We start from the raw sequence: 288,358 nt of genomic DNA, 5'->3' as shown, positions 1-288,358 counted from the left end.
GACTGGTTTCCCTGCCTCTCTGTCATAGTGTATTTTTAATTTACCATTTTTCACTTCATTTGTGTTCCATTAGCACACTACTATGGTAGGTTCCTATATGGTTCCTATATCTCCTATTCTTGTTATCCAGATCACATAGATTCTGTCATATGATTGTTGCTCCATTAGTATTGTAAGTAATTGCTGTTCCATACAATTGTAAATACTACACAGCACCCCTGCCCACTTCACTGCTTCCTGAACTTTATTACTGTTGTGGTTAACTTTATTCTCTAACACTTTATACCTATTTTCTATTCTTTACTCTCACTTTACCTCATAGTCTAACAAGCTCACTGCTTTCTAGACCCAACTCACAATCCTTCCCCCACAAAAGAGTCTTATCTTCTTTCTACCTTTTCCGAAAAGTGGCTAATTGGGTGAAATATCATAGACAACACTATATATATATACAAAGGATCTCTTATCTTCCTTCTGAGTTGGTACTTTAAATACCATAAAATATACTCCCACTGTTTTAAATCATTTTGGCTTCCTCCTCCAACTGATCACAAAAAAGAATAGGTGGAAGCAGTGAACAGCAAGATACCTAATGAAGGAGGAAACCCAACAACAAAGGAATCAGCAACAGATAACAACAAAAAAATGGTGAAGGAGGGAGGGGAAGCCACACTAACTCAACTCAGGACAAATCTGGAAATACAATTAAATGGTGGAGAAATTACCCAGAACAAACATCAGAACAAGAGCAAGAGAGAATCCTCAAATGTAGTACACATGGAAGAACCAGATTCAACACAACCTGCTCACACATTCCCACACCTGCACAATAGAATACAAGATGTGGTGGATGGCGTGACCCTCAGTAAACCAGCTGGTAGAAAAGACCCACCAAAGAGAGACCAAACAGCAGTCAAAACCCAAAGACAAACACAGAGCCAACATAAATGACAGCCCAAGGCCACTGAACTCAGGAAATCAAAATCCAAAACACACCCAGAGAGCCAACATAAAAAATGAGCAAAGTTCAGAAGATCAAGGAGGCCGCACCACTGAATCTCACAGGTCTTCTACCATAGAAGTCTACAACATAAACCCAGGGAGTCAGAAAAGATCAATTTGAGAAACAGAGGCTAACAAGAAGAGTCTCACAGACAATGGGAAGACAAAGAAACAATCCCCAAATGAAAGGCAAGTAGGAAGCCTCAGAAGGAATGCTAAATGAAATAGAGGCAAGTCAACTATCAAGATATTGAGTTCAAAGCAAGGGTTATGAGGAAGCTCAATAAGCTCACACAGAATTACCAAAAACTACAGGGAAACTACAACAAACTCACTGCAAATTATATCAACATGAAAAGGGAAATAGAAACCATCAACCAAGGCCAGCAGGGAGTGAAGTATACAATTTCAGAACTGAAGAACAGAGTAGTAGGAATCAAAAGCAGACTAGACAAAGTAGAGGATCAAATAGGAAACCTGGGGGACAAGGTAGAAAAAATCACCCAGAAAGAGCAAGAAAAGGAAAAGAGGCTCAGAAAGAACAAAAAGGAGTTAAAGAAACTGCAGGACAACATGAAATGAAATAATATCTGTATGGTAGGGATACCAGAAGAAGAAGAAAAGCAAGGGATAAAAACCTGTTTGAAAAAGTAATGATGGAAAACTTCCCTAATTTGAAAACAGAAAACCTCACACAAATCCAGGAAACAGAGAGAGTCCAAACAAAAGAAACCCAAAGAGGCCCACTTCAAGACAGGTCATACTTGAAATGGCAAATTTCAAAGATAAAGTGAGGATCTTAAGGGCAGCAAAGGAAAAACATTAAGTAACATACAAGGGAGACAAGAGAAGACTAATAGCTGACTTCTCAATAGAAATACTATAAGCCAGAGGGATTGGCAAGAAATGTTCTAAGTAATGAGAAGCAGAGGCCTGCAACCAAGACTACTTTATCCAGCAAGGCTCTCAATTAAAATGGAAGGCTAAGTAAGAAGCTTCCCAGACAAAAGAAGCCTCTAAGAACATACCTCCTCCAAACCACCTCTGCAAGTGATGCTAAAAAGTTTGCTGTAAGCACAGGAAGAAAAACAGTGAAAGAGAAGAACACAGGTATGAAAAAATGGCAATGAATACATGCTTACCAATAATAACCTTAAATTTAAATGGATTAAATGCCTCAATCAAAAGATATAAAATAGTTGAATGGATAAGAAAGCATGACCCACACATATGCTGCCAACAAGAGACCCACCTCAGGACAAAAAACCTACACAGACTAAGAGTGAAGGGCTGGAAACAAATTTTCCAAGCAAATGGACAGCAAAAAAAAGTCATGGTAGCAATACTCATATCAGACAAAATAGACTTCAAAAAAAAAGGGCCACAAAAAGAGACTCAGAAGGTCACTTTATAATATTCAAGGGAAGAATCCACCAAGAAGACATAAATATTGTAAATATATATACATTCAATATATGAACACCCAAATACATAGGAAAATATCGGAGGACTTCAAGAAAGATATTGACAGCAACACAATCATAGTAGGGGATTTTAACACCCAACTGTCAAAATGGACAGATCTTCCAAACAAAGCATCAACGAAGAGACTGTGGCATTGAACAATGCCCTAAATGAAATGAATGTAACAGAAACATACAGAGTCTTTCATCCCAAAGAAGCAAAATACATGCTCTTTTCAAATGCACATGGAACATTTCAAAGCTAGACCACATGATAGGACACCAAACAATAGACCACATGATAGGACACCAAACAAGCCTGAACAAATTCAAGAAAATTGAAATTATATCAAGCATTTTCTCTGACCACAAGGGACTGAAACTAGAAACCAACCTCTAGGAAAAACAAAACAAAACACTCAAACTCATGGAAATTTAATAGTGTGCTATTAAACAATGAATAGGTCAAGAATGAGATTGGGGAAGAAATAGAAAAGTTTCTGGAAAGAAATGAAAATGAACTCACAACAACCCATAAGTTATGGAACACAGCGAAGGCAGTCCCGTGAGGGAAGCTCATAGCAATACAAGCCCACCTAAAAATATAGAAATATTTACAATAAATAACCAAACCCTACACCTACAAGAACTTGAGGAACAGCAATCAAGACAGTCCAGAGTAGTAGAAGGAAGGAAATAATAAAGATCAGAGCAGAATTAAGTGACATAGAGATGAAAAACACAAATCTAAGCATCAATGAATCAAGGAGCTAGTTTGGAAAGATAAACAAAGCTGAGAAATCTTTAAGCAGGCTCATCAAGAAAAAAAGTAAGAGGACAGAAACAGACACAATCAGAAATGAAAGAGGAGAGGTTACAACCAATACCATAGAAATATAAAGGATTATAAGAAATTAATACAAAGAACTATATGCCAAGAAATTTGAAAACCTAGGTGAAGTGGACAAATTTCTAGAAAAATATAATCTTCCAAAACTCAATGAAGAAGATGCAGAAAACCTGAACAGACCAATAACAGCAGATGAAATTGAAGCAGTAATCAGAAAGCTTCCAACACACAAAAGCCCTGGACCAGATGGTTTCACGGGAGAAAGACACGACGAAGAAAGAAAACTTTAGACCAATATTGTTGATGAACATAAATGCTTAAACCCTCCACAAAATATTGGCAAACTGCATCCAGCAATACATTAAAATGATCATACACCATGATCAAGTGGGATTCATCCCAGGGATGCAAGGATGGTACAATATTTGTGAATCAATAAGCATAATACATCACATAAACAAAACACAAAAATCACATGATCATATCAATACATGCAGAAATAGCATTTGATAAGGTATAGCACCCATTTATGATAAAAACACTTAGCAAAGTGGGTATAGAGGAAGCATTCCTCAACATAATAAAGGCTATATATGAGAGACCTACAGCCAATGTAAGACTCAATGGATAAAAACTTAGAGCTTTCCCACTAAGATCTGGAATAAGGCAAGGATGCCTGCTCTCACCACTCCTATTCAACATAGTATTGGAAGTCCTAGCCACAGAAATTAAACTAAAAAAAAGAAATAAAAGACATACAAATTGCAAAGGAGGAATTAAATCTGTCATCATTTGCAGATGATGTAATAGTGTCCATAGAAAATCCTATGGACTCCACCAAAAAACTACTTGAACTAATAAATGAATTTGGCAAAACAGGATGTAGAGTCAATACTCAGAAATCAAGGACATTTTTGTATACCAACAATAAAGTATCAGAAACAGAAATCAGGAAAAAATCCCATTTGATATAGCAACAGGAAAAATAAAGTACCTAGGAATAAGTTTAAGCAAGAAGGTAAAGGACCTATAATCAGATAACTATACAATACTGAAGAAAGGAATTGAGGAAGACAGAAAAATAATGGAAGCATGTACCATCAATACCCAAAGAGATTTATAGATTCATTGCATCCCCTATTAAAATAGCAATGGCATATTTCACAGATATACAACAACCATTTCAGAAGTTTATATGAAACCATAAATGACCCAGAATAACTGCAGCAATTTTGAGAAAGAACAAAGTAGGAGAGATCACAATACCTGATACCAAACTGTAGTATAAGGCCACTGTAATCGAAACAGCTTGATACTGGCATAAAAATAGGAACATAGACCAATGGAACAGAACAAAGAGCCCAGAAATAAACCCAAGTCTGAGGTCAATTAATATTTGATAAAGGGGTAAGCAGCATAAAATGGAGAAAAAATACCCTCTTCAACAAATGGTGCTGGAAGATCTGGACAGCTACATGCAAAACAACAACAAAAAAATGAAACTCTATCACCAACTTACACCATAGGGAAAAATAAATTCAAGGTGGGTAAAAGACTTTAATGTAAGTCGTGACATCATAAAAGTCCTAGAGGAGAACATAGAGAGGAAAATCTCAGACATTCCATGCAGAAACATCTTCACTGATATGTCCCCTAAAGCAAGGGTTATAAAAGAAAGAATTAAGAAATTAGACCTTATCAAACTAAAAAGCTTCTGCATGGCTAAAGAAAACAGCATTAAAATCAAAAGAGAACCAAATATATGGGAAAACATATTTGCCAGTGAGACCTCAAACAAGGGTTTGATCTCCAAAGAACTTACTATAAAGAACTATAAAGAACTTACAGGACTCCACTCCAGGAAGACAAACAACCCAATTAGAAAATGGGCAAAGGACTTGAACAGACACTTGTGCAAGAAGGACATACAGAGGGCCTAGAGATATATGAAAAGATGCTCAGCATAACTAGTCATCAAAGAGATGCAAATTAAAACCACAATGAGATACTGCCTCACACCAGTCAGAATGGCCATCATAAACAAATCAACAGACAAGTGTTGAAGAGTGTGCGGAGAAAAGGGAACCCTACTGCACTGTTGGGAATGCAGACTGGTGCAGCCACTGTGGAAAACAGTATGGAATTTCCTCAGAAAACTAAAAATGAAACTGTCTTTTGACCTGGCAATTCCACTGCTAGAATTATACCCTAAGAACCCTGAAACACCAATTTAAAGAACTTATGCACCCCAGTGTTCATAGCGGCATAATTCACAATAGCCAAGTGCTGGAAGCCAGCTTAGTGCCCATCAGTAAATGAGTGGATCACAAAACTATGGTACATTTACACAATGAGATTCTAAGCAGCAGAGAGAAAGAAGGAGCTCCTACCATTTGCAACAGCATGGATAGAACTGGAGAGCATTATGCTAAGTGAAAATAGCCAGGTGGTGAGAGACAAATAGCACATGATCTCACCTTTAACTGGAACATAATCAACAACAAAAAAGCAAACAAAATAAAACTAGAGATATTAAAATTACGAACAATCTAAGAATAGTTGGAGGGGAGGAGGGAAGAGACAGTGGGGAGAAGCATTGTCAGGACAAGTGGATAAAATCAAGAGGGAGGGTGGAAAGCAAGGGAGGGAGGCAGATTTGGCTGGGGTGGGGGAGAGTGGTGTGGAGAAAATGCAGACAACTGTAATTGAACAATAAAGTAATCTTTTAAAAAAGTTGTAAAACAAGGACATGCCAAAAAAATAAATAAAATTATCACAGTCTTTTGAAAGCATATACACTATAATTTAAATTTTAAAAATCAGAAACCTTCTAAAAATAAAAGAACTGAAATGATCAAATCATAAATTAATAGAAAGTAAAAGCAGGCAGAAGTTGGAAGAATTATTTTCTTAAAACCTGAGTAATTTGTAAAAAGAATTTAGCAACAGATATTAATAACTTTCAAAATATTTGTATATATTGTCTTAGAACTATGCTTTTGAAACCTTTTCTAAGAAAATACTTTGAAATGTAGATAATTTATATACAAAGTTATTCATAGCAAAAATATTGTACTTAAGTAAAATTTTGTAGTCATAACAATGAATGTGATCTTCAAATAAAATATTCAAACCTGCTATCAAAGTAACAATGAAACCCTCAAGGAAAAATTTGTGAAATTTCATCACCGATTTATTTTTCTATTTATACCAAAAACCCTTCAGTACTTCTGCATGTATGTGGAACTAGTGCAAAGTCATTATAATACAATAGAATTTGATAGTCTACATTTTACATCACATACCATTAATATATTTCTACTTTGCTACTGCCATCTTATCTTTTTCCTCCTTCTCACCTCATTTAGGTTAGTCTATTTACAGATGGCTTTGTATCCTTCCTCACCTTTTTCTATGCTTGTGAAAGTTATATGCACATAAATTTGAGGTACCATTTAACATTGCTTATTTTTATATGAATGGGATCAATCTGTAGACATTTCCCAATAACTGGCTTTTCTCACTCAACAGAATACTTGTAGGACGTCACTTTGAGTCACCAGATGTAGATGTACATCTGATGATCATTCTTTGTTGTTAACTTAAGATATATTATATTGGTGAAATACACTATATTTTTACCATTCTCCTATTAATTGGCATTCAGGGTAGTCATAATGTTTTGGGTTTTGTTTTGCCACTCTGGGCTAAAATAAACATCTTATACATGTTATTACATGTGAGAGCTTTATTTTGGTAGAAAAGATTCTCAGGAGTGGAGTTGCTAGGTTAGAAAGAACGTAATTTTAAATTTGACATGCATATTTCCATATTACTTTTTTTAAGTTCTATACCAATAAACAGTCCCACCCACAATGTAGGAAAGCACCCTCTCCCTGTGTACTTGCCAGCATTTTATTGAATTTTTGTCAATATTGTGGGTAAAATATAGTATCTCATTGTTGCTAATAAAATAAGGCATTCCTTCACATGTTTATTGGCCTCTAAATGTCTCTTCTGTCAATTGCTTATTTATAGTCTATAAACAAGTTTTTGTTGTGGCTCTTGCCTTTTGCTCATATAATTGTAGACATTTTATAATATCATGACTAAAATTATTTTTCTGTCATATGTGGTGTAATATTTTTCTCCAGCTTATCATTTATCTTTGACTTGATTTTCATATGCTATAAAATATAGTGTATGAAATATATATAAAATAAAAAACTGTCTTATGGACTTAAATGTCTCTTTTATGGCTCTGAGTTTTCTGTCTTGTTTAAATTGCTTTTCTTCATCTGAAATTTATAAAAATAATCTTAAAATTTCTTATCATGTTTTTAGTTTTATTTTAAAAAGAATTTTACCTTTTTATCCATCTGACGTTTATTTTGTTTGTTGTTTGATACAGTAGTTCAAAATTGTTGTTTTTTCTGGTGGATAACCAGTTGTGGAAACACATTTAGTAAACAAGCCACTCTTTCTCTACTGAGTCAATGTACCATCTTCACTATATTTGAATTTTATGAGTATACCCAGATATACTGTTATGTTTTTATGCTAATGCCTTACTATTCTGATTATGAAATTATCTACTATTAAGTTACAGTAGGTTTTTATTTCTAGAAATTAATCGCCTGATTAATTTTTCTTTTGATATACTTTTTACATATTTGAACATTTATTCTTCCTCATTGATATTAAGGTCATTTCATGTTTCTATTCCATTATTTGCAAAAATAGTTAAAATGAATATCTGGACTCCTGACACTGTAATTTACTTATATATTAAATTTTGGATGATTGACACTTTTATTTTACATCTTTGCCATCCAAAAATGCTATGTCTTTTATTTTTTGTGTTTTACTTTTATATATTTCAACAAGATTACATAAAATTTTTCAATGATTAGAATAACACCTGATAAGATTTTTAATGGCATTGAATAACATAATAGTGAATCAAATAAAAGCATATAAATAAAATTACATGGGCAGTATGACACCAATTAAGTTAAAATGCACAGAAAAAAACTCATGGGAAATATTTTAAAACAGTAATAATGTGATGGGTCTGAGTGAAAAATTTGTAGATGATTTTTATTTACCATGCATAATTTTCAATTTTTTTAATAGTAGGCTGGACCTAGAGCATGGCTGTGGATGAAGAAAGCATATATACAATCTTATTTTGTCTACTGTAAGCAGTAGTGAAGTAGGAATACTAGAATCAACAGTGAAAAATAAGAGGCATCTTTTGCTTGTTGCCAGTCCCATTCTGTTACAGAATAACTCACAATAAACCTTCTAAAAAATGTGTCTGATAGATTCAGTCAAATAACAGCATGATTGTATGTGTGGAATGTTTCTTTTTTTATAAAGCAGAAACTCTAAAATAAGCATGCAAGTTCCATTTTCCAACATAAGCATTATGTTGTAGTTCATATGAAGTCATAGCAGTTAGTCTATAGGGCATTTATAATTTCATTCCAACATAATAAATGCTTCACACAGAAATTTTGAGAGTGCTTTACCAACTAGTCAAAGAATGAACTGGAGACAATGCCTAGTTAACTCAGAGGAAATTTCTGTGACTTTCCTAGAAATTATTTTAATGGAAGCTAAATTACCAATTAAAAACAGTTACTCCTGAACAACACCTATCTGCATGTTCTTTGTTGTGTCATCTTCTAATATATGTTTTCTTTTGATTTGTTTGAAGTACAAAAATAAAAGATTGAAACATTAGGTATTCAGTAAATGTAGTTTCAAATTTTTCAGTAGGAAAGTGTCCCTTAAGCCAGCATTTTTACAATTACTCCTGTTGGAAATCAAGTAACCAAGAAGACATTAAAAAGTCTGAAAACCCCATTTACAATGAATAAAAGGTAAAGATAAAACCCAGGGACATGAATATGATCTTCCAAAAACAGTTTAGATTGGGAAATGTGTAGGGAATTTTTTTATAAGGCTGTTGAGAGGGCTCACCAACAGTGGATATTGGAGTTAGCAATAACATACTCACTGAAAGTGAGAGGCATACCCTGTGCTAAAAATATTATACCCAGTATTTAGCAGCAAATGGGAAGAAAGTAAAGTAGACAGGGCTGGCAATAGAAAGAAGAGCAGAAGAAGTGAGCCTACACAAAGAATCACATTGATGTGAAATGTCATTTTTATGTTCCTGTGGTAGCAGAGGAAAGAGCTTTCAGGTTGTGAACTTGAGGGCTCTTGAGGACTTCACAAGCTCTTCCCCATTCTGAACACTCTCACCAAAACAAATCTCTTGCAAATTCCTGACTCACTTAAGGATGAGTAATAAGAAATATTCTAGAACAACATCACACAAAGGTATAACATGAAAGCTGTGGCAAAGGACAGCAAACTTTTCAATAGGTTAAAAAATGTTTAGCATAAAATATAGCCATGGAGCAGAAAAATACAACTAAAAATATCACTGAGTGCTCTGAAAATATTAAGTAGCAATTACCTCTAAGAAAATCACAAAGGAAAACCTGCATAAATAGAGAACATTGTTCATAACATAAGAACAAGAATTAGAGGAGACACTGAGAGATAAAAATAGGATATAAAATATGTGTATGAATGGAATATAGGATAGAAGTGTAAGGTAAAAACAAAAATTTGGGAGGGACTTCCACTTATGACAAGATGAAATAGATGTACTTTTAACTATTCTTCCCACTAAGTACAAATACAACCTCTGGATTTTGTGTATGTGTGTGTATAAATATATATATGAATATGTATTATATATGCAAATATATGAACATATATTATATATGTGTATAATATCTCCATACTATCTGTCATCTATCTACAATTATAAAAAGACTATAAAAATTGGAAAGAGGAAGGAAGACTCATTAGGGACCTTAGGTCTAAAGGAATGACAGTGGTGAGCCCCCTGCTTGTTTTGTTGTGTTGTAGTGTCTTTTGTTTGTTTGTTTTTGTTTCAGTATTGGCTTGATGATTTTTTTTGCCTCATAAAAATCAGGCTGAATATTGAAGAAGCCAGCAACCCAGAAATGCCAAAGTGTACAGACAAAATAAGACCCAACAAAAGCCTGCTCTCTCTAGTTAAAGGATGAGGAAAAGGGACAATTTTGTAAGACAGAAACATTTAAGCAATAACCAATATGCTCCAGCTAAATAACAAAGAAAAAAGCTGTGGCTCCAGCATTAACCATGAGAGCAAAGCCAAGTGACAAAACTAGACTTCCATTTTTACAAAACAACACAATGTCCATGTTGGGGTAGTAGCAGAGTAGAGGGTCAGGACCCTCATTCTCTTTATGTAACAGGGAGGCTCCTCCCCGTGTTGTGGTGCCAATTCAGGCTACATGGACAGCAGTAACAAGGCACTCTCCCAACAAGGGTTTTACCATTTCAAGTATTGCTAAGAACTAGAAATTCTACAGCCACCCAGCAACAATGAGAAGCTCTCCCCATCTTGAAGATCAAGGAATCTCATTAAACCCCCTGAAGATAAAACTTTTCTGTCCTACACCATAGTGGTAGATGTAGAACACACTGTATTTTTCAAAACACAGAAATTTTCAGCACAACAAATGAAACTTGATATATGCTCATCAAAATTTAAGAGGTCAGAACATCAAAGAATAGAATTAAGGATGTAAAAGAACCATCTGGGTGAATTATAAATGTTTAAAAAATTCAGTGAGGATTTTGGGGGAAGGTGATAATCTAGGTAACAGGAAAAGCATGAACCCTTTACAATGAAAGACAAGAGAAACTATACATAGGTACTATGGTTTAGTTGATTCAGTTACTTTCTATAAGGGCGTGGTAAGCAATTCTGATCCCTTATGTGTACTGGAATAACAATAACATAAATTAAGTGGATAGCAAAATGTAATGTCAAGTGTTTTTCTGTTGAAAGGGGATTTTTGAGATAAGAAAGGGGAGGAGACTCTAATGATATACTTGGTAGCGAATTACAGTTGCACACATTAGCATGAATTTATGTTATCCAACACAGATATAGGTAGTCACATGTAGGCATCTTAAGTATGTATACATGCAGGTATTAATATATCAACATATGAAGCAACACCCCTGTAGCAGTGAGTACAACTAGCACACAGATCTTGGTTTTTAATGCCTTTCTCCAATGAAAGGAACCAGGAATCCTTGAAGGAGCAGCTGATGGTAGTACTTGGATGCTAAACATACAAAAACACAACCTTTATAACCCCTTGTAATTTTAGAAAGTACAAAAGTGCTAAAAAACAAAACAAAAACACAAAAAATTACACAGTGAGGTATGTTAAAGGGATACAAGAGCCAAGTGAAAGAGCTCCCAATGGCCAAGCAACAAAATAGAAAAATCATATTGACTTGTAGCCCCAAATATAAAAGACACATTTTTGTGTCCATTCAGTTATACATAAATCATTCAGTGCATAAATAAATACGTAAATAAGGGAGAAGAGCTAAGATGACATTTTAGTTTTACTTTTTTGAAATTGTATCTTTTTTATTATTTTTTATTTTTCTATTGTTGTTCAAGTACAGTTGTCTGCATTTCCCCTCCCCTCCCCCTCACTCCAGCCCTCCCTACTTCCCACCCNGAAAGAGCTCCCAATGGCCAAGCAACAAAATAGAAAAATCATATTGACTTGTAGCCCCAAATATAAAAGACACATTTTTGTGTCCATTCAGTTATACATAAATCATTCAGTGCATAAATAAATACGTAAATAAGGGAGAAGAGCTAAGATGACATTTTAGTTTTACTTTTTTGGAACTGTATCTTTTTTATTATTTTTTATTTTTCTATTGTTGTTCAAGTACAGTTGTCTGCATTTCCCCCCCCCCCCTCACTCCAGCCCTCCCTACTTCCCCCCCTTGATCCTACCCACCTTTGGTTTTGTCCATGTATCCTTTATACCTGAAAACCCCTCCCCCTTTGCCATCTTTTATAACCCCCCACCTCCTCTCTGGTTACTGTCAGTTTGGTCTTAAATGGAATCAAGAGGAGTACTTTTACAGTGGAGAAACCTGAGTCACCACTTCAGTCAGGTGAGCAAGGTCAACATCATCTGCTGATCATATGTATCCTTGACACAATGTGATAAAAATGGCAATTTACTTCTGTAATCTTCCTCTTCAACCCTAGTCTAGTCATGAGAAAATCCTAACTGTACAACATTCAATTAAATACTTGAGCAGTACTCTTTAAAACTGTCAAAGTTATTATAAATGAGAAAAGTATGAGAAATTGACATGCTCAAGAGACATAAGGACTAAATACGATATCCAGGATCAAACCCTAGAACAGTAGGGACATTGCATATAAGCCAAGAAAATCTTAATAAAGTACAGGCTTCACTTAATAATAATGTATCACATTTTTCATTAATTGTGAAAATGTACCATACTTACGAATGATACTAATAATGGGGAAAACTGAGTGTGGAGAATCTGGAAATTCTCTGTAATTTTCCTTAAATTTAAATGGTTCCTAAAATAAAAGGTTTATCTAAAACTTACTGTGATGTAAAATTAATCAAACTACAATTTTAAAATGGGCAAAATATATAAACAGACATTACACTGAAAAGGATATACAAATGGCAAATAAGCACATGAAAAGATGTTCAATCTCATCTATTAGGGAAATGCAAAGTAAAACCACAATGAGATATAGCTACACACCTATCAGAATGGTTAAGATAAAAATATTGACTAATATCCCTAATACTAGTGAGGATATGGAGAAACTGGGTCACTCTTACATTGCTAGTGGAAATCTAAAATGGCACAGCCATTCTGGGAAACAGTTCAGCAACTTGTTAAAAAACTAAACATACAATTACCGTAAGATACAGAAATTGCATTCTTGGGCATTAATTTTTCTGGGAGAAATAAAATTTTATGTCATAAAAAACTGTATGTCAGTGTTTTTAGCAGCTTTATTTGTAATAGCCAAAAACTGGAGACAACTGTGGAATATCTATATCGCTAAATACTACTCAACAATAAAAAAACAAGCCGTTTACACATGCAACAATTTGGATGACTTTACAAAAAATAATGCTGAGGCAAAAAGCCAATTTTAGTAGGTTTCATACTGTATTATATCATTTATATAACATGCTAGTAATGACAAACTTATGGAGGCTAATAGCAGGTTAGTGTTGCCTGGGATAAGGTTGATAGGGGGCGTGTAGGTCAAGAATGAAGTGAGTATGGCTATAAAAGGATAACATGAAGGATCTTTATGGTGATGGGAACTTTCTATATCTTAACTATATCAATGTCCATATTCTGGTTACAGTATTATATTATAGTTTGCAAGGTGTTATCTGGGTAAAGTTTACATGGGTCCTCTCTTGTTATATCTTACAGCTTCATGTGAGTCTACAATTATCTCAAAATAAAGATTTAGTTTATAAAATACCCCACAAATACCCCCACAAAATTACAAGAGAAATAAATATGAAGTAGGAAGGAATACAATGGGGTTGGCCACCGTAGAAAACATGGCAAGATATATGGAGGACAGAAGGAAAATAAACAAATTGAAGGAAAAAACAAAGCTTAGGTCAAAAAATAGTAGCTATTGAATGTAGGAAAAGAGATGCAACATTTGTATTTTTAGAGTCCACCAAGGAAATTCAGAATGGAGAAATTAACACATTTAAAGGTTTTATGTAAGAAAAATGTCCTGGATAGAACGACTTAAATCTCCTAAAAGAAAGAAAGCATGCTATCAGCCATAGAAAGCTGGCCAGAAACAGTCAACACTAAAGACATATCTTTGCAAATTTTTGAATTTTAAAGATAGAATTTTTTTTAAAAGAATCCTTGGGTAGTAAGATAAAAATGTCGACCATGAGGTAAAGGGGGAAGAAATAAAGTCGGCATCAAATTTCTTCACATTTATTTATTTATTTATTTATGCCACAGATGTTTATGTAATTTTAGTCATTTACAACAGTAGTTCAGAAATATCTAAAATGTTACATTGATGTCATCAATATTACAAAAAGGGAAAGAAAATGACAGGTAGCAGTGAAAAGTACCAGAGAGCCAGTACAAACACCTAAAGCAGACCAAGCTTCTTTTTATTTTTTTCTGTTGACATTATTGGAGATGCCCCCTAATTTCTCCCCCTTTAACCCCTCCATGGGTGGGGACTAATTTCTCCTAATTTCTCCCCACCTCCTCTTTCACTACATTGTTGTCTGTGTTCATGGAGTATGCATATGCATATATGCATATATTTTCTTTGGCTAATCTCTGCCAGTCTCCCCTACACCTTCACCTCTGAGATGTCAGTCTATTCATGTATTCATGCCTCTGGTCCTATTTTGTTATTCAGTTTATTTGTTCTTTAGGTTCCACATATAAGGGAGATAATTTTTTAATATAGAAGAGGGTCGAGCAACATCCTTTAAGAATAAGGCTATTCGACAAAGGGGGCAATAACATAAAATGGAGTAATAATAGCCTCTTCAACAAATGGTGTTGGGAGAACTGAACGGCTACATGCAAAAAAATGAAACTCGAGCACCAACTTACACCATACACCGAAATTAATTCAAGGAGGATAAAAGACTTAAATATAAGCCATGAAACGATTTAAGTCCTAGAGGAGAACATTGGCAGGAAAATCTCAGACATTCCACGCAGCAAGATTTTTACTGATACGTCCCCTAGAGCAAGGGACATAAAGGAAAGAATAAACAAATGGGATCTCATCAAAATTAAAAGCTTCTGCATGGCTAAGGAAAACAGTATCAAGATTAAAAGAGAAGCAACTGTTTGGGAAAACATATTCGTCAACGGTACTTCAGACAAAGGTTTAATCTCCAAAATATACAAAGAACTCACTCGACTCCACTCAAAGAAGATGAGCAACCCAATTAAAAAATGGGCAAAGGACTTGAACAGACATTTCTCCAAGGAAGACATACAGAGGATCCAGAGACACATGAAAAGATGCTCAATATTGCTAGCTATCAGAGAGATGCAAATTAAAACCACAATGAGATACCACTTTACACCAGTCAGAATGGCTATCATAAACAAAGAAACAAACAACAAGTGGCTGGAGAGCTTGTGGGGAAAAGGGGACCCTAGTTCACTGTCGGTGGGATTGCAGACTGTTACAACCACTATGGAAAACAGTATGAAACTTTCTAAGAAAACTAAAAATGAACATGCCTTTTGACCCAGCAATTCCACTATTAGGAGTATATCCTAAGAACCCTGAAACACCAATCCAAAAGAACCTATGCACCCTGATGTTCATAGCAGCACAATTCACGATAGCCAAGAGTTGGAGGCAACCTAGATGCCCATTGGTAAATGACTGGATCAAAAAGCTATGGTACATTTACACAATGGAATTCTATGCTGTAGAAAGAAAGAAGGAGCTTCTACCTTTTGCAACATCATGGATGGAAGTGGAGAACATTATGTTGAGCAAAATAAGCCAGGTGGTGAAAGACAAATACCATATGATCTCACCTTTAACAGGAATCTAAACAACAAAACAAACAAGCAAGCAAAATATGACCAATGACACTCAAATACGGAGCAGGCCGACAGGGTCCAGAGAGGAGAGGGGAGAGAATCATAGGGGAGAAGGGGAGGGACTCACATGAATAAGTATAAAGGATACATGGACAATAATTAAGGTGGGGGGCGGAAATGGGAGGGAGGTGGGGAGCACTGGGGCGGGGCAGGGCAGGGAATATAAAGCAGAAAACTGTACTTGAATAAGAATTAAATAAAAAATAAATAAATTTTTAAAAAAGAATAAGGCTATTAAACCCATACACACTAATAAATATAATATTGAACATTCAAGAACTCAGAGATTATTTTCCCCATAAGCCTTTATGAATGAAACTACCAGAGAACAAATTTCCTCTAATAAAGAGATAATTGGGGAAATTATAGCAAAAAGACAGTAGTGGGGATTGAATAGGTTTAACTGCATAAAGTAGAAAATAATACAGGAATTAAATATAAAAGTATGGAATGATAGGAATAACAAAATAGGGAGGAAAGGGGGAAGGAAAATTGAGAATATCAACAGGTAAGACCTCAAGTAAATAAAAAATATTTATACATTTTTCACAGCTCACAGCCAAATTAAACAGAAAAAAGCTAGAAATTCATTTGCAGCTCATGCTATTTTAATTGTTCTTTAAAAAATTATTGAATTTATTGGAGTGATATTGGTTAATAAAGTTATATAGGTTTCAGGTGTACAATTCTATAATACATCATCTGTATATTGTATTGTGTGATAACCACCCCTAGCCAAGTCTCCTTCCATCACCATTTATCCCCTCTTTACCTTTTTTCTTCCACCGCCCCCCCACTCTTTCTGGTAATCACCATACTGTTGTCTGTGTCCCTGAGGTTTTTTCTTTGCTTAATCCCTTCACCTTTTTCACCCTGTCCCCCAAGCTCCCCCCTATGACAGTGGGTAATTTGTTCTATCTATGAGTCTGTTTCTATTTTCTTTGTGTTTATTTTGTTCATTAGATTCCACATGTAAGTAAAATCACATGGTACTTATCTTTCTCTGGCTGGCTTATTTCAGTTTAGAATAATGATCTCTAGGTCAGTCCATGCTGTCACAAAAGGGAAGATTATTATTATTTTTTACAGCCAAGTAGTATTCCATCATGTAAATGTACCACAGCTTTTTTATCCACTCATCTACAGATGGGTACTTGGGCTGTTTCCAGATCTTGGCTACTATAAATAATTTGGTAATGAACATAAGGGTACATATATTCTTTCAAATTAGTGTTTCAGGTTTCTTTGGATAAATTCCAAGAAGTTGAATTGCTAGATCATAGGCAGTTCTATTTTTATTTTTTTGAGGTAACTGTATCTGCTTTCCATGTTGGCTATACCAATCTGTGTCCCCATCAAGGGAACACAGTGTGGGGGTAAGAAAATAGTAAAACTACAACAAATATATGGAAATATGTCACAAACAGACAATACCCCAGTATATTTATTAGTAAAACTACTGGCTTTTAAAAACATTATAAATTAGTTTGGTGTTGTTTTGTAAGTTCTTTATAAAGTTGGGATATTAACACCTTATTAGATGTATTGGTGAATATGTTCTCCCATTTTGTGGGTCTTCTTTTTATTTTGTTGATGATTTCATTTGCAATGCAAAAACTGTTCAGTTTGATGTAGTCTCTTTTGTTTCTTTTTTTCTTTTGTTTCCCTTGCCTGGGGAGATATACCTGAGAAAATATTGCTATGAGTAATGTTCAAGATTTTGCTACCTATGTTTTTTTGTAAGATTTTATGAATTCATGTCTAATATTTAAATCTTTGATCCATTTTGAATTTGTTCTGGTGTATGATATAAGAAGATGGTCTAGTTTCATTTTTCTACATGTATTTGTCCCATTTTTCCCAACATCATTTATTGAATAAACCATCTTTAGACCATTGTATGTGCTTGCTTCCTCTGTCAAATATTACATGAATATAATGGTGTGGGTTTATTTCTGGGCTCTCTATTCTGTTTCATTGATCTATGTGTCTGTTTTTATGCCAGTACAAGGCTGTTTTAAAACTCAACACAAAAAAACCCCAAATAATTTAATTAAAAAATGGGCAAAGGACTTGAATAGATACTTATCTAAAGAGTGTATACAGATGGCCAATATACATATGAAAAGTTGCTCACTGTCACTAGTCATCAGAGAAATGCCAATTACAACCACAATGAGATATCACCTCACACCTCTCAGAATGGCCGTCACCAATAAATCAACAAACAACAAATGCTAGCAAGGATGTGGAGAAAGTGGAACCCCTTTCACACTGTTGGTGGAAATGAAGACTGGTGCAGCCACTGTACAAAGCAGTATTGAGATACCTCAAATTAAAAATGAATCTGCCTTTTGACCCAGTGATCCCACTTCTGAGAAAATATCTGAAGAAGCCCAAAACACTAATTTGAAAGAACTTAAGTACCCCTATGTTCATTGCAGTGTTATTTATAATCACCAGGATAAGGAAGCAGCCCAAGTGTTGATCAGTAGATGAGAGGATAAAATAATTATTAGATAGTTACACAATGGGACACTACTCAACTGAAAAACAAGAAAATTTTACCCTTGCAACAGCATGAATGGACCTGGAAAATATTAAGCTAAGTGAAATACATTAGTCAGAGAAAGAAAAATGCCATATGGTTTCACTCATATGTGGAATCTAATGAACAAGCTGAACTAAAAAGCAAAATAGAGACAGACTCATAGATAGAGAGCAGGGTGACAGCTACAGGGTGGGGGGTAAGGGTGTATAGGGATCAAGCAGAAAGGAAAAAGGACTCATAGACATAAACAACAAAGTGGTAATTGAGATGGGGAGAGGAATATAAAGGGGCTAAATCATAAAACAAAAAATATGATAAAAATGATATTTTTGAACATGTATGAAGAAAACATGGATAAAGACAAAGGAGGGTAGGATCGAAGGTGGGAGGTCGGGATGGCTGGGGTGGAGTGTTATGGTGGGGGTGGGAATGGAGACAACTGTATTTGAACAATAAAAAATAAAAAATAAAATTTTGATCATAAAAAAGATGAATTGTACATGCATATGGGGGTCAATGAAATGGATACTCTCAAATATTGCTAGTGTCATTGTAAATTAAAATGACTCTTTGAAAACCAACATGCAAACAAAATACAACAAGAGACATTGAAATAAAGGATAATCTGACAGTAACCAGAGAGGAGCAGGGAGAGGGATAACAGGACTATAGGGGGGCCATCAAGGAACATGTATGAAGGACATATGAACAAAGCCAAAGGAGGTGGGTTCAAGGGTGGGAGGCAAAGATAAATGGGGTGAGGGGGCATGATGGGGTAAAAATAGAGACAATTGTACTTAAACAAAAAAAAAGTGATGTCTTAAATATAAAAAAAACAACTTGTACTGAGATCTTTAAATGTTCATACAAAAAGAAACTATTCATACACATAGACCAGTAACTCTTCTCTGGGTGTCTATAAAAAGATAATTCAGTTGTGGGAGGGGGAATGAAGACAACTGTACTTGAACAATAATAAAAAAAGTAGAAAAAAAGATAATTCCAAGCTGGAAAAAGTCATATAAGAATGTTATGATTTATTGAATACTAACTGTATGTCATTCATTCTATTGTTTTACTAAATGTTTTAATTCTCATTCCTCTATGGTACTATAATAAGCACTATAAAAAGATATGTAACAATAAAGAAATGCTTATGAAAAATGTAAGAGAATAAAGCAGAGTATAGCAAACATGTATAGCTATATTCTATGATTGCTGCTATATAAAACATCTAACAAAGGACCATGTAGTACTAAAACTCTAGAATATAGTTACCAAAACTTTGCAGAGTTTTCTTTATAAAATTCCAGTAATGTCTCTTAAAAGCTAGTAGGGAAAGAGGGAGAGAGAAAAAAAAAGATGAATACAGCAAAACTAAATGCTTGTAATTCAGAAAAGCACCTCAGAACCTTTATAGGTTTGATGTAATACTGTTCTAAAGCAGAGGTAGCAAACTGGTGTTAATTTCACCATGTGGCATTCTTCTGTTGGCATTCTGCAGTTAACCTATGCCCTCCTTTTCTCTCTTTTCTATTCTTTTTCTTTAAATTTATTATTTTATTTTTTCAATCCCATTTTTAGTCCATACATCTGATAGACCACTCCATCAGAATTACTTAGAGTTGAATAGCATTTAGAGTACCTGGGCTCTATCTAGAGCTTATTGCTATCAGTATCATTGGAGATGGTCAAGGAATCCACATCTAATGTGTTTCCTAAGTGACTGTTTCTCGCATCACACTTTGAAAACTACTGTTGAACTCAACATGTAACGTTTGCTACTGAAGTAGCTTTGAAAGAAAGAGAAAACAGATATAACAGATCTTACCTGTCTCCGTCTCCAAATTTATTCCATGGATCAGGGTAAGCATATTAGGTTAGATTCAAAGTCCTTCAGATACAATTTGTGGGTAAAAAGAAATTAAAGCAATTTGGGGATCCTAGAAATATCACACACACACACACACACACACACACACACACACACACACACTTTACAAAATTCAGAGATTTTCAAACATTACCAGGTAAGTGGTCTCTGTTCCCTACCCCTCACTGCAGCCAAACTAGTTTTTATACTTTAATCTGTTTCACACTTAGTATGTCATATAATATTTAATTTAATGAAATTTCTTGAGATATTTTAAATAATCAGGATGGCGCTACCATAAACCTCTGAAACTGACTTGCCATATCCACAGTACACAGAAATGTAAAGTTAAGAAAAGACATATTAGGGGCTCAAAGGAGAATAGAAGGTAAATTGTTTACTTCTAGATTTTTGAAATTTAAGATTGCTTCTTGTTGAGAAATCTAAACATCTTAGTCTTTATGCGTTAATACTAATTAGTTTCTAATATTTGACCTTGGACTTGATTTGTTAGGTCAGCTGATTTCTACCTATTCTAACATTTGGTACAAATGAAAATTCAAATCTCTTGGAGGATAGCTATGTTCAAAGAGTCAATCCACATATTCTGTCTCCAAATGAGGACCATCTAATTTCTTTAATTTAAAGAATCCTTCCCTTTTTGTACTATACATAAAAGGCATTTAACAGAGAACCATAAATGATAGTTTACACATCTATATCTCCTCTAAGCAACAGCCAATGTGTAAACATTCATCTTGCAAAATATTGGCATAATAGGGACATTAAAATGATTGCATAAATCTAATTATAGAGCAAAATATTCAGTCCTCTGCTCTAGATAGTTCTATACTGCCTTCAGAACATATTAGAAACCCATTTTAAGTTTTTCTTCTATTTTTGGACATATTTACTTATTTTTTGACCTTCATTTGTGGTAAAAAAGATAGAAAAATGATGTTGCCTGCTGGAGTTCATGTTGAAAAAACTCTGTATTGAGGTGCAGTTTGAAATGTGACAACGTATGTAAATGTGTTGGTGATCTAAAAATACTTGGATAAATGATGCATGACAGCCACAGAGTATGCACAACTTTATACTTGTATAGTACCTACATGTAGATGTTAGGATTCTATTTATGCATTTACAAGAGAAGGAAAAGTGTTTACATATGTCTCCTAAGTATGGATTCGGCCTTGTGCCCAGGGCAGATGCTGCAGAGAGACGTGGGTGGGAAGGATGTGCTGTGCTGGGAGTGGCTGTCTGTCAGATCGTTCCCCAGAATGGTTCTCTGGAAACATGCACAAAGATGCCCACAGACAACAGAAATCTATCCAAAGGGAACAAATTTTTTTCCATAGTGTTTCAGTATTGTGTATAATTTCTCATAGTTCCTTGAAAATTGGTAATCTAGAAATGTTATACATAGTTGTTTTTTGCAGTTTATTTTTTGAGGTTATGTGTTTATTTTCTTTCCCCACATTTTTTATTGTTGTTCAAGTACAGTTGTCTCTATTTCCCCCTACAATTCCCCTCACCCCAGCCATGTTCATTTCCCACCCTTGATTCTACCCTTCTTGGTTTTGTCCACATTATACATAGTTGTTTTTAGTTAAAAGAACCCAAGTACCCTCATTTCCCAAGTGCATAAAGATGCGGGATCTCTGCTTATTTCTTGTCTATATCCAGGAGAGCAACTCCAAAGAAGACTAAGAAAGAGTAATGATGTCACTGGTGCAGTATGTGTTTAAGTGCTTTGCCCTCAAAGTAAAAAATCAGAATTAAGAGTCCTGATTTTAGCACTTAGTGACTCTTTCACCTTGGGCCTCTGAGTTCAAGTTTATAGGTTTTTTTTAAAAAAAGATTTTATTTATTTACCTTAGAGGGGAAGGGAAGGGGAGAGAGAGAAAGAGAGAGAGAGAGAGAGAAATATCAATGTATGGTTGCCTCTCATTTGTCCCCTGCCGGGAACTGGGAACCAGGAACTGGCCTGCAACCCAGGCATGTGCCCTGACTGGGAATTGAACCGCAATTGTGTGGTTCGCAGGCGCGTGCTCAATCCACTGAGCTACACCAGCCAGGGCTGTTTGTTTTTTTTTTTAACTGTAATACAGGCATGATTAAGTTCTCACCTCACAGTGGAGTGTTTAAAAATTAAATAATTTTAACACAAAATTAATTTTTAACACAAAAATTAAATGATTTTTTAAAAGGCTGGTAAAATGTTCAGCACAGTGACAAAGCATTTTCACATGCAATGCACTGCAGCTATTCCTTATTTTAGGCACCAATATTCTCCTTTGGATAAAATAAGGTTTAATTCTTAATTCAGAATAACTTTAGAGTAAATATATTTTAATATTCTCACTATGCAATGTAAATGTACAATTCCAAAAAGCTTAGCACACAGCCTTTCCAAAAAATCTGGATTTTTTCCATTTATAGCACAAAGTTTTATCCTATTTTACTCTGAGAAGTCTCAGATGGTTTGTCTCATTCAAAACTTTAATGATTAAGAGTTCATCTTATGACATTCAAAACTTAAATCAAATTCCATGCCTACCATCCTACACTGACTTCACATTTTCCTTTCAAATTAACCTTAAAACATGCTAGATGTGTTATTGCTGGTGAGGAGAAGTGGTGAAATGAAGAAGTTTCTAAAACTTCGTTATTTTGCTGCTTCAGTTTAAAGCACATAACTGTCATTTTTTATAATAGGAAAAATAACTTACTTATGTAGTTATCAACTTTTACCGCAAAAGAATCAACATCCATATCCACTTGATTAGCATTGTTTCCAAAAAGGTCCTGTCCTTATTGTATATCTAAGCTGTAATGTTTAATGATGCAGAACGCTTGCCTTGGATTTGGAAAACTTGGCTTTTTAAAAGCTTAACATTACAGAATCTAATCCATATGAGGGACAAGAATGATACAAAAATGGTTTGGAGAGAGAAAGGCTATTTTGCTCTTCTCTGTTCTATTTATCCTTTGACTTATCATCCTCTGTTCTCTCTTCCTTTCCCCCTAATCTCCTTGTTTGTTTCCTATAAGGACAAGGACATAAAGAGATATGGTGAAGGAAATAAAAATTTAGGATTTGAAACAGCAAATGCGTGTTCCATTTGCTAGCTCAAATTCCTCAGATAAAGGACTTGATTTTTAGAGCAAAAATATTCCATAAAAAATACTGTTCAAATGTGAGTCCCACAGCGCCAATTCAACACCCACTCAAGCTATTTGACGGCTGATCTCTATTCTCCTAACCCTAGACAGCCTTACAAATATAGAGATAAGTATATGCAACACTAGTACATAATAAGGTATGATATGCACAATGACTATTCTTTCTAAAGTGATTTCCTTAAATATTCTAAGAAATACATTCTTATGAAGTCCACAAAACAGTATCTTTGTATCAGAATTAGTAATAAATGATAAGCCTAATATCTTAAACAATTAAATTAATATCTTTAAATGTGGTAGTTTATTTTATAGAACAGAGAAAAGGCTCACTATATTTTTGAATAATAACAATATAATTTTAATAAGGTTGTATTTTGTATTATGTACATTTAAACACTCCTCTGGTCTCTTATGTCATACTCAGCAGTTAAGCAGCTTGAATTGTGGAGGTTTTGTAACCACTTCATTTAACATTAGGTATATCTTTTAGTTTAATTAAAGCATTTCTTTCTCTCAGTAATAGTCAATTGTTTTTAACTCACCCATTATGTATAATTGTTTTCTTTGATCCATTCAAAACTTGGCCATTTTTCATGGCAAATTAAATCAACAATTGACCATTGCATTTTATGCTTAACTCAGTTTTATTTCTAATCTTGCATATCTGGACTTCTGTACAAAATTTGCTTTGAAAAATTGCACGCATTATTAAGTTACATACTGCCTACAACTTGTAGTAAAGACTAAGTGTATATTTCAGGAATTCCAGCAGAGGGCAGTCAAGCAAGAATAATCACTTTAGGAAGAGGAGAAATTGATGATGATGTTTTCTATTTTTTCAAATCAAATTAACATCAGTGTATGTGTGTGTGAGTGAATATGTGTGTTGGGGGCTGGAGGCGGGTGGAACAAATGTATCCTTGGTGAGCCAACTCATTTCTCACTTAACCTCTTTCTCGGCTGAATAAGATACACTCTGTGCATGAGATAGGAGACAAGATATTTTCAAAACACTCCTAGTATTAAACCCAAAGCCATAAATTCTGTTACAACAACTGACATTTTTATCACTCTACTTTGGCTTCTTTTACAGTTTATGCATTTAAGAATAAGTTCACATCACTGAGAAAAGTAATCAAACTTTTGAAGAATACTAATTCTTCCCAAGAAAGTATTGAAATAACACATTTTAATTAAAAATAATAATAGAAGCAAAAATAAGTTGGCTTCAGTTTTCATGAGAAAAAGTTAGAATATTTATTCTCTATCCTTATTTAGGAGATAAGAGGTGGAATTTCTCATGCACAGCATGATCAGATATAACATGATTAACAAACAAATCCTACGTCCTAACCTTGGCCAGTGCTTTTTCAATCACTTCCCATCTATACCTTTTCCAGGAGGCCTTCCACTGCAAACTACTAGTATTACACCAGGAATCGTGTGGTGTAATGTAATATCTATTCCATAGATAGGGAAGTTCAGTCGCTTTTACTTTTACATGCAGTGGTATGCTGGTAAATTTTTTAAAATGACCTCTCCTAATTTTAGTTTTGCCAATTTCCATAGTGTAAATACTCCCACCTGATTCATTTCAAAGTACTAATACGAAGTGATTAGATGCGGAGCTTGGAAGAGATGCACTGTAGCAGACATTAAATCATATTTCTAAACTAGAGAGACAACAGACATAAAAACTTCAAGAATAAATGTAGTAAAGTAATTGGGAAGTGATGAGTTTTTAATATGTATTACCTTTGTTTTTAATGTAATTTATTTAATTGTAAGTTTGTATAATTTCATTTTTAGTAATAGCTATGTTTAACAACTGGCTCACAAGAGTACTGAAAATTCAACAATCAACTCTTAGGAGCTGGTAGGAAATGACTCCAGCACACCATAAATACACCAGACTTTCCAGTTCTTAGAACTAAGAGAAGAAGGACAAAAAAACATGTGGCAATCAAGAGTGAGAATCAGTGTTTGTTTTATTTAGATAATCACATCATTCCTTATACTCAAATTCAAAATCCTAATCCTTTAATGGATTATACTCCAACTTAAAAAATTATTTTTCTAGTAGATACGTATTTTCTATTTAATAATTTATATGCCACCTTCATGTTTCTTCTGCCATATTTGTGAATATCTACTATTAATATCTATATAACTAAAAAAATCAATTAAACTTTTAAAATTTAAATAATTTTATTTAAAAAGAAGAACAGCACACTCCTAAAAGAAAATTATCATCATGTTTCTAAACAGACATTAATCCTACAAATTAATGATGAAAACAAATTGTTAGTAAAGTCTAGCTAGATACTACTACTTAGTGAAAGCTTTACATACTGGAAGCCTGCTCTCTTTTTGTCAGAAAGATGCTTTAGCAAGTTTAAATAAGCTGTTAAAAATGTATTAGTACTCACTGACTTTCTCCTTGACATAATCAAAATGAAGCTGAATTAAGGTCATTGCATAATCCAATCTTGTGTATATTTATGTTCATGTCCTTGTATACAAAATCATGTAGAATATACCTTAAAATCTTTTTGCCTTCCACTAGGGGTGTATATTTACAGTTCTGAAAAGCCCAATCATCTTACCAGTCACACAGGCTTGAGATCCTCAGAATATAATTTTTCTTTTCCAGATTTCAGGCTCTTTCAATTCTGCTTCAAAAATCAGTGTCTTTGTATGAATTTAGGCAAATTACTTAATTTCTACTAATCCTGAATTTCCCATTCAGTTATCATAAAAGCACTTGCCTGAGATGAAGTTAAGTGCTACAAAAACATAGTAGCTATATTTACTGCTCTGAGTAGAGTTGTCATTATTAATAAGCTTAGCTATGTGGTTTAGGACTCCACTGCAAATTAGAAGCATTAAAGTAAAAATAGAAATGCCACCCAGGATTAACATATTTTGGGCACAAAGTAACATCACTTAATTGATCATCATAAAAAAAACAACATATAAATAAACAAAATCATGAATGGGTGCTTTAAAAATAAGAGCAGTGAGGAACTATGGAATGCCATCGCTGGGAGTTGATGTCTCTCAACACATCTTGAAAACATCATTAACAATTCAGACTTGTAATCAGGACAGAGATATCAAGGAAAGTTTACAATGTGTTCACTTATCTGTATTTAACAGGCTGGTGTATTGCACATGTTTGAAATCTTATTAATATGTTTAAATTTCTTAACATTGGTTTATATATAAAGTGATATATATATATAATTTGATGATATTTTTAGACTAAACAATTTAAAAATACACTAAAATTTTAATATTTATTTCTGGATTTTGGATTATAGGTGGCTTTTACATTTGTTTGTGTGATAGTTCCTAATTTTTTCTAAAAACAGCATGTTTTTTGTGCTCCATAAAAATAATTTTTTTAAAGGAAAAACTTTAGCTCAGAAACTTTTGTTCAAAATTACATTCTGCTCCTATTAGTGCCATTGATAAGTTGTTATTGTGAAATCTTCAGTCAAGTGTTAGTAATCCAGATTTATATAAATATAAGAAACATATCATTTCAGAACTATTCCCATTGACACACATTGAATTAAACTCATTTTTATGATTATGAAAAATTTATATATTTTTGTCATTCTTTGCTAAGAATTTTTCTGTTGAGGTTTTCATAGAACATGTGAAGAATTACGAATCAAATGTAATAAGAGAACCTGGATTACATAACTCAAAAGATTGTTAAAAATGAAATAAAGTTATCACTGTTTGATTTATAAACACTATCATAAAACAATGCCAATTAGTATTATTATTGTCATATATTTGGCTTACTTCTAAAACTCTTGAATTTTAATTTTTGGGTTTGTAACTGTCTCTTGAATTGAAGATACTGTCAGATAAAGCTTCTTATACAAGTGAGGTGTTAGTAGTATTTTCTCTAGTTTTAGTAATGTCCAGAAAACCCCAAATCATATAATTGAGCAAAAAAGTAAAACAAAAATAGACAGTTTTGGTCAAGGCGAGGAAGTAGATAAATGCTATGCTCACCTACTCACACAACACATTGAAATTACAACTAAATTATAGGACAATCAACTTGGAGAACCATTTGAATACTAGCTGCACTGAAGTCCTACCACTAAGGATACAAAGAAGAAGTCACACTGAGATTAGTAGGAGAGGCACAGACACCAAACTGTCCTGCCCCACAACTATTTATGCAAATTGAGAGAACTGGGAGGGATATCTCAACTGCAGAGTTTCTACCTGCGGAGCAAGAGAACTGAGCCTCTCATTGAGCTCCCCATCTCAGATCACCAGTGTCAGGAAGGACAGTGCCCACAACATCTGGCTGTGAAAATCAACCAGGATTCCACACATCCAGGTGAGATGGAAGACTGCAGAAAGCCCCTTAATGAGCCTGCACACAGACTTACTTGCTCAGAGGCACTCATGCTGGACTCTAGATAAAGGACCATAGCTCAGGGTGTGCCAGAGACACACAGGGGGAAATTGAGTTGTGTGGCTTCAGGGTGAGGGCTGGAGGGAGAGATGCCATTGACCCAGTGTTGAGCCCTCCTCCCCCACAGCAGGACAGGAGTACTATCTTTCTTGTGATGGGCTTTGCCCTCAACCAGCCTGGAGGAGGCAGACAGGCACCAAATCTGAATCTGCATTAGCCTGGGACACATCATTTGCTCTATCCTGAAGACCGTGAAACCCCGACCTACCCAACTCATGTACTTCCAAGGCTCTTTCAGTGGCTGAGCCTCATAGGCATCTGGAAGCACAGATGGAACTGGAGAACATTGTAAGTGAAATAAGCCAGTCAGAGAAATCAAGTACCATATTACTTCACTCATATGTGAAATCTAATGAACAAAATGTACTGACAAGTAAAAATAGTGACAGACTCAGAGATAGAGAGCAGGCTGATAGCTCTAGGGGCGGAAGAGTAGTGGCTGGAGAAACAGAAGGTTTGAGCAAAATAAAAAAGAAAGAACTCTTGGACATGGACAACAGTGGGGTGAATGCAGAGGAGAATGAAAGTGGAAGAGGCCATATGGGGCATAAAAGGTGATGAAATTTTTTAATTAAAAAAATAAATGATACAATAACTGAAATGAAAAATATACTAAAAGGAATCAATAGCTGACCAGATTAAGCAGAGGATCAAATCTAAGATTTGGAAGACAAGGTAACATAAAACACACACTGAGAGCATCAAGACAAATATAGAATTAAAAAAATAAGGATTGTTTAAGGGATCTCTGGGACAACATTAAGAATAATAATATTTTCATCTTAAGGTTACCTGAAGGAGAAGAGAAGAGCAAAAGATTTAGAAGTTTCTTGGAGAAATAATGATCGAAAACTTCCCTAACTTGCTGAAGGAAATAGATACACAATTCTGGGAAGCACAGTCCGAAACAAGATGAACCCAAACAAGCTCATCACAAGACACATAATAATTAAAGTGCCAAAGGTTAAAGAATGGGAAAAAAATCTTAAAAGCAGCAACAGAAAGGCAGTTAGTTATTTGCAAGAGAGCTCCATAAGAATGTCAGATTATTTCAACAAAAACTTTGCATGGCAGAAGGCACAAAATATTCAAAGTAACGTAAACCAAGGACCTACCTCCAGACTACCTTATCTACCATGACTATCATTTCAAATTGAAAGAGGGATAAACAGCTTCCCAGACAAGAAAAAGCTAAAGGAGTTCATCACCACCAAACCTGTAAAGTTTCTTTTGAGAAATCAGCTGATAGTCTAATGGGAACTCCTTTGTAGGTAACTGTTTCTTTTTCTCTTGCTGCTTTTAAGTTTCTCTTCTTATCTTTAATCTTGGGTAACTTAAACACGATGTACCTTGGTGTGTTTCTTCTTTGGTTCAACTTCTTTGGGACTCTCTGAGCTTCCTGAACTTCCTGGAAGTATATTTCCTTTGCCAGATTGAGAAGGTTTTCCTTAATTATTTTTTTTCAAATAAGTGTTCAATTTCTTATTCTTCCTCTTCTCCTTCTGGCATCCCTATGATTCAGATGTAGAAACATTTAAATTTATTCTGGAGGTTCCAACGCCTCTCCTTATTTTTTGAATTCTTGTTTATTCATTGTGTTTTGGTTGAATGTTTATTTCTTCCTTCTCCTCCAAATCATTGACTTGAGTCCCAGTTTCCTTCCCTTCATTCTTGATTCCCTGTACATTTTTTTTTCATTTCACTCTGTATAACCTTCACTTTTCCCTCTGTTTTACAACATATTCAACCATTTCTGTGATCATCCCAACTACCAGTGTTTTGAATTCTACATCTGATAGGTTGGCTATCTCTTCATCGTTTAGTTTTATTTTTGGAGCTTTGATCTGTTCTTTCACCAGGGACTTTTTTTTTTGTCTCTGTGCAGCTGTTCTGATGTGAGGAGTGGAACCTTAGTTATTCATCAGGGTGGGGAACCCACATTGCTGTGCTGTGGTGCTGTACATGGGGGAAGGGTCATAGAGGTAACAATGCCCCTTACTTGGCTCTCTGCAGGCTTTCAGTCATTTTCCTTGCTTTCCACAAGCAAATTGGGCCCTTCTGGTGCTGATTCCCAAGTGGGTGGGCTTGTGTGTGTTCTAAGACCCTATGGATCTCTCCAACAAACTCTCCCATGAAGCTAGGAGTTACTCCCACTACTGTTGCAACCCCCATAGGGCTTTACCACCAGACATTTTGAGGCTTTATTTTCCCATGCTGTAATCCTGGGTCATGTGGTGTATATCACTCCCCAGTTGTTTTCCCAGGTTATCTGGTTATCCACACGCAAATTTGGGACAACCTGGTCCACCAGGTGCTACCTTGTAGGAGGTCCTCTCCACATCACTTGCCAGTGGCCCCCAAATCCTACCAATCTGAATGAATGTTTCTTCTTTAACTCCTTGGTTGTCAGAGTTCCATACAGTTAGATTTTCTGGAAGTTCTGGTTATTTTTTGTTTTTAAATTTTTTGTTCTTCTTTTGGTTGTGCAAGGAGGCAAAGTATATTTACCTGCTCCTCCATCTTGGCTGAAAGTGATATATATATTTTTTCATCTGCACATGAACACTTTTTAGGATAAACCTTGTTAGATCACAAAACAAGTCTCAGTATATTTAAGAAGATTGAAATCATATCAAGCATCTTCTCTGACTACTGTGGTGCAAAATATGTAATAAATTACAAAAAAAAACAAAACACGTGAAAAGCACACAAATACATGGAGGCTAAATAACATGCTACTAAACAAAAAATTGGATAACAATGAAATTAAGAAAGAAATGAAAAGTTATTTTGAGATAAATGCAAATAAAAACACAATCATGCAAACACTATGGGACACAGTGAAAGCAATCCTAAAAGGAACATTAATAGAGATATAGGCCTACCTCAAGAAACAAGAAAACTTTTCAATAAGCAATCTAATAGTACACCTTAAGGGAACTAGAGAAAGAACAATGAAGAAATCCCAAAGTGAATAGAAGGAAAAAAATAATAGAAATCAGGATAAAATAAATCAAATAAAGTCAGAAAAAACAATAGAAAAGATTAATAAAACCAACAGACAGTTCTTTAGAAAGATAACAAAAATAATGAATTTAAATGAAACTCAAGAAAAAAAGAGAACCCAAATAAATAAAATCTGAAATGAAAGAGAAGTAACAATTGATCACAAATATACTATAACCAATTATATGCCAACAAACTGGACAATTAGAAGACATGGAGGAATTCCTAGAAAGACAACATATTCCAAGAATGAATCAAGTATAAACAGAAAATGTGAACAGACCAATTAAAACCAACAAAATTGAAACAGTAATAAAAAAACTTCCAACAAACAAAAATCCTGAACCAGATGGCTTCACAGGTGAATTTGACCAAACATTCAAAGAAGAAGTAACATCTATCCTTCAAAAACTATTTAAAAAAATAGTTTTAATAGGAGGGAAGACTCCCAGTGTCATTTCATGAGGCCAGCATTGTCCTAATTCCAAAACCATATCAAGACACTACAAAAAAATAGTTATAGGCCAATATCCCTGATGAACATAGGTGGCAAAATACTCAATAAAATATTAGCAAACCTAATTCCTTAACACTTTAAAAAGATCACAGATCACAATTAGGTGGTATTTCTTTTTATTTTTTAATTTAGTGTTTATTAAAGTATAATTAACATACAATATTATATTATTTTCTGTGTACAACAAAGTGATTTGACATTTATATGCTTTGCAATGTGATCACCATAATAACTCTAGTAACAACTTGTCACCATACAAAAGTATGCGGTTATTGACTATTTTTCTCTAGGCTGTACACTACATCCCTGTGGCTTGTTTATTTTACAACTGGAAATTTGTTCCTCTTATCCCCCCTCACCTTTCTCATTCATCCCCTCGCCTCCCTACACTCTGGCAGCCATCGGTTTGTTCTCAGTATCTATGAGTCAGTTTCTACTTAGTTTGGTTTGTTCATTTCTTTTGTTTTATATTCCACATATATGTGAAATCATACAGTATTTGTCTTTCTCTGTCTACCTTAATCACTTAGCACAATTACCCTCTAGGTCCATCCATGTTGTTCCAAGTGGCAAGATTTCATTCTTTTTATGGATAAGTTATATTCCATTGTATATATATATATATAGACCATAGTTTCCTTATCCACTTATCTATTGGTAGACACCTAGGTTGCTTCCTTATTGTAAATAAGGAAAGGCTATTGTAAATAATACTATAATGAACATATTATGATGCACAACTTTTCAAACTAGGGTTTTCATTTTCTTTGGGTAAATACCCAGAAGTAGAACTGCTGGGTTTAAGGTAGTTGTATTTTTAATTTTTTGAGGAAACTTCATGTTGTTTTCCATAGTGGCTTCCATGTTTTCCATACACCATCTTACAACTCCACCAACAGTGTACAAAAGTTCCCTCTTCTCCACATCCTGGCCAGTACTTGATATTCATTGATTTATTTTTATTCCTTTATTCATTCATTTTGAATTGTTGTTCAAGTACATTTTTTGGTCTTTTACTCCTACTTCAGCCTACCCACCCAGCCTTCCCCCCTCCACCCATTTCCACCCACTGTACTTTTCATCCATGTGTCTTTTATACTCCCAACTCCCAGTGCTTCCCACCACCCTCCCCATTACACCTTCCTTAGTTTTTGTCCATGTGTCCTTTATACTCGCTCCTGTGAATCCTTCTCCTTTTCCCCTGAAATTCTCTCCCCTCTTCGCTCTGGTCCCTGTCACCCTGTTCTCTATTTCAGTGTCTTTGGTTATATTTTGCTTACTTGTTTGTTTTGTTGTTTAGCTTCCTGTTAAAGGTGAAATCATATGGTATTTGTCTTTCACTGCTTGGCTTATTTCACTCAGCATAATGCTTTCCAGTTCCATCCATGCTGTTGCAGAAGGTAGACACTCCTTCTTTCTTTCTGCTGCATAGAATTCCATTGTGTGTATGTACCATAGTTTTTGGATCCATTCATTTACTGATGGGCACCTAGGTTGCTTCCAATTTTTGGCTATTGTAAATTGTGCTGCTATGAACAAAGTACTGCATAGGTACTTTTGGATTGGTGTTTCAGGGTTCTTAGGGTATAATCCTAGCAGTGGAATTGCCAGGTCAAAAGGCAGACTTATTTTTAGTTTCCAGAGAAAATTCCATACTGTTTTTCACAGTGGTTGCACTAGTCTGCATTCCCACCAGCAGTGCACTGGGGGTCCCTGTTCTCCACAGCCTCTCTAACACTCGTTGTTTGTTTATGATGGCCATTTTGACCAGTGTAAAGTGGTATCTCATTGTGGTTTTAATTTGCATTTCTCTGATAGCAAGAGATATTAAGCATCTTTTCCTGTGTCTCTGGATCCTCTGTATGTCCTCCTTAGAAAAATGTCTGTTCAAGTCCTTTGCCCATTTTTTAATTGGGTTGCTTGTCCTCTTAGAGTGGAGTTGTGTAAGTTCTTTATATATTTTGGGGATTAACCCCTTGTCTGAGGTATCATTGACATGTTTCTTCATATAGTTGGTTCTCTTTTTATTTTAAAACTTTTTTCTTAGCCATGCAGAAGCCTTTTATTTTGATGAGATCCCATTGTCTATTCTCTCCTTTATGTCCCTTGCTCTAGGGGACATATCAGGAAAAATGTTGCTGCATGAAATATCTGAGATTTTCCTGTCTATGTTCTCCTTTAGGGCTTTAATGGTGTTACAGCCTATATTTAAGTCTTAAATTTATTTTGGTGTATGGTGTAAGTTGGTGCTCGAGTTTCATATTTTTGCACATAACTCTCCTGTTCTTCCAACACCATTTGTTGAAGAGGCTATCTTTATTCTATTTTATGTCATTGACCCCTTTGTCAAATATTAATTGACTGTAGAGAGTTGGGTTTATGTCTGGGCTCTCTGTTCTATTCCATTGGTCTATGTGCCTGTTTTTGTGCCAGTACCAGGCCGTTTTGATTACAGTGGCCTTGTAATACAGTTTGATATCACGTATTGTGATCCCTCCTACTTTGCTCTTCTTTCTCAAAATTGCAGCAGCTATTTGGGATAGTTTATGGTTCCATATAAATTTTTGAAGTGTTTGTCCTATGTCTGTGAAATATGCCATTGCTATTTTAATAGGTATTGCATGGAATCTGTAAATTGCTTTGGGTAGTATGGACATTTTGATGATGTTGATTATTCTGATCCATGAATATGTTATATGTTTCCATTAACTTGTGTCTTCCTTGATTTCTTTCTTCAGTGTTGTGTAGTTTTCTGCATACAGGTCTTTTGCATCTTTGGTTAGGTTTATTCCTAAGTATTTTATTTTTCTTTTTGCTATATGGAATGGGATTTTTTTTCTTGATTTCTGCTTTTGCTGTTTCACTGTTGGTATATAAAAATGCCAGGGCTGGCTTTAGCTCAGTGGGTACTTCGATTCACAAAAATGCCTTTGAATCTGAATATTGACATTGTATCATGCTATTTTGCTGAATTCATTTATTATGTCAAGCAGTTTTTGGGTGGAGTCTATAGGATTTTCTATGTACACTATCATGTCATCTGCAAACAATAACAGTTTGGTTCCTCCTTTCCAATTTGGATGCCTTTTATTTCCTTTTCTTCTCTGATAGCTGTGGCTAAAACTTCCAATAATATATTGAATAGAAGTGGTGAAAATAGACAACCTTATCTTGTTCCTGATCTTAGTGGAAAAGATTTTAGTTTTTGCCCATTTGAGTATGATGTTGGCTGTAGGTCTCTCGTGTATGAACTTTAGTATGTTGAAGAATATTCCCTGTATTTCCACTTTGCAGAATGTTTTTATCACAAATGGGCACTGTACCTTATCAAAAGCTTTTTCTGCTTCTACTGATATGATCATGTGTTTTTTGCCTTTGCTTTTGTGTATGTGGTGTATTACACTTACTGATTTGCAAATGTCGAACCATCCTTGCATCTCTGGGACGGATCCCACTTGGTCATGGTGTATAATTTTTTAATGCGTTGTTGGATGCAGTTTGCCAATATTTTGTTGAGGATTTTTAGCATCTATGTTCATCAGAGATATTGGCCTGAAGTTTTCTTTCTTTACTGTGTCTTTATCTGGTTTGGGGATTGGGATGATGCTGGCTTCATAAAAAGAGTTTGGGAGTCTTCCATCATTTTGGGCTTTTTGAAATAGTCTGTGAAGAATAGGGGTTAACTCCTCCTTAAATGCTTTGTAGAATTCTCCTGTGAAACCATCTGGTCCAGGGCTTTTGTGTGATGGGAGTTTTTTGATTACTGCTTTAATTTCTTCTGCTGTTATTGTTCTGTTCAGGCTTTCTGCTTCTTCTTCATTGAGTTTTGAAAGATCATATTTTTCTAGAAATTTGTCCATTTCACCTAGGTTTCCAGATTTCTTGGCATACAGTTCTTCATAGTAATTTCTTCAATCCTTTGTATTTCTGTGGTGTCAGTTTTAATCTCTTCTCTTTCATTTGTGATTGTGTTTATTTGTGTCCTCTGTCTTCTTTTCTTGATGGGCCTGCTCAAAGGCTTGTCGATTTTGTTTATCTTCTCAACAACAACAACAACAAAAAACAGTTCCTGGATTCATTGATCCTTGGAATTGTGCCTTTCCCCTCTAAGTCATTTAATTCTCCTCTGGTCTTGATTATTTCCTTCCTTCTACTTGCCCTGGGCTGCCTTTGTTGTTGTTCCTCAAGTTCTTGTAGGCATAGGGTTAGGTTGTTTGCTTGAAATGTTTCTATCTTTTTAAAGTAGGCCTGTATCTCTATGAACTTCCCTCTCAGGACTGCCTTCGCTGTGTCCCATAAGTTTTGGGCTGGTGTGAGTTTATTTTCAATTATTTCCAGAAACTTTTTGATTTCTTCCCTAATTTTACACTTGATCCATTCGTTGTTTAATAGTATGCTATTCAATCTCCATGATTTTGAGTCTGGGTTTTCTTGTGGGGTTGGTTTGTAATTTCAGTCCTTTGTGGTTAAAGAAAATGCTTGGTATGAATTAGATTTTCTTGAATTTGTTGAGGCTTGTTTTGTGTCCTATCATGTAGTTTATCTTTGAAAATGTTCCATGTGCATCAAAGAATGTGTATTTAGATTCTTTTGGATGAAGGGCTCTATATATATCAGTTAAGTCCATTTTATCTAGGGCTTTATTCAATGCCAGAATATATTTGTTGATATTTTGTTTAGAAGATCTGTCCATTTTTGACAGTGGGGTGTTAAAATCCCCTACTATAATTGTGTTTCTGTCAATATCTTTTTTGAATTCCTCTAAGATTTTCTTTAAGTATTTGGGTGCTCCTACATTGGGTGTATATATATTTACAATGTTTATGTCTTCTTAGTGAATCCTTCCCTTGAGTAGTAGAAAGTCACCTTCTGGGTCTCTCCTTATGGCCCCTTTTTTGAAGTATATTTTGTCTGATATGAATATTACTATCCCGCCTTTTTTTCCTGTCTGTTTGATTGGAAATTTTGTTTCTAGCCATTTACTTTCAATCTGCGTAGGTCTTTTGTCTTGGGGTGAGTCTCTTGTAGGCAGCATATATGTGGGTCATGCTTTCTTATCTATTCAGCTATTCTATGCCTTTTAATTGGAGCACTTAATTCATTTACATTTAAGGTTATTATTTGTAAGTACTTATTGTCATTTTCATACTTGTGTGCCTCTCTCTTTTTCTTTTTCTTCCTTTCCTTAAAACAGGCCCTTGAGCATGTCTTGGAGAGCTGGTTCGGTGGAGGTGTATTCTTTTAGACTTCTTTTCTCTCGAAAGCTCCTTATTTGGCCTTCTATCTTGATTGAGAGCCTTGCTGGGTAAAGTAGCCTTGGTTGTAGCCCTCTGTTTCTGTTTACTTGGAATATTTCTTGCCATTATGTTTTGGCTTGGAGATTTTCCATTGAGAAGTCAGTTGCTATTCTTATTGGGGCTCCCTTGTATGTTATTTCCTTTTTCTCCCTTGCTGCCTCTAAGATTCTCTCTTTGTCTTGGAATTTTGCCATTCTAATTATGATGTCTTGAAGTGGGCCTCTTTGGGTTCGTCTTGACTGGGACTCTCTGTGTTTCCTGGATTTGTGTGACTTTTTCTCTCATCAGATCAGGGAAGTTTTTCATCATTACTTTTTCAAGTAGGTTTTCTACCCCTTGTTCTTTTTCTTCTCCTTCTGGTATCTATATTATATGGATATTATTACGTTTCAGATTGTCTTGTATTTCTCTTAATTCCTCTTCATTCTTTCTGAGCTTCTTTTCCTTTTCTTGGTCTTTCTGGGTGTTTTTTCCTACTTTGTCTTCCAGCTTATGGATCCAATCTTCTGCTTCATCTATCCTGCTATTGGTTTCTTCTATTGTGTTCTTCAGTTCACATATTGTATTTATTTTCTCTTGGCCCTTGTTGATAGTTTCTATTTCATTTTCATGTTGATATAGTTTGCAGTAAGTTCATTGTAGTTTCCCTGTAGTTTCTGGTAATTTGCTGTGAGCTTATTGAGCTTTCTGATAACCATTGCTCTGAAGTCAATTATCTGATAGTTGACTTGCCTGTATTTCATTTAGCATTCTTTCTGAGGTTTCCTCTTTTCTTTTCATTTGGGGATTGTTGTTTTTTCTTCCATTGTTTGTGAGACTCTTCTTGTTATCCTCTGCTTCTTAAATTGATCTGTTCTGACTCCCTGGATTTATGGTGTGAACTGTGGTAGAATACCTGTGGGATTCAGTGTTGCAGTCTCTTTCAGGTATCCTGGTGCTCTCACCACTTCCACCTACTCTTTTGTGTGATCAAAGGGGTAAGGCAAAATGGTTTAAGACAGCAAGAGAGTATTCTATGCTATTTACAGTAGCAGCTGGTGAGGAAGAGATAGGTCATCATTTGGCTATGTATAGTGTTAACTGTTTTTTCTACCCAACTGCCTACTTTTTAGAAAGGATGGAAAGAAGGTAAAACTAATGTTGTGGAGGGAAGGATTGTGAGTTGGATCTAGAAAGAAGTGAAGTTTTGGGAGGTCAGATTCTGATGTAAGGTGAGAATAAAGGATAGTAATTAGGTGTAGTGTGTGAAAGAATGGAGTTAAGCACTACAATATTTGAGTTCAAGAAACCGTGAAGTGGGCTGAAATCTGGGAGGGGTGTTGTGTGGTATTTTCCACTGTATGGAACAGCTATTATTTACAATAATATTAGAGCAACAATCATGTGGCAGAATCTATGAGATCTAGATACCAAGAATAGTTAGTCCCGGACCTTCAGTAGTGTGCTAATGGATTACAGGTGGAGTGAGGGACAGTAAATTAGCAATACACTATGAATGAGAGGACAGGGGATACCTGTCACATAATACAATATAACCAGACAAGCAAAGAAGACTAAACAGAAAGAAGAGGAATACAAAAATATTATTCAAACAAAAGATGTAAGAATAATAAAAAATGATAGTACAAATATGCAATACCTTGCCAGTTCTCTGTAATAGAAAAATGAAATTTGTCTCTGTGTCTCAGCTGTTGGGATGCCCCTTCTTTGGGTCCAACTCTGGTCACTTCACAGTTCTGGGTTTTTTTTGGTCTCATTTGTGGTTATTTCAACAAAAAAAACAGACTAAGGAAGTTAGACGAGATAAAATTGGAAAGAAAGGAACAAGGAATAAAAGAAGAAAGAAGGAAAGAGAATCAAAAGGAATTGAGAGATAAAAAATAATAAAAATTAAAAATTACTTAAGAAAATAAAAAAGGAAACAAAAAACAAAAATGCACACAAAACAAACAAACAAACAAACAAGCAAAGAAACCTTTTTCTGGTTTCAAACTGGCCAAATCATTTTTTCTGTTCTCTTCAGCTGCAGCAGGCTGAGGGGCAGATTTACACATGTGGGCTACAGGTCTCCTGAGGCGTGCAGGTTCTCTTCAGGTTCACAGGTGTGGTCCCTGGGTATTCTACAAAGCTCCCTTTCCCTGGATTGGGGGCGCACGTGCCTGGCCAGGCCGCCTTGGGTCGCAAGGGCTGGAGCTCACACTTTTCCCAGGGCCATGCATAGGGGCTCACAGCCCCTCTGTGTTTTCGACTCAGTCCTTACTCCCCTCTTTGGGACTTCGAGGAAGCGGGTCTTTCCCCGTGCTGCTCACACCCTGCTCTGCCAGGGAGGGAGTTCCGACCCAGCTCTCTTTCAAGAGCCCTGTGGCCAGCCCAGCAGGCCCCTGGCTTGGGGCTGCAGCTTCCCTGGTTTCCGCGCTGATCCCTGGGCCCCTATTGTCCTGAAGCATTCTCCTCATCATCTGTTTTTTCAATGTGTGCTATAATTTTTGATCTCCTATTTTCATATATGCTGTGGTACCACAGTGGTACCACTGTTGGCTGTTTGCTCTGTTCCTCCGCAGATTGGCCAGGTTTTCCTCCCCCGTGTAGTGGGAAGTGGATCTGCTCTCTCTTACCTCGCCACCATCTTCTCTCCTTATAGGTGGAATTCCTTCCTGATATGAAAAGTCGCTATGATAATAGCTGGAAATCAATTAACATGGTACACCACAAGAAAATGAGGGATAAAAAAATCACATGATCATATCAATAGATGCAGGAAAAGCCTTTGGCAAAATCTAGTGTTCATTTTATAATAAAGACTTTCAGCAAAGCATAAATTGTGGAATATATCTCACCATAATAAGGCCATATATAACACACAACTAACATCATACTCAAAGGGAAAAACTTCAGGTGTTTCTCTTAAGATCAGGCAAAGGCAGGGGTGTCCACTTTCACTGCATTTATTCAACAGAGTTCTTTAAGTCCTAGCTTCAACAATCAGACAAGAAGAAGAACAAAAGGGACCAAAACTGGAAAGGAAGACACAAAGCTGCCATAATTTTCAAATGACATATGCTGTATGTAGAGAACCCTGAAAATTCCAGGAGAAAGCTATTAGAACTCATAAGTGAACCCAGTAAAGTTTTAGGATACTAAATAAATATTCAGAAATTGGTTGCATTTGTATATACCAACAATAAAGTATCAGAAAGAGAAACTAAGGAAAAATTCCATTTACAATTTCCTAAAAAATACCCAAGAATAAATTTATTCAAGGAAATAAAAAATCTGTATTTAAAAAATGATAAGATCTGAAGAAAGGAATTGAAGGAGATACAAATAAATTGAAGCAAACATATTCTCTTGGATAGGACAAATTAACATAAGTTCTAAATTAATCAAAGCAATCTATAGGCTTAATGCAATTTCATTAAAAAACTAATGGCATTTTTCACAGAATTAGAACAATTCTAAAATTTATATGATACCACAAAGACCTCAGAGGGCAAAAATAATCTTAAGAAAGAAGAAAAAGTTGAGACTATCATGGTACCTGATATCAAACTATACTACAATGCTATAGTAATAAAAACAGTGTGGTACTGATATGAAAATAGACATATAGATCAATGGAACAGAATAGAGAACCCAGAAATAAGCCCATATAGTCAATTAATCAATGGCAAAGGAGGCAAGAACATACAATGGGGTAAAGACAGTCTATTCAATAAATGGTGTTGGGAAAAACACTATTCAATAAATGGTATTTCATGCAGAAAAATGAAACTATACCATCATATTATACCATATAAAAGTATAAACTCAAAATGGATTAATGACTTAACTTTAATACCTCAAACCATAAAATTTCTAGAAGAAAACAGGCAGTAAACTCTCTAACATTTCTCTCAGTAATATATTTTTCTGATACATCCTTTCATGCAAGGAAAACAAAAGAAAAAAATGAACAAATGGTACTACATCAAACTAAATGGTTTTTGCACAGAAAATGAAGCCATCAACCATACAAAAAAACTACCTACTGATTGGAAGAAGATATTCTCCAATGACATATAGATAGGGAGTTAATACACCATATTTATAAGGAACTCATACAATGTAACAACAAAAATAACCCCAAACTATTTAATTTTAAAAATGGGCAGAAGTCCTAGGTAATTTTTCAGTGATGACATACAGATGGCCAACAAATATAAAGCAATATTCAATGTACTGATCATAGGAGAAGTCCCTATCATCAATAAATCAATAACCAGTTATTTGTGAAGATGTGGAAAAGAGGGAACACTTTTGCATTGTCAGTGGGATTGAAAATTGGAACAGCAGTAAGAAAAACAGTATGGAGTTTCCTCAAAAAATTAGTAATAGAACTACGTTATGACCCACCAATACCACTTCTGGATATTGATCTGAAGAATTCCCAGACACTAATTCAAAAAGACATACACATTCCTATGTTTATTGCAGCATTGTTTACAATAACCAAGATATGGAAGCAACCTAAGTGTCTATCAATAGACAACCAGATAACAAAGAGGTATTACCTATACACAAAGGAATATTGCCAGTCCATAAAAAAAAGAATAAAATCTTACCATTTGTGACAACATGATGAACCTAGAGGCCATTATGCTAAGTGAAATCAGTCTGGCATAGAACAAATACCAGAAGATTTTATTTACATGTGGAATCTACAAAACAAAATAAATGAGCAAACAAAACAGAAATAGACTCATAGATATAGAGAAAAAGCTAATAGGCTGGAGAGAAAGGGATCCCAGGGGACTGGTAAAAAAGATAAAGAATTTAAGAAGTACAAATTGATAACTACAAAATAGTCATGGAGCTGTAAAGTACAGCATAGGGAATATAGTCAATAATATTGTTATAGTATTGTAATGCTTTGTATGGTGTGAGGTAGGTATTAGATTATTGGGGGATCACTTCATAAATAATATAAATGTATAACCACTATACTGTACACCTAAAACTTTTAAAAAATAATATCAAATGTCAACTGTAACTGAAAAAATAAAAAATAAATTAATATAAATTTTAGGTATATATATAATTGGAGGAATATTCGAGTTTCCATTCTGTTGTTCTTTTATCTATCTATTTATCATCTATTTACCTACATGTCTCCTATCCTTCCATGCATCTACCACAAATTTATTTATCTGCCTATCTATTCCTTTATATCATGATCCACCAGGGAAGCTTCTGAACACTCTGACTCTTCCTAACATAATGCACATTGATATAAAAAGTTATGAAACAGGTCAAGTGGTTAAAAATCTATGCATACACAGAATTCTTGCTCTGTATTCTATACTTTTTCACTTTTATACTTTTATTATGTCCTGTTGAGATACTTTAAGTAGTTATAAAGTCTTATTGAATCTACCACTTCATATGAAACATTTTAAGATATTCATTACTGGTTTGCTGAAATTTCACTACAATATGCTGGGTGTGGTGTTTACCACTCCCTTTCTCCCATCATTCAATAGCTAAGACTCAGTGAGCACTTTTAATTTGTATAATGTCTATCACTTCTAAAAAATATGTTGTATTACTTATTTAATCATTTCTTACCTTCTTTTTTCTCATATTTAAAAAAAGATAATTCTAGATGAACCATAGAATTTTTTCTCATATTTTATTTGCTTTCTTCTTTTGTTCTACTTCCTGAAAAATATCCATAACTTCTTCCAATTTTAAAATTAATGAATGAAGGTGGGGAATAGGACAACTGTAATGGCATAATAAATAAAATATAATATAAAAAAGAAGAAGAAGAAAAAAAGAATAAAAAAAGAACTTATGACACATGGACATAAACTAAAGAGGGGAATGTGGGTGGGAGGGGGTGTGCAGGGTGGAGGGGAGTAAAGAGGGGAAAATGGGACAACTGTAATAGCATGATCAATAAAATATATTAAAAAATAAAATGAAATAAAATAAAAATATTTTTGCAATATTTTTAGATCTGAAGAGCATTCTTTAATCTCTAGTTATTTTATTTATATATTTTATTAAGTTTATTGGAGTGCCATTCAATTTTACATTTTAATAACATATGACCTGTAGATCGCATCGTGTCCCCACAACCCAAAGTCAGACCATCTTCTGTCCCCATATATTTGACCCTTTACTTTACCCTTTACTAACCCTTACTTCCCTTCCCTCTGGTAACCCCCATGCTGTTTTTGGTGTCTATGAGTTTTTGTTTGTTTGTTTTTCTTGTTTGCCCATTTGTTGCTTTCAGTTTTATATTCCACATATGAATGAAATCATATAATTCTTAACTTTTTCTTTTTTATTTATTTTGCTTAGCATGATGTTCTCAGGAACCCATCCATATGGTCACAAATGTCAGCATTACATCATTTCTGTGGCTGAGTATTATCCCATTGCATATATGTACCACATCTTTATCCAATCATCTAATGAAGTGCACTCTGATTCCATGTTTTGGCCACAGTGAATAATGCTAAAATGGACTTATGGGTGAACATATTTTTGCAAATAAATGCTTTTAAATGTTTCAGGTAGATACTCAGAAGAGAGGTTGCTAGGTCATATGGTCACTCTAGTCTTAATTTTTTTTCATAGTGGCTGTACCAGTTCATCACTAGTGAATGAGGGTGCCTTTTCCTTCACAACTTCTCAAACATTTGTTATTAGTTGTCTTGTTGATAATAGCCACTCTAACAGGTATGAATATCTTGCTGTAGTTTTGAATTACATTTCCCTAACAGCTAGTAAAATTTAGCATCTTTTCATGTATCTGTAGGCCATTTGTATGTTTTCTCGGGAGAAGTGTCTTCTCAGGTCCTCTGACCATTTTTTTAAATTGGATTGTTAATTTGCTTGGTGTTGAGTTGTATGAGTTTTTTATGTATTTTGAAAATTAACCCCCTGTCAGAGCTGTTGTTTGCAAATATCTCTCATTCTGTTGGTTGTCTTTTTGTTTTGTTGTCAGTTTCTTTTGTTGTGCTGGTTTTGGTTTGATATAGTTCCATTTACTTATTTTTGACTTTAATTGCTTTGGAGGTCAAATTCATGAAAAATTCTTTAAGACCAAGACCCACAAATTTAGAACCTACATTTTCTTCTAGGTAATTTTTTGTTTTAGATCATATAATTAGGCCTTTGATCCATTTTGGGTTCATTTTATACATAGGGACAAAGTGTAGTCATTTCATTCTTCTGCATGTGACTTCCAATTTATCCATTTATTGAAGTCGCTTTCTTTCCTCCATCACATGTTTTTGGCCTTTTGTCAAAAATTATTTGTCCTGCCATGGTCAGGTTGGTTGGTGCATTGTCCTGTACACCAAAATGTTACAAGTTTGATTCCTGGTCAAGGCATATATCTAGATTGTGGATTTAGTCCCCAGTTGGGGCACATGTAGGAAGCAACCAATCATTGTTTCTCTCTCTCTCTTTTTTTATCCCTCACTCCCCTTCTTCTCTCTTTAACATCAATAAAAACATGACTGTGGGTGAAGATTAAAAAATTATTCACCCATATATGTGGGTTTATCTCTGGACTCTCAGTTCTGTTCCACTGCCAATAACATGTTGTTCTGATTATTGTCACTTTGCAGTATAATTTGAAGTCAGAGAGATACCTCCAGTTTTTTTCTTCTCATAATTGCTTTAGCCATTTGGGGTCTTCTATGGTTCCATAAAAATCTGATGATTTTTTTTGTTCTATTTCGCTAAAAAATGCCATTGGGAACTACGTTAAATTTTTATATTGCTTTAGGCAATGTGGGCATTTTAACAGTATTGATTCTTCTGATCGATGAACACAAAATATCTTTCTATTCATAGTGTCTTTTCAATCTCTTTTAATAATGCTTTGTAGTTTTCAGTTTATATTGGGATAACAGAGGTTAATAAGAAATATATTTTAGGTACACATTATGAGTATATGACATTGCTACTCAAGTCTTCTTTCTGACTCTTCTTAGGGAGTGTCTTGATTATTCCCTTTGTTTAAAATGCTCTTTACTTCCATTTTTGCAAGACTTCCTCTGTCTCATCATTCAGGTCTCAAATCAATGTCACCTCCTTAGAAATGCTTATCCTGGCCACCCAACCTAAATTAGACCACAAATTGTACAGTATTCCTGGTTTCATTATCCTACATAACTATCTGTTTATGTTTAACATTTATTTTCTATCTTCTCTCTCTAGAACATACATTTAATGAAGAGGAAATTTAATTTGAATGAATGAATGAATAGCTAGCATGATGCATATGAAAGTTTTTTATTTATAATTAGTTTTAAATTTTAAAATTACATGAGAAAATATTATACATGTGATTATCTTTTATGAAAACACCTTACCTCACTGTATCAGTATGAGTTCATGGTATTTCCAATATGTTAAATACACATTAAGAAAACTCAGATCTTAGAAACTGGTAGTATTTTTTTTAAAAGAAAGAAAAACAGAGAAATTTCTGTATAATTTTGACAGCAAATCCTGAAGCAGAACTTTTTACACATTTTATTCAAAATGGGTGGACCATTTTGAACTAAAATTAGTGGCTTTGTTCAAAAACCTTTAATATTTTTTAAAAGTTCAGTGTACCTGAATGAATTAAATTAGTTTTTAGCTTCCCACCCCAAAGAAAAGGGTAGCCTTAGTACAGAATCTTTGGGAGGTCAATAAAAGTTAGAACAAGCACATAGAACTATATTTTATATAACTTTGGGATACAAGTTTAATATTCTGGAGATTTTAATTACTCAGAGGTCTTCTCCTTGGTTTAAAATAGATAATTTTGTTTAAGTGTCTCTGGTGTCTTTTTTGGAATTTGGAGCATAATGCATTACCGGTACTAATGCTCAAGTTTAAATATCCAAAGGGAAGAAGTTTAAATGGACATTTTCCTGCTCCTTTAATCAACAAGTCTATAGACTTTCTATTATAAAAGTACTTTGCAACAGCTTAATGAGAGAGTTACATTAATAAAACTAATGTCTCACACTGACATTTGTTCTTAATACTTTTTCCTTTTAATGTTAAGGTGCATACATGAAAGGATGGTGCATTTGCTAAGACAGTTGTGCATTATTGTGGAGAGGCTTAGCTGTCTCCTGAGTAAACTCATGCATAATTTGTTTATGCATAATATACTGTCTACTGTACTTTACCTACCTCTGCCTGAGGGATGAACTGTTGGAGGTTTCTTGCTCATACTATTTTTTCTATGTTGAACAACTGTTTCCCCCATCCTCACCTCCACTCCATTCTCTGTATGGCCAAATCCAAGCTTTCTTTCAAGCTCATGTGCCTTAATGATCCAATGTTCCTTCAAACTCTACCATAACTCCTGTTATTACAGTTATAACATGTGTGACAAAATACTTATACACATTTTATTCTATTAAATTGTAATTTTCAGTAGTAAACAACTAATGCGTTGTCTCTCCTTCCACTCTTTGTTCCAACTGTGCCTCACTTTCTGAAAACTATTGTCCTATGCCATGACCCCATCTTTCAGGCACAGGACTCCCAAGGAAGCAAAAAAATATGATCTGGCCATTAAGCACAACTGCCAAGTGACAGCTCCTGGGGAGGAGGTGATTAGCCTGGGGTGGGCATATGACCTCTCCCTTCTGAGACACAGACTGAAGAGGAGTAGGAGGAGAGATTGAATGCTTCACAAATCTGTCTTCACATATCTCAGACAGTAAATAACCTTATTAGTAAATTGTATTATGTATTACCTGAAAGCTTTGTGGTTCTTATCCTCTTCAGGGGGGAAAAATAGTATTTATATCACCTCCAAGTTCTATGTGACCTGTGCCCAGGTCCCTCTCTGCTTTCATTTCTTAATCCTTTTGTCTCCCTACCCTCCTCACCCCTGGCACAGGGGCTTGCATGCTGTTCCATGACACCCTTGGCATGCTCTACCTTAGTACCTTTGCCTTCATCATTCTTTCTATCTATGACATTCTTCCCCAAGATACTTGCATGGCCACATCTCACATTTCTCCCAGTCTGTCTGCAAATGTTATCCTATCAACAAGGCCTACTGTGACATTCTGTCTATAATTGCAACCTCCCTCCCCTATTCCCAGCATACTCAGTGTGTTCTAAGTATTTTTACCTTTAGCATTAATCATTTCTAATCATTTTCTTATATCTTTTCTTTGATGTTTGTTGTCTGTTTTCTATTTCTGTGTACTAGGGCACAAGCTTGACGAGGGCAGGTGTTTTTTGTCACTTCTTCATTGCTGTTTGTATTCAATACCTAGAACGGTGTTTTGAATGATGAGCACTCAATAAATATTTGTTGGATGAGTGAATAGACAATTATTTACTAGTGTGTAGGCAATGGAGCAGAAAAGGCAGTTTTGAGAATCAGAGATAATAGACAGAGAAATAGAATGGACAGTCCTCTAGTGTCCTCATGGCTTCCTGAGGCTCTTTTCCACTTTTACTCTCGTTGTAAAACACACTCTTATAAAATAAAATACTTTTTCTATTTAATCAGTTCAAAAAATTATTATGTCCCTGGCTGGTGTAGCTCAGTAGATTGAATGCGGGCCTGCCAACCAAAGGATCGTGGTTCTATTCCCAGTCAGGGCACATGCCTGGATTGCAGGCCAGTTCCCAACAAGGGACACACAAGAGGCAACCATACATTGATATTTCTCTCCTTCTCTCCTTCCCTTCCCCTCTAAATATAAATAAATAAAATCTTAAAAATTATTATGGCTTGGCTTACATGTTTAATTAACACATTTCAGAAGTCAAAAGCCAAATTCACTTATTTCTGTCTTTTAATCACTCTCCCTATTTTTTTTACAATGCCTTGCATACATTTGATGTGCTTGTGTTAAGTGAATAAATGCAATTTGGTTTAAATGGCATCTAACCTGCTAAGCTATTTGCTCCATGGTAAGAAATTCTTATATTTTCATCACTTCCAGTTAGAAATTCAGACTGATGATGTATTTACTTGCCTGTGTTATCTTATTCCGGTTTACTATTAAATTAAATTCAATACATTGGAGGTCAGTGTTTGTGGATCTTATTTTAGTGTGTTGCAATTCACCTAATGACACAGTTCATGTTTTGGGTGGTGATCTCCATTTCTATTCTGCTTGGATCAGTAATCAATATATCATCAGTATGTAATCAGCACATATCTTTTTGTAATGGTTATAAATTAATTTCATTGCAAGACCTACTTGTGCATTCCTGAAAGGAGTCAGTGACTTAACACTAAAACATGACACATCAGAGATTATTACTTTGCCCTTGATAAACAGATGTTCCACAACTGGATTACAGTTACCCATAATACTAACAGTACATTTATAATGTTCAATTTTGTTCTTGCAAACAAAGGCTATAATACATATTTTGTAAGAATTTTAGGATTAAAATGTATTATAAAAATATTGTTGTTAGTTTGTCAAAAGGGAAAACTTGGAATATTGAATCAAGTTTCATTTACTCCCTATATATTTCTGTTTGAGAAAAAGTTTCTCCTTAAATAAATATATAAAACAACTTTTTCTGTTTTTGCAATATACCTTATACAGAGAAACATTTAAAATTAGCTGTGCTTATAGTTTTTTAAAAAAATTACTTCATAGAAAACATGAATTTTTAAAGTTTTTTTTTGCGTGTCTTTCTGTTATATTCTAAGAGTTCTTGATATTCTGGTATTAAAAAGTCATAAGGTGAAGAAATACAATTGTCTTTATTCACAGATGATATGACTGTCTATCTAGAAGATCCCAAATATTTTACCAGACACTTCTGGAACTAATAAGTGAGTATGGCTGGGCTGTGAAATACAAGATTAATAACCAAAAAATCATTTGTTTTCCTAGATAAAAAAACATGCATTTAAAAAATAGAAATTAGTCTTAGAAGATGGTGGCCAAGTAGGTGGAAGCAGCATCCACTTGCTCTTGCTTCATCTTGGATTCTCAGCTGAATGTCTGACAAATAACCTGAACAATCTACAGAATCTTAGCTGATATGATGTTTGTAAGCCAATGAGTATAGAAGATGCTTCGAAACAGGTGGTGAGGAGATTTTACAGGTGGAAGGGGAAATACCCAATGTGTGGAACCTGCAACCATGACATCTAGTCAGATGTCACAGCTTTGAAGCTCCCTCCTCTCCAAGAGCAGGGAACCCCTGACCTGGGCCAGAAGTAAATTGGAAAGATATAAATAATCAAGGAAATTCAAGCTATACACAAACAGCAAGTAGCATATCCATAGCTATAGCACCAAATGCCATCCAGGAGAGAGCCAGAGAGAGTGAGGAACTCTATCTCCCGAAAGGATCAGGAGCCACACCTGAGTCAGGTGGAGGCATGCTGCAGCTAGCCATGGCCGTGAAAGACTTTTGGCTTTTTGCATAGGTTGTGTGTTTGAAAAACTGGACAGTGACTGGTTACTGCTTTGGGTATGCCACAGAGAGACATTTTAAAAGGGAACCTGAAACATGCTGAGCGGGGACCCTGTCTGCTGCTGACCTGCTAGAATAGAGACAATATTGAAAGCACAGTTTGCTCCCACTGAATACATTTGGGCAGAGTGATCAGAAAGTTGCAATCAAGGGAATTTCTGAGCCCCAGACTGCTGCAGCTAGCAGGCCAGGGGTCTGTACAGAGTGTAGAATTTGGGACTGTGTCTGCTGCAAGTGCAGTGAAAACTGGGAACTGGATGGGCAACAGTTGAGTACCTGTGATTATTTACAGGCAGGATGAGAAACACCAAAAGGGTCCATTTTGTATCTTTCTCAGGGAAACAAAATACACTGGTTATTAGGGCCCTATTCCACTGAGGCCAGCAAAGCACATAGCTCAGAAAGAGGGCCCTGCCCAGCCTCGGCTCTCACACAGAGCTGCCATGAGCACCAAGCAGGAACAACCTGACTATCTTTCACAGATTGGCCCCTCCCTTGAAATGGACAGGTAGTTCATCAGAAAATATACGTTATTGGAAATAAGCTGGGACACACCAAGATGGTGGTGTAGGGGCAGGGGGAATACAATTTGCATTATTTTCTTCTCTTGGATAGCCTTTTAACACTTCTCTTTCTTTCATTGTATTCCAAGTAATTCACTGTTTTTGTCTTTTAGTTTTATTCTTTTAATTTAATTTTTTATATTTGTATTTCATTTTGATTCCAAATCTCACATTGTCTTACTTGTTTTACTCCATTTTATCTTCTTCCTGTTCATTCTTATTTTCATTGTAAATTTTATTTTCCCCCTTTCTATGCCTTGTTCCCATTCCTTACATGCTATTTCTCCACCCTCTATCCTCTCAAAATAATTTTTCTTTCCTTTAGTCAGTTCACATTCTTTTCTCCTTTCTTATAATAGCCTATTTTCTTTCCACTGTTATTAACCATTGCTTGTTTGGCATAGATATTGGTGTTATTGCTGGTTTTTCTTCATTTTTATTACTATTTGTTCACTTTTTAAATTTCAAAGCTCATAGGTTACTTTCCCCCATCTTACTACATTTTGTCTTTCTCTTACCGTTGCTTATTTGAGTTTGGAATTTTATTTTTTCCCTTGCTTAGACTGAATTTTATTCCTTACTTTTATTGTTTTTCCTACACCTATCCTTTCAAAATCATTTTCTTTACTGTAGATATCTTGTATTATTTCTCTTTCTTATAATATTCTTATTCTATTTCCAACTTAATTAATCTTTGCTCATCTGTCATTATTATTGACCCTGTTGTGTTTACTTTTTACTTTTGTTTCTACTGGTTCACTAATTTTTATATTTTTTTCAAACCTCATATTTTACTCTTCCCTTTTCTTACTCCATTTTCCATTGCCATGCCTATTTCTACTTACATTTTAAATTCTATTTTCTCTCTTTCTTCATCTTGTATTCATCTCCTACTTTTATTATTTTTTTCCTACTTCCCTCTCAAAGTCGTTTTTCTCTCCTTTAGTTGTCTTAAATGTTTTTTATATTATAATATTCTTAATCTTTCCCCACCTTTAACAATCTTTGCTCAATTGTTGTTGATATTGCTGATGTGTAGGGGCCATTTTTGCTGACATGGGTTTGATCTTATGGGTAGTTTCACTTTGTTCTGTCAGCCACCTGTACTACAGCATATAAGACAAGGTGGGGATTGAGACTGTCAGTCAGCCAAGCAGAGAAAAGAACCCACAAACAAAGGGGCCAACAGTAATCAAAACCCAAATACATCAGGACAGCCCACAGAAACTATACAAAGGGCATCCCTACAGCATCCATCTCAGGAGATCAAGGAGACTGCACCACTGAGTCCCACAGGACACCTACCACAAAAGTCCAAACCACGAAGATGGGGAGTCAATGTAGATCAATCTAATCTACAACCAATCTCTAATCAAACAAAAAGAGTCACCTAAAATAGGTAAACAAAGAAACATCACTCAATTGAAAGGAAAAAGGGATTCCCAGGAAAAGAACTAACTGAAATTGAGGCAAGCAATCTCTCAGACAAAGAGTTCAAAATAATCATTATAAGGATGCCCAAGAACTCAGTGAGAACTACAAAGAACTTGATGGGAGCTATGAAGAACTTAGCGGGAACTGTACCAGCATTAGAAAGGACATAGAAACTATAAATGAGAATGAGGAGGGAATAAAGAATACACTAGAAGAAACTACAAGTAGGCTAGATGAAGCAGGGTACTGAATCAGCAGGCTGGAAGACAAGATAGAAAAAAAAACACCTAGTCAGAACAACAAAATGAAAAAAAGACTCAAAGAGAAGGAAGATAGGTAAAGGGAGCCTCAAGACAACATGAAAGGTAACAACATTTAACGGTATAGGAATATCAGAAAAAGAAAGAAAAGCAGCAAAGGAAAAAAAACCTGTTTGAAAAAATAACGACAGAAAACATCCCCAACTTGCCGAGATAAAACCTCATGCAAACTCAAGAGGCAGAGAGGGTCCCAATCAAGATCAACCTAAAGAGGCCCACTATAAAACACATCATAATTAAAATGACAAATTTAAAGACAAAAAGAGAATATGAAAGGCAGCAAGGGGGAAACAGGTAGTAACGTACAAGGGAGTTCCAATAAGGCTATGAGCTGATTTCTCAACAGAAACACTACAAGCCAGAAGGGATTAAGGTGAAATATTCCAAGTAATGATAAGCAAGAATCTGCAAACAAGAATACTCTATCTAGCATGGATCTCATTTGAAATGGAAGGTGAAAGAAAGTGCTTTCTAGACTAACCAAAAAAAAAAAAAAATGGCTAAAAGGGTACATCTCCATCAAGCCAGCACTGCAAGAGATGCTAAAAAGACTGTTTTAAGAAGGTGAAGGAAAGAGGGAGACGAACACAGGTGCAGAGGGGAAAATGACAATGAACAAGTACTTATTGATAATAACCTTAAATGTAAATGGATTATGCTCCAATCAAAAGGCATAGGGTAGCTGATAAGAAAACGCATTCTAGATACACACAGTCTAAAATAGAAACCTCTCAGAACAAAAGATTTACACAATCCAAGAGTGAAGGAATGGAAAAATATTCCAAGTAAATGCACATGAAAAAAAAAGCTGGGGGAACAATACTTATATCAGACAAAATAGACTTCAAAACAAAGACCATACAAAAGACAAAGAAGGACACTACATAATACTTAAGGGAGTTTTCCAACAGAAGAATATAATCCTTGTAAACATATACACACAACATAGGAGCACCCAAATATATAAGGACAATATTGGAAGGCTTTAAGAAGGTGAATAACAACAATACAGCCATTATAGGGGATTTTAACAACCCACTGTCAATAATGAATAAATCTTCCAAACAAAGAATCAACAAGGATATTGTGGCATGGAACAACATTAGATCAAATAGAATTAATGGATATTTGCATAACATTTCATCCAAATGAAGCAAAGTGCAAATTCTTTTCAAACACACATGGATCATTTTCTTTTTAAAATATATTTTATTGATTATGCCATTACAGTTGTCCCATTTCTCCTCTTCATTTCCCTCTACCCTGCACACCCCCTTCCCCACCATTCCCTTCCTTTAGTTTATGACCACGTGTCTCAAGTTCTTTAGATTCTGTATTTCCCCCACTATTCTTGCCCTCCCCCTATCTATATTCTACCTACCCTCTATGCTACTTATTTTCTATACCTTCTCCCCTCTCTCCTCCTCCCACTCCCCTGTTACTAACCCTGCATGTGATCTCCATTTCTATGGTTCTGCTCCTGATCCAGCTGTCCTTTTAGTTTGCTTTTGTTTTAGGTGTGGTTGTTAATAACTGTGAGTTCGCTGTCCTTTCACTGTTCATATTTTTATCCTCTTTTTCTTAGATAAGTCCCTTTAACATTTCATATAATAAGGGCTTGGTGATGATGAACTCCTTGAACTTGACCTTATCTGAGAAGCACTTTATCTGCCCTTCCATTCTAAATGAAAGCTTTGCTGGATAGAGCAATCTTGGATGTAGGTCTTTGGATTTCATGACTTGGAATACTTCTTACAGCTCCTTTTTGCCTGGAAGGTCTCTTTTGAGAAATCCGCTGACAGTCTGATGGGCACTCCTTTGTTGGTGACTGTCCCCTTATCTCTTGATGCTTCTAGGAGTCTCTCCTTCATTTTAATCTTGGCTAATGTAATGATGATGTGCCTTGGTGTGTTCCTTCTTGGGTCCAACTTCTTTGGGACTCTCTGAGCTTCCTGGATTTCCTGAAAGTCTATTTCCTTTACCTGACTGGGGAAGTTCTCCTTTATTGTTTATTTAAATAAGTTTTCCACTCATGGCTGTTTCTTTTCCCCTTCTGGTACTCCTATAATTTGGATGTTGGAATGTTTAAATATGTCCTGGAGGTTCCTAAGCCTCTCCTCATTTTTTTGAATTCTTGTAACTTCACTTTTTCCTGTTTGGTCATTTCTTCCTTCCTTCTGGCCCACCCCCTTGATTTGAGTCCCAGTTTCCTTTCTATCATTATTGGTTTCCTATGCATTTCCCTTCATTTCAATCAGTTTAGCCTTCATAATTCCTCTAATTTGTGACTAAAGTCAACCAATTCTGTGAGCATCCTGATCACCAGTATTTTGAACTGTGCATCTGAGAGGTTCGCTATTTCTTTTTCACTTAGAATTATTGGCTCTGGGGCTTTGAGTTTTTGAGCCATATTTTGGACTGTTTGTGCCTGTTATGTTTGAGGAGTGGAGCCCTAGGTGTTTACCAGGGCAGGGCAACTCAGTCTCTGGATTGTGATGCTGTATGTGCGGGTGGGGTCAATGGAGGTCCCCTCTGCTGCTTCCCACCACTGGGGCCTGTGTGGTCTGTCTCACTGCTCACTCCCCCACTGGTTTATCTGCATGCAAATGTGTGACCACAGTCAGCCCGCCACCCTGCGCCCTCATTGGGTCCACCGGTTGCCACCCCACACCTGGGATTCATCCACAGCAGCCTGAGCGCCTGGGTAGGGGGGTCTTTCCTGCCCAACTCCACTCCACCACTGGCTCCGCCCCTCCTACCTGTCCAGTTGAATGGTTCGTTGTTGTCGGACTTCCGTATAGTTCAATTTTCTCTGTTTTGGCTGAGTTTTTGTTTACTAAAACTTTGTTGTGTTTAAACTTGGTTGAGGGAGAAGGCACAGTGTTTCCACCTATGCCTCCATCTTGGCAGAAGACACATGGATCATTTTCAAAGACAGACCACATGGTAGGACACAAAACAAGCCTCCATGAGTCAAGAAAATTGAAATCATATGAAGCATCATCTTGGATCACAATAGCTTGAAATGAGAAACCAACCTCAAGGGAAAAAATGTCTCAAAACATTCAAATACAAGGAGAGTGAATAACTTGTTATCAAGTAATGAATGGGCTAACAATGAAATCAAGAAAGAAATCAAAAAGTGGTAACAATAAAAGTAAACACACAAAACCCCAAAACCAATAGGACACAGCAAATTTAGTCCTGAGAGGGAAATTCATAGTAATACTGGCCTAATAAAGAAGATAGAAAAACCTCAGATAAAAGACCTAACCCTATATCTAAAAGCACTAGAGGAGCAACAACAAACAAAACTCAGAACTAGTAGAAAAAAGGAAATAATAGAGAACATAACAGAATTGAATGTCCAAGAGACTTAAAAAAATTCGGAAGAATCAATAAATTCAGGACATGGTTCTCTAAAAAAATAAACAAAATTTAAAAACCTTCAACCAGACTCATCAAGAAAGAAAATGGATAGAACCCAAGTAAATAAAGTCAGAAAAAAAGAGGAGAAGTAAAAACTGATACCACAGAAATACAAAGGATAGTAAGAAATTATTATGAGCAACTATATGCCAAGGAATTGGGCAACCTGGGTGAAATGGACAAATTTGTCAAAACATATGATTTTCTAAAACTGAATCAAGAAGAAGCAGAAAGCCTGAGCAGGTCAATAACAAACAGCAAAATTGAAGCATTAATCAATAAATTATGGAAAACCCACCCTGGACCAGATGGCTTCACAGGTGAAGTTTACAAAACATTCAAAAAAGAGCTAATACATATCCTTCTCAATTACAAAAAAAGTCAAGAAGAGGGAAGGCTCCAAAACTCTTTTTATAAGGCCAGTATCATCCTAATTCCAAAAACAAGTAAAGACACAACAAAGAAAGAAAAGTACAGATCAATACCCCTGATGAACAGAGATGCTAAAAATCCTCAACAAAATATTGATCATACACCACAAAACAGATCAGGGACATCCCAAGAATGCAAGAATGGTATAAGCTTTACAAATCAATAAGTGTAATATATCACATGAACAAAATAAAAACAAAAAATAACATTATCAAATGCTGAAAAAGCATTTGACAAAAACCCAGCACCCACCTACTATAAAAATACTTGGCATAGTGGAAATAGAGGGATCATACCTTAACATAATAAAGGCCATATATGAGAAACCTACTGCCAATATTATGCTCAATGGACAAAAATTAAAAGCATTTCCCTTAAGATTAGGAACAAGTCATGGGTATCTGCATTTCACTACTCTCATGCAATATATTACTGGAAGTCCTAGTCACAGTAATTAGACAAGAAGAAGAAGGAGAAGGAGAAAGAGGAGGAGGAGGAGGAGGAGGAGGAGAAGAAGAAGAAGAAGAAAGAAAGAAAGAAAGAAAGAAAGAAAGAAAGAAAGAAAGAAAGAAAGAAAGAAAGAAAGAAAGAAAGAAGGGAGGAAGGGAAAAGAAGAAAGAAAGGAAAAGAAAGAAAGACATGCCAATTTCTCCAAATTGGCAAGGAGGAAGTAAAGTGTCATTATTCACAGATGACATGACAGTCTACATAGAAAATCCTAAAGTCACTACCAAATATATTCAAACTAATAATTGAATTCAGCAAAGAAGTGGGATACACATTAAATATTCAGAAATTGATAGCATTCTTGTACAACAACAATGAACTAGCAGGAGAAACCAGGGGAGAAAATGTCATTTACTATAGCAATAAGAAAAATAAAGCACCTAGGAATAAATTTAACCAAGGGTATAAAAGACTATACTATACCTGTACCCAGAAAAATATAGAACACTGAAGAAAAAAATAGAGGAAGATAAAAGTAAATGAATCATATACTGTAATTATGGATTGGAAAATTAACATCATTAAAATGTGCATAGTACCCAAATCAATCTAGATTCTACACAATTCCTATTAAAATATCAAAGGCAAATTTCACATATTGAGAATAAATATTCCAATAATTTGTATAGAACCAAACAAAAGACCTTCAACAGCCTCAGCAATCCTAGAAAGAAAACAAAGTTGGAGGGATCACAATACCTGATATTAAACTATACAACAAGGCCACTGCAATCAAGACAGTCTGGTACTGACATAAAAACAGACACATAGATTAGTATAAGAGAATAGAGAGCCCAGATAAATCCATGTCTCTATGGTCAGTTAGTATTTGACAGTGGGGGAATGAAGCACACAATGAGGTAAAAACAATCTCTTCAATAAATGTTGGTGAGAAACCTGGACTACTACATGAAGAAAGAAGAAAGAAAGAAAGAAAGAAAGAAAGAAAGGAAGGAAGGAAGGAAGGAAGGAAGGAAGGAAGGAAGGAAAGAAGGAAAGAAGGAAAGAAAGAAAGAAAGAAAGAAAGAAAGAAAGAAAGAAAGAAAGAAAGAAAGAAAGAAAGAAAGAAAGAAGGAAAGAAAGAAAGAAAGAAAGAAAGGAGGGAAGAAAGAAACTATACCACCAACTTACACCATACACCAGAATAAACCAAAATGGATAATGTCATGATGTCATAAAAATCCTAGAAGAAAACATAGGCAATAAAATTTCAGACACCACACATAGCAATATTTTTGCTGATATATGTCCTAGGGCAAGGTAATAAAAGAAAAATAAACAAATGGGACTACATCAAATTATAAAAAACATCTTTGTGGCTAAAGACACCATCATCAAAATGAAGAGAACTAAATCTATGGGAGAACATATTTGCCAACGATACATTGCACGAAGGTTTAGTCTCCAAAATAGATAAAGAACTTGTATGGCTCCATATGAGGAAGACAAACAACTCAATTAAAAAATGGGCAAAGGACCTGAGTAGACACTTCTCCAAGGAGGATATACAGATGGTCCATAGACATATGAAAGGATGTTCAACATCACTAGCCATCAGAGAGATGCAAATTAAAACTACAATGAGTTATCACCTCACTCCTGTCAAAATGGCTATCATTAATAAATCAATAATCAAAAAGTGCTGGCAAGGATGGGGACAAAAGGGAACCCTAGTCCACTATTGGTGGGAATGCAGACTGGTACAGTTGCTGTGGAAAACAGTATGGAATTTCCTCAGAAAATTAAAAATGGAATTGCCTTGTGACCCAGTGATTTCACTGCTGAGAATGTATCCTAATATCCTAAAACACCAATTCAAAAGAACTTATGCAGCCCTATATTCTTAGAAGAGCTATTTATAATAGCTAAGTGTCAGAAACCATCCAATTGTCCACCAGTAGATGAGTGGATTAAAAAACTATGGTACATTTACACAATGGAATACTATGCTGTAGACAGAAAGGAGAAACTCCAACTTTTTGCAACAGCATGGATATAACTGGACAGTATATCACTAAGTGAAATAAGCCTATTGGCAAAAGATAAATACCATATGGCCTCATTTATAACTGTAATCTCATGAATAAAATAAACTAAGGAGAAAGAAAGAAACAGAGACATGCAAACATGGAACAGACTGATAGCTGTAGGAAGTGAAGAGGGAGAAGGGAATTGTGGAAGGAAGGGGAAAGAAGTAGTCATATTACAGGTATGAATGACTCATGGGCATGGACAATGGAAAGGGGATTGACTGTGGGTGAGAGGGGTGGGTTCAGTGGAGGGGGCAAAAAGGAAAAAGAAATCGGGACAACTTTGACAGAATACATCACGAAAAACAAAAATATTACTAACTGCAAAAAAAGAAATAATAGATGTATAAAGAAAATGCTGAGACTGTAAGTGGTTTCAGAAATTTTCTAATGCAAACACCACCACAAAAGCTGGAGTTAAAATTATTAAAACACTATAGTTTATATTTATAATAGCACCAAAATTAAAATACTGAGGTACAAATCTAACAATATGTACAAGTTCTCTATATGTGGAAAAGCAAAGGTATAAATATATTAAAAGACATTCTATGTTATTGAGTAGGAGACACAATGTTAACTCTTTCAATGTGATGTGAATATTCGACATATATTCAATCATAATAACAAGTATTTTGTAGTTATTGATACTAACTCTAAAGTTTATATGAAAAAGCAAAATACTTAGAATAGCTAATACAACATTGAAGAACAAAATTGGAGGGCTCACACTATCAAATTTCAAGGCAGTATAAAAGTACAATATTCAAGATAGGGTGGGGTTGGTGGAAGAACAGACATGTAGACCAATGGAACAGAATAGAGAACCCAGATGTATACTTACACAAATATAATCAAGTGATATTGACAAAGGGCAAAAACAATTCAATGGAGAAATGTTTGAAAAAAGTGGAAAAGTGGACATCCATTTGCAAATAATTAAATCTAGGCACAGTATTGAATCATAATTAACTCAAAATGTATCATGAACCTCAATGTAAAATGCAATAATACAAAATTTGTAGGAGAGAAAGTGGAAGAAAATCTATGTTACCCTATCTAAAAGTGGGAAAATTATCTGAAAGAAGATACACAGATGGAAAATAAGCATTTGAAAATGTGTGTATAATTTTTATGGCTATACAAACTAAAACAATAGTTAAAAACCCTCTCACCTATTAGAATGTTTTAAATCTAAAAATATGAAAATGCCAATTGTTGACTAGCAACAGGCACTCCATTTCTGGTAAGAATGCATAATGCTACAATAACTCTCAATGAAAATTTGGTAGTTTATTCAAAACAAAACAAAGCTTTATCACATGATCCAGTAATTGTGCTCCTTGGTATTTATCTAACTGATTTAAAATGGATGTCCACATGAACTTACACAACAAAAACTTGCAGTATTTGCGGATGCTTTATTCATAATGACACAAAACCAAGATGTCCTTCAGTTGGTGAATGGACAAACTGTTGTACATCCACATAACAGAATACCAATTGTTATAAAAAGAAATGAACTATCAACCATGCAAAGATGCGGATCAACAGTAAAAGCCAATGTGCCCATCAGTACATGACTGGAAAATACAACTATGGGACATTTACACAATGGAATACTACTCAGCCATAAAAAGAAGAAAAATTATCCTTTGAGAAAGTATGGATGGACCTGGAGAACATTTTGATAAGTAAATAAGCCAGTCAGAGAAAGATAATACCATGTGATTTCACTCCTATGTGGAATCTAATCAATAAACTCAAGCAACAAGGAAAGTAGAGACAGCCTCATAGAGTGGAATGACAGCTAGTGGAGGAGGGTAAGAGAGTGGAATGATTGAGCAAAGAGGTAAAAGGACTCATGGACATGGACAACAGTGTGGTGATTGCTGGGGGAAAGGGGTATAAGGGGACTAATGGTAATGTAAAAATACAATAAAGATTAAATTTTAAAAAGTTATAAAAGATAGTAAATGCTGTTGCATAGAAACCAACCTGTCTGGAAACACTATATACTGAATAATCTGAATTATATGGCATTGTGGAATAACCAAAACAATTGAAAAGGTCAGCTGATCAGTGGTTCTGAAGAGGGTGGGAGTTTGGTTAAATAGGTAAAGCACAGAGAGTTTTAGCACAGTGAAAATATTCTGTATGATACTGTAGTTATGGACACATGACACCACGTATGTGTCAAAATCCATGGAAATTTACAGCACAGAGTCATTTATAATGTATGAAAATTAAAAAGTAATTTAGGAGTTTACAGAATCAAAGAATGAAATGTAAAATATTACAAAGCTATTTGATTGTATTATATATGTATGAAACAGTTTCACTGAAATGGGTAAAGAAGAAAAGTGCTGATCTAAATCCACTCTATATGTACTATATTCTACAAATAAACAACTAAGTAAAAATGGGTGACAAATGTTGGGAGCCACATTTCTCGCTGTTGAAATGGAAGATTAAAGATAAGCAAGGGGAAAAAAAAGTTAACATGATCCATGTGATAATGGATTAGAGTTAGAGACATCAGAGTGAACTGAAGTTTAATTTAATAGAGATATAAGTTGTTACATGTAGAAATATTTATAGACATTAGTATATATAAGAATTAGTATACACACATATTTCCTCTCTGTGTCAGCTGAAAAGGCCTAGAAGAAAAGAAACCCCAGTAACTACAAGCATACTTAGCACCTAGATTTGGTTTCTGATACTTTTCTCTAATAAAAGGACCCAGAGCTCAATAACAGTCACATCAATGGAGGTGTGTTAAAGGAACACAGGGGCCAGCTGGAAAAACTCCTCACAGCCACCTATGGGACAGTGTGAACAACAGAATAAAGTAGTACTGATTGCTTTAGATTATGCACATAATCTAAAGAATTAAATATGAATCCATGGGTCAAAATACACACACAGACACACACACACACACATGCATATGTAGTTGGGGGAGCAAAGAAAACTCTTATGTGCATAAGAATTTCAAATAATTTATGTACATACCTCACACTCCAGGAGGTGAAGTATTTCAACTCTTTAAGTCTTAGATGGGCATAATGACTTTCTTGCTTAGACTGCAGTAAGGAAAGGTGGGTAAAAATAACAACTCTATAATGAACACTTGACAAAGATTGCCTAAATCAGGTAATCAAGGTTAACATAAATGTGATAAGCTTTTGGGGAAGTATATACCCTTGATATAATGTGATGAGAATCACACTTTCCTCTGTGGTCTTCCTCACCATACCTCAACTTAATCATTAGAAAAACAGAGAAATCTCAATTGAAGGACATATTACAATATATTTAACCAATGTTCCTTAAACTTGTTAAGGTCATCAAAAGCAAAGAGAGGTTGAGAAACAGTCCCAGCAGACAGGAACTTAAAATGATGAATGACTACTGAAATGTAAAGCGATATACTAGATGGAATTCTGAAACATTAAAAAGGGCATTGAATAAAAACTAAGAAATCTGAATGAAGTACAAACTTTAGTTCATATTAACATGTAAATATGGGTTCGATAATTGTGATCACAATAAATGCCATTTTAATATAAGCTGTTACTAGTAGAGAAAACTGAATGTGAGACATTTGGGAACTCTATACTATCGTTTGATTTTTTTAAATCCAACACTATTCTAAAATAAAAAGCTTATTTTTAAAAGTAATAAGGAATTGGTTTCAAGTACAAAACTGTTTTCCTTGAAAGGGTATCATTTTCCAGTTCTATCTTGTTTGGCACTTGTAACTCTTTAGAACATTTTATGCCCACTGCCAAATTTCAGTAACTGCTCATATTTGCCAAATGCTGAATAGTTTGAACTACAATGTAACAGGAATCAACCACCTCTTTGCTCTTAACTGCCACAATACACAAACATTAGCCAAAAAAAGGGGAAAGGAAGAAAAATTCAAAGATGGAGGCGGAGAGAAAAAGAAACTCCAGCACATTCATGTTGAAGGTTCAGTTTTCAAGCAGGGACCTCATGCAATGCCAACTGGCCCTTAGCCATTGGTCATATTGCTATACCTAAAGATGGCATTTCTGGAAAGGGTGTATGCTTCATCAACTCTCTATATACTCTTCAGCAAAGTTCTTTAAAGACTGCATGACATTGGGATTCCTTTGGAAAATGCAGCTTGCGTATATGCACTAATCAATCAATTTAGTGAAAGAGAGGTGGCATTTGGTTCCTTGGCAAATAATCAGACACTAAGATGGATACTTTGGGAACAGGATAGTGTAAAGTCAACCATGTCTTGTATGCACCATAGCTATATCTCAGCTCAAAATTGTCATCTATTATTCACAACTTCTAAGCTAGATAAGCAGTTATGTAAGATATTTTCAAAATTTTCCACTTATTAACAAGCAGTGTCTAAAATTACATCGGGTGTTTATTGAAGCTCCTGAAGATATGAGTTTGAAGAAAATAACCTGAAGTTTCTTATTATAGACGTGTGATCTTCTCCCCAGTTTTTGCAAAGAAAAATGTGCTTTCTGTCATCACTCTTTCTGCTTCAAACAAACTGATCCCAAACTCCCAATGGTAATAGTATTTTATAACCAGAAATGACATAAACAGAATGAAGTATTTCTATTAAAGGGTATATTTCAAAATATACTTTGTTGCTATGGCTCTATTTCCTTGCAATACTAAAAAAAAGTCTGTTTGGGGATTTAGTACAAGGATAGTTTTACAGCAAGTTTTCAATAATCTTGTATGCACGTGTTGATTTGACACTTTTATTGATTTACAGGGATTTCTATTAATGGGTTTTATATATCACTGATATATTATAAAAATCACATGCACACAATATCAATAAAGTGATATCTTAAAAGTATCTCTTATTGGAGTGCCTATCACATGTTGGACACTGTGTCTCAATAAGGAGACAATGTGATGCTCCATGACACCATTAAAGGCAAACCACTTTCTCTCCTCCTGCTTTGACACCCTTTAACTTTGTTGACTAGTATCCTCATGGACACAACATGGCCACTGTGCCTCCAGTCATCACCACATTGTTGTCAAGAAAGAGTCAAGTAAGAAAAAGTCTTTGCCTGATGAGGCTATGTCTTCTTACATAGGAAGAGAAATACTTCTGAGCAGTCTTATTCTTCTATCTCATACACCAGAACATTGTCACTGTTTACTATTAGACCGGTCAGTGATCAAAGAAATGAGATTATTTTATCATGATTTGTTTTAACCAACCAGGATTCATCCTCTGGGCTTGGCTAGAAACTTTTCTTCATTGATATTAAGCAATCTTTCTCTCTCCATGAAAAAATATGGGGCTCTGACAAGTGGAAATGAAGATATCATTGTCTGCCTGTTAAGCAGGCAAAATTAAAACAGGTCTGTCACACATTTCTAGGTGCTATTGGGGAGAAGTGGTGGAAGTGTTCCAAAGCCCTTTCAGCTCCACCATGATCTTTTATGGGCTAATTGTAGAAGTATAGTACTGACAGACTGAGAAAGGGAGTAACCTGGATGCCTCTCTCCTCCTCTCATAAAGCTTCAAGAAAGTGCATCACAAAGCACCAGAAAGAGTTCTATCATAAAGGGCATGAGAAGTGCGATGAAGAAGATGCTGCTGATGATGATAATGGGAACAATGGCAACAAGTCACATATGACACTTTGTAGACATACACAACCACATTATAACTTCACAGTCATCATGAAAGTGAGATGTCAGCATCATACACATTTACTAGAAGAAGGAACAGACTCAGGAAAGCTTATTAGCTTGTTCAAGATCACCGTTAGACATCCCTAATCCACTGTAGGTTTAATTATTTGCCAGGAGGACTCACAGGACTCAGCATATAATCATACTCTCAACCATCATTTTTACAGCAAGGTGATACAAAGCAAAATCAGCAAAGGAAAATGCACATAAGTGAAATATGGAGGAAACCAAGTTCCAACTTCCAAGAGTCCTATCACCGTAAAATCAGTTTGTGTTTAATTCCTCCATCAACAAGTTGTGAAATAGTGTCATCCGGGAAATTCACTAGAGACTCATGACCAGAGTTTTACTGGGAGCTGGTTACATTGACACTCTCTGTCTAGCACACACCAAAATCCCTCCCAGTCTCGCTGAAGGAAAGCAGGTGTTCAGTGGAGACTACAATATTTATATTTGTATAAACAGTGCAGACACAGCCAGAAACTCTAATCTGAGAGGGTGGTAGAAAGCCTCCCCAGATGAAGCTCCCATATGTCAGTCAAAGGCCAACATTGTCCATAGGAATTTCTCAGAACAGCACTGTCAGGCCTGCCAGTAGCTCTTTTCTTTACACTCACTTATCAAGAATATAGTAACGTGGACTCAAACCTGGGCCTTCTGATTCCACATGTAGCTCCCCTTTTTTCTTTTCAAATACAATAAAGGGGATTTACAATATTAAAAAGAACAGGAATACAGGAATATGTATATCTAATCATGACTATGAGAAAGTATGGGATCGGATAGTTTCTTCTATCATGCCCAGGATCAAAAAGTAAACTTTGTGAGGGAGCTACAAAACTGGGATGCTAACACAGACTTATTTAAGTATTAAAGTTGAATTTTCCCCATTAAAAACACTACTTTATGAAATTAATCATATAAATATATGAAATATAGTATAAAATTTGATTAATAATTATAAAAATACATGAATATAATCTTTACATATCGGCAAGGATACAAGCAAATGGGTTTATTTATACTTTAACTATAATTGTTGATATCTACAAATTAGTACATTTCAAGAGAACTGGAGAAATAAAATTTAATTTTAAATAAAAACAAGACAAAAATAATTAATTTATTTTTAAAAGTTAGAGTATGCAATGTGATATGTGGAAAAAACAAAAGTAATTATTAAGTAAAAATAAGATAAATGATACTGTTGTGAATTTTACCTACGTAAATTTTTATTGAGTACATGATGAGTGAAATTCCATTTAAGGAATCATATTTTTAAGATCAGTATATGAGCTGCATAATCATTATGAAATTAGCATACAAATCTGTATCTTAGAAGTAATGGGGCACCTTCAAATATCAGTTATGGCATGTGGTTATGCCAAGTGATGACAAAATCTCCCTAAATAAAGCCTGCAAAATGTCTATCATCATTGCAAGAAATCACAATGAAGTCTCCACAACCAAGATGTGGAGCATTTACTTATTTATATTTGTTTCTTGCTTCTTTTTCCTTGGGGAAAACTAATAGCTGAAATGTGGCGTAGTGCAGAATATACAACAGGGAAAACAAGCACTTATCAGAGGAGCTGTCTTGCAAATCCACTGGCCTACACTTAGAGCAGGAAGCTATGACTCAGAGAGTAATTAGTACTCTCCTTATGGTTCTAAGTCCTGGAATACCAAAACAATTATTTTAAAATTAAATACCTAAGAGCAAGAAATATAAAACTCCCTATTAATTTTAGATATTATTAAGTCATTCTAATTTTCTCTAACATGAAGAATATCACTGGTGGTGGTCATGGAAGACTTGGCAAGAGATGAAGTGTTATTTCTTGGTAAGGACTCTATTTTTTCAGTGAAATCTCCCTCTCTCTCTCTCTCTCACTCCTTGTCCCTCTGCCACAAACTTACACACACCCATAGTACTCACAAAACAACATGCACCACAAACTTTCCATTCTGTTTGACTCCTGCAATGAGACATTCCCAAGGAGAGATGATGGATCTCTCTAGAGAAAGAATTTGTTAGGTAGTCGCATCAAAGAAAATGAAATTTTGCTCATAAACTCAACTTCTGACTTCTTATACCAAGTCCCACCTCAGCATCCCACTGCTGTGGTTTATCTATCTTTTACAACACTGATGAGGAGCAAGAGCTGTTCATAAATAGATGTCTATATCAATCAAGAGAGTCAGAAAATGTTAGTTTCCTGAAGCTTCACCTTTTCTGACTCCCACAATTTTCTCCCACAAACCTCCAGGATTGACAGATATGTCCTTGAGTGGGAAAAGGGAATTCTGTATATCATTAAAAAACTCCAGAAGTAAAGTATATTCTTTTGGGACAAAACATCTCATTATATATTTTTAGAAAGAGGGGAAGGGAGGGAGAGGGAGAGAAACATGTGTGTATGAGAGACATCAATCGGTTACCTCTCACATGCCCCCAACTGGGGACCTGGCCCTCAACCCAGGCATATGCCCTGACTGGGAATTGAACTCAGAAACCTTTTGCTTCATGAGACAATGTCCAACTCACTGAGCCATGCAGGTTAGGACAAAGGAAGTAAATTCTTGTTTAATTTTAGAGATACCCACTGATACTTTTGTCTTATGACTCTTGGTATAAAATAGTACTTGGGAAGCACTCAGTTTCCAAAGAAACTACAATAAAATTGTAGAAAGTCATCTAATTGGCCCTTGCTTTAAAAAACTCAGGCTCTGTTTACATTTTACTTTCATATATACCATGCAGTTTTTAGGTAGTCAAAGCAGTTGATAACAATTTTCATGTTAAAGCCACAATATGTACCTATTAACAAATCCAATGGATGATCTGGATTTGTTAATTTGATTTTCTGGATGATCACTTTTTTGCATAGTGATTCTTTTAAGTATAAAAGACCATGATTGGGAGTCTATTAATTTCAACTTTGAGTCTCCCTTTTTAGGAAGAACTTTCACTTTTGCAGGTAATGCCAATTCCTAACATTAGCTTGAAACTGCTATTATTCTAGAAGAATGCGTGTATATTTTATTCTCTTTTACAACCAATCCCAAGCAAAGCAAAACAATGTTTGGAGATTTGAGAAATCCAGGAGCTACTCACAGTATTTCAATCTAACAGGTATTGAGTATTTACTTTGCACATAATATTGAGAGTGAAACAAAATCCTAAAATATCCACAAGGCAGTCTCAAGGGACTTGTATGCTAGTTGGAAATGAGGTATACAAATTGGTAAAAAATAACATTCATTGAATACAAGTGTATTTTCATTGTGCTAGGTGCTTTCTTATCTGAAGAATGTCTTAATGCCCATTCTACATAGGAATAAACTGTGATTCCTTACCCCAAATAACTTATTTATGGGTGAGACACTGAGATTAGATTCCAGTTCAGCCTGGAACCAAATCTATTTTCCCTCATTACATCACCCTGGCTCTAATGAGTAAAATCAGGTACAGGTAAGTATTCACTTAACATAGTAATTGGTTCTTGGAAACTGACTTTGAGGAAAATGACATGTAGTGAAACCAATTTCACATTAGACCAATTGATATAAATAACAGTTAAGTTCTTGTGGCAGATTTCTGATAGCAAATACACCACCAAACTTTAAAATAAACCCCCCAAATGTGTCTAATATTAAACATTGTCACGACGGAATACCGCACAGCAGAAACAAACAGGGAGCTCCTATCCTTTGTGACAGCATGGATGGATCTGGAGAGCATTACACTAAGTGAAATAAGCCAGACAGCAAAAGACATACCATATGATCTCACCTATAAGTGGAACATAATAAACAAGACAAGCAAGCAAAATATAATCAGAAAAAGTGAAGAACAAATTAACAGTAACCAACAGGGAGGTGGGAGAGGACAATGAGGGAGAAAGGGGGAAGGGATTTCAGGAACTTGTATAAAGGATGCCTGGACAAAACCAAAGGAAGGTAGGATCAAGGGTGGGAAATGGGAATGGCTGGGGTTGGGGGGAGTGGTGGAGGAAAAATGGAGACAACTGTACTTGATAAACAATAAAAAAACATTGAAACAGATGTATAAAAACAAATAGATTGCCAACAGATGCATGAAAATGCTCAACATCACTAATCATCAGAGAAATGCAAATTAAAACCAAAATGAAACATCATCTCACATTTGTCAGACCACCTGTCATCAGTAAAACAGCAAAAAACAAATGCTGGAGAGGATGTGGAGAAAGAACACTTTTGTACTGTTGGTGGGAATGAAGATTGGTGCAGCCACTGTGGAAGGCAGTATGAAGATATCTCAAAAAATTAAAAATGGATCAGCCTTTTAACTCAGTGATCCAAATCACTGAGTCAAAATATATACAAATCAACTCAAACACTAATTCAAAAGAGCATAAGAAATCCTATATTTATTGTAGTTATTTATAATCACCAAGATAGGGAAGCAACTCAAGTGTCCATCGGTAGATGAATGGATAAAGTAAATATGAGATTTACTACTCAGCCATAAAAAAAGAAGAAATTTTACCCTTTGCGACAGTATTGGTGGACCTGGAGAACATCATGCTAAGTGAAATAAGCCAGAGAAAGAAAAATATACCACATGACTTCATTCATATGTGGAATCTAATGAACAAATTGAACTAAGAAGCAAAATAGAGACAGACTCATAGATAAAGAGCAGGATGACAGCTAAGGGGGTGGGGAATGGTATGGACTGGAGGGTTTGAGCAAAAAGGAAAAAAGACACATGGACAACAGTGTGGTGACTTCTGCCGGGAGGGGAGTATAAGGGAACTGAACGATAACAGAAAAAATACCATTAATAAAATAAGAGAATTATTTCCCACCTGCTGATCCCAGTTTAGGTTTTTGGGTGGCTGGAGACAGTCTAAGTAGTTCTGGGTACAAGCTGGAGTTCACCCTGCATGTGAAGCCCCTCTAGCACAGGGCCCCTCACACACACACTCACTCAGAAAGGGTCAGTGGAGACACGACTTCAACTAATGTGTACATCTTTGGGGTATGGGAGGAAACTGGAGTCTCTTTCAAAAACATAGGGAGAATATGCCAACTCTACACAGAATGTGCCCACAGAATGTGTACCCTGCTTGCAAAGGCTTTTTTCCTCATCAATGTTATAATAAAAAGATGTTTAATGTCTGTTCAAGTCCTTTGCCCATGTTTAAATTGGATTGTTTGTCTTTCTAGAGTGGAGTCGTGTGAGTTCTTTATATATTTTGGAGCTCAAACCCTTGTCTGATGTATCATTTGCAAATATATTTTCCATATAGTCTTTTCCCTTTTCATTTTACTGTTGTTTTCTTTAGTCATGCAGAAGCTTTTTATTTTGATGAGGTCTCATTTGTTTAGTCTTTCCTTTATGACTCTTGGTCTAGGGTTCATATCAGTCAAAATATTGCTGTGTGGAATATCTGAAATTTTTCTGCCTATGTTCTCCTTTAGTACTTTCATTGAGTTTCAAATTATATTTAAGTCTTGTACCCATCTTGAGTTTATTTTTGTGTATGGTGTAAGTTGGTGGTCATTTTTTGCATGTAGCTGTCCATCTGTCCCAGCAACATTTGTAAAAGAGGCTATTTTTAATCCATTTTATGAAGGCCCAGAGAAATATAAAAGGATGCTCAGCATCACTAGCCATCAGAGAGATTCATATTAAAACCACAATGAGATACCACCTCACACCAGTCAGAATGGCCATCATAAACAAATCAACACCAACAAGTTCTGGCAAGGCTGTGGAGAAAGGGGAATCCTAGTAGACTGTTGGTGAGAATGCAGACTGGTGCAGCCACTGTGGAAAACAGTATGGAATTTCCTCAGAAAAATAAAAATGGAACTGCCTTTTGACCAGGCAGTTCCACTGCTGGGATTATACACTAAGAACCCTGAAACACCAATTCAAGAGAACTTATGCACCCCAGTGTTTATAATGGCACAATTTACAATAGCCAAGTGTTGAAAGCAACCTAAGTGCCTATGAATAAATAAGTGGATCAAAAAACTATGGTACATTGACACCATGGAAAACTACACAGCAGAAAGAAGGAGTTCCTACCCTTCAGGAGAGCATGGATGAATCTGGAGAGCATTATGCTAAGTGAAACAAACCAGGCAGCGAAAGACAAATACCATATGATCTCACCTATAAGTGGAACCTAATCAACAAAACAAATAAGCAAGCTAAATATACCAGAAACACTGAAATAAAGAACAAACTGAATAGTAATCAGATAAACAATGGGAGGGGATAACAGATGAAAAAGGGGAAAGTGTCATCAAGGAACATGTATAAAGGGCACATAGACAAAGCCAAAGGGGGGTAGGATTGAGGGTGGGTGGTGAAGATGGCTGGGGGTGGGGATGGAGACAACTGTATTTGGACAACACTAAAAATATATATATAGAAAGAGACTTTTAATGAAATGACATTATTTGAGGGCTTGCTGTCCTAAATTTATGTTACAAGAAAGAATACTATTAAGTGCCAAACAATTGGTAGATGTGCAGAAATTTCAGGAGGAATAATTATAGTGGAATAGAAAGCATTGCAATTTTCTTTAAGCAGAAAGAAATGGGGGAGGATGCCAACTGGCTAACTGGATCACTGAAAATGTGGAAAACACTTAGTATGCTCTTTAATACATAGTATATGTTTAGTTTTATTTTATTAGTTTTCTTGGTCTATTTGATACCTCTCCTAGGAGTCATATGATTTGAAATAAAAGATAATTTAAAATAGTATTCAGGGCTTAAATGTTATTTGGATCCCAGTTTTTCAACTTCCAAGTAGGATAGCTATAAAAAAGTTTTTCAAATAATAGTTTCTTCATCTATAAAATGGGAGGACAATATTGAGTTTACAAGGTTGTTTACAAAGAATACTGAAGAAAATAAAATTATCTTGCACAAGGCTTAGCAAGATGCTAGGCATACAATTGTGCATTCAATTAATGGGAGAACTTAGTCATAATCATTTTGCAATATTGACAAAGGTACAGGATTTAAGTAGCAAAAGGGACACATCGGTGGCCAACTTATTTTCATTGAAGTCTGTACTAGTAAAACACTATCTTGATCTTAGACTCTCAATGTACATATATTTATTTATATATTGCATCCATATACATCTGTCATCAGCTAATATCTCAAAGCATTCTCTCTCAAAAGATAGTACCAACTTTATTCATACTGAATACTAATCTTTATTTCATTTTATATTTTTATTGTTCTCCTATTACAGTTGTCCCAATTTCCCCTCATTGTTCTCCCCTGCCTTGTGGGCACCTCCCACCACTCCTATGGTCAGTCCTTACCCTGTTTACCATATCCATGGGTCATTTATATCTGTTCATTGATTAGACACTGAGTCTTCTTTCCCCACGTATGCCCTTTCCCACTCTCCTCTGGTCAGTATCAGTCTGCTCCTGTTTCCATGCCTCTGATTCTATTTTGCTAATTTTCCTTGCTCATCAGATTACTCTTATAGGTGAGATCATATGGTGTGAAAGACATTGTCTTTCACCTGTTGGCTTATATCATTTAGCATAATACTCTCCAGTTCCATCCATGCAGACATGAAAGGAAAGAGCTCCTTCCTTCTTTCTGCTGCATAGTATTCTATTGTGTAAATGTACCACAGTTTTTTGATCCACACATTTACTGAAGGGCACTTAGGCTGTTTCCAGCATTTGGCTAGTGGATAATGCTGCTAGGAACATTAGGGTACATAAGTTCTTTTGAATTGGTGTTTCAGGATTCTTATGGTATAATCCGAGCAGTGGAACTGCCTGGTCAAAAGGCAGTTCCATTTTTACTTTTCTGAGGAAATTCCATACTGTTTTCCACAGTGGCTGCACCAGCCAGCATTTCCACCAACACTGCACTAGGGTTCTTTTTTCTCCACAGCCTTGCCAGGGAGTGGTTGTTTGTTGATTTGTTTATGAAGGCCATTCTGACCAGTCTGTGGTGGCATTTCCTTGTGGTTTGAATTTGCATCTCTTTGATGGCTAGTTATATCGAGCATCCTTTTATATTCCTATGATCCATCTGTATGTCTTCCTTGGAGAAGTGTCTGTTCAAGTCCTTTGCCCATTTTTTAAATTGGGTGTTTGTCTAACTGGTGTTGAGTTGTACAAGTTCTTTATTTTATTTTATTTTATTTTATTTTATTTTATTTTATTGCTGTTTATGTTTTTTTATTTAATTATTTTCAACTACAGTTTTCTATTACTCCCATCCTATCTCACCCCCCATGCTCCCCCCTCCCTCCCATTTCCACCCTTCTCAGTTGTTGTCCATGTATCCTTTATATATGTTCCTCTAAATCCCTCCCCTAGACTTCCACCAAGATAGAGGCATAGGTGGAAACACTGTGCCTTCTCCCACAACTAAGTTTGAATACAACAAAGGTTTGGAGAACTAGGACACACCCAAAGACCAGAAAACGGAATTATATGGAAGTCCGACCACTACGAACCTTTCAACAGGGACAGTAAGAGAGGCGGAGCCAGCAGCGGAGCTGGGTCGGGCAGGACAGATCCCCTGACCTAGACGCGAAGGCAGCCCGGAACCAGTCGGGATGTGGGGCAGACTGACCTGGGTCGCACATTCGCATACAGTGAGATGGAACACGCAGGCCCCAGGGGGCGAACCCAGTGGTGGAGCGCTAACGGCAGTGGCACACTCACGTGCAGTGGAACGAAACGCGTGGGCCTGGTGACGACGGTGGTGGCTGAGGCACTGGTGGGGGCCATGGCGGCAGGCAGCAGAGGGAAGCCATTGTCCCTCTTTGACCCCGCCCCCACATACAATGTCACAACCCAGCGACTGAGTTACCCTGCTCTGGTGAACACTTTAGGGCTCTGATCCTGCTATGGAACAGGCACGAACAGCCCAAAAGATGGTGCAAGAAGAACTCAAAGTCCCAGAGCCAATAACTCTAAGCGACCGAGAAATTGCCAGCCTCTCAGACGCACAATTCAAGACACTATTTATCAGGATGCTCACAGAACTGGTAGATTATAGTCATAAATTAGAGGAACATATGAAGGCTAAACTAATTGAAATGAAGGGAGATGTCCAGGAAACCAATAGCGATGGAAAGGAAACTGGGACTCAAATCAATGGAATGGACCAGAAGGAAGAACGAAACATCCAACCAGAAAGGAATGAAGAAATGAGAATTCAAAAAAATGAGGAGAGGCTTAGGAACCTCCAGGACATCTTTAAACGTTCCAACATCCAGATTATAGGGGTACCAGAAGGGGGAAAGAAACAGCCACAAGTGGAAAACTTATTTGAACAAATAATAAAGGAGAACTTCCCCAGTCTGGCAAAGGAAATAGACTTCCAGGAAATCCAGGAAGCTCAGAGAGTCTCAAAGAAGTTGGACCCAAGAAGGAACACACCAAGACACATCATAATTACATTAGCCAAGACTAAAATGAAGGAGAGAATCCTAGAAGCAGCAAGGGATAAGGGGATAGTCACCTACAAAGGAGTACCCATCAGACTGTCAGCTGATTTCTCAAAAGACACCTTCCAGGCAAGAAGGGGCTGGAAAGAAGTATTCCAAGTCATGAAATCCAAAGACCTACAGCCAAGATTGCTTTATCCAGCAAAGCTTTCATTTAGAATGGAAGGGCAGATAAAGTGCTTCTCAGATAAGGTCAAGTTCAAGGAGTTCATCATCACCAAGCCCTTGTTATATGAAATGCTAAAGGGACTTATATAAGAAAAAGAAGATGAAAAATATGAACAGTGAAAGGACAGCAAACACACAGTTATTAACAACCACACCTGAACAAAAGCAAACCAAGAGGACAGCTAGATCAGGAGTGGAACCATAGAAATGAAGAACACATGGAGGGTTAGAAACAGGGGGGTGGGAGGAGGAGAAGTGGGGAGAAGGCACAGAAAATAGCATAGATGGTAGGTAGAAAATAGATAGGGGGGAGGGGGAGAATAGTGGGGGAAATATAGAATCTAAAGAACTTGAGACACGTGGTTATAAACTAAGGGGGGGAGAATGGTGGGGGAGGGCGTGTGTGGGTGGAGGGGAATGAAGGGGGGAATAGAACAACTGTAATGGTATAATCAATAAAATATATTTTTTAAAAAATGAAAAAAAATTAAAAAAAAAATCCCTCCCCTATTTCCCCAAAATTCCCTCCCCTCTTCCCTCTGGTCACTGTTCTCTATTTCAGTGTCTTTGGTTATATTTTGCTTGCTTGCTTGTTTTGTTGTTTAGCTTCCTGTTAAAGGTGAGATCATATGACATTTGTCCTTCAACACCTGGCTTATTTCACTCAGCATAATGCTTTCCAGTTCCATCCATGACGTTGCAAAAGGTAGGAGCTCCTTCTTTCTTTCTGTGGCATAGAATTCCATTGTGCTTTATATATTTTGGAGATCAAACTTTTGTCTGAAATGTCTTTGGCAAATATGTTATCTTACATAGTTGGTTCTCTTTTCATTTTAATGCTGTTTTCTTTAGCCTTGCAGAAGCTTTTTTAATTTGATGTAGTTCAGTTTTAGTCTTTTCTTTCTTTCCCTTGCCTTAGAGGATATATCAGTGAAAATATTGCTGGGTGGAATATCTACTTTCATGGTTTCCTGGTTTATGTTTAAGTTTTGTGACCATTTTGTGTGTGTGTGTGTGTGTGTTTTTCTGGTATATGCTGTAATTTGGAGGTCTAGTTCCATTTTTTTAAATGTATCATTCCAGTTCTCCCAACACCATTTTTCCAAAAGGCTATTTTTACTCCATTTTATGCTCCTGCTCCTTTTGTCAAATACTGATTGGCCATAGACCCATGGGTTCTGATCCATTGATCTACGTGCCTGTACTTATACCAGAACAGGACTGTTTTGGTTACAGTGGCCTTGTAATATAGTTTGACATTAGGTAATGTGATCCTTCCTACTTTGTTGTTCTTCCTCAAGATTGCTGAAGCTATTCAGGGTCTTTTATGGTTCCATATTAATTTTTGAAATATTTGTTCTAAAATTGTGAAGTATGTCATTGGTATTATAACAGGAATTGCGTTGAATCTATAGATTGCTTTGGGTAGTATGCACATTTATATTATATTATTATGTTATTATAATATTATGAAGAATTAATGTTAAGACTTCAAATCCATGAACACAGTCTATGCTTCCATTTATTTGTATTTTTCTTAATTTCTTTCTTCATTGTTGTGTAGTTTTCTGAGTACAGGTATTTTACCTCCTTGGTAAAGTTTATTCCTAGGTACTTTATTTTTCTCGTTGCTATGATAAATGGGATATTTCCCAGTTTCCTACTAATATGCCACTGTTAGTATATTAAAATGCTTTTTACTTCTGAACATTGACTTTGTATTTTGCTATGTTGCCAAATTCCCTGAAGGTTGAGTAGGTTTTTGGTGGAGCCTATAGAATTTTATATGTACATTGCCATGTCATCTGCAAATATGACCATTTTGCTTTCTCCTTTTCAATCTGAATGTGTTTGATCTCTTTTTCTTCTGTGATCTCTGTGGCTATAACTTCCAATACTATGTTGAATAAAAGTGGTGAAAGTGAAAACCGTTGTCTCGGTCCAGCTATCTGGGGAAAAGATTTTAGTTTTTGCATGATGAATAGGATTTTGGCTGTAGGTTTCTTGTATATGGTCATTATTATGTTGAGGTATGCTCTCTCTATTCTCACCTTGCTGAGGGTTTTTATTGTAAGTGGGTGCTGCACCTTATCAAATGCACATTCAACATGTTTTGACACGATCATGTGATTTTGTATTTTCTTTCATTTATGTGAATTACATTGATTAATTTGCAAATATTGTACTATCCTTACATCTCTGAGATAAATCCCACTTAATCACGGTTTATGATCTGTTTCAAAAATTGCTGGATCTGGTTTGCCAATATTTTGTTGTATATTTTAGCATCTCTGTTCATCAGTGATATTTGCCTGTAGTTGTCTTTCTTTGTTGTGTCTTTACCTGGCTTTTTTTGGAATTAGGATCATATTGGCCCCATAAAATAATATTTAGAGTCTTCCCTCATCTTGAAATTTTTGAAATAGTTTGAAAAGGATAGGAGTCAGTTGTTTCCTAAATGTTTGGTAAAATTTGCCTTTCAAGCCATGGTGGTCCAGGGCTTTTGTGTGCCTGGAGTTTTTTGATTACTGCTTCAATTTCTCTAGTTGTTATTGGTCTATTCAGGCTATTTGCTTTTTCTTGATTCAGTTTTGGAAGATTACACATTTCTAGAAATTTGTTCATTTCACCCAGGTTGTTAATTGGCATATAATTGTTTGTAATAATTTCTTTCAATCATTTGTATTTCTGTGGTGTCAGTTGTAATTTCTTCTTTCATTTCTGATTTTATTCATTTGAGTCTTCTCTCTCTCTTTTTTCTTGATGAGTATGGTTAAAGGCTTGTTGATTTTGTTTATCTTTTCAAAGAACCATCTCCTCAATGTATTGATCCTTTGACTTGTGCTTTTAGTCCCTATGTCACTTAATTCTACTCTATTGATTATTTCCTTCCTTCTACTTGCTCGGGGCTATCTTTATTTTTGTTCTTCTAGTTCTTGTAGATGTTGGGTTAGGATGTTTATTTGAAGTTTTCCTATTTTTTTTCTAGGTAGGCTTGTATTGCTCTAAACTTCCTTCTCAGGACTGCCTTCACTGGCTCCCATAGGTTTTAGGCTGCTGTGTGTTCATTTTCATTTGTTTCCAGAAACTTTGTTTCTTTTTTGATCTCCTTGTTAATCCACTCATAAATTAATAGCATGTTATTCTCTCTCCTTGAATTTGAATGTTTTTGAGTTTTTTCCTTACAGTTGGTTTCTAGTTTTAAACCATTATGATCTGAGAAGATGCTCAATATGATCATTTTTCTTGAACTTGTTGAAGCTTGTTTTGTGTCCTATCATGTGGTCTATCATTAAAAGTATTCAATGCGAATTTGAAAAGAATGTATACTTTGCTTCTTTGGGGTGAAAGGTTCTGTATATATCAATTAAGTGAGTTAATGTAGAGTGTTGTTCAATGCTACCATATCCTTGTTGATTCATTGGCTGGGAAGATCTATCCATTGTTGACTAGGTATGTTAAAATCCCCTACTATAAGTGTGTTGCTGTTGATATCTTATTTGAAATCATCCAAGATTTTTCTTATATATTCAGGTGCTCTTATTTTGGGTGCATAGATGAATAAAAGGGTTATATCTTCTTAATGGCTGATTCCCTTTAGTGTAATGAAGAGTTCTTCTTTGTCTTTTTTATGGCCTTTTTTGAAATCTACTTTATCTGATATAAGTATTGCTACCCCAGCTTTTTTTTCTTGATGTCTGTTTGCTTGGAATATTTTTTTCCATCCTTTCACTTTCAGTCTGTGCAGATCTTTTGTTCTGAGGTGGGTCTCTATAGATAGCATATATGCAGGTCATTTTTTTTATCCATTCAGCTACCCTATGTCTTTTGATTGGAGCATTTAATCCATTTACATTTAAAGCTATTATTGATAAGTACTTATTCATTGCCGTTTTTTTCCTTTGTACATGTGCTCTTATCCCTCTCTCAATTTTTCTTTATCTTCTTAAAGCAGTCCCTTTACCATTTCTTGCAATGCTGGTTTGTTGGGATGTATTCTTTCAGCCTTTTTTTTTTTGCCTGTGAGACTTCTTATTTTGCCTCCCATGTTAAATGAGAGTCTTGCTGTGAAAATGGATCTTGTTTGCAGGTCTTTGCTTTTTCTTAAATGGGATACTTCTTGATTGTCCCTTCTGGCTTGCACTATTTCTGTTGAGTAATTAGCTGATACCTTTATCAGAAATCCCTTGTATGTTACTAGCTGTTTCTCCCTTGCTCCCTTTCAGATTCTCTTTGTCTTTAAATTTTGCCATTTTTATCATGATGTGTCTTGGAGTGGACCTCTTTCCATTCATCTTGATTGGAACCCTCTGTGCTTCCTGGGCTTATATGAGCTTTTGTTTCAACAAGTTAAGGAAGCTTTCTGTCATAATTTTTTCATAAAGCTTTTCTAGCCTTTTATCCTCTTCTCCTTCTAGTATCCCTATGATATAGATATTATTACATATCATGTTGTCCTGCAGCTCCCATAAACTTCTATGTTTTTTTTGGGGGGGGGGTCTTTTTTCATTTTGTTGCTCTGTATGGGATTTTTTTCCATCTTGTCCACCTGCTTGGTGATTCAATCCTCTGCGTCATCTAGTCTGCTTTTAATTCCTTTTACTGTTCCTATTCTATCCTTTAGTGTTGTTCACTTCAGATACTCTATTCTTCACTTCCTCCTGGATCTTATTAATAGTTTCTATGTAATTTCTCATGCTGTTGTAGTTTACACCAAGTTTCTTGTAGCTTCCCTGGAGTTCTCTGATGTTCTCAGAGATCCTTGAATGTCCTTATAACCATTATTTTGAACTCAATGTGTCATAGTTTGCTTATCCCAATTTTATTTAGCATTCTTTCTGTAGACTACTCATTTCCTTTTTTCTTTCTTTTTAAAATTTATTTAATTATTTTTCAAGCACAGTTTTCTTTCTATTAGTCCCACCCTATCCCACTCTCTGTGCTCCCTCCTCCCTCCCATTTCCACCCTTCTTAGCTGTTGTCCATGTATCCTTTATATTTGATCCTCTAAATTCCTCCCCTATTTCTCCTGAAATTCCTTCCCCTCTCCCTCCTGGTTGCTGCCCCCCGTTCTCTATTTCAGTGTCTTTGGTTATGTTCTGCTTGCTTGTTTGTTTTGTTGTTTAGCTTCCTGTTAAAGGTGAGATCATATGGTATTTCTCCTTCCACCCCTGGATTATTTCACTCAGTATAATGCTTTCCAGTTCCATCCATGATGTTGCAAAAGGTAGGAGCTCCTTCTTTCTCTCTGCTGCATAGAATTCCATTGTGTATATGTATTTTTTTATCCATTCATTTACTGACAGGCACCTAGGTTGCTTCCAACTCGAGAAAAAGTTACACAAATCCAAGAATCACAGAGAGTCCCATTCAAGAGGAACCCAAAGAGGCCCACTCCAAGACACATACATCATCATTAAAATGGCAAAATTCCAAGACAAAAAGAGAATCTTAAAGGCAGCAAGGAAGAAAAAGGAACTAACATACAAGGGAGCCCCAATAAGGTTAGCTACTGACTTCTCAATGGGAACACTCCAAGCGAGAAGAGCATGGCAAGAAATATTCTAAATAATGAGAACCAGAGGCCTACAATCAAGGCTACTATACCCAGCAAAGCTCTCAATCAAGATAGAAGGCCAAATAAAGAGCTTCCAAGACAAAATAAATCTAAAAGAATATGCCTCCACCAAACCAGCTCTACAAGAAATCATTTCCTTTCAATTGAGGGATGTTTCTTTGTCTTCCCATTTTAGGTGACTCTTCTTGTTTGTTTCTATGCCTTAGATTGATTTGCTTTGACTCTGTCTCATGGTATTACCTTCTGTGGTAGGAGAAACTGTGGGATTTAGTGGTGCAGTCTCTTAGATTGCCTGAGTTTGATATTCTTGGGAAGCACTTTATGCCATTTACCTGGGCTTTCTGGTGTAATTGGGCTCTGGTTGTTCTTGGGTCATTCTTTGGTATGTTATTTGTTCTGGCTGGCTGACTGAGAGTCTGTCTGCCCACCATATTTTATATGCTGTATTACAGATGTAGCCAGAGCAAAATCACACTGTTCAGACAAACCCATACCTGCAATTAACCCCCAGCCACAATCATACTATCGACAGCAAATGAGCCAGTGATAATAAAGATGTAAAGAGGTTAAGACTATTATAAGAAAGTAAAAATGAATATGAGATGACTAACTGAAAGAAAAATTATTTTGCAAGAGCAACATTAAGAGTGGAGAATAGGGACTAGACAAAGAGAGAAAGAAAGATAAATTGGCAGCATAAATAAAAAAGGGAGAAAAGAAGGTGGAATGGAGTAAGAGAAGGGAAGCATATAGTATTAGGTTTAAACAGAAATTTTAAAAATAAATAAATAAAAATAAGAAATAAATAGTGTGAGAGAGAGAAGAAAAAAATATGAACCAAATTGTAGAAAAAGACCCACCACAGCACTATCAGTAACAATGAGCAAATAATCCATATTTTAAATGTTCTTCTTGATAATTCTGAATTTTTCTGGTTGATTCATGTTGAGTATGATGCTGTTTGTATCCTACTGTGGGGCTGACAGAGCTCATCCCCTCAATAGTGGGAGGATGCTTGTATAACTATACTATCTTCAAGTACTTCAATTTTTCTGTTAAGCCAGTTTTTAGTTTTAGTTACAAAAATTAATTTGTATAATGTCTAAATCCAGTTAACTAAGCTCAGGCCACCTACAATATCTCAAAGTATTTTGAAAGCAATTGAACCATTGAGGGTGTCTTGTCTCTAGCTCTCCAACATAAAATTTTTACTATGTATAATCTGTGACCATCAGAAAAATGAACCAGTGAAAAATCCATTGTAAATTAACATGTAAAATATTAGTAAAGTTTAATGTTTCTGGTTTATATTTAATTTCTGATTGTTTCTTCCCAAGCTCTACAGTTACCCTGCCCACCCCACTCTATTTGGAGACTACTATTATAAAAACCAAAAGCTGTTAAAGGTGTTTAATCAGAATTGAAACAAAATTAAAAGAAGGTTTGCAGAGTACTACTTAGCAGCAATGTGTAGGAGAGGTTGGAAAGATGAAAGAATAAACAAGCAGATCATTTAGAAGAACAACTTAGACTCTAGGTTCTATATAAAGATTTGAAGGAATAAAATAAAATCAAGACCCAGTTGGCTTCCATGTATGCCTGACTCACCTCGTATAAAGTTGATGTGTTCTTGCATAGTATCAGGATGACTGTAGCAGTTCCAGGATGACATGTGATGTCAATGTGACAATTTCCAGTGAAAAAAACAATGGAAGTTTTTATGTGTAATTCTTTTCAAGACTTTCACATATAAGTCTTTTCTATATTGTTTTTGATTATATAGGTATTTTAAATTTTTATTATTATTTGTAATTATTAATTTATATTTGAAAGAAAATAATACTCTTCCTATAAGTCTCCATTATGTGTCATTTATGGATTGAGCAACATGACTCTTTTGGGTGCAAAGGAGGATGGGAATGTCAATATATGGTGTTTCAGTCTCTACAGTGAAAAATAGGCTCTGCCAAGGAAAAAGGAGTGGGTATGTCTGGTGATTAGTTAGGCAAAATTTGACAAAGAAGTTATATCATCATAGTCACAGTGACAAAATAAAAAAATTATTTCCCAAAAGATAGAATGTAGAACAATTTGTGACCAAGTAGGACAGCCTGAGAATGACAAAGGAATGAAAATGACTTCAAGTGTTTCAAGCTGTGTTGTTAAGGAAATATGATAATATAGATACTGTAGAGAACTCAGGAGGGTCCACTATGTCAATGAAGATTATTACTCATAATAGGATCACTTAACTGGTATTAAAAAATTATACAGGTAGAAAACTGTACTTGAACAAAATTAAAATAAAAAAATAAAAACAAAAAATTTTACACAGTGCCAGTCTCTCATTGTCTCATTTAATTTTCTCTTTTATGTTTTTGATGATATATTTCAAGTAACTTCTTCCCATACAAGGTAATGAGCTCACTTTGGAAACATTATATCTGAGATGACACCTGGACACCCTGGAGGAAAGTGAAGAGAGAAACTGTGGCTTGCAGCCAAGATGAGGACTAGAGGGAGGTGCCTCGAAGTCAGTCATTCACAGGCACTTAACCCAGGTATGGTCTACTAGCGTGGAGTGCCAAGGAAGGAAATAGAGTCATTTCCACATAATGAATAAATTCTACAAGAGTCAGACTATTTATGGGAGAGTTTTAGTGAAGAGGAAAAAAATGTAGAGTGAACATTTGGTAATAGTACTTGTGTCCCCAAACACATCTTTTTTATTTTGAACAGTGCACTTTAAATTAAAGAAAGTAAGCCCAAAATGTCTGCTTAGTTGGCTTGACATTGCTCATTTATTCATTTTGAGTATTTGTATTGTTAAAGAGAAAGAAACACTCTGAAAAAAATTAACATCTATCTCTACAATGGAGCTTTTCATTTCTACATCATTCATAGTATCTACCAATACTGAATTCACAAAGGTCACACTTCCTTTTGTCTGCACATATGTAGTGATGTAGTAATCTAATCGTGAACTTACTGAACCAAATCTCATGAGGTTTTCTCCAAATCTCACACTAATACCATTTTGTTCCATTAACTTTTATAATCTCCTGGCATTTGATAAATTCTGAATTGTACCATTACCTGAATATAACAGTCTTCTGTGAATAGAAGCAAGTGAAACTTATTCCCCTAATACTTCAATAATAGTATAGATAAAAGGCAGGGATGCAAATTACCTGACAATTTTAGAAACAAAAACAACTGTGCCTTACTCTGCATTTATATAAACAAGCTGCTTAGAAAATGTAGTAAGTGAATTCTGTATTCTAAAATGATTAAATGTACTTCTCTGGCAAGATTTGTGTGTCCAGACATTGTCATTTTATTTTCACCAACAGTGCCTCGAATTTTCTACCTTATCTATCACAAAGTACACTGAGGTGTGGAGAGGGATGTGGAATGGTTAAGTCTAAAATAGATTGGGTAAATTGAATTTGTGGAGAAAGTAAAATCAAAGGTCTGATAGCAGAAGGCTCCAAGTCTTGTTCTGATTAAGAAGGAAACCGAAAACATTTCTCCCCCTGGAGTCCCACAATGTGATAAGCTGCATATAAGCTCCAGTCATTCACATGATTTGATCAACGACCAGTACCAATTACTTCATAGAACTAAGATTTGATTGGGCCAAGTGGGAGGGCTGTCAGTAACAGGAATTCATGCATAAAAGAGAAAAATATATAGAATAGCAATGAAAATAAACATAATGCTATAGAAGTTATTCCTGACAAGTAGGATGAGGTTCACTTGGCACATCTGAACATTATATTTTTAAGATTTTATTTATTTTTAGAGGGAAAGGAAAGGAGAGAGGGAGAGAAACATCAATGTATGGTTGCCACTTGTATGTCCCCCACTGGGAACTGGCTGGCAACCCAGGCCTGTGCCCTGACTGGGAATCGAACTGTGGTTGTTTGGTTCGCAGACCTGCACTCAGTCCACTGAGCTACACCAGCCAGAACTGAACATTCTTAAGAACTCACACTTTGAGGTATTCACGTTTTGTTTAAGAGGAGAAACAATTTTTGGATATTAATTTTCTCATTTCATTTTACCATCTGAAGTTATGCATAATGCTATAAAAATAAAACTAAATTAAGATATGTAAAAATTTAAGTCATTCTAATTTAAAAGTAATTATGCTTTGTTTTCACTAATAAGTATATAAAATCATATAATAATCCACTTTTAATTACTCCAATAATCCAAATCTGTACTTTAAATGTCTTTTTATATTTTATACAAACAGTTTGTCTAGATTCCATTTGGAATATTTTATTGAGATAGGAGTTACAAGATTAAATTAATCATTCACTATATTTAGTATTATTTTTGTATTTAATTAAAAATCCCAAACATTTTCTTCCTTATAATTGTCTTAGTTTTAAATAAGCATCACTGACTCAAAGAGAATAATGATATAGTACATTATTATCAGTATGGTACTTAACTATTTTAAGTGGTATGAAAACATTGGAAATCAAAGAATGATTGAATAGATAAGTAAGCAAATACTGGTTTTTTTCCTCCTTTGATTATTTTGTGGTATTTTCTCTCACCTATAAAAGGGAAACTAAATGCTATATTGCATGGTATTTTTAAAAAATATTTTATTTATTTATTTTTAGAGAGAGGGGAAGGGAAGGCAACCAAACATCAATGTGTGGTTGCCTCTCACATGGCACCCACTGGGGACCTGGCCTACAACCCAGGCATGTGCCCTGACTGGGAATCGAACCTCGACCCTTTGGTTCACAGCCTGCACTCAATCCACTGAGCTACACCAGCCAGGGTAATTGCATGGTATTATATAAAAACAACTACAGATATATCACACAGATAAAAATAGTCTGAACATGCAATTTAATGTTAGTTATTCATTTCACTTTTCATGTACATCAGATTACTGATATATTCTCAAATTTCTATAATTAAAGAGAAAAGTATGTGAGTTTTCAAAGATTTAGATCAACTATCAGTTCATCATTAAGCTTTCAAAATTATTTGACTTTTTAAAAATGTAAAAACACATTGATAAATATTAAGAGTATTAGTTATTCTTTTTAGCACTTTTGAATTTCATCTCCCAGGGTGTCCAACCCATGGCCCAGGATTACTATGAATGTGGCCAAACAAAATCATAAAGTTACTTGGCTTATCAAAGGCTATCAAAGGCTTTTTTGATTACGCTGGCCTTGTAATGCAGTCTGATATCAGGTATCATGATTCCCTCCCACTTTATTCTTCTTTCTCAAAATTGCTGCAGGTATTGGGGGTCATTTAGGTTTCCATATAAATTTTTGAGATGTATGTTCTATATCTTTGAAATATGTCATTGGTACTAAAAATATGAAACACTTCACGAATTTGCATGTCATCCTTGCTCAGGGGCCATGCTAATCTTCTCTGTATTCTTCCAATTTTAGTATATGTGCTGCCGAAGTGAGCACTTAATACTAGTAGTTTTAATCATCATCATCAAACAATATAAAACAATATCTAAAATAGTAAAACAACTTTCATCCATGATTGTCTTGCTATCATGGAATGATCATGAAATATACACTTATAGAATAATTGAATAATGAGAATAAATGAAAGGCAATATATATGAGACAGGGCAAAAATGTCCAAAATTTGATGAGGAAGAAGGTGGCATGAAAGAATAAAGTGTGGCATAATTTTTTAATGAAAAAATTTGTTTACTGTTGTTCAAGTACAGTTGTCTCCATTTCTCCCCCCATCCCCCACCTCATCTAACCCCACCTCCCACCCTCAATCCTACACTTTGGATTTGTCCATGTGTCCTTTATGCATGTTCCTTGATGACCCTTACCCTTTCCCCCCATTATCCCCATACCCCTCTCCTCTGGTTACTGTCAGTTTGTTCCTTATTTCAATGTCTGTGGTTATCATAACTCTTTAGCTCTTCCAGGGTCTGCTCAGAACATGAGACAATCAGTGCACTGGATTTCATGCCTAAGTGTCATGGACTTCTGTACTGTCAAGTCAAAAAGAAAGATTGTTGTCCTTCAGTGGGGAAGATAAGATTGCATAATAATAGCCACCAACATGTAAATAGTATTTATTATATTCTACCAATTGTCCTAAGCCCTTAACAGTTAGTAACCGTTCATTCCTAGAATGACACTATGAGATTAATACTATCATTAATCTCTATTTAATAAATGAGGAAAGTGCAGCAGAGTGGTTGGATAACATACTTAAAGTGAGGTAACTAAAAAGTGGCAGAGCTGGACATCAGACTCAACATTTTCGGGCTGTATTAAGAATCCCCAGGCCTGGCTGGTGTAGCTCAGTGGATTGAGTGTGGGCCTGTGAACCACACAATCACAGTTCGATTCCCAGTCAGGCCACATGCCTGGGTTGCAGGCCAGTTCCCAGCAGGGGACTCACAAGAAGCAACCATACGTTGATATTTCTCTCCTTCTCTCCTTCCTTTCCTCTCTAAAGACAAATAAATAAAATCTTTAAAAAAAGGTGTAATGTTTAAAAAAAGAATCCCCACTAATTTGCAAATATTACACTGTGGGGGTAAATAAGAAAAATAAAAAAAGAAAGACAGAAAGAAAAAACAAGAAAAATAGAAGGAAGACAGAGACAGACAGATGGAACAGAAAGGATTAGAGAGGGAGAGAGGAAGAAGAAAGAGAGAGAGTACTTAAGAAATGAGATTAGAAATTCATAGAATTCAGAAATGCTCTGCAGTTGTGCTGACCCTAAGAAGACCAGAGTGTGGCTGAAGTCAATTCAGTTTTGCTAGAATTTGGAGAAAGGTACTAGGAAAGCAAGTGTGAAAGGAGATGTACAAAAAAAAAAGTGATGACAACTGCATTGTAAATATGTGAAGGAAAACAGTTCAATGAAGGAAAGATGTCTATTTAGATCTAGAGAAAAATAAGTCAATATTATCTAATATTTTAAGCCTGTAGAGGCTATGGCAAGGCAGCAGTAGTAATCTAGTATGTTTCTGAATATAGGAGCTGAAGGCTAGCACAGATGGCTGCATGTTTTCAATTACTTTTGCTAAAGTTGTGTGCTCACCATTCAGTTCATCATTTACTTATCCACACCCTCTAGATTTTTGTTACTTATGGTATAGTCTGTAGAGCAGCAGCATGGTCATGACTTGGACCTTGTTAGAAATTCAGAGTCTCAGGCCCTATTCCAGAACTTCTGAGTCAGAAACTGCATTTTGGCAGCATGATTCAGTAGGCATATAAGATGTTAGGGACTGAGGGGGAGAGGGTCATAAGGTAAAGATGGTTTCTGTCTATACCCTTTACCATTGAATTCCCAGTGCCTAGTCCAGGTATTTATATATAACAAATGCTTGCCACACTTTTTCTTTTAATGAACAAATCGCCACTACTATTAGTCACACTTCAAGTCTGAAAACCAACCTTGGTTTCTTTCTTGACTACGTCAATTCATAGCTCTTCACTGCTAAAATCATGCAGACTTAGTGAATGTGTATCTCAGCTGGTGCTACTTAATATAATGCCATATTTTATTGGCTATCTTTCCATATGTATGGCATCTTTTCAACTAAAGTGAAACTTTCCTGATGGTGGTGATTATATATATTTCCTCTAAAGCAGCCTGTTAAATACCTGGGTATAGTCAAAGCTATCTAGAACATGCATACTCATGCAGGACAGCTCATAAGCAAACTAAAAAGACCTGTATACTGCAGGGTATAGCAACAAAATCTGAGCCTAGGTGCTAAGCTGACCTGGGGTGAATTCTGATTTACACTATTTCTTAGTGTTAAATGCATTAGATGTTTAAGCCTTCTGAGCTTTATAAGTTCCTGTTTTTAGGATGAAGATAATGGTACATTTCTTAGTACAAGGCTTCCATATACAGGGTACAACAAAGAGTTTTTCATCTGGAAAATATTACAATAACTAATAGTACAAGAATAAATTTTATATTTCATGTACTCAAAACTGTAAGCCTACTTTTGCCTCCCACCCTGTACACATATATAAAGTAGCAAATGCTACAACTCATTAATTACTCGTATTCTTTTACCTTTGGAGTGTGTACTCCAAGATATGAAATAATAATTCAGAAAGGTATTATTATACCATGAGTCAGAAAATAAAATTAAATATGTTTGTTTTGGCCAGGTAGAGGCAAGAAAAATAGGAAGCTGACAGTTTTTCTGATCATCTATTTTTATAGAGGGTTAAAATTAATAGCTCCAACAAGACTTCCTTTACTTTTATAGGAACTTGGTTTACAAACTGATGTACCTGCCAGTTTTCTTCAAGTGCTGGCCTTTGTTTTTTAAACACTTATATACAAAGGTTAAAGTCTGATGTTATGCACATGTAATATTAACCACCTTGGAAAAGTGGTATTTTGAAGAGGTATAGAAAAGGAGATAGTAGAATTTGAAATGAGCAAATTGAAAAAGGGCATGTCTCTAACTTTCCCATCATATAAAAGGACTACACTGTTATTCCAATAAAATATTTTAATATTTTTGTCTCTCAGAGCATCAATTAGTTAGAGACTCTTTGGAGTAGGTTATTTCCTCCACTGAAATGTAAATGAACACTTGAAAGTTGAGCTTTATCTAATCTTTTTGCAATAACTTTTATCAGTTAATCAGATCCACAATTGGTTGAGATACATACAGCCTCTGTGGTGAGAAGACTGGATTTGAAAAGGAAATATATAGAACCAGGTGAAGTACACTTAGTGTGTCTCAGCAAAAAGGTAACTTATTTTGGGCAGGTTATTTCTTCATCATGCAGGGTTCTCCCCACTTAACAGGATGTTTAATATCCTAGGCTTCTGTCCTCAATACGCCATTGATGTTCCCCAGTCATTATGGCATCCCAAAACCTCCTTTTGAGAACCACTGCTTGCTTCACCAAGAGAAAACACTGCCTCCAAAATTAGCCTTGTTTAATCCTGGCTGAGCAGCGCTGCTTGTTGGAGCATTGTCCAAGACACGAAAAAGTTGTGGGTTGGATCCCCAGTCAGGGCACATACCTAAGGTTGTGAGTTCAATTTCCCAGTCAGAACGTGTATGGTGTACAGTAGGCAACCGATTGATGTTTCTCTCTAGGTTTGATGTTTCTTTCTCTCTCTTCCTCTCCTTTCCTCTCTCTAAAATCAATAAAAACATTACCTCAGCTGAGGATAAACATTTTTTAAAATAAACCTTGATGATGATGGTGATGATGATGACGATGACGATGATGATGACGATGACGACGACGATGATTTTGTTTGGGTTAGCTCAGCAGCAGCTAGTGTGCCACTTAAATATCTCATCTACATGCAAATAGTTGAGTTAAGATGCAAATGAAATGCGTGTACATGTTCTGCTCTAAGCCTGATTTTCCTCCATTGCACTCAAGGCTGATCTGGTTCCTTCCATCCAACATCCAATGCCTTTCTCCCTGATCATGTTCCCTTTTTGCTATTCACATACTCACCTTCTAACTTATAACTAGGAGGAAGAGAAATGGAGAGGAGAAATAATGTTTCCTTTTTCAAATCATTGTCATGATGCACTATACCGTGCTTCACTAGCCATGGTGCATTTTCTCCCACCAGACTCTTTTAGAGTTCAAGATACTCTGAAAAGTGCTAGGATGAATTACTCTGTACACCAGCAAGCATTTTTCTTCATTGCATTCTTATTTACACATCCCTGGTTGCATTTAATTTTGATTGTCTAAGTGGGTTTTTAAGTTACATTAACTTTGTATTTGCATAGCACTTAGAAATTATGAGAGTCAAATGTTAAATGACTGAGCTTATAAGACTATATTACAGTGTTTCTCAAAGTGTGCTTTGTAAACCACTGGTTCCAGGGCTATGTAAACAGACATTACCTAAAAAAAATGATTCAAAGGTCAAATAAGTTTGGAGATGGTGGGAAAAATTACTTTAGTACATAACTTTACAGAGCCTTTACTGTGTGAATGTGGCAGGATCTCAGTGCTGGGGTGGGGAATGGGTTTAGTATTTCCTAAACATATTTATCCACGGAGGCAATGTTTTCAAAGATTACCAGAGCAATATACAAGAAACACATGATTCTAGTCTTCATGCCATTTACATGTTATGAACTGTTGAGTTGGTTCCAACTGCTGGCAACCCTATGAATGAGTATTTTCCACAACATCTTGCCCTCAACAATCCTGCTGAGCTCCTATAGGCCCGTGCCTGTGGCTTCTTTTATGGAGTCAATTCATCTCATACTGAAAATCTTCATCTTTTCCTGTTGCCTTCTGTTTGCCCCAGCATTTTTTCTTTTCCAAACAACCCTGCCTTCTCATGATATGCCTGAAGTAGGATAACTTCAGTTTTGTCATTTTTGCTGCCAGTCATGTTTTGGGCTTAATTTGATCTAGGACCCACTTGTTTGTTTGTTTGTTTGTTTGTTTGTTCTTGGTGGTCTGGGATATTAGTAGAGCTCTCTAACAGCGTATTTCAAATGAATCAATTTTTTTCTTCCCTGTACAGTTTTAGTATTTATACATAGTAATTGGAAATGTGAAGCTTTAGGTGATCTTAGTCTTGGTCTCTAATGACATGTTTACTCATGGTGACCTGCCCTAATTCTTCCATTGCTGCCCTTCTGAGTCTCAGCCTTCTGTTGATTTCTTCATTTTATATCATTCTGTGAAACAGAGTTCAATCATAGAAGCAGAACAACTAGAAGGTTTATATATTAAGGAATTTGTTATAAGAATTTAACATTATATAATTTTAGAAGCTGGTTAGTGTCTGTAAACTGTTTTTACTTCAGAGACTGGAGCTTCAAATTGCCAGAGTAGGTCTTCAAGAATTCAAGAATGCATACAAAGTGGAAGATGGCAAGGATAGGCTTAAACCCATGAGCTTAACCTAGAACCTATGTGTTTGAGTTGGAACCTGTGGGTTCTCACTACCTCCAATCCTGATGTGGCTGTCCTGCAGGAGAAGCTGGTGTGCTTCATCATGGAATGAAATACACAGACAGAGCCAGAGATGCAGAAGCTGAAGGAGGATGCAGGAAAAATGGAAAGTGCATGCCAGCTGCTGTCCACACTGAGAAAGTGAGCCAGCAGATAAGGAACAAAGTGCAGGAACTCCAACCTTTCTAGTGTAGAAGACAATATGGTTGCTACTAAACCTATGTCTGCCTAATCACACACACACACACACACACACACACATCTATATATATACATATATATACATATATATATATGTGTATGTGTGTGTATAATCTTTTGTGGTGCATGCTAACTGGAAATATACAAGGAAAGAAACTGTGGAAGATGTAGTTTATAAAGTCCCCTCACCCATCCTGGAGTTATGCAGTGTGCAACCCACTTACCCATGTGAGCCAGTCTGAGAATAGGAACTCAGGAACCACAGGATCATTCCCACCTCGATGATGACTGCAAAATACATGGTAATGTAACAAACTATTGTGTGACAGCTTGCTTGGAGATCCCAATCCTGCCACTTATTAGTATGTAATGAACATATTCATAATGATTTCGCTTTATTCCAGCTTTCTCAATAACAAAAAATCTTGGAGTACTCTTACTTTTTTTCTAATTCCAAATAAGATATATGAAAGAAAGGACAGCTTTTCTTCTTCTTATGTACTGTGCTACTAGAGGAGGTTTACAATTCAAGAAAAATGGTCTGGTGCTATGTATTTGTTAAAATGGCTAAGAAAATGATATTTTAAACCTAATTTGTGAAAGCATGAATTTCCCCTTTTGTTTTCTTCACTGTATTCTTTTCTCATATTCAACCATTACTTTTTAACCTCTACCCACTAAGATTTTATCATCTCTTCTTCAGAAAACCCATTTCCCCTTTAGAATTATACAAGATTAATAACTGTGTACTCCTAGAACACCATGAAATTAACTACATGGGGTCTGTGTGATTTTAACTTTATTAATTTTATGATTTATTGATATACTGATACTCTTTTCCAATTAGCTTCTTTGGCTTTTAAAAAATATTTTATCTTAGTTAACACAAAATAAAACAACTCACAATTTTATTTGTTTTATAGTTCTTTAAAGGATGCAAGGACATCATTTGTGAATGGTTGATCAAATGTTGGAATTTCTCTTTGTATCCTAAAGTCCTGTTGACTACATTGAACTCAAGTTATAGAGAGTCAAAAGAATGAAAGTATAGAGCATGGTTATATGTTCAGATAATCAAAACATATAGTGTTTTTATTTCTCTATAACTGATTATTAACAGCATTTGAGTACACTGTGTTGCAATACTTTGTTGCAGCACACTTTGTTGTACTCAAAATGAGTGTACTCATCTGCTGATGGTGGAAAAGAAACTTACAAATTAAAGTTAACTCAATTTCCTCCAGCTTCAAAGGCAGATTTTCAGGTTAAACACAATTCTCCCTTGTTTTCCCCCTGGGGAGAAAATCCAGTACCTTATAATCCTCTGACATTGCTGGTCTTCACTTAGGGAGAACATTTCCTGTTAGCCTTTGTGGATCACCTCTATCCCCACTATTTCTTCTCCCTAAATCAATAACCACTCCATTGCCTCTAGTATGTATTGTCTATGCAGCATCCACTAATAGCATCTCTTTTTGTGACCCAGAGCCTGTTCTTGTTTGCTTAGCCCTCTGTACTTCTCTCAAAATTAGAGAAGTTTGGGATTCTCACTAGCTGTCTTCAAGTCATATAACATTGTATTATGCAGAGACTGAAGTCTTTCCATGTAGTTTTTCCATCTGCTACTGACAATTAGATATTATGTAGGAAGCAGAGATTGTCTCTAAGTCTTGGAAATTACTAAGGTACTTGTAGGGACCTGGGAAAAGATTTATTCTTTTCTAATATTCCCCAGATTATCTGGTGACCTATTCTCCCAATCTTTCCAGGATTATTTAAAACAATAATGTACCAAGTTCCTTTTTTAATGAATATCCAGCATCTAAGTCATTGTCACATATCCCTTTAAAATTTCCTTCCTACTCACTTGTCAAAATTTAATTTCATTGAGTAATTAGTTTGAACACTACTTTTAAATAATTTTATATTCTTAACTAATATACAATTTATGATTTAAATGTAATCTCAATTCTTTGGTACTTATCATTAAAAAGTACCAAGAGTCTAATTCTCCTACAAACTTAAAATAAAGTAAAATTTGAATTTCAAAGAGAGCCACCCTTAGTTTGGGTTTCATCTGTTGTGCACCAGGGGATTTTGGAAGAAAGCTATCTCTGATGCCTGATTGATTGAAGGGATAGGGGTAAAGGAATTTTTAAAATTCTTTCTACTTTTGGTCGCAAAGGAAGAAATGGTACTGGACTTCCATCTCTTCATACATAGTTGTAAAATATGGCAGAATCAATGAGGAAGTTATTTTTAAGCATTATACAATAGTCAGGACAGTACTGTTATTCTTGAGAGCAGGGAAATGCAAATGATGAGCTACATATTTGCTTCAAGTATTGAGATTGAAGTAGAGTACCAAAGTCAACACTTTTTCTACCACAGTGCAAGTAGGTGGAACACAAGTAGAGTAGTAGGCTTGTTGAGCAAAAGAGGCAGAGGCAGGTGTTTGGGCTGTTAGAAAGTTGCTACAACTTTCAGTGCAGGATTCTGGAGAAGAAGGTTGCTACACAAAATAGAAAAAGACAGAGTTCACCACAAGTATTCTGGAATAAAGGCTGGATTCAATCATATATACACAGAATGAGACTTGAAATATCTTGTAGAAAGTACCTTCTGTGAGCACTGACTGTAGGTACCATGGTTCATATATCTCTAGAAGACACTCTGGTCCAATCAGAATGGAGATTTCTCACTGAGCACCCTGTTCATGTAGATGAGAACTACGAAAGAATATGCTTTGGACGTAATAATCAGATTCTTTAGCATTAACTACAGCATACAAATTAAAGAACTTATTAGATGTTAGAGCTCATCGAAGTTTAGTTTTAAGAAATAATACTGAATAATATAAAATAAAGTTTTATAATATTTTCATGCAGATCATTAAGAAAAAGCTGTTGACCTTGACTGAATTATTTTTACACCTTATAAAGCTGCTTTTACTGACTTAGATGTTGGCTGGCTTTGAACAAAGATATAAGAATAAACAGGTGAAGGACACTTCTTAGTATGCTCATTACAGAAATTTTTGGTTCCTCAGGATTATAGTATGCATTCTTAACTAGGTATAAATTTTGCTACACTTCATGCAAAATATAACTTTATAACTGTATAATTCTATTTATACATTCTCTTCTTTGAACTATTATTCTTAAATACTGTACATCAACAAATGTTAAAAATCTATCAGGCAGTGTGGGTGTATGTGTCTGTGTTTAAACATCAGCTGTATTTTAAAGTAATTAGAAAAAAATTTTTTTTAAAATGTTTGCCCCCATAGTTGCCATTTTGGGTTCTCCTCAATTCCTTCTTGTAGACCTGAAGTTTCATTTGGATTCATTCTTTTTTACCCCAAAGAAATTCCTTTATTATCTCTTGAAGTTCAGGTTTTGCTGATTACAAACTCTTCCAGCTTTTTTTTACCTAAAATTGTCTTTATTTTACTCTCATTTGTAAAGGATATATACCAGTATACTGAATATAGAATTCTTGATTGCCATTTTCTTTCCTTGATTGCTTTGTTCCTTCTTTCTTTCCTTTTCAATTTTGTTATCATTCCTATCATTTCCCCCCTCTTTTTATTGTATTAATTTCCATTTTTCTAGTCACTCTAATTTTTTCCCTTTGGTATTTTAGAAACTTAACTATAATGTGTGTAGATGTAGTTTTCTTTGTATTTTTTCCATTTAGGTTTTGAGGGATTATAAATCTGCAATTGATATTTTTCACTAAATTTGGACCATTTGGGCCCATTATTTCTCCAGATATTTTTCCATCCCCCTTCTATCTCTTCTCTCCCTGTAGCATTCCAATTGTGCATGTTAATCCACTTAATATTTTCACACAAGTCACAGAGGCTTTGATTATTGTTCACTTTAGATATACTTCCAGCTCCAGATTTTTATGTTACATTACATTTGGTTGTTTCTAATAGTACCTACTTCTTTGCAGATAATATCTACCCATCATTTATTATTCAATATCACCATATTTTCCTTTAGTTTCTTGATCATATTCATTATAGCTAGTTTAAAATCATTATCCAACATCTCCAACATCTGGATCTCCTATTGACTGCTAGCTTTCTTGGTTGGGTTACATTTTATTGATTCTTCAACTATTTAATATTTTTTTCATTGTGTACTGGACATTTTGGATAATGTATTGTAGACAGGTGAACTATATTGCATTTTTAAAGGGAGTTAACTTTTTTAACAAACAGTTAAATTTTTGATATATCCTTAGGATCCTTTCAGGTTTGGTTTATATTTTGTTGGGGTTAGGTCAATTTAACTAAGTATATTGTTATAATTCATGCAAAACGTAATAATTTTACAAAAGTTATGCTGTAAGAACATGCTGTATCCCTTATGGGATTAGCTGTAACCTTCCCCTGGGGAAGCTTGGGTTGCAAATACAAAATTTTCTTTTTCTTTTATTTAATTTTACCCCTAATACTTTAGGCCAATGTTTATTTACTCTATGTACATTTTTGTACCAAAACCATGAAATCCCCCAAACAACTTTTAAATTTAAAATATGTGATGGCATTTATTTGAAAAATAATTAGAGTAATTAATTAACTATACTATATAATATAGTAATTTCATTCTGCATCAAACTATATACTTTCATAGGAGTGGTATTCCATTTCCTATACCATTTCCATTTGGATCCAATTCACTAATCCTTCAGATAGCTTGATTGTACAAATTATAGTCCTCAAATCTAATAATCTGAGTTGGTGACTTCTTAATCACACAGTGATTAATATCACCTTACATTATACATGTAATTTCATTATTTTATAATTAATGGCAAGTGACAATGTGGTGATTTTGAGGATAGTAAAAGGGCTAATATTATAACATAATTATTTGTTTCTTAAAAAATCTCTAGCTTTAACAAGTTGATTTTATTTTAATAGAAATGAGAACATGAAACATATGATGTTCTTGCAAGCTCTTGTCTTGGCGAAGATTGCCTTTCCTTGAATAATTCGACTTTAGAGGTTTTATCTCTGGATCACATTTTAATTAGGAACTAGATATATTGATGTATGAGTCAAAATAAAGGAATGGGGTTATAAAATAAGAGTATATTCAAACTATCTTCACTTAGAAAACAAAAACAGAATTTATGAAGAAAACTTGAGTCTTGAGACCACATCCCTGGGTCTTCATTATTTAAATATATAAAATGAACATAATTTAGACAGCAAATTGTTTTTTAAAAATGTGTTTATTCTTCTTGGGTTCTAATCAGACTAGCCTGACTTCTCAGGCTGGACCCTAAATTTTGAGCTTTATTTTAGACCATTGATTGTCCCAGTCTATTCTGCCTGGGGTTCACCAGACTTGGTTTCTCTTTACTTCCTCTCATCAGCTATGGTTTATCTCATCCATTCCAAGTCCTAGGCCAGCTCAAAGGACTAGAATCTCGGTCTAAATCAGAATCCATCACCCAGNAATATATACAATGAACATAATTTAGACAGAAAATTGTCTTTTAAAAATGTGTTTATTCTTCTTGGGTTCTAATCAGACTAGCCTGACTTCTCAGGCTGGACCATAAATTTTGAGCTTTATTTTAGACCATTGATTGTCCCAGTCTATTCTGCCTGGGGTTCACCAGACTTGGTTTCTCTTTACTTCCTCTCATCAGCTATGGTTTATCTCATCCATTCCAAGTCCTAGGCCAGCTCAAAGGACTAGAATCTCGGTCTAAATCAGAATCCATCACCCAGCTAAAAAAATTTGTGGCCAAAGTACATCTCTAGGTGATTGAATAAATGGATTAAAGGTTGGCATTCATATAGAATACACTTACTGCAATGTCCAATAAAGGCACTAATGATACACAATTGATTCATGAAAAGGTACTTGGTGCCTGTTCTTGTCATCTTTATTGATGAAGGAGGTGAAAAAATTGAGTGATGCTTATTAACATGTACAGCTCTCTTAGACAATGATTGCAAAACAAAAACAGGAATAGAATTAAAAAGAAAAAAAGAAAAAATAATTAAAAATAAGTTGTCTAAATTTTAAAAAATGGTGCTCTTCAAAATGAAAGAAAATTCCATGTAGAAAATTCAGGTAATTTCACACACTCTTTAAAAAAGAGATAATAGACCCAAAGTGGAGCCACTTGTGCTAAGCTCCATTACCAAATCAAGACTTAAAACCAAAGTTAATTACAGTTTAACCTCTCCCAGGAGTGGACTATAAATCAGTTCATCTGAGATGATATGGTCAGCAGTGGTGAGAAAATCTGCCTGATAGACCCCTGCCAACAGCACTTTGAGACAAAGAACACCCTAGCTTTTTGATATCCTGATTTTGTTTATCTAACCATTAATGATCTGTTTGTGATCATGTCACACACTGAGCAAAATGCAGAAAATGCATGTGGATATAGAAGCTGAGCCCTAAGGGGCTGGTTTAGAGTCTTGTCAGAAATACAGGAAAGGTTCCTATAAGACCCAAATGGAAAAGTTTACACCAGGGGTCCCAAGTGGGATTAGAGAAGGTAATGATCATTTCCAGATGAGAGCAATCCATAAGGCTTCACAGTGGGGGTAGAGATGAGATTTTGAGAAAACATTTCTGGAATGTTAGTAATAGAATCAGGTAAATTCAAGGAAGAGCAGCATTACAATTAGGGTAGAGTAAAATGTTAGGCACCTCAGAGAAATATTAAGACTTTTGGCCACAGTTTAAAAATCATGTTATAGAATCTAACCATTCAATGTTTTCCTAGCTGTCTAAGGAATCTTAAGTTTATCTTATTGGTAATGGGAGAAACTGAAAGTTATCTTGTATGAAAATTGCTTGATCAAGGTAATTTTTAAAAACAATGAAATGGAGCAGAGTACAAAAAGTAATGTTGGAAAACAAGGTGAAATGAATGAAAGGTAATCAGAGTACAGGCAGTTGTCCAGGTGAATACATCAGAAAAGGCAAACTATTTCGGGCCAAAACAAAAGATTATATTCTATGACGAAAAATATGACAACATTTAGAGATGTTGGACTATTTATTATTATTCCTATCCATTAGGTTATGCTTTTGCTTGTTAACCTTCTGTTGAACACAGTATTAGCATTGACTGAGAATCTAATGACAAATCCCCTTTGAAATGTTATTTTAAATCCCTTTTGGAACATCTTGCAGTCTCTTATCTTTTTCTTGTGTACTATAAACTATTAGAAAAACTGGTTTTTCAAAATGTTAGCTACAGGATGAACTTCTAGAGAACATAGCTTTAGAGGTTTCCCTTCTTCCCAAGTAGTCTAGGTATAAATTTTGATATATTTTTCAGCTTTTAATACTAACCCTAAGTGATGAGTGGCAGGTGTAGAAGGAAGAGGGCTGAAGAAACTCTGTCAATTTGAAAAAGATTCATTATTTTTATCCAATTTTGTGGAGTGTCATTTTAAATAAGTGCTAGCCTGGAGAAGATTTTCATTGTTTTGAACCACAGGCTTTATATTACCTTAAAAAAAAAAACCTCTCAGCCACAAGTTGGATGCTTTTGGCAGCATTACAGATGTAGCACCACCCAGGCAGGGAGTGCATTTGCTTCTTTGCTTATTTCTGGCAGGGAGAGGAATGCTGGACATCGAGAGGCTACCAGGAAGGCTGCCCAGCACAACGCACACTGCTCACCAGTCCCATCTGGGCCTCCTGCTATTGTAACACACAGGTAAGTACAATGAGGTGCTGGTTCAAGTGCAGCAACCTAGCTCATTAGAGAGGCAATGAAAGTCAAGTGCAGCGAGTAAAGGTGCATAATAGATCTCCTCAACTTCAGGGAGCTCAACCAGGCCTGCCTCAGACCATAAGGTTCTCATTCACCACAATAAACTGCTGAAAAGGTCCTTTTATGTTTTATTATTAGTTAGACCTTTGTATATCAGTTTGCAACATGCTTTTCTATAGACTATTTAAAAACATTAAAACAGCAAGTGATGTTTTTTACAAATCTGTGGCTAGTGGATGTTAGTCTTTTATATTAATAAATTATAAAATCTTATAGCAATCTTTACTGCTGGGAAATGAAATATTGTATAAAGTTTAGTTTTCAGTTTTAATGTTTTAAAATACTGCAAATGGATAAAATGTAAGGTAACATTAGACAGTGAACTACAGAACTATAGAGAAAACATTTTCCTATAATATGGTAGTAGTCTCTAAATATAAAGCTCAATGTCGTAAATTTGGGCTCTTAATGAATTTTTTATATCACAAATTTTGTTTCCACTTAGATGTCAGAAACTGAGCTGGAAAAGGTAAAAGTAACAACAGCTGAGCATTTTGAAAATGATAAAAATAACGTTTCTTGGTTGAAAGAAGGTAAGTCCTCTTGCTTTCAACTTTCAATCAGTGTGAAAATAGTGATTTTGTTTATAAGCAAGAGATAGTGTGGGAGGTGAAAAAATGCCTGGCAATTAAAATTATATTAGTACTTCTGATTTTTTTCTTTTTGTTCTCTTGGCCTAACTGGTAGTTCGAGGATGTGCAGTATTAAAATGCTTTTTGTATTCCCTATGTTGCAGTAGATACAGATTATTTTGCTGGTGAGAGAATATATATTTTCAACTCAGATATACATTATCTGTGTGGTTCTTGTTGTTCTGTAGAATTCTCTCTTAAGTCAAGGAGACTAAATAATTTGAGGACAAGTATTTTTTTAAATAATAATCACAGTAAGGAAGGCGTGCTGTAGGAAGTAATGTCTACAAATAGAATCACCATTCACTGCAATTAGAGAAGCCACCTTCCCAGGGGAGGATGCTGTCAGCCACAGGCAGAGCGTGCGTGAGATGGTTGCTTGAAATATACACACAAATCAATATGTCCTCCTATGATGAGTACAAATTTTTGCACTTTTGAAAATATGTACAGGCTCATAATTATTTACTAGAAGGTTTGGTTTTATAATCTTTTCATTTTATAAACAACTTAATGTTTCTTAAACAGACTTGATATTTTATCAAAATAGGTGTGTCTTTTATGCTATTTGATACATTTATTCAATGGTAAAGAAACAGCTCTTAAGTAGTTGCTATTTCTCAAAATTGTGTTATAAGTTTATGTGAGACTTTAATATATATATGTCAAGTAAGTTCTATAACACCAAAATAATAATAATAGCATCAACCACATTGATGATGTTCATTGATGATTATGCTGAATCACCATTAACAACCCTATGCAGTACTGGTTATTTCTAATTTTCAGATGAGAAAACAGAGCCACAAATGGTTTAAGTAAATGGCCTAAATTTTTAAGATTAGGAGTTGTGACAGATCTGCAATTTGATCCTGGAGTGCATGACTCCATGGCACATGAATTTAACCACCACCTTATACAATATTTCAAAGAAAAGATGTTTACTGTACTTGTCAGGGCATGATCTGTGCTTACAAGTTTTTCAAGTGTTTAAGTCAGCACCTCCACCTTCATACATACCTTTACATCCACTTTCCTCCTTAATCCTGTCCTGTTTCAACCTTCATTACAATATTCCCTCTACCCCATTCTTCAGTAATCAAAATTAATAGTTGGAGTTCATCTCTGCTAGAGATTCTATTTCAGGATAAAATTTGATATAGACCTAAAGTATTCTCAGAATCTTTTTTCCCCAGAAAGCCACAGGAAAAGAGAATTCTCTAACTTCTTTAAATAGAATAATTTAAAAAACACTGTGGAAGTAAATACTTGTTATAGTAAATACTAGTTATACTTGGGTCAAAAATTTACCTCTGTATTTCTTGTGAATCCAAATCCATGAAGACAAATGTGTTCTTCACTACTAATTATAGTGAAGCTTATATTATTTGTTTTTGCTATAATTACTCCATTCTTATATAGAAACAGTGATGAAATTAATAGACCAGTCAATCATTTACTGAAGTATTTTCTTTTTCAAAAATTTGTGTCCATTAAGTACAGTTTAGTCATTACTTGTATTCTATAAAATCTAATTTCCCAAGTAACATGCTTTATCTTATTTAGATACTTTAAGCTACACTCAAATTATGTTTACAATATCTCAAAAAAGGAAATTGAGCCAGTTTAAATGAAGTTTAAACAACATGATTACAGTGACCTCTTCAATGGTTATTAATCAGTATTTTAAATGTATCAACTCTTAATAGGGGAGGGATTTAGAGGAACATATATAAAGGATACATGGACAACAACTGAGAAGAGTGGAAATGGGAGGGAGGGGGGGACCATGGCAGGTGGGATGGGATGGGAATAATAGACAGAAAACTATACTTGAAAAATAATTAAATAAATTTAAAAAATAAATTTATCAAATCTTTCTATCAAAGTTATTTTTCTTTTTTAATTATTCTTCAAGTACAGTTGTCTCCATTTTCACCCCACCATTCCCACCCACCTCAGCCATCCCCACTTTCCACCCTTAATCCTAACCCCCTTAGGCTTCATCCATTTATCCTCCTTGCTTCCTCCTTAAGAACCTATCCCCCTTTATCCCCTCCCATCTCCTGTCTGGTTACTGTCAGTTCTTAATTTCAATGTCTCTGTTTATATTTTGCATGCTCGTTTGTTTTGTTGACTAGGTACCACTTATAGGTGAGATCATATGATATTTGCCATTTACCACCTGGCTATTTTCACTTAGCATAATGCTCTCCAGATACATCCAAGCTAACACAAAGGGTACGAGCTCCTTCTTTCTTTCTGTTGCATAGTTTTCCATTGTGCAAATGTACCACAGCATATAGATCCACTTATTTACTAATGGGCACTTAGGTTGCTTCTAGCACTTGGCTATAGTAACTGCTGCTGTGAACACTGGGGTGCATAGAACTTTTGAATTTGTATTTCAGAATTCTTAGGGTATACACCAAGCAATGGAATAGCTGGGTCAAAAGACATTTCCATTTTTAGTTTTCTGAGGAAATTCCATAATGTTTTCCACAATGGCTATACCAGTCTGAATTTCTACCAACAGTGTGCTAGGGTTCCCTTTTCTCCACAACCTCACCAGCACTAGTTGTTTCTTGATTTCTTTATGGTAGCCATTCTGACCAGTGTGAACTGGTATCTACTGTTGTTTTAATTTGCATCTCTCTGATGGCCAGTGACACTGAGCATATTTTCATATGTCTCTGGGTCCTCTGTGTGTCCGTCTTACAGAAGTGTCTGTTTAGGTCCTTTGCCCATTTTTAAATTGGATTGTTTGTCTTCCTGGAGTGGAATCATGTGAGTTCTTTATATATTTTAGAGATCAAACCCTTGTCTGAGGTATCATTGGGAAATATATTTTCCCATGTGACTGGTTCCCCTTTCATTTTGCTGATGTTTTCTTTAATCTACAGAAGCTTTATATTTTGGTGAAGTCACATTCGTTTATTCTTCCTTTTATGTCCCTTACTTTAGGAGATATATCGGTGAAAATATTGCTCTGTGGAATATCTGAAATTTTCCTTTCTATGTTCTCCTCTAGGACTTTGATGGAGTTGTTACTTATCCTTAAGTCTTTTATCCATCTTGAGTTTATTTTTGTGTATGGTGTAACTTGGTGGTCGAGTTTCATTTTTTTGCATGTTGCTGTCTCGGTCTTCCAAAACCATTTGTTGAAGAAGCTATTTTTACTCCACCTTATGTTCCTGACCACTTTGTCAAATTTTAATTGATCATAGAGTCCTGAGTTTATTTCTGGGCTCTCTATTCTGTTACATTGACCTATGTATCTGTTCTTATGCCAACACCAAAATGTTTTGATTATTGTGGCTTTGTAATACAGTTTGATATCAGGCATTGTGATCCCTCCTACATTATTCTTCTCTCGAAAAATGTTTGTTTGTGATTTTATATGTAATTTTGAAATGTTTGTTTTATATCTGTGAAATACATCATTGGTATTTTAATAGGGATTGTGTTGAATGTATAAATTGCTTTAGGTAGTATATACATTTTGATGATGTCAATTCTTCCAATCTATGAACATGGTACATGCTTCCATTTATTTGAATCTTCCCTCATTTCTTTATTTTTGTGTAGTTTCTGAGTACAGATATTTTACCTCCTTCATTAGTTTATTCCTAGGACCTTTATTTTTCTTGTTGCTATAACAAATAGGATTTTATTTTCTGATTTCTCTTTCTGATAGTTTATTGTTGGTATACAAAAATGCCTTCAATTTTTGAATATTGACTTTGTGTCCTGCCATTTTGCCAAATTCACTTATTAGGTTGAGTAGTTTTTTGGTGGAGTTTACAGGATTTTATACCTACACTATCATGTCATCTGCAAATGATGACAGTTTTGTTTCCTCCTTTCCAATTTGGATGCCTTTTATTTCATTTTCTTATCTGATTTCTATGTACATGACTTCCACACTATATTGAATAGAAGTGGTGAAAGCATTCTTGTGTTGTTCCTGATCTTAGTGGGAAAACTTTAAGTTTTTGCCTATTGAATATGATGTTGGCTGTAGCTTTCTCATATATGGGCTTTATTATGTTGAGGTATGCTCCTTCTACTCCCACTTTCCTGAGTGTTTTGTCATAAATGGGTTCTGTACCTTATCAAGTGCTTTTTCTGAATCTATTGATTTGATGGAGGATTTTGTCTTTTCTTTTGTTCATGTGATATATTACATTTATTGCTTTGCAAATATTGTACCATCCTTGTATCCCAGGGATGAATTGCACTTGATCATGGTGAATAATCTTTTTAACATGTTGCTGGATGTGGTTGGCCAATATTTTGTTCAGGATTTCAGAGTCCATCTTCATCAGTGATATTGGTCTGTAATTTTTCTTTGTTGTGTATCTGCTTTGAGGATTAGGACGATGCTTGCTTCATAAAAAGAGCCTTGGAGTCATCCCTTTTCTTGGATTTTTGGGGATGCTCTGTGAAAGATAGGTGTTAGTTCTTCCTTAAATATTTTGTAAAATTCTCCTGTTAAACCATCCAGTCCAGGGCTTTTGTGTGCCCAGAGTTTCTTTATTACTGCTTCAATTTCATCGGCTGTTATCAGTCTGTTCAGGCTTTCTGCTTCTTCATTCAGTTTTGGATTATTATATTTTTTTCTAGAAATTTGCCCATTTCACCTAAGTTTTCAAATTTCTTGGCATGTAGTTTTTCATAGTAAGTTCTTAGAATCCTTTGTATTTCTGTGGTATCTATTGTAATCTCTCCTCTTTCATTTCTGATTTTGTTATTTGGGTCCTCTCTCTCTCTTTTTTTAAAATGAGTCTGCTTAAAGGCTAGTTGATTTTATCTTTTGAATGAACCAGCTCCTGGATTTACTCATCTTCAGAACTGTTCTCTTAGTCTCAATGCCGTATCATTCTACTCTGATCTTGGTTATTTCCTTCCTTCTATTTGCTCTGGGCTTTCTTTGTTGTTGTTCCTCCAGTCCTTGTAGATGTAGGGTTAGGTTGTTTGTTGGAAATGTTTCTGTCTTTTTTAGGTAGGCCTGTATTGCTATGAACTTCCATTTCAGGACTGCCTTTACTGTATCCCATAAGTTTTAGACTGTTGTGAATTGATTTTTATTTGTTTCCAGAAATTTGTTTTTTATTTCTTTCTTGATCTTATTCTTAATGCATTCATTGTTTAATAACATGCTATTCAATCTCCTTGAATTTGAGTGTTTTTGAGGCTTTTCCCTTAAGGTTAGTTTCTAGTTTCAGGCCATTATGGTCTGAGAAAATGCTTGATATTCTTTCAATTTTTTTTTGGTTTGTTGAGGCTTGTTTTGTGTAGTGTAATGTGGTTATCTTTGAAAATGTTCCCCGTTCATTTGAAAGAATGTGTACTTTGTTTCTTTGGGATGAAAGATTCTACATATATCAGTTAAGTCCATTTGGTCTAAGGTATTGTTCAATGCTGCAATATCCTTGCAGCCTTGATGTTTTCTTGGGAAGGTCTATCCATTTTTCACAGTGGGGTGTTAAAATCCTCTAGTATGTGCCTTGCTGTCTATATTTTTTTCTTGAAGTCCTCCAAGAATTTTTTATATATTTGGGTTCTCTTATATTGGGTGCATATGTGTTTATAATGTTTATGTCTTCTTGATGGATTATTCCCTTGAGTATTATGAAGTGCCCTTCTGGGTCTCTTTTTATGGCCCTTATTTTTCAAATTATATTGTCTGATATGAGTAGTGCTACCCTGGCTTTTTTGTTTTTGTTGTCCATTTGCTTGAAATATTTTTCCAAACCTTCATTTTTGGTATGTGTAGGTCTTTTTTTCTGAGGTGTGTCTCTTATAGGCAGCATATGTGTGGGTCATGGTTTGTTTATTTGTTTGTTTGTTTTAGACAGAGAGGAAACGAGGGAGAAAGGGAAGGAAAGAAGTATCAATGTGTGATTGTGTCTTGTGTAACCCCTAAAGTGGACCTGGCCCACAACCCAGGCATGTGTCCTGACTGGAAATCGAACCAAGGATGCTTTGGTTTGCTGGCTGGCACTTAATCCAGGGTGGGTCATATTTTCTTTTCCATTCAGCTGCTCTATGTCTTTTGATTGAGCATTTAATCCATTTATATTGATGGTTACTATTGGTTATGGTTACTTATTCATTGCCATTTCATTCCCTTTGTACATGTGTTTTTCATTCTCTCACTTTCTTTTTTCCTTTTCTTAAAACAATCACTATATTATCTCTTGCAGTGCAGTTTGGCGGAGGTGTATTCTTTTGTTTGGTAAAATTCTCACTTTTCCTTCCATTATAATTGAGAGCCTTCCTTGATAAAGTAGTCTCAGTTGTGGGCCTCTGCTTTTCATTACTTGTAATATTTCTGGCCATTCCCTTCTGGCTTGTAGCATTTTTGTTGAGAAGTCAGCTGCTAGCCTTATTAGTGCTCTCTGTATGCTACTTCCTGTTTCTCCCTTGCTGCCTTCTAGATTCTATCTTTATACTGGAATTTTGCCATTTTAATTATGATGTGTCTTGGAGTTGGCCTCTTTGTGTTCCTCTTGATTGGGACTCTCTGTGCTGCCTAGTTTCGTGTGACTTTTTCTTTCATCAATTTAGGGAAGTTTTCCATCATTAGTTTTTCAAACAGATTTGCCAACCCTTGTTTTTCTTCTCCTTCTGGTATCCCTATTATATGGATATTATTACATTTCATGTTGTCCTTTAGTTCCCTTAACACCTCTTCATTCTTCTGAGTCTATTCATTTCTTGCTCTTTCTGGGAGTTTTTTTCTACCTTGTTCTGCAGCTCACTGATTTGATATTCTGCTTCATCTAGCCTGCTTTTCATTCCTTTTACTTTGTTCTTCAATTCAGAAATTATATTCTTCATTTCCTCTTGGATCTTTTCTATGTTCTTTCTCATGGTGGTTTAATTCTCAGTAAGCTTCATGTAGCCTCCCTGTAGTTTTTGTAATTTTCTGTGAGCTCATTGAGCTTCCTTACAACCATTGTTTTGAACTCAATGTCTGATAGTTGACTTGCCTCTCTTTCATTTAGCATTATTTATGAGGGTTCCTCTTTTCCTTTTGGGGGGGTTTGTTTCTCTGTCTTTCTATTGTTTGTGAGACTCTTCTTGTTTGTCTCTGCTGCTTAACTTGATCTGTTTCGACTTCCTGAGTTTGTGGTGTGAAGTTCTATGTTAGGAGCCCTTGAGATCCGGTGGTGCAGTCTCCTTGATCTCCTGGACTTGATGCTCTTGGGATGGCCTTTATGCTATTTATGTTGTCTCTCTAGGTGTAATTGTGTTTTGATTGTTATATGATCACTCTTTGGTGAGTCTTTCCCTCCATCTGGTTGACTATCACTCTACCCACCAGGCCTTGTGTGCTGTTACACAGGCGCTACCAGTACAAAACTACAAAGCCCAGGGAAGAAACCAGCATCCACAAAAATATACCCCTCCCCCACAATCCTACTAACAGCAGATGAACCAGTATAATAAGGGTACAAAGAGATTAAGACCATTACAAGAATGGAGATAAATGAACTGTAGTATAAATTCTAGTGACTTAATAGGCACAGACTTGCTAGGTGAGAAATGAATGTTAGAAAGCTATGGAGGATAGAAAATATCACTAATCATGGAGAAGACTACAGTGGATTTTGTCTAGGTAGTCTCTAGAATTTACCACTGTTTTTTCTTTCTGGATCCTTCTCTGGTGATGTCAGATGTTGACCCCATCTGACCTTAGGCAGCCTGCTCTGATAGCGGTGGAGATCTGCTATGTATAGTTGTTTCCTTCAGTTGTTAATCTAGTCACTCTGCACTCAGCAGTGACACTTAAGCCGTATAGGGTGGGGCAGAGTCTCTCCTGGGGGCAGGGCTGTTGTTTTCCATCAGGCTGCTGCTGCTTGAAGGAGAGTGGTCTGTCTGATCAGGATGGCTGCTGTCATAGGTGTAATGACTCAGCACCAAAATTCCTGTGGCTACCCTCTCAGCTTTCTCCCCAAAGTTTCTGTCCCCAGTCTCTCCTCAGGTATCTCTAGCCCACTCTGACCACCCCTGTGCTGGAGCCCCAGGTAAATGTCTACAAATAAAAGTTTGTGCATTGGCCCTTAAAATGGCTGTTTGTGTATTCAGTGGCCATCTCTGGTGGAGACTCTTTCTGCTGCTTTTTGTCACCAGTTGTTTTCTGTGTACTTTTCAGGGCTCCAATGTTCTAGGCAGGGGATCCCAGCTTAGGGTTTAGACCTCATCCTTCTCAGGGAAATCCAACCAGCTTCTTAATTACCCATCCAGCACTGCCACCTATGGATACACAGATAGCCCTCTGGGATCTCTACCACGCCCCTTACCAAACAGTTTATGCTGAAGTTAATTTTTCTTGTCGTCCAAGGTTATAAGTTTTCTCTCTCACTATTGTTCAGTTGTTTATTCCAGGTGATTTACACACAATTTAGTTGTAATTCCAGAACCATCCTGGAAGAAGGCTAGTGTGGCTTTCATTCACTCCTCTGCCATCTTGCTTCCAATCTAAAATGAAGTTAATGATTTAAATTTCCTCAAAAATTTTTCTCTTGAATGACAAAATTAATTGTTATTCTTATCACAATATGTCTTTCCTCCTTCTGCAACTCAAGCTAAATAATCTCTATTGTTAAAATGTAGGGTATCATAGCAATCCTTTAGTTATTAGGGTTAAAGCAAAACCACTTACTGGGTAATCTATGTAAAACACTGAACACAGTGCCTGACCCCACAGTGAGCATATGACCAATGAGTTATCACCACCATTGCCAACCTGAGTACTGATGTTTTTCAAACATTCAGCCAACTTACCCATTGTAATTAAATATTTATTAACCATGGTGTTACTAGAGATAAGGTACAAGGTGGGAGAGAACAATTAAAAAAATAAAAGCAACAGTTCTGCACTCTAGAAATTTACTACCTTATTGGCTTGCTTTTGCTTAAAAGATGAAGCTTTAATTACTGTCCACTTTCTGTCCAATGGCTCATGGGCTTGATTGCCTCAGCAATGGTTCAAAAAGCTGTGTAAAGCCACACCCAGAGCTATTATCAACAATTAGGGTATATAGTGTTTGAGAGGCACCCTGTAGATCTGAAATGCACTCATTGAAAACTTAATTGAATCTTATTTTACAAACCATCAGGCAATCCTGTATCACTGTTTTTTTCATGATGCCTTTAAATTCTAATGTGATTAGATCTATCACATTCTTAGGTTTCAACTTAAGGAACTCAAAAGGATATAGGTGGATCCCAGGAAAAAATTCTGAAGAACAGGATAAGTAATTATCTAGTAAGAAGTAAGTAATCCAGGGATCATACTTGGAAAAATCATGTTTAAAGACAATCAGGGGAATAAAATATGACTTTGAATATGTACCAGGCAACTGATGAGTTATATCATGCAATTGTGGACCAAAGTGGTCTAGAAAAGCTGGTTTTGAAGGTGATTACCATCTGTTTGCATAGGTGAAGAGGAGGAGAAAATGCTGGGAGTAAAGTCATCAGATACAGAAAGATACCTGCTTTGGTATCTTTGGTATCTGCTATGAACATGGGCATAGTGGCTATTTATTTGTGTATGGCTTAACACAGAGTAAAAGGGACAAACAGACTGAGATCCCACTATAGGTTAAGTGGTTGGACACAGGTTCTGGATTGTCACTCTAGGACTTAGGGCAGAGACTAATATATTAAGGCATGATTAGGGTATATATGTATTTATAACTAGTTTGCAGAGTGACATGGAAGAGGCAGAGGAAAGGTGGGCAGGAGTGGTGTGATAGCTAAGTCAGAGACATATCCAGTGGCACTGAAGTGAGAAAAAAATGACCTGGGTTAAAACCATAACAAGGAATAGAATAAAATAGGCCCAAATGTGAAAAACTTTATGAAGGAAAAATTGATATAACAGAGAAATTGGAGAGAAATTACAGGTGGAATAAAATGGCATGTAATACTCCATTAGCCAGGGAACGCTCTGGGTATGGATTTCAGTGCTTAAGGCTTACACCATTTGATACGGAAGAGAAACATCAGGGCCAGGGGATGGGAGCCTTTAAATTGTTGCCATTTGCAGTTTAAAATTGTAGCATCACTAGTGTTTGAACTGCACACAATTTCTTACAGTGCCTCCTAATTTTTCAGGAGAAGCTGAAGATCTGAATTTCCACGTGAAATCTAATAAGGTTAAGTAATAACAACAATAGTAAAGCACAATATGAAACAAATAAAACCAGGTTCTGTGACTATTTCAGTCCACAGGCTACCAGTTTGTAACTTCTGTTCTAAAAGCTCATATACCTAAACAAAACCTATTACAACTGCCCCAAACCAGTTTTCCATAAAAATTGCTTCTTTGGCATGCATATATGCACTCACACACACATATATATATATACACATATATGCACATGTTTATATGTGTAGGCAAAGTCAATTCAGTTGTCTAATTTTTAAAAATGTGACGATAAAACCACTGAAATTAAACCATTCATTCTATAATTACCTGTTGTTGTTTCAGTGAAGCATTCTCTTATGGTTATAATACACAGAGGGTAAAGTAAAATAACCGTTGTTACAGCACAAGCGTGCCATCAATGTTTTTTAATCACCTCATCAGGTGTTGACTCTGTTCAATAACTACTGAATTTGGTGGGCCTAATTGGAAAATTCATACTTAGGGAAGAGATGTTTTGTTTTTTTTTTAAAAGGAGAATGGGGCAATGAACACGTGTTCTCTCACCTTCCAAAAATGCCAGAAATAGAAAAGCTTGGATGTTGAGAATTGTGCAGTCATTTTTCACTAAGTATAAGCAGTCATATGGTGAGTACAGTGTTTGATGATTTAAAAACTGTTATTTAAATACATTTTGGAGGAAATACCCCTAAACTTATTCAGTATTAATGTAGCAAAGTTGGGTCACCAATGCTTCTTGAATACTCGTTTAATATTTAATTAGAATTAATAAATATGAGGACCTGATTTTTCATGATACTGGAAAACAGCCTAGAGTCCCCAAATGTCATGTCATGTTACAAAAATTTTCTTCTTAATAAAATATAAAACTTCTAATCTATAATACAAGAATCACATCTCATTTTTGGTCATTGTTTGTTTGCAAGTGAGATAGAAAAAGTGAGAATCTTTATTGACATTCATAAATTCATTGGATTTTTAAAAATTCTAAGTAAACAAAAAGTCCTTCGTTTGCTCAAACATAATTTCAGATTATAAACATTAAAACAATTTCAAAATATGTATTTTATTCAACTAAGCAACCATTTGAATGGACTCCTCTTGAACTGACACACAACATGTTAGACAAAGAAACAAAGATGTCAGTCAGTGAAAATGCCAGTTTACACCCTCAAGGAGCTCATGTCAAGGAGCTCATGTATTTAAGTGCTTTGTTTATTATAATGACTGCATATTAATTCATACTAATTCTTTCAACTCAGATAATTCTCATTTTTAGAAGGGCTCCTTTTTCTGACTAGTTTAAAAATTAAGCTACACTAATGCTTATTTTAAATAGTTAATTTTCACAAATAGCATATTTTGAGATTCCTGTTAGTGTGTATAAACAAGAAACAGGATAATTAGCTCTTACTTCATTAATCTTCCTTAACTTGTGAAAATGTGTTACCAATAACTAGAACAGGTGAGGAAAAACTAACAGCCAAATAAATGTTGCTTTGTGTTTAAACATAGTTGAAAAGAGAAATTAGGTGGAAGAACATGACTTTGCAAATCATATAAGTAAGTAAAACAAGTATAAGAACAAGATACTTTTATAAGAGTAGTTGTCTGTGCTTTGAAATGAGATGATGTGGTAGAGATTTATGTGGGGAGGGAGAGATTTGTGTTGAGACTTAAATCATGGGAAGAAGCCAGCTGTGCAAAAATCCCGTAAGGACATTCCAACAGGAAGAAGAGCTTGTACAAGGATAATGTGGCTCAGAATTCAGAATGACTAAATGGGAAAGAAGGAAAGGAGGGAGGCACTGCATGATGGCGATGCTGACTAGAGAATAGGAAAAACACACTGGAGATGAAATTATCAGATTTGGGTGAGTCACCACCTTAAGTGCGAAATGTCTATGAGGCATCCTAAATGAACATTATCAACCAAGCAATAGGACATATGAGATCAGTTGCTGAAAGGGAATACCTGCTTGAGATTTTGCTTAGTCCTGAAGATCGAGAGGACCTTTGTTGATTGAGAGAGTAAAGGCAATGAAATAAAATTTCAAATAGAAGGAATGAGGCAGGAAGCATATCATATTTCAAAAAGTGAATGAAAACAAGAGTGGCTAAAGCATCTTGACCCAAATGAGGGTTGGCATTCAAAGATGTGAGGAGTTTGCCCTGGAATAGAGCCAAGAACCTTTCATAGACCTAGGTCAGCACTTTGGATTCTAATAAACTCTTTAGCCTGGAAATGCCTACTTAATCTATATTTTACACTGTAGTAAAATATATTCCACTACAGCTTATTCTCAAAAGAACAGAAGGTTAAGGAATATCAAAGGATAACGTTACTATCAAATTTTAATTACTATAATATAAAACTTTAATAGTTTGTATTAGGTTCTTAGGAACAGAATCAATCGATGGATAGATGATAGATAGATTGGTTGATAGATAGAATAGATAGATAGATAGATAGATAGATTATAGATAGATAGATTATAGATAGAAAGGTTATAGATAGAAAGGTTATAGATTTATTATGAGTGAATAGCTCAGATATTTATGGAGGCTGCAAAGTCCCACAATAAACTGTGTACAAGCTGGAGGCTGAAGAAAGCCAGTGGTCTAATTCCAGTTTAAGCCCCAAGTGCTGAGAGCCAATGGCATAAATTTTGCTGTAAGTAAGACATTCAAATAAGCAGGAGTGTAATGTCTAAGTGCAGGAAAACATGTGTGTCTTAGCTCAAGTGGAGGGAGCAAATTTGTCCTTCCTCCAGCTTTTGCTCTATTTAGCCCCTAGCAGATTGATGAGGTCCATTCACATTGGTGGAAGCGATTTTTTTTAAATCAGACTATAAATTCAAGTATTAACTATTTCTAAAAGTCAAGAAGAAAAATCCAGGGACATAAGGGACAGAAACTAATCTAGCTCTGGAGCTCTAAATAGTAAGACAACAAATATATTCAGGTCACCAACCCTACAACAAATTAGCTCCATGTATTTTTTCTGTCCTCTCATCCACTATAGTCAAGACTCCAAACCTCAAAGAAAAAAAGCTTAATAGACAGGGCAGGGAACCTTAACTGATAGTACCACCAGGCTTCATAATGAATGTGAGGTGCTTCTTTAGAGGGAATTCAAGTTTCTAACACCAGAAAGCAGAGAGAAGAGCTGCTGTGTGGCCCGCAAATAATGTCTACTCTAAAAGTCAATACCCATGACCCAGTCTTCAGTGCTTTTCCCTTTAAGGGATATTTCCCTAAGAATGTGACATGTGCTGTTGATGGAGTGCTGAACATTTCTGGAAGGAGAGTACTTAGGTTAAATGTATTGCCCTTTTATTGAAGGTCAAATGTCAGAATCATTATGATTCTCTGATAACCTTACTTTATGTTTAGAAAATTCAGTGAAATATAAGATTTTCTGTGTTCTGTAGGTCAACAAATTAAATTTCAGTGGCATAGCCTATAGCTGACAAGTAAGGCTATAAAATAGTAAGTTCATTTCTTATAAATTGATGTTGATCCCAATGGAATGGAAGTCTTAGAAGATGCCATGTCAGCCTGACACTATGACCGGATGAATTAATCAGTACAAAGTACCTACAAGTTGTTAAAGAGCAGATTTAAATACTCTCTTTCAATGATGATAGGGCACTACATCAAATCAGGAATGGTCTTAGCTCACCATTATTAATGGAATTTTATGGACTTACAGTGAAGCAATCTGTAAAGACTGAGAACCAGTCTCTCCTGTCTCAACAGGAAGAAGAAAACTATAGAGAACTGGAAACTTCAAGAGGTTTCCAGTTTTTAATTTAGTTTTTCAGTAGACACACTCATTTTCCTATAAGTCACAATAATTGTTGATGTGATACACTTAACCAACGTTAGTATAAAGAGCAATCTTATAGTGAGAAAAAAAGTCCTTTATGTTCTATGCATCAGGAATAAGAACATCGCATTTCTTGTAAATTCTACAAAGAGACACTTTATTTTTATATGATTATAGCCCATTTCTTTCAGCTTAGAAACAGCGTTTAGAGGAAATGCTCTCTAATAAAATGCACCTATACTAGGTGTTCACCAGACCATTAGTTAAAAAAAGAAATGTGAACAGAGCAAATGAAGATATCACTCTTCAGGCATAAATCATTTCAACCATTTTAGCCATTATTTCAACCTGTGGAAAAGTAAATGTGCAACAAAGACAAAAATCAAGGGCAATGACAGTAGTGTTGCCAGAGTATAACTTTAAGAAAAAATAGATAGGAAAACTTACAGAGGTGGTATAGTATTAAATAAGACATCAGGAAAATTCTTGAGTTGAATTTTCATACCAACATAGATTCTAAAAGAAATTGCTACGTCACTGAAGGTAAGGAAGATGCTTTAATAATCTCAAACAATAAACAAGGAAAGAGGAAAATGTACATTTTTGCTCTCCTTTCATGTACCAATTTTATTTTGTTTTATATTTAGAATATTCAGTCTTATAGATAGAAAATCAAATTTCTACTAGAATTACCAAAATATATATGTCAATACTAAAACATCTTGAATGTAGTTTTCATAAAAATATAAACATGAACAAGTATTAAGGACACATGGACAATAACTAAGGTGGGGGGTGGAAATGGGAGGGAGGTGGGGAGCACTGGGTGGGGGCAGGGCTGGGAATATAAGACAGAAAATGTACTTGAACAAGAATTAAATTAAAAAAAAAAGAAAGTGGTTTGCATATCTTATGTGTTATATAAACCACTGGACTAGCTGTAATTCTTTAACTTCCAATTAAAATATTTCAGATTTGAATGTTAATAAGATTCAAATAAAATATGCTTGCTAGCCTCCTCCCCCAAAATTGTATATAAGTATATAAAGATACCCTTCAGGAGAATAAAAGTACACAACACATTATATACAGACCACAATTAATAAAAAAGAAAATATTCCACTGTATACATGTCTTAAAACTAATTTCTTAGACTAATATATAAAATTCAGTTTGATACGGCAAACCATTCATAACACAGAAAGCATTTGTTTTACAAAATAATATAAAATAAGTAAACCAAATCAACAAATGTTTGGATTTCTCATAAGGGCACAGACTTAGACAAATGATATACTATGATTCACATGACCAAGGATCTTATAATTCAGTTGGGGAAACAAAGTAACAGCAGCATATCTGCTTTGCCATATGATTCAGACAAAAGCAAGCTCTTAAGATACATTCGAAATATAGTAGAATGTGCACAACCAATTTGGATGGAGTTGTTTTCAGTATCAAATCTTACACACCGAGCCATATGGGTATACCCAATTTCTTAGATAGATGCATATTTCTTTTAAGATTAAAACAGAGCCTTTTGATTTGTTTTGTTTTTAATTTAGCAGATTTGGGCTAAAACTACTATTCTGAAGAGTCAGTTGAAAACAGTAGGATTCATTTAAAAATATTAACTCAGTTTTTTTACATATCTTAAAAGACCTTTTTAATACATATTCTTTATTTATTAATCAGTCTTTTTATTTAAAATAGAAAAACAATGAATATACTCATTTTAAAATGAGGAAAACATTACCATAAAAGGATAGAGATACTTAATAGATAGTACGGGGCTTCACTTTTTCAAGGAAAAGTTTTAAGTGGCTAATCTATTTAATAAAGAGGAAAAATGCACTAAAGACAAACAAAAAGTAATACAAATTGGAGACACAGTGTATTTATAGGTCAGTAATGCACTGGTGTGTTCAAATTCAGTATAATTTTAAATCTCTAAATTCTGTAGGTCAATGCCCATTAATTAGGAAGCCACTCTCAGGCCTTCAAATTCCAGGTGAAATTATCAGGTCTGAGTTCTATAACATGTTATCTAATAACAAAATGTACTCTTTGTTTCAGTTTTACCTAAGGAAATAGTCTTATTTTGGTTGCTCCTGGATATAATGAGCAGAAGTAACTTGTTCCTATAATTTTGGAGAATTATAGGAACCGAGTTAACAATGCTAATTAGTAATCCATTTTAATTTTTAAAAACAGTAAATAGAAAAAAGTCCCACGGTTTAAAAATACATATGCAAAATACATAGATTTTATATGTAACTCTGTTTCTGGAACATAATATTTGATTCTATCCTTCTCTCTGGCCTTCACACAATATATTTATTGACTGTCTCCTATTTGTAAGATAACATAGTTTCAACAAGATAATTACACATAACACTCAAGGTGACTACAATCAATATATGTGTGTTGTTGCAGGAGGAGGTGGTAGTTAAGGAAAGTTTATTTTAAGTCAGTAGGTTTAAGGAGGAGGAATATTGAGTATTAGATTGTTAATTGCTTAAGGGTATGGATGTATTTGGCTTGTTACCTCCATATTTTTTTGAGTATCCAAATAGCCCCTGAGTTGATAGATGCTCAAAAATTATATAACTAAGTGAATAAATAAATAAATAAATAAATAAATAAATAAATTGAGGATGATCTGAAATCCAAAGGTAGGAAAGAGCACATTTACAATTCAAAAAATTGGGAATATAGTTGGGCTATAAATCATGATTAGAATTTCAATAGGCAGTAACATCATGAACTGGTAAAATTTGATGGTCTGAAGTGGAAACAGAGAAGTCTGGGGTGTTCAGAGAACAGTAGTTATATTTGGCTTGGAAGTCAGAGAGTAAGAAATAAATTTTGGCTATACTATAAGTGGCTTTTCATACTAGGCTGAAGGGCATCAGCTGAATGTTCTAAGACAAAAGAAAGCAACTAAATACATCCAGGGTTAGGTGGGAATGTAGACAGACGAATCACCTCTGTTCTAGTACACATTTCCAATTTGAGAATCTTTATGAAGATAGAGGTAAAATAGAAGGGAAGGATGGAAAAAGAGTGACTAGTTAAAAGCATCCACAGATAAGAAGGGATAATGGTTGGGATAATGGTTGCCAAGCCAATGGAAACAGAAGCTGGCACTCAAAATAGTGCTGATCCCAAGGCCTTGACCATGGACTGGGTATGAAAGGGTAAGAGAGAGAAAGAGTTGCCATAGATTAAAGAAAGTGACTGGACTGAAACAGAAATTGTATGTATGTATCCTTATGTAAGTAATTTGTTTACTTTAGAAAAATTTTAAAAATTCAGATGGAAAAAATTACTCCAAATCCCCTCACCCAAAGATAGCTACCATACATTTTTTCTTATATGTCTCATACTTGTGTATCAATGTGTGGGGGGGTATCTATATACACACACACATAATTTACAAATTTTTGTTTGTTTGTTTTATTATTTTATTTTTTTAATTATTGTTCAAGTACAGTTTTCTGTCTTATATTCCCAGCCTTGTTTATGCAATATATTTAAAAATGTGTTTTTCTTACCCATAAGTGAATGCAAATATCTTTTCTGGTTAATAAACATAGATTAATAGCATCATTTCAACTGTTATACACATAGTATTCCACTATTAAAGTAATAAAATATAAGTAGCCCATTCCCCATTCTTGAATATTCAGATTGTTCCAAATATTTTGCTTTTAAACCTCAGAGGAATGCACTACAAAATCTATAGGAATTTCTTACAAGCAGACTAAGAAAAAGCACCAAGTTGGAGTTCTCATACCTTACCTTAGCTTTCAGGCAACAGTTTACAATGTGTTGCACATCAGCTTCAGTTTGTTTTCATAATAGTCATGTGCAGAAAGTCCTACTCTGCTTGTTCTACAAATGAAGAAAATAGAGGTCAGAGGAGTTTAAATAATTTGTTCCAATACACAAGGACCAGGTTGTATGTCAGGTGTTCTGATCCGTAATCCAGGGCTTTTCAATCACAGACTCTGCTTTGAAATGCACTTGAAGGTAAATAACCAACAACCCTTACTCTGCACTGATTTTGACAGTTAAAGGAGGCTGATAAAATTTGGGGAAGTCATGCGGATGATGCCTCTTTAAACCTGTTATTCATTTAGTTGGATCTTCTAAACAGTATATTCAGTGCAGCCATGGTGATTTGAGTGGGAAAGAGGAAGATTCAGAAGCCAATTTATCCATAGAATGTAGTGATCAAATGAATTACAACTTTGTAATATTACTATATTCATATTTAAAAGATAAAATTTGAAGTTCAGCTTCTATAATATTCAGTCATTTAAGACAGAGTAAGTTATAAGGATTAATCATTTTAATATCTTTCCATAGAAGTGGGCTAACTAAACAAAAATAAGGCTGATAAAGAAGGGAAGTAAAAATATTATTTTGTTTGCTGATTTTTGTGAAACAAGTACTTGAAAATAAAGCATATCAAAGTGAGTGAAGAGGAGAATAATTCTAGTGGCAGAGTAAACTATGATCAGATTAAGAAATGGCAACATATTTTTGCATGGCTAATAAACAGATCAAACCCCTGCAAACCTAAGGGTATTTGGATGACAAATCTAACTTTAACTTTCAGATATTTCTATCTGATCATACCATCTCTCTGGCAAAAAAAAATTGTATTACATATAGCCCTGCTTTTTAGTATTCAGCAAGTATCACCCCACCATCAAACTTAGATGTGACCTTGATTATCTTTGTTATATCTAGAATTTTAAAAAATTTGTCCCTTTAAATTTTTAAGCAGTAGGATTTAGCAAAGAATAAGACACTCTATAAAAGCTTTATTTAAGCTAGAAACAAACAATGTCTTTCAGGTAGTCACTATCAATATTACATCCACTCTATTTTTCAATCATGAATTAAATTTGGTTATACTCTGCTTTGGTTATACTCAGAATTCAATGAGTTTATAATAATATTTTAATGAAAAATTGTAAAACTATTTTAGGTTATCAACTGATGCTTTACAATTTACCTGATTTTCTAACATCTACCATTTAAAAGAAAAATAATAAAAAATGTTTAAGGAAGGAGTTTAAGAAACTAAGTTAAATATTTTTCTACCCCCCAAGAAGAAATTTAATGCAACTCAGAAACTTCTGATTACACAATACACTTATTGCTGCAAAAGGAATCCAGACATATGGAATAGTAAGCATTCATATTTCGGTCTAACCAATTGAAACTATAGAGATTATATGAATTTGACATCAGTAATAAGATAAACTAAATAAATGACTTGTTTTTAATTAATTAAATAATTAATTGATTGATTATTATTGTTTAAGCTGTTACAGTCGTTCCCACTTTTTTCCTCTTCTCCTCCCTCACCCAGTCCCATCTTCTCCCCACTCCAAACATGCCCCCATATTGTTTTTCATGTCCTTTGGTTTTGCACAAATGTTCTTTGGTTGATAAATAAATAACTTTGGAGACAAACACAAGTATAGTCTAATTACAGCTTTGTAGTGGCTCAAATATCTAAGCTGTTAAGTTTCACTAAAACATCCAGTCTCTTTGTGCTCTGCAGCAGCAATTGTCTTACAACTTCCACTTCAACTTATGCTAGCATGCTTAAGTAAACAGGTAGGCTCTTTGCTTATTTTGATTTGTTTTTACAAGGACTTATTTTATAGTGACTAATTACCCAAAGCCAAGCAAAACAATTTGTACAATTATTAAAATTCCCCAGTATTAAATTCAACAAGCAGAAAATTGTGATTAAATATAAATTTAGTTTGTTCTCCTTTTTAAAGTAAGCAGGGTTGGAGAGAAATATGTTTCTATCACTTTAGAAGAAACTTTTGATAAGAAATACCATGAACCCTGATACCACCAACAAACATTGGTACAGCTATAATACACTGGGAGGTATTGGACCAGATCCTGGCAATGGACTAGATCAGAGAGGCAGATCACAGAGTACTAACTTCCTGTGAATGAAGTTACTCCAAAGGCAGTGGGAAAAAATACTAAATGGTATTAAGCACAAAGAGGCCACCATTAGGATATGCCTTTTAAAAGAGCACTCTGACTAGTATGGATTGGAGAGGAGATAAAGTGAGTTGGTGGAATATAGGTAGGGGGGTTGCCATAGCTGAAGTGAGACTTGAAAGGATGACATTGTGAATGAGAGGAGAAATTTTGAGCATTTGTTGAAAATTAGAATGGAAAGAACTTCCTGGAACATTGGTTACAGGAATGAAGAAGACAGATGTCAGCCACAGCATCCAGCCTACTGGGTAAATGATCATGCTCTTGGCTCAATGGAAAACACAGAAAATCAACCTGTATACTCCACATGATATGTGTTAAATAACAAAATGATTTTTTTAAGTTAACTTATTTGGGAAAGTATGTTAACTAATGTCGAAGTGTTAGAACTAATAGGTTCTAGAAATTGAAGCTGAGTATTTCTTGGACTCTGGTTAACCAAAATGAGGTCTATCATATGTTCTGGTAGGCTCTGGAAACAGTAGTTTTAGAGAGAAAAATATCATGTTTAAAGTTTGTTTCAGTATCTTAGTGAGACAAATATCTGATGATGTGGGGAGGAAAATGAAGAATAGCATTTAAATTAAAATTCATAGCATCTCATGTTTTCAACTACAACTTGGAGGTTCATGGAGAAAGGAAATTAAAGGTTAGTAATAGGTGCAAACAGCTCATTCATTTTATCTTCACCATATTATAAAGTGAAGAAAAGCTTTCTTCATCAGTAGAAATGCTGCTGGCTTGAATGCTTTATAAGATGTAAAAAACATTTAGAGGGAGGCGGGGGGCGGGCAGGGTTGGGAATATAAGACAGAAAGCTGTACTTGAGCAAGAATTAAATGAAAAAATTATTAAAAAAAAGAATTCTATTGACAGATCCAACAAGTTGATACATACATTAGACACAATCTTAAATGGTGTCCAAAGAAGCTGCGAAGTTTGCAAATCAGGATTCTTTCTATTTTTACATATAGTTTAGCTTTGTCATTGCCATGAAGATAAAGAAAAATGAACATGTATAGGAAACAAGGAAAAAGTAAAATATGGGTCATGTATTTTTATTAAGGCATATTCAGTTTCATAAAATAATTTTATTAACCAATGTCCCCCAGTAAGGGCAATAAAAAAGAAAAAAAATAAGGCTTTATGTTGTCAACAAAATGAAACATTTTTGTATATTCTTATTTTTAAATTATTAATTTATTTTCCAGTCCTGGCTTGTGTGACTCAGTGGATTGAGCACCAGCCTGTGAACCAAAGGATCTCTGGTTCTATTCCCAGTCATAGCATATGCCTGGTTTGTGGGCAAGGTCCCCACTGGGGACATGTGAGAGGTCACCACACACTGATATTTCTCTCCCTTTCTCCTACCCTTCCTTCTGCCTAAAAATAAATAAATAAAATCTTTAAAAATGAATAAAATAAAACTTGATTTTGAAAAGTTATTTACTTATCAGTTACAATTGTCATACGATGTTATATTCGTTTCAGATTTACAACATAGTGATTAGCTGTATACACAATTTGCCAAGTGAAATTATCATCCCTGACACCATACATAGTCATTGCAGTATTATTAACTCTGTCCTCTGTGCTGTACTGTACATTCCCGTGACGGCTTTTGTAACTAGCAATTTGTACTTAATCCCTTTCACCCTTTTCATCTAGGCCCTTCAACCCTCCTTCCATCTGGCAACTATCTGTTGGTTCTCTGAAAAACAAACTCTGGGAGTTTGTTTCTGTTTTATTTGTTTATTTATTTCCTTTTTTAGATCCCACAGGTAAGCAAAATTATACAGTATTTATCTTTCTCTGACTTATTTCATTAGCATAATATCCTATACATCTATTCATGTTGTTGCAAATGGCAAAATTTCATTCTTTTTTTGGGTGAGTGGTACTCCATTGTACATATGTTCACTTTTTAAAACTTTTTAAAATTTATTTTTAATTAGAGTTGACATTCAATATTATATTACTTTCAGGTATACAGCATAGTAGTTAGACATTTATATAAATTATAATCACAAGCTAAGTCTAATACTCACCTGATATCATACAGTTATCACAATATCATTGACTATATTCCCTTAAGCCCTACTTATATCCCCATGACTATTTTGTAACTACCAACTTGTGCTTCTTAATCCCTTTACCTTTTCCACCCAACTCCTGCAAACTCTTTCTCATCTGGCAACCATTAGCTTGTTCTCTGATCTATGTGTAGGTTTCTATTTTGTTTGTTTATTTTTTTATTTTTTAAAGATTCCACATTTAAGTAAAATCTTATGGTATTTATCTTTCCTTCTCTGACCTATTTCACTTAGCATAAAACCCTCTAAGTTTATCCATGCTGCCACAAATGGTAAGATTTAATTCTTTTTTTATGACTGAATAATATTCCATCACTAGGATCACCAGCTCATAGTTCCATTTTTAATTTTTTGAGAAACTTCCACAGTGGTTGCATCAGTTTGCAATACCACCAACATTGTACAAGGGTTCCATTTTCTCCACATCCTCACCAACACTTGTTTATTTATTGATGATACCTATTCTGAGGTGTGAGAGTGATATGTCATTGTGGTGTTAATTTACATTTCTCTGATTATTACTAATGTTGGGCATCTCTTTATATATCTACTGACTGTGTGTATGTCCTGTTTAGAGAAATGTCTACTCAGGTCTCACTTTTAAAAAAAGATTTTATTTATTCAGTTTTAAAGAGAAGAAAATGGAGGGAGAAATAGGTAAGAAACATTGATGTGAGAGAGAAACGTTCATTGGTTGCCTCTCCTACATGTTCTGGCTCGGGACCAAACCCTCAACTCAGGCAAGTGACCTGACCAAGAACTGAACTGTTACCCTTTTGCTTTGCTCAATGATGCTCAACTAACTGAGCCACAATGGTCAGGTTAAGGCATCTCTACCCAATTTTTTTTTAATTTTTTTTAAAGATTTTATTTATTTGTCTTTAGAAAGGAAGGGAAGGAGAGAAGGAGAGAAATATCAATGTATGGTTGCTTCTTGTGAGTCCCCTGCTGGGAACTGGCCTGCAACCCAGGCATGTGGCCTGACTGNAACTGAACTGTTACCCTTTTGCTTTGCTCAATGATGCTCAACTAACTGAGCCACAATGGTCAGGTTAAGGCATCTCTGCCCAATTTTTAATTAAATTGTTTTATTTTAAGTTGCAGGAGTTCTTTATAAGTTTCTGACATTAACTCCTCATCTGGATATATCTATATCTTCAAGTATCTTCTTTGAATCAGTAGGCTGTTTTTTCATTTGGTTAATGGCTTCATTTTCTGTGAAAAATCTATTTAGTTTAATATAGTTCCTTTTGTTTATATATTTTTTGTTGTTGTTTCCCTTGCCTGAGAAGATGTAGTGGGGGAAAATATTGCTAAGAGCAATATCAGAGAGTTTACTGCTTATGTTTCCTTCAAGAAGTTTTATGGTGTGGGGTATTATGCTTAAGTCTTTAATGCATTTTGAATCTATTCTTCTACAGGGTGTGAGAATGTAGTATAGATTTAATTTTTGCATGTATTTATGCAGTTTTTCCAATATCATTTATTGAATACAGTCTTTACCCAGTTTTATGCTCTTGTCTTTTTCATCATAGATTAACTGACGTGTGTGGATTTATTTCTGAGTTCTCTATTCTGCTCCATTGATTAGTGTGTCTGTTTTTATGCCAGTGCCATGGTTTTTTGGTTACTATAGCCTTGTAGTATAATGTGATATCAGGAAGCATGACACCTTTGTAGTTGTTCTTTTTCCTCAAGGTTGCTTCACATATTTGACATCTTTTGTGGTTCCATATATGTTGTAGGATTAATTTTTCTAGTTCTGTGAAAAATCTCACTGGTATTTTGATAGGGATTGCATTTAATGTGTAGACTGCTTTGAGAGTATGGACATTTTAACAATGTCAATTCTTTCTACCATGAGCATGCATGATATATGAAGTTCATCTGGAAAAAGTCCAGCCATTGTTAATATAATAAGAACAATTTGCATGCCATCAACGAAACCTGGAAGCCAAGGAGAGTAGACTGGAATGTGCATGGTGAACAATGACAACTTAACTGTACTAATCACTGGAGGTGATAGATGCTGTTGAGTGAGCATATGTACTGTGTGGTCATCACATTCAAAATGACTGAGCAAGTAGAGCAACAAATCTGCATCAAATTTTGTGTTAAGTTTGGACATTTCTCTGAAGAAACTATTTGAATGATTCAAAAGCCTTTTGGAGCTGATGCAATGAGTGCAGCAAAAATAAAAGTGTGATACAAATGCCATGCTTTTTAAGATGGTCAAGAATCTGTCGAAAATGATACATGTTCTGGAAGGCCTGCAACAAGCAGAACACACAAGAATATTGAATATGTATAGGTTGCAATCAACAAAGACGGGCGACTGGCAGTGCAAGAACTAGAAGTTGAACCGATGATTCCAAAAATTACTGTGTCTGAGATTTTGACCCATGATCTTGGCATGAAACATGTATGGCAAACTTTGTTCCATGGCTTCTGCCATCAGAGACAAAGGAACATCATGCTGCAGTTGCTAATGATTTGATTCAAACCACTACCAACAAACCGGAATTCCTCAAAGAGGTCATAACTAGAGATGAATGGTGGGTCTATGATTGTGATTGGGAAACAAAAGCCCTTTTCATATTACAAGGCTGAATACTTTATTAATTTGTTTCATGTCTTATAATTTTCCAATAACATGTCTTTTAACTCTATGGTTAAATTTATTTCTAGGTATTTTTATGAAATTTTAAGCGGTATTGTTTTCTTAATTTCTCTTTCTGTTTGCTATTGGTGTCTAAAAGTGCAACTAATTTATGAATATTAATTTTGTATCTTTCTACTTTACCTAATTTACTTGTCAGTTCTAATATTTTTTGGTGAACTTTTAGGGTATCTGTCTGTATAGTATCATGGTATCTGAAAACAATAATGCTATTATTTCTTCCTTTCCAATTTGGATGATTTTTTTTTTGTTCTTGTGTGATTGTTATGGCTAGAGTTTCCAATATATGTTGAATAAAAGTGAAGAAAGTAGACATATTATCTTGTTTCTTATCTTAAAGAAAGTGCTCATATGTTTTCACTGTTGATTACAATGTGATCAGTGGGTTTGTCATATATGGCCTTTATGATGTTGAGGTATGTTCCCTCTATTTACACTTTCCTGAGAGCTTTTATGATATATATTTGCTGGATTTTGTCAAATGCTTTTTCTGCATTTATTGAAAGGATCATACCATTTTATCCTTCACTTTATTTATGTGGTATATCACATTTCTTGATTGGTGAATATTGAACCAACCTTGCATTTGATGAACAAATCCTACTTGATCATAGTGTATGATCTTCTTATCATGTTTCTGAATATAGTTTGCAAATACTTTTTGAAGATTTTTGCATCTATGTTCATCGGGGATATCAAAATGCAGTATATTTGTCATGTGTAAAAGATACATCACTTTAAATATTTTTATTGCTTTATATATGTCACTGAGGATAAGCAGTCAAAAAACAAGTCATTGGCATCACACTTATCTGTATATAAATCTAGATTTACTACTAATTAAAAATTGATCTTAGTCAAATCACTTAACATCATTGAGCTCCAGTTACCAAAGCTGCAAAGCAACAATAATAAATACTGTTGTAGCAGACACGGTTGATTGCCTAACCATCGTTATTCTCCTCTTCTTTGTATCAAATATCAATTTTCATCAGAAACCCACTTACAATGCATCCATGCATTTTAAGAAGGCTAATTCTATCATCAGTCACAGAGTGGGGAGAAATCTGATTCATTTAACTCAATTCTAGTGGTCTCATTTTCATTGCTAGTGATTAATTTAGAGAATAGTTTGTGAAGTAATTCAGAATAATGTGGCAGGAGGGGTTGTCTCTTGTGGACTTCCAGTAAAGGTTTTTGTTTTGTTTTATTTTGTTTGGGGGAAGCTGGGTTGTTTGATTGCTTTTTGTGTGTGCCATTCCTTTTGGTCCTAAAAGTATTCTCAAGAAAATAATCTTTCCTCTTTGGCACATTGTCAAGTCTTTATGTGATGAATGAAAATAGGTAAGCCATCTTGTTATCATAAAGGGAAGGAAACTGATACAAAGCCCCAAACAGAACCTGAAACACCAAAAACAATGGAAAAACAGTATGTGTTGTTGAACCATTGATTTGATCAATCCTGTAGCCATCCTGCCTCTGAAATTGACATGGAAGAATTAAATTACTTATTTCTAAGACAGTTTGAAAGGAACCAAAAGAAAGTTTTCCTTAGTTTCTTAGGAAACTAAGACAGTTAGTAGGAATCCATCCTGGTGCAGTGATTGTGGAAAAGAGTATGGAGTTTCCTAAAAAACCTAAAGATGGAACTGCTCTTTAATTCAGTAATCCCACTATTGGTATTATGTCCTGAGAATTCTGAATCACCAATTCAAAATAACCTATGCACCCCAATGCTCATAAGTTTATAAACTTTCATTTCTCAATGTTTCTCAAACTAAAGGAGCCAGACATACAAAGTCTGAATCCATCTTACAATAGCTTCCAGACTGACCCTTATTACAGTTAATATTGAAGAGCAGTTAATCACAGTATAAATGAAATTATTACTTGTCTGGCCCAGTGCATGAAACTGAAACTCTCAAGGGGACAAGGCAAGCAGATTATCAACATGTGGAGACTCCAGTCTGGCAAGATAAAAATTGCATATCACAAAAAATTGGTTAAATACAATTGTTTCAATATTATGAAAGAAAATCATAGAGTGTATTACCTCAATTCTTACAACTCTAAGAGATAGGTATTATTATCTTTATTTTGTAATTTAGAAAAACTTGAATCCTAAGATGTGGAGTCATGTTCCTCTTGTCATAAAGTGGCAAAAAAAGAGCTACTACTATAAAAGGAGAATTTAAAATATGCAAAATAAATAGTAAAATAATAGCATTTTATACATTAATGTTTTCATTCTTGAGGGAATAGGTAATATTAAATAAATGTTTATTAGTCTTTGAAACAATCATGTCTTGTATATGGTAGGTAAAAGTTAATAAATAAATGACTCAATAAAAATAAAACATCTTTATTTTTTATTGAAAAATAAAACAGATTAAGTATGAGAGGAGGTAAAAGACTTGTACTCAGAAATCTACAAAACACTGAAAAAATAAATTAAGGAAGACACAAATAAACGAAAGCGTATATCATCTTCATGGCTCAGAAGAATGAATGTCATCAAAATGTCCATACTACCCAAAGCAATTTATAGATTCAAAGCAATCCCTATTAAAATACCAATGACATATTTCACAGATATAAAACAAACACTTCAAAAATTATATGGAACTATAAATGACTCTAAATAGCCACAGTAGTTTTTAAAAATATTTTATTTATTTATTTTAAGAAAGAGGGGAAGGGAAGGAGGTAGAGAGGGAGAGAAACATCAGTGTGTGGTTGCCTCTCATGTGTCCCCTACTGGGGACCTGGCCTGAAACTCAGGCATGTGCCCTGGCTATGAATTGAACCAGAAACCCTTTGTTTCACAGGTCCATGCTCAATCCACTGAGCTACACTAGCCAGGGCTAGCCACAGTAGTTTTGAGAAAGAACAAAGTAGGAGGGATCACCATAACTGACATCTATATTACAAAATTAGAGNGGTAGAGAGGGAGAGAAACATCAGTGTGTGGTTGCCTCTCATGTGTCCCCTACTGGGGACCTGGCCTGAAACCCAGGCATGTGCCCTGGCTGTGAATTGAACCAGAAACCCTTTGTTTCACAGGTCCATGCTCAATCCACTGAGCTACACTAGCCAGGGCTAGCCACAGTAGTTTTGAGAAAGAACAAAGTAGGAGGGATCACCATAACTGACATCTATATTACAAAATTAGAGTGATCAAAATGGTCTGGTGCTGGCATAAGAACAGACACAGACCATTGGAAGAGAATAGAGAACACAGAAATAAACCCAAGTCTCTATCAGCAAGTGATATTTGACAAAGGGGGGCAGTAGCATAAAATTCAGTAAAAATAGCCTCTTCAACAAATGGTTTTGGGAGACCTGAACAGGTACATGCAAAAAAATAAAACTTGACCACTATTTTATAACAGATACAAAAATAACCTCAAGATGGATAAAAGACTTAAGTATACGTCAAAACCCTATCAAAGTCCTAGAGGAGAACATAGACAGGAAAATCTCAGATAGTCCATGCAGCAATATTTTCACCAATACATCTATCTCCTAGAGCAAGGGACATAAAGGTAAGAATAAACAAATGGGACTTCATCAAAATAATAATCTTCTGCATGGCTAATGAAAAATCAGCAAAATGAAAAGGGGACCAACTGTATGGGAAATACATATTTGTAAATGATACCTTGAACAAGGGTTTGATCTCCAAAATATATTTAGAACACACACAACTCCACTGAAGGAAGAGAAGCAATCCAATTAAACATGAGTAAAGGACCTGAACTGAGAATTCTCCAAGGGGGCCATACAGAGGCCCTAAAGACATATGAAAGGATGCTCAGAGTCACTAGTCATCAGAGAGATGCAAATTAAAACCACAATGAGATACCACTTCACACTGGTCAAAATGGCCATCATAAAGAAATCAAGGAACAAGTGCTGGTGAGGCTGTGGAGAAAAGGGAACCCTGGTACACTATTGGGGAAGATGCAAACTGGTGCAGCCACTATGGAAAACAGTATGGAATTTCTTCAAAGACCTAAAAATGGAACTGCCTTTTGACCAGACAGTTCCACTGCTGGGATTATACCCTAAGAATCCCGAAACTCTAATTTAAAAGGACCTATGTACCCCAATGTTCATAGCTGCACAATTTACAATAGCCAAGCTCTGGAAGCAAACTATGTGCATATTAGTAAATGAGTGGATCAAAATACTGTAGTACAGTTACACAATGGAATGCTATGCAGCAAAAAGAAAGAAGGAGCTGCTATCCTTTGCAACAGCATGGATGGAACTGGAGAGCATTATGCTAAGTAAAGTAAGCCAGGCACTGAAAGACAAATACTATATGATGTTACCTATAAGTGGAACCTAATCAATAAAAGAAATAAGCAAGTGAAATATAACAGAGACATTGAAATAAAGAACAAAATGGAGGCATAGGTAGACACATTGTGCCTCCTCACACAAACAAAAGAACAACAAATTTAAAAACAAGACACAATTCAAAGTGACAGACAAAATCTAACTGTATGGAAGATGGACTACCAAGGAATTAAAGAAGAAATATTCATCCAGCCCATTAGGAGTAGTGGAGACCAGCAGCCAGATGGAGAGGACTTGAGGCAAATTTGAAGCAGCTTGTGGACTGGGCAGTCCCACATTTACATGTAGATAAAGCAGGATGAACAACTAAGGAGCAAGACAGACTGCACAACCCAGGGCTCCAGTGCAGGAAAATAAAGCTTCAAAGCCTCTGACTGAAACAACTGTGGGGCTCGAGGCAGCAGTGGAAGAAACCCCCAGCCTCATAAGAGAGTTTGTTGGAGAGATGAACAGGATCCTGGAACATACACAGACCCACCCACCCAGGAATCAGACCCAAAGGGGGCAATTTCCTTGTGGGTAGTGGGGTAAGTGACTGAAAACTGGCAGAGAACAGAGCAAGTGGCACTATTCCCTCTCAGAACCCTCCCCCACATACAGTGTCACAACACAGCTACATGGGTTGCCCCAGCATGGTGAACACCTAAGGCTCTTACTACTTAAAGCATGTGCCTAGACAGCACCCCCCCAAATGGCCCAAATGAAAGAACAGATCAAAGCTCCAGAAAAAATACAACTAAATGATGAAGAGATAGCCAACCTATCAGATACACAGTTCAGAATACTGGTAATCAGGATGCTCACAGAATTGGTTGAATATGGTCACAAATAAGATGAAAAAATGAAGGTTTTGCTAAGTAAAATAAAGGAAAATGTACAGGAAACCAACAGTGACAGAAAGGAAACTGCGACTCAAATCAATGGCTTGGAGAAGGAAGAAATAAGCATTCAACCAGAACAGAATGAAGAAACAAGAGTTTAAAAAAATGAGGAGAGGCTTAGGAACCTCAAGGACAACTTTAAATTTCCCAACATCCAAATCATAGGGGTGTTAGAAGGAGAAGAGGAAGAGCAAGAAATTGAAAACTTATTCAAAATAATAATGAAGGAGAAGTTCCCCAATCTGGCAAAGGAGATAGACTTTCAGGAAGTCCAGGATGCTTACAGAGCCCCAAAGAAGTTGGATCCAAGGAGGAACACACCAAGGCACATCATAATTACATTAGCCAAGATTAAAGATAAGGAGAGACTCTTAAAAGCAGCAAGAGAAAAAGAGACAGTTACCTACAAAGGAGTTCCCATTAGGCCATCAGCTGATTTCTCAAAAGAAACCTTACAGGCAAGAAGGGGATGGAAAAAGATATTCAAATCATGAAAGGCAAGGACCTACATCCAAGATTACTCTATCCAGCAAAGCTATCATTTAGAATGGAAGGGCAGATAAAGTGCTTCCCAGACAATGTCATGTTAAAGGAATTCATCATCACCTAGCCCTTATTATTTGAAATGTTAAAGAGACTTGTCTAAGAAAAAGAAGATCCAAAAGATAAACGGTAAAATGACAACAAGCTCACAACTATCAACAACCAAACCTAAAAAAAAAAAACAAAACATAAGCAAACAACTAGAACAGGAACAGAATCACAGAAATGGAGATCACAGGGAGGTTTATCAGCAGGGGAGTGGGAGGGTAAGAGACAGGGGAAGGGTACAGAGAATAAGGAGCATAAATGGTAGGCAGAAAATAGACAGGGGGGATTAAAAATAGTATAGGATATATAGAAGCCAAAGAACTTATATGTATGGCCCACAGACATGGACTAAAGGGTGGGGGGAATGTGGGTGGGAGGGGGTGTGCAGGATATAGGGGAATAAAAGAGGAAAAATGGGACAACTGTAATAGCATAATCAATGAAATATATTTTTTTAAAAAAGAACTGACAGTGACCAGAGGGGAGTTGGCTGGGGATAATGGGGGAGAAAAAGGAGAAAGTTTTCAGGAACATGTGTAAAGGACACATGGACAAAACCAAAGTTGTATAGGATCAAAGGTGGGATGTATGGATGGCTGCAGTTGGGGGAAGTTTGGGGAGAAAATGAAGACAACTGTACTTGAACAACAATAAAAAAGTAAAAAAACAAAACAAAACCTGAAACTGCCCCAAAATTGTATTTTAAATTTTTAAACAATAAATAATAAAGAGCATGGATACAGTATATATTATTTAACATTTGATGAGCATCTATTATATGAGTAACAAATACATTGCATCCTTTTAATATAATAGCTTTATTGAGATCTAATCACATTTGATAGAATTAATATATTTATAGTGTAAAACTCAGTGATTTTAATATATTCCCATTGACACATAATTGGCATATGATATCCTAGTTTCAGTTACATCATACTAGTAGTTACATACATTACAAAATGATCCCCGTAATAAGTCTAGTTAGCATCTGTCACCATAGAGTTATTACAATATTATTGACTATATTTCCTATGCTGTACATCCCTATGACTTATTTATTTTATAACTGGAAGTATATATTGCATCTTTAAGTCTTTGGTTCTACTCTGTCTCAGTGGTTTCTAGGTATGTTGTGCAAAATGGATTCTGTAGGATAAAGGTAGCAATGCTGCCCTGAGTACCAGTGGGGATGATAGCGTGTTTGCCAAAGATTGGTCATTCTCAGCCCCTGATGTTCCCAGCACTGTGCTAAGGGTATTGACCCTTCTCAGAATCTCTAAGTGCAGTGAGAGATAAGGTCAAAGAAAGAGAAAAGGCGTAATACACTGTGGCAAGTACAAAAACAGAGCTGTGTTCAAGATTTTGTGTCAGACTAGAGAAGGTAGATAGGAATGCTGCTTAATGAAATTAGTAACTTTATTAGTTATAATAATAAACAGTGTACATATATCATATGCTTATAATTTTCTCAGCACTTTCCTGAGAACTTACATGTTTTAATTCACTAAATTTTCTCAACACTCATATGAGATGGCTGCTATTATTATTCCCAATTTACAGATGAGACACTGAGCTCTAGATAAGATAACTTGCCCAAGATCAGTACATGGCAGGTGGAGAAGCTGGGTGCAAACCCCAGGTGCCCTAGATGTAAATTATTAAAATACGTGAAAAAATACTTTTTTGTATTGGGTGTGTTTCCTATATAGATAAATAAAATTAATTGGAGAATATTCTGTTTCTCAGTAAAAAACAAGTTATTTGAAACCACAGCAATTTAAGTTCAACCCTAATATTGCCAATGAAACTTCAAAAATATGGATAATCTATACCAATTTCATTTACTCTTGATGTTTGTTATTTTTTAAATATTTTTTTGTTTTTGTTTTCAGAAAAGTTAACAAAGTTTGGCAGGGAATATATGATAACACAAAGACAAATTTTAATAGTTTACTATTTAGAATCAGGTAACTTCAACATATGAATAATTATAGGGCAGGATTACAGAAATAAATCATAACAATTAAAAAGTGCAAATACCCTGGCTTTGTCATTTTACCTGCTAGTTAATTTTCATTAAGTCCATCTACTTAGATAAAACTGTAAATTAAGTACAACATGACCCTTACTTTCACAGAATTTTAACTGGAACATGCTCACAGTTTCAAGAGCTATACTCATGAAAAACAGTATAATTGGGCTTTAAAACCAAGTTTTTTACAGAAATTTTAAAAAGGCATTAGCCAGTATCTCTGTCACCTAAAGACCATTTTTGTTTGAGGATGGGATGACAAGAAGGCTAGAGACCAGGGATCAGAAGGTGAGTAAATAGTCTTGCAATTTATTAACAGTACATATACTAACTAGTTGATTTTTGACATTTTACACATTTAAAAATATTTATTACTTACTTGCTACTCAGATATAATAGATAACTACATTTGTCCATATTTGCCTTAGACCCTTTTTCTTTTTCTTTTTTTTAAAGAAATTAATATCACATAGTCTTTATTCTCTCTTTTTCTACATGAAGCCCAAATGCTTACTTGAACCCCTTCTGTAATTTAGATATCCAAACCCTAGCTCTTAGTGTGATAATAGCTATAAAGAGCTTGTCCCAAACATCAGTCCCCTTCATCTGGGTAAGTAGCACTGAAGTGGTTACACAATTATGCCCATTGTAGCAGTGAGGTGACAGGAACTAGGACAGACTCTAAGTGACACATGTGGGATTTGAACTCTGCTCTGCCTGTCTTCAAGGTCCTTTTTCTTTGCACATATGTATAGTTCCTGGGAAGAATAATGATATCCTTCAGTGTCAGCAGTAAACACCCAGTCTCAGCTTCTGCTAAATCCATGCCCTATTCATTCTGCCCTTATTGAGCATTGAAAACACAGACCCACCAAATGCATTCAGTCAGAACATTGCTTGGTTTTGCAAGTCTTCTGTAAATCTGTTCCTATGTTTTCCTTCCTAATAAATCTGATTTACAGGCATCTTCATCACAGCACAGTTTACCCTCCCAACCATTCCCAACCACATAGGTCTGCTGTCAGTGTCAAGATAATGGAGCCTATGGCTGAACTATTAATCCCAGCAAAAGGCCATGGGTGGAGAGAATCCTACTAAAGTTCCCAAGCCACTAGTCTCAGAATACTTGATGGTTGGAAGGTATACAACTGCTCTTTCAGCCTCCTGCTCCATTTTGTTACCATAGTTTATCTTGGTACAGACCTATCTTGCACACCCAGCCGTTATAAAAGTCATCTCCCCCCCCCCATTGTAAATGTCTTATTGGTGAGACCATGTTGGCAGATTCATCTACTCTATAAAAGTTTATGGAACATGGTTGTTTTCTAGGCACTGTTCTAGGCAATGTGGAAGGAATAAACAATATAATCATGATATTTGTATTTTAGTGGAGAATGGCAGGCAAGAAGCAGACAACTAAGTATGTAGTATGTCTGGTGAGGTAAGTGCTAAGGAGTAGAAGGAGGCGGGTATGAACAGGGTAGTCAAGTAAGGCCTCTCTGATTAGGTAACAAAACCCTAGCAGGGATCAGAATAAAATTATGGCAAGAACCATGTTTATATCCAGAGGGAGAGAATTTCCAGCATGGGAAATAATAATCACAAAGTCTGAATCATAAGGATGCTTGCTACATTTAAGCCCACTGAGATAGAATGAACCAGGCGAAGTGCTAAGAGCAGAATCAAGAGAGGACCAAAGTCTGGATCATAGAAGGTTTTAAATTTTAGTTAGAGAGGAATGGGAAATAATTAACATGTATAAATAACATGATATGATTTACAAAATTTAGGTTTATGAATAGGAGACATGGCCATTTGGGAAATTGGTGGGATATCTTCTTGATGTATCTGTCCAAGAGTGCTTTCATTCCAAGCCAGGACTTGCCATGTGCAATGAAAATGGTGTTAGAGTAGACTAAAGGGCCACCCACACTGGAATCACCCAAAGATTTTTATGAGATACCTGCCCCCCAAGATAAGATGAGACAGAATTATGTGATTGGATCTAAAGAACCTGCATTTCAAACAAACTACATATGGTGACTTAATATATGCAGGAATTCTGAGCATTTGCTGGAGTCAGGGAAAGCTTTGCAGAAAAGAGAATTCTTGAACTATGTTGAAAAAAAAAGGAAAGAGTTAACTTCTGGGGCAGGGACAAAGAGCAATGATCATGAGGATCCCTGTGGGAAAGGAACCATTATGGATAAATACCTAGAGAAATGAAATACCATTTGACATTTAGGTTCCTAAATTCAATTTGACATAACTGGAGCAGGTTTTCTTCTGAAGTTCTACCCTGTGCCAGGTGCATATGTGGTCTCATTTTATCGCCCCAGTTATTGTGAGAGAGACTCCAAGGGTGGTAAGGGTGAGAGAAACTAAGCAGCTTATCCAAGATTCCTCAGCTAATAAATGGTAAAGGTGAATTCAACAAATGTGGTTTAATTCTGTGTGATCTTAACCATTAGACTGAGGAGAGTCCAAAAATGAAGTTTGAGAGATAATAGAAGAAATCAAAAGGTGCTTGAATGCCTTCCTATAAGCACAGATTTTGAATGTCGACATAAAATTCATAGGGGGTTTCCTTGAAGAAATGTATACAAGGAATGACATGACTAGATATGAGTTTGGGCATGTGGTCTCTGGCTGCAGGAAGAAGTAGTAATGGCTGGAATTAAGTTAATGCAAAGATAATGCCTTCACTCAGCTCCTTTAGAAAGATCTTAAGACAAGGGTAAAAGTATTGATGGTTTATTTGAGAGGTACATACCCAGGGTGGTGAAGGTGGGGAAATAATTAAATGTATTAGGCTGAATAATGACCACCCAAAGATAGCAGGTCCTAATTCCTGGAAACTGTAAATGTCACCTTGTAAGGGAAAAAAAGGGTCTTTGCAGACATTGTTAATTTAAGGACATTGAGCTTGGAGATGAACCTGGATTACTTATATGGGCCCTAAACTCAATCATAAGTGTCCTTACAAGAAAGGGGCAGAGGGAGATGGGATACACACAGAAGCAGAGAAGAGGTTGTAAACATGGAGACAGAGGTGGGAGTGAGACAGCCACTTCTTAAGAAATGCTGGACTCACCAGAAGCTAGAAGCAAGGGCTGGGTGCTCTCCTGGAGCCTCCAAAGGGAGTACAGCCCTGCAACCACTCTGGCATTGTTCCCATGAAACAGATTTTAAATTTTTGGCTTTAAGAATTTGGTAAAATTAATTCATATTGTTTTAAGATGCAAAGGTTATACTTTTTTATAGTAACCCCAAGAAGCTAATGTACTAGGCGTGGAAAGAGAGGCTGCAAAGCAATGTTATGTAATTTATTATGATGTTGGCCACCACTTCACAAATAACCATATAACGACATAGAAGGTGGGTTGGCAGGTGGAATGTGAAGCCCAAGAGACTTCTGGAGAAGGTATACAGGAAGAAACAGTACTTTAGAGCAGCCCAGGAGAGGACAAGGAGTAGGAATTTATCTGCTGATTACATCATCCAGTCCCTTGGAAACTGCTCAGTAAACTCTATTCCATACCCCATGGCGTGCCTTTCATGTAAATATAGAAATGGAGGAACTACTTAATGCAAATAGGAACTCAGCATGTGGCGCATGAGTCCCATGCAAATTTGAACCTCTAACTCTAATTCTGTCTGGATTGGGAGCTCACCAAGGGTGCCAGTAAAGGCAATGGTGGGGTGAAACATTTGACAAGAACATTGTCAAGAGAACCTGAGAAGGGGCACAAGAATTGCATGCAAAATAGTGAATAATAATGAAATTACATATTCAGAATTACATAGAAGATAAAACCAGGAGGACTTTATGACAAGTTTGCTGTACAGAACTGTAGTTAATCAAATGAGCATTGGTCAAAGGGATTGGACTTAAAATCTTAATCCTACCACCAACTATATATGTGATCAAGGATAATTAGATCTCTCAGTGTCTCAGTTTCTTCCTATCTGTAAATGGGAAGAATAATACGCATTTTTATGGTTCTAATGAGAAATGATAAAGCATTTATCATTTATGTAAAGCATTTATCACAGTGTCTGGCACATAGCACAAATAAAAAATTGGAATGATACTCATTGTTATCATCATTACCTGGAGTGAAGGAGCAGAGGAAAGAATGGAGGAGCACATTCAGGGGTCTGGCATGGGCAACCGAGAGGATAGTAGGGAGGGGAGACCCTTGACAAGGTAGAAAATGAGAGCAGACTGGTAACTATATATAAATGAATTTTCTCAGAGCAGCTTCACTGTTTTGCTTGACCATCCAGATCACAAGGAAAAGGAGATGGACTTATTTATTGAGTTCCATCTGTGTCAGACACTAGCTTGTTACTTTACATGTTATTTCATTTGTCTTTATAACAACCTTTTTATTTGGGGTGTTTTGCTATGCTATACAGAAGTACAATCTGAGGCATAGAAAACATAACTTTACCTAGCGACTCATTTAAGAATTGGTAGACGTAGAGATGTCAACCTAAATCCCTCTGATTCCAAACGTTGTATTCTCACTGTTTCTCCTTGGCCCACCATATTCTCCACACATGCTCAAGTAGACATAGATAACTTATTCCAAAAATGAGTATACTATTCTTGGTTTTTCTGTACATGTAGCATATAAAAACATTTACCTATTAAAATCATACTGCCACTGACAATATCAAGTACTGACAATAACACAGAGCAACTGTATGCTGTTATGTTGATAACAGATGTACATACTGGAGCAATTTTAGAAACATGATAAGCGTATCTATTTAAAGCTAAAATACACCTATTCTACCACCCCAAAATTCTACTCCTAGGTTGGTGCCCAACAGAAATGAGTGTGTATGTTTTATGCACAAAAATATGCATAGCATTGCTTAAAACAACCAATCAGTGGAAATAGCCTCAATATCCCCAACAATAAAATGAGTAAGTAAATTGTGTCCTGCAATAGCATAGAACACAGCAATAAAAAGAATGAATTACTGGTACATGAATAAACATGAATAAATCTCACAGACATGATATTGAACAAATAAAATTAAATATAAAAATATACGTTGTATGATATCATTTCTATGAAGAACAGGCAAAAATAATCTATAGTAATAGAAGTAAAAATAGCAGTTATTCTTGAGGTAAATGTTCCCAGAACTGAGGGTTGTGAGGGGCAAGGGAGCTGTCTGGGGTGCTGAAAATGTTCTATATCTTGATGGGTAGTGGTTACATGGGTGGTCACAAAAAATTAATCTATACAATTGAGATTTTTATAATTTATTCTATATGAGTCATAGCTCAGTGAAAATTTAAAATATGAGGGGTGCAATAAAATCTGGCCAGCACATGCACAATTGTTAACCTCTGATTAAATCTGAGTTCCATTTAAATCACATTTGTCTCATCCTTTCGTGCCCTGCACCTGGCACATAGTAGAACTCAGGAAGCATTTATACAACAAGTAAGGGCATGCTTATGGCTTTAAGCAAGTTTCTATGTGTCTTTAAGTACATCCCTTCCTGTTCCTCAAGTGAACCATAGGCTGTGGTGCTATGAGGTTCTGCCCCACAGGAAGATGGTGGAACCATCCTCACACTTGGCCACATGTTTATTAGAAGAAATAAACCATTAAACCAAGCAAGAGTTTTGTAGTATGACACAGCAGTACCACTTGCATTAGGCCAATTTTCTACTTATGATAACAGTAATACTAAAAGCCGATGAAAGTGGCCTGTTCATTCAGAGATCGACTTTTATGGAGTATTCTAAATATTATCAAATGAATCAAGAGTTGTCATTATAGTGTCTAAACAGCCTTCATATTTTATAAGCAAACAGTATGACTTTGACAAATAATTATTATAGTACTTATTGTGAGGCCAGTGCTGGAGGAAAAAAGTCAAATAACTGATATTTCTCTTTATATAAGTCATTAAGGTAATGTTATTTAATTTCAGAATAAACAAAATGGAGTCATATGAAAAATGATATACTGTTGCTTTCAACAATTTCAGCACTTTTTAGAAGATTTTATTCATTTATCTTTAGAGGGGAGGGAAGGAGAGAGGGAGAGAAACATCAATGTATGGTTGCCTCTCGTGCATCCCCTGCTGGGAACTGGCTCGCAACTCAGGCATGTGCCCTGACTGGGACTGGAACTGTGATCATCTGGTTTGCAGGCCCGCACTCAATCCACTGAGCTATACCAGCCAGGGCCACAATTTCAGCATTTTTTAACATATTATTTCCAAGGAGCTGAAGACATGAGTGACTTAGTTATTCGAAGCTTCTCAACCTTATGAACATGTAAGGAATGTTCAATAAAACTGCTGAGGGCTCATTCAGTCACACAGGCCCTGCTAATATTGCTCATGTCTCATTTAGAGTAAATCTCAATAATTTTTATTTCACTAATTTCAGACTTGGTTATTACTCATGCATGCCTCGCTCAAAATGACTTGCTTTACATGAAGTTTCCTAAGAAAAATAAATAAATAAATGAAGTGAAATCCAAGACATGTTTGCCCTGTTAATATGAATACATCTTCAGGATTACAGTTAGACAAAATTATAACCTCGGATTGGCAAAATTTTTCTGTAAGAGCCAGAGAATAAATATTTTCAGTTTTGCAGGGCACACAATCTCTGTCACAACTATCCAACTTTGCCCTTACAGTGAGAGACGGTATATAATACATAAACTAGTAAGTGTGCCTATATTCCAATAAAATTTCAGTTACTAAAAGTTAAAAAAAATGTATTAGGCTGTATTTGACCCATGGCCACAGTTTACCAACCTCTGCAGTAGACTAGAAAATCCATTTGACAGTACTGCACCTGCTTTTTCCCTCATGGTATCCCCAGAGCACAGGTTAGGTATTTGGTAAATACCAGGGTGGGCAAAAGTGGCTTTACAGTTGTTCATATGGGAAATAATAAATAATAATATAAAAATAAACTGTGTTTCATATATTCACAATTATATACCTGCTTGTGCCAAACCTTGTATTTACTAAATAAATAGTGAATGAATCATAATTCTTAAAATTTCATATAATTATTTAGTCAGCCACCACCAGTCTTTACCCTAAGAAATAATCAGAGGTAAATTCAAATAATTTCTATGAACAATTGTCACAATATTTATTTACAAATATAAGACAGTAAAGTGAACATAATTGTCTAACCATGGAAAGTGGATGAAGAAAGTGTACATTAATGACTCGTTAATTATATACTATATAATATTTTAAGAAAATATTGAACACACTTAAAATATCCTCAAATGTATTAATAATTTTTATTAGAAAAGTATATTTTCCATTGAATAAATATTTATTAAACATCTACATGTGCCAATAACCATTCTAGACACTGAAATACAGCAGAAACAAAACTGGCAAAAGGTGTCCAAATAGAATTTAAATCCCACTATCTTAAATAAGCCTCATTGTATTTTTGTTAGAAAAGAAGAGTACTATATATAAATGTTTTTTAAAAGTTTGAAATGTTGCTTAAAAGTTTAAAATGTTTCAAAAATTATTAAAATTTTATTGTGGGGGCACTGGCCAGGTGACTCAGTTGGTTAGAGTGTCATCCCATATACAAAAATTTGCAGGTTTGACCCCTGGTCAGGGCACATACCTGGGTTGTGGATTCAACCCTTGGTTGTGGTGCATGCAGGAAGCAACAGATAATGTTTCTCTCTCACATGATGTTTCTCTCTCTCTCTGCCTCTCTCTCTTCTTTCCTCTCTCTAAAGTCAATAAACATCTACTCAGGTGAGGATTAAAATTAAAACAAAATTATTGTGGGAGAATAAAATCATGGGTAATTTTATCTGTCATTTTAATTAAGAATATGAAAGCTGATTAGTTAACATGAGTTGCATCAAGAATGAATAATTTGATTTTAAGTAATTATTGCCTAATTAAATACTCACAGGGTAAGAAATGGGTTTTAGAATCTTCTAAAAGAAGTTTTTATTTCCAATGAAATATATACTATTTACCGTACCCTCATATAGCACTTATTTGTCATATTTTTATAGTACATATATACATTTTGTGATATGTGATGTATCATATATGTGCTATTTTTATATGTTATGTGATATATAAATATATATTCTAGACACTGCTCTACTGAGTACTTCACCAATATTGACTTCTAATCCTTGCAACAACTGTATGAGGTAAGTATTAGTATTATCTCTGATTTACAGATGAAAAACCTGAGGCAAAGGGGGGTGAGTAAGTGAATTGCCTGAAGTTGCAAAGCTAACTAAGAGCAAGGCCAAAATTTAAACCCAAGTTGTACAGTTCTAGTACCTGTATTTTCAGTCAACATGAATGCTATTTGGAAACATAGAAGACAGATAATAATTTGTTAATATCAGCTTTTTTGTAAGTTAAAACCTCTAACATTTATATAGTTATAAAATCAGTGAGAAAGATGAGGAGGTGTCTTTGATAAGACAGAATTTTTTGTTTGGAAATTATGAATAACAGTTACAGACATCACCCTGAATAGGTGGCCTATTTCTGCACTTTGCTTGGAAGACAAAGTACTGAAAATTTTCATTCTCACAGATAAGTAGTTTCAAATGGTAATATATTTTATTCTCTCTTTTTATTTGACTCATTTTGCAAAACTGCAAAAATCTTTAACAAAAATAATCCAGATCTTTCATGAAGAAATATAGTAAAAACTTTGGGTTTTAAAGTTAAATCACTAGCAATGCTGAATAATTTTTATAATATCTATTAATGTATATTTAATTTGGAGGCTCCTAAGTCTTCAGTCAGCTTAATGTTAACTGTTTGCAGAAAATATTTTTAAAAGCATGTTATAACACTAAGTTGATAAACCATGCCATTTAAAAATTATGTATCAGTACTCATTTCTGTCAGGTATTTATTCAATATTTCAAGACATGTTTATTTTGTTGAACTGATTTAAAACTTTATTTTACTTTCATCAATCATAATTTACCTGCATTTAAAAGCACCAAAATATTATAATCTGAATTTCCTACTTAAAATACCTAAAATTAAAACAAATCAGCTCTTTCTCCCTCTCTCTCCTTTCTCTTTGTCTTTCTGCTTCTCTCTCTGTCTATCTTTTTCATTCTCTTGAAATGTCAACACATTTTGGTATCAAAAGGAAATTCTGGCCACCATTGTACATTTAACTATTTAATAACCCTGAAAAAAGTTACACTTTAAAAACTGTAATCAATGAGTAATGCCTACCATTGGGACAGTACATAGAAAATCACAGTGTATGTCTGCCAAGTGTTCCTATGCCTTGCCTTTTCCCCTCTGACACTATCAAGATGGTCCTATAAAGCAAAAACAAGACCCTGCACTTCTCTTTTAAAAATATTCTCATAACTCAGCCATTACACAAAGATTGACTTTTTCCCAGTTAGATGGTATTATTGAATTATCTGGCATTTGTTGTTTTAGGGAGGATTATTCTGGAGCATCTCCCAGATGATGGCTATCATCCTAAAATGCTCTTGGAGAGAAGCAATTCTGTGATCTCATCCTGAAGCTTTTAAGACTTCCCTTTTGATTAAAGGTCTTAGCATATCATTTTTAAGGAGGAAAAAAAGAGGTGATAAGTACTATATAAACACCTATTTACTTTAGAGGACTCTTCAGAGAAATTGTTGAGTCCAGTAAGTTTTAACGGACTAGCTAGTCTTGGCACACTTGTGATTTCACCTCTAAAGGGACAAGCAGGAAACTTCATGCATACCTTTCAGGTCTCACTGACCACTGGGGCAAATCTTAGATTTGGCAATCCTCTTAGTAGCTTTTTTGTCTTCCTTGCACAAAAAATCTTTCCCAGACAAAACTCAGATGTTTTGTTAGACTTCTTTTGGCGATAGGTAGACAGGACTGTGAGAAAAATATTTGGAGGTATAATGAGGAGGGAGAATACCGTTTGACCTGGACTGAGGCTTACTAGCACTAGTTAGAAGGCACATGTCCATAAAGGTCTCTCAAGGAGTTTCTACACAATATTACTTGCTAGCTGTCTCTTGAATTATTAATTTCTGTGATCATCTCTGATCTTTTTTATTTCCTTTTCTTCTCAAAATCTTGACAAAAGAAGATTCTAACTTGTTGGCATGGCATATTCATTTACACTTTTCTGTGAGAACCTGGAGGAAAGTATGGAAAACTTTTGATGAAATATTATAGAATTTCTGCATGCCAGTAATGCTACATATTTTACCTAAACTCACAATTTAAAATTTACTGAGCACTTACCATATCTGACTCAGCAATTATACCCCTGAGTATGTACCCCAGGGAAATGAAGACTTGTCCACAAAAGACCTGCACATGAATGTTCATAGTAGCTTTCTTCATATTAGCACAAAACAGAAACATACAAATTTCCATCAGAGGAAGATAGATAAAGAAATTCTGGTTTGTTTGTACAATGGTTTACACCTCAGCATTACAGATTAATGAACTAAAAAACATGGATGAAACTTAGATATATTATGCTAAGTGATAGAAAATAGACACAAAACACTCTGTATAACTCCATTTCCATAAGATTTGAGATAAGGCAAACAATCTATAGTAATAGAAAACAAATTAGTGTTTCTCAGTGCTGGCTGTTGATGGGTGAGGTGACTGTTGAGGGGCGGGAGGGAACTTTTGGGAAAATGGAAAGGGTCTGTGTCTTGGTCATGGTGGTGTTTTCATTGGCCAAGACTCCACGATACATCATTTAGATAGATACATTATATTGTATGTAAATTATACTTCAAAATAGTTGACCAAAATAAATGTGCTGAATAGCCCTTGGCTTGAAATGAAATGGGGATTGTCATTATTTTTTAAATTATTTTTAATTTATTTTCAGTTAGAGTTTCCTGTCAATATTATATTAGTTTCACATATACAGCACAGTGGTTAGACACTTATAACTTACAAAATGATCCCCCACTGATAAATCTAGTACGCCTATGACATCATACATAGTTAATCACAATATTATTTACTATATTCTCTGTGCTCTACTTTACATCCCTATGACTATTTTATAACTGTCAATTTGTGCTTCTTAATGGCTTTACCTTTCTCAGCTATAAAATGAAAGCAATGTGCCTGGCCCAAATTTGCAAACTGGTAGCCCAAGGATCATATTGAATCAACATTTGCAAGTCTAGTACAACAAAATTTATTTAGTGCAATAATTGTTAAATATTTAAATTAATTACCAATATATGTTTACTATTTACTATGTTTACCTTTACTATTATATTACATTATAATATTAGACATTCATGCAACTTAGTAAGTGATCATCTGAATAAATCTCATACCCATCTGACAGAATACATAATTATTAGAATGTTACTGACTATATATCCTATGCCTATTTTATATCCCTATGACTATTCTGTATCTATGAATTTGCACTTCTTAATCCCTTCACCTTTTCACTCATCCCTGCAATACCTTTCCCATCTGGCAACTGTTAAAATGTTCTCTGTATATGAATCTGTTTCTGATCTACTTGTTTGTTCATTTTTTTAGATTCAACTGTTGATAGATCATGTATGTACTGCTATTTTATATTTTAGATCTTTTTTCTTCTTTTTCAAGAAGACTCTTTAACATTTCGTGTAATACTGTTTTGGTGATGATGAAGTCCTTTAACTTTTTCTTGTCTGGGAAGCTATATATGTCCTTTGGTTCTAAAAATAAATGATAGCTTTGCTGGGTAATGTTGGTTGGAGGTCCTTGCTTTGCATCACTTTAAATATTTTTTTCCAGTCCCTACTTGGAGTTCCCTTGTAGATAACTAACTGCTTTTCTCTTGCTGCCTTTAATGTTCTCTTTATTTTAAGATTTTGTATTTTAACTAAGATGTGTCTTGTATGGGCCTTATTGAGTTTATCTTGTTTAGGACTTTCTGTGCTTCCTGGACTTGTATGTCTATTTCTTTCACCAGGTTAGAGAAGTTTTCTGTCATTATTTTTTTTCAAATAAGTTTTCAATTTCTTACTTCCTTCTTCTAGCTTCTCCACAATATGAATGTTGGTGCACCTGAAGTTTCCCAATGACAACTTACGCTACCCTCATTTTGTAAACTTTTTTTTTCTTTTTGCTATTCTGATTGGGTGTGATTTCTTCCTTATATTCTAATTGCTAATTTGATTCTTGTTTCTTCTCCTGCACTGTTGATTCCCCATACATCATTCTTTGTTTCAATTAGTTCCCTTCATTTCTGAGTGAGTCGTTTTTATGGCATCTATATTCTTTATTTATGCTGTTGAAGTTCTAAGTTCATCTGTTCTTCCCTTAAGTTCAATGAGCATCCTTTAAGTGTTTTAAACTCTACATCTTATAGATTGCTTGTCTTGATTTTGGTTAGTTTTTTTTTCAGGAGTTATGCTTTGTTCTTTTATTTGGAACATGTTTCTTTGTCTCCTCATTTCAGCAGCCTTCCTCTGTTTGTTTCTATGTATTAGGTAAAGCTGCTACATTTCCTGGGCTTGGTAGAGTGCTCTAATGTAGTAGACATCCTGTAGGGTCCAGTAACACATATTCTCCATTAACCAGAGTTAAGCAGTCTAGGTTCACTCACTGTGCAGGCTGTGTTTACTGTTCTGTTGTAGTTGAGCCTTGATTTATGTTGGCATATCAATAGGACAGATTTACCATTAGGCCCATCAGCTGCAAGGACTGGCTTCAACCACCATGGAACATTAGATGTACAGGAGCCTATTCCATGAAGCAGGACTTAACTTCAGTGAGACTCTGTTGCTCACTGAGTCTACCCCTGTGAGAGTGCCATTTGGGGAGGTGGAGGTATTTGGGTGATGTTTTAACCTGGTCTAAAGTTGTCTATTAGTTGCAATGGCTCTGGAACTTCCTGGGGGGTACAGGCAAAGGTCAGCCACCACCTGTGTTCTTCCTACAGCCCCCTACTATTAACTATAAAACAATCTACAGACAGCTGCTACTAGTGCTGGGCTTAGAGATGTCCAGTAAAGGCCAAGCTGGGAACCAAGTCCAGATGCTCCTAGTGCTCAGCCTGGGGTCATTTAGCTATAGGTACAGGGTCACTGAGGCCAGATGCTGATTGTTTGAAAGATTTTGGGAAAATCTGAAGTGTGAACGAAGACAGGTTATTCATATGGAAAAGCTACCTGAAACTGCTTGGATGGGCCTGTAAGTTGGTGGAGTGAGGTCTCAGGGAATCAGTCATGCAAAGCAAACACTGTGAGCCATGTTGATTCAAACTCAGATACAGTGCCCTTCTGTTGGCTCTCAGTGGGGGTGTCAGGAAAGGAACAATGGCATCTGCCAGCCCTGTCTGAGGGAAATCTTCCCCACCAGCTCTCACCCTGGCACCAGAAAATTCAACTCTTCTTCATATGTCCTTGGTGCCTCTTGAAATGCTGCCCCAGTGTTGGAACTCAAAAGGAATGAGTCAAAATAAGCCCATGGACAAGTCCTTTAAGAGCAAATGCCTGGAACTCCAGCAGCTTTACATCTTGCTCAACCCCAATACCCACTGGTTTTTACAGCAGGAGTTATGGAGGCTTCTCTTTCTGTCACTGGAACCATGCATGGACTGGGGAACTTATGATGGGGATGGTATCCTTCCTCCTCAGGCTGGACCTCTGCAGCTGAGATATCCCTCCTGATTTTTATCTGCCACACATGGATGTGGGAACAGGTCATTCCTTGTTTCCACACCCCCTACTGGTCTTGATGTGGCAGCTTTTTTACATTCTTAGTTCTAGTTGTAGGATTTCCATTCAGCTAGATTTCAGGTGGTGAAATCTATGGTTTTTCTGCAGAATGACATTTTTTTCTGCAGTTTAATTGTAATTTTGATGTGGTTATGGGATGATGCAAATACCACATTTACCCATACCACCATCTTGACCAGAAGCCTTAACTACTAATATTTAAAAATCAGAAAATTTTATAGAAATGTCAGACTTCGGATGCCTCCTAAAAAATGATTACCTGATGATACTTAATCTCCATCCCAAATGGCATCAACTAGCTGTAACAGAAAGTGCAGACCATTTGTCCATGCATAATACTCTCTAGTTCTTCTTGGTTCCTACCAGGCATCTTTAGCTTGGACATACCAGACTAGTCCCTGGTCATTTTCAGTTTGGGGACTGAGCTAGATCAGTCATCAGTAAACTTGAATCCTCAGGATATAAATGACTTCCCAGTTTTGATAAATGACCTGTGATGCCATTCGAAAGTAAAATTTTATGTACTAAAATTCAGTTCTGTGCAGTCACTCCCTCATATGTATATACATAGAGGAATCCCTGGCAAGCTGTGAAATTTCAGCCAGCCTTATGCAAACACTGGAGTCAGACTAAGGAAACAGTCTTACTTACTGTGGAGAAAGCTTCAGTAATTAAAGTATCCAGATTTAGATCATGATAGTCAGCCACTGATCTATATGTGAATGAAACATAGGACTTAGCTAGTTTATTTCACTTAGCATAATGCTCTCCAGTTCCATCTATGCTATCACAAAGTGCAGGAGTTTCTTCTTTCTTTCTGCTGCATAGTATTCCACTGTGTAAATGTACGGGTTTTTTGATCCAGTCATTTACTGATGGACATTTAGGCTGTTTCCAGCACTTGGCTGTTACAAATTGTGCTGCTATGAACATTGGGTTGCAATGGAATTGCCAGGTCAAAAGGCAGTTCCATTTTTAGTTTTCTGAGGAAACTCCATTCTGTTTTCCACAGTGACTGCACCAGTCTGAATTCCCACCAACAGTGCACTATGGTTCTCTTTTCTACACAGTCTCACCAGTACATATTGTTTGTTGATTTGGTAATGATGGCCATTCTGACTAGTATGAACTGGTATCTCATTGTGGTTTTAAATTGCATCTCTCTGATGGCCAGTGATGGTGGGCCTCCTTCCATATGTCTTTGGGCCTTCTGTTTTCCTCCTTGAAGAAGTGTCTGTTCAGGTCCTTTGCTTATTTTTTAATTGGGTTGTTTGTCTTCCTGGAGTGGAGTCCTGTGAGTTCTTTATATGTTTTGGAGATCAAACCCCTGTCTGAGGATCATTTACAAAAATATTTTCCCATACAGTAGGTTTTCTTTTCATTTTGCTGATTTTTTTCTAGCCTGAAGAAGCTTTATATTTGACCGAGCCCCATTTCTGTATTATTTCCTTTATGTCTTTTGGCCAAGGAGATATATTGGTGAAAATATTGCTGCATGGAATATCTGAGATTTTCCTGCCTATGTTCTCCTCTAGGACTTTTATGGTGTCACGACTTATATTTAAGTCTTTTGTTTATCTTGAGTTTATTTTTGTGTATGGTATAAATTGGTGGGTGAGTTTCATTCTTTTACATGTAGCTGTCCAGCTCTACCAACTCCATCTGTTGAAGAGGCTACTTTTACTGCATTTTATGCTTCTGCCCCCTTTGTTGAATATTAATTTACTATACAGACATGGGTTACTTTCTTGACTCCCTATTCTCTTCCACTGATGTCTGCGTCTGTACTTGTGCTAGTACCAAACTTATTTGATTACCGTGGCCTTGTATATAGTTTGGTATTTAGCATTGTGATCCCTCCCACTTTGTTCTTTTTTTAAAATTATTGTGGCTATACAGGGTCACTTATGGCTCCATATAAATTTTTAAAATGTTTGTTCTATATCTATAAAGTATACCTTGTGTGATGTACACCTTGGTATTTTAATAAGGATTGCATTGAATCTATAAATTGCTTTGGTTAATATGGCCATTTACATGATGCTCATTCTGCCAATCCATGACCACAACATATTCTTCCATTTTTTTGTGTCTTCCCTAATTTTTTTCTTCATTGTTGTGTAGTTTTACTAGTATAGGTCTTGTACCTCCTTGGTTAAGTTTATTACTAGGCATTTTATTTTTCTTGTGGCTATATCAAATGGAATTTTTTTCCTGGTTTCTGTTTCCAATATTTCATTTTTGGTGTACAAAAATGTCTTTGATTTCTGAATATTGACTTTGTATCCCACTGTTTTGCCAAAGTCAATTATTAAATCAAGTAGTTTTTTTGGTGGAGTCTATAAGGTTTTCTATGTACACTATCACGTTATCTGCAAACTGACAGTTTTACTTCCTCCATTCCAATTTGATACCTTTTATTTCTTTTTCTTGTGTGATTACTGTGGCTAGAACTTCCAATACTATGTTGAATAGAAGTGATGAAAATGGACATCCTTGTCTTGTTCTTGATCTTAGTGGGAAAGCTCTTAGTTTTTGCCCATTGAGTATGATGTTGGCTCTAGGTTTTCATATATGGCCTTTATTATGGCGAGATGTGATCCCTCTACTCTCACAACTCCCACCTTATCTTGTATGTGATCAGAAGTAGGGTGAAGGTAAAATGAAGTAAGACAGTGGGAGAGTACTCTATGCCATTTAAAGTACTAACAGGTAGAGAACATATAGGGGATCATTTGGAGAAGTACAGTAATAACCATGATATTTTACCCAACTCTCCACTTCTCATAAAATGTGAAAAAGATATAAGACCCTTAATTGAAGGAAAAAAGAATGTCAGCTGACTTCAGAAAGCAGAGCATTTATGAGAGGTTAGATGGTGAGATATAGTGAGAGAGTGAGAGATAGAAATTTGGCATAGTGTGTGGGAGAATAAAGTTAATCACAATAGTGATAAAGTTCAGGAAGATGGAGAAATGGATTAAGACTAGGAAGGGGTGCTGTGTGGGATTTGGAATAACAATAATAGGATAAGAAATATATAATACAAATAAAAAGAATAAAAAGTAAAAGACCAAGAGTAGTGTGTTATTGAAATACGAGTGAAGTGAAACAAGGAAAATTAAAATGCAATGTGAAAGGGAGAATAAAGAAAACCAAACAATGGTGGATTGAGCGCGGGCCTGCGAACCAGAGGATCATGATTCAATTCCCAGTCAGGGCACATGCCTGGGTTGCAGGCTGGTTCCCTGCAGGCCAGCTCCCAGCAGGGGATGCACAGAAAAGCAACCATTCATTGATATTTCTCTCCCTCTCTCCTTCCCCTCTAAAAGATAAATAAATAAATAAAATCTTTAAAAAAACCCAAACAATGAAATTAAACAAAGAAAACAAAACAAAAAAACTAAATGAAAGGAAGAGAAATAAAAAATAAAATAAAAACAATAACAAAAACATAAATAAAATGCAAGTTCTAAAGGATTGTAAAGTGAAATATGTCTCCTTCTGACTTCTTTCTGGATCTGTCTTTGGTCTTCTCACAGCTCCAGTTCTTATTGTTTTACACTAGGGGAAAAAAGCCTCCTACTGACTTTAAACCTGCCAAGCAGGTTTTGCTGGTCTTCCTGGATGCTGCAGGCAGAGTGGGAGCTGTGCTCTATTTTTTCCCTTTCCTGCAGTTCCTTGAAATGAGGGCTTGGTCTGGGCTACAGTAATCACAGGTGCCCAGTTTCCATCCCACAGTCTCAGAGCACTGTGTGGCCCACACTCTCCACTCTGCACATATGTGCCAGGCTGGCACCTATAATCCACAACCCTTTGATTAGTCTGTGAGGTGCACTGAGTGGGAGCAAATCACACCCCTCCTCCTCCCTCTTTGTTGGCCTGGCACTGTGAAAGCACAAAGTCCCTTCAGGACAGTTTAGTGCACCTATTGCATTAAGTCTTTCTGGGATTGCTACCTCTCTGAGCCCTTGCTGTCGTCCTCTTTTAAGCAATACATGAGGTGCCCTGAGTGGTAGCAAACCATTCCCCCATGGTCTTCACTGCCCCAGATGCTGTGCACCAGAGTTCCTTGCACAGTGGCTGAGAGACATTTTTGAGCTAATTTCCCTTGGTTGCAGCTGGCCATTCCCAGCAAGTGTGGGGCTTTCCACTCAAACCAACTCTCTGACCAGTTCAGAGACTATCTGGGTCATGGCCAGTCATGTCCTATCTTTTCTCCTATCTCCAGCTGTCACTCAGCTCCCCAATTTCTCTGGTACTGTCCCAACCAATGACTCTAGTCCCAGCTGGGATATGCCACCTGCTGTGTGTCTCTTACTGGGTCATTATCCCCCAGTGACTTTAAGCATCCAGGTATCTCCTAGAGCAGATCTGTGACTTCAACACTCTGGGTGGGGATGAAGGTGCTAAGTTACACCTCTGACCTGGCTCCACTCAAAAGCTCCTGTGGCAGTCTTGGTCTCCAGTGCAGGGCCCAAGCTCACTTTATGAGGCCAGGATTATCCTAATTGCCTAACCAAGTAAAGAAACTACAAAGAAAGAAAATTAGAGGCCAATATCCCTGATGATCACAACTGCTGAAATCCTCAGCAAAATATTAGCAAACCAAATTTAGTAATACATTAAGAAGATCACACACCATGATAAAATGGGATTTGTTTTGGTTGTGCAAATTTGGTACAATATTCACAAATCAATAAAAGTGATATACTACATAATGAAGGATAAAAACTACATAATTATATCAAGAGCTGGAGAAAAACCATTTGATAAAAACCAGAATATAGTTATCATAAAACTCTCAGCAAACTGGGAATAAAGCAATTATACCTCAATGTAATAAAGGCAATATATGAGAAACCCAAAGTCCATATCATAGTCAATGGGCAAAAGCACCATTTTTTTCCCTTAGCATTGGGGACAAGACAGGGATGTCCGCTTTCACCACTCTTATTCAACATAGTACTAGAAGTCCTAACTACAGTAATCAGACAAATTTGGATGACTATTAAAGTCATCCAAACTGGAAAGGAAAAGTAAAACGGTTATTATTTTCAGATGAAATGATACTGTATATAAAGTACCCTAAATGTCCCACCAAAAAACTACTAGAAGTGGGTTATGAATTCAGCAAAGTGTCAGGATACAAAATAAATATCCAAAAATCTATTGCATTTTTATATGCCAATAACAAACTAGTAGAGATGCAAACAAAACAAGCCATTCACAATTGCTCCACAAAGAATAAAATACTTAGGAATAAATTTAACTAAAGATGTGAAAGGCCTGTACTCAGAAAATAGTAAGACATGGAAGCAAAACATTTAAGAAGATATAAATAAGTGGAAGCTTATACTGTGTACATCAGGGGTGTTCAAACTTTTGGTGTCTCTGAGCCACACTGGAAGAAGAAGAGTTGTCTTAGGCCTCACATTACATATATTGTGACAGGTAATCACAAAAAGATCTCATAATATTTTAAGTAAATTTATGATGTTGTGTTGGGCTGCATTCATAGCCATCCTGAGCTGCATGCAGCCTCTGGGCTGCAGGTTGGACACCTCTGGTATGGATAAAAATATTAACATAATTAAAATGTTCATACTACACAAAGCAATTTATAGATTAAATGCAATTCATTTTTTCAAATATTTTATTTATTTATCTTTAGAGAGGAAGAGAAGGAGAGAGTGAGAGAAATATCAATGTATGGTTGCCTCTTGTGGGTCCCCTGCTGGGAACTGGCCTGCAACCCAGACATGTGCCCTGACTGGGAATCGAACAGAGATCCTTTGATTCACAGGCCCACACTCAATCCACTGAGCTACACCAGCCAGGGCTCAGTGCAATTATTATCAAAGTATCAAAAGTGTATTCATAGCATTGACACAAATATTCCAAAAATTTTATGGAACCACTAAAGATCCCAAATAGCCTTGAGAAAGAGGAACAATGTTGGAAAAATCATACTATCTGATATCAAACTATATACATCTATAAACAAGAGAACAGAATATAGAGCCAAGAAATAAACCCACGCCTTTGCAGTCAATTAATATTTGACAAAGGAGGCGAAAACATACCATAGGGTAAAGATGGTCTAGTCAGTAAATGGTGATGGGAAAATTGGACAGATATGTTCAATAAAATGAAACCAGATCACCTTCTTACATCATATACAATAATAAACTCAAAATGGGTTAAGGACTTAAATGTTTAGACTAAAAACCATGAATATTCTAGCAGAAAACATAGGCAGTAAAATCTCAGACTATTCCCATACCAATATTTTTTTCCTGATAGATCTCCTTAGGCAGTGAAAACAAAGAAAGAAAAATAAACAAATGGGACTACATTAACTAAAAAGTTTTTGCACAGCAAAAGGAGTCATCAACAAAATGAAGGCAGCTTACTGAATGGGAGAATATATTCATCAGTGATAGATCTGGTAATGGTCTAATATACAAAATTTATACAAAACAAATATCAACACCAAATACTCCATTTAAAAATGGGCAAAGATGCTCTGGCTGCTGTGGCTCAGTGGATTGAGAACAAGCCTGTGAACCAAAGGGTTATGTGTTTGATTCCCAGTCAGGCCACATGCCTGGATTGCAAGCCAGGTCCCCAGTAGGGGGTATACAAGAGGTAACCAAACATTGATGTTTCTTTCCCCTTCCCCTTCCCTTCCCCTCTGCGTAAAAAATACACAAATAAGATCTTTTTTTAAAAAAAAGTGTGCAAATAACCTGAATAGATACTTCTCCAAAGAGAACATAGAGGTGGCCAGTAGACATATGAAAAGATGCTCAACATTACTAATTATCAGTGAAATAGAAATAGAAAACACACTGGGATAATCGCTCACACCTGTCAGAATGGCTATCCTCAATAAATCAACAAACGAGTGTTGTGAGGATGTGGAGAAAAGAGAGCCCTTGTGCATTGTGTGTGGGGGTACAGATTGGTGCAGCCATTGTGGAAAGCATTATGAGGTTACTTCAAAAAACTAAAAATGGAACTATTTTATGACCCAGTGATTCCACTTGTGGGAAATTATCAGAAGAGACCTGAAGCACTAATTCAAAAGAATATATGCACCTTTATGTTCATCACAGTATTATTTACAATAGCCAAGATTTGGAAGCAATGTAACTGTCCATCAGTAGGTGAGTGGATAAAAATGCAGTGGTATGCCTTCAGGTGGCTCAGTTGTTGGACGATTTCCCCATGCATCAAAAAGTTGTGAGTTTGCTGCTCAGTAAGGATACATACCTATGTTGCAAGATTCATTCCCTGCCAGGGCGTATACAGGAGGCAACCTATTGATGTTTATCTCTCACATTAATGTTTCTCTCTCCCACTCTCTGTTTTTTTCTTTCTCCCATCATTTTCCTCTAAAATCAATGAAGGTATCCTCAGGTGAGTTGATAAAACAACAGTGGAATACAGTGAGCACAATGGAATTCTACTCAGCCATAAAAATTAATGAAATTTTACCCTTTGGAATAACATGGATAGACCTGGAGACCATTATTTTAAGTGAAATAAGTGAGTCAGAGAAAGATAAATACCATATGATCTCACTTATATGTGGAATCTAATGAACAAAATTATCTAATAACAGACAGACTGCTAAATAGACAGCAGGCTGACAGCTATTGGGAGGAGATGTGCTGTGGGGAGACCAAGAAAGGAAAAAAAGAGAAAAAACTCATGGACACAAACAACAGTGGAAGCAAGTAGGATGGGGTACTTTGGAGGAGAGTAAATGAGGGATAAATGGTGATGGCCAGAGACTTGACTGGGGTGGTGAACACAGAGTACAGTGTACTGTTGATGTGTTGTAGAATAATACACCTGAAACTTGCATAATATTGTTAGCCAGTGTCATCCCAACAAATTCAATTAAAAAGAGAAATTGATTAAAAATAAATAAATCTTATTATAACTGCAGGAGACATGAATCATTATTATGGCCACTATACACCTCAGTAAACTGAGTCCAAGATGTGCCTAAAGACATGCAACACATATAGATTAGTTCAGCTCCAGAGTTACGCCCTTATCTACTGCCCTCAGCTGAATAACATTTCCAGGCTTCCCAACCCCTCAGAACCAAAAGAATGAATATGTGTACTGGGGTCCACTGAAGTAAAGATATCCAAAAACTGCTGTTTCCAACTCTGTCACCTTTTGATGGTCCAATCCAAAAGTCACAATATTGGGAAGATTAATCATGAGCTATGTATTAGTGTGGCTATGCAAAGTTTTGAAGTGGGATGGCATTCGGCAGGACTGGAGTGAATGTGGAGGTGTGTTCATTAAAGTTGCAAAATCAAAAGAGTTGCCTTCTTCATTTCTTCCTTCAATCTGCTAAAAAATCTATATCCTACCTTTGTATTTCCAACTACAAGTAAAAAGAATATTACATTTTTGGAAATACTTTACTAGGTTAGTTTTTCTGCCTTCTTCAATGGATAATTCTTATTAATCCTGTATATCTCAACTTGAATATAACTTTCCCATTGAGCCTCACCTGAATCCTAGCCTACTTTAGTTTATTCCTCAATACACAACCCGAAGAGCTGCCATATCTCCTGGTACTTTCTGGGTCGTAGATTCATCATACTGCTATTACTGCCTGCTTAATATTTTCCCAATAACTGTGATGACATGTGGCTGCATTTGCCTTGTTCACTGCATTTAGCAAAGTAAATTTTTAAGAAAATTAATGACATGCCATAGGTGATCAGGAAATAGTTGCTGCATAGATAAGTAATAGAATATATGACCCGATGCTAATAATTATTTGATTCACTTAACTCATGTTGTTCAAATTCTCTACTCACCAATGAGTCTTCAGGTTGTTTCTTTTACAGCAAGAGAAGTCACTGGTCACATGGACTCAGGCATTTTAGTTCTTGTGGTTCTGTAAATTAGCAAACTGATATTCAGTTCTTAGATGTTCACTTGATGAACCTGGTTGCTGTGAGTTGGTCTTTGGTTAAACAAAAGCAGATTTTTAATAATGTAAAAATGATGAAGTTCTGCACTATGTACCATGAAACCCCATGAGGCTAAGCATGACAAACTCTTTTTGACAAAACAATTACCACAGATTTGTAAGCCAAATATTTTCCAGAGATTACATAAAGCTGAGAATTACTTGAATTCCTACCAGCCAGAATGGAGAGAAAATTCTGTGATTACACAGTCATTCAGGAAGGAGCACAGAAGGGTCACAACTTAGAAGAAGGGCTAAATTAGCACTAGACTAGAAATTAATATAGGCCACATTTAAGAAGCTTACAGGGAAAAGAATTATCCTGATCCCAATTAATGTAATTGCCATTAGAACAAGTCTAACACACTTAAAGAGATATGAAAGTATACTGTACTGAAAAATATAAAATTTAAAATGTCCATCAGAAAGTAAGAGTTATTAGACATGTGAAGAAGTATGAAAATGTGATCTTTAGCCAGAAGAAAAAGTTGATTAATAAGAGAACCATAAATGACAAATATGAGGTAATTTGCAGTGAAGGGTGCTAAACTAATTATAAATTTGCTTCATGTGTCCAAAGATGTAAAGAAAAACACAAAATTAATTAGAGGAGACATAAATTTCATAGAAATTAACCAAAGGAAAATTTTACAGGTAAAATATGCAATACTTAAAATAAAATTTTCATGATGGGAATAATAGCAGTTTAGACACTGGAGATAAAAGAACAGTAGACTTGAAGATATAACAACAGAAACTCTCTAAAGCAAAGCATGGAGAAAAATACTATAACAGAAAACAGAGCCCTGGCTGGTGTAGCTCAGTGGATTGAGTGCAGGCCTGTGAAGCAAAGGATCACGGTTCTATTCCCAGTCAGGGCACAGGCCTGGGTTGCAGGCCAGCTCCCAGTGGGGGACACATGAGAGGCAACCACACATTGATATTTCTCTCCCTCTCTCCTTCCCTTCCCTTCTTTCTGAAAATAAATAAATAAAATATTTTTTTTAAAAAGAAAGAAAACAGAGCCTCATCGACCTATAGGACAATATCAAGCAGTCTAACGTAAGTGTAATTGGAGTTACAAAAGGAGAAGAGAGAGATGGGAGATAGAAAACATATTTGAAATAATAACCTAATATTTCCAAATTTGATAAAAGTATAAAGTCACAGATCCAAAAATCTCAAATAATCCCAAGCAGAATAAACACAATGTATGCTCAAATCATAAAGTTCAGTTCCATAACACTAGTGTGAACTGTAGAATGAGTGAAAACTTGTTTTGAACCTAGCAGTAAGTGACTTTATATGTTACAGGTAACTTTTGCATTACTTTATGTTGACAGTAAATAAAGCCCATGTGAAATGGCTTTTGGTATCCCTCAGTCATCAGCTATAGTAAACTCTTCTGCATTTACTGAAGGTGGTCTTTTCTCAATTCTACAGAGCAAGACTTATTAAAAATGTTTCTATATCATTTAAAGAGCTTTTATTGAAGTCATATCATTATGATTTTTTAATTGGAGAAAATTATTTTAATTGTTGTTCAAGTACAGTTTTCTGTCTATTATTCCCATCCCAGTCCACCCCCCTCAGGATCCCCACCTCCCTCCCATTTCCACCTCCCTTAGTTTTTAACAACCTATATATAAATTGATACTTAATTTCCACTTAGAATTTTTTCCTCATCACAACATACTTTATGAGATAATTAGTTTTAATAATGCATCATTTTCATTGTGCTTTGATTTCCAGGAATCTTAGAGTTAAAATTTTGCTCTAAATCCCATTGCTTATTTTCAGCCTAAAGTTATGGGTACAACTATTATCCATTTTTATCCTTTCCTGACATCGCTTTTGTTCTTTCATTTTTATTTGATGATTCTACTGAAAGTACAAATTGTTAAAAGCAAAGAAAGCTCATTAAATACCACTTTATGTAAACAGCTTTCATTCACTGACCTCCTCTGTGTATCAAAGATTGTGCTGAGGACTATATGAAGCATCTCATTAATTCCCATGAAAACACTGTAAGTGGCATTATATCTGTCATCCACCTACAGAGAAGTATGTCTTCTTCATACCTCTCTTGGAAGTATAACTTTCCAAGGTCACAAGGCTCAAACTGATATTTGACTCCAATTCCCATGCTTTTAATCACTGTCTTATCCAGTCTCTTTATATTCTGGGTTCTTTAGTGTGATGATCACCAAACATTAGAGGTGAATGGTGGGATCACTACCAATAGAAGAGGATCCAAATCTATGTTAACAGTAAGAAGGTGGTAAACCATAAAAATGCACTCACCACCACAAAAATATTATATCTGAGATGCTGAAAGGACATGGCTAATGGAGAGAGTGAACTGGCTGAAGTTTCAGATCTAGCTTACATGTTCCATGTGTACTGGTTTGAAATGTAGATGCTAGAGTGTGATAAACAAGAAAGGAGCCAGCAGAGCACTTAACAGAAAGCCACATTTTGTTCACTCCCTTCATTTAAAAGCAATAATCATGGTTTTGATCTTCACAATTAGGATTGACTTTTGTGAATGATTTCAAGTTTTGACCACTCTAGTTCTTTGAGTAAATTTTGAGCAGTGCAAAAGAAAACTGAATTAACATATAATATTTCCTGCTGTGAACATCTGTTTTTTCTACAATGACAGATTTACTTTCCTTTTTTATATTGTTCTTCAAGTACAGTTGTTTGCATTTTGGCCCCATCACCCCCCACCACCCCAGCCATCCCCACCTCCCACGCTCAATCCTGCACCCCTTGACTTTGTCCAGTGTCCTTTACACATGTTCATTAATGAAAATCTTCCTCCTTTTCCTCCCCTATTATCCCCTCTCACTTCCCGGCTGGTTACTATTAGTTTGTTCTTAATTTCCATGTCTCTGGTTATATTTTGCTTGCTTGTTTATTTTGTTGATTAGGTTCTACTTATAGGTGAGATCATATGGTATTTGTCTTTCACCACCTGGCTTATTTCACTTAGCATAATGCTCTCCAGATCCACCCATGCTGTTGTGAAGGGTAGGAACTCCTTTCTTTCTGCTGTGCAGTATTCCTTTGTATAAGTTACCATAGTTTTTTGATCCATTCATTTACTGATGGGCACTCAGGTTGCTTCCAAAACTTGGCTATTGTAAATCGTGATGCTATGAACATTGGGGTGCATAGGTTCTTTTGAATTGGTGTTTCGAAGCTCTTAGGGTATAATCCCAGCAGTGGACTTGCCAGGTCAAAAGGCAGTTCCATTTTCATTTTTCTGAGGAAATTTCAGACATAGGATTTTTGTGTATTTATTTAAAATTAATGAAAATGAACTTTCAGTACAACTCAAGTGTTTATATCCTGTTTGAGTAAATCCTTCTGTGCGGTCTGTTTGGTACCAAAAGGAATTTTTCAAGAGCTCTAGGATCCACAAGTTTTGCAAATTTCACGACCTTGAGAGAAATCATTTCTCTTTTCTAGGCTTATATCTATCAAATGAGAATATATGAGTCAGCGTTCTGGCAGGGAAAACATGGTACATCTATATGGAAGAGAGTTTTCTAAAAGTACTATTTCAAAAGTGTAGAAAGATGTCAGGAAAACCAAGTGAGTATATTTCCTTAGAGTTAGCCACAGTAAGGAAGTGAAAGGAGAGGAAGCTGTTGTGAGAATGCCAGATAGCACATCTGAAGAGGGCAGCTGTATAAAGAGGGTGGTCTGACAGAACTGTAACCTTTCGTGGAGGGCTAAAGCCCAGAGAACATAAAAATAAAAAGATGGAAGAATAACCAAAACACCAGACATTTCTCTCCTTTTATCTTCTACCTCTATTATCATGATAGGGACTCTTGCCATTATCTTAACATAATAAGGTGGCAAAGAGCAAGGAAACTGTTATGACTTCACTTGTATGTTGAGGTCTTCATTTCCAGCATCTCAGAACATGACATCATTCAGAGATAAGAACACGTAGATGCAAATCATTAAAATGAGGTCATACAGGAGTAAGGTAGGTCCCTAAATCCAATATTTTTGGTGTCCTTATAAGAAGAAAGCCATGTGAAGACACAAACACACAGGGGAAACATGTAATAATGAAGACAGTTATTAGAGTTATGCAGCCACAAGCCAAGAATGCCAAAATTGCAAACCAAGGAGTAAGAAGTAAGGAAAGATTCCTCTTCAGGTTTTTGAGACATCATGGCCTGCTGACACCTTGAGTTTGGACTTCTAGCCTCCAGAACTATGTGGAAATAAACTTTTGTTATTTTTTGCCACATAGTTTGTGGTTATGGTAGACATAGTAAACTGATAAGGAGCCCACTGATGCAGTTTTTACACATTGGATTTTCAGGGTGCAGAGAAGCTTAGAATAGAGTAGAAAGTGAATTTAGAGGAATGAATAAAAACTAACTCAATAACAGGAAGACAAAAAGCCAATTAAAAAAAATGGGCCAAAAACCTGAATAGACACTTCTTCAGACTGGACATACACATGGCCAATAGATGTGAAAAATGCTTAACATCACTAATCATCAGAGAAGTGCAAACTAAAGTCACAATGAGATATTAACTCATATCTCTCAGAAAGGCTATCATCAATAAATTAACAAACAGCAAGTGCTGGAGAGGATGTGGGAAAAAGGTAACCCTAGTGCACTGTTGGTGGGAATGCATACTGGTAAAGCCACTGTGTAAAAACAGTATGGAGTTTCTTTAAAAAAATTAAAAATGGAACTTCCTTTTCATCCAGTAATCCCATTTCTGGGAATATGCCCTAAGAATTCCAAAACACCAATCAGAAAGAACATGTGTACCCATATGTCCATTACAGCATCATTTACAACAGCCAAAATCCAGAAACAGCCCAATTGTCCATAGTAGCTGGGTGGTAAAAAAGCTGTGATACATTTACACTATGGGATACCACATGGTTGTAAAAAAGAAGGAACTCTTACCCTATGTGACAGCATAGATTATTATTAATAATAGATTATTAATAATAGATCAATAGATTATTAATCTCCAGCATAGAACCTGGAGATTATTATGCTAAGCAAAGTAAGCTAATCAGAGAAAGACAAATACCATATTATCTCATTTATATGTGGACTCTTGAACAAAATAAACTGATGAAAAAAAATAAAACCAGAGGCATGAATACATGAAACAGACAGATCACAGAGGGGAGGAAAGTGGGTAAAACTGGATAAAGAAAGTAAAGAGATTATCCAAAGAATGTAGACACCTAGACCATGGACATAGACAATAGTATGGTGAAGGCCAGGGGAGAGGGCAAAGTGGAACAGATTGGGGGACAAATGTAACAGTGTCAACAATTATACATCTGTGTGATTCTGAATGTTCTAGGAATGAGATAAAAAAGTAAAAAGAAAAAAATAACTGCCAGAGGGATAAACTAGAAAGTTCTGCCCTCCAAGTGCTTTCATGCTACTTCCAACATGACCCAGACCTGAGTGAATACTTAATTGATTACTTTCTCTAGGCTGATAAAGATTAGTTTTCTTGAATGATACTATGAAATTCCAACCCTAACTCTTTCCTTTAGGATTCCAGCATTGACTACAAGGAGTGTATTCTGGAAATGGCTAGAGCTGAAACCATAGATCTGGACAAAGCACCACATGACAGTGAGTCTCGTCTCCCATCCTAGGACATTTAGAATCTAAACTGAGAACTATTGGGAGCCACTGGATAATTATCTAGGGAATTACCTGATATGTACATTATCTTGATCTAGTTAGCACTAACTTCAGGATCTTTTTCTGTTATATCATTTATGGCTTTCTTTACCTTTTTAGTTGTTCCCAGTTTTATATTTAAATTTTAATTGTAAAATAATAGGTTAATTGTTAGAATAAGCCTGAAAATTTTTATTTTTAAATGATTTTACCTATTTATTTTTTTAAGAGGGAAATGAAAGGAGAAAGAAAGAGAGAAACATCCATGTGTGGTTGCCTCTCACACACCCCCTACCGAGTACCTGACCTGCAATCCAGGCACGTTCCCTAGACCGGGAATCAAACCAATGACCCTTTGATTCACAGGCCAGCAATCAACCACTGAGCCACACCAACCAGGGCAAGTCAAAAAATTTTAAAAGAAAAAAGTCTACTACAACCATCATCTATTCTTAGCATTTTTGTGTGCTTCCTTCTTGTCTTAAATTTTATTGGATACATATCATTTTATTGTAGTTTTCATTTTCCTAGTGATAACTATTACTATAATATTAAAGTTTTAATTATTTAAACATGCTTCAATGTATACTCTTATACATAAATCTTTGACTGCATAGTTTCTTTTTACTTTCTATAAATTTCCGGTAATGTGAGAACTGGGTTAGAGCATATGTATATTTTTAAAGATTGTGCCAATCCGTTCTCTCCATCTGCAATGGATGGAAATTCAGATAGTGCTAACTTAAAAAATGATACTTTTTTGGCCCTTATGTCTGGATAGTCTAGGGAATGATTTATCCTCATTTATATCTGCATTTAAAGTTTATAAGTATCTGTGTGTGTATTCTCAATTGTATTTCTTTTTCAAATACATATACTTTAAATATTTTCTCCATAGACAATTTGCTTTTTTGTTTTCTTAAGGTATCTTTCAAAAAACAAACATTTTTAATTTTAACAAGCTTAATTTATTAAACACTTATGGTTTGTGCTTTTGATGTCCTAAGAAATCTTTGCCAATGCTAATGTTTGTTGCAAAGATTTTTTTCCTGTGATTTATTTTAGAAAATGATACCTTTACATTTACATTAGATATATGATCCATTTCAACTTGAAATTTTGTATTATGTGAGATGAAAGTTGGGATCTTAAAATTTATCTATGTGAATATCCAGATGTACTAGTATCAATTTTTAAAAAGATGATCCATTTCCCCATTGAATTACCCTGGTACCTTTGCACCTTTGTGAAACATCAATTGAATATATATATATTATATATATATATATATATATATAATGGACCCAAAGATAGAATTTATTTATTAAAAAAAATTGTACATTTATTCTTACCTGATTAAACTTCAGTAATCTTCAAAGTACTCTCCATTTGATGCAGTACACCTATTGAGATTTTTTTCCACTGCTAAAAACAGTTTTTGAACTTCTTGATTCAGCTGCCTTTTAGTGTGTTTGCTGTTTTTGTTTCACCTCTTCCCCATCAGCAAAACATTACCTTTTGAGGAATTTTTTCATGTGGAGAAACAAAAAAGAAAGTTGCTCAGGACAGGATCAGGTGAATAGAGAAAACAGGGCATAAGGGTCATACTGTTTTTGGCCAAATACTGCTGAACACTCAGAGCAGTGTGGGCAGGTGTGCTTGTAAATCACCCATTGTGAAATGGGCAAACGTGTTGAAAGACTCTTCAGAAAAATTCACTGAAGCCCAACAAAGCCCTTACAACAATACTAGCTGTTACACTGATACAGTTGGGTTCCTAGAACACTTACCTCATGGAGGAAGCCTACACTACAAGGGGGCCACCATTGACCTAAATATCTATCTTTACACCAATACCACACTGTTATGAGTAGTCGAGCTGCATTACTATAAATCTTGAAGTCAGATATTAAAAGTTTTCCAATTGTATTCTGCTTCAAAATGGTTCAGTCTTTTTAGGTCCATTGCATTTCTATAAAATCCTCCTGCTTGGATTTCAATTTTGACTGAATTGAATCCATAGGTCAATTTGCAGAGAATTGCCATCTTAACAATATTGAATCTTTCATTCCATGAACATGGTGTATGTCTCTAGGTAGTCTTCAACTTATCTCACCATTTTTGGTAGATTTTAGTGTACAGGTCTTACATGTATTTTCTTAAATTTATTCATAAGTATTTCATGTTTTTTGATACTGTTGTAAATGGTCTTTTCTTCAAATTTATTTTCCATATCTTTCTCCTTCCATCTTAATGCTCTGCTTAGTTATCATACTTTTTTGGCCTCTTGACCACATTCTTTCCTGCCACAGTTTCTGTTCAAAAGGAAATATGGCCACTGACATTCCTACACCTATAGCTCATGATCTAAAAGAAATAAAAATTATTTTCTGTTAGTTCCATCAAGAAATTCCAAAAATCTATCCTTGAACTTCCTTGTGCCAGATGTACCAGGTTTAGGAATTGGGAAGAGTTTGCCAAAGAAACTCTCTCCAAATATTAAGGGTACTGGGAAGACAAAAAAACACGATTAACCAAGTCCTCTACAATAACCATGACATATATTTTATTATCAAGTCACTTTCTAGAAAACTCGTGCTGATTTTACTATTTTATACACTGTGCAAATATATTCTTTTCTTTTAATAAACTGTGCTCTGATTGTTGATTTTCTCCAGAAATCTCTGAATTCTTATAACTACTGATACTCTCCCCACCATTTGTCTTCCTTAGCCCACAAACTTTGGCTTTTCCTTAGGCTTTACAATAAGAATGAATTTTAATCCTTTTCCTGGGGAACTGGAATGATCTTCTAAAATCCCAAGTATCCATTTTTAAAAGTTTGTGTAAGCTTCTAGTTGCCAACATAGGAAAAATACCCCACCTACTTTGAGTTATAATGTTAGCATGCTAAGTATGTTTGGAAAATTTTAATCAGAAGAAAATTATTTATTTATTTTTGTTGTTGTTGTCTCCCTTTCCCCCCACTACCACTCCCCACTGCCACACGCATCCCCACCTCCCACCTTTAACTCTATTCCCCTTTGATTTTGTGGATGTGTCCTTCATATATGTTGCTGAAAACTCTCACCCATTTTGCCCCCAATATCCCCTCCCACCTCCTCTCTGGTTACTGTCAATTTGTTCTAAATTTCAATTTCTCTGGTTATATTTTTCTTGCTTGTTTTTTGGTTGATTAGGTTCCACTCATAGGTGAGATCATATGGTATTTGTCTTCCACCTCCTGGCTTATTTCACTTAGCATAATGCTCTCCAGATCCATAGTTTTTTGATCCTTTCATTTACTGATGGGCACTTATGTTGCTTCCAACATTTAGCTATTGTAAATTGTGCTGCTATAAACATTGGGGTGCATAGGTTCTTTTGGATTGGTGTTTCAGGGTTCTTAGGATATAATCCCAGTGGATATATCCCTTAGGATATAATCCCTGGCAGTGGAATTGCCAGGTCCAAAGGCAGTTCCATTTTTAGTTTTCTAAGGATATTCCATACTGTGTTCCACAGTGATTCATCTATCTATATTCCCACGAACAATTTACTGTGGTTCCCTTTTCTCCACAACCTCACCAGCACTTGTTGTCTGTTGATTTAGAAAGAAATTAATAGTGGAACTTCCCACAGTCAGAATAAACTAGGAGACCAATATTATAATTTGGCCCTTTCCGATGTTTCTTCATATTTCTAGAAAAAAAAAGGAGCATATCTAACAGCTAGGCTTTCTATTATTTATTTTACTGATAGAGCAGATAATGACATAGATTTTCCAATATTATATTAATTTATTTAAAGTTTCTCAGGTTCATAATCCACCAATTAGAAGAACTAATTGAACAATTGGGTCCTGGGAGCCTTTCTAAATTTGAATTGGGATCATAAGGTTTTATTAGCTACACTTTACAGTCAGCATTTCATCTTAAAGAAAACTTAACAGTTAGTTTATGCAATGGATCATCCCAAACAGGGTTGATAAAAAGGCCAGCCATGCCTCTCAAATAATGAGTATATTTCTCTCTTTGTACAATTCAGAGAACCAGTAACATAGATATAGATTCCCAGAAAAGAGGCTTTATTTTTAGTAGCAACAAATAGCTTGTAATATAATTAATGTTTTAGTGTTTCTATCAGAATTGAAAGGATCTACCTTGAAAATTTTTATTCCTTACCATGAGGAAACTAATAGATAATTATTTTTTTGACCTCGCTGATTCTTATTACATTACCTACAAATATGAATTCTTAGTATTATTACTACTTATACAAAATTAAGAGTAGGTAGTATTATTACACCTGTAAATTGACAATTCTAATTGCAGAGGTGGGGGCAAGATCCTGATTTTAAGTTACATATTTAAAAATTTTTATGAATTCTCCATGTAATTAAGATTTTTTAAAATAAAATGTTCAGGATCTGCAATGTACATAGAACCAAGGAGTTAAAGCATTCCAAAGTGACAGATCTATCACTTGGTGTGCATTGCTCCCCAGTTCCCAATGTTCAGAGGGTATACCTGAGCCGCAGTTGAGGAACAGGCCTGTTTGTATTTTCCCGAATGACAGAACCAACATGCTCATTGCAGAGCTGCTTCTTACTGAACAAATGGTTCAGCCCAGACTCATCTTCGGCCAGACTCATTAGCCCAGACTCATCATTTATTTGTGTATTCATAATGTCTGTAAAATTATAAAATTTGTTTGTAGTAGTATTTTATCAAAAATGTACCAGTAATTAGTAAAATTTGTTTTTTATCTTATAGTTTACTACTACCTAAAATTCCTTGACATGGCTTGTGCAGCCCATGGATTGAGTGCCAGCTTGCGAGCCAAAAGGTCATGGGTTTGATTCTCTGTCAGGTCACATTCCTGGGTTTCAGGCTAGGTCCCCAGTAGGGTGTCTGTGAGAGACAACCATACATTGATGTTTCTTTCCCTCTCTTTCTCCCTCCCTTCCTCTCTTTCTAAATATAAATAAATAAAATCTTTTAAAAAGGAAAAAATAAAATTCTTTTTACTTTTGTTTTAATAACAATCTCAAAATAACTTCAGTGATACCACAGAATCCAGTTAGTTGAAGAACTTTGCCCGTCTTCTGCTTTCACTAAGTGAACAATGCACTTTTAATTGGGCCATAACTTTCACCTGCCCTTATCTCTCCCTCAGGTTGAATCCCCACTTATTACAAAAATTATTATAAAATTACAGAAGACAGCTATAATATCCATCAAATTATTACTAGTTAAATGCATAAAGTTGCTTATTTGAACTTTTTCTTGATTTTTGAGATAAGCCTGTAATGCTATGAATTTCCCTCTTAGAATTGCTTTCCCTGTGTCATGCAGATTTTGTATTGTTGTATTCTTCTGTTTATTTGTTTCAAGGTATCTTTTGATTTCTTCCTTGATTTCATGTTGACCCATTCATTGTTTAATAGCATGTTATTTATCTTCCATGTCTTTGCATGCTTTTCAGTGTTCTTCTTGAGATTGATTTCTAGTTTCATAGCATTGTGGTCACAGAAGATGCTTGATACTATTTCAATCTCCTTAAATTTATTGAGACTTCTTTTGCATACTAACACATGGCCTATGCTAAAAATTGTTCCAGGCGCACTCAAAATTTATGTATGTTCTGCTGCTTTGGGATAAAATGATTGAAGATACCAATTAATTCCATTTGATCTAGTGTATCATTTAAGGCTACTGTATTCTCGATTTTCTGCCTGCAAGATCTAGCCATTGAAGTCAATAATGTATTAAAATCCCCAATTAAGACTGAATTTTTGACAATCTCTCCGTTTATGTCCATTAAGATTTGCTTCACATATTTAGGTGCATGTATGTTGGATATGTAAATGTTTACTAGGGTTATATCCTCTTGTTGTATTATTCTCTTTATCATTATGTAGTGTCCTTCTTTGTCTCTTAGTATAACCTTGGTTTTAAAATCTATTTTGTCTGATATAAGTACTGCTTCCCAAGTTTTTTTTTACTTTCCACTTGCATGAAATATCTTTTCCATCCCTTTAGTTTTAGTCTGCGTGTATCTTTTGATTTGAGGTGGGTGTCTTGGAGGCAGCATATATATAAGTCTTGTTTTCTTATCCATTCAGCTACTCTGTGTTTTTTTTTTGTTGTTGGAGAATTCAATTCATTTACATTTAAGATGATATTGATACATACATATTTAGTGCCACAGAATGGCAGAACATATTAACCAGTATATCTGATGAGCAGTTATTAATCAAAATCTATAAAAAACTTACAAAACTCAACACTGAAAAAACAATCCAATTAAAAAATGGACAATGGCCTGGCTGGTGTAGCTCAATGGATTGAGCATGGGCCTGCGAACCAGAGAATCGCGGTTCGATTCCCAGTAAGGGCACATGCCTGGGTTGCAGGCGGGTTCCCTGCAGGCTAACTCCCAGCAGGGGACGCACAAAAGGCAACCATACATTGGTGTTTCTCTCCCTCTCTCCTTCCCCTCTAAAGATAAATAAATAAATAAAATCTTTTAAAAAAAATTAAAAAAATTAAAAAAAATGGACAATGGAACTAAATTGACACTTCTCCAAACAGGATATACAAATGGCCAATAAACATGTGAAAACATGCTCAATGTCACTAGTCATCAGAGAAATGCAAATTAAAACCACGATGAGATATCATCTCACAGATATCAGAATGGCTATTATCAGTAAACCAAGAAACAATGTGCTGGTGAGGATGTGGAGAAAGGGAGACCCTTTTGCAGTGTTGATGGGAATGCAAGTTGGTGTGACCATTGTGGAAAGCAGTATGAAGATATTTCAAAAAACTAAAAATGAATATGCCTTTTGACCCTGTGATCCCACTTCTGAAAATATATCCTAAGAAACCGAAAACACTAATTTAAAAGAACATAAGCACACATATGTGCATTGTAATATTGTTTATAATCATCAATATATGGAAGCAGCCCATGTGACCACCATTAGATGAGTGGTTAAAACAAGTATGAGATATTTACATAATGGAACACTACTTGGCCATATGAAAGAAGAAAATCTTACCCTTTGCAACAGTATGGACTGAGATGGAGAACATTATGCTAACTTAAATAAGGCAGTCATTGAAAGTAAAATGCCATAGGACTTCATTCCTTTGTGGAATCTAATGAACAAATTGAAAGAACAAGCAAAACGGAGACAGATTCATTCATAGAGAGCAGGATGACAGCTACGTGGGGGAGGTGCAAGGTTGTTGGGTAGAAGGATTGAGCAATAAGGAGAGACTCATGGACATGGACAATAGTGTAGTGTTGTGGGGCTGAGGGGAGTATAGGGGGACTAAATGGCAATGGGAAAAATACAATAAAAAATAAATAAAACCCTTCAAGTGATTCTAAAAAAATGCATGAGTGTATTAAAAAAGCACTGAAGTGAGATGTTAATGTGGAAAAAACAAAGATCATTGCATGTAATAAGCTCTCACTTGTTAAATAAAAATGGGGATGCTATCTAGGCATAAATCAGGTACAGAAAAAAATATAAGAAACTACCCATGACTTAACTACTGTGGGGAAGTTATTGGATGTATCCATTTAGGTGGAGTGGGTGAGTGATAATAGGACTTCTAATTTTCTTCTTATAATCTAAAATTTTCATTTTTAACTACTGTAATAAACTTAATATATTAATATTTTGATAATCCTGATTTCATAGACAAAAACTGCTTTCCATTTTTGGTTTCTAAGTACATCCACCTCTGTTACCTTACCAGAGAAAATAGGCTTGTATTTATTGTTACAAAGCCTTGTATGTAAAAATTAATTTTCATGTTTAGTAGAAGAAAAGTATAGATAGTGAAAGTCTATTTTCACGTTTATAGCTTTTGTATCTAAGATGGATCATGTTTAGTTTGTATTCTTATCTGTTTACAATAATGTAAAAATATAAAATACGATAATTGAGAATTGCATAGTTAAATAAAAAAGCAGTCTTAGAATGTTTCAGGTTGAACTTTTAAAAACTATTATTTTTAAATAGTCTTAAAATGACTTTAATGTATTATTAAATTCAATGGAGTTCAAATACAGACTCTACAGCTGTAGAAATCATGAAATTGACACGATCTCATCATTACTATTCAGCATTTTTTTGTAATTGGAGCTAGGTTTTGATGTGTACAATCACCAAATATTTTTAGTGTTCAGAAAATAATATTAAAAATATAAATATGGCTACTAAATACCCATAGTTTGAATCAAATTGTACAGATTCATAATTAATCTTATATCTGCATTTGCTAACTTTTTAAAAAACTTCTGCTGAACTAGCTATATTATACCAGTAACCACAATACACCAGTTTCTGGATTTTGTTTTGTTTTGTTTTTATATGTGATTGTACAGTTTTAATGTGTATAAATGTTTTTATTTCCTGAAACAGAATTTTTTCTTTTAGGCTTATTTGATGCAAAAATGTTAAATTTCTCTAAATGGGTCATGGTCTTGTTGGATGTTTTATGTTATCTTGATTTTCTTTTAGGTCTTCTTATGAAAATCTAGAATACTTTTCATTGTACTTATTTAGGTTTTTTATGGCCTGCCTCATGAACTAGAATGTTAATTCCATGAAAATTTGTTTGTTTTGTTTCCTGTTGTATCTACAAAAAGTAGAACAGTTCCTGGTATGTAGTGTATGTTCAAAAATTTTTAAATAAATAAGAGGTAGTGCCTAAATAACAAAACCAGTTTGAAGCCAAACAACTACTTCCTGTAAGCACAGCACATATTCCCAAGTTTACAATGGAGGTCTCAATCCTATTACGTAGCCCACTTTATTGACATGTTCTTTGCATGGCTTTGCTTAATTTTGAAATTGTAACCTTTGAATCATCCTTCCAATGTATTACTCTCTAATTTATCTTCAGTGAAATACATAAATCAATAATCAATTTCACTGATATAACTATAATAGCTTATGTCCTCACTTAGGACTCATGACCCCCTTCACCCATTGAAAAAAGTCATACATTGATGCAAATGAAGTAGCACCTATGAAAGGTTCATGGGACACTGAACCTTTCATACTCCACCATACTCCAGGGAAAAATCACAGCATATAATCCATATACTTTTTTTGCAGGTTTATTATTTTTTAATCATTTTTATTTAATTATTGTTCAAGTATAGTTTTCTGTCTTTTACTCCCACCCCAGCCTATCCCCCCAGTGCTCCCTCCCTCCCTCCCACTTCCACCCCCTTAGTTTTTGTCCATGTGTCCTTTATACTTGTTCCTGTGAATCCCTCCCCCTTTCCCCTGAAATTCTCTCCCCTCTCCCCTCTGGTCCCTGTCAGCCTGTTCTGTATTCGTGTCTTTGGTTATATTTTGCTTGCTTGTTTGTTTTGTTGTTTAGCTTCCTGTTAAAGGTGAGATCATATGGTATTTGTCTTTCACAACTTGGCTTATTTCACTCAACATAATGTTTTCCAGTTCCATCTATGCTATTACAAAGGGTAGTAGCTCCTTCTTTCTTTCTGCTGCATAGAATTCCATTGTGTAAATGTACCATAGTTTTTTGATCCATTTATTCACTGATGGACACCTAGGTTCCTTTCAGCTCTTGGCTATTGTAAATTGTGCTGCTATGGACATTGGGGTGCATAGGTTCTTTTGGATTGGTGTTTCAGGGTTCTTAGGATATATTCCTAACAGTGGAATTGCTGGATCAAAAGGCATATTCATTTTTAGTTTTCTTAGAAAATTCTGTACTGTTTCCCATAATGGTTGTACCAGTCTGCAATCCCACCAAGAGTGAACTAGTGCCCCTTTTCCCCCAAAACCTCTCCAACACTTGTTGTTTGTTGCTTTGTTTATGATGGCCATTCTGACCGGCGTAAAGTGGTATCTCATTGTGGTTTTAATTTGCATCTCTCTGATAGCTAGTGATATTGAGCATCTTTTCATGTGTCTCTGGATCCTCTGTATGTTCTCCTTGGAGAAGTGTCTGTTCATGTCATTTGCCCATTTTTTTACTGGGTTGCTTGTCTTCTTAGAGTGGAGTTGTGAGAGTTCTTTGTATATTTTGGAGATTAAACCTTTGTCTGAGGTTATCACTGGCAAATATGTTTTCTTATACAGTTGGTTCTCTTTTTATCTTAATACTGTTTTCTTTAGCCATGCAGAAGCTTTTTATTTTGATGAGATCCCATTTGTTTATTCTTTTCTTTATGTTTCTTGCTCTAGGGGACATATCAGTAAAAATGTTGCTGCATTAAATATCTGAGATTTTCCTGCTAATGTTCTCCTCTAGGATTTTAATGCTGTCACGGCTCGTATTTAAGCCTTTTATCCACCTTGAATTTAGTTTTGTGTATGGTGTAAGTTGGTGCTCAAGTTCATTTTTTTTTCCACATAGCTATCCAGTTCTCCCAAAACCATTTGTTGAAGAGGCTATTTTTACTTCATTTTATGATACTGCCCCCTTTCTCAAATGTTAATTGACTATAGAGACTTGCGTTTCTTTCTGGGCTTTCTGTTCTGTTCCATTGGTCTATGTGCTTGTTTTTATGCCAGTACCAGGCTGTTTTGATTACACTATCCTTTTAATACAGTTTGGTATCAGGTATTGTGATCCCTCCTACTTTGTTCTTCTTTCTCAAAATTGCAGCTGCTATTTGGGGTTGTTTATGGTTCCATATAAATTTTTGAAGTGTTTGTTCTATGTCTATGAAATATGCCATTGGTACTTTAATAGGTATGGCATTAAATCTGTAAATTGCTTTGGGTAATATGGACATTTTGATTATGTGAATTCTTCCAACCCATGAACATGGTATATGTTTCCATTTGTTTGTGTCGTTTTGCCAAATTCATTTATTAGGCCAAGCAGTTTTTGGGTGGAGTCTATAGGATTTTCTATGTACACTATTATGGCATCTGCAAACAATGACAGTTTTGTTTCCTCCTTTCTGATTTGGATGCATTTTATTTCCTTTTCTTGACTGATCACTGAAGCTAAAACTTCCAACACTATATTGAATAGAAGTGGTGAAAATGGACAACCTCGTCTTCTTCCTGATCTTAATGGAAAAGATTTTAGTTTTTGCCCATTGAGTATGATGTTGGCTGTAGGTCTCTCATATATGGCCTTTACCGTATTGGGGAATGCTCCTTCTATTTCCACCTTGCTGAGTGTAATCCATATGTTTTAAGCCTAAGTTACATATAGGGTAAGAATTCTACCCAAGCTATCTGTATCTCCATTTCAAAATTATTTTCAACTTGCAAAAACCTTCAATTTTGTTCTATTTTAGCATATAATATGTTAGGGCAATGAAATGATCAGTTACACATAATTCATAACTTTACTGAAGTTTTAAAATTGATGTGAGCTGAAATTGCAGCTTCGAAGATTTACTAAAACCAAAAGAATTAAGAACAGAGGCAATGTTGTTCTTCGGATCAGCACTTTCTTACCTATACAGACTGTTGTTTTGAAGACACAGGTTGAGGTACTAGAACTGGGCACACTATATTGCTATAAGAGTATTGTGTAAAAGACCAGCCTAAATTTCAGTCACAAGTGACAATGAGCATTTATTTCTTGTTTTCATATCTGTGAGTCAGCTACAGTTTGGCCCATTTAAACTAGGTACATCAAGGTTCAAATGGAAAATGCATGTTAGGTCTAGGTGTGTCGTATGTGTGTCTCATCTTTCTTGGACCAGCCACTATCTGGACATATAATTCAGAAGCCTATGTATGCAAGCACATTGTTCTCATATTCTTTATCTTGGTCAAGTTATAACACTAAACTCTCTAAAAAAAAAGAAAGAATATATGATCCACTCATCCTGAGCTAGAGCAAGAATGTACACATCAAATGGTATTTAGGGAAGTAAAAGTTTTATTTATTTATTTGTTTATTTGTTTGTATATGTATGTTCTTAAATGTGTTTTCACTTAATATATTTTTACATTTATTCCTATAAATAGATATAGCTATATAACTTTCTATCTTTTTTATTAATATTCAAATACAGTTGTCTCCATTTTCCCACCATCACTTTCCTTGGTCCCACCCACCCTTACTTCCTAGCCTCAATAGTACCCCCATTTGGCTTTGTCCGTGGATCCTTTATACATGGTCATTGGTTATCCTTTGCCTTCTTTCCCCCATTATTTCCCTCCACCTTCTCCTCTTGTTACTCTCAGTTTGTTCTAAATTTCAATGTTTCTGGTTATATTTTCCTTGTTTGTTTGTTTCTTTTGTTAATTACACTCCACTTATAGTTGAGATCATATGGTATTTGTCTTTCACCACCTGGCTTGCTTCATTTAGCATAATCCCTTCCAGTTCTATTCATGCTGTCATGAAGGTTAGGAGTTTCTTCTTTCTTTGTGCTGTGTACTATTCCATTGTGTAAATGTACCATAGTTTTTTGATCCACTCATTTACTGATGGGCACCTAGGCTGCTTCCAGCACTTGGCTATTGTGAATAGTTCTGCTATGAACACTGGGGTGCACATGATTTTTTCAATTAGTGTTTCAGGATTCTTAGGACATAATCCCAGCAGTGGAATTGCCAGGTCAAAAGGCAGTTCCACTTTTAGTTTTCTAAGGAAATTCCATACTGTGTTCCACAGTGGCTAAACCAATCTGTATTGCCAGCAACAATGTACTAGGATTCCCTTTTCTCCACAACCATGCCAACACTAATTGTTGATTTGTTTATGATGACCATTCTCACTGGTGTGAAGTGGTATCTCATTGTGGTTTTAATTGGCATCTCTCTGATGGCTAGTGATGCTGAGCATCCTTTCACATGTCTCTGGGCCCTCTGTATGTCCTTCTTGGAGAAGTGTCTGTTCAGATTCTTTGCCCATTTATTAATTGGCTTATTTTTCTTTCTGGTGTGGGGTCATGTGTGTTTATTATATATAATGAAGAACAAACCCTTATCTGAGATATCATTGGTAAATATGTTATTTCCCCATATAGTTTGTTCCCTTTTCACTTTGCTAATCTTTCCCTCAGCTGTGCAGAAGCTTTTTATTTTGGTGAAGTCCCGTTTGTTTATTTTTTCCTTTATGTCATTTGCTATAGGCAGGGATGTCAAACTCACCTTCACTGGGGGCCACATCAGCCTTGTAGTTGCCTTCAAAAGGTCGAATGTAATTTCACCTTCTTAACAGTTAAGGAGTAGTTACATTTACAGTTATACAGTCCTACAATTATTTTGGCCCTTTGAAGGCAACTGCGAGGCTGATGTGGCCCCTGGCAAAAATGAGTTTGACACCCCTTCTCCAGGAGACATATTGCTGAATATATTGCTGCATGGAATATCTGAGTTTTTCCTGCCTATGTTCTCCTCTAGAACTTTTATGGTATCATGACTTATATTTAAGTCCTTTACCAATCTTCAGTTTAGTTTTGTGTATGGTGTAAGTTGGTGGTTGTATTTCATTTTCTTTGTATGTAGCTGCCCAAATGTTCCCAACACCATTTGTTGAAGAGGGTATGTTTACTCCATTTAATGCTTCTGCCCCCTTTGTCAAATATTAATTGAGCATAGAGACTTGGGTTTATTGCTGGGCTCTCTATTCTCTTCCATTGATTTATGTGTGTGCTCTTTTGCCAGCACCAGACTGTTATGAGTACCATGGATTTGTAATATAGTTTGATGTCAGGTATGGTCATCCCTTTGACTTTGTTCTTCTTTCTCAAAACTGCTGCAGTAGTTTTGTGGTTCCCCTTTTTAAAAAAATATTTTATTTATTTATCTTTAGAGGGGAAGGGAAGGAGAGAGGGAGAGAATATCAATGTATGGTTGCCTCTCATGGGTCCCCTGCTGGGAACTGGCCTGCAATCCAGGCATGTGCCCTGACTGGGAATCGAACTACAATACTCTGGTTCACAGGCCCACACTCAATTCACTGAGCTACACCAGCCAGGGCTGGTTCCCTTTAATTTTTGAAATGTTTGTTCTATATCTATGAAATATTTTGTTGGTATTTTAATAAAGATTGCATTAAACCTATAAATTGTTTTGAGCAGTATGGACATTTTGATGATGTTAATTATTCTAATCCATGAGCATGGTATATGCTTCCATTTGTTTGTTTCTTCTTTAATTTCTTTTCTTCAGTGTTGTGTAGTTTTCTGAGTGTAGGTTTTTTACCTGCTTGGTTAAGTTTATTTCTAGGTGCGTTATTTTTCTTGTCGCTAAAGCAAATGGGATTTTTTCATGAATTCTGTTTTTGATAGCTAATTGTTGGTGCACAAATGACAGTTTAGTATTATTTTTTAGTCTATTTTATCTGATATGAGTAGTGCTACCCTGGCTTTTTTTCCTGATCATTTACTTGGAATATTTTTTCCAAACTTTCACTTTCATTCTGTGTAGGTCTTTTGTTCTGAGGTGGGTCTCTTGTAGGCAGGATATGTGTGGGTCATGATTTATTGATTCGGCTATTCTATGTTTTTTGATTGAAGTATTTAATCCATTTACATTTAAGATTATTATTGATAGGTACTTATTCATTGCCATTTTACTTCCTTTGTTCCGTGGTTCTCTCTCTCTCACTCTTTTTCTTCTTTCTCTTAAAGCAGACCTGTTAGCATCTCTTGCAGTGCTGGTTTGGAGGAGGTGTATTCTTTGAGGCTTCTTTTGTCTGAGAAACTACTGTTTCTCCTTCCATTTTAATTGAGAGCCTTGCTAGACAGAGAAGTCTCAGTTGCAGGCCTTTGTTTTTCATTACTTGGAATATTTCTTGCCAATCTCTCTGGCTCAAAGCATTTCCATTGAGGAGTCAGCTGCTAGTCTTATTGGGGCTCCCCTTTAAAGTTACTTCCTGTTTCACCCTTGCTGCCTTTAAGATTCTCTCTTTGTCTTTCACATTTGGCATTTTAATTGTGATGTGTCTTGGAATAGGCCTGTTTGGGTTCCTCTTGATTGGGACCCTCATTGCTTCCTGAATTTGTATGACTTTTTGTCATACCAAATTAAGGAAATTTTCCATCATTATTTTTTCTAACAGGTTATCTATTCCTTTCTCTTCTCTATTCTGCCCATATCTCTATTGTATGGCTATTCTTCTGTTTCATGTTCTCCAGCATGTTCCTTAACCCTTCTTTATTCTTTTTGAGTTTTTTTCTTTCCTTGCTCTTTTTGTGAGTTTTACTACATTTTCTACCAGCTCATGGATTTGATCCTCTAATTCACTGAGCCTGCTTTTGATACTTTCCACTGTGTCCTTTAATTCAGAAATTGTATTCTTCATTTCCTCTTGGCCCTTGTTGACTGTTTCTATGTCCTTTCTATGCTGATATAGTTTGCAATATGTTCCTCATAGTTTCCCTGTAGTTTTTGGTAATTCACACTGATGTCATTTTGCTTCCTTATAACCATTGTTTTGAACTCCGTATCTGTTAGTTGACTTGCCTCTATTTCATTTAGCATTCTTTCTGAGTATTCCTCCTTTCCTTTTGAATGTTTTGTTTTCCTTTGTCTTCCCATTATTTGTGGGACTTTTCTTGTTTGCTTCTGCTTCTCAGGTGGATCTGTTTCAAGTTTCTGACCTTGTGGTATAAGCTTTCATAGTGGGAGGCCTATGAGATTCAGTGGTTCAGTCTCCTTGATCACCTGAACTTGATACTCTTGGGATGCCCTTTATGTCTTTTATGCTGGTTCTCTGGATGTAATTGGATTTTGATTGTTGTTGATCTTTCTTTGGTGCGTCCTTCCCTCCAGCTGGTTGACTGAGGGTCACTCTGCCCACCACATCTTGTGTGCTATTGTGCAGGTGCTGCCAGAACAAAACCACAAAGCCCAGGGAACAAACCCACATCCACAAATATAACTCTCTCCCATAGTCCAACTATAAACACCAAATGAACTAGTATTAATAAGTGTGTAATGGGATTAAGACTATTATAAGAAAAGAGAGAGAAAAATTATTTTGAGAGGGTAGAGGTAGGAGCACTAATAAGAGTTGGGAGTTGGAGCAAGGGAAAGAGAAAAGGTAAAAGTTACTTCATGAAAAAAAGGAGAATGAAGAATGTGTAATGTAATATGAGAAGAGCAGCCTATAATATTAGGTTTAAACAGAAATTAGAATAATATAAAATAATATAAAGTGAGAGAAAGAATGAAAAAGGAAGGAGAAATAGTAAATAATTAATAAAACTATAGGAGCCACACTGGAGAAAAAGATCCAGCACAGTATTATCAATAACAAGACAGCTAAAATTAATATAGGTGGTATGGGAATAAAAGGGAAAAAAGAAACAAAGAAAAGTCTAAGAGATGTTTAGAGGAGTGGGAAGTGATTTTGGAGTGATAGCGGGAAAGGGAATACTAAGAGTGAGGAACAAAAACCAGGCTAAGAGAGGGAAAAATTAAAATTTGGGATGTAAGGGAAAAGGAAAAAGAAAACAGAAAGGAGAATAAAGAAAAGTAAAATGGCAGGATGAAAGAGAGAGAAAAAAAGACAAAAAAGAAAGAAAAAGAAAAAGAACAGGCTAAGATGGCAGAATTAAAATTTGAAATGAAAAAAGGAGTAGGAGAGGCGACCAGTAAAATTTGATATTTGAAATACAGAATTAGTGAAGCTCTAGAGATAAAACTGAAAAAAATCAATGCAACAACCATCTTATCACAACCAACTAGCAAAGATTGCTAAAGGTGAAGAGAAAATGCAGGTATTTTAAGGGCAGGGCAAAAGCATGTGAAATGACCCTTGAGAAGAAAATTGTTTTTGTGTATCCAAATGGGGAAGAAATAGTAAGAGCGTAGAATGCAACCAAGTTGTAGCTAGAGAGAAAATAAAAATTCAAATGAAAATAATGCGAGGAAAGAGGAAGGTAAAATGGGCTAAGAAGAGGGAGGGGCAAAATATGTGAATTGAAATACACTATAGTATAAAATCTAGTGACTTAATATGTACAAACTTGTTGGACAAGAAATGAATGTTAAAAAGCTATGCAAGAAAGAAAATAATCTCAAATAATGAAGACCACAGTGGCTTTCTTCTCAGTAGCCTCTAGTGTTTACCGCTGTATTTTTCTTTCTGGATCTGCCTCTGGTGATATCAGATGTTGATCCAATCTGACCTTAGGCAGTCTATTGGATACTTCCAGGTATCTGCAGACTATAGCTATCTCCTTCAACATTTAATCTGGTCACTCTGCACTCAGCAGTCAGGCTTAAGCACTTAGGGCAAGGCTGAATTCTCCCTCAGGCTGCTGCTGCTTGGAGGGGAGTGGTCTGCCTGATTAAAATGGTTGCTGCATATGGGGGTTGGCTAAGCACCAGGATCCCGGTGCCTTCTCTCTCAATGCTCCCCTCAAAGCCTACATCCCCAGTTTCTCATCGTCTCTCTAGTCCATTCTGCCCTGCTTTTCCAGGGATCTATTGTCTCTGGCTATCTCCTTAGGTTGTTAATATGGTCACCCTGCACTCAGCAGTCAGACTGAAGCTCCACATGGCCAAGGCAAATACCATCTTGGTGTCAGGCTCTTTTGTTTCCTCTCAGGCTACTGCTGCTTGGAAAGGAGTGGTCTGCCTGAGCATGATGGGGGATTACTAAGCACTGGGACCCCAGCTTCTTCTTTCTCAGTTCTCTCCTCCAGGCTTCAGTCCTTAGTCTCTCCTCTGGTGGCACCAGCCCACTCTGCCCCTGCCTTTGCCAGACCAGAGCACAGGGCAAGTGGCTCCAAATAAAAATCTGTGTGTTGTCCCTTTCTATGACTCTTGCATCTCCAGCCACCTGTCTCTGCAGCCCTGCCACTTTTTGTTTCTGGTTGTTAACTGTGTACTTTTTGGACTCTATTCTCTAGGCTGGAAATCCTAGTTTAGGATTTAGACCCCATTCATCTCAGGGGGATCTGACCAGACACTTAATTATCTCTCAGGTGCTGCCGCCTGTTGGCACCCAGATAGCCCATTGAGTATCTACTACTACACTCCTTACCAGACAGGCTGTGTTGAAGCTGGTTCTTCTGTCTGTCCCTCCTTTATGGATTATTTTATTTATTTATTTATTTATTTATTTATTTATTTATTTATATTGTTGTTCAAGTGCAGTTGTCTCCATTTTCATTCCACCATGCTCCCCCAACCTACCCATCCCTGCTTCCCATCCTTAAATCTACCCCATTTGACTTTGTCCATGTATCCTTTATACATGTTCCTTGATGGCCCTTTCTCTCTTATCCCCTATGATCCTTCTACCCCTCCTCTCTATGTACTGTCAGTTTGTCCTTTCTCTCAATGTCTTTGGTTGTATCTTGCTGACTTGTTTTTTTTAAATTAGGTTTCACTTATAGGTGAGATCACATCATATTTGTCTTTTACTGCCTGGCTTATTTCACTTAGCACAATGCTCTCCAGATCCATCCATCCTGTGTGAAGAGTAGAAGCTCCTTCTTTCTTTCTTTCTACTGCATAGTATTCCATTGTGTAAATGTACCATAGTTTTTTGATCCATTCATTTACTGATGGGCACTTAGGTTCCTTCCAACACTTGGCTATTACAAATTGTACTGCTATCAACATTGCGGTGTATAGGTTCTTTTGAATGGGTGTTTCAGGATTCTTAGGGTATAATTCCAGCAGTGAAATTGCCAGATCAAAAGCCAGTTCCATTTTTAGTTTTTTGAGGAAATTTCATACTGTATTCCACAGTGGATGCATTAGGGTAGTGAAAGTTTTAGAGCAATAAATCAATCTGATACACATCCACTATTACATACAAGTAGAGAGAGGCCCATTTTATTTAATCTTATACTTCAGTATGTAGACTTCAATGTAGTCAGGTACAAAATTCAGATGGTGCCCTTTAAGGCAAAGATGAACTCACAACATAAAATATGAAGACTGAAGACTGTGGTAAAGCACTTTACCTTCTGGACATGAAGTTCTTAGAACTTGGATGTTAGAATTGAAACTACAAAGCACTGGCATCTCAAAAGCTTGAGACAGCAATAACCACAGAACCTGAGGAGTCATTCTGTCTCCAAAGATGTGGGCAGAAACAACCTTTTTGCAATTTCTCTAATGGAATTACAATTAACCACAGGCTTGTTGTTGAATAGGGCTCCCCTGGGTATTACAAGTTTGGATTAATGAAAACAATTCAACAGTGTACAGCATATTCTCTAAGTCTCTCTGGAAAGATATTTAAGTGGTGATTTCACAAAATATTACTTTTAATGAATCACATTGGTACATATCATTATTTTAGGGTTTTTATTTAAATAGATGAAATTTTATCAAAGTTCACTTTTTCAGGCAAACATGCTGTACAGTTTTTATAAAGCTTTCTTATTATTTGACAAATTGCCCACTAAACCTGGCTTCACCTAAAAAGGACTGTGTGCTGAAGAAGAAATACATATATTTATGTCTATAAATCCAAAGGGAACACAACATTTTCTTGGTCTCAAATTGCAAGATTCTTCCAGGACAAACAAAGGATTGCCAGTGGAAACTCTGGATATTAGTATTTCAAGTGTTCTGGGGAAGCTGGAAATTTTTGTGAAATAAAAACACACAGTAATTTCAAATTACACACATTCACAGAACAAACCTTTGCCAAACTGGCTGCTCAGAGATTGTTTTTCCACCTACATGGTTTAATGGCTTTTCTTTTAAGTATTAGTTGAAAATATTTACCTACAAGCTCAAAGGACTGTCTTGGAATTGATTGATATTTGGTTGGAAACATTCTAAGTTTAAAAAAATGATTCATTATGAAGAAAAATACAAAATGTTTTCTTGTCACTAACAAAATCTAAAACATAAGATGTGGCCTTTTCTCAATTACCTGAAAAATGCCATTGACAACAATAAAGTTACAAGTGATTTACAAATTATGTACTAAGAGTAGAACTAATGAATAGAATGAGTGAGATTATGGCTTTAGCTACACAAGATAAAATACTCAAGAGGTCCAACTCAAGAAGTTGCATGAAAGCATTAAAATACCAAATTCCTCAAAATATTTATTGCACTAACAAAAAAAAAAAAACTAACAACAAGTTGAAAAAGAAATTCCTTAGCTTAAACCACTAAGTAGAGGAGAGGATATAAAATTTGCACAATATAAAATCCTGACCACTCCTTTTGTTTTAAAACAATCATTTAATAAACAACTCAAAGCCAGAAACTCTCTCTTGATTTTCAACCAAAACAGCTCAACATCAGCTGGATTTGGAGATCTAAGTATGTACTAGAAAATAGGCCACTTGGTGCACTGTTTTTTGTTTTGTTTTGTTTCTTTGCTTTTGCCAGGAAACTCCCTTGCACCCTGAAGAATGGTTTTTGTTAGATTTAGAAAATAAAAGAATTTTAGTTTTTATTTTATGACCATTGACATCAGTGGTTACAATTTGGAATAACTACCATATCTTAGCAAAATAAATAAAGAGCAAACGAGCTTCATGCCATACTAGTGGCTCATCAACCTCCAGAGAATAGAAGGGGGAAATAAACACAGAATGACTCTCACTGTGCTGGTGTGCTAGACTTAGCAGCTCTTCCATAGCCCAAAACATGACACTACTTTCCATTTTATAGCAGGGACACCCGCAGTTCACCTAGTCCTACAAGTATAGACGTGAGGGAGAAAGGAAAATGGATGATTTTTTGAAAAATGAAAGATGTGAGGGGAAAAGGAAAATTATTTTTCACTCTTTTTTTCTTCTGGAACATGATCATCACAACAATGGGGATATCTGCTCGTTTTATCCTAATTGTATTCATACCAATGTTTATATACGCACAGCCTGATAAGCTGCTTTCCTTAGACACCAAAGCCTGATACAGTTCCAAATTATGACCAAAGTAAGAGAGAAGGCACTAAACACATTTTTAGTGAATGAATTAACAAATCTACTTCTGTCCTCTCAAACTGGTTAGGAAATATTCAAGACAAAAAGCTATTGAAACCTATTTCATACCCTTGGATAGAATGCTTAAAGTATTCCTCATATAGAACTAAATTCTTGTTCATCATGGTCCAACACCCATATCAATCTGAAATCAACCTGAGGCTATACAATTTACAAGAAGAAGGGGAAGTGACTAGACAAAACACATGTATGAATGACTCACAGACACAGACAAGAGTGTTGGAATTGACTGTGGGAGTGGTGGGGGTGGGATGGGCAGAGGAGGACAAAGGGGGAGAACTTGGAACAATTGTAATAGAATAGCAGTAAAAATTATCTAATTAAGAAAGGAAAGAAGGATCAGGGAATTTGTGGTTAAATGGACTTCACAGGGGACCATTATACTATCATTTCCTAGCTCTGTGAACTTATATTACATCTAATATCTCTGAGTTTTAGTTTCTTTTTAGTCAAATGGAATAAAATTCCCTAAGGAAAAAGATGGTGATAAAATTGTCATTTGGAGTGATGTATGTAAATCTTCCTAGTCCATTTCCTTGGAAGTAGATTTACTGTCAACGCAGTTACTTTACTTCTTTCTTGATTTCTTTTCATCTGAGTCATAAAGGCCTAATCAGCAAACATATCAGATATGGCAGCTACTCAACACTATCCTGTTGTATACTAACCAGATTTAGTACACCACTCCCCAGTATATTTAGCTGTTAAGTTCTTTGGTTCATTAATTCTTGAATCTGTTTCATCCTGTCCACCTCTGATTATAAGTTGACATTTTGTTCAAGGCTTCATTAACTCTTACTTGATTGCAAGAGCCCAACATTGCTCATCTAATCTAATCTTGGTCTTCTAATCTACTGTCAACATTCTATTTTTAAACTTGCCCTAGTATTTTTCTTCCCTAAATTCTGCCCTTGTGACATATGGGGCCTCCAATTTCTGAGCTACCCATAAATATCAAGTTTCATTTCCTCTAATTCCTCTTACCCTGAACCTTACCAGTGAAATAAGTCTACTTCTAAAGCTGCTTCATGACTCAACATTTTGGCAATTCGTATACTATCTACATAAAATGCTTTTTTTTGCTCAGTTGGTAAACTCCTTCAGAACTCAACTAAAGTATTACATCCTTAGTGAAGACATTCCTGAAATTTCTTTAGAAGATTGATAACATTTTACATAGGATTGTCAGTACAATGTACTATGTCTTTGTGGCACCTAATTAAAATGCATTACGATGATTTATTTCCTTGTGTGTCCCTTTTATTAGACCATGAGTCAAAGAGTCAGGGACCTAACAGTACAGATTATGTTTTAGTATTCCCACTGACTGGCATAATACCTGAATATATTAGGTGCTTCAGAAATGTTAGCCCATCCCCTTTACCACTTACCTTCTTAACCTCCAAATAATAAGAGATTAATTAAATTGACTTGCTTAGACTTGTATTTTGATCATATTAGCTGAAAGTTTTGCTTCATTCGTTAAGCAATGTATAATATAATCTAAAATAACAGTAATCACCTCCTTACCACAGAAACAGAAACTTACACTTAGAAAATAATTTTATGTTATTTTTGTGTTTGGTGAATACCTCTTATTACTGTTTTCTTGATTACTATAATCCCATTTTGTGGTTTGTAACATTAAATATTCCTTAAGACTTTACATCACTCTGCTTCTTGTTACTTTCACCCCACACTCATCTTGCTTTATATTTTCTTGGAAAATGCCCACAGTATGTGTTTGATAGAAATGAAACCAATGATAATGATGATGGAGATAAAAAGTCATACCACTTGCTATGAAAGAGTCATAAAACTCTGAGTTTTAAAAGACATGTAACATTATATATTAAAATTCTAACACAATGGAGTCGCAGTTTGGGTCTATAGTTCAAAAGTTGGTGTAGTACCTAAGATTTTATATGTAAATGGATATAGATATAGACATAGACATAGATATAGATATATAAATGTATATAATATTTACTCTCACCCAAGGATATATTTCTTCATTTCAGGGAGGAGAGGAAGTGAAGGAGTGAGAGGGTTAAACCTACTGCCTAGGTATGTGCCCTGAACGGAGATCAAACCTGCAAACTTTTGGTGTACAGGATGATACTCCAACTAAGTGAACCACCCAGCCAGGGAAAAATTATATAAGTTTAAGAATCTCCCAAGAAAATTCTTAACTCATTCATATAACAGATAATATACATTAAACAGTGGTGGGTTAGGTAAATGCTGTGCTCACCTCCTCTCATGGCCACATTAAAATTACAACTAAATTTTAGAGCGATCTACCTGGATAGCCTGAACACTAGCTGAAAAGTAGTCCTACAACTAAGGATTTACAGAAGAAGCTACAAGACTGGTAGGAGAAATAGAGGTGAAAAGTGAGCTGGCCTGTTATCCACATTTTGTGCTTGAGAATATGGAGGAATATCTTGGCTGGCAGAGGTCCCCGCTGAGGAGCAAGTGGTCATAGCCCCACACTAGGTGCCCTGGCCTAGAGCAGTAGTGCTGGAGAGAGGAGACCTCCACAATATCTGGCTGTGAAATTGGGAAGGATCTTGTATATCTGGGTGAGACAGAGGGCTGCTGGAAACACAGGCATCCTGTTAAAGGATGCACAGACTCACTCACAGGCACTCACCTTGGGCTCTAGTAGAAAAACAGCAGCTGGAGGAGAAAGACACCAGAGGCATAGAGGGAGAAACTGAGTTGTGTGGATCCAGGGCATGGGCTGGAGGGACAGCCACCATCATCTATATGTTGATCCCGGCCCCCCACCCTATCAAATTTGAATCTTGATTAACCTGATAAACATGACTCACCCCATCACTCAGGTGACTCCCTGAGACTCCCATCTTACCAAACTCAAGTACTGCCTAAGGATCTCCCAGTGACTGAGCCTTAGAGGTGGCCAGCAGCAGGCCTCAATGTACCCTTTTGCTGAACAGTTCTAGGCCCAGTACTGTTGGCAACCTGGCTCAGTTCATAGCATGGCCACCGCCACATACCTCCAGGACCAGTTTAAGCAGCTACCAACTGTGGATCACTTTGTAGCTCCTACCAGGTAGCCCAGGGCTAATCATACCCAACAGCTGACCTTGTCCTGCACTGGAGCCCTTCCCAGGAGACTCCAGAACAATGCATCCAGCAGCCTTTTTTAGATCACAAAAGAGCACCATCTGATTAGCTTCACAAGTGGTATACCCAAAAGACTATCTCAGCAGGCACTAGAGCCCATTGGAACAAATCCAGCTCTGTGGGGTCAGGCTTTGCACAGCAGTTCATAAAATGCGGTCAAAGTTTGTCCTCACAACAAGGAGCTTGAGGGACAATCCCATCTCAGTGATGTGCCGACAGCAATAAAGGCTCAACTACAGCAGAAGGGCATACAAAACCCACATAAGGGGACACTCTTGGAGCATCTGGTCATGAAATCAAGGAGACTGCACCACTGGGTCCCCCAATACATCTGCTACATAAGGCCACTCTGCCAAGACTGAGAGATATAGAAGAGGTATCTAATACATAGAAACAAACACAGAGAGGCAGCCTAAATAAGGAGAAAAAGAAACATGTTCCAAATGGGAAAAAAAAAACCTAGAAAAAGAATTAAATGAAATAAAGGCAAGCTATCAGATGCAGAGTTCAAAACTCTGGTTATAGAGATATTCAAGGAACTTAGTGAAAACTTCAGCCAAGATATAAGCATTAAAAAGACATAGAGCACTGGCTGGTGTAGCTCAGGGGATTGAGCACAGGCCTGCAAACCAAACCACCGAGGTCCGATTCCCAGTCGGAGCACGTGCCTGGGTTGTGGGCCAGCTCCCTGCGGGGGATGCACCAGATGCAACCATACATTGATATTTCTCTCCCTCTCTCCTTCCCTTCCCCTCTAAAAATAAATAAATACAATCTTTTTTTAAAAGGACATAGGAGTCATAACAAAAAATCAGTCAGATAAAGAGTATAATAACATATGAAGAATACAGTAGAAGGAATCAATAACAAATTAGATGAAACAGAGGACTAAATCAGAGATTTGGAAGGCAAGGTAGTAGATACTACATAACTTAAATAGAAAAAAGAAAAAGAATTTGAAAAGATGAGAATATTTTAATGGACTTCTGAGACTAAATCAAGCATAACAATGTATACATCATAGGTGTACCAGAAGAAGAAAGTGAGCAAGGAATTGAGAACCTATTTGAAAAAATGATGACAAAAACTTTCCTAAGCTGGTAAATGAGATACAAGTCCAGGAATCACAGAATCCCAAATAAGATAAACCCAAAGATGCCCACACCTTTATTTATTATATAATTAAACTTACATGAAGTTCAATAACTGGCAGAATTAATCTCTGGGGCAGAGAAGTGGAGACTGTTATTGACTGTGGAGGGACTCTGGAAGGGGGTTCTGGAAATGTTCTATGCTTTAATCTTTGGAACAATAATAAGGGTGTATAGATAGATAAAACTTAATATTTTTGCATTTTTTCTTATTTTTTTATTGTTGTCTCCACTTTCCTGCCACCATTTCCCCCTGTCCCACCCACCCCCACTTCCCACCCTCAATCCTACCCGCCTTTGGCTTTGTCCATAGATCCTTTAGTAGGTATGTACACTTCAAATTTATATAGATTCTAGTTAATTGCTCTTCCGAAAAAGTTACATAATTTATATTTCCACCAATAGGAGAACAAAGTGTTTACTTTCCCATAGGTTTACCATTGAAGGATGTCATCACTCTCATTACCTATGTAATTTTCTGTGTATGGCCAATCTACTAAAGTAAAAATGATATCTCATTGTAAAAAAAATAAAAAAGAAATTTCACCCTGTATACACCTAAGAATATATTGAAATAAAAATGAAACTATAGACAGAACATTATAATTATGTCTGGAAAAGAAGTGAAATGACAAAAAGTTAGAAAAATGAGAGAAATATTTAATTTAATGGTCAGAGAACAAATTCATTCAAGCAATATGAATTGAGTTCCTACCATCTTCTTGGCACCATATCTGGAACTCAGGAAAATAAACTGTAAAAAATTCCCTGTTCTTCAAGGGTAGTCAGGGAGACAGACAGATACCCACCAATTAGTGTGATATGACCTGAGCTTTATATTGTTTAAGAATATTCTGTTAAAGAGCAATAGTCATGAATTATTGTGGAAAGAATTATATTTAAATATAATATTATAAATTAGTATTCTTTGAGAAAGAAAACAAGATTTACAAATTTTTAAGATGATAAAGTTGTTTTAAGGATAACAAAAAATTAAAATTCTATTGTTTTTTCTCTAAAAACTTTCTACATCCCAATTATAATCTATTTTCTAAAGAGTACAGAAAGCCTTGCTTTTATCATTAGGATTGCCAGATTAAACACAGATGCCCAATTAAATTTAAATTTCAGATAAATGATGCATAATTTTTGGTATTAAGTGTTTCCACATAATCATACTAAAACTTATGCATTGTTTATTTGAAATTCAAATTTAACTGAGCATCCTATATTTTTATTTGCTCAATCTGGTAATCCTCTTTATAGTAGTGCCCATCCCATCATTGGACTGCCACAGACCCCACTGGATGTGGTTTTAATGGATACAGTGGAGGAACAAAGCAGCCTGCTCTGCCTTGTGTTCAAAAGCATTGATTTGCAAGCATGTAGACTTAGACAACCATGTTCCCGGCTTACTTTCCCAAACTGTTTCTGGTTTATCAAACAAGTAATAAAATATGACCTTTTTCTTTCTTCTTCCTGAAGGAAACAAATTTTCCAAAGGGGTAAAAATTTCAAAAATTAAAAATGACTGTGAACTGCTTGAGAATCTTGAGACTGTCGATACTTTATGCTTTTAAGTAACTGCCATGGTTCACCCCAGAAACATCTGCATATTTCTGTGGGTTTTTTTTAATGGTGTGTGTGAACTTTGATATCTTTAGGGAATAAAAGAATTCTCTATCTGTCTATCTACACATATATATTTAACAATGCAAGTTATTGTTACAAAATGTAGGCTGTTGTCAATTTCAGTTTCCTGTCATATCAAAAGAATGGAACAGGCAGGAAGAGCAAACGGATGATCCAACATGCCTACGCTAATAATAAAGCCAGTGTCCTAAATTGGCAATGGCAGCCCTCTTCTGCAGAGATTGTTTTTAACACCATAAGTAGACATTTAAAAAAAATTGGATGCTGACAGGAAGAGTACATTTTAAATTGTCAACCTTCATGATGTCCTTTTAAAGAATAGAATTGCATAACCAAGAAGCTTTATTTTGCATTCGAAATGTGAGTATAGCACTTTGCAGCGTTATGCAAGACTCCATATTCTGAATTCTCTGCAGAAATTACTTATTTTTTACTATAATCTTTTTTCCCTTTATTGCCCAATTACTAGTTAAGGTTCACATCAATATTAAGTAAGTAGTACAGAATTACAACTGCTTTCTATTTAAATTATGAGCAAATTTATTTAAAGAGGACATTGACCATATGCCATTTCTTAATCATATTCAAAGTCCAGTTTGTAATGTTGCAAGGGTCTCACTTTTTTATTTTTATGACATTAAAAGAGTTTGTTAATATTCTAACATTTCATGAAATTTTTAAGTAATTTCCTCTTAGGCAATGAGAGAGGAAAATCCTATCCAAAAAAGTAATTTTATATCACCAAAACATCATTTGGTTTTTTTTCTAATTCTCATCTCCTTTTGAAATAATTTTAGAAGAAAAAAACTCTTTAAAAACTATAGACTTAATGCCAAGAGAAACGCATGGCTAGCACCTTAAATAGTTAATGTATTTTCTAAATGAATGATTTAAAGTAGCTATTAAAGGAGAGGAAATGAGCTTAGGTTTCTAGTAATGACTTCTCTTCGAAATGAAATCTGTAAATCCCTGATCGCAATTCCGAATCCCCAAAGGACAAGAAGTTCTGGGACCAGGGCTCACTGACTTCATGTCTAATAGCATTCAATAAGTAACATGATTTTTATATATGTAATTTGTGGGAATATTCAAAAATTATAGTCTTGGAGATAGTTTATGAATGAATTTTTTTAAAGCACATGATTAAAGAAATCAAATTTTCTACCCAAATTTTAACCAGAGCAAATAAGCATGTGAGTGAGGCATGGATATAAATGTACAGACATATGTATATGTATTTATATATACATGCCCATACATGCACAAAATATAGATACCATAATATTCATAAGAGCATAATAACTCAACCTGTGATTCTTAATAAAAATGCATTTCTAACCATCAAACTTGATTCTATTATTCTACATTAATTGCATTTTCCCTAAAGAGACTTAGAGCTGGCTGTCAGCCTGTTTGTGTCAGTTTCATTTTATTCATCAGTTTTGTCTCCTCTACTTTTCATATCCCATATATTGATCAAACAGATTTGTTAGCATATCTCTGTGCTTTCATAGCATTTAAAAAATAAAAATTAATCTTGTTATTATCATCAGATGCATTTGATTAGTTCATTTATTTGCATGTTATCTTAATTCTTATTTTAGGAGCAAATAGATGCCCTTTTGATAGGCCTGTAATTTTGCCATTAAATATAATGGATGTGACTTGCTTTTAAAGGGGCATTTAGAAAAAGTTAAAAATGAAAAAGCCTACACTGCAGTGGGTAGTGGCATGGCTGCTTTTAGTTGGGACAGAGGATTCTTATCAGGGTAAGCATCAGTTCTTTACTGAAGTGTATTACAGAGGAGAAAGCATCTTGTTAATACTTGGCCTCAGAAAAGAATGTACTATTAGGTGGTGAAGTGGATTAAAGAAATAAATGGGCACCATGTTCCCATTTAAGCCAAAGAAAACCAGTGGGAGAAACAGAAGAGCAGAGAGGTTAGGGTAGAAAAATAGTTAAGGTAGAAAATCTGAAAAGAATTAGAATCTTCCTTATGTGAGCCAAGTTGCATAGAGGGGAGATAAAAGGCATCACAGTGTGAGCAGATAATTAGCAGATCAGAAGCAAAGCAGTCAAAAGGTGACCCTTACCTCCTCTGTTACTCAGTCTAAGAAACTATAGACAATTATGACAGTTTTTTTCTACAGGAATGTGGGATACAGTACTTCCACATGTCCTCCAAGACACAAAGCTCTCCCAGCATTGTCACTGTACTGCTTTTTATGGAAATTCCCTTACATCCCGCCAGTCTTGCCGTTCCAGTTTGCTTTTGATCAGTGATTCTCAAATGAGCTGATTTCACACCCCCTCCCCTAGGGATATCTAGAGACTTTGTGGGGAGGTGCTATTGCTTTTTGGTGAACAGAGGACAGTGCTGCACACCCACAACATACAGGATAGGCCCTCAACAAGGAGGTACCCAACCCAATGACAACAGTGCTGAAGTTAAGAAACCCTGCTTTAGATGGATGGCTGACATGTACTTAAAACTAAAAAACAAAACTACATCAGAGCTCAGTGGCAGTGCACTAAGATTTAAGCTAATCTGAGAGACAGAACAGGATGTTGCTGCATATAGAATTCCACATTTGCTTATTAAATAACATCATTCATTACCTGGGCTCCAGGAAGAGTGGAGCAGAATACAACCCCAATTTTGAGGAGAGCAAAGAAAAATGAAAATTATTACTTGGAGAAGACATTTCAAAGACCTCCAAAATAAACCAACTGGAAAAATCCCCAATAAAAAGACTCGGCAAGAAAAATCATGTCATGGCCTCTAATCCTCAACAGACCTTACCAAGATGTTCATGAGCCAAAGACCCATGTCTGCAGAAGACAAAAGACAGGAAACAATACAGTCTAGAGAAGGATTATTATTAAGAGGCAGGAGAACGATAAAACAGATTCCTTAAACTTACAATTAGAACTCCTAAAAAGAATAACTAGAAATGTGCGAAAAAATGTCATAACTTTTTGCTCTTAGGAAATTAATATTTAGTTTAGGCCTGGAGCAATATTTATAAAACCTTTTTTAAAAATGAATGCTTTATCCCCCACCTGACTAGACGCCCCCACCACCAAACCCACTCCCTGGCACAGATGGCTAGGACATTTGCTTTTCCAAATACTCCATATTTCCACAGCCACCCACCAGACAAAAATTAGATTACCAATGCTTGTGTAAACTTTCCAATCTCTGACACAATAAGATTCCAGAAAATGTACGTGCATGACTAAAAGCAGCATTATACATAATGCACTGTAATTCCAACAGACAAGTTGCTATCTTCTTAGATATACACATTTTCTATGCCAAACATATGAACATCAATACATTTTTCTCAAGTTAAAATGGAAACCATTTAACAGATGAAATGGGCACAGTGACTTTCATTTTGTATTACTAATACAGGAGAGAAGGACAGAAGCTCTGGCAATGACTGCAATGAGACCAAAAAAAAACCCCCCAAAAACCCCACACAAACAAACAAACAAAAAACACACAAAAAAGAGAAAACAACTGAGAGTTATCGTTGTTGTCCAAGCTATTGTCTCAAAGCATGGTCATAGAACCCAAAGGCCACTGAGATTTCATATAATCAGAAGTTTAATTTTACATAATCAAATTTCTACTGAGGAAAAAAAATGACAGAATAGTAGTTGTGTTTTTACAAAAAGACCAAGAGTGTCACTATGTGTTTTTTCTCCATTCCTGATAAGATGTTATGGATAACTTGATTTTAGGGGAGATTAAATGATGATTACATAAAAAAAAAGTTAGGAAGATAATCCATAAACCCAAATCCTCAGCCTCTGCTTTCACCACTTGAAATACGTATTCATCAACTGTCCTTTCTATTACTCTTATAAAAGCATCAAAAACAGCAATATATGTCATTGGTTCTTACCTTTACTTTGATCTTTCCCACCTCTAAGATAGATACTTCACTCACTGCACTCTGAAGAATCTTTCTTTTGGTGTTATCTACCAGATTTAGGTAATAAATTTAAAGCCCTAAACAAACATATTTTTGGTTTGTTTTTTTAGAAACCACTTGGAGGAAGGGTATGAGATGCTCTTCATTATATTTATCATGACTTACAGCAATGATTTTCATTTGTTTGAAATGTCCATTTATTTTTTCCCTTAGAAAATAAAACTCATCTCTACCTAGTGAAGTTTTAAAATCGGAAATATGACAATATTCAGGAAGATCAGACCTAGCTATTCTTTCAAAATGTCTCCATTCCCAGAAACTGATGACTTTTTTGGTTAATGCGCCATATGTGGTGCGTCCCATCTAATTACAGAAGTCAGATCCCCATAGTCAGTCCCATTCCTAAAAACACCATGGCAGCAAGTTGGTGTAAAAAATGGTGGACATGAAAAAGGTAAGAACATCTTTGACTGTTAAAGGTCAAGATGAATTAGTAAGCTATTCACCTGGATCGTTTTTTAAATAAGTCAACTTTTATGGGAAATATTCAATTTTTCAAACTGCTTATCAAAATCCTAACTCTGTCATTTTACAAACATGTATTATTAAAATTTTGAAAACACCACTTAATATTTTATTTAAATTTTCAAAGATTTTATTCACTTGTTTTTAGAGAAGGGAAGGGAGGGAGAAAGAGAGAGAAACATCGATGTGTGGTTGACTCTCATGTGCCCCCCACTGGGGACCTGGCTCACAACCCAGGTATGTGCCCTAGGCTGGGAATCCAACCAAAGACATTATGGTCGCAGGTCAGCATTTAATCCACTGAGCCACACCAGCCAAGGTACCACTTAGTATTTTAATTGTTAAATTACAGTGACATTCCCTAGAGTCTAAAAATAATTCAAAATTTAGCTTGTTTCTTTCCTCTCATACAGAATAAACTTTTCAATGTGAGAGGCTTCTCAGGTGTACCACATTTAGCCAGATGAAAAATAAACTGGATCAGCACAATAGTTAGCAAAGGAAAGAAAAACAGATTAAGTATTTATAATTAAAGCTTGAGGAATGAAACACTTCACACTTTCTTAGAGCTATTATTTCAGACAGTCTGGTGTCAGAATAAAAAGCCAACCAGTGCATCTGTTTATATTGCCAAGGATTTTCACAGAAGAAGGGCTAGGAAACACATATTTTTTAATTAGGGTCCAAATTCCAAAGAACACCAAAAAATAGTATATAAAAATATATGCCTTGTGACTTGTATTGTCCAAAGCCCAACCAAAGACAAAAATTACGTTTTTTACTTCTTCTTCACAGAAACAAATGAAAAAAAAAGAAGTAATTCTGTGGTTTTGGCCATAGACTCTTTTTTTGTTTTTGTTATCCTGCTTGCTTCTGGCTTAGCTACTGCTTTTCTTTCCCAGGATGAAATAATATAGGAAAAGCCGATTAGGAAGGCTTCATTCACACAGAGGGTTCACCAGACAGGCTCAGTTGTCAAGCCTCGAAAGCTGAATTACAATGGTCATCTAAAGTGACCATTTTATATTTTAAAAGCACATCTCTTATTTTAAAAAATTGAGTTAACTCTTTGCTTGTTTTAAGCTTCTACTTAAAGGAAATTCTTCTTTAAAATCCGTGCTGATAATATAGCACATCATAGTATGCAAAACTTTTATGAATCAATTTTTACTTTTCATCTGCAGAATTAGAGATATGTTCTACAATTTCAAAGATTACTTTTATGTTGAGTTGAAAAAATAAAAATACAGTATTCTCTAGACAAAAGCAATTAGACTTTGTTCCTTAATTATTTATTCAATAAATATTTATTGATCATCTACTATTTGCCAGACTCCGGGCTTGTTGTTGAGGAATACTGAGTTGAATCACTACATGTAGCATATAATGATGATATGGGGATAAAATCTCTACTAGGGGAAGTACAGTGTCCTAGAAAAGTACTTACCAAGAGAAGAGAAATGAAATAGACTTGAGAGATGATCAGTCTTGAGGCTTTTTATTTAATAGTGAAGATAAGGAAAATCTAGGAAGTCTGAGCTCTATAATCACAGAGCTCTTTAGTGAAAAAAAATTGGTAAAACCATAGTTCATGTGTCCAAATTCAAATCTCATCTCTATAAATAGCAATGTACTTCTTCCCAGAAAAATATTGTTTTTTATTTCAAAACAATAATCAGCAAGTCATGATGTCAAGAAAGTTGACTAAGAGTTAGGAACAGAGCATAAAGACAGTATTTATTCCAATTACAAGACATTATAGATGGTGGTGAGGGAGGTTTCAGAAGTCAGGCCCAACTGAATTCTAGTCTTGAATCTACTATACCTAACCAGGTGATGTTAGGAAAAATGGAATGCAAAAAATCATTTGGATTATTAAAAACCTTTTAATGAGGATAACAATATCTATATGACAGGTGTAAATTTCAGGAAATGGTTTAATTGAATAGGTACTCAATAGATATAAGTAAGTTTCTGTTTCTCCTTCTCTCTGATACAGTTTGAATAGAACTGATGAAAGACCATTTCAGCCAAAAAAATCACATCTCAGTTTTTTTATTTCTTGCCATTCATTTTAGCTGGAGATCAAGCTTCCAACTTTAAACCATTTGTATAGATCATTTTTGGCATATCTTGATAATATTAAACATTTACACTCTGTGAACATTTTGTTGTTAAAAATCAGAGGCTAAACAATTAAATTTAGAGAATTTATTTCTTTGTAAAGAGGATTTCATCAGCATACATCTTCTGAGATGAGATAGGAAGTATAAAGTATCAGAAGAAATATTTAAAAGTAATTAAACCTCCTATATAATTCTGCAAGTATCCTTCCATTATAGGTCATAGAAACCCAACAAATTTAGGTGAAGAGAATTTTTAGATTCTCTTATCAAGGATGTACAGGAGCGGACAAGCCTTAGCAGCAAGTAAATTCAGGGACCTAAATGATGAATTTAGAACTTTGTCTTTACCTTATCTACTTAGCTGTTTGGCCCCTGATTTTGTTCTCAGATTTTTTACACATGACAGGAAAGATGGCTTCTGTCAGCCACAAGCCTACATCATCTTTCTACCTCACAAATAGGGAGAGAGTCATTTCAGCATGCTAATTTCAAGTCTCTGGGAATACCCCGACTGCTACTGCCTGACTCCCATACCATTACACACATAGAGACATGCAAATAAATACCTTGGCAGGAAATAGAGGACTCAGGATACCATGCCTCTACATGTGGAGCATTGTGGGTAAGGTCATTCCACTCAAGCTACATTGACAAGGTCCTCCACTAGTAGGTGGGGTACTGGTTCCTGAAAAAAAGTAAGTATGGTATCTAGAAAGGCAAAACAAGCAAATAATAAATACTTGCACAAATAATTCTTTTTAATTTCCCTTATTTTAGGATTTCTCAGTTCAATTCAAAATCCTTTTGAAGGTCCTGGTAGATGCACTTCTATTTCTTTGTAATAGCCTCCTTTATTGACTGATGGGCACTGTTGGTACAATATAATGAAAGAAGTCCACCCTTGTCCACGCCCACAATACAACTACCAGAGAATTGGCACACAGACGTTAAATATCTGTTATTCAGGGCATGTTGAAATATGTTTTTTCCTTGAAAGTGTTTACCACTGATTTTTGCATACATGTTAGATAAAGAAAGGTTGAAAATCATGTACTTGTTTATGCGATAGGTTAAGTTACAGCTTATGGTATATAGGAGCCTATGTTAAGCTCTGTGGGAATACAAAATCCTCCCTCTCCATTCTCAAAGGATTGGATAAGAAGAGTAAGAGGTGCAAGAAATTACTTTAAGCTGGAGTTGGCACCGAGGACTCCATGTATAAGTTAATGTATGAGCTAGGTTTTGGAGGATAAGTATAATAGAAATTTCACTGTTAAGGAATAGAAGAACAGCCCAAACAGGCAAGTTTGAAATATTTCTCATGTAGTTAAATGATTATACCTATGAGAGGGATAGGATACTAATAGCAAGGTAGTTCCTAAGCATTCATCAATAAGAGTCTGACTAACACATTGTGCTGCTTCTGTACAAGGCAACACCTCGTGGTAGCTCTTGAAGCAGGAAGGTCTACACCAAACACCCTTTCAGTTATACTAATGAGGAAAATCAATTCCACTTTAGGAAATAGAGTATGGCCCATTTTCATGAAGAAAAACTGAACATGCACATGTTCATGAATGTAAGTAAGAGTTCTGAAAAAAACTTATCTCAAAATGATACCAGCAAGCAATAGTGGTGAGTGGGATTTGCTTTTAGTTTTACATACTTCTGATTGCTGAGCTATCATTTTTACAAGAAAAATGCATTTACATGTTTCTTGCTTAATAAATAAGTTTATTTACACTGTTTAAATAGATGGAAGTATTCTATTAAAATGACAGTCAAATTACCAGCAGGATAGGGGTGTAATCTTTTAAAAATTAATGTTTTTATTATTTTTGCTTTTTGTTGGGGCAGGTAGGTAATACCTTACCCATTAGGAAAAATAATACTTTGCAACAGTGGTGAGTGGGATTAATTTAGAACAAATAAAAAATAGGCAGATAGGACTCTTTGGAGGTTGTTACATATATATATATACATATGCATATACATATATATGGTATGTATACATGCATGTAAACAAATATATGCATTAAACATACATATTTTACATGATAGGCTATTCTAAATATACATGTATAATACTACATATCAGAGTGAATATACAGTTAATATTTATATAAATGAATATTAAGAGAGGGAAAGAAGACTAGTTCTTCTTTAAGTGTAGGGAGGTTACGACACTAAAGAGAAGTCATAAGGCCAGTCTTTTGAGAAGTGTCTTAGAGCAGCAAATCTGGATCTGGAGGTTACAAAGAACTCAATCTAATTTTAGGTTAGATTTGGCAATCATTTATATGAGGAAGATAGCTGAAAACATAAATGAGTTCAGAAGCTCATCGGGGCTTAAACGAAGTCAGCAAGGAAAGGAGTGAAGAGAGCTAAAGCAGAGGCTTTTGAAAGAATTACCCATTAAGAGAAGGGAAACAATGCATTCACTCATTCATTTAAAACTAATATTTTTGAGACACCCCAGGCATATCATTGTAGGTTTTGAGGACAGAATGGAATGGCAGAAAAAAAAGGACATGGTTACTGCCCGTAGGGAGCTTGTATCCACTGGAATGCAAATGTCTATTGACATTAACTGAGCATTTATTGCCTGTTAATGTCAGGCAATAAATGAGTGAGGAAAGCAATTGCCCTTGAGTCATACAGCTATCAAGTGACAGGGACTGAATTTGAACCCCAGGTCTATCTCCCAGCACAACCCATAAATACTTGTAACACCGCCTTCTGAAAAGTGGCTATCCAAAGTGTCATGAAAGAAACATCAGAATAAGAGAAAAAAGTCCCTGGCTGGTGTAGCTCAGTGGATTGGGTGCGGGCCTGTGAACCACACGATCGAGGTTCATTTCCCAGTCAGGGCACCTGCCTGGGTTGCAGGCCAGGTCCCAGCAACCATACATTGATATTTCTCTCCTTCTCTCCTTTCCTTCCCCTCTAAAGATGAATAAATGAAATCTTTAAAAAAGAGAGAGAAGAAATAGAATTCTACATTAAAGTAACCATGGACAGTCATGGGCATGACTAATCATGTACCAAGAATAAAGGAAACTGATTAAAGATCATTGATTTGGTCATTACAAACACATGTACTCATTTGTTTATTTACTCAACAAATATATATTTGTTATACTAGTATGTAGTACTACATAATCTTTGGAAAATCAGGGGTTGTTTTGTGTGTGTGTGTGTTGTATAGGGGGATAGAAGCCAATTGTGAAGTATTAAGTAATGGATAAATAATGAAATAGTATGTATTACAGATTCTTGTGAGGAACTGGGTGACAGAAAAATTTGCACAAGAATTTTAGGCTATGGTACACCTGAATGTGCAAGTAGAAGGATGAAAGACTCGATAGAGTGAGACTGAAAATACAGGGAAAGAGAACGATGGTGGCTAAAGACACTTCTTGTGGTTGGTGAAAGAGATAGGGATGCAAACGTTTGCAGGGATAGGGATGCAGAGGATCATCTTTAGCAGGAGGAAGTCCCTTCTCCTCCAATAGAAAATAGAAGAAAATTTATGGGGACAGACATTTTGCAGTAAAGGGCAACCATAGGAAACTGTACACACGAGACTGTATTTGGACCCTTTTGGACAATGTTCCACATCCCTGGCTTCAGATTAGAATCACAGTGACAATTGTTGTAAGTTGTGATGCTCAAGTTACACTCCAGAACAATTAATTTAAAAAAAATTCAGATTTTTTCAGCCTGAGGATGTCCATGGCAGGCTTTAAAGAGATTTGATTGACTAGGTAGGAAAATGGGAAGACATTATATGTGAGAACAATTTGGACAAAATGTAAAAACCTGGGGAACAATAAAAAATTCATTTGAATACAAAAAAAGAAGCAAGGAAGAAATAGGACAGAAAATAGAAATGCTAGTCCATAGGAAGATCAGAAAAGATGCTTATAAATTTCTAAAATGCTGCAGAATAGATATGTGTGCATCCCATTACTCATGACCAGAAGCTGTACCAAGTGCAGGGATCTTTTCAGTACTGTTCACTTTGGTATTTCCAATCCATTTAGAGTTCATGGTGAAGACTTTGTAAAGTTCATAGATACTCAATAAACATTAGTTGAATAAATAACTTAACAAAGGAACAAATGCATAATTTATATGTCAGCCTAGCCCTCTCTTTATGTGTCTAGGATCCTTGAGAAAAGTGGAATTGTCTCATACCCAATCCCAAGTCACCCATTGAGAATACTTTTCCACACCTTACTCGGATCTACCTAGGATTCAGCTGACTTCATTGGCTATGACTTCAATCTCTTTATTATTTTTCTTAATACCATCAATAATAGATTGTGTGTAATCCATTTTTACTAAAGTTTGACAAAAGTCAGACAGCAATAGGGAAAAGGGCTTCATCATCCAGCTCAGTTAGCAAGTGGTTTAAAATTAAATATTAGATAGCCCTATTGTTAACTGTGCCACTTAGCCATTTTCCTTGGCCATTACTCCATGCAAAGACTTTGTGACCTACCATCTTGCTATGCTCCTATTTCCCTTGAGCTTCACCAGTACTACCCAAACCACAGGTTTCTGCTTTTCCTTATGTGCAGCAATTTCACCATGACTATCTCCTATGCTGGGACTTGGAGAAAATTCAGTTCTAGTACCCAAAGTCTCCGAGAAAAGTACCCTATCTCTTTTTTGACCCCAAAATTTATAGTCAATTATGATTATAAATGTGATTTTTTTTCTGTCTCTCTACACAAAAGAATGAATCACTCAGAGAGACAAGTGGACAATCTCTGACCCAATAATAAAAAATGAGTCTCACATGAGGGAATAAACACTCATTAGAAGTCTACAAAGCAATATGTATTCACATTATTATTGTGTATAATTGATGTCATTGTCTTATAATGTCATCACTGAATCCACTTATATGAGGGGTGGTATGAATACAGTGGACACTCAAGACATGTGCACTCATCATGAGGATAGAGGGTGAAGAGGAGATGCTCTTTGAGATTTTATACCTTATAATAATAGTGGTAATAATAGCTACTTTGTATGTGCAAAGCCATTTAAAAGCATTAACATTTCACATGGTGTATATCCTCAGAAGCAGATCACCATTTATTCTTTCCAGTATGTTGACTACATACAGTCAGGACACCTCCGGGCGAGGGCATCGCCTGGCCAATGTCAGCTCAGGAACTTGGCAATCACATCCCCAGTTCATTATGTCAAAATAATAAAGTGACCCTGACCAGCTAAATGTATTCATTAATGGTTAGGAGAACAGGGAGGAAGGAGCAGATAGTAAGGTTTTGGGAGTGTACAGTGTTAAATAGCTGTCAAAAGAACAGGACTATTATTTGGTATAGCATCATTTTTGGAAGGGAAATAAACCCACAGAAAGACACATGCATATGCACACACACACACACACATATCACAGCCGGCCTGCCCGTTTAGTCCTTCCAGAAGAGAATTTATTTTTGTTACCTCTGGTCCAAGTAATCTCATTGCCACTAAGGGAGAGTAGTGGGAACTCTCTCACTCTCTCCATCTCTCTCTGTGCTTAGAGTATGTTTCACTGATTAAACAAATCAACCTTAATTCATAACTAACTAAAAAAGGAATCTGAAAGGTTTGGTTAAGCAGTGTCCAAATGACCACAGTCTGTTCTCAGAGCCCATTAAGAGGCAATCATCCAGGCTGGCTGGTCCGATGGTAGTGGATTATCAGAACTCAGCTAAAGAGGCAATCATCCAGCACAACTAACAAGTCATTTAGACCACATTTTTGGAATTTAGATCTTTTGTTCTGTCAGTTTGAAGAGTGCAGTGCGTGATGCAATTTAGAAGGGAGCTCTGTGAGAGCTTTCACTCAGAAAGGCGGTGGGAGCTTTGGGGGTACAAAAAGGGAAAGAATGCAAGTTTGCCTTGACAGCCAGATTCTGGAGAGAGGCAGACGGCTGCTTGTCTAGCAGGTCCTCTGGGTGTGGATGAGATAGAGGTAGGGGTCCTCACCCATGTTAAAGAAACAATTGCCTTCCTGTGCATGGCTCACTCTTCAGTTCTGCAGTTTCCTTCAATGAAACATCTTTCACTTGCCAATTTGGATCCTGCCAGGCAATAATATTTTGCATGCATGAAACACTTACAAAAATATCCTTGTGGGTTTTAATATATTTATAGTTGATGACAATGGGACTGTTTTGTCAGGAAAGGTAAAAATGATACTTGTTCCAAATGCAGAACAATGACAAGATACACCAAGCCAGTGTGCTTCTTGACTGCTCTTTCCTCAGACAGGTCAATCCAGCTCTGGCCAGAAGGAAAAAGTAGCAAAATGTGATGAAGTTGTAGTCTTTTTATTAGAATTTGTGTTTATCATTTTAATAAAGACCTTCATTTGTTCAGACCTCTTCCTCCCATATGGAAGAAGGATCATAACACAAGCAAGATGAGGTGGACATGAAGCATCCTCATATTTAAATGAGGAAAAATATTTGGCCTTTGGGTTCATCATTTTCTTCACATTTTAAATAGGCTGAAGGAATGGGATTAATTGTTGTGTAGATAAACCACCACTTAGATGGAATATCCACATACAACAAGAGCTAGAATCCTTGACTCATAAATTAAAGCTTGCTATTATCACAGGTCAACTTCTATCAGCCAATCTGAAGAGAGATTTCTGTTGTTATTCAAATGTCCATTCTTTACCTAAAGCCCATTAAGTAAAGAATAAAATGAGAACTGTGTGACATATTTTAGGTGACAAGCTCAGACGTGAGGCACGTCCCATTTCTGCCCACATCCCTTTGGCCAGAACTATTTGCATGACCCCACCTCGATGCAAAGAGGTGGGGAAATGCAGGTGACATATGATTTACAGAGAAGTAGATTAGGCTTAGTATGGGTCCAGCCCGTCTCTATCACGAATATAAATCTTTGTGAACTATAAAGATAATACATTTGAGTATATTTTCTTTAGCAACATGTGAAGCAGTGGATACACCAATATATGCCAAAAAGGAGCTTTCTGAATATTTCATGTCCCTGACACATGCACTGGCACTGGTGACCATGAATTCTTTCACATACTCATCTTCCTTGGCATTCAGGCTTTTCCTCTGTGTCCTACCTATTCCTCCTCAGTCTCTGCTAGTTGCTCTTCTAACATGTATACCAGGGTGCTATAACTGAAAAAAAATTCACATAAACTTTCATACTTTTCACAAAAGAAAATATGCATCTTTCCTAGTTTCCTCTAGATTCAACTCTTGATTGATCTTCTCTGGGAAGATCTTTTCTACTATGCAGCCTGAGCTGGTGCCCCTCACTGCTGTCCCTATAAATTCAGTCACAGCATTTCTTACATGGAATTCTCTCGGTGTGACTCCTCATTGGACTGCTATTGGACTACAAGCTACTCAAAAACTGACTTACATCTTTTTTTTTTCCCTCAATTGTTTCAATTTTTGACATTCCTACTTTCACAAAGAACTTGCCTGTGTCCTGACTTACATCTTTTATCCAAGTTTCTCCTCACCTAGTACAGTGTCTGGCACAGACTAGACATTCATTCAATACCATCTGCTGAACAAGTTCAAAAATTTCAAGGTATAATCCAGCTGTACATCTTAGTCGGTAAAGAAAACCAAAATACAAATGAAATTAGTGCTATTTCTCAAAAAAAAAAAACCCAAAGGATTCATAAAATAATTAATGGGAAGAATATATATTTTCCATTATACAATTATAAAACTTTTAAATTTTCAACATTTGGCACCAGTGTTTAAAAACATAAGCAACCTTGAGTGTTTTACCAGTATATTGACTTTGGAAACATTGTCCTTTCTCATGTGTGTTCATTCACTATGACTAGCAGAGAGAAAGGGCAGCTTAGAACAAGCATACCAGGGATCCTTTCCTCAAAACTATTGTGCTACATTAAAAACAGAGACTGTGTCTGGACCTCTGTTAGTAAGATATAATTTTTTTTGGCAGCCTAGCATCAGTTAAAAGGCAAACAGTTTCTTCTGAGAGGCAGGAAAGAATACTCATGCTAAAGATGGATTACTTTTCAAATTCAAGTTTGATTAGAAAAAGAAGATGTTTTTGTCTAGCCTTTTCCATTCACAGTAAAACACAAAATAATATAGTATTATATTTTACCCAGCATTTTTACATTATTGTGAAAGTATAGATGTTATTATAAATATTAACATCTAAAAAAGTCTTCATATAAGACTTTCAAAAACTTAGAAGTAGTAAAGACAGTACCTTATCCAGTTCAAAATACTGAGATATTTAGCAGATTATTGTAATTGTAGTGTTGGCTAAGTCAAACTGATTATCCTTAAAGTTTCTCCTTTGCACATAATTTATATTCCTTACCATAGTACTATTATAAAATCATTGTTATCAATGTTACTTATTATTCTACATGTACTGGGAATGTTATTATTTACCTATTAAGTCTATTTTATAATAGGCAGTGCACAACAGTAGTTAAAAGCTCATAATCTTTTCTGAAACCAGACTTCCTGGGTTTAAATCCCAGCTCTGCCACTTATTATATGCAATTATAATTAACAATTTATATTACTTTTCTGTGCCATAGACTCCTCATGTTTTTTATAAATGCGAATAATAATAGTGTTTAGCTCATAGGGCACAGGTGGCAAACACAAGGCCTGTGGGCCGAATCTGGCCCTCCACCTTGCTTTATCCTGCCTGGCATCTTGTTTCTACCCAGTGGCACTGCTAAGCTGTCTCTTGACTGCTACGGTGTAGTTACAGTCATACAGTCCTAAAACTACATTCAGCTCTGAAGGCAACTGTGAGACTGATGCAGCTCCCAGTGAAAATGAGTTTGACACCCCTGCTATAGGGTAACAGTGCAGATTTATATAAGCTTGCACGTTAAAAGTTTTATAGAATGTTGTCTGGCACATATATGGTTAGCTTTACTTTCTTCTGCTTTCTCTCGTTCATCCTACTTTATTTAATCTGCCTCCTTGCTTTACCTATGGATTGAAATTATTCTAGCAAATGTCACCAAATTGCCAAGCTTAGTGATTTGTTTCCCATCCTGAAGTATCTTTGCCTTCTTTGTAGCAGTTAATTGTTTTAATCACACCTTTTTGTTATTTTTAAATGCTCTCATCTCTTAGACAAGAAGAAGAGGTATAGACAAATTCAGAGATACTGTTAACATAGTAGTCCAGGTTAAAAAAAGAAAATCAGTATAAGGAGAAGGTTGTAATTGGTTTACAGGTTAATTTGAAAAGAGTAGAGGTAGTATAAGAATAACTAGAATCCAGTCTGCTTTCCCAATATTCATCCTTTATACTGGAATTTCTAACACAAAAATATGATCTTGTTTTATTCCTGCTTTAACACTTTATTTCAGGGTCTCAAACAGGAATTCAGGGAATTTATATATAGTTTGTGTGTTTGGAGTGGGGAACGTGTATCAAATGTCTGGCATGGTTTATTTTTCCAAGGAGAGAAGCTACATATTTCTTCAGAGTCTGTTCCCCCTAAATCAAGAACTAGTACTCCGGTGACTACAGTTTAAAATCCATAGTAAAGACACAAAGCTTCACCTTGACTTCCACTGGTTCCTCTTCTCTCCTCTCCCTATCCATGCTCTGCTAAATGCTTTTCCACACTTCCATGTTTTACAAACATTTTTTTCTTCTTCCTGGAATATGTTTGCTTTTAATTGCTATCTGGCAATTGAATATTAATCATTTGAGATCCTGTGAAAATTTCATCTCTTCTTAGATATCTTTTTGCATTACATCAAGCATAATTGGAAATTCCCAAATTTTTGCACCCGAAGAATTGTGTGAATAACCTCTATTATCTATTTATCATATGGTGTTCAAGCTGTCTGAGTGCCTGTCACCTTACTGAGGAGTAGTCTGAAGGCAGGGGTCAGGTCTTATGCATTATTGTTTATCTTACCAGTAGTTAGCATACTTCTGGTTATATATACAGAGTTCATAAATGTTTCCTGACTGAGTGAATGAATTGCTAATTATTTTATTGCTTCAAATGCATCTGTTAGGTGGGGTAAAAAAAGTTTCCCAAGGAATCTTTTTGAAAAAATAAATGTTGGTGAATCCATATGACTACCATATTCTTCCATACAGAGATGAATTTAGAAATAATGTGCTATTTCACACTTTTTCTAAATTGTTTTAGAACATATAAGCATCAAATAAGAAAAAACCAAAATACTTTAGTAGTTGGTAATGGAACAAAGATTTGACACCATGATTTTTAAGCCTTAGGAGCCCTGCACTCTTTCCACTAATAATAGTTGTCTGAATAGTACTCACGGCAAAATTATTTCAATAATAGGACTACCATATATCTTGTGCTGAAATATAGTATTACTGCCATAAAAGCCACATAAAGAGGGAGAAACTGAGGCAGAAACAAATGGTGCTATTTAAAAGACATAAATCTAAATACTTATCACTAAAATATATTTCAATCCATTGTTTTATTTTTGTGAATTTAAGAAATATTGAACCTCTTTTGATCCAAAAGAGAAACAAAATTTTATTACAAATCTATATAAAGAATTTGGAATTAGGCATGCTTCTGGTATTCTCACTTTATGAAGAGCCAGAATTTTGAAGAAAGGTGAATACATAAACAGTATACAATGACTCTTGACACACCATTGCCTTCTTAAACTAGAATAATAAAAATTTGCATGTGAACAAAAGAGTGGGAGGTAGATATCTGATTTACAATGTTTTTGAGATAAAGAACACTATAAAAAAAGATCAATGTGAATAATAAAGCATTGTTAACTGAGTCATGACATTTCTATTCTAGTGATGACTTGAACAGCAGAACTGCAAATGAGCACCTTGTGCCACTTTCAAAGTGGGAGGAAGACATATAATTACAATTCTTACACTGACGAGGATTCAAGAAAATCTGGGGAAAAGTTTATTGAAAAATATATTGACATATTAGTATTACAAATTCAAAAAATGAATTTTGTTGGCTATCTTATCACAACACAAAAGGTGTTTTATGAAAAGACATCCTTGCCTTGAAAATCCTTTCTATATGTTGAAAAATACCACACATTTATTCTTCAACTTTCTCAACACACAAGATGTATTATAGAGATATAGTTTCAAAATAGTTTTAACCTCCATTGTCTTGAACACATGTATTAGCATTGTCATGTCACTTATCAAAAATCCTCAAGGAAACCTTGTATTTAGTCAAACTAATGAGTCTGTTTTAACACCCTTTTTGAAAGTAAAAGAAGATATAATATCAATTTTTATTTAACATGTATTTTCATCTATCTCCTTTTTCATTGGATGGTTAAGGTGGGAAAATAAAAAATATAGTGATGTGATCAACAGCACTGATTTTAAAGGACAGAACTGGGAATGGCATTTGCTGTGTGAACTTGGAAATGAATGAAAAGAACCCCAACAAAAACAAAGGGGTGAAATCTCAGAGGGCTGACTGGAAAGTGTTGAAGGAACCTCTCTAGCTGACCCCTCTACTGCCTCCGGCACCTGTCAATGTGAAGGGGCAGTTGTAAAATCAGACACTGAGTGAGCATTTAGGAAATTATAGCATTGTGTTAATGTATCTTCGGCAGTGTGCTTTCCTATCTTCAGAGAACACACTCATTAAGTGCTGCCAACAAGGAAAGTAAGCATTTTTCTTTATAAAAACTAGCACCTTTTATGGAACATCTGGAGCCCATCCAAAGGGCTTACAAAATAGGTAATGGAACAAAATAAAGCCAAATGGCTCAGACATTCTCAGTCAGCTGATGCATAGAGTCCTTTCTACATGTGCACATAGGCATTACAATGTGCTTGGAAGACTGAGGCAGAGTGCGCTATATCTGGTCCATGTAGTGTCCTTAACTGGGACTTTGAGCCAGTTACAAACTTAGAAGAAAATATATTGTGGCTATTGCTTGCAGTTCACTAATTCAGTTTCATCCACAATCAGTTATTTCTCTCTGTTAGTGATAAAGATACACAAGGGAATTTGATTTTTTACTCTAATCTGGTATTTTCTACACTATCTACTGTGATAAAGAATAAAGATTAAGATTCATGGGAAATCTATAAAGACTAAAGTTAGTGCACTCTTGAATTCATTGCATATATGCAATGCAGATAGCATGTCAGGTTATAGTTCAGAAAAAAAAAAACAGTGTTGTGGGGAAAGCACAATACAAAAGTCAGGATGACAGAAGTGGTATCAGAGAGAGAAAGCACAATAAAAAGAGGATCAAAGATTAGTTCTAGGAGAATAACAAATTCACCTGTGAGGAAAAAAAGAAACATTGAAAGAATCCTAAAGCAGCCTAAGATTCATTTGTATGTGAATTAAATTGATTGCATGCAACCATGTTGTTGATCTGGTTCAGCTCTAGAATGCTTTTATTTTATTTTATTTTATTTAGCTGAGAAAATTTATTATTTTTATTTTTTTAAATTTTTTGTAAATTGTTTAATTCTTGTTCAAGTACAGTTTTCTGTCTTATATTCCCAGCCCTGCACCCCCGGAAGTGCTCCCCACCTCCCTCCCATTTCCGCCCCCCACCTTAGTTATTGTCCATGTGTCCTTTGTACTTGTTCATGTGAGTCCTTCCCCTTTCCCCCTGTGATTCTCTCCCCTCTAGAATGCTTTTAAAATTGGGTAGCATGTTGGGAAAAGAAATTTCTCAGACCTAAGTTTTGAAGATGAACCTGGCAGGGTGGCACCAGGAAACAGCCTTGATGACTCACTATGTGAAGCCAGATTTCTCATCCCTAGAGGGAGAGAACTTCAGGGTTTCTGTATTGAGGCACTCACCTAATCTGCTTGAAATCTAATGAAGTAACTTTTGCTCAGAAAAAATGTAGTCTTTTCTAATTCTAACTCGAACTTATTGTCAGCATATGTGGACCCAAAGTACTGGACACCAATGTTTTTTTTTTTAAATTTAATTCTTGTTCAAGTACAGTTTTCTGTCTTGTATTCCCAGCCCTGCCCCCACCCCCAGTGCTCCCCACCTCCCTCCCATTTCCACCCCCCACCTTAGTTGTTGTCCATGTGTCCTTTATACTTGTTCATGTGAGTCCTTCCCCTTTTCCCCTGTGATTCTCTCCCCTCTCCCCTCTGGACCCTGTCAGCCTGTTCTGCATTTCAGTGTCTTTGGTCACATTTTGCTTGCTTGTTTCTTTTGTTGTTTAGATTCCTGTTAAACGTGAGATCATATGGTATTTGTCTTTCATTGCCTGGCTTATTTCACTCCGCATAATGCTTTCCAGTTCCATCCATCATGTTGCAAAGGGTAGGAGTTCCTTCTTCCTTTCTGCAGCATAGAATTCCATTGTGTAAATGTATCATAGTTTTTTGATCCAGTCATTTACCGATGGGCATCTAGGTTGCTTCCAACTCTTGGCTATTGTAAATTGTGCTGCTGTGAATATCGGGGTGCATAGGTTCTTTTGGATTGGTGCTTTAGAGTTCTTAGGATATACTCCTAACAGTGGAATTGCTGGGTCAAAAGGCACGTTCATTTTTAGTTTTCTTAGAAAATTCCATACTGTTTTCCATAGTGGTTGCACCAGTCTGCAATCCCACCAACAGTGAACTAGAGTCCCCTTTTCCCCACAACCTCTCCAACACTTATTGTTTGTTTATTTGTTTATGGTAGCCATTCTGACTGGACACCAATGTTTTATAATGTTTCTCATTTCTCTCAGTTGATTTTAAGGTTCTAACTACAAACTGGGTTTGAGTCTTGGCTGTGTGACATTAGGTAAGTTGTTTCAACTGTCGGAGTTTCAGTTGCCTCATGGCTTGTAACAGGTGCAAAATAAATTTAAAAAAACTTTGAACAAAGTGTTGTTTTCACATTACCATCCTGCTGCAAATAGTCAGACTAAAATGATAGTACAGAATAATGAGAATCATTTGAAGCAGGTGACAGAAGTTTGGCCATAAGATATGCAAGTTTTTCCATCACTGACTGACTAATGGACATGTTTTCAACACTCAGATGAGAATCTATGGATCAAGAAAGCTGACTTTCACTATACAAATTTGTGACTGCATTGTTCAAAGGTCAACTTTAATGTATTTGAAATTAAAAGTCTGCTCCTAACTCAGACTTACAGAACCAGAAACTCTGGGAGCATAGCACAGCAATCTAGGTTTTAACAATCACTCCAGGTGATTCTGATGAATGCTAGCATTGGAGAACCACTGTTCTAGGTATTATAAAATAAACTCTAAATTGGTTCATGCCAATATGATGTATAGAGCAGTAAGATTCAGGAAGCTTATGCCCTGTAAAGGTATACCTCTCAGAGAGACCTTAACATTAGCAAGTGTACTTCTTTTAAAACATCATTAGTATCTTCTCATGACTTATGGAGCTCTCCTATAGAGAAGAAAAAATACTTTTTCTAGTCTGCCACCATTACTGAATTGAAATCACCTGGTATATTTATACTTGTTTGTATCACTAGAGGATAACTTCAAACAAAGTATGGCTGGCTCATTTCAGGTTTAAACCCACTAGCTAAGCAGTAAGGAAGTTCAAATGGCACAGTAGGCTCTATGGTTCCATATTAAGTATTATTCCTTTGGAGTTTCTGTCACTGTTTTCAACCTTTTGAGCTTCTGTAAATGTATTTGGCATTGAAATAAATTGAGATTAATCCAAAGCAAATGCTTCTGTAGTAAATAACTGCATTGTTGAAACCCCACCATCCTAAGTACTAAATTATAAGTACATAGACACAAATAAATCCATAAATATCAATTATTTAAAATGATTAAAAATGCATAGTTTTATATAATTTATTTGAAAAACACAAATACCAATGAGCTCTTAATAATGAGCTAAAATGACTAGTTTTCTCTTTATAGCAACATAAAATTATTTCTATAAACTTAGGACCTAGAGTTTCAAAAAGCCACAATCTCCAGTTGCTAAGAAAAACTCAACATTTTACCCAAGACTTCAATTCTCCATTTCATTGACTATTCTCCCACCTAAGATTTTAGGTGTTCAGAGAAAGATACCAGCAGAACTTCTTTGTTCTGCAATCTTGGAGGGAGGGAGTATTGAACATAAAAACACTTTGAAAAATCTAAATCATAAAGGGTGAATATAGTAATGGTTAATATTGTGTTGTTATTGACCAAGTGGGATAGAGCCAGGGCACTTACCTACCAGATACAGGATTTCAGCCAGGCTCAATTGTTGTTTTTCTCTGACAACCTAATTGATAGAGGCTCTTTAAGGGGAATCAGGTGACTAAACTACCCAATTGATGGGAGGTGGACCAACACTCATCATTTAATGTAGCAATACCCTGTAAATATTTTAGAAATGCCCCAACAACGATTGCTTGACATAATCATATGTTTCAGAGTCCCAAGAGTCAAATTGACTTATCTCCTATCATAGAAGGTCCATCTCAGTGTCCTTCCTCTCCCTTCATTTTAACCTTGGCCTCATTGGGTAATTCTGACCAGGCATTAGTCATTGAGGAGAATTACACTGGTAGGGAGATCAGGTTACAGATTCATAGAATGAATACCTGTGTGACATCTCTCTATTGACATATCTGTTTCCTTTAAATAGACCATAAAGTCCCCAAAGGCACAACTATTCCTCAGCCACCTTTATATTTCTTGCACATATTAAAGTGATTAAAAGAAAGAACTTGAAATGCCTAAATTCAAATTCTTACTCCAATCTTTACTAGCTTAGAAATACAACAATGAATAAGGCACAGTGCCTTTCCACTCTAAGTTACATTTCCTCACTAGGAAAACTGAACTTAAAATAACTTCCTCATTGGGTTATTGTGAGAATTAAATGATAATTTATTTAAAGCACTTAGCCAAAGATTCCCATAGTGTGAAGTGAATGTTAGCTGTCATTATTTTTATTATTACAATGGGTGCTAAACAAATGAATGAAGGAAGGAATTGGTGTGTGGGAGATGAATCTAATATCTATGTTTTATTGCAAATCTAAAATTCTATAATTCTATTTAGTTACCAGAGAAGTTCATATCTGAAAACTTCTTATCTGAAAACATTTCAGCAGTGCTGTTTATTTGTATGTTTAGATGCAATATAATATAGAAGAAAGTGCATAGGCCTAGAAGCCAGAGAACCAAAATTGAAATATTTCTTTACCTACTACTTAATAAACTGATACATACCTACATTCATTCAACCTTATGTCAAGCACTGGCTAAGCGTAGGAATGCCAAAGCATGGGCCCCCCTTTCCTCAAAATGGAAAAGATACCCTTACAATAGCATGTCAGGGAAGCACAAAAATGACCTCCTTTTTCACACTTCAAGGATGGTTTCAGAGAAACTGAAATGTCCATGAGGGTGGGAAAAGGGTTTCATTCATCTCTATAGTCCAAGGACCTTGCAGAGTTTCAAAGTATAGTAAATAGCAGTTGACAAATATTTGTTGAATAAATAAACTACCATTTCTGACAAGCCATGAGTGATAGTTAGAAGTCCAGTAAGACAAGAAGAAAGGATCCCTAAACAGAAAGAATGGAACTTGTAAAGGCATACACAAATTGGGGGATGCAAATGTGTGAGGAGGTGTTGTTGTCAGGAGGGCAGGCAGTACAGATTGAACAGGTGGAGGCTATGAAAACCTTGTGTGAACTGAAAGCTCTGTACAGCTTCATATTATCATGGGGATCTCCACCCTCACCCTCACCTCTTTGGTATCCCTCATAGTTCTAGATGGGCTCCTCGTTCAAGCTTTCACTAGCTCCACACTGTTCTGTAACATGTCCTAATTCTCTTGTCCTCCTTTCTTTCTAAAAATATTTTAGAGAATCATTGAAGAATAAAGGTATACAATACTTGCCTTCATTGTCCTTTCTATTAAACAAAGGAAATATAATACTTTGCAAAGAATAAAATTACCAGTGTAGGCACACTGACCACTTTGCCACCAACATTTCTATTTGTCTTGCTTTTTAATCCACATCATCACATTAGTACTTTGTAGCACTCATTTTAAAGATTTCTATTTTTAATTTTTCATTTTGAGAAGGAATATTTCTTCACTGAAGATATATATTTTTCCTTAGCTTTATGAAGGCCTTTTGCGCTAAAATGCTCATTTAAGAAAATCTGAAAGATTTGGAACATTTGGAAAACTCATGCTCATTACAAACACTTGAAAAATTCAGAGAACAATTTGAGAGTGGAGGTTTTATCAGAGAATTTTCATTACATGTAATTTCGAGGTTATTGCCATAATGAAGAACAAAATTTATAATAAAAAGATTTTCTTATACATTGTACCCAGATACCATCCTTACAAAACTTCCAACACTTCTGCACACTTCCTGATTTCTGGCTATGCCACCTCCAATCCAAGTTAGTTTTCAATGCCAAAATTTACCTAAAGGCTTTCATTGTAGTTGATTTTGCTCCAGTTGGTGGTCCCTCAAGACAGTTATTCTTTCCTTGCCACAGCATGTAACACTTGGGTTCTAATTTTGTTTTTCTCTTTCACTAAATGAAAATATGTCTTTAAATATTTTTAAGAAAGATTTTTTATTTAAATTATTCTATTGTTGTTCAATTACAGTTGTCTGCATTTTCTCCCCACCCCTTCCTTCTATCACCTCCAATCCTCCCCTCCCTCCCTTGCTTCCACCTTCCCCTTTGGTTTTGTCCATGTGTCCTTTATTGTAGTTCCTGAAAACCCTTCCTCCCCTCTGGCTATTGTTAGATTGTTTTTAATTTCAGCGACTCTGATTATATTTTGTTTGTTTTTTTTCTTTTGTTGATTATGTTCCAGTTAAAGGTGAGAGCGTATGGTATTTGTCCCTCACTGCCTGGCTTATTTCACTTAGCATAATGCTCTCCAGTTCCATTTCTTTTGACAGTGGGTGATGAGACTATCTTATCATACCTTCACATGGAAGACAAGTTGATTGAGGATGAAATTACCAAAGAATATTTTTATTCCCTCAAAATTTCAAAAATGTTGAATCACTGTTTCTAACATTTAGTTTTGTGCAAGAACAATATGAGAACAACCTCAGTACAGTTCTCTCCTACATGATCAAGTTTTTCTTATCTGAGTGCTTGAAAAAGATCTTTATTATTATAATTCAAAATACTGTCCAAGATTGTGATCTCTTTTTTTACTAGATTTTAGGCACTGAGGTTTGCTCTCAAATATTGTTCCTGCTCAGGCCTATACTTTATGATTATCTTTGAACAAAGCTTACTTATGTTTAAATTGTCTTAGTTTCTTTTTTATGAAACTTGATCTTTTGGGTGAGATCTGTGTGCCCCAATCTCTGAATTTAGCATCAATTTTATCAACTTTAATCCTTTGTTCTTGACTTTTCAATCATGAGAAAGTTTGAAATATTTGCTATCTATATTATGTTCAAAATTATTTGCAGTGTCAATTCTGTGTGCTAGGGCTCCGAATACAGATTTTAATTCTGTAATTACAATTTTGACTTCTTCAGAATCTCTCTTATTTTACCCTATCCCTTTGGATCTGGCCTATAGGCTTTCATCTCAAAATGTTTGCTTCTTAAATTTATCTTTCTTTTCCTTAGAGTTCTTCATGCAACATAATGAAAATCTCAAACAATTTTGAAAATTTTCTTGTTTTTATAACAAATCATATCTAGTTGATTAGAGTGACAAAACCTATAGCTTTCTGGTCAGTTAAAAAAGGCATATCTCTTCAAAAGAGATGGCAACCCAGTTTTCTTGTTGACACAAAATATTGATTATTGAACCAGAAACAGGGGAAACAAAGGTTGTTCATTCTTCTCTCAGCAGAGCCAGCATAAGTGCCAGACTGACTGAATCTTCTGCTCAATCCCAATGGGTTAATATACGGTGTAATTTTTTGCCCAGGACTATCAATCCCTTATTTTCTGGATTATAAACATATTTCTTTTTCTGTATTGCTGGAGGTGTTTTCAAAGGAAGCTCAAACAAGGATTACTAACAAGGCTATTTTAACCTTGGAAACCTTCACTTACAATGACTATTTGACTTTAAAAATAATTTTATATAATTAATCATTATTAAAAATGCAACAAATGAATACACTTTTTAAAAGGAGACTTTCATTTTCTTAAAATGGCCCAAACACTTCATAGAATTATCCTGCTATTTTTAAGACCTGGAATTTCAACCTAATGTTGTGCTAGCTTGTTTTAACACTGTAAAATATATTTAGGATAGTCCACCTTGACACACTTTAATGCTGAACATTTTATGCTTGGACAGAGAGTGATCTGCAGGTCTTTCACCAAGCACAGTCAATGTGCTCGAGCATGGGTTACCAAAAATGCTGGAGAAATTTTTTTTCTATTTATTGTTATAGCTCAAATCCTTGTGTCTCTGGTAGGCTTTAAGTGACATAAATATGTATTTCCATCTGCACATCCTTGTCAGGAATAGTTCTGCTGGGAGGTGTTATGCCACCCAAATACTTCCAGAATAGAGTCTGTTAATCCTGCTACCACTATAGAAATTCAGAGAAAAAGTCTACTCAGGCCACTACTGTAGCTGCTGTGGCAGGAAATGTTCCAGCCACCATACCCTAGCTACCCTAGATACCAAAAAGAAGCATAAAAAAGTTGAATTTCCTTCAGATGAGGAGGGATGTGGAGTGTTGATCCCAGTCTATTACTTTTTAAGTACATTTTATTGATTATACTATTACAGTTGTGCCATTATTTTATCTACTTTATTCCCTTCCACCCTGTGCCCCCACTTCTACCAGCATTCTGTCCCGCCCAACTTAGTTTGTATCAATGGATAGTAAGTTCTTTGGCTTCTCCATTTTCTGTACTATTCTTAATCTCCCCCTATTTGCTACCTACCATTTATGCTTCATATTCCCTGTACCTTTCCCCATTTTTACCCCTCCTCATCCCCACTGATAACCCTTCATATGATCTCCATTTCTGTGATTCTGTTCCTATTCTAGTTGTTTGGTTAGTTTTCTTCTTCTTTTTTTAGGTTCAGTTGTTGATAATTATGAGTTTGTTGTCATTTTACTGTTTGTAGTTTTGCTCTTCTTCTTTTCCTTAGACAAGTCTTTTTAACATTTCATATAATAAGGACTTGGTGATTATGAACTCCTTGAACTTGGCCTTATCTGGGAAGCACTTTATCTGCCTTTTCATTCTAAATTATAGCTTTGCTGCATGGAGTAATCTTGGGTGTAGGTCCTTGCCTTTCATGACTTTGTATACTTTTTTCCAGTGCTATTCTTGCCTACAAGGTTTCTTTTGAAAAATCAGGTGACAGTTTTATGGGAACTCCTTTATAGATAAATGTCTCCTTTTCTCTTGTTGTTTTTAAGATTCTCTCCTTATCTTTAATCTTGGATAATGTAATTATGATGTGGCTTAGTGTGTGCTTCTTTGGGTCCACCTTTTTGGGGACTCTCTGAGCTTTCTGGACTTCCTGAAAGTCCATTTTCTTTGCCAGATTGGGGAAGTTCTTCTTCATTATTTGTTCAAATAAGTTTTTAATTTCTTGCTCTTTGTGTTATGACCTTTCAAGGCCAGATAGTTTCACCAGATTCCAGCAAACAAAATATTCATGGAGCTGTTGGGATGTCTTACACGCCTTTATTCAAGGGTGCGTGATCCACATATGCTACAAGCTGCATGTCCCACTGCATGTCATCTGTCCCTCAGTGGGAAATCCTGACTCCCTTATATACTACATGCACACAAAACCAGCACGGTGCCAAGAGATTATACACTAGAGCTTCATTCTATGCATGTGGGTCCATTCAAGGCTATGGGAACCATTGATCAGATCCAGTCCCAAGGCTACAGAAACACAGCTTATCTAAGTTTCCCAGACATCTGGGTGAGGAAACCAGACTGCATCTGTTTACCCTATGCTCTTCCTCTTTTCATTCAGGCACCCCTATGATTCAGATGTTGGAACATTTAAAATTGTCCCAGAGGTTCCTAAGCCTCTCCTCATTTTTTTGAATTCTTGTGTCTTCATTCTCTCCTGGTTGAATGTTTATTTCTTCCTTCTGTACCAAGTTGTTGATTTGAGCCCTGGTTTCCTTCGCTTCATTTTTGTTTCCCTGAATATTTTTCTTTATTTCACTTTACATAGCCTTCACTTCTTCCTCAACCATTGCTACTGAGCATCCTGATCACTAGTGTTTTGAACTCTGAAAGATTGGCTATCATGTCATTGCTTAGTTATTTTTCTGGAGTTTTGATTTGTTCTTTCATTTGGGCCACATTTCTTCGACTTGGCACACCTGTTACTTTGTGAGGGGCAGAGACTTGAGTATTTGCCAGGGCACAATAACCACATTCTCCGCATTATGGTGCTGTACGTAGGGAAGGAATCTGAGAGGGAACAATGCCACTTGCTCAGCTCTTGGCCAGCTTTCAGTCATTTCCCCAGCTACCCACAAGCAAATTGGGCTCTTCTGGTGCTGATTTCTGGGTGGGTGGATTTGGGTACATTCTAGGACCTCATGGTTCTCTCTGGTGAATTCTCCTGTGTGGCTGTGAGTTTCTCTTGCCACCACAACCCCAATGGGTTTTTATAGCCTGAGGTTTTGAAGCTTTCTTTTCTGGTGCTGGAACCCTTGGTTGTAGGGTTTGTCTCGCTCCCCAGTCTATCACTAAAAGCAGTCTATTAATAAATCCAGCCTAAACTTAGCTTATTATAAACCTTCATTAGTGAAAATGGAGGAAAATAGCAAGGCCACTTTATGTATCTACATACCTGTATACACACACACAGTGGATACCTATACTGCCATGTTAACTATGTACATTATAAAATTCATAAAATTAGCTGCATTAGCCTTTAAAAAAGAATAACTGTACATAGGTGCCCTAACCCTATTAAATATATTTGTACCTCCACTGGGTATGTGTATGTATGCCACTTTGAAGGTTACTGGGCTAAAATCCCACCAGATGGGCCACCAGGAAAGTGGATCTTAAACTACCAGCTGATCCTTGATAGGTTCCACAAGGGACCTAGTGGGCAAACACAGTGGGCAAACAGGAGTTGTGAATAAGCATATGATTTACTTCTCCCCACACTCCTTCCTGTTCTCTTGCCCTTCTTTACAGTGTGGCTTGATTTGTGGCATCACTAAGTCCTCTGTAGAGATTGTGTCCTATGCTACATTTAGACAAGCATCTCATGGATGACAACCACCTGTCAAGGCCTAGAAGCTGACAGGGAGCCTCCAAAGTCTGCCAGTGCCCTCATGACACCAAGGCAAGATCCAGATAAATTAACCCCTATCTAGTCATCAATCATCTAATAACTGTTTTCCTATAAGAATTTATTGGTCTACAAACACAGAATGAGTGTCCTTAACTGCTTAATTCTAAGTAGTACAGGAGATTACATAATTTCTCATGAACCTAGTTATGGAAAAAATATTCTCTAGAAAGTCAGTAAATATGAATAAAAACTTTCTGCTCCTCATGATAGAGAAAGACTATCTTTTCAGATATAGAAAACTGGAGATGTGAATCAGAGCGCTTTTCAAATTTATCAAAATATGATACACTGTTTTATTGGTAAAACCTAGAATTGGCCACAGAACAGCAGGAAACCTTCTCCAAATCACTGCTAGTGTGAGTATAATTGATATGATCTTCCTGGAAGACAGTTAGTAAATTATATTAAGAGCTTTAGAAATTTGGTCATTAACTCAATATGTCCTTCCCTATAAATTCAACCTAAAAAAGCAAATAGATATGGAAAAAATTCATGAAAATAATTTTAATGGCATTTATAATAGCAAAATTTAGAAACAATCTACATTTTAATTGAGTGGAGGAATTGTTAAATAATTTATGATGCACCATGCAAGAAATTCTATTAATTATTTGATTTCTTATTTATTAAGTACCTCACCATGTCCAGGCACTCTTTAGCAACTAATTAATACAGACAAAGCTTTTCATAAAGGTGATATTTTAGTCAAGGGTAGAAGAGACATGTATTCTATAAGCAGGTAAACAAATACATGAAGAAAAATTTCAGAAAGCTGAAAAGCACTGTGAAGACAATGAAACAATGATGTAAAGGAAGTGGCTGGTGATGAGGGTTTCAGACTACTGAATAGAAATTTCCAAACCTTGGCACCATGGACATTTGAAGCCACATTCTCTTTTGGGGGTGGTGGAGGGGCTCCTGCGCATTTTAGGATCCTTAACATCATCCCTGGCCTCTACTCACTAATTTTACCCATCCCAGTTATGACAATAAAAAATGTCTCCAGCCATTGCCAAATGTACTGTGGAGGCAAAGTCTGCCCTAATTGATAACTACTGCTTTATATTTAAAGGGAAAGTTTCCCTGAGAAAGTGAAATTTGAGATGAGAACTGAGTATGTCTTTTAATAATCTTTAGGATGTAGGAAATGCTTGTGATATAATAATAACATAAAATATATTACATTTAACGAAATTCCAATATGTCTTTTCCTTTTAAATCTTTATGTAAAAAAATACTATAGCATAATGATTAGCAGCATGAACCTAGCACCAGGCTGTCTTAGTTGGAATCCCAGTTCCAGATCCAAGATAGCAGACGAGAATGATTAGAAGTTACACTAATCTCCTTCCAAGACCAATCTGGAGTTACAACTAAATTGTGGAGAAATCACCTGGAACAAATGACTAAACAATATTAATAGAGAAGCCTTATAACAACAGACAGGAGAAACAGCTTCAGCACAATGTGCCTGGTAGGGACTGTGGTGAAAACAGGAGAGGGCTGAATGAGCTCGCACAGGCAGCATGTGAAGCATGCTGATATATCCCATGTGAGGGATATTTAAACAGCTGATCGGATCCCACTGAGAAGTTTGGCTTCTAAACCCTAAGCTGGGATCCCCAGCTTAGAACACCAGAGCCCAAAAAGTACATAGTTAAAATCCAGTGGCAAAAAGCAGCAGGATTGCTCACTGTCAGAGATGGAAGGCTGGAGAAGCCAAAAAATGTTTAAAGAGGCAATGCACAAATTTTCATTTGCAGTTATTTTCCTTGGGCCCTGACAAAGGTGGGGAGCAGAGTGGAGTAGAGATGCTTGAGGGGAACTGCAGACAGAGGCTTTGGGGATGGAACTGAGAGAGTAGCCACTGGGATCCTAGTGCTAAGTCATCCCCCATATGGCAGCAGCCATTCTACAAAGGCAGACCACTCCCCCACAAATGGCAGTAACCTGAGGGGAAAAAATAGCCCCAACCACAGGAAGGATTCTGCTATGCCTTGTGGTGCTTAAGCCTGATTGCTGGTTGCTGAGTGATTAAATTAACAACTGAAGGAGTAAGCCACAGACCTTAGATCCCTGAAAATCTCAAACAGGCTGCTGAAGGTCAGATGAGGTCACCATCTGACATCACCAGACGCAGATTCAGAAAGAAAAAAACAGTAGTAAATATTAGATGATACCAAGACAAAATCCACATTGATCTTCTCCATGATTTTTGATATTTTCTTTTCTTTATAGCTCTTTAATATTCATTCCTGCCCTGGCTTGTGTAGCTCAGTGGATTGAGTAAGGGCCTGCGAACCAGACGATCGCAGTTCGATTCCCAGTCAGGGCACATGCCTGGGTTGCGGGCTGGTTCCCAGCAGGGGGCCCACGAGATGCAACCAAGCATTGGTGTTTCTCTCCCTCTCTCCTTTCATTCCCCTCTAAAGATAAATAAATAAAATATTTAAAAAATATTCATTCCTTCAGGTTTGGTATCCTTCAAGTTTGTGCACATTGAGTCAGTAGATTTTTTCAGTTCATATATTTTACTGCTTCTTTCTCTTATTCTGTTTTACCTTCTTCTTTTCTCTTACTGTTTTCACTTAAAAGTTTGTTTTCTCTTTTCTACAACTTGTTTCCATTCGGCACTCTTACTATTTCTCCCCCGTCCAGCCTCTCAAAACCAATGTTTGTCACTGGTCATCTCACATTCTTTTTCCCACTCTTAGAATACCCATGTTCTTTCTCCACTTTTAGCAATCTTTGCTCCTTGGTTGTAGATAGGGCAGTTGCTTTTGTATATTTTCACTTGTATCTTTAGACCTTTACTAATTTTGTATTTTAAATATCAAATTTTACTGTTCTTCTCATCTACTCTTTTTTCATCTCAAATTTTAATTTTTCCCTGTCTTAGTCTGTTTTTTTGTTTTATTTTCTCTTTCATTCCATTTTCCATTTTCTTTTTCTTTTATTCTCAAATTTTAATTTTTCCCTGTTTTAGCCTAATTTTCATCCCCCACTCTTAGTATTCCCTCTTCCTATCACCTCAAAATCAGTTTCCTTTCCTCTAGACATCTCTTTAGATTTTTTCTTTCTTCCCTCTTATTTCCATCCCACCTATATTAATTTTAGCTCATTTGTTGTTGACAACGCTGAGGTGGATCTTTCTCTCCAATTTGGTTCCTATTTTTCATTGTTTATTTACTTATCTTTTGTTTTTCTTTCTTTCACTTTATTTTATTTTATCTTATTTTAATTTCTGTTTAAATCTAGCACTATACAGTTCCCTTCTCTTACTCCATTTTGCCTTCTTCATTCCCATTTTTATTATGATGTAAATTTTACTTTCTTTCTTCACATTGCTCTGATTCTCAACTCTTATTAGTGTTCCTCCTTCTACCCTCTCAAAATTATTGGTCTTATGGTAGGTCATCATATTTGCTCTCCTCTCTTATAATAGTATTAATCTCTTTACAACCTTATTAATACTGGCATATTTGCTCTTGATAATGGCATTTCAGGTAGGAGTTATTTAAGTAGATGTAGGTTTGTTTCCTGGGCTTTGTGGTTTTGTTCTTACAGCACCTATACAATAACAAACAAGACATTATTGATGGAGTAACAACCGTCAGTCAACCAGCTGGAGGAAAGGACCCAAATTAAACCCCAGCAACAATCAAAACCTAATTACATCCAGGGAATCAACATAAATGGCATCCCCAAAGCATAAAGTTTAGGAGATCAAGGAAACTACACTACTGAATCTCACAGGTCACCTACCATAGAAGTTCACATCATAAACTCAGGGAATCAAAACAGATCAATTAAATAAGCAGAAGCAAACAAGAAGAATATTCAAAAAATGGGGAGATGAAAAACACCCCCAATCAAAAGGAAAGGAGGAATCCTCAAAAAGAGTGCTAAATGAAATACAGGTATGTAAACTATCAGATATTGAATTCAAAAAATGGTTATGAGGAAGCTTGATGAGGTCAGTGAGAATTACAAAAAACTACAGGAAATCTACAAGGAACTTACTCCAAACTACATCAGTATGTAAAAGGACATAGAAACTATCAACTAGAGCCAGGAGGAAATCAACAATACAATTTCTGAAATGAAGAAGACAGTACAAAGAATCAAAAGCAGGTTAGATGGGGCAGAGTATCAAATTACAAAACTGGAGAACAAGGTAGAAAAGAAGTCACAGAAACAGCAATAAAAGAAATAAAAACATTCAAAATTAACAAAGAGGGGTTAATGGAACTGCAGGAAAACATGAAATGTAGTAGTATCCCAAACATGGATTGGGATATCAGAAGGAGAGGAGGAGCAAGGGATAAAAAAATCTGTTAGAAAAAGTAATGATGAAAAACTTTCTCGGTTTGATGAGGCAAAAAAGTCACATAAATCCAGGAAGCACAAAATATTCCAGTCAAGAGGAGCCCAAAGAGGCCTACTCCAAGAAACATCATATTTAAAATGGCAAAATTTAAAAACAAAGAGAGAATCTTAAAGAGGTAGCAAGGAACTAACAAGAAATAACATAAAAGGGAGACCCAATAAGGTTAGCAGCTGACTTCTTAACAGAAACACTACAAGTTAGGAAGGGTGGCAAGAAATATTCCAAGTAATGAAAAACAGAGGCCTGCAACCAAGACTATTCCACTCAGGAGGACTTTCATTTAAAATGGAAGGTGAAGTAAGGAATTTCCTAGAGAAAAAAGGGCTCAAAGAATACACCTCCACCAAACCATCACTGAAAGAGATGTTAAAGGGACTGCTTCAGAAATGGGAGGGAGGTGGGAGCACTGGAGGGGCGGCAGGGCTGGGAATATAAGACAGAAAACTGTACTTGAAGAAGAATTAAATAAAAATAAAAATTAAAAAAGAAGAAAATAAAAAGATGAAGAAAATGAGTGAGAGAGAAAGAAGAACACAGGTACAAAGGAAAACAATGGCAATGAATAAGTACCTATCAACAAAAACCTTGAATGTGGGTGGATCAAATGCTCCAATCAAAAGACATAGGGCAGCTTACTGGATAAGAAAACATGACTCACACATGTACTGCTTACAACAGGCCCACCTCATAGCAAAACACTGACAAAGACTGAAAGTGAAGGGATATATGTATATAATCTCTCTCTATATATGTATATATATATATATGTACATATATATATATTACAGTATTATATAAGGGTATTAATATAATATATACATTATACATTATATCATGTGTTACACATTATATCATTATATATTAACATTACATGTTACATGTGTAATATATAATAGAATATATTTTGATTTTAACATATGGGTAATATATATGCATATTCCAGATTTTATACGCATGCACAAACACATACACAAACACACACACTGAATATTTCCATCTTATTTTTGTGAAACAAATATAATAATGTGTTAATAATGGTACAGTATAAAGGATTTTATTTTCTTTGTGCCCATTAATATTATTCACAGTTTTACAAATGCAAAGTTTGCTTTCAAATCAGAACAAATATCAATATGCATTTTAGCAAAATTGTTATAATTTCCACTCCTCACAAGGGTCAACAGGGGTATCAAGAGTGGGAGAGGAAGACCATAGAAGATGTGCTCAGAAAACCTGTCCCAGGAAAGATGAATCAATTATCAACCAACAGCCAAGATAGCCTACATTCAATTTGTTAGTGAGTTTCAGTATCCTAAAATTTATTAAATACTTGCTTTCTTCCAGACACTGTGCTAGTTTCTGGGAAATCAGAGGTGAATGGAGCATGAATTTTCTCAAGGAGCTCAAAATGGAAGGGGAAGAGAAATACAGCCACAAATAACCACAGTACAATAAACTGAAGTGGGGTTGTTATGTGATGTCAACCCAGGCCTCTGGGAGCTTCCAAAAGAAAGAATTAATGTCAATTGTAGTGCAAGAGCATTGCACAAAGCATCACATAAGAGTTGATGCTTACACTGGACTTTAAGGGATGGGTTTGGAAAACACAATCACTAAGAATTCTGGTTTGAGCATACAAATAAAGTGCCTCCTAATCAAATACCAGCAAGATCAATCAACTTGGAGTAAGCAAAGTCAAACGGGACAAAGGAGTTCTGCTTCAGAAAAGTATCTCAATCCCATATCAGAGTGCCTGGCTTTGTAAAGCAATTTGTGAATGTAAAGTTTAACAGTCATAGGAATTAGGAGATAGAAGTTCAGGTACTAGCTCTGCCCCTTACCAGCTGGGTAATATTGGACAAGCCGCTAAAATGGCTGAACCTCCATTCACTTCCTCACTCATATAATAGTGATAATAATTCTTTGCAAAACTGTTGTGAGCCTCAAATGATACCATACAAGTAAGATATTGTAAGTGACATTAAAATAGTTGGGATGAATACATTGTCATCATTTTAACATAATAGAGATTATTTGGAATAATTATAGTTTAATTTTTAACATTTATATCTAAACATTGACTATATTTAGATATAAATATTACTTGTATCTAAACACAACTGCATACATAACACCAAATATGCATGAGTTTATAGCCTTATTGGCTTCATTTGTTTTTTCAGAGCCCAAAACCTATTACTAATCCAAGTGTATCAAGCTATAAAAGCAGCTAATCAATTTTTTTCTGAGATAACATAATCTTTATTTCTTGAGACACTTTATACAAACATTAAACTGAAGGTAACTGCATAAAAATGAAATGGAGACTCATAATTGCACACTGTTTTCATGTCTGAAGATAATTTAACCACCACCTAGAACTGAATTGCTTCTTGTTACAGCTTTACATCTAGCTATAAAAATATATCACTTAGCCTATGTCTGTCTACAGGTGTAATGTATAGTTGAGAGAAGAAAATTGAGGTAATTATCCAGAAGAGTTATACCAAAAAAACCCCACACTTTGGCCCCAAAAGACTTGTGGTATATTTGTGGGTATCAAGGTATTTGGGATGTTGTGTTCAAACTTCTTATCTTAGTTCTTTCTTATAGTTAATTCCTTTTCATCTTGAGCACACTGCTATTATTTCTGGAGAAATAATATTATTTTGCATTTTCTCTTTTATTTTTTAAAGGAGAGATTTACTAAGGCTGTTTGAAAAGACTTAAAATGTCTTCTTGTCATGGCTCCAGATGAACATTTCACCTGGTGTTTTCAAGGTGGGGTTTTAGTGGAAGTAGCACAGAAGATGATGTAAAACAATGATAAAGGGCTGCTTCAGTGTGGAGCCTTTGAAGGACAGCTCCCAACGAGTGCTGGCACTTGAAAATCAAAGGAAAAAAAATACCCAATGTATTTATCATATATATTCCTATTCTCTCACAAAAAATAGATTTAATAAACCCAAGATATCATTTTGTCCAATAGAACTAACAGAATATAGCAATGGAACATTCATGAATTGGTTATTTCCATTCATTCTAAAAAGGGGAAAATGTTTTAGAAAGCTTTCATCCATCATCTTGAGAAAATTATCCCATTCAGCTTTGAAATATTTTTTTAAACAGACCCTTTTTGAGCATGCTTTTTCAGGACTGAGAAACCCATACCTAAATACTTTTGTTCTATCTTTACCCAGTCCCAGTTCTCAGTTTCACTCAGCACATGAATAATAGTGTTATATTATTTAAGAAAATGTGATTCTACATCTTTCTAGTAATTTTCACCTTATTCAATAACATAGATTGGTTTCCTATGTTTTGTGTATTGTGTGTGTGTGTACCTACCAAGCTGAGAAGAATGCAGTCTATGTAGCTTAACAAAAATAAAACAAAAAAACATTTTTAAGATTTTTATTATTTATTTATTTATTTATTTATTTATTTATAGGCAGAGGAAGAGGGAGGCAGAAAGAGAGGGAGAGAAACGTCAATGTGTGGTTGCCTCATATGTGCCCCCTACTGGGGACCTGGCCTGCAACCTGGCCATGTGCCCTGACTGGGAATTGAACTGGCAACGCCTTGGTTCACAGTCTGGCATGCAATCCACTGAGCCACACCAGCCAGGGAAAAAAATCTGACATTTGTGTGAACTTTACTAACTTTACATACAAGAGAAAAGACTTTTCTCTCCTCTACAGTGTCTTTTCAACAATTTACTTTCATGAGCCATTCTTATTAGCTAATGGTTTGGTATCATAACATTGAAATGTCACCTGTCTGCTTTAATTTGATTTCACCCATTGATAATAACAGTGTTAAAGTCTAAACCAAAATACTATATAGTTGAAATACAAGAGAAAATATAATTCATCATTATAGCTCTAAAAATGGTTCATATATTTTTATCTAAAATTAACATTAAAATCATTCTTACTTAAAAGCTTCTCTAATAATTTTATATAGGTTCCTGGAGTTTATCATTCACAAGAAAAACATAACAATAAGTCACCTTTTCCAATAGTCAATTTGGCAATTGATTTAATAGGCTAATTGAGGTAAGAAAATGGGAAACTAGTCAGTTAAATAATGAGCTTGTGTGTGTGTGCAAATATATGTTTTGTTTTGCTTTTTATATGTATATTTTATTAATTATGCTATTACAGTTATCCTAAATTTTCCCCATTTGCTCCCTTCTACCCAGCCCCTCCCCCCACATTCCCTGTGGCAATCCCCACACTGTTGTCCATGCCCATGGGTCCTGCATATATGTTCTTTGGCTTCTCCATTTTCTATACTGTACTTTGCATCCCTGTGACTATTCTGTAACTACTAATTTATACTTCATAAGACCTTCACTTTTTTCACCCATATTCTCAAACTCCACCCTTCTGGCAACCATCAAAGTGCTTGTTCTTTGTACCTATGAATTTGTTTCTGTTCTGCTTGTTTCTTTATTTTGTTTTTTAGATTCAGCTGTTGATAGATGTGTATTTACTGCCATTTTATTGTTCATATTTTTATCTTCTTTTTCTTAAAGAAGACCCTTTAACTTTCCATATAATAATGGATTGATGATGATGAACTCCTTTAGCTTTTTCTTCTCTGGGAAACTCTTTATTTGTCCTTGGATTCTAAGTGATAGGTTTGCTGGGTAGAGTAATCTTGATTATAGGTACTTGCTTTTCATCACTTTGAATATTTCTGGCCAATCCTTTTTAGCCTGCAAAGTTTCTTTTGAGAAATCAGCTGACAGACTTATGGGAACTCCCTTGTAGGTAACTAACTGCTTTTCTCCTGCTGCATTTAAGATTCCCTCTTTGTCTTTAACTTTGATGTTTTAATTATGATGTGTCTGAGTGGGCCTCACTGGGCCCAACTTGTTTGAGACCCTGTGCTTCCTGAACTTGTATGTCTATTTTTTTTCATCAAGTTAGGGAAGTCTTCTTCCATGATTTTTTCAAACAAGTTTTCAATTTTTCCTCTTTCTCTTCTTCTTCTGGAACCCCCATTATTCAAATTTTGGTATGCTGAAGTTGTCCCAGAGATTCCTTACATTACCTTCATTTTAGAGATTATTTTTAATTCTTGCTGTTCTGATTGGATGTTTATTTTGCTTTCTTATATTTTAAATCACTGATTTGATTTGCAGGTTCATCCACTCTACTGCTGATTCCCTGTAAATTGTTCATTTCAGGTAGTGTATCCTTCATTTCTGACATGTTTTTTACAGTTTTCATGTTATTTTTTATTCTGTTGAAGTATTCTCTGAGTTCATCTGCTTCTCCCCTAAGTTTGTTGAGCATCCTTATAAAACAGTGTTTTGAACTCTGCATCTAGTAGATTGCTTGGCTCCATTCTATTTAGTTATTTTTCTGAAGATTTGTTCTGTCCTTTAATTTGGGCCATGTTTATTTGTCACCTTATTTTGGCATCCTCCCTGTATTTGTTTCTATTTATTAAGAAGAGCTGCTATGACTCCCTGGCTTGGAAGATTGGCCTAATGTTGTAAGTTTCCTATAGGGTCCATTGGCACAGCCTCCCCTCTCACTCAAGCTGGGTACTCAAGGTGAGCCCTTCTTGTGAGCTGAGTACACACCCTTCTTGTAGTTGAGCCTTGGTTGCTGTTGGCAGGTCAATGAAAGGGATTAACCCAGGCCGATTAGCTGCAAGGGCTGTCTATGACCACTAACTACCAACCTCCAACCACTGTGAACCATCAGCTATGCAGGGGCCTACTCCACAAAGCAGGAGCTACTTCAGCATTGCTCTTGTGGCTGCTGAGTATGCCCCTTGAGCATGTCACTTGGGGTGGTTGGGTGGTAGTACTCCAACATGGTCTGTTACTGTCCACTGGATGTGCAGGTTCTAGAGCTTCCTGGGGAGTATAGACCCCAGTTAGCCACCACCTGTGTTCCTTCTGGGACCATCTGGCATGTTTCAAAGTGATCTGCAGATGGCGGCTACTTTGCTGGATTTGGAGATGCCCAAGCATGGCCAAGTTATGGACTAAGGCCAGCTGCTGCTAGTGCTGGGTCTGGGGCCATTTAGCAGTATAGGGTTTTCTGAGGCCTGATACTACTTGTCTGAGAAGATTGAGGAAAACCTCAAGAATGAAACAAGATAAGCCATCCGTATGGAAAAGCCACTGGAACCAACTTGGGTGGTCCTGAAATGTGAGTGGGGCACAGCCTCAGGAAATCACCAGGGTGGAGTCAACAATGTCAACCAGACTGATGGAATCTCAGATATGGCACATGCCTTCCAGACATGTGGGGGTGGGTGGGCTCTGAAAAGGAACTATGGGCTCTGCCAGCAGTTCTTTCTGAGAGAAAGCTGTCCCCCCCAGCACTTACCCTGATGCCATACACTTCAGGTCCTCCCCATATGCTTCTGGTACCTTTCAAGCCACTGCCTTGTGCTGGAGCTCAGAGGGAGGACATCTGAGTAATTTCCTGCATAAGTTTTAAGAGAAATTGCCTGAGAATCCAGCAGTTTCTATCTTACACAATCTCATTCCCTTCTGGTTTTCACAGCCAAAATCTGTGGACACTTATCTTCCTGGCATTGGGATCCTGATCTGGAGGACCTGTTATGGGGCTAGGACCCCTTGTTCCTGAGATATCCCTTTGATTTTCATCTGCCACACATTGGTGTGGGACCAGCTTGTTCCACATCTCTGCCCCTCCTACCAGTCTCAATGTGGTTTCTTCCTTACTTCTGTCATTGTAGGATTTTCATTCAGCTCTATTTCTGATAGTTCTGAATGATGGTTGTTCTGTAGTACAGTTTTAATTTTGATGTGGTTGTGTGAGGAGGTGAGTCATGTTTACTTAAGCCACCATCTTCTGTTTTGCCTTTTTTAATGAGTAATACAATTATAAGAACATTGCTAGAAATATCATTTGGATTACAGTTTATAAGATGTCTTGGGGAGGATTGTTAAAATAGTTGAGATCAATGGAACTACTGAAACAGTTCAGATTTGAGAACACAAATGATTAAACCTAAGTGGTAATTTTGGGAATAAAAAAAGCAGAGATGGACTTGTGAGATAATCAGAAGAATGTATAAATAAGAACTTTTAAATAGCTGGATGGATAGATCAATGGAGCAAATCAAAAAAACATTTCTAAGCTTCAGAAACTGGAAAAGTAAAAAGAAATTGAATTGTGAATTCTTCAAGAGTATAGAGTTACCTAGTTAAGGGAAAAGAGTGAAATTTAAGTAGAAAGAGACATAATAACGCTAATGATTTGGTTAGTAAGTCAAATAAAATGTCCAAAAGTCTGTTTCAAGCTTGAGACTACTATTTGTAGTGACTGTAGACCTTCTGAGGACCAAGGTTATTTTGTTATTATTTCATATTATATGTTATGGATTATGCTATTGCAGTTGCCCCAGTCTTTCCCTCTTTGCTTCCCTCCACCCAGTTGCACCTCTTGCCCTGACTCCATCAAATTCCTCATACCTAGCACAGGGTTAGGCACACAGTTTATGTTCAGTAAATATGGCCTGCCTGGATGGATGACTGACTGAATGTATTTGGGGGCCAACAACACAAAGAAAATAATTAAGTTATAAGTGTGGACAAATACAATTTTCAATGGTAGGGTACAAATAAAGAAATTATTATAAGAGGACAAAGTCTTGAGAAATAAATATATTGAAGAACTAGAGAGGAGAAAACAAGCCAATAATAGAGACAAGGCAGATTAATCAAAGAGTTAAACCAAAAGAGAGAGGTAGAAAAAAAGGGGAAGGAAGCAAAGGGACAAATAAGAGTAGAATCACAGGAGCTAGGGAAGAAAAAATTAAGATGCTATTCTTAATTTGAATGTGAGTGTTTGTGTGTGTGTATATAGATACATACATGAACATAAATATATACACTCAGTGAACACATGAATGAAAAATTAATTACAGAGTCACATTTATTAAGCAAAACCAAAAATCACTAAAATATTCTCCTAATAACTTAAAGTAAATAAATTAATCATTCTTGTCACATTGGTTTATCTATTGCATGTGGCTACTCAATAAATGTTAATTGAATAAAATTAATAGGATTTTCACAGTGGCAATAAAAGATTAATTAATTGTCTGTCTTTTCAGATATTTAAGTTTATGCCCATTGGTTCTGCAATTACTTCTAGCCCAAACATGAATTTTCTATTTCACTGACTTTCAAGATACACTTAATTTTCTTCCCTAAGAAATACAGTTAGACTTCTAATTTTTGCCTTGACATTGGGGTTTTTCTCTGTTAAAAATTACTCTCTCTATGTTAATGTCAAGACCTATCTATAACATCCCAAATATAGTTTCATATGTTCCTTATTTAATTCCAAAATAGTTTTCTCTGCAAAAGATGTGATACCACTTTTTATGTGTTTCTCCTTTTAGCTCATGCTACTTTATAATAGTTTGGGTACGGTGTTAAATAGCACACAAAAGAGAAAATCTGGGGAAATTATTGTTAGCATCCCATCTACAAAAGATGGAAGATTTCAGTAACATTCACTCAAAAACAGTGACTCACTTCAAATGTCAGAATTTTGGATTGAACAGACTAGGTTCTGATATGTATGTTTGTCAGATGATTTTCTAATGAGCAACAGACAGTTCCTACTAAGAAATAAAAATATAAAAAATATAAACAGAGTTATAGAATTAAAATAACTTTATGAATGGCAGTTTAAGTTCTCCATAAAATTCTTTCAGTACAAGCCTAGTATCTCCAAATGGTTGCTTAATGTAACAAACTACTTAGATTCGAAATGCTATACTTAAAATTGTTGCAAAAAAATAAAAAGAGAATCATGCACCACTTGGCTATATACTGTATTCTCTGCATGTTTTTATACATTCCAACTTTTTTTGTTACTGAATTACTTTGTGCAAAAAGTAATTTGAATTCTATGTAGCCTAACTAGGTGTCATAATTTGAACTGATTGTCAATTAATTATGTAAGTAAAGAGCTAATGCAATCTCCATACTTATCAAGTTTCACTACGTATCAGCTCTTTCTGAGCTGCTCATGACTGCACAGTAGAAAGTCTCTGTAACTGAAGGTCAGGATTCCCAGAGTGTGCAATACTGTTAGTCTTGCTTTGCTAGGACTCTTCCATGAGAGGCATGTCTATAAATCTGTTGGCAAGACTTCATTGTGGAAAACTGACACATCTTGGGATTTAGGGTGAAGAGAGTTTTGCTCATGTGCAGTCTTACCAGCTAGGAGAAAGAGATAAAAGCTACAAACAGATCAGAGAAAATGTTATGTAATATAAAAGACAATAAGAGCAAGGCTTTTTGAATCCACCAGGCCTGGATTCAAATCTCTGTTCTACCATTTGCTAAAGAATTTTTGGACAATTTATAAACTGAGGCTTGGTTATACTCATTCATCTGTTAACTGAGGATACCAATTCATACATTTTCTATCTGTTCAGGGAGGCTGATGATATTTACCTCACAAAGTTTTTGTTAAATTAATTATACAGGGTGGGGCAAAGTAGGTTTACAATTGTTCATGTGGAAGATAATACAATAATTAATAAGCAATAATATAAGACTAAACCATGTGCTTTGCATACTTACAACTATAAGCCTATTTTTGCCCCACCCTGTAAAAGTGGTCACAGAGAGCTTGACATATATGCACGCAACTGTGTATGTATGCACATGTAAATGGCGGTTTGGTTTTGAGCTGGGTGATTTGCCACATATGGTAAATTTAGTGACATGGGAAATGTCTACAGACACTTTTATTTGGCACAATCTAAGGTGATGGGTGCTACTGGTATATAGTAGGCAGAGGACAGGGATGCTGCTAAACAACCCAGTGTTCCCATGGCAAAGTGTTATCTGCTCAAATATCAACACTGCTCTAAAGTGCTCTGAGGCATGATTTAAATGGCTTTCTGTTTATGGTATTAGCTGGTTAGTGGACACTTTTATACCCAAGTAAAAATAGTTTAATTATTTTAGAGAAAGTCTAGAGCTTCCCAATTTGTTGAGCTAATTCTATCTATTTGATATTATATGAATTACTATCAGCAATAGTTGTTCTCCTGAATGCTTGTTTCTGCCAATCCTTTTTAGGGTGAATCAAACTGCAATTAAGAGACACAAAGCCAGCAGCATAAGGAATGGGGAATACAAATTAAACATTGTTGAAAGCTAAGGCTTTTTGGAGATGCTGAAAGAAACAAAAATGGTCTAAGACAATTGTGTGCACCATACTGTTAGCTCCCACACCAGTTAGGATCTTTTGGACAGCACCCAGCTCATGACTGATTTCTGAAAATTCCTTGTACAAAAATTAGTGGGTTGCTTTCTCTCCTTTCTCCGCTCTCCAAAGCAGAAGACCCCTGTGCCAGTGGTTTCCAAACTTGTCTGCATGTTGTAATCACTTGGGGAACTTTAAAAATCCCCCAGGGACTGTTGAGAGGGGTGAAGGGGATGGGTTGCCTGAGCTTTAAAAAAATCCAGTTTTAAAGGGTTTCCCAGGTGATTTTACTCTCAAGACTAGCCTGGAAATCACTGCCCTAGGAGGTAAGACCAAGTAAAGATTTCCATCTGCCCCAACCTAAAAAACAACTTTTAAAAGGATGATGAACATGGACCTAGCAAGAACATATTTTTTTCACTGAACAGTGTGAGCATGATAAAGTAAAACCCAGTTGCCAACTGCATTATTTATTTCAGTCACTCAATGAGCATTATTGAATTAATCAGGCATTGGGCCATCAATGGAAATGCAATTCTCCAGAATTCATCTTCAACACTCCCCAAAAGTACCATCAAATCACCAGGACCATTGCTTGTTGAGCTCTTAAGATGTCCCCAGGAGTAAGCCAGGCGATATGTATGAGAATATCTTCTATTAACTCCTTTCTCAATCTTAGGATTTTTTCCTTTAGTGAGTGTAGGTAAGTAATAAATTAACTGCACTACTTCCCAGACTGGTTCCCTCTATAATATGACTTCATGATGTTCTTTTTCAATACTGTAACTTTAGCAGTTATTTTTACTAACTTTTTTGATGTTTGTGAAAGCCAAATATGACACCATAATCACCACCATATACCCAGTGCACATCCCACTGCTTGCTACATTGCAGATCCTCAAGCATTATATGGGAATGAATGACTAAGTACAGGAGTTTAAAATACATGAAGCACCTGGGCCTTCCCACCCTCCTCTATGCCTGCACAAACCACAATTTCAATTGAGAACTTTGCTAAAGGTTCCCTGAGCATTTCTAATAAATGCTCCACGTGATTATATGGAAATACAGCATGTGTCCAAAAACCACCCCACCCAAGCCATACTGACTATACCTAAATAGAGACCTATCAAACACAAAAGCAAAGGAAAGGGTAGCAACTTGGAGTCTCTCAGAGCAGAAGTAGAAATCAGCACGTAGACTGTTTATTAGTAACCACTATCTTTACACAGGGTTTGTAGAAATAAAGAAATAAAACAACTTGGACTCACATGAAGAAGTATAAAGGACACATGGACAATAACTAAGGGTGGGGGGTGGAAAGGGGAGGGATGTGGGGAGCATGGGGCAGGGGGCAGGCAGGGTTGGGAATATAAGACAGAAACCTGTACTTGAACAAGAATTAAATAAAAATTATATTAAAAAAAACAACTTGGTTGAGATTATATGCTGTTACTGTAAAGTACTGCCCAGCATTGGAGACCCTTTGACTACCCCTCAAATCCATAAAACACTATGACAGTAACCTGACAACATACTATAGGATTTGCTTGATCCAAGTGGATAAATTCCTTGATTCTCTCCACCCATCATTAAAAAACCTACAGTAGAAATGTTACAAATTACTTTGATAGATAAAATTTGCAATGTGTGTAAAATTTTATCATGATCATACTCTTTTATTCTTATTTATATTTTCATTCATTTTTTTCTGCTCAAAAATCCTTCATTTTTTTTCAATTTATTTAACTTTTTCAGTTACAGTTTATATTCAGTATTAGTTTGTAATAGTTTTAAGTATACACTATAGAGTTTAGACAATCATAAACTTTACAAAGTATTGCCCCAGATATTTACAGTACCCACCAGGCAGCATACATAGCTATTACAACATTATTGACTGTATTACCTATGTTGAACTTTACATCCCTAAGACTATTTTGTAACTGCCAATTCTTTTAAAAGATGTTATTCTTATAAAAATCTAGAATGTGAAATTTTCTGCAAAGGTCCATTCTTAGACCATCAGATTGCATCAACTATAGTGAGTCTGTGTATGTGGTTTTTGTTTTTTTTTAATCTAGATATGCAACTCACAAATGAAAAGCATGCAGAAGAGAAACCCATTAATGCTATCGTTATAAATTCAGTATCCGAATTCAGTATCACAGATGGACCAACCAAGGAAACTTCCACTGAGAAAAAATTGTCAGAATCTACCGCATCACTGTCCTCTCTTGAAGAATGCCAGACAAAATTTTCTTACCTTCAAACTGATACTTCAGCTCATCAGAGAGACACTGATGGTATGTTTCGCACAGTCAACTCATCTCTAAATAAAGCTCCCCAACCCCAGCCCCTGTAAAATCATCACATATGCTGTGAGGGGGAAAAGAGGCTTTATGAATATTAGACAGAAAAAATTTGACTTGAAAACCCTGGTGAATGACACATGACAAGGTCACTTTGCAATTATGAGATGCTTGGCAGATTGTTTGCTCTCAAAGCTGGCAATTGGAGGTAAAGAGTTTTAAAAAGCTGGGGTGAGGTGTAATCATTCTTGCTGTGGGGCTATGAAGTGGGTAAGGAAAAATAGCAGGCTTTTTTTCTCAGATCTGGGACTGTTTAGACAGAGTGGAATGGTATTGAAATGCTGGAAAGATATAAATACAGATTATGTAAAATATCAAGATGCTTACATCAACAACCTATGAAAAGAGTTGGTTCTTCTAGGTGATAACACTTCCTAAGCATTCTGATCAGTGCAAACCTACAACAAACCATACCTGCATGTGACAAAGAGGTACATTCCATTTGCAAAGCAAGTTTAAATTGATTTGAATGATCAGCATAATCAAGTTCAAAGTCATGACTCTGCACCAGGAAATATGAATTTTACTCAGGTTAACTGTGCAGTGACCTCTACAGGAAACATAAGCTGTTTAAGAATTTTGTAGTGTTTAATATCTACATTAAAACAATACAAAAGTTTAAAGAAAGCTAGAAGGAGTTTCTCAAAGGAATATGCAATAAGGTATAGTTTGTTGTATGTATTTAAATTCATGTTTACACCCTATCTGGTGTAGCTCAATGGATTGAGCATGGGCTGTGAACCAAAGGCTCACTGGTTCGATTTCCAGTCAGGGCACATGCCTGGGTTGCAGACCAGGTACCCAGTGGGAGCCGCATGAGAGGCAACCACACATTGATGTTCCTCTAACTTTCTTTCTCCTTCCCTTTAAAATAAGTAAGTAAATAAATAAATTCATGTTTACTTTTTAAAAATTAGGAAAAATTTTAAAATAAACTATAAAGAGGGTCTTTGGAATCACATCAGTTTAACTCATGGCTCTGAAAATATTAACTGTATAAACTTTTTAATTTTTTGTTACCATCTCTGAATCTTAGTCTCTGAGTTATGTAATGGAACTAGTAACACTCAATAAGATGTTTTGAAGATCAAATGAAATAACGTGTATGAAACAACCATATAAAACATGTCATATAATATTATTTGTTTTTTACTTTTTTATAATTATAGTTTTAGAAAATAAAGGAATAGAAGATTCCTAATACATGTTATGTATGTGGTAACTTGTACAAATGTTGTGGATGCTTTAGACCAGAAGATATAAACACCACTGCCTACAGTCACCAGAAAAAAATGTGAATAGTGAAGTAAACTGAAAGTAAACAGGGATTGGTGAGGATTGTGGCAAGTTGAAGAGCACTGCCTCTACTCAGCTCCAACTAATTATTGCCAGAGAAAATTATAGGCCAAAAGCTACCAGATAGAGAATATTATATGAAATCTTTAAAATTTTAAGTGATGACCATAGTTTCATGTATTTATTTATTCATTCATTCATTCATTCATTCATTCAGTTAGTTAGTTAGTTAGTTAGTTAGTCAGTTAGTTAGTTTAGAGACAGGGAGAAGGGAAGGACAGAGAGAGATGTCAGTTTGTTGTTCCACGTATGCACTCATCAGTTGATTCTTGCATGTGACCTGACCAGGGATGAAACCCAAAACCTTGGCAGTTTGGGGATATCTCTTGGTGGTTTCGCATCCTATTAGATGCCAAATAGGAAAACAAGCAACACAGGAGAGTTCTCTGCAAAAATATTTTGATGCCAGAAGATTTTATCAGATAGTATCAAGAATGTGTGGACCTTACTCATAGTGGACCTTGGTGTTTGATCCAAGATTTAGAAATTGCCATTGTACATATCCACACTATGTAACACTATGCAGCTGCAGAACCACTCTGATTTGTCTTATCAGGGCTCAAGGGAGAGTGAGAGGGCCAATGTGGCTAGTATGGTACCTGAACACTCATATTCTCAGGGAAGGGCCAAAATGACTATTTCATTAAAATAGCAATTGATATACAGGACTGTCATGCAGGGAAATAACTGATTACTCTTCCTTTAAAATAGTATAAGAGAATCATGAGGACAGTTATTTCTATTGCTTTCTTACGGCCTGGTCTCAGGCCACTATCACCCAGGACATTCTGGTTTTCAGCTAACAACATAGGTAATAACCCAACTCTCCTCCACATTGGAAAAAATTCTCCCATCAATGTGAGAGGTTTGAATACCTGGATAAAAAAGAAAAACAAGAGTAATAAACCCAGACTAAGGCCCACAAATACTGATAAGAAACTCTCATTACCTGAAAGAACAGTCATCAAAGAAATCAAGAGTTAAATCAAACTCACTTTATTTTAGAGAAATTTTTATAGTAATTAATTTAAGGATGCAGAAATTGAGAGCTTGGGTCATTGTTCGTACTGAGATAAATACAGAAATATCTTTCAGAAACAGCAGGGGAAACAGAAGGGAAAAGAGTAGATTGCATCCACTTTCATGTAGTTTGTGGTTAATTTATTTTCAAATGTATAAATGAGTGCATAGGAATGGATGCCTAATTGCTAATATCTATTATTTATATACATTGCCCCACTTAAAACAAGATGGAAAAGCCTCATACATGCAGATTTTGTAAAATGTGTTCCATCCATTAGCATAGTTCATGGTGTGTGCTCTGATGGGAATTTAAGAGGATCTTTATTGCACATCACGTACTATATCCTGCTGCATTACTTATTGTTAAATCATGGATCATCCTGTGTGGTCCCTTTCCCAAATAAAATGGAGGAAGTCCGAGCACTATATGTGTCTCTGCTTCTGTTTCTAGGCTCTGATTGCAAAAGCATCCCTGTGGATAATAAAACCAGGGATGCACATGATATTAGAAAACAGCCTCCTTACAACAAATCCTGAGAATTTACCTAATTGATGTATAATTTTGAATTTCAGACGTGTTATCCAGGTGGAAGAGAAAAATCATAAATACAAGATAGCTCAAAGAATAGTCTTAATTACACCATGGACTACTGAATAAAATGATTACATTTTATCCACAGTAAATTTCATACAATTAAATGCAGTAGTGTCACCTTATAAAATGTATCAATTTTATAATTATCTCAGTTCATTTGCTCAGAAAAATACGTAAGCACAAATTTACTAAGTATCACCCAAATCCAGTCATTCTAGTTCTAAAGAACTGACTTCAATGTTAGTTGTGCTTGCCTGAACTTAAATAGATCTTGACATATTTAAGTAGGTATTAAAATTGATAACATCAGGGATAATACCCCAGCTACAAAAAGGCATTCAGTCATAGTTTATTTATTCACATTCTACCTTACATACATTTTTAAAATTAATTTGGAGGAAATGGGAACCAATTTTTATACTTTTTGACCAAAGACTTTTAGTACTGAGTTAAAGACACCGTATCCTGTGTATCATTATATGCCAAATTCTCTGTGATAATTCATGAACTATTAATATATTAGAATACTGAATCTGGACCAGGATCATTTAGCCTTTTTTTTCTGACTTTGTTTTGGGGGAAGAAGAAGGGTGATTGTTTATCTGGAGCCACTACTGGAAGAACCATATTCTTGCTACTTTGTATAATGATTCTCAAAGTAGCAGGTGATAGTTTCTGGAGTTGAATCTTCCAAAAGACAGCTGGCTACTAACGCTGCCTCCTGTCGCTCTCTCCTCCTCATCATAGGCACCACGGTGGCAGGAGTGAAAGCTTGGGGGGGGGCAAATTCAGGCAGTACAGGACCATGACCATGAGGCTAACATCTGTGGAAACTCCTTGTACTGTGATATTTTTTGCTATGATAAAACACGATTCTTTCTAATGAGGCAGACGATCTATCTTAGTTAGCCAATCCCCATTTGTACACTTTACACCTGTGTAACCTACATGTGTCCTTCATGTTATTAGGGCATCCCTTAACCTTGATATCCTAAAGGTACCCTATGGGTAGGAAAAAGAAATGGCACCACCTTGAGTTGTTTTTTTTTTTTTCATTGCTTCTTGCTCGTGGCTAAATAACACCATTAGCCATATGGTCTACTGGTCTTGCATCCACCTTAAAGCTTCTTTCACTCATGTTTAAAAAGATAAGAGAGGATGTGTACTGGAGGTAGTAGAAGTGATGAAAAGCCAAGCAAGCAAACAGGGAGGCCACCCAGAGCTTCCCAACAACATGAAAGGTCTACCACCTCTTCCCTTGGCTCTTCCCAGCCACTACTGGCATTAGCTCATAGGCCACCAGTACCTAACCATTACTACACAGACTGCTAGTGAGTTTCATTAGCAGGGACCGCAGAGAGAAGGGAATTCAGGAAGAAAGACCCAATGGGAGATCCAAGATGGTAGAAGACTAAGTGGAAACTACACTGACCTTCCCCCAGGACCAATCAGGAATTACAACAAATTGTAGGGAGATTATCCTGAATAACCAACTGAACACTAGCTAGAGAGAAGCCTTATAACTAAAGAAGGACAGATGGAAGAAACCACTTCACCACAATGAGACTGGTAGGGAGTGCAGAGGAGGCACGAGATTGGGCTCCCATGAGTGGCAGCTGAAGTTACAGAGGGATTTTTCAGCAACAGGGTGGTGGTGATGGGGTGCTTCAGTCCAAGAAGGGTTGGGTCTAAACCTCAAGCTGGGCTCCCCAGCCTACAGTGATAGTGCCAGTGCCAGAGAGGAACCCAGATAACATCCAGCTGTGAACAGCAGCAGAGTTTCTGTCTGCCAGGAAGAGATGGCTGGAGATTCAGAGGCTCTGAAAGAGCCAACAAGCAAAATTTTGTTTGCACCCATTTACTCTGGGCTTTGGCAGAAGTAAGGAAGGGTGGACTGGAGATGTTTGAGGAGAGTCTGGGTTGGTGGCTCTGGGGAGAGAACTGAAGGTACAGCTGACAGAATCATTGTGCTGAGTCATAACCCATACTATAGAAGCCATATTTCTCAGGCAGAGCACTCCTCTCCAAATGGTATCAGCCTTAGAAGAAGCAATAGCCCCACCAGCAGGAATTACTCTGTCTCACCCTTTGTAGCTTAAGGCAGGCTGCTGATGACAGCTTGAAGCTATATCATCAATTAGTTTAACAACTAAGGAGGATCTCTGGGAGCTCTATGACACTTCCACTGATAGTCCCCTAGGTGCAGTGCTGATAAAAGCCAGGCTTAGTGCACAGCCTGGTTGTTTCTGCACACTAATAGGTCCAGCAGAGGGAACCACATGCTGTGGATCACCAAGAGCATCAAACAGGTTGGCTAGTGCCAGTCACAAGCAGTGTCTGACAAAGGCTTACACCAGACTCTTGGCAGATCTACATAATACACAGAAACAAATTTTAAAAAGTAGCCTGAATGGGAAGACAAGGAAACAGATCCCAAATGAAGGAATAAGAGAATTCTCCAGAAGAAGAACTAGATGAAATGGAGACAAGCAATTTATCAGATAGAGTTTAGAGTAATGATTATAAGGATACTCAAGAGCATGAAAGAAGACATAGAAACCATAAAAAAGGACCAGGAAGATATAAAGAATGTATTACCTGAACTAAATAATACACTGGAAGGAATAAACAAAAAGTTAGATGAAGCAGAGGATTAAATCAGTCATTTGGAAGACAAGGTAGGGGAAAAAGACCACCAAGGCACAAGAGCAAAAGGAAAAAAGGATTTTTTTAAAAATTAGTAGAACTTATGAAACCTTTTACACAGCATGAAGCATAACATGTGCATAACCCAGTGAGAAAGGTATCAAGAACCTATTTGAAGAAATAATGACTGAAAATTTCCCTAACTGGTGAAGAAAAAAGAAACAAAAGTTAAGGAAGCTAAGAGAGTCCCAGATAAGTTGAACCCAAACAGGCCTACTCTGAGACACATCATAATTAAAATGACAAGGTTTAAAGACAAGGAGAGACTCCTAAAAAACCATAAGAGAAAAGTGGGTTGTTACATACAAGAAAGCACCAATTAGATTGTCATCTGATTTCTCAACAGAAACATTTCAGACTAGAAAGGAGTAGCATGAAATATTCAAGATGGTGAAAAGAAAGGACCTACACCAAGGCTAAATAACCCAGCAAGGCTGTCATTTAAAATTGAAGGAGAAATAAGGAGCTTCCCAGACAAGAAAAAGCTAAATAAGCTTATTAACACCAAACCAGTAATGCAACAAATGTTAATGGGCTTGCTTTAAAAAGAAGACAGAGAAGGAGAAGAGGAAGAGGAGGAGGAGGGAGGGGAGGGGGAGAAGGAGAAGAAAGAGAAAAGAGGAAAATAGTATAACAATAAAATGGAACTAAGTACATGTCTGTCAATAATCACCTTAAAAGTAAATAGCTTACATGCTACAACCAAAAGACAGGGTAGCTAAATGGATAAGAAAACAAGATCCATCTATATGCTGCCTCCAGGAAATACATTTCAGATCAAAAGATAAACACAGACTAAAAGTAAAAAGATGGGAAAAAATATTTCATGCAAATTGAAAGGAAAGATAAAGCTGGGATAGCAGTACTTATATATAAATAAATAGAACTTAAAACTAAGGCTATAGGAAGAGACAAAGGACACTTCATAATGATAAAGAGAACAATCTAACAAGAGGATATAACTGTAGTATATGTGAAGCAAATTCTGATGGAAATAAAGGGAAAGATAAACAAAAATACAGGGATACTTGGGGATTTTAACACCCTATAGACTTTGATGGATATATCAAAGGCAGAAAGTCAACAAGGAGATAGGCAGCCTTAAATGACACACCACAACAAATGGATTTAATTGATATAATCAGAGCATTTCGGTCCAAAGCAGCAGAATGTATGTACTTTTCAGGTGTACATGGAATGTTTTCTAGGATAGACCACATGTTAGGAAACAAAACAAGTCTCAATAAATTTAAGAACCTTGAAATCATACCAAGAATCTTCTTTGACCACAATGCTCTAAAACTAGAAGTCAATCACAAGAATACTGAAAAATACACAAAGATATGAAAGCTAAATAACATGTTGTTATTCAACAATGATGGGTCCATAAATAGATCAAGGAAGAAATCAAAAGACACCTTGAAACAAATGAATTTGAGAACACAACAATCCAAAACCTGTGGCACACAGGGAAAAAACAATCCTAGGAGGGAAATTCATAGTGTTACAGCCCTATCTCAAAAAAACAAAAACAAAACAAGAAACAGCTCAAATATACAATATAACTCTACACTTAATGGAACTTGAAAAAGAACAACAAACAAAGCCCAAAGTGAGTTGAAGGAAGAAAATAATAAAGATCAGAGCAGAAAGAAATGAAATAGAGTCTAAGTAATGATACAAAAGATGAATGAATCCAACAGTTGGTTCTTTTCAAAGATAAACAAGATTGGCAAACCTTTCCTCAGACTCATTGGGGAAAAAATAGAGAGGATCCAAATAAATAAAATTAGAAATAAAAGAGTAGAAATAGCAACTGACACCAAACAAATACAAGATTGTAAGAAAATATAGTGAACAATGATATGCCAACAAACTGGACAACATGGATGAAATGGATAAGTTTCTAGAAACATAAAATCTTCCAAAATGTAATCCAAAAGAACCAGAGAATATGAATAGACTACACCTACTGAAATTGAAGCAATAATCAAAACAAAAAACAATAACAACAAAAAATCTTCCGAACAAACAAAAGCTCTGGATTGGATGGTTTCACAGGTGAATTTTACCAAACATTTTGAGAACTAAACCCCCTCTTTCTCAAACTATTTCATAAAATTCAAGAGGAGGAAAGGCTCTAAGGCTCATTTTATGAAGTTAGCATGACCCTAATTTCAGAACAGGATAAAGACACAGCAGGTTAAGAGACTTGGTAAAAAAGGGGGAGAGGGAGTGAATGTGGAACAGCCCCCCACCCCAGGATTTGGTGCTGCAATGTGGGGTCCACACAGAAACTCTTTTTTAAAAAGGAGCTGAGGCAAGACCCAGACTCAGCATGGAACTGATACTTATGTCTGCATGCATGCTTTGTGCAGTGGCTATGCAAGCCAAGAACGAAGAGGGCTAGAGTCTCATTGAAGGGACTGTGGGACCCAATCCAGCATGGCTGGTGAGCAGGGCACTATACAGAGTGGAGACTTAAGTCAAATCTCCATTAAGAGAGCAGAAGTCTGGGGACTGGATGGCCAGGAGCTGAACACCTGAGATTTGCTGCATCCAGGCAGGTCCCCTCACAGACAGGTAAGCCCAACCCCCACCTGTGGGATTACAGGCTCTGCTGTCAATGAGGACAGGCTCAGGAGCCCCCTGCTGGGGACATATCTGCAGGGGAAAGCTCTGAAAGAGCCCTTTCTACCAGACACTATGAGCTACACTCTTCCCTGGACCCTGATCCACTGAAACCAGCAGAGCAGAGAGATTAGAGAAAGTCACAACAAGGGATATTCACAGCCAGCATTGGCACCTAGACAGAGCTGCTGTCTACAAAAATCAGAAAAGAGCTGCCCCTTTTATACAGGTTGGCCCCTCATAGGAAATGGACAGCTAATTCAGCAGAAACCATACATAATTGGAAGGAAGATGGGACAGACCACGGCTATTGTAAGAGGGTAGGGAAACTCTCCCACCATCTTCCCTTAAGACTGAAGAGTGCCCCCAGAGGGTGACCCAGGGTTCCCACTTTCCCCATCACACCAGAGGACCCCTTCAATGCAGGCAGAGAAGGTATTGACAGTCATCTTGGGTCATTAAGAAACCACTCCTGGGCCCTGGGCTGATGGAAAGCTGGCAGGGCAGAACAATGGGGACCAGTCAAATCTGAAGCAGGAGCCACAGACTGTGGATCATTTATAGTCTCGGACAGGCTGCCTAGGGTAGACTAGGCCACCATCTGACATTACCAGGCACAGATCCAGAAAGAGAAGACAGTGGTAAACATTGGGTCCTACTGAGATGAATTATACTTTGCTCTTCTTTATTTGTGTTATTTCCTTTCCTGCATTCATTTCTTTTTCTTCAGTTCATGCCTATTACTTCATTAGTTTTTGTATTTTAGTTTATTTCAAATCTCATATTTTGATCTTCCCTTCACTTACTCCATTTTACCTTGTTCCATCCTCTTATTTCTCTTTTAAAATTTATTTATTTCTCTTTTTATGACTTGTTTCTATTCCATACTCTATTTGTCCCTGCTATACCTCTCAAAACCATTTTTTTGTCATCAGTCATCTCACATTCTTTTTCCCATTCATAAAATACCCTTATTCTCTCTCCATCTTTATCAACTTTGCTGGTTGGTTTGTTGATATGGTTGTTGTTGTGGCTTTTCTTCAATTTTATTTCTATCTTCACTATTTTTGTACTTCTAATCTCAAATTTTAATGCTTCCCTCTCCTATGCCATTTTTTGCATGTCTCCTGCCCTGTCATTTTTTGTTGTTTTAAATTTTGATTTTTCATGGTCTTAGCCTGGTTTTCATTCTTTACTCTTAAAATTCTTTCTCCACCTATCCTCTCAAAATCACTTTTATTTCTTCTAGACATCTCATAAGCCTTTCTTTTTTTTCCTTCTTATTCCCATTCTACCTGTATAAATTTTTGATGACTTGTTGTTGATATTGTTGTGGTGGATCTTTTTTCTCCAATTTGCTTCCTATTTTTACACTATATATTTTTAAATTTTTGTTTAAACCTAATGTAATACTCTTCCCTTTTTTACCCCATTCTACCTTCTTCCCCCTTTTTTTTTGTTTATGATGTAAATTTTCTTTTCTTTCTTTCTTTGCCTTGGTTCTGTTCCTTACTCTTATTATTTCAAAATAGTTTTTCTTTCATTTAGTCATCTCAGATTCGCTTTTTCTTTCTTATAATATTCTCAACCTTCTAACACCTTTATTAATATTTGCTCATTTTCTGTTGATAATGGGGCTATGGGTGGGAGTTATATTTGCAGGGAGTTATTTGTTTCCTAGGTTGTTTAGTTTTGATCTGGAATACCTGTACAACACCATAGAAGATGTGGTGGACAGTATGACTCTCAGTCAGTCAGGACAAGGGAGGAATCCACCAAGAATGGCCCAACAACAACCAAAACACAATTATATCCAAAGAGCCCACATAAATGGCATAAAGGGCATCCCAAGGGCATCCAGCCCAGGAGATCAAGGAGCTTGCACCACTGAGGCCCACAGACCTCCTACCACAGAAGGTCAACCATGAGGGCAAGGAGTCCAAGCAGTCAATTTAATATGCAAAGACAAAAAAGAAAAGTCACCTAAAGTAGGGAAACATTACAACTGATCACAGAAATACAAAAAATTGTAAAAAATTACTATGAACAACTATATGCCAAAAATTTGAAAACCTGGGTGAAATGGACAAATTTCTAGAAAAACATAATCTTCTAAACTGAATCAAGAAGAAGCAGAAAGCCTGTGAAGACCTATAACAGCTGATGAAATTGAAGCATTAATCAAAAACCCCTGGCATATGAAAGCCCTGGAGTGGGCAGTTCCACAGGAGAATTTTACAACACATTTAAGGAATACCTAACCCCTAAACTTCTGAAACTATTCCAAAAAAAAACAAAGAAGAGGCAAAACTCCTAAACTCTTTTTATAAAGCAGGAGCATCCCAATCCCCAAAACAGATAAAGACAAAACAAAGAAAGAAAAGCACATGCCAATATCACTAATGAACATAGAAACTAAAATCCTCAACAAAACATTAGCAAACTGCATCCAGAAATACATTAAGAAGATCATACACCATGATCAAGTGAAATTCATAACAGTTTTGCAAGGATGCTATAATATTCACAATCAATAAACATAATATATAACATAAACAAAAGGAAAGACAAAAATCACATTGGGGTGCATAGTATCAAGATGTGGAAAAAACATTGATAAGGTACAGCATCCATTTATGCTAAAAACACTCAGCAAAGTGGGAGTAGAGAGAGCATTCCTCAACATGATAAAAGCCATATATGAGAAAACTACAGCCAGCATTATACTCAATGTACAAAAACTAAAAGCTTTCCCACTAAGATGAGGAACAACACCAGGATGTCCACTTTCGCCACCTCTATTCAACATATTATTGGAAGTCTTAGCCACAGAAATCAGACAATCTGCAATCAGGAAGCAGAACTGTCATTGTTTGTAGATGACCTGATAGCATAAAGAGAAAATCATATAGACACCACCAAAAAAACCACTTGACACAATAAGTGAATTAGGCAAAACAGCAGGACACAAGGTCAGTATTCAGAAATCACAGGTACTTTTCTACACCAAGAAAGAAATATCAGAAGCAGGAATCAGAAAAAAGTCCCATTTGATATAGCAAAAAGAAAAATAAAGTACCTAGGAATAAACCTAACCAAGGAGGTAAAAGACCTATACTTAGAAAACTACGCAACACTGAAGAAAGAAATTAGTGAAAACACAAACAAAAGAAAGGATGTACCATTTTCATAGGTTGGAAGAATTAACATCAGCAAAATGGCCATATTACCCCACGCAATTTATAGATTCAATGAAATCCCTATTAAAATACCAATGACATTTCACAGATGTGGAAAAAACATTTCAAAAATGTTATAAATGGTTTATATTCCTGGCCATTTATAACATTCAAAAATGTTATTTATGGTTTATATAAAACCATAAATGGCCAGGAATATCTGCAGCAATTTTGAGAAAGAAGAACAAAGTAAGAGGGATCACAATATCTGTTGTCAAAGTATAAGGCTAGAATAATCAAAACATTCTGGCACTGGTGTATAGACCCATAGACCAATGGAACAGAATAGAAAGCCCAGAATTAAACCCAGTTCTCTATGGTCAATTAATATTCAACAAAGGGGGGAGGAGGTAAAATGGAGTAAAAATAGTCTCTTCAACAAATAGTGTTGAGAGAACTAGACAGCTACATGCAAAAAAAAATGAAACTCAACCACCAACTTATACCATACACAAAAATAAGCTAAGATAGATAAAACACTTAAATATAAGTTGTGACACCATAAAGTCTTAAAGGAGATCATAGGAAGGAAAATTTCATGTTCTACAGAACACTATCTTCACCAATACACCCCCTGGAACAAGGAAAATAAATAAAAGAATAAACAAATGAGACTTCATCAAAATAAAAAGCTTCTGCACAGCTAAAGAAAACAGCAAAATGAGAAGGGAACCACACATATGGGAAAATATATTTGCAAATGATACTTCGGACAAGGGTTTGATCTCCAACATATATAAAGAATTCACAGGACTTCATTGCAGAAAGGCAAACAACCTAATTAATAAGTAGAAAAGAACCTGAACAGACACTTCTCCACGGAAGACATACAGAGGGCACAGGGACCTATGAAAGGATGCTCAGCATCACTAGCCATCAGAGACATGCAAATTAAACTCACAATAAATACCATTTCACAACAGTGAGAATGGCCATCATATCCAAATCAAGAAACAACAAGTGCTGGTGAGATTGTGGAGAAAAGGGAACCCTAGTGCACCGGTGGCGGGAATTCAGACTGGTGCAGCCACTGTGGAAAACAGTACAGAATTTCTTCAGAGAACTAAAAATGGAACTGTATTTTTTAAATTTAATTCTTGTTCAAGTACAGTTTTCTGTCTTTTACCCCCGTCCCAGCCCACCCACTCCCTCCCATTTCCACCCCCCTAGTTATTGTTCATTTGTCTTTTATTCTTGTTTATGTAAACCCTTCCCCTTTTCCCCTAAAATTTCCTCCCCTCTCCCCACTGGACACTTTTCAGTTTGTTATCTATTTCAGTTATCTTTGGTTATATTTTGCTTGTTTGATTGTTTTGTTGTTTAGGTTCCTGTTAAAAGTGAGATGATGTGCTATTTGTCTTTCACCATATACCTAATTTTTCTGAGCATAATGCTTTCCAGTTCTATCCATGCTGTTGCAAAGGGTTAGGAGTGCCTTCTTTCTTTCTGCTGCATACATTTATTCCATTGTATAAATGTACCATAGTTTTTGGATCCATTCATTTACTGATGGGCACCTAGATTGCTTCCAGCACTTGGCTATTGTAAATTGTGCTTCTAGGAACATTGTGGTGCATAGGTTCTTTTGGATTGGTGTTTCAGGGTTCTTAGGGTATAATCCTAGCAGTGGGATTGCCACTGCTAGGTCAAAAGGCAAATCCATTTTTAGTTTTGTGAGAAAATTCCATACTGTTTTTCACAGTGGCTGCACTAGTCTACATTCCCACCAACAGTGCACTAGGGGGTCCCTTTCCTTCATAACCTGTCCAGCACTTGTTGTTTGTTGCTTTGTTTATGATGGCCATTCTGATTGGTGTAGAGTGATATCTCATTGTGGTTTTAATTTGCATCTCTCTGATATGATAGCTAGCCATATTGAGCATCTTTTCATGTGTCTCTGGATCCTCTGTATGTCCTCCTTAGAGAAGTGTCTATTCAAGTCCTTTGCCCATTTTTTTAATTGGGTTGCTTGTCTTCTTAGAATGGAGTTGTGTAAATTCTTTATATATTTTGGAGATTAAATCATTGTCTGAGGTATCATTGGCCAATATGTTTCCCCATATGGTTGGTTCTCTTTTTATTTTAATACTGTTTTCTTTAGCCATGCAGAAGCTTTTTATTTTTATGAGATCCCATTTGTTTTTTCTTTACTTTATGCCCCTTGCTCTAGGGGACATATCAGTAAAAATGTTGCTTCATGAAATATCTGAGATTTTCCTGGCTATGATCTCCTCTAGGACTTTAATGGTGTTACAGCTTGTATTTAAGTATTTTATCCACCTTGAATGTATTTTGGTGTATGGTGTAAGTTGGTGCTCGAGTTTAATTCTTTTGCATGTAGCTGTCCAGTTCTTCCAACACCATTTGTTGAAGAGGCTATCTTTACTCCATTTTATGTTGCTGCCCCTTTTGTCAAATATTAATTGACGATAGAGACTTGGGTTTATTTCTGGGCTCTCTATTCTGTTCCACTGGTCCATGTATCTGTTTTTATGCCAGTGCCAGGCTGTTTTGATTACAGTGGCCTTGTAATACAGTTTGGTATCAGGTATTATGATCCCTCCCACTTTGCTCTTCTTTCTCAAAATTGCAGCAGCTATTCAGGGTCGTTTATGGTTCCAAAAAAGTTTTCAAAGTGTTTGTTCTATGTCTGTGAAATATGCCATTGGTACTTTAGTAGATATTGCATTGAATCTGTAAATTGCTTTAGGTAGTGTGGACATTCTGATGATGTTAATTCTTCCGATCCATGAACATGTTATATGTTTCCTTTTGTTTGTATTTTCCTTGATTTCTTTCTTCAGTATTTTGTAGTTTTCTGTAGTTTTCTTTACAGATATTTTACTTCTTTGGTTAGGTTTATTCCTAGGTATTTTATTTTTCTTTTTGCTATATGGAATGAGATTTTTTTCTTGATTTCTGCTTTTGCTGTTTCATTGTTGGTATACAAAAATGCCTTTGATTTCTGAATATTGACGTTGTATCGCACTATTTTGCCCAATTCATTTTTTTATGTAAAGCAGTTTTGGGGTGGAGTCTAGAGGATTTTCTATGTACACTATCATGTCATCTGCAAACAATGACAGTTTTGTTTCCTCCTTTTTGATTGGATGCCTTTTATTTTCTTTTCCTGTCTGATGGCTGTGGCTAGAACTTCCAATAATATATTAAATGGAATTGATGAAAGAAGACATCCTTGTCTTGTTCCTGACCTTAGTGGGAAAGCTTTTCGCTTTTGTCCATTGAGTATGATGTTGGCTGTAGGTCTCTCATATATGGCCTTTATTATGTTGAGGAATGTTCCCTGTAACCCACTTAGCTGAGTGTTTTTATCATAAATGGGTGCTGTACCTTATCAAATGCTTTTTCTGCTTCTATTGATATGATCATATGTTTTTTGTCTTTGCTTTTGTTTATGTGGTGTATTACATTTACTGATTTATGAATGTTGAACTATACTTGCATCCCTGGGATGAATCCCATTTGGTCATGGTGTATGACCTTTTTAATGTATTGTTGGATGAGGTTTGCCAATATTTTATTGCGGATTTTAGTGTCTATGTTCATCAGCCATATTGGCCTGAAGTTTTCTTCCTCCTTTGTGTCTTTATCTGGTTTTCGGATTAGGATGATGATGGCTTCATAAAAAGAGTTTTGGAATCTTCCATCATTTTGAATTTTTCAAAATAGTCTGTGAAAGATAGGATTTAGCCCTTCCTTAAATGTTTTGTAGAATTCACCTGTGAAACCATTTGGTCCAGGGCTTTTGTGTGTTGTGAGTTTTTTTATTAATGCTTCAATTTCATCTGCTGTTTTTGGTCTGTTCAGCTTTCTGCTTCCTTTCCATTCAGTTTTGGAAGATTATATTTTTCTAGATATTTATCCATTTCACTTAGGTTTTCAAGTTTCTTGCCATGAAGTTCTTCATAGTAATTTCTTGCAACCCTTTGTATTTCTGTGGTGGCAGTTGTAATCTCTCCTCTTTCATTCCTGATTGTGTTTATTTGGAAAACCTCTCTTTTTCTCTTGATTAGCCTACTTAAAGGCTTGTCAATTTTGTTTATCTTTTTAAAGAACAAGCTCCTGGATTAATTAATCCTTAGAATTGTGCCTTTCCCCTCTATGTCATTTAATTCTCCTCTGGTCTTGATTATTTCCTTCCTTCTACTTGCTCTGGGCTGCCTTTGTTGTTGTTCCCCAAGTTCTTGTAGGCATAGGGTTAGGTTGTTTGTTTGAAATGTTTCTATCTTTTTAAGGTAGGCCTGTATTACTATGAACTTCCCTCTCAGGACTGCCTTTGCTGTGTCCCATAAATTTGAGTTGGTCTGAGTTTATTTTCATTTGTTTCCAGAAACTTTTTGATTTCTTCTCTAATTTCATTCTTGACACATTCATTGTTTAATAGCATGCTATTCAATCTCTATGATTTTGAATGTTTGGGGTTTTTTTCCCTTGAGGTTGGTTTCTATTTTCAGTCCTTTGTGCTCGGAGAAAATGCTTGGCATGATTTCAATATTCTTGAATTTGTTGAGGCTTGTTTTGTGTTCTATCATGTGGTCTATCTTTGAAAAAGTTCCATGTGTATTTGAAAAGAATGTGTATTTAGCTTGTTTGGGATGAAGGGCTCTCTCTCTCTCTATATATATATATCAGTTAAGTCCATTTCATCTATGTTCAATGCCACAATAACTTTGTTGATAATTTGTTTGGAAGATCTGTCCACTTTTGACAGTGGGGTGTTAAAATTTTCTACTATAATTGTGTTGCTGTCAATATATTTCTTGAAATCCTCCAAGATTTTCCTATGTATTTGGGTGCTCATATATTGAATGTATATATATTTACAATGTTTATGTCTTCTTGGTGGATTCTTCCCTTGAGTATTATAAAGTGACTTTCTGGGTTTCTTTTTACAGCCCTTTTTTTTTTGAAGTTTATTTTGTCTGATATGAGTATTGGTACCATGGCTTTTTTTCCCCCCTGTCAATTTGCTTGGAAAATTTGTTTCCAGCCCTTCACTTTTAGTCTGTGTAGGCCTTTTGTTCTGAGGTGGGTCTCTTGTAGGCAGCATATGTGTGGGTTATGCTTTCTTATTTGTTCAGCTATTCTATGTCTTTTAATTGGAGCTTTTAATCCATTTATGTTTAAGGTTATTATTGATAGGCACTTATTCATTGTCATTTTTGTACCTGTGTTCCTCTCTCTCTCTCTCTTTTCCTTCCTTTCATTAGAGCAGCCCCTTTAGCATGTCTTGGAGAGCTGGTTTGGTGGAGGTGTATTCTTTTAGACTTCTTTTGTCTGGAAAGCTCTTTATTTGTCCTTCTGTCTAAATTGAGAGCGTTACTGGGTAAAGTAGCCTTGGTCAAAGGCCTCTGGTTCTCACTACTTGGAATATTTCTTGCAATTCTCTTCTGACTTGTGGCATTTCTGTTGAGAAGTCAGTTGCTAACCTTATTGGGGCTCCCTCATATGTTACTTCCTGTTTCTCTCCTGCTGCCTTTAAGATTCTCTCTTTGTCTTAGAATTTTGCCATTTTAATGATGATGTGTCTTGAGGTGGGCCTCTTTGGGTTCCTCTTGATTGGAATTCTCTCTGTTTCCTGGATTTGTGTGACTTTTTGTCTCATCAAATTAGGGAAGTTTTCCATCATTACTTTTTCAAATAGGTTTTCTACCCTTTGCTCTTTTTCTTCTCCTTCTGCTATCCCTTTTATATGGATATTATTATGTTTCAGATTGTCTTCTGTTTTTCTAATCCCTCATCACTTTCTGAGCCTCTTTTCCTGTTCTTGCTCTTTCTAGATGTTTTTTTCTACTTTGTCCTCCAACTTGCTGATCCAATCTTCTGCTTCACCTATCCTGCTTTTGATTTCTTCTACTGTGTTCCTCAGTTCCAATATTGTATTCTTTATTTCCTCTTGGCCCTTATTGATAGTTTCTATTTCCTGTTTCATGTTAATATAGTTTGCAGTGAGTTCATTGTAGTTTCCCTGTAGTTTCTGGTAATTTGCTGTGAGCTCATGGAGCTTCCTGATAACTATTTATTTGAACTCAGTATCTGATAGTTGAGTTGCCTGTATTTCCTTTAGGATTTTTTTTCTGAGGCTCCCTCCTTTCCTTTCATTTGTGGATTGTTTCTTTGTCTTCCTTTTTTTTTTTCTGAGACTCTTCTTGTCGGCCTCAGCTTCTTAAATTGATCCATACTGAATCCCTGGATTTATGGTGTAAACTACTGTGGTAGAATACTTGTGAGATTCAGTGGTGTCTTCTCCTTCAGGTATCCTGGTGTTCACTACTTCCACCTACTCTTTTTTGTGGTCAGTTGCTGGGGTAAGGCAAAATGGTTTAAGCCTACAAGAGAGTATTCTATGCTATTTATAGTAGCAGCTGGTAAAAAGAGATAGGAGATCCTTTGTTTATGTACAGTGTTAATTGTGATATACCACCCAACTAGCCACTTTTTAGAAAGGATGGAAAGAAGATAAGACTCTTGTTGGGGAGGGAAGGTTTGTGAGTTGGATCTAGAAAGCAGAGAACATGTGGGAGGTCAGATTCCGAGGTAAGGTGAAAATAAAGGATACTAAATAGGTGTAGTGTGTGAGAGAATAGAGTTAACCACTACAGTAATAGAGTTCAGGAAACTGTGAAGTGGGCTAAGATCTGGGAGGGGTGTTGTGTAGTATTTACAATAGTATGGAACAGCTATTATTTATAATAATATTAGAGCAACAATCATATATCAGAATCTATGAGATCTAGATACCAAGAATAGGGAGTACCGGACCTTCAGCAGTGTGCTAATGGAACACAGGTGAAGTGAAGGACAGTAAATTAGCAATACACTATGAATGAGAGAACAGGGGAATCCTGTCAAATGATACAATATAACCAGCCAAGCAAAGAAGACTAAACAGAAAGAGGAATACAAAAATATTATTCAAATAAAAGATGTAAGAATAATGAAAAATAATAATACAAATATGCAATGTCTTGCAGGTTCTCTGTAACAGCAAAGTGAAATTTGTCTCACTGTCTCAGCTTTGCGATGCCCCCTCTTTGGGTCCAACTCTGGTCTTTTCACAGTTCCAGGTTTTTTGGTTTCATTTGTGGGTATTTTTTTTAAAAGCAGACTAAGGAAGGGAAAATGGATAAATTTGGAAAGAAAGGAAGAAGGAATAAAAGAAGAAAGAAGGAAAGAGAAGCAAAAGTAATTGAGAGATAAAAATAATAAAAAATAAAAAATACTTACAAAATCAAACAAACAAACAAGAAACAAAACCAAAACAAAACATAAAAACTCTTGCTGGTTTCAAACTGGCCAAACCAGTTTTTCTGTTCTTGCTGGCTACAGCAGGCTGAGGGGTGGGTTTACAGTCTTGGGCTAAGAATCTCCTGAGGCACATGCACGTGCTCAGTCCAGGTTCACCAATGCAGGCTCCAGGCCTCCTGAGTTGCACATGCCCCCTCTGGGTCCACAGGTGTCATCCCGGGTGTTCCACAAAGTTCTCTTTTCCCTGGTTGTAGGCGCACATGCCCAGCCATGCCATCTCCAGTCACACAGGCTCAGGCACACAGTCTTCCCAGAGCTATGTGTGGGTGCTCACAGCCACTGTATGTTTGCCACTTAGTCCTCACTCCCCTCTCTGCAACTTCAAGCAACCAAGTCTTTCCTAGTGCTGCTAAAGCCCTGCTTGGCCAGGGAGGGAGTGCCAACCCAGCTCTCTCCCAAGAGCCCTGTGGCTGGCCCAGCAGGTTCTGGGCCTGAGGCTGCAGCCTCCCTGGTCCCCGTGCTGATCCCTGGGCCCTTATTGTTCTGAAGCAATCTCCTTACCATCTGTTTTTTCAGTGTCCACTATAATTTTTGATCTCCTATTTTCATATACGCTGTGGTACTGTTGGCTTTCTACTTTGTTCCTCTGTAGATTGGCCAGGTTTTCCTCCTGCATGTAGCTCCCTCTTACCTAGCTGCTATATTCTCTAGAATGAAAAGTCAGAACTGCCTTTTGACACAGCAATTACACTGCTGGGATTATACCCTAAAAGCCCTGACACATCAATCCAAACAAACCTATGCACCCCAATGTTCATAGCAGCACAATTTACAATAGTCAATCAATGCAAGCAACCCTACTGTCCATCAGTAAATGAGTGGATCAAAAATTGTGGTACTGCCCTGGCTGGTGTAGCTCAGTGGATTGAAAATGGCTGTGAACCAAAAGGTCGCTAGTTCAATTCCCAGTCAGGGCACATGCCTGGATTGCAGGCCAGGTCCCCAGTGGAGGCACATGAGAGGCAACCACACATTGATGTTTCTCTCCCTTTCTTTCTCCTGCCCTTCCCCTCTCTCTAAAAATAAATAAAATATTTTTTAAAATTGTGCTACATTTACACAACGGAATACTATGCAGCATAAAGAAAGCAGGAGCTCCTACCCTTCACAACAGCATGGATGGATCTGGAGAGCATTATGCTAAGTGAAATACACCAAGCAGTGAAAGACAAATACCATGTGATCTCACCTATAAGTGGAACCTAATCAATAAAACAAACAGGCAAGCAAAATATAGCCAAGGATATTGAAATAAAGAACAAACTGACAGTAACCAGAGGGGAGGTGTGTGGTAGTAACGAGGGAAAAAAATGGGGAGGATGGTCACGCAACATGTATAAAGAATGCATGGACAAAGGCAAAGGGTGGGAAGTAGAGATGGCTAGGTTGTGGGAGACTTGTGTGTGTGTGTGGGGGGGCAGTAAATGGTGACAGCTGTTGTTGAACAATAATAATAATAAAAAAAGATGACCCAGAGTATGGAAGAACATATTCACAGATACATCTATAAGGACTTAATAGTCATAATTTATAAAGAACTTACAAAACTCAACACCAAAAAATAGTCTAATTAAAAAATGGGCAAAAGACCTGAACAGACACTTCCCCAAAAAGGATATACAGATAGCCAATAGACATATGAAAAGATGCTCAATGTCACTAATCATCAGAGAATTGCAAATTAAAACCTCAATGAAATATCATCTCACATGTGTCATAATGGCTATCATCAATAAATCAACAAACAGCAAATGCTGTTAAGGAGATGGAAAAAGGGGAATCCTTTTGTGCCATTGTTGGAAATACAGACTGGTGCTAGCACTGTGGAAAGCAGTATGGAGATACATCAAAAATTATAAATGAATAAATCAATCTTCCTTTTGGCCCAGCTATCTGACTTCTGGAAATATATACAAAGGGAACTAAAAAACTAATTTGAAAAAAAACATAAGCACCTTTATGTTCATTGTAGCTTTATTTACAATCGTGAAGATGTGGAAGCCAACCAAGTGTCCATCAATAGATAAATGAATGAAACAACTATGGGACATTTACACAATAGAATACTACTTAACTGTAACAAAGTCAAAAATTGTACCCTTTGTGACAATATGGATGGACCTAGAGAACATTATGCTAAGTGAAATAAGCCAGTCAGAGAAGACAAATACTGTATGACTTCACACATATGTGGAATCTAATGAACAAACTGAACTAACAAGGAAAATGGGGCACACTCATAGATAGAGAGCAGGATGACAGCTGGGGGTGGGGAGGTTAGAGGGTTAGGGATGGAGCAAAAAAGGAAAAAGGACTCATGGATGTGGACAACAATGTGGTAGTTGCTGGGAGGAGGAGAGTATAAAAGCACTAAATGGTAATGGAAAAAATACAATAAAGATTATATCAAAAAAGAGAGAGAGAATTCCAAGAACTACAACCACTGCCTCACTCCACTCAGAGAACAGTAGGAGGAGGACCTCAGGCTCTCACTTTCTCCCACTATCCCGTTTTCTATCATTGGTCCACAGTGGTATACTTTACCTGTTATTATTCATTCATTCATACTAATATGGGAGAAACCAATTAGTTTAATATCATACTGTGGTTAGGGAAAATAAATTAGGGTGCTGTGACCATTTCAACAAGAATGTGATTTAGAGAGAAGTTATTTTGAGCTAAAGACACAAAGGGTTAGAAATAGGTACTTTGAGTTGTGAGCAGAGAGTATGCAACAGAGACCAAAGGCAGAACATGTGCAGAACCCCTGAGTTAGATGCATCCCAGAAACTAAAATTTAGCCTGTGGGCTGGGGTACAGTGAATAAGGAGGAAAGTAGGGTGGCAGATTGAGAAACAGGTAGAAACCTGATCATCCAGGGCTTGCAGGTTATGGTGAGGATTTGGGACTTTAGAGAAAGAATGAATTATTCTAATTTGTAACTAAACATCCCATTGTAGCTGATGAATTTGAGGTGGGTTCATGTGAAAGTAGTGCCCTTGATAGGAGGCTATTGCTGTTGATGTGATGATGACTGGTGGTGGCTAGACTGAGGATGTGGATAGAAGCTTATGGATCTCAAAGAGGAATTTGAGAGAATCAGCAAGACACAGCAAAGAATAGGATGGGAGAGTATGACAAGGAAGAGGAAAATGACAAGAATGAGTCCCAGGGTTCTTTAAGTTTTTCTGCCTGTTCAGGTGTACCAGAGAAAACTGGAGGAGTGACAAGTTTGTGAAAAGGTGGAGAGGGAGATCCTTGAGACAATTTAGGCTTGGTAAGTGTGAGATGTTTTGAAGAAACTGCATAGAGATGTGAAATGGGCCTTTGACAGCACAGAAATCTCCTTTGGATTGGCTGAGAGAAGTGGTGGCAATCATGGGCTACGACTTTGAATACCATGATTGCTAAACATTAAAGCCCCAGTGAAGATGGCAGGCAAAGAAAATACATCTCTTTGGGAGAAAAGGAAGTCCAACTCTGTTTTCAAACAGTTGGAAAATTTCCCCTGAACTGTTCGTGTTACTTTTGCACACACAAAAGTATACAAAACAGTTTAGCCTGATCATATAGAATAATTTCATATGCCTTTTAGGAAGAGTATGGAACACACTTGGAAGTTGGGAAAAATCTGTTTGGGGGCAAGAGGCTCTGCCTTTTATAATCAAATAAAAAGTACTGACTTAGAAAACATGGGCTCTATTCTCAAGGGCAAAATAGAAGGATGGGAGGAAACAAATGCCAATTTAACCAAAGGATTAGTCAAAAACTTTGTTTTCTTCAGCATCTGCCAACTTGCAGAGACACTGGCAATTGGAATTTAACTGAAAGGTTATATGCCCTCAGGAAATTATAAGGCTATTTCACAATTTTTCACCTTGTGTTAGGAAACACTAGCTTCTACCCTGACAAGTCACCCTGCAACTAGCCCGACTTACCTCCAAACTAAACTTTGAACATCTCCTCTACAAAGGACAAGATCTAGTGGGATCATTTTTATATGGCCACGCCCTGAGTAAGTCTCTTGAGCCTCCAGCCTAAGGGATCATGGAGCATTTGCTAGGAATATTTTCTACTAAGAATATCTTCTTTGCCGTGGGCTGCTGTACCAGCAGTCTTAGCATTGGTGTAACTATATTTTTTAAATTGTATTTCATTTTAATTGTTCAAGTACAGTTTTCCGTCTTTGACTCCCATCCCAGCTCACCCCCCTAACGCTCCCTACCTCCCTCCCATTTCCACCCCCCTTAGTTTTTATCCATGTGTCCTCTATACTTGTTCCGGTAAACCTTTCCTCTTTTCGCCTGAAATTCCCTCCCCTCTCCCCTCTGGTCACTGTCAGCCTGTTCTCTGTAGAGGCATTGGCGTAATTTGATCAGGTTTTATACCCCAGACCTTTCACCATCAACTCACCCTGTTCAGAAATGCATACACAAAATAGAGTTTATGTACTGTACTAATTTATTCCTGAATTTTTGTGGGTAGTTTTCAGTGAATTATGAGATATGGGTGAGTTGGCCACATGCTAGAAACTGGCTCCAAGTGAATAAAAATACACCCAGTCTGCCAGAGATGAGAATGTACTCCTCATCTCTGGAATAGGCTACCTGCACTATAAATATTGGGTAATGGCCACAGCACCTGCAATAATATATGGCAATTAAAGTAGTCATAAAAGTTATGTTGTGGTTCTTTACTGTGTTTTATTGGGAAGAAATGAGGAGGGAGGGTCAGAGGAGGGGGGCAGAGAGGGAAGGAAGATTTCTGTTTACCCACACGCAGGACTCACTTTAGCTGTTTATGTAGCTATGTAGTGTTTTTTTTTAAAGAAATTAAAATAGCTTTCTTTAAAACATTTATTCCTTTTAAGAGAAAGTTTTCATGTGTTTATTTCTTTCTTAAAGATTAACAAGTATATGAACACAAAATATAAAGTTTCCTGGAAAATTTGTTAAAACTAAATGAGTGGAAATTTAACAATACTTAGCACACTCTAGCAGATGACACAGAGACTCAGACAGCAAAGTCTCTCCAGCAGGCTCAGTCAACTCAAGTCTGAAAAACAAAAGTTATTAACATTCTTATTGGGAAAAATAAATCTTTATGAAAGTCTAACTTTAGTTGATTGATAAGCCCATCGGGAGTGGGACATTTCCCTCCAATTTATGCTAGAATGTTACTTTTAACCATCAACCATTTTCAGACTATTGATTTTAATTAACTAGATATGTCATGCTAACATGTAAGTAGGTTTTACAAAATCCTCATGCGTTTTGGAGATGTTTTTAACAAAAAGGAAAGAAAACTTATAATTTTAACAAGAGAACTGCTACTTCTTCTAACTAAGTCCCTTTATGAAAACAAAAATATAATAATCTACAACACATCACAGCTGTTTGGCTAGAATTACCAATTACCTTCAAGTCCTTAGAGATACTTCTCGATTTTAAAAGTCTGCATAGTAAATTTTAAACCCATTTTCTTAAAGAGGATTGATAAAATTTATACCCTGCAAGAATATAATGACATATTCTTCTAACATGAATATAAAACCAAGGCTTTATATAACTGGAGGAACAAGAACACATGATTAAAATAAAATACAAAAATAACCTAGAATTAGTTAAAAATTGCTGATACTAGGTTTTGAAATGTGCTGTTTGCTTGTGTTTTAACATGGGTGTGGCACATTTATGAAAATCAACATCAAACAAATAAGAAAGCCTTGTGATGAGAATCCAGAAATTTGTATGTTTCTTTGTCCCTAATTCTAATTGCTCCTGAATGCTCTGTGCACTGGGGATTTTGTGGCAACTGTGCACCTGCTATTTTATAGACAGTTGCAAGGTTTCAGGTTGTGTGGCTTCCCAGCACCTCTGCAGGCCAAGTAAATAGAGGAGTTTACAAAAGTGGCAGCACTTTAAATAACCTGATTATGCAGAATCATTAGGGAACGCTCAGTAAGTTAATAGAATCATTACTTAAGTAGAGTGAGTACTGCATGGGGGTGGGAGAGTGTGAGAGAATATGGTATACATTGCACCTAATGTGGACAAATAAGTGGAGTTAAAGTTATCAAGTATGCCACTGCACATGCCTGCCCTTTGTAGATGTCCCCATATGTTCCACTATTAATTTTATTTCCTTTTCTTTAAACAGAGGAGTGTGCCTCCCTTATTCTTGCCTGTCTGTTTTGCCAGTTTTGGGATTGTCTCCTGATGCTCCCTGATACGTGTGAAATGGTATGTACCAATTTGTGCTGCCCATCTCACAGGTACCACCACACCTCGGATGAAAGCCACTCTCGAAATGACTGCAACTGTAGCTGTGACATGGACTGCAGCCTCTTTGAATCTTGCCATGAGACCGGCGAGTGTCTGGAGCTGGCCATGGAAATTTCAGAAATCTGTTACCGCTAGCAATGATGTTTCCATCATGTGGGAGAGCCTGTGGCTGCCCAGGAAAATCCTATTACAAGAAGACTGATTTCTCTGTGCTTGAATGGAAGGACTGTGCACATTTCTTGAATGCTGTGGACCATTTTATTCTCTACCTATTTGGAAAAACTAGTATTGTCAACTCAATGATCTTATTCCAAATTTTACAACCGCATGGCTAATTGAAAAAAAGGTCTTAATCACAACTGTTGAACAAATCTTAAATACTTCTTAAGTGCCATAGGTTACAAGATGTTTCCTAACTATACAACAGCATGCTAAACCACTCTGTGTTATTGTACTCACTGGCTTGCAGCATCAATTCAACTTCATTCACAGATTCAGGACAAATTAGTGAATTCTTTACAATTGGCATATATTAGCTTGTTTTTCTAATGGACTCATGCATAAACATTATGCATTATTGCTTATTATTAATAATGTATTGTATAACATCATTTTGTAATTAAAAATTTATTTAGACAGTCTCTTAAAATTCACTTATATGTACAGTTTAGGTAGGAAAGGGAATTAAATAAATTAGAAGCCATGTTCCTATAATTACAACAGATGTCTTTAAGACATCTCTAGTGACTTTTGAATATGATGTACTTTGGTAGAGTGCTGTAATTCTAGACTATATTACTATATGTCTATGACTATGCCATGATAGGTTATGCATATTCTTAATTTGTTGTAGAATTGCTCTTCTTTATCTACCAAGCATAAATGGGAATTATATGCAAGTTTAAAGAAAATGACCTAATCAATTCTTCATTTTTCTTATTTCTGTTTGTCAGGTACAATAAGCCACAAGATATTAAGCCAGAATTAAGTTCATTTTACTATCATGTGTATAGGCAATCCAAAGAAATACATGTACAGGTACTTATTCAGCAGCGAGTTTTCTAATACAGCATGTGCTTTAGAAACCATATTTTTTTCTTCTCCTGATGATTAAAGTAATAATTATGTTGAACACTTCCTCATACATATAAATGTTTTTTAAATATCTGGGATAAATTAGAAAGTAATTTTCAACTCAACCAAATTAAAACAAATAATTTTGGGGAAAAACACATATAGGTTGACGTTATGTTGGACTCTTCTCACTTTCTGTAGGCAAGACATTACTTATTAATGTGTGCTTATATATTCCCATGGAGATACTGCAATATACTCATTGTGTGTAAAAATTATATAATATATCAATAACCAAAGAACACAAAAGTGAAGATTTAAGGGAACTTTTTGCAAATCTAGGCAAACAGCAAAAACTTCAAAGTGCCTGCTTTTGTTTGACTTAGTTAATTTCAAATAAAACAACATGTATTTAATTTCTGTGGTAAACTAACACATTTTCCTACTTTGCACTAAATTCCTCCAAACATTGAAAACTATTAATCTTTAAAAATTATTTTTAGTCTGCCTGTAAAAAGTATTTAACTGTTCCTGCCTTGCTTCTGACAGCACAGTGCAATGATGGTTCCTGCTGGCTTCAGTCCTATTGGACTGTGACATCTTCACAAATCACAAAGCATGGTCTGCCCTGCACTCCTTATGAAACACCAGCCTCTGCTTTTCAGAAGCTCTAAAATAATTCTATACTCTATGCATAGAACTTGCAGATCATTTGTGGGGAGGACCATATTCTTAGAACAGGAAGGGAACCTAAGGCTCTTCTTATCTAATAGTCTCATGTTTCATAAGATAAAATAGATATCTCAAGAACATGGTCTTATCCAAGACCATGCAGTAAGTAAATGGCAGTGTCAGGAACTCTAACTAGTGGTCTAGTTTTCTAACTACACTGCACCACTCCACAAGTCTCTACTTTTCAGCCCAGCTGGTATACAGTGGTACAACTATTTCAATTGTTCAAATATTAAAATACCACTGGACTTGCTCATAAATAGTTACTTCCTTGAGCCTCCTTAGTGCTTCCCTCATACCCTCAGCAATCCTAGCCCCTCTGCAAACTCCTACCCACATCCCAATGGTCCAGTCACTAAAAGAAGAACAACTGGACCTGCAGAAGGCCTTTGCAATCCTATCTCAATAGCATGGTCTTTGGAGTCATTGCTCAGGTCATGGCATATTGTTGTTAAATATTTTGATCATCATCTTCTTATTCGTTCTAGCCTACATACCCTCAAATTGTACAAAGATTATGCATTTCAAATGTGAATGGGATGCTTATTATCTAGAGACATAAAAATTGCCAAGTCTTATTTTATTTATAATGTGGTCAGAATACTACAGGTCCTTCTGCAGCCTCTCTTTCCAATCTGTTAACTTGTTCTCCACTTTCAGAATTCACTGTGCTATAACAAAAAAAGGTTGGTTGTACAAAATGTGAAATTTCTTTTCTTTATAACCAATAATAAAACATCATCCTTTTTGCAAACATGAATGGCTCTTTCAATTAAATTCTTACACAACAAAAGGTACATGGCTGAGAAAATGCAGTTGCAGAGGTGAGGCAGATAAAAAAGGAATGTGGTTATTGATTAAATACAAATATCGGAATCGGAGAAGGATCAGAATTTTTCTGCGATAATGAAGACCTGTGATTACAAATAAAGATGTTATTCTTTAAGGTGGGTTTCTTAGGGAAAGAATGTTCTTAGTTAAAGAAGAACACTGAATAAGAGAGATTTGAGGAGATATAAACTTCATAGAGAATTGAGACAGAGATTTTTTTCCCCACAGCAATATAACCAGATAGTTACATTGTCTTTGCTTTGCTCAATGGATTTTTATAAAACCATTGCTCCTCTAAAAGCCTACCTAATATAGAAAGCAATGAAGAAACTAGTTACATTTAACTTGCTAATAAAACTTTCCTACCACATAAGCTGATAAGCCTACAAAATTAATTATCAATGCTGAACAATCAAAGTTAATATAGCAAAAGCCACTTTAGTTTTCTCCAAGGCAGTATGAAAACATATTTAGACAGAGATAGCTTACAAATAGGAAATATCACATAAAGGCATACCAGCATTTTTTCCAGGATATATGTGTAAGTGGAAATGTTTGAAGAACAGAATTTATTATCCATTGCCTCCAAGTTTCTCCTTCTACAAAATGGGGCAAAAAATAATATGTATACTTTGGTAAGGTAGTTTGACTATAAGGTTTTTGCCCATTAAATGCTAAATTCACCCAGGCTGCGCAAACTAATGACCTCTGATAAAATGCAAGGTTCTTTGAATAAAATATCTCAATTAAACCTAAAGAGTTATCATATGTAGCCTTATGTGAGCTGTACAGAAAGGTAAAGTGAACAGAGAATGACTTTCTAGTGACTGTAATGCATATGGCATTAAAATTGTATTATTGGGCTCCTCTACATAAGTCCGGGCAGCTCCTAACATTACAGGGAAGCAGTCTAGAGTGTGAAGAGTAGGTAAGAGTGCAGGCAGGGCAGGACCAACTTGCATCATTTTTTGGATAAAAGGCCACATTCTGATTTACCATCTTGACAGGCTTCATAATCCTGCTTGTGCCACTATCTCTAAACCAGTGGTTCTCAATTAGAGGTGATTTTTGCCTCCCCCAGGGGACAATTTGCAATGTCCAGAAACATATTTGGTTGTTACAGTGGAGGCAGGGCAGGTGCTCATGGCATTTAGTGAGTAGAGACAAGAATGTAACTAAATATCCTACAACATACAGCACAACCTCCCATGACAATGAAGCACCCAGCCCCAAATGTCAAAAATGCCAAGGTCGCAAATCCAGTTATATCAGTTTCAGTAAATCATCATGAAACTGACCTGACAAAACTAATGGCAATAGGATTGCCAGATAAAATACACAATGCCCAGTTAACTTTGAATTTTGAATATACAGTAAATGATATATTAGTATAATCATGGCCCAAATATTACATGTGAAATTATTATATTATAAAATGATTCTTTACCTATATGAAATCCAAATTTAGCTGGGTGTCCTATATTTCTATTTGTTAAATTTAGTGGCTCTAATTTAGAAGACTCCACATTTTGAGAAGGAATCTAAAGAAGTGATCATTTTCGGTTCCCTCTCTGGATGCAAAAGAGAAAGAGCTAGTTACCTCTTGGGTCAGGACCAGGATGTTCATTAGGCCACATTTAACAATGTGGAACAGCAGAGTGTGGCTATCAGCTCCAAAGCAGGATACTTACATTTTCTCTTCCATCCCCGGCTTACACAGGGCTCTCTTGGACTTAGCTGGCCATGTCTCATTTTCTCTGCTTCGCATCTCCACTGGCAACTGAAGAAGCACCTCACACATGGTTTATCTTGATTCAAGGGATAGGAAACAGAAGTTCTCATGTAAGCCTTGAAATCTATACCACCTTCTCTGAATCAGTCTAAGTCAGAAGGATCCATCCAGAGAGGTGCCTCCAGCATCTCTCTTACACATGGCACGAGCCAACTCCTAACCAGCATTCCATGAGAGGGTCTAAGAGCATGAATTGTTTTTAATCAGTCAACAACACAATAAAAAAATACATCCTCATATGTAGACCTTTTATCTTAAAAGCTGTGCAGAAACCAAGGTCACAGTAACCTCTTTAATGATTTATTATTCCTCAAATATACAAAACTTAGAGTGAATTTACAAAGCCCCAACTTATTTTGCATATACAGAGCTCTCACTAAGTTCAGTACTCTCCAATACCCTCTTTGTTTCCACTTTTATCACTTTCTGATTATGAGTCTTCTTTTAATATCAAGTTCCTATAAATTAAAAAAATAAATATGGATATTGAACAAGATTTTTCCAGTAGCTAAGCTACTCACCATTTGTAATTCATACTCTTCAGAAAGTTTCATTAACGTTTCAAGTCACTGTCATACTGCTTTGCAACAGAGGTGCAGCTAACTGCAATGGGGCGGGATGGTCAGAAGGTAGGATGGAGCCAATGCCTGTGCTCTGCTGCCATTACAAACAACTGCTAGTGTAGGCATGGCAGTACACTACTGAGTTCTGGGATGAGTTTGAGGAACGACTCCGAGAGGTGAGATGAAGATGGGGTTCTAATCTAATGTTGAAGGTCTTCAACGGGCCCACAAACCTTATGAAGTTATCTTTCACCTCACTTTTTTATGATTATCCTTCTTAACATCAATTCATAGTTTTGATCTACTAGTAACATTTTTATAATAACATAATCACAATGTAGTATACAATTGTGATTGAATACTACAATGGCAAGAATAAAAGTGTGTAGCACCCAAAATCATCCTGCCTGCTACCATTGGTACTTGTACAATAGGAAACAATAGGTTAAATGAAAGCAAGAATGAGAACGATGAAGTGGCCTGTTAGTAGGTTATTGCCCAATTCCGAGTAAGACCTAGTAGAAGCATGGACAGAAAAGGCGGTTGTGAAATAAGTGGTTATTGGGGAAAAGAAGAGGCAAAAGTAATGTCTAGAAAGGGCCTTGAATGCTAGTTAGCAATTTATTTAGGAGCAGATGAAAAACCTCTGAAGAATGGCAGGCTACTGCATGATTAAAGTGGCATGGGAATAAAACTGACGGGGTAGCAGCGTACAGGACAAATTAAAGCAGGGAGAGACTAGAGACTGACAAAAGAGCAGTGGCAATAAGGCATGGCCTGTCGAAGGCTCAAAATAGGATGGTGACAGGGAAAACTGAAGGAAAGAGATGGATGGAAAAGAAATTAGAAACAGACCATTAGTCTTTTCTCAAACTCTTCTTATTTTAAGATTCAAATATTCCCTACTGTCTATCACATATATGAGTCATGAAGCCATTATTTTCATTAGGGAAGAAACGGGTTGGGGAGAGGGGAGTTTTATTCCAAGTGGAAACTCAAGGTATATTTTTAGCTACATTAAGCCAGCCTTCTGCTGCTTTGCACACTGATGTAATTCCAACATAAAACATAATCTATAATATTCCAGGGGAACAAATCCAATTCTTAGCCATATAAATTTTCATATAAGTCCATCACAATTCATTCCCCAAACATCTCATTCTCTTTGAAACCTGGAGCTGTAGCAAGTGATCAAAAAGAGTAGTTTAAAATTGCTCTGGAATTTCCAGAGATGCTAAATCTATCCTGTCCACAGAGCAAGACCAATCCTCCAAACTTTAAATCAGAGGTAAAGAATTTTATGATTTAAAATACATACATTTCTCAAAGTTTTATCATAGTGTATTAAAGTCAAATGTGAGTTATTACTTAACCAAATCTGGAGCTGATGTCTCCCCTTGATTACCCTAGGTAGGTGAAAATAAATATCTTCCAAACAACATTTTTTTCTACCTTTTTATCTGTCTCTTGCTATTTACAACAGAGTGAAAAATAATAGCCAAGGAGTGAGTTTTCAGGGTTGGACAAAATGTAAATCCCATCTGCTATAGCCTAAATTGTATTCCAGGCCCCTGGCAAGTTCTGCTGTTTGGAGAAGGATAATGGAAACTGATTTCTCAATAGCTGTATTGGTCCTGTAGGAATAATCAGTGAAGATTCATCTGATGAACTTCCCACACATTTGCATTGGCTTAGAACCGAGTGTATATATTACTGGTCTTGCCTGAAGTTTATTTGTCTCTGCCCTATCTAGGGCTTTCCATGTAAGGGAGACAACAATGTGACAAACACAGAGGATGATCTGTGAAACTTTAGAGTGAGTATAAATTTTACAACAAATACCATTTATATAGAAGTACCTGTCAATCCCTCTGGTTTTATCTGTTATAAACATAGGAATTATTAGTGATTCAAGATTCCTTCTAGAAGTCGAGGAAGGTGAGAGATTGGAAGGCATCCTTTGGTTTAAAGCTATCTTAGAAGGCTTACATTTCTTTTGGGGTAAGGGCAGAATATTACTGAGCCACTCAGAATTAGAGGAGCATCCCAAAGGGTCACAGTCCCAAGCACCCTCCCTTCTGGTCTGTGGGATATTTGGGCTATTAGGAAACTCATGCTCTATTATAACACAAGCACATCCCATGAAAAAGCTTTCTGTTCGCCATGTTATAGTAGATAAGAAGGTTGATGTCTAAAGACAGACATGAGTTCAAATCCTGATTCCATTATTTACTAGCTAAATGCACTGAGTTTATAACTAAATTTCTCGGCTTTAGTTTCCTCATCATTAAAATGTGGTTTATAGCACTACCCTATTGTGAGGAATAAAAGAGATAATTTAGCAAAGCCTTTAGTATAAATTTAGTATATACAGTACACTTATTTTTTTAATATTTATTTATTTGTTTTTAGAGGGGAAGGGAAGGAGAGAGGAAGAGAAACATCAATGTATGGTTGCTTCTCGTGCATCCCCTGCTGGGAACTGGCTCCTGCCGGGAAATGGCCTGCAACCCAGGCATGTGCCCTGACTGGGAATCGAACCGCGATCCTCTGGTTCGCAGGCCCGCGCTCAATCCACTGAGCTACACCAGCCAGGGCTATACAGTACACTTATTAAATTGTAGCTATAATTAATTTATTCCCACAAACATGAGGGATAGCTCTGCTTTATTTCTGCAATGCCCCACATACCTATTTTTGAAACTTATCTATCTACATACCTGCCTTTTCATTGTCCCTCATTACTATTCCAAAAAATGAGGATCTCTAATTCCCATATCTATTATTTTCATAGACAATTTTTATTTATTTATAAATTATTTTATTGATATCAACATTTTATTTACAATAAATGTAGTGAAAAAAGATTATGTTTTCAATGTTTTACAATGACACTTTTTAAATAAATCAAGTATTTGGGGATATTTTAAAGATTATATTATTTGAGTTGTCCCAATTTTTTCCCTTTCCCCTCTCCACCCAGCACCCCCACTCCCTTAGGCAATCCTCATCTTTGTTCATGTCCCTGGGTCATGCATGTAAGTTCTTTAGCTACTCCATTTCTTATACTGTACTTTACATCCCCATGGCTATTCAATAAACTACCTATTTGTACTTCTTAATATCATCAGCTCTTCAACCATTCCTCCACAGCCACCTCCCATTTAGCAATTATCTGTATCCATGATTTCATCTCTGTTCTTCTTTTCTTAGTTTCACTTTCAGTTTCAATTGTTGATAGATATGTATATTTTGCCATTTTACTGTTCATAGTTTTGATCTCCTTTTTCTTAAAGACTATACCATTTCATATGATAATGGTTTGGTGATAATGAACTTCTTTAGTTTAGCTTCTGTCTGGGCAGCTCTTTATCTTCCTTCAATTCCAAATGATAGCTTTGCTGGGTAATCTTGGTTGTAGGTCCTTACTTTTCATGACTGAATATTTCTTGCCAATCTCTTCTAGCCTGTCAAGTTTCTTTTGAAAAATTAACCGACAGCTTTATGGATATTCCCTTGCAGGTTACTAGCTGATTTCCTCTTGCTGCTTTTAATTTTCTCTTTGTCTTTAACCTTGACATGTAATTATAATGTGTCTTGGAGTGGGTCTCTTTGTATCCATCTTGTTTGAGACTCTCTGTGCTTCCTGGATTTTTCCTTCTTCAAATTAGGGAATTTTTCTTTTATTATTTTCTCAGATAGATTTCCAATTTTTTGCTCTTTTTCTTCTCCTTCTGGCACCACATGATGCAAATGTTGGAGCATTTGAAGTTCTCCCAGAGGTTACTTATACTATTCTTGTGGTTTTTCTGTGGGCTGCTGAAGGATTCTTTTTTCTTCTCATTGTTCTGATTTTTTTTTTTTGCTTTCTTATGTTCCAAATCATCTATTTGATTCTCAGCTTTGTCTACTCTACTGTTGTTTCCCTGTAAATTGTTCTTTATTTCAACTAGTGTATCCTTCAGTTCTGACTGGACCTTTTTATGCTATTGAGTTCCTCATTAAGTTCCTTGAGCATCCTTATAACCAGTGTTTTGAACTCTGCATCTGAGAGATTGCTTGTCCCTATTTTGCTTAGTTCTTTTCCTGGAGTTTTAATCTGTTCTTTCATTTGATCCACGATTCTTTGTCTGCTCAGTTGTACAGCCTCCTTGTGTTTGTTTCTATGTATTAAGTAGAGCTTCCATGATTCCCTGTATTTGTGGTGTGACTCAATTTATTAGGTGTCCTTTAGGGTCTGGTGGCACAAACTCCTCTGTCACCCAAGCTGGGTACTTGAAGTGTGTCCTTCATTTGGGCTGAGTACACCCTCTTCTTATAATTGAGTCTTGGTTGCTATTGGCAGGCCAATGGGAGGAATTTATCCAGTGCAGTCAGCTTCAAAGACTGGCCATGACCACTGACCACTAATATCTTCCCTCTGTGGAGGATCAGCTGTGTAGGGGCACTGTTGAGGTGCTCTGATGTGACCTGAAGCTGTCCACTGGGTGTGCAGGCTCTGGGGTCGCCTGAGTGGTACAGGCTAAGCTCAGCCCCTACCTGTGTTTTTCCGGGGCCACCCTACATGAGCTATAAAGCAATCTGAGTTGGCTGCTACTTGTACTCAGTTTAGATAGTCTCAGGTGAAGCCAAGCTATGAATCTAAGCTGCTTGTTGCTAGTTCTAGGCCTGAGGCCACTAGCAAGTGGTATTGAGACTGGGGGCTCACTGAAGCCAGCTGTTGTTGTTTGAGAGAATTTAGAAAGTTGTGAAGCATGATCCAAGAGCAGCCATTCATATGGAAAAGGAGCTTGGGTAAGCCTGTTAGTTGGGTGGCATGGTGTCTCTTGGGATAAATTGTGCTAGCCAGGTTGATGAAGTCTCAGATATGGCACCAGCCAACTGACTCTGTGATTTTGTGGGGGGGGTGGTTCAGACTATGGCCTCTGCCTGTTTTTCTGTCTGGGAGAAAGCTGTAGCCCAGCTCTTGCCTTGATGCCAGACACTTCAGTTTCTCCCTTTATTCCGCTGGTGCCTTTCAAGCTGCTTCCCCATTGCTGGAGCTCAGAGGGAGTGAGTCTGAATAAGTCCACATATAGGTTCTTTAAGAGGAACTGCTTGGAACTCCAGAATTTTCTTCCACTGACTCAGTGCCTGCTGGTTTTTGCAGCCAGTAGTTATGGGGACTTATCTTCATGGGACTAGGACTCTGGATTGGGGATCCTGGTATGGGGCTGGGAATATTCCCTCCAAAAATAGCGCTCCCAAATTTTTATCCACCACAAATGTGTGTGGTACCTGCCTGTTCTGAGTCTCCATTCTTGCTACAGCCTGGATGGATGTGGTTTCTTTAATTTTGTATTTGTCACATTTCCATCAACTCAATTTCTGACAGTTTTGAGTAATGATTATTCTATATTTTAGTTGTAATTTTGATGTGATTTGTGAGAAGGTGATCTGTGTTTACCTATGCCAACTTCTTGACTGGAAGTTCTCCCATATTTTTTTTCCTTTTGTTATGATCCTGTACTCTTTTCTCCAAGATTAGGAAAATATGCATTGCAATAGGTATTTTAATACACACTTATTAGATATGTCAAGAAGACTATGAATATCTTTTTCTGTATTATGTAATTGAACCTCCTCAAAAACTCTGAGAAAGGTATAATGACTCCTCCATTTTACTGATGAGAAAAGTGAGCTTGCAGAGTTTAAATAACTTCCTAATGTCAATGTAACACAATGAAAGTGGAGATTTGAACTGAGGAGTGTGTCTGATTCCAAAGCCCACCACTTAAGCTACAAGATGACCGGGGTTGAAGGTCAAGTTGGCCAATTTAACCCTTAGAGAAGTAAAAAAGTGGGGGCAGTGGAAGTACCTGCTCTTTTCCTTAATCTGGTGAGACACTTCAACATGACCACTCAGAGACCTTGACCTGTACCCCTGTTTTGTGGGGAAGACATGGACTCTGTCAGCTCCACACAGAGATCAGAGATGTGAGCTGATTTGGCCACTGAGTCAAGGGAAGTGGCATTCAACTGGAGAAAGCATGTTTCTCCAGAGTGAGTGTGAAAAATAACTGGAAAATGAGCTGCCTCAAGCCATTTCTCATAGGGCCACCCAAAGTGTCCATGAGATATCAGCCAAAAGAAAGTTAGATATGCAACACCAAGTTCTAGGAGACTTGGTTTTATTCTCTCAGTCACAGGAACAATGGGCTAGAGAAACTTCTCCACGGCCAGGAATGTAATTGTCATCTGAAACATATACTGGTTCCAGAAAAGATATAACTCTTGAGGATTTCTATCAAATTAGGTATTCTCTATCCTCCTAACTCCCTTTCTCTATCCACCTCCCTTTTCTCAGTCCCTTCTGCCTTGGTGAAGTTGCAACTACAGTAAGTGCACAACTGAGAAGGAGCAACGGTAGCTGGAGAAGGAGAAAAGTCCCACAGGCCTCTATTCCAGTAGCCAGTCTGCATGCAATCCCCAACTAGATCAGGAAAGACATTGACTGAATAAAAGCCAGAACTATGGTTATTATTGCTCAAACTAAATTATGAATTGAGACTGTGCTTGTGGCTTCCAGGTTGTTTATTGCTATAGAGTAAACAAAATGCTTTGGGGCATCCCTGAATTTACATCCAAGTGCTAAGGAAGGTTTTCCTCTGGTGAATTAGTATATGGTGATAGACAGATATCAAGTTGCTTTATGATAACACTTCATGATACTCCTTATTTACTGTGTTGGTGACATTTGTTTCTTACAATCCCATGGAAGCTTCTCTGGGTCTCCTTCATGTTAGTAATGTCATAACTCAGCCATGAATGGTCCAGAAGTTTTGGTTTCTGATTCTCCTCCTGACAATCTTCCAACTCACTACTCTCGTTAAATCCCTTCTAACTATTATATTTTTAAAAAATAAGCCATTGTTTCTCTAAATAAAAATTTTAGCATTGAATATGAGGGCAACATTATGAGGATTTTTCTTTTCCAATGAGTGAATATATGGTCCTACAGGTAAGAAAAACCACGGTTTCAAGAAATCTTTTGGTATTTGAGTATACAAAGCTTTGAGTAGCATAACTGTTGTTTCAGGAAGAATTATTAAGGTGATAATGAAATGAAATGCAGGTCACCTTGCCAGTTCCTGGCATCAGTGGGTCAGGACTATGGAATCACCTACTTAAATGTCCTGCGGAAGAGTTTATAGGCGCAATTAGAAGCTGACATTAGTTGGTATGTTCTGGACCTGCCAAACTTGATTCCTCTACTCACCACGAAAATGGAGTCGTCAAAAGACAAGTGCAATAGACAACCCAGTGGTTATTGATGCTCTTTGTTGTCCTTTAAAGCTTGCACAATATTTAGGTATTCTCTGCAAAGTTTTCAACATTCTTCTTACAGATGGGTGGGAAACTTCCATCACTGAAAAGGCCTAAGTCCTTGAATTTGCTATAATCCTAGAATTATAGGGGAAAAAAGACAAAATGGACATTGGAATTCTCTGAGCTTACTGGACTTGTATATCTCTTTCCTTCATCAAAGTGGGAAGATTATTATTTTTTCAAATTAGTTTTTAATTTCTTCCATTATTTTTTTCAAATTAGTTTTTAATTTCTTGTTCTTCCTCTTCTCCTTCTGGCACCCCTATGATTCAGATGTTGTAATGTTTAAAGTTGTCCCACAGGTTCCTAAACCTCACCTCATTTTTGTTGAATCCTTACTTCTTCTTTCTTTAGTTCTGGGTGAATGTTTATTTTCCCCTATGTTCCAAACTGTTGATTTGAATCTCAGCTTCTTTCCCTTCACTGTTGATTCCCTGTATATTTTTTCTTATTTCACTCAATATAGCCTTCATTTCTTTCTTTATTTTGTGGTTGTACTCAATCATTTTTCTGAGCATCCTGATAACCAGTGTTTCGAACTCTGTATCTGATAGGTTGGCTATCTCTCTGTCACTTAGTTCTTTTTCTGGGGTTTTGTTCTCTTCTTTTACTTGAGTCATATTTCTTTGTATCCTCTATTTGGTAGCCTCCCTGTGTTTTTCTGTATTGAGTAGCTCTGCATTGACTCCCTGTGTTGTATTGGTGCACCCATTACATTATAAGGGGAGGAGCCTTAGCTATTTGCCAGGAGGGGGAAACCCATTTCACTGCTTTGTGGCACTGTATGGGGGAAGGGGTCAGAGAGGGAACAATGTTGCTCACTCAGCTCTTGCCCCATTTTCAGTCACTTCCCCCACTTCCTATAAATGACTGGCACCCTTCTAATTGCTGCCCTGGTGCTGGTCTCCTGAGTAGGTGGGTTTGTGTACATTCTAGGACCCTCCAGGCCCTTTAAATGGACTCTGTTGATAGACTCACAGTTTCTTCTACCCTGGCAACTCCAGCTGGTTTTTACAGCCAGAAGTTATAAGGCTTTATGTTCTGGCACTGGAGCCCTGGGCTACATGCTTTGGCCTGGGGCTGGAATTGCTTGCTCCCTAGCTGTCCCTCATGGTTTTTGTCTGCCACAAGTGAATGTGGGACCACCCATTCTGCCACCTACCACTGCCACTGCCTGGCTGAGCATCCTCTCCACTCTGGCTGCCTGGTCTGCCCCTCCTACACATCTGGATAAATGTTTCTTCTTTAACTCGGTGGTTGTCAGATTTTCATATAGTTTGATTTTTCTGGCAATTTTGGTTGGTTTTTGTTTTTAGATTGTTTGTTATCCATCTTTTTCTGCAGGGAGGAGAAGCATGTCTACCTACGTCTCCACTTTGGTTGAAAGTCCTAGTTGCTCATATAACATGTTGAAAGAGATTCAGCACAAGAGAGAATCCTAGAAGCTTAAGTTTCAGTAGCTTCAAGGTAGACTGTTCTGTTTGGGATAAAATTGAACAAGTTTTTCTGCAATCTATTGATGGAGATCTAAACATCAAAAGACAAACAATTTTACACCTAATCAGAAAGGGCCTCTACAGGGGATTTGCACATGCTAACATTCTCCTTTGGTGTAGATGGCCCTGTCTTAACAGAAAAGGGCACAGCAAACTTGGCCAAATATGCTTCAGAACAGTACATAATGCATTAGACTTCTGACAACTTGAGAGGTAAAATATGGTGTACCAAGAGGTATCCAGGCTCAATTCAAGATTCTTTCCAAAGATTCCCCATAAAGGTGACATGATTGCATGTACTTACTCCAATAAGTGCTTACAACTAAATTATTCAGTGGGAGCTGAGACTCCAAATTTCAGTTTTGACTTACCCCACTGTTTTCATTTTTTTCTTTCACATCTTTAATTTATGGTTGTATAAAAATATAATTAGTTATTAATCTTTAGGAATTATGTGCCACTAGCATAATAAGAAACCAAAGAGGACTAAAGAGAGGGGAAAGAAAAATAATTAACTATGAAAAATTCCTTCATACTGAACATCTATGGAAATGACAGCTTTGCCATAATTACACTAAATACAATTAAAACATAATTCTTTAGCTAAGCAATAGCAAGCCAGGGTTTTCTTAAGGCTGTTTGGCAGCACAGCAGTTTTAAGCAGGTATCTTGTTGAAGAAGCATTCTAAAATCAAGCAGTATAATATTATTTCTTCTTGGAAACTCATAGGGCATATTAAAGGCTCTGAGAAGTCCTGCAGTAAAAAATAACTTGTATATACATGTTTAACTCAGCACTTCTTAAACATAAATTTACTAAAGAAACCCATCTATCAATAAGGGCAAATATATTTGAATTATTGGTTTAAGCCTTTACTTAACATTTTCAAAGCATTGTAGAGGATACACTTCATTGGGCATAATTCTTTTACATAGTTGCACAAGACAGTTTTTCAGAGAAAATCAAGTGACTCACCCCATCTTCACAACCACACTGCTTCAAATAGGAACATACACCAACATGGAGCACCCATCTGCTTTAGCTCACAGAGTGAGATTTGGGAATCTTGTCAACACAGCATCCAAAAGATTTTGATTCTGCCACAGGGAAATAGTGACACATTCCCTTCTTATGTTTCTCTTTGTTCCATGGCATGTGGCTTTCTCTCTCTTTCTCCGCCTCTTCATCCTTCTCAATAATATCTATGTTCTTATATGTATCTTTTCTGTAACTGCTCTCAATTTGAGAACCAGAAAATGCTCATTTATTAACTGATGTAGTTCATAAGAGAATAGAGTCACAACTTTGTGGACCTCGTTCACTGTCAATAAGCTAGTGATGACTAGCTTATTTCAAGGTGACTCTACCTTTTTGTCACAATGCTGGCATGACAGAGGATGTTGGGTATCTGCTGGATTTTAAAGAAAGCTGCTCCCAAAGTAGTAAAGAACCTGTCCTTCCATACTAACTACTAGTTATGTGAGATATTCAGTTGTATATTCAATAATTCCTCTGTTTGAAAAAGAAATGTCTTGATCTCTGAAAAACACCCTGCTCCTGGGGTATCAGGATTACCTTCAACTCCATTCCAGGTCATTTCACACAACTCACTGAGGATAGCGAAGTGGGTGTAACATTTACTCTAGGAATTGTGGAATATTTTGTTCTTGGTTGTTCCTGAAAACTTTTTTAAATGGACCATACAAATAAATTTTGTAATGAACATTCATAATAACCTCTTTGGGCAAGTCACTTAAAGTTTCTAAGTCTCCTGAAACGTGGAGATCATACTCAGACAACATAGCTATTGTGTAGATAAAATAAAAAACATATTGGAAGCATTTAGGAGACTGGGTGACACTCAGCAGGTATTCAGTAAAGAATAGTTATTTAAATTCAAACGCCTGAGGAGAGTTCAAATAACTATTTTTTCCTAAACAGTAAGAGGGACTTTTTACATTCAAATTTCAGTTTTCGTTAACTCTTTTGTTAGAGTATTTTGCTTTTTCATCATTAATATATAGTTACCAAAGCTCTAATTAGTCATTAGTTCTTTGAAATTATGAGCCATAGGTGTGATATGCAACCAAAGGAGGCTATAGGGGGATTAACACATAGGTAAATGTTAAATAGTCAAATGTTCATTCATAATGAACTTACATATAGGTGAGAGCTAAGCCACAGTTGCCCTAAATTAGCAAGAAATTTATGTCTCTAAGAATGAGTCTGCCATCTTCATTACTTGAAACTGTTAGATTTATGTTTGAATAAAACTGAACTAAATTGGGCTAAAGTCACATTTGGGGGGCTCACTGTAAATTAGCCTGTGAAATAATTGAGATCGAGGTGAAATTTCCAAAAGGTTAGTATTCATTGGGAAAATGAACAGACCAACAATTCCTTGGAATTAGCTCCACCCCATTCCAATCTGTTACTTTTACGTTCAATGTCAAAGGCAAGCTTTCCTCATCCCAATTGTACCCTGAACACCGCACGCCCCNCCCCCCCCCCCCCCCCCCCCGTAAAACACAGTTTAAAGGCCAGCTGCAATGCGGAGCCTTTTCTCAGAGCCTACAGTTTCAAACAAACGACTGGGCAGAAGCCAGGATCTATATGGGCTCACGAAGACTGTAAAACATTTGGTGCCGAGTGGAAAAAGACGCCTGTGAGCACTGCCAGACGTTTTCAGCTTTCTTGCACCTGTGCCAAGTGTTTTTCAGCTCCCCTACCACTTTCTCTTAAAGAGAGGTGGTGGGGAGAGGGTGAGGGACTGAGTGAGAGATAAGCCAGCTTTCTGAGGGCATATCCCATAGTAACTGAAAAACTTGTTACCACCATTAGACATTTGTTTCCTGCCCAGTCCCCTTTCTGAAGGCAAAATTAGGACCTCCAGCCAATCTCGGTACTGGAATTCTGAGCACTGAACTTCTCTGACATTCATTTCTTCCCCTCATACGTCACTGTGGATTTTGAAGACTACCAATCTCAGCCCCGTCCCTGCAGTCTGTCTGAAATCTCTTCCTTAAACTCTCAGTTGAATTGCCATTGTCCATCATTTGCAACAAATTACTGATTATTTCAAAGAAATAATATGCACATTGAAACAGTTTGTAACATGCAAAAATATGTGTGGAAGAAAGTATATGTTTCTTAAAGGAAGAACACCCAAAATGTTTTAGGATGAAAGTGTGAAAATGTCTAAACATAGATGACATGATACAGATCATGAGAAAGTCAATTTGAAATTACCCTGGAACCTTGTGATAATGTTTTCAAAAGAAGGAGAATTCGAGGGAAGGGAGGCCCTTCTTAGATCCCATAGAATAGCAATGAATATCAAGAGTTCCAAGATGGTATGTATTTATTCCCATACATTATCTCATTATTCCCATACATCGTCTCAGCTAATTAAACAATCCTATGAGGTGATAACTTTTATTGTTCCCATTTACCAGTTAGAAAACTGAGAGTTAATATGATTAAATAAAATCAAGTCACACTCTTAGGAAGCAGAGCTTAGACTTGATCACTGGTCTCTCTGAGCTCACAAAAGCTTTTAGGCTGACCACAGCCCTCTCTATGAGAAGCCCTTTCAGCTCTTAGGGTTGTTGATGCAAGAAAAGTCACACATAGAGATTCATTCCTTTGGTTTAAAAATTGGATCTCTGTTGAAATATCAATGTCCTCTCAAGATTAAAAAAACACACACACACACAGCTTCATCAGCCACTTTACCTGAACAAAGAGAAGAAAACTGAATCTTTTTCTCTGGGCATGTTCCACCAGATAACACAGAAACATCACTGGGCTGCAGCGGATGTGAGTGGAACAAGGGGACAGCAGCTGCTAGTGGGAAGACAGTGCCAAAGAACTGTCTAAACAACGTAAACTGAAACTTGTCACTTCCTTTCTTAATACTGCCAGTGTTCACCCATCGTTCCCCTGATCAATTCTAAGCATCTCGCTGTGACTTGCACCATGAGCTTCCAGCCTCAGCAGGGACCACAGTCAGCTCCCCAACATAAGGAGCTCTCTTTCTACCTCAGTCCATTTGCTTTTGATGTCCCTTCATGTGACTAACTCCAATACACATTCAGATCACAGATTTTTATCTTTCCCCTTGAAGCCTAAACTTAAAGCAGGAGGCCTTTATTTCTCTCTTAGTACCCCTCTCTTCTTTATTTTAAAGGCAGAAACACTATGTCTTTTATACAGTATTCTATGCCCCATAACTATCATACTTCCTGGTACATATTAAGCCTATATTTAATAACTTATGGAAAAGTGAATGAATACAGGGCAGCATAATCTACCTTGGACTCCCTGATTGTAAATGAGGCACAGCACATCTGAAAGTTCTGACAAGAACTCGAACAATTGCTTGATTGGAGACTCATGTGACTCAAAGGGATTTTTGCCTATGTAGATATATAAAATATGTATAAAAGGGACTCCAACCTGTAAAAAGATTTCAGATCTTATATATATATATAATGTAACATATATTAGCATATATATGTATCTATATAGGTATTATATATATTAGTAACTATCAATCTAATAGTAGATTGATAATCTACTATTAGAGGGTAGTGGACATAGTGTTTTCTAAAATATTTTATTTATTTATTTTTAGAGAGAAGGGAAGGGAAGGAGAAAGTAGAAAAGAAACATCAATGTGTGATTGCCTCCCACATATCCCCTACTGGGGACCTGGCCTGCAACCCAGGCATGTGCCCTGACTGGGAATCGAACCGGCGACCCTTTGCTTCACAGGCCCATGCTCAATCCACTGAGCTACACCAGCCAGGGATTGACATGGTGTTTTGATGTGTCTATGTGCCTGAGGAGACAAGACGCCAGCCACTGCAACTCTGCCTCTTCTGTTTCAGGTACAGTGGTCAGAGTAGAACTTCGTTTACACTAATATGGCATTTACTCAACACACACCAAAAAGTAATTATTGAGCTCTAGACTTCAGGCAATGTTTAGCTGCCAAAAAAATTCACTTCCTAGAAGAAGGGGAGCAGGGCTTTCAGAGGGAGAGGGAGAAAGAAAGGAAAAAGACAACAAGTTCTCATAGGAAAAAGCACTATGAATTTAGAAGAACTCTAACAACCCTTCCTGCCTTGGACCTTTAAGTTTCAGATTCACTGAATCTCTTTTGTCTCAATTTCACCATCTTTAAAATGGGGTTAATTACCCTGTCTCCTTCACAAGGTTGATGACATGTGTAATATCAGAGAAAAATGTAAGATGGAAATGCTCTATACACTGTAAAGTTTGTATTATTGATCCATGAGCAACTCAAAAATCACTCTTCCTAGGGAGGCATCTAATCATTTCTCATGAGCCAATCAAGGAAAATTTGTAAATGCCTCTCCAGTGGTATTTGCAGACCTAGAAACTCCCTTCAAGAGCTTTCTGCACAGAGCCATGCACCAGTTGTGCACATTAGACCCTTCTCAATTTAATGTATTTTCTTGAGTTGCAGTGGCTCTTTTGCTAGCAGGCAGAGGTGCATTAGTGGGAGATTTATGCTAATATCTCAGCAGTGGAAATCATGAGCTCACTATATTTTCATTCAGCCTGAGACAAGTAGGGAGGGTCTGTCCTTTAACAGGATTTCCAGGAAGAATACTCCAGCTTAAGAAATGCTGATTTGCTGGCATTTATATATTCCAGGAAGACAGTTGTCTTAAGTGTAACAGAGCCTACAGCAGAAAATTATTTTAATGCCCCCTCCTTTCTATGTCTATCTCCAGCTAAAAGAAGGACAGAAAGTACCCAATGGCTACAGAAATGCTGTCATTGGAGAAGAGGCTGAAACAGCTTTTGAAGAGCCTCATAAGACAATAGGATGACCCTCTAGGATAATAGGGATACTCTACATCCCCAGAAACTGCTTGTAGGATGGCCCTCCCAGCATGCGTACTAGCCAACTGGTTCATCTTTCCAAATATAACATTCAGCATACGGTGAGGGAATGTTTATAGACATATACATACACCATACATTTTTCACAGCAAGTACATATAGAGACCTTCCAACTGTATATTTTGCAGACATACAAACACCCACATATATTGTCCATATGTTCAAACAAATTTTAAGTTATAGCATGAACAAATAAGTATATCTTTACACTAACAGTTGTTAAAGGCACCATAGTGAACACTTTAGAGCATTACTTAAAAGACAAGCAAGTGGATTTCAATCCCAGCCTTACCTTTTCTAGCTATGTTGACTCCTATAAAATGTGAATAATACTGGGATCTTTCTCATAGGGTAGCTGTGAGGACTAATTGGGTTTGTGCATATAAATCAATTAGTACAGTGTCTAGTGCAAGGTTGATTCTCAATAAATATTACTATTTTTAACACTAGATATCATACCAGGTTGTCACCATGCAAAGTCCTTCAGAACAAAAAGAGGTTAAAACAAGTGGCAAGATACTATACAATGACCACCTAGACCATTCAACAACTTAATATCCCTTGGTTATTTCCCATCAAAACTCAAGCACAAGTCTGTCATTGTATTTACCCCCTTGTAGTTCTTTCCCTTTCTTAGACTTTGACCTTCTGGACTCATGTAGATATGCACTATCATGTCATCTGCAAACAATGACAGTTTTGCTTCCTCCTTTCCAATTTGGATGCCTTATATTTCTTTTTCTTGTCTTTCTTTTTCTTTTTCTATGGTTGCTAAGACTATGACTTCCAATACTGTGTTAAATAGACATGCTGAAAGCAGATACCCTTGTCTTGTTCCTGACCTTACTGGGAAACCTTTTAGTTTTTGCCAATTGAGTATGCTGTTGGCTGTAGGTCTGCTGTATATGGCCTTTATTATGTTGAGGAATGCTCCCTTTATTTCCACTTTGCTGTACCTTATCAAATGCTTTTCCCACATCTATTGATATGATCATATGATTTTTGTCTTTCCTTTGTTTATGTGATACATTGCATTTATTGATTTGCAAATATTGTACCATCTTTGCATCCATGAGATGAATCCTACTTGACCATGGTGTATGATCTTTTTAATGTATTTCTAGATGCACTTTGACAATATTTTGTTGAGGATTTTAGCATCTATGTTCATCAGTGATAGTGGCCTGTAATTTTCTTTTTTTGTTGTGTCTTTATCCAGTTTTTTTAAAGTTTTTTTAAAGATTCAATTTATTTATCTTTAGAGGGTAAAGGAAGGAGAGAAGGAGAGAAATATCAATGTATGGTTGCTTCTCGTGAGTCTCCCACTGGGAACTGGCCTGCAACCCAGGCATGTGCCCTGACTGGGAACTGAACCTCGATCGTGTGGTTTGCAGGCCCATGCTCAATCCACTGAGCTGCACCAGCCAGGGCGTCTTTATCCAGTTTTGGGATTAGGATGATTCTGGCTTCATATAAAGAGTTTGGGAGTCTCTTATCTTCTCAGATTTTTTAGAATGCTCTGTGAAGGATAGGGGTTAGCTCTTTCTTAAATGTTTTGTAAAATTCTCCTGTGAAACCATCTTGTCGAGGGCTTTTGTGTGCTGGAGTTTTTCATTACTGTTTCTACTTTGTTGGCTGTCATTGTTCTGTTCAGGCTTTCTGCTTCTTCTTCATTGAGTTTTGAAAGATTATATTTTTCTAGAAATTTGTCCATCTCTCCTAGGTTTTCAAATTCCTTGGCATACAGTTCTTCATAGTAATTTCTTGCAATCCTTTGTATTTTTGTGGTGGCAGTTGTAATCTCTCCTCTTTCATTTCTGATTTTGTTTATCTGGGTTGTCTTTTTTTCTTGATGAGTCTGTTTAAAGGCTTGTCGATTTTTTTCATCTTTTCAAAGAATCAGCTCCTGGATTTATTAATCCTTAAAACTGTTCTTTTATTCTCTGCTGTTTAATTCTGTTCTGATCTTGGTTATTTTCTTCCGTCTACTAGCTTTATGCTGTCTTTTTTATTCTTCCTCCAGTTCTTGTAGATGTAGGGTTAGGCTGTTTATTTCAAATGTTTCTATCTCTCTTAGGTAGGCCTGTATTGCTATGATCTTTACTCTCAGGACTGCCTTCGCTGTGTCCCATAACTTTTGAACTGTTGTGAGTTCATTTTCATTTCTTTCCAGAAACTTTTTGATTTTTTTCTTGATCTCATTCTTAACCCTTTCACTATTTAATAGCATGCTATTTAATCTCCTTGAATTTGGGTGTTTTTGAGTTTTTTTCCTTGAGGTTAGTTTCTAGTCCCTTGTGTTCAGAGAAAATGCTTGATATGATTTCAATTTTCTTGAACTTGTTGAGGCTTGTTTTGTGTTCTATCATGTGGTCTATCTTTGAAAATGTTCCGTGAACAGTTGATAAGAATGTGCATTTTGCTTCTTTGTGATGAACGACTTAATGTATATCACTTAAGTTCATTTGGTATAGAACATTGTTCAATGCAACAATATCTTTGTTGATATTTTGTTTGGAAGATCTATCCATTTTTGACAGTGGGGTGTTGAAGTTTCTTACTATAATTGTGTTGCTGTCAATATATTTCTTCTCTAAGATTTTGCTTATAAATTTGGGTGCTCCTATGTTGGGTGCATATATGTATATAATGTTTATGTGTTCTTTATGGATTTTTCCCTGGAATACTATGAAGTATCCTTCTGGGTCTCTTTTTATGGCCCTTTTTTTTGAAGTTTACTTTGTCTAATATGAGTAATGCTACTCCAGCTTCTTTTTTTTCTGTCCATTTGCTTGGAATATTTGTTTCCAGCCCTTCCATTTCTATTGGTGTAGGTCTTTTGTTCTGAGGTGTGTCTCTTGTAGGCAGTATATGTGTGGGTCACATTTTTTTTTAATCTATTCAGCTACTTTATGTCTTTTGATTGGAGCATTTAGTCCATTAACATTTAAGGTTATTAATGATATGTACTTATTCATTGTTCCCTGTTTGTACCTATTTTCCTCTCTTTCTCACCCTTTCCCTTCCTCTTTTTATAGTTGTTCCTTTAGCATATCTCACAGTGCTGGTTTGGTGGAGATGTATTATTTTAGCCTTCTTTTGTCTGGGAAACTCCTTATTTCCCCTTTTATTTGAATCAAGAGCCTCAAAGGATAGAGTAGTCTTTGTTGCAGGTCTTTGCTTTTCATTATTTGGAATATTTCTTGCCATTCTCTCCTGGATTGTAGTGTTTTTGTTGAGAAATCAGCTGTTAGCCTTATCAGAGCCCCCTTTTACGCTATCTCTTGTTTCTCCCTTGCTGCTTTTTAAGATTCTCTCTTTGTCTTTAAAACTTGGCATTTTAATTATATGTCTTGGAGTAGGCCTGTTTGGGTTCATCTTGTGTGGGCCTCTGTACCTCCTGCACTTGAGTGTTTTTTCCCCTTCTCTAGGTTTGGAAAGTTTTCTGTCATTATTTTTTTCAAAAAGGGTTTCTATCCCTTGTTCCTTTTGTTTTCCTTCAGAGAGTCCTATGATTCAAATGTCATTGGGTTTCATTTTATCTTGGAGTTCCCTTAAGCTATCTTCATACTTTTTGAGTCTTTTTTGTGCAGCTGCTCTACCTGTGTGTTTCTTTCTATTTTGTTTTCTAGCTCACTAATTTTGTCCTCTGCTTCATCCTTCTGCTTGTAATTCCTTCTAGTGTGTTTTTTTTTCATTCAGAAATTATATTTTTCATTTCTTCCTGGTTTGGGGCTTATGGTTTCTATTTCCTTTTTCATACTGTCATAGTTCTCACTCAGTTTCTTGTAGTTGTCTGTGAATTCCTTGAGCATCTTTATAACCATTATTTTGAATTCTACACCTGATTGTTTGCTTACCTGCATTTCATTTAGCTGTGTTACTGGAGAGTCTTCCATTCCATTTGATTGCAGGTTCTTCTTTTGTCTCTCCATTTAGATGACTCCTTTTGTTTGCTTCTGCACTTCTAGATGTCCCTCTTTGTTTGCTCTCTTTATCTGGTGAGCACAATACAGGGTGAAATTCTATGATAGGAATTATGGAATTCAGTGGTGTGGTCTCTTTCATCTCCTTGTCTGGATGCTCTAGGGTTGCCCTTTCTTCTGTTTGCATGGGCTCTCTTGTTGTACTTGGCTTTTTACCTGTTGGTAGTTCCTTTGTTGGCAGGTTCTCTCTTCCAGCAGGTATATTGGTGTTCACAGCTCACACCTACACTTATATGTGATTATTTGCAGGGGGAAGGCAAAATGAATTAAGACAGCAGGAGAGTATTGTATGGGATTTAAAGTACCATTATGTAGAAAAAGATAGGAGATACTTTGGATAAGTAGAATGTTAACCATGATATGTCACCCAGCTAGCCACTTTTTAAAGGGTGAAAGAAAGATAAGACTCTTGTTAGAGGGGAGGAGGATTGTGAGCTTAATCCAGAAAACACAGTGCTTGTGGGAGGTCAGATGATGGCTAGTAGTGAGAGTAATGGATAGAAAGTAGGTGTATTGTACAAGAATATAGTTCACCAAAATAGTAATAAAGATCTAGAAGATAGTGAAATGGGCTAAGATCAGGGAGGGGCGCTGTGTATTATTTACAATAATATGGAACAACAATTATTTACAATAATACTGAAACAACAATCACATGACAGAATCTTTATAATCTGAATAAGAAGAATAGAAAGTACATGATCAAGAGTAGTGTGATATTGCAACATGGGTGAAGTGAAAGAAAGAAAATTAAAATATACTATGAAAGAGAGAACAAAGAAATCCTGTCAGACAATGCAATTAAACAAACAAGTAAAAAGAATAAAACTAAACAGAAAGAAGACAAAAATACTAATAAAATAAAAGAAGTAAAAATAATGTAAAAGTAATAATACAAATAAACAATAACATGCAAGTTCTCTAGAATAGCAAAGTGAAATTTGTCTCAGTTTCTCAGTTTTGGGAGTTACTCTTGTATTCCCTCTTCTGGTATGTTTCTGGACCTTTCACAGCTCTAGGCCTTATTGTCCCACTTGGGGGGAAACCAAAACAAACATCTCCTGCTGACTTTAAACCAGCCAAGCAACTTCTGATGGTCTCTCTGTATGCCACAGGCTGAGGGGGATTGGGCTTCACTTTTCTTCCTTCCTAAGGTTTTGTGAAGATGGGGCCAGGTCTGTGCTGCAATATTCACAGTTGCCTAACCGCCTGCCTAGGAGGTTAGGCAACTCTTCTCCCTTTTCCATGCAGTGCTGGGCCTCCTCTATTCATCTGCACCAGACTGGTACCTTTAATCCACCATTTGTGCCATCTGTAAGGTGCACTAATTAGGAGCAACTCACACACCACCTTTTTCCTCTTTGCTGGCCTAGGTGCTGGGCCTTCCCAAAGTCTCTTCAGGATAGTTCACCTCCCACACTGAGTTAAGCCTTTCTGAGGACTGCTAACACCCTGAGCCCTGCTGCCTCCTCTGAAAGGTCTATGTTGGGCACCTCCTCCTTTCTTTTCTCAAGCCAGCCATGGCATAAGCCAGCCACAGTGAGGGGAAGCCATGGTGAGGGGAAGTGGCAGTGAGAGCCAGCCACTGCACAGGAGTTTCTTAAACAGTGACTGAAAGCCCTTTTTGAATAAAATCCTCTTGATTAAGCCCACCATTCTTAACAAACACACAACTTTTCACACAGCCCAATTTTCTAATCAGACCAGAGACTATCCCCATCAGGGTCCATCACAGCCCAACTCTTCTCCCTTCTCCGGGTGTCATCTGCCTGCCCAGTTTCTCTGGTAATGGCCTAGTTGGCATCAATAGTCCCAATGGGTAAACACTGCCCACTTTGTCATTATGCCCCGGCCCAGCAACTTCAAGCATCCAGGTCCATCCTGGTGTCACTCTGTCCTCCCTGTTTAGTAGGGGAGGGAGCTGTTGATTTGGCTCTCCTCCAAGGATCCTGTGACATACTCCAGGCCGGGGGCCACAGCAGCATTGGTCCCCACACTGGTCCCAGGGAACTTACCATCCCAAAGCAATCTCCTTACCATCTGTTTTTCAATGTCTTCTACAATTTTGTCCTCCAAACTTCACATAGGCTGGGATTCCATTGGCTGTTTACTCTGTTCCTCAGAAGATTGGCTAGGTGTTCCACCTGTGTGCAGGGGGAAATGGGCTCTACTTCTACCTACCTCACTGCCATCTTCTGAATCAAGAGATATGAATTATTTTATTAGATAGAGATTTTTTTTGGTGGAGCCTATAGGGTTTTCTATGTAAAATATCATGTTATTTGAATAATGACAGTTGGACTTCCTCCTTTCCAGTTGGATGCCTTTTATTCTTTTTTATTGCCTGACTGCTGAGGCTAGAACTTCCAGTGCTATATTAAAGCAGACACTTTTGTTCTGATTTTAAGAGAAATGCTTTGTTTTTACCCATTGAGTATGATGTTGGCAGTAGGTTTTTTGTATATGACCTTTATTATATTGAGGTATGGCCCCTCTATTTCCATTTTGCTAGTGTTTTACCATAAATGGAAGCTGGATGTTATCAAATTGGGGGGGGGCATCTATTAATATAATTGTGTGATTTTTGCCTTTCATTTTGTTTACATAATGTATGACATTTATTGACTGTACCATCAATATTGTACCATCCTTGCATACCTGAAATAAAACCCAATAGGTCATGATATATAATCTTATTGTTATATTGCTGGATCTGGTTTGCTAATAATTTGTTAAGAATTTTATTATCTATGGTCATTGGAGATCGTGGCCTGTAATTTTCTTTCTTTGATGTGTCTGTCTTTACATGGTTTTGGAATTAGGATAATATTGGCCTCATAAAAATTGTTTGGAAGTCTTACCTCTTATTTAATCCTTTGCAACAGTTTAAGAAGTATAAGTGTTGGTTCTACTTTAAATGACTGGTAAAATTTGCCTGTGAAGTCTTTGGGTTCAGGGCTTTTGTGTGCCAGGAGCTTTCTGATTACTGCCTCACTAGTTGTTACTGGTCTAGTCAGGTTTGCTGGTTCTTCTTGATTCAGTTTTGGGAGAATGCATTTTCCTAGAAATTTATCTATTTTGCACAGGTTATCCACTTTCTTGAAATATAATTGTTCATAATGATTCCTTACAGTCCTTTGTATTTCTGTGGTATCAGTTGTTACTTCTCCTTATTTCTTTCTGATTTTATTTATTTGGGACCTCTTGCTTTTTGTCTTAATGATTCTGGTTAAAGGTTTGTATTTTTTTTTAATTTTTCCAAAGAACAAGCTCCTGGATTTATTTATCCTTTAAATTGATTTTCTTAGCCTCTTTGTCATTTAATTCTGCTCTGATCTTAAAATTTTCATTCCTTCCACTTACTCTGGGCTTTGTTAGTTGCTGTTATTCTATTTCTCTTAGGTGTAGCATTAGGTTATTTATTCGAGATTTTTCTATATTCTTTAGATAGGCCTGTAATCTTATGAACTATCCTCTCAGAACTGTTTTCACTGTGTCCCCTAGATTTGCATTGTTTGTTCATTTTCATTAGCTTCCAAGTGCTTTTGATTTCTTCCTTGATCTCATTGGTTACCCATTCATTATTTAATATCATGTTATTTAGTCTCCATGTATTTGAGTATTTTGTGCTTTTTTTTCTTGAATACTTGAGGTTGATGTCTAGTTTCTAGCTATTGTGACCTGAGAAAACTCTTGGTATGATTTCAATTGTCTTAAATTTGTTAAGACTTATTTCGAGTAATACCATGTGGTTTATCTTGGAAATTTCCATGTACATTTGAGAAAAATGTATCTTTTGCTTCATTGGGGTGAAATGTTTTATACATATCAATCAAATCTATTTTTTCTAGTGTGTCAGTTAATGTCTCTATATCCTTGTAAACTTTTGTCTGGAAGATCCGTCCATTGTAGACAGTAGGGTGTTAAAATCCTCTATAATGATTGTTTCATTGTTGATCTTTTTCTTAAAGTCCTCCAACATTTTTATATACTTAGGTGCTTCTGTATTGGGTACATATATGTTTACAAGGGTTATATCCCTTTTGGGGGGCTGAATCCTTAAGTATTATGCAGTGATCTTCTTTGTTTCTTAATATGTCCTTGGTTTTGAAGTCTATTTTGTCTGATATAAGTATTGCTACCCTAGCTTTTTTTTTTTTCATGTCCATTTGCATGGGATATTTTCTGCATCCCTTCACTTTCAGCTTGTGTAAATCTTTTGTTCTGATTTAGGTTTCTTGTAGACAGCAAAAATGTGGGTTGTGTTTTCTTATTCATCCAGCTACCCTATGTCTTTTGATTGGAACATTTAGTCCATTTACATTTAAGGTTATTATTAAGAGGTAATTATTCATTGTCATTCTTTCCTTTTGTTCTTTTGTTCTTCTCTCTCTATATATTTCTTCTTCTTAAAGCAGTTTCCTTAGCATCTCTGGCAATGCTGATTTGGTGGAAATGCACTCCTTCATCCTTTTGGGGGGTGTAGGGAGGTGGGTTTGCAAGGCTCTTTATCTCACCATTCATGTTATTATTTTTTAATTTTAATTGCTGTTTAAGTCCAGTTTTCTGTCTATTACTCGCATCTCAATCTGCTCCCCCAGCCCTCTCCACCTCCCTCCTATTTCCACACCCCCTCATTTTGGTCCATGTGGCTTTTATACTTGTTCAGGCAAACCCTTCCCCTTTTAAATGAGACCTTTGGTGGGAAGTAGTCTTGGTTGCAGGTCCTTGCTTTTCATTACTTGAATTTTTCATGTGAGTCCCTTCTGGCCTGGAATATTTCTGTTAAGAAATCAGCTTATAGCTTTATTAGAGCTCTCTTGTAGGTAACTGTTTCTCTCTTGCTGCCTTTCAGATTCTCTCTTTGTCTTTAAACTTTGTCATTTTAACTGTGATGTGCTGTGGTGTAGCCCTCTTTAAGTTCATCTTCTCAGGACTCTCTGTGCTTCCTAAACTTGTGTGACTTTTTTCTTCACCAAGTTAGAAAAATTTAATTTCTTTAAATAGGTTTTCTATCTCTTGCTCTCTTCTTCTTGTAGTATTCCTATAATTTGATTATGTATCATTGTCCCCAAGCTCCTTTAAACTCTCCTCAGTCTTTTTAACGTTTTTTGTATTTTGTTTCCCTATGTCCTTTTCTATGCTGATGTGGTTTTCTTTAGGTTCCTTGAGCATCCTTACCACCATTACTTTGAATTCTGTGTTTCATAATTTTCTTGCCTCAATTTCATTTAGCTGTTTTTCTTGGGAATCCTCTTTTTAATTCATTGGAGGTTGTTTCTTTGTCTCTGATTTTCAACTGTCTTTTTTGTTTGTTTCTATGTGTTAGGTAGATCTGCTTTGACTCCCTATCTTGTTGGGTAGCCTTATGTGGTAGGAGTCCTATGGTATCCAGTGGTACACTCTCCTGATCTCCTAATCTGGATGCTCTAGAAATGTTCTTTGTGTGGGTTATACAGAATATTCTGTTATATTTGTGCCCTGACAATTATTGGCTATTCATTGGTTGAATATCCCCTTTGGCCATCTGTCTGTGAGGGTCAAACCCTACCATGTTTTGTACACTGTTGTGTAGGTGCTGACAGAACAAAGTGAAACAACACAAAAAACAAAACCTAAACATACATCCCTCCTCAAATACAACAACAATATCAATGACAAAATAGCAAAGGACAATAAAACTGGGAAGAAAAATGGAGTAGTAGAGATAGGGGGGAAAAATTAAAAGGAGATAGAATAAGATTAGACCAAAGGAAAGAAAATTGTTTATGAGGGGAGAAATGGGATGAGAAATGATACAAATAATGAATTATAAGATGAAAATGGGAATAAAGAGACAAAGAAAGAGAAAGAATAACAAAATCAGAAAAGGAAAGTAGAAAGGAACAATAGAGTAATCAAAAGTGAGAGTAAAATTAGGATATAAGAGAAACACAGAGCACCAAAAATAGGAAAAAATACAAATAATAACAAGGATATGAAAAAGAATGATCATGAAAATAATTAAAAGAACAAAATGAGAATCATCTCAGAGTTTAGTGCTTGCTTTCTGGGTTCTCCCTTAGATATGGCTTTGATGTGTCTAAGGATGGTTTAAGGCAATGTCAGATGCTGTCACTGTATAGCCTTTGGCAGCCTGTTTAAAGCTATAAGCAGTTCACAGATTGTGGCTGATTCTTCCAGTTTGGCCCATTCTGCCAGGATGGGCCAAACTACTCAGTAAAGCTGCATTTTGTCAGCATTGGGTCCAGGGGCATGTCAGCAAACAGCACAAGTCACCACCAGATCCATCTCTGCCTGTCTGTGTTGGCTAGCTCTCATCTTTAGACTAGTTGTAAACCTTTTTCTTACAGGGCTTCTGTTGGAATTGGGGGGATAGGACTCTTGGATCTCCCACAGCATGTGCCTTTCAGACTTCAAGGAAGATGGTGGGTATTCACCTTTCCCCATGCCACTAGTCTGAATCTATTTGGGATTATTTTCCTGTACTCAGGAGAGTGGGGCCCTAGTAGGCTGTTGGGGACCACTCTGCCTGGTTTCAGGGATTGTAACTACCCACCATGGCTAATGATGAGTGAGTGACCTCCGGAATGCAAGCCACAGGAGACAAAAGCTTGTCTCTGGCAGCAAATGCTGCCTCAGTTTCTTCTACCTGCCCCCAAAACATGGTCGGAAGTCAGAGATGGGTAACACTCATCACAGTGAGGGGCAACCTAAGCCAGCCTCGATCACTTGGGAGGCCTTCATGGAAGGACTCGGGGGGGCTATAACAAAGAGCAAGCAATGGACCCTTGGCCCTCAGCTATGTGACATAGCCCGA

At 36.1% G+C, this 288,358-nt stretch overlaps 1 protein-coding gene and 1 non-coding gene across 2 annotated transcripts; one reads left to right on the top strand and one right to left on the bottom strand.

Moving 5' to 3' along the window:
* Positions 1–84,356: 84,356 nt before the first annotated feature.
* On the bottom strand, positions 84,357–84,463 carry LOC118983719 (U6 spliceosomal RNA). Its single transcript, XR_005065777.1, has one exon. It is a non-coding gene; the product is annotated as a U6 spliceosomal RNA (small nuclear RNA).
* Positions 84,464–98,438: 13,975 nt separating this feature from the next.
* MDFIC2 (MyoD family inhibitor domain containing 2) lies at positions 98,439–257,893 on the top strand. Its single transcript, XM_037041306.1, has 3 exons — positions 98,439–98,526; positions 232,308–232,529; positions 257,634–257,893. The coding sequence occupies exons 1-3, from the start codon at positions 98,439–98,441 to the stop codon at positions 257,891–257,893; spliced, it is 570 nt and encodes a 189-aa protein (XP_036897201.1).
* Positions 257,894–288,358: the final 30,465 nt, after the last annotated feature.

The sequence above is a fragment of the Sturnira hondurensis genome, unplaced genomic scaffold, assembly GCF_014824575.4.
Source record: "Sturnira hondurensis isolate 20B ecotype Veracruz unplaced genomic scaffold, ASM1482457v3 Scaffold0002840, whole genome shotgun sequence".
Lineage (NCBI taxonomy): Eukaryota > Metazoa > Chordata > Mammalia > Chiroptera > Phyllostomidae > Sturnira > Sturnira hondurensis.
The sequence above is the reverse complement of the archived record's forward strand: the minus strand, read 5'-3'. Positions and strand labels throughout refer to the sequence as shown.

What these genes read in the sequence shown, in the direction of transcription:
- MDFIC2 (XM_037041306.1), top strand. Translation starts at nt 98,439, where the DNA reads ATGTCAGAAACTGAGCTGGAAAAGGTAAAAGTAACAACAGCTGAGCAT. An exon ending in CGTTTCTTGGTTGAAAGAAG is followed by an intron (nt 98,527 to 232,307) that starts GTAAGTCCTCTT and finishes TTTTTAATCTAG; the next exon opens with ATATGCAACTCACAAATGAA. An exon ending in TCATCAGAGAGACACTGATG is followed by an intron (nt 232,530 to 257,633) that starts GTATGTTTCGCA and finishes TTCTTTAAACAG; the next exon opens with AGGAGTGTGCCTCCCTTATT.